This window comes from Saccopteryx leptura, chromosome 3, assembly GCF_036850995.1.
Source record: "Saccopteryx leptura isolate mSacLep1 chromosome 3, mSacLep1_pri_phased_curated, whole genome shotgun sequence".
NCBI classification, from domain to species: domain Eukaryota; kingdom Metazoa; phylum Chordata; class Mammalia; order Chiroptera; family Emballonuridae; genus Saccopteryx; species Saccopteryx leptura.
The window spans coordinates 18767971-19056328 of NC_089505.1; the positions used below are offsets into that span (position 1 = coordinate 18767971).

The following is a 288358-nucleotide window of genomic DNA, read 5'->3' on the forward strand; positions in this document are numbered from 1 at the left end:
AGCTCCATTCTGCTCAATGGTCCTCAGTAACTTTAAGGTATTTAAATCAGGGAACAGATTGTCTGGCGTTATCTCTTCTTTATACACTATTTTATTTTATGTATAAACATTTTATCTGGTGTATCTATGACTGTATTTGTCTTACTTTCATTTTGTGTTTTAGAATTTCACCTTAGTTTTCAATCCTTTATTTGAATGGCAAGTTAGTGCGAAAGGAACCATCTCCAAAGACGGTCTATGTGTCCTTTCTCCCCGGGTTCCCCTCAGTTCCTCCGACACCCTTTTCAGGTCCGAATACAAATCTTCCAACCTTGACCTAGTTATTCTGTTGACCTTAAAGAAGTTTTTACGGGAAAGAGTCCCAGCCTCAAACCCAAGTCCGTTTTCCTGCGAACCCCTAGTAGAGCAGCAAAACCCTCTCCAGAGCCCGAGATCTGGTGGAGTGGGGCCACATCGGTCCCCTGGAGGACCCGGGAGGACGGCTATGAGAGGGAGCACCGGCCAGGGACAGCACGCAGACTCTGCCTCACATAACTGATCACGGAGCCCCACAGCGTGTCCCATGGGACAGAATGTCCTCCATGAACCGGGACCCAGAGGTACAGAAGGACCTGCCTTCTGACGAGAAATTCCTTGTAAATGCTGCATGTGTGTTTGCCCCTTGTGGAGGGGATGCGGTTACAGGGAACCGTGTGGGATGGAGTAACAGAAACCTTGTTCCAAGTCCCTAAGATGGGGTGGAGCTTGCTGATCATTACCACTGAAAAGGTGTGACTGTTGTTAGCAAGGGTTTTCCTTAGGTGCGTTGGAATACAAAACCTATTGGAAATGTTTGCTGTGGAGACTGGGGAATTAGCTTTTGAGGTGACATTAAGGAAGGACTAGCCCTGTGTAGGGGATGCGAGATCACTTAGGCTGTTACATACGGATGGCTAGAAATAACAGTGAGATGCTAGAAAGCTGCCGTTACCAGGCAGGTGGGGTGTCTGAAGCAAAGCAGGCACTCGGGAAAAAGAGATGAGGGGAAATCTTAGCGATATTTAGGAAGTAACCTGTAAAACATTGCAATGAAAATTCCTAAGACCCCAAGACATTGCTTTGCCTGTAAGCCAGCAGACAGACCGAAATTCTAGCCTTAACTGACAGTTATTAGAGGGACACAGTGTCTGCCAGATAAACATTTGATTTGGGAAGAGGGACAGGGATTTGATCCAACTAAATTAGCCTGTTATAAATATTCTTTACAACCCACGATTCTATTGTATGAGAAGAGGTTAAACCCCTGGTTCCCATTAAGCCACTGTGGGTGTAAAGGGGGCCACATGCTCAACCCGACCAGCTGATGGGAGGCCTGCAAGGTGGCCTTGCAGACCTTAAGTGACCGCACAGGATGGCCTGAAATTAAAATAGTCTGACTAAAAACAGGTCATGCTGGGTAGTCATGTCCTAGGGAGACATTTTTCTCTAACAAAAGTCAATGCTTACTTTAATTGAGCCTCTGTTGTCTTTTGCATCTACAATAACGTGCCTGATAACATGCCTTTGAAGTTTAAGAGTCATCTTTTTTTCTTGTCCCTCAATTCAGGGCAGGCAATCCCACCAGAGCAGGAACTGATAAACCCCTTCATTGTTATTGTCATCATGTTCATTGTTCATTTGTTAACTATCTAATGGCTGCCTATGTAAAGGAAGTTTCAGTATACACATTTTTACTTTTTATCCAATCCCAGGAATTTCGCTGCTTTGCTTTCTCTTGCCTCTTTAATCTATTACCAATCAATTGCATGTAACCCCCTGAAGTCTTCCCTTTTAATTCTAATGTATAAAATAAGTGGTGAAATGCCATTTTTCTGGAGCATTTTCTCAGTCCATTGAGATTTTGTTTCCTAACAATTGTCTACAGTTTGGCTCAAATAAATTCATAAAAATTTTTACAGGTTTGGATGTTGACACCACTAACTGAGAAAATTATTTTGAAGTGGAGAAAGAAAAAAAGAATGTATAAAAGGGTAAAATGGAGGGGGTCATGCCTTCTTGAGAAAAAAATTTAAGAACACATTTTTTGGGGGAAATTTTCACTTTTTGGGGTGGTTTTTTTTCTGGCACAAAGTTATCTACGAGGCGGTAAATTTGCTGAGTAGCCACATTACATCCTAATCCCCAAAGTCACACTTCCACATCTGATTTCTTCCTTAAAGATTCTTCTCCTTTTGGGTAGTGTAATATATTGGCTAAATTTCACTTGATCCAACCTTTTGGAGGTCTTGAAATATACAACACAAAGTAATACAGAACACTAACTCCAACCTTCTCTTTCCATTTATTTAGAGTCTTATTTTAAATATAGACTAATCATTAACCGGTTTAAGTAAAACCCGCATGTCTGGCTTCATAAAAATGTCCATGAGCACGGTTGACGGCCTAAATCTTGCTGTGAACAGCATGGATTCAACATGTGCCCTGTCGGCAATTATTCAAACATGGTCATCTTTCATTAGTCACTGATCAATCAGGCAGGATGGAAAAAGTTGGAATTAATTTCACTGGAAGATGGTTGGTAAGAGCCCACTGCCTACGCAGTTCTCAGGGCTGTCCTCCAGGGGTCCTCCAGCCTGGCCGCGCACCAGCAGTCCTGCTTACCACCCATCAGGTGCCATGGGTCTGGGTGGGGCTGAGATACCCGAATTCCTCAAAGATCCCAAAAGGTGATTCTGTTCATTGTTAGGGTTTGGAGACCATTGTTGTAGTAAATGAATTTGCTAATTATTCTATCCCGCTAAAGAGCTAAGCCTGTGTTTAGTTTTCAGCATCTACCCTGGATCACACATGACATTTATCATAAATCCTACAGGATGTGACAAGTGTGTCACGGACCAGAGAAAAAGCTTAAATAATTTCCCTGGGGTTATAAATATGCCATAGCCAGAATTCACAGTCTCGGCATTCCTGGCCCGTTTTATCAGTGAGAAATGCTGTCAGCCTTCATCCCATCTCTGATACAGTCAAGTGAAAGCAGGGGAGAGCCAAACCAAGAGCCTCTTGCATGCGTTTGTTGTAAGTCTTCTTCGGTAAGGTTTAGGGTACACTTTGAGAGTCCTGAGCACGGTGGTGCTTTTTAAATGTTGCAAATTATGGAACTGTGAGTCAAAAATAATTACAAAAGACACAGAGGTCTAAAATCTGAAGAGACACCCAAGCTTGACAGTAAAGCTGAAAGGACCATGGGAAAGCACCTAACTTAAGTCTCATCACTGGATACCATGACTAGCCCCCAAACTAAATAGCAGCCATTCTGTCAAGAAGGACGATGTAAAGGAGAGACATTCACAAGTTAAGTGAAGCAAATCCAGTTCAATTTGGGGGGTGGGGGAAAGAATGCCATATTCTATCTAGAGCTAATAGGAATAACCAGCGCACTGAGCTCTTGGCTGTCGGCTGTACAGAGACACTGAAATCTCTGCATATGTCGTATGTATACGAACAGAATCTGGATTGAACTGTGTTGGTAAGATTAGAGCAAAACAATTTAAAATTTAATTATGAAACAAAATTAAAGTTATAAAAGTATTTTGAAGTTGGCAGCGAGGGGCACAGAGCTGGCAACGGTGACCCGTATTTTGGGGATTTGAGGGTTCTGACCCAACAGAAATGAAAGTCCCATTAGTCCGGGAATCAAAGGGTCTGAAGGGTGCATGGATGGCAGAGCATCTATCTGACCTAGAGCGAGGGCTCCGCCTCCAGGGGCTGGCCACGTGTCAAGGGGACCCCACGGCAATGGTAAACAAAGCGAGGGAGGGAAAGTCTCCCCCACTTTCTCAGACGGCACCTTCAAGTCTCTGTATTTCGCCTGACCTGGTGGTGGCACAGTCGACAGAGCTTCGGACTGGGATGCGGAAGGACCCAGGTTCGAGACCCCGAGGTCGCCAGCTTGAGTGCGGGCTCATCTGGTTTGAGCGAGGCTCACCAGCTTGGACCCAAGGTCGCTGGCTCCAGCAAGGGGTTGCTCAGCCTGCTGAAGGCCCGCGGTCAAGGCACATGTGAGAAAGCAATCAATGAACAACTAAGGTGTTGCAACGCGCAATGAAAAACTAATGATTGATGCTTCTCATCTCTCTCTCTGTTACTGTCTGTCTGTCCCTGTCTATCCCTCTCTCTGACTCACTCTCTGTCTCTGTAAATAAATAAATAAATAAATAAATGTAAAAGTCTCTGTATTTCAGGCTCAGTCTCCAGGGTGTGGGGTATGGAGTGGGTGGGGTGCTTTCGCCGGGCCGGGGACCTGCCTAGCTCAGCCCCTGTTGGATGCAGAGGAAGGGGCACGCACGGGGGCAACTCCTCTGCTCAACCTGCTCCCAGCAGGGAGGGCGCAGCGGGAGGGGGCGGGGATTGGAATGGGTGAAAACCAGGTGCCGGAAGAGGGCCCTAAACTCCCCTCTCTGGTTCCTGATGGGAAGAAAGAATCTATTGGGAGAGGCTGGGGATGGGGGGGACAGGTTCTTAAAGGAGAGGGCTTTGGGCCGGCCTCGGAAGAGGAGGGGTGACCAAGTGCAAAGTGTGCTGTGGGGGGCGGAGGGAGCTGGACAGAAGGTGTTGGGAAAGGTGGCTGGTGATAGGCTGGGGGTGCGTTATGAGGGGAGCGCCTGTTTTAACACTCTTCTAGGCACTGTGGGCCAAATGGGAGCAGCAAAAAGTTCATACTATAACGAGTAATCCTGGGCTTCAAGAAGTATTTTTAAACACGACAAAGTATCACAGATGTGCTTCCCGCCCCATCCTGAGCTCAAGGTGCACACAGCCTCAGCTTCTAACAGTTAGGAATTTTGAGGATGAGGAGGGTATTTCTGTCAGGAGCTCTGTTAACAAGAAGGACCAAGGTGCGTGTAAGAATGAACTTGTTGCCTGACCAAGCAGAGGTGCGGTGGATAGAATGTTGGACTGGGATGTGGAGGACCCAGGTTCGAAACCCCGAGGTCGCCAGCTTGAGCATGGGCTCATCTGGTTTGAGCAAAGCTCACCAGCTTGAGCCCAAGGTCGCTGGCTTGAGCAAGGGGTCACTCGGTCTGCTGTAGCCACCCGGTCAAGGCACATATGAGAAAGCAATCAATGAACAACTAAGGTGCTGCAGCCAAGAATTGATGCTTCTCATCTCTCTCCCTTCCTGTCTGTCCCTATCAGTCCCTCTCTCTGTCTCTCTCTCTGTCACACACAAAAAAAATAAAAATAAAAAAAGAATGAACTTGTCCTGGATGAAGACTCAGTCACAGCCTAAACACTTGGCTTTGAGCGTCAGAACACACAATTTTCTGCCCCACATCTGGGTCCCTGTGCGAGGGCCTTGGGCTGTCTTAGGGAAACTCCTGAGAAGCGCTGGGGACAAGGTGTGGCCTGATCCGTGGGAACGCTGACAGTTTGGGGACCGCGGACACCTTCACACCTCCTGCTTGCTCCTTCCACGGACAGTCTCACAGAAAGTGCCATCTAAGGGAACTGAAGCAGACCAATGGGGTGGACACTGGAGGGGTGCAGCCCATGGCAGAAAGCATGTGCACAAGTGGACACCCCAGGTGACCCCTAAACATATTTATTGGGCTTTTTTAAAAGGGAGGTTGGAAGTCCTACAATGGAAGGAAAGGACAGAAACTGACAAAGAATGCTGTTTTCTTCTGTTGTTCTTAGCTGCGGGTCCCAGTAAGACCAGATGACGCAGGAAACGGAAGAGGAGGGAGGTTCAGAGCTGAGGCAGCAGGTGTTGTGAAGAACAAGTAGAAATCTGGATTAGAGGGAGTGTACAAAGGAGTCTATTCAAAGCAAGGAGAATTGCCTGACCTAATGGTTCTCAAATGTGGTCCCGGGACCAGCAGAAGCAGCACAACCTGGGAGCTTGTTAGAAATGCAGATCACCCCCCACCCCACCTCCATCCCACCCCGCCCCAGTTCTATTGGATTAGAGACCCTGGGGGTGGGGCGCAGCAGCGCGTGTCTAACATGCCCTCCAGGGGATTCTGACCTGTGCTAAAGCTTGAGAACCTCTGGCACAACCTAAGGCCTTTATTCCCAGATAGTGACCTGTGGTTTGACCTGTGAGAATCACCTGGGAACTTGTAAGGGCAGCTTCCTGAGCCTCTAAGGGGGGGGGGGGGGGGGTAGCAGAAAGTGTCAACTCAGAGTTGCTTTACTTTAGTTGATCACTGCTTGCTTGTTGTATGTGCCTTGACCGGGCAAGCCCAGGGTTTCAAACCGGTGACCTTAGCGTTCCAGGTCGATGCTCTATCCACTGCGCCACCACAGGCCAGGCTGAGCCAGTTAGATTTTTAACAAATTTTCCAGGTGATTCTGTTACGCGTTCAAATTTAAAAACGATCATCTTTCTAAGACGATGAGGCCGAAATGAATGGTAAGATGTGGCCTCATTATCGCAAGGCTCATTTAACAAGGAGTGCAGATTTGTGTACAGCCACACTGAGAATGAGGACTGGGGAGTCAGGCAGAGTGGGCCTGGATTCCCGGAATTACTAGGAGTCCAAGTGTCTTTATCTGTAAAATGAAAATAAAAACAGGCGTACTGCAAGGCATCGTTATGAAGATTGAGGTAATGCATTACCATGCTCTTACCACAGCGCGTGGCATGCCGTAATACTGTTTTTATAGTCATATAAAAGTCTTCTGAGATGAGGCTGGATATTAGGGTGAGGAAATATTAAGAAAATGATTAAAAGCTAGATAGTTCAGGTTGTATGGAGGTGGATCAACCAGGGCTCTCCAGAGAAACAGAACCGATACGGTATATTTTAGAATATACATGAATATATCTAAGCCTAGATAGATACATGAGGAGATTTAGTATCAGGAATTGGCTCACGTGATCATGGAGGCTGAGACGTGCCAGGATCTGAGACTGGCGAGCTGGAGACCCGGGGCTGATGGTTTCCAGTCCAGTCTGAGGGCAGGAGAAGACCGCGCCCGGCCCTCACGACCAGGCAGGCGACCTCGCCTCCATCAGCCTTTGTGTCCAACGCACGTACGTCTGCAAGTGACCCAATGAGGCCTGCCCACCCTGGCGAGGGCAGTCTGGTTTCTCAGCCCCCCTTCCCCCAATTTAACTGGTAATCTCAACCAGAAACATCCTCGTACACACCCAGAATAATGTGTCCAAACAGCGGGGCAGCCCGAGGACCAGTGAGGTTGACACGGAAAATAAAGCGTCACAGAGCTATCTGTTCTGAGCCACTGGATATTCGGGGCAGGTGGGTGCCGTGCAGAAACCCGTGTCAAGAGAGATGTTAGGTTACTTAAAAATAAAACAGGCCCTGGCCGGTTGGCTCAGCGGTAGAGCGTCGGCCTGGCATGCGGGGGACCCGGGTTCGATTCCCGGCCAGGGCACACAGGAGAGGCGCCCATTTGCTTCTCCACCCCTCCCCCTCTCCTTCCTCTCTGTCTCTCTCTTCCCCTCCCGCAGCCAAGGCTCCATTGGAGCAAAGATGGCCCAGGCGCTGGGGATGGCTCCTTGGCCTCTGCCCCAGGTGCTAGAGTGGCTCTGGTCGCGGCAGAGCGACCCCGCCCCCCCCCCAGGGGCAGAGCATCGCCCCCTGGTGGGCAGAGCGTCGCCCCCTGGTGGGCGTGCCGGGTGGATCCCGGTCGGGCGCATGCGGGAGTCTGTCTGACTGTCTCTCCCCGTTTCCAGCTTCAGAAAAATACAAAAATAAATAAATAAATAAATAAATAAATAAATAAAACAAAAAACTCACAAGTTAGCTTGAATGCAAGTGTACCTATATTCATTTACAAAGCACGCTGCTAATTATGAAAACCATGCATTTCTGTGAGGAGAGGCAGGAGTGCACTCTGGTATATGATGAGAGTTCTGTGGGACCTTAATCACAACAGGGGCGAGGCCCGGTTTCCGCACTGCGTTCTGTGGGCAGCTCCATTAGGACGAGGCCCATCCATCAGCAGGAGGGATGCAGGAAGTCAGCAGAACCGGGTCTCAGCTGAGAGATTCCGGGGCTCGGCAGTTTATAATAGATGTCAGAATCGCGAGGAGGCAGTCAGACACTAAAATGCATCTAATAAAGGAAATATTTTTTAAAGGAACAGATGTCACCGCCCCGAAGATAAATGAAGATTGTGTACTTTTATGAAAAGAGGTTTATGGAAACATTTGTCTTCATTTGTTATCTGGGTCTCGTGAAATACTTTTCATTATCATTCAGTACTAAAGAAATAGGCTTGCTGCCGGAATGTGCGTGAAGTACATTAAAATGACATTTAGCTTTACGGGGATAGTTAGAGAATTTAAGAATTCTTCTCTTCCCTCAAAAAAAAAAAATACAAATCTTTAATTACAATCTGTAAAAAAAAAGTTTCTAAATTTGTAAGTTTGAGAATTGGGTTTTCCTATGAATATTAGAAATAAAGCACCTATCAGCCCTATCATCAGCTTGTTTGAGAGGTTGGAGAAGTTAAGTCCCGGAGCGGTGACCTGGAGTGGCCCCAGCTGTCCAGCTAGATTGTGGCTGAGGAAAAACCCTTGTTTGGTGCTCAACCCTTTTCTCTGTTCACTGTTTCTTTCACATGACGCTTGGAATCTAGCGAGTGCGCTCACGTGGCAGACATAATCTCGCTGTCTTCACACGTGTTCTCATTTAGGCTTTCTAACGATCCTGGAAATAGGTGTGGTTAGGATTTTTGGTCCCCTTTTGTAAATGGGCAAGCCTGAGCCTCCGAGGGAGAAATAATTCGTTCACTGGCACAGCAGAGTTAGAAAGACATTCAGCTTGGATTCAGCGGTTCTCCTGACTCGAGTTCTAGAGCTCTTTTGGTAACCTCCCAAGAGTAAAAGAAAAATAGCAAGTTGCACTTGGATTCAGATTTAGTTTGATCTTTTCTTACTGGTAACATGCATTCATTTTGTGTTCAGTGTTAAGGTATGAATAAAGAGTTTAATTATTTTTTTCCATAATCAATTTGAAGTACATATGGCAACAAGAATGTTAACAATAAACTGGGATAACCAAAACATGTGAACTGCCTGGCTACATTTTGTAATCAATCACCAACCCAGAGGTGGTAATGATGGTGATGATGATGATTGACAGGAACGCTTGAAATATAAATGAAAAGTAGCAAATTAATTTTTAGCTCTATGGCATCATGATGAGTTTTTCCTTTCAATTTTTGTTCATTTTCATTTTATGGAGTTTTTAAAAATCACAAAGTGATCATGCTTGCCACAAGCATGGTAAGCGAAGAATTAAGTGGTTAGAGTTCAGAGCAGAGAAGGCACAGGTGGGGGTCAGACCGTGAACAGTCTTATAGGTCTCAGTATGGAGGTTGGCTCTTATTTTAAGTATTATGGGAATCCATTAGGTCAGGGGTCCCCAAACCACGGGCCCGCGGGCCACATGCGGCCCCCTGAGGCCATTTATCCAGCCCCCGCTGCACTTCCTGAAGGGGCACCTCTTTCCTTGGTGGTCATTGAAAAGAACATAGTTCTCATTGAAATACTGGTCAGTTTGATGATTTAAATTTACTTGTTCTTTATTTTAAATATTGTATTTGTTCCCATTTTGTTTTTTGTTTTTTTACTTTAAAATAACATATGTGCAGTGTGCATAGGGGTTTGTTCATAGTTTTTTTATACTCCGGGCCTTCAATGGTCTGAGGGACAGTGAACTGGCCCCCTGCATAAAAAGTTTGGGGACCCCTGCATTAGGTGCTTGAATCAGGGAGTAAAATGGTTTTATTTACATGCTTAAAATATTGCATTGACTGCTGCATGGCGAACAAATCATAGGAAGAGAGAGTGGAGGCCAGGAGGCCAGTCAGAGTTGTAGGAACTGACCTCAGGCCTCGGTGGGGATGGGGAGGGGACGGGCTGCAGAGGCTGGAGGTGGCAGTGACTGCACTGGTCAGGGTCTGGGTGTGAGGGGAAGTGGGGAGGGTGGGGACGGGGAGGGGACAGGCTGCAGAGGCTGGAGGTGCAGTGACTGCTCTGGTCAGGGTCTGGGTGTGAGGGGAAGTGGGGAGGGTGGGGACGGGGAGGGGACGGGCTGCAGAGGCTGGAGGTGGCAGTGACTGCACCGGTCAGGGTCTGAGTGTGAGGGGAAGTGGGGAGGGTGGGGACGGGGAGGGGACAGGCTGCAGAGGCTGGAGGTGCAGTGACTGCTCTGGTCAGGGTCTGGGTGTGAGGGGAAGTGGGGAGGGTGGGGACGGGGAGGGGACGGGCTGCAGAGGCTGGAGGTGGCAGTGACTGCACCGGTCAGGGTCTGAGTGTGAGGGGAAGTGGGGAGGGTGGGGACGGGGAGGGGACAGGCTGCAGAGGCTGGAGGTGCAGTGACTGCTCTGGTCAGGGTCTGGGTGTGAGGGGAAGTGGGGAGGGTGGGGACGGGGAGGGGACGGGCTGCAGAGGCTGGAGGTGGCGGTGACTGCACTGGTCAGGGTCTGGGTGTGAGGGGCAGTGGGGAGGGTGGGGACGGGGAGGGGACGGGCTGCAGAGGCTGGAGGTACAGTGACTGCTCTGGTCAGGGTCTGGGTGTGAGGGGAAGTGGGGAGGGTGGGGACGGGGAGGGGACAGGCTGCAGAGGCTGGAGGTGGCGGTGACTGCACTGGTCAGGGTCTGGCTGTGAGGGGAAGTGGGGATGGGGAGGGTGGGGACGGGGAGGGGACAGGCTGCAGAGACTGGAGGTGGCGGTGACTGCTCTGGTCAGGGTCTGGGTGTGAGGGGAAGTGGGCAGGGTGGGGGGGGGGACGGGCTGCAGAGGCTGGAGGTGGCGGTGACTGCTCTGGTCAGGGTCTGGGTGTGAGGGGCAGTGGGGAGGGTGGGGACAGGGAGGGGACGGGCTGCAGAGGCTGGAGGTGGCAGTGACTGCACTGGTCAGGGTCTGGGTGTGAGGGGAAGTGGGGAGGGTGGGAATATTGAGAAAGGACTAAGTTTTGGTGGAGAAGGAAATCAGAAGTTCTGGGTTTCTAGTTAAGAAAAGAAATGGAGATGAAACTCACATAACATGAAATCAACCATTTCAAAATCAACTGTTTAGTGACATTTTTAGTACATTCACAATGTTGTACAACTGCCACCTCTACCTTGTTGCAAAACCTAGAAGTTCTGTGCTGAGCATGTCCACTTTGTTTTGTCACACAGACCACTCCATGCGTGACCCTGGGGTTCATGGAGAGATCTTGGCTGAAGAGACAAAATTTTGAGGCGTGGTATTCAAAGCCGTGCAATCATGGGGTTACAGAGAAGATGTCCTGTGTCTGGTGGACCGAGCAGCAGGAACTACCGAAGGACCCCGAGGCAAAGCCTCCCCTGGAAAAGGACGGAGGACCGAAGAGGGTGACGTTGCAGAAGCCAAGTGAAGGACGTACATTAAGAGCAGAGAGTAGAGAAGACTCCACTGGGTGTGACTACGTGGAAGCCATCTGTGACCTTGACAAGATGGGTTTAGGACAATGAGAGTGAGAGGTGCCTGGGTGGGGAGAGGGGAGGGAAGTGAGAGGGGAGGGAAGTGAGAGGGGAAGGGAAGTGAGAGGGGAAGGGAAGTGAGAGGGGAAGGGAAGTGAGAGGGGAAGGGAAGTGAGAGGGGAAGGGAAGTGAGAGGGGAAGGGAAGTGAGAGAAGGGAAGTGAGAGGGAAAGGGAAGTGAGAGGTAAAGGGAAGTGAGAGGGAAAGGGGGAGAGAGGGGAAGGGAAGTGAGAGGGGAAGGGAAGTGAGAGGGGAAGGGAAGTGAGAGGGGAAGGGAGGTGAGAGGTGTAGGGAAGTGAGAGGTGCCTGGGTGGGGAGGGGGGAAGGGAAGTGAGAGGGGAAGGGAGCTGAGAGGGGAAGGGAAGTGAGAGGGGAAGGGAAGTGAGAGGGGAAGGGAAGTGAGAGGGGAAGGGAGCTGAGAGGGGAAGGGAAGTGAGAGGGGAAGGGAAGTGAGAGGGGAAGGGAAGTGAGAGGGGAAGGGAGCTGAGAGGGGAAGGGAAATGAGAGCAGAGACAGCTTTCATCACTTTGCTGTGAAATGGTGATGCACCTGGAGAGACAGGGCATGGGGTTGAGAAGGCCTGACCAGGCGGTGGTGCAGTGGATAGAACATTGGCCTGGGATACTGAAGATCCACTGGCTTAAGCATGGGTTCACCAGCTTGAGCCCGGGTTTGCCAGCTTGGGCGTGGGATCATAGACATGAACCCATGGTCACTGGCTTGGACCCAAAGGCCACTGGCTTGAAGCCAAATATCGATGGCTTGAACCTGAGGTTGCTGGCTTGGGCAAGGGGTCACTGGCTCAGCTGGAACCCCCTGGTCAAGGCACTTATGAGAAAGTAAGCAATGAACAACTAAGGTGTCGCAACTATGAGTTGATGCTTCTTCTGTCTGTCCCTATAAACAAACAAACAAACAAATAAGTGGAGATAGACGAGTATGTTTATGTGCCAGTGATAACGATCCAGAAAAGAGAGAGAAATTGATGCAGGGAGGGGGGAGGGGGAAATTGGAGGCAAATCCTCAAGGAGGTGGAAGAGAGAATATAAACAGCAGGGACATTTGCAAATAATTGTGAGTTTTCGGGACACAGAGGAAGGGGTTGGAAGGTGTGTGTGTGTCGGGTGGGGGCACCTATGGGAGGGATGCAGGAAGAAGGGTGGGAATAGAATCCTGGTGATGGAGGCGCCCTGGCTCTGTGGTCATGTGGCCACGTGGCCGCGGAGGGAGAAGAGGAGAGCTGGGGCGGTGGACGAGCCCTGAGGCGTCTGGGGAAGCCGGACCATGGCTCAGCTCCGCTCCAGGCGCGGGGCCACTGGACGAAATTCTCCCTCCAGCGAGAGGCCTCCCTGAGGCCCGCAGAGCCGCAGAGTAATTCTCCTTCTCAGGACGCCTGGCCTCCCGGAGCGCACAGCGTGGCCGTGCCGCCTCCTGGGGTTTCTGAGTGTCCCAGAGAGCCGAGACGGAACGCTCTCTCTCCGGGCCTTTCCGCTTCTAGAATCCTGGATTCTGAGACAATGTTTGCTAAGGGATCACCTCGGTGCAGTTTGAAATTCTGCACTGCATGTTTCAGAGGACTCCCAGGAGAATTTAAACATATCCATGTCTCGGAGTACTTCTACCTGAAGCCCAATCTGTTAATATAAAAAATGTACAGCAAAATGGTGGGATCTTGATAACATTATACGAAGTGAAATAAGTAAATCAGAAAAAAACAGGAACTGCATTATTCCATACGTAGGTGGGACATAAAAGTGAGACTAAGAGACATTGATAAGAGTGTGGTGGTTAGGGGGGGCGGGGGGGAGGAGGAGGGAGAGGGAAAGGGGGAGGGGGAGGGGCACAAAGAAAACTAGATAGAAGGTGACAGAGGACTATCTGACTTTGGGTGATGGGTATGCAACATAATTGAACGACAAGATAACCTGGACTTGTTATCTTTGAATATATGTATCCTGATTTATTGATGTCGCTCCATTAATAAAATAAAATTATTATAAAAAAATGTTATAGAGGCAGGATCGCATGAGGGAATGACCACAGGAGTTGTGGAATCATTTCCATTCGGGGTTTCAATCTGAATTCTGCACCTTACCGGCCAGAAAACCCCGGACAAGCTCCTGAATCTCTTTCCTGAACCCAGCAGCCTCCTCCTCGCTCAGTCCTCTCTCTCCTGTACGAGAGGGAACACATCTGGCTCATGATGACGATGACTTGGCTTTCCTTCTCTGTTCCGAACATGGACATCTCAAGAAACATTTGCTAAACACAGGAAAGAAATAAAGAGCGATCCTACAGAAGGAGTAACTTAAAAAAAACAAAAAACCCATTGGGATGTTGTGAAATGAGTTTGAAAGGGGGACCGCGGTGCTCCCGGGCGGCTGGCAGGAGGGGTTGGGGGAGGGAGGATGAGTGATCGGCCCAGGGAAGCATGAAGGAAGAGGCACCGGAGAGGTAATTGTGCGGAGGAAGCTAAACACACACCTCTATTTCAAACCAGGGCAATTCATTCGGGAGAGTGAAATTGAAGCAGGACCCACAAGCTATTATGGCTGGAGTGACCCGTGCGAGGAAGGGAGGGCTGATCGGGATAGACGGTGGAGTTCAAAGTCAGCGTGACCCCAGCGAGGGGCACGGGTGAGGACAGGGCCCGGAGGAGGAACTCCCAGAGGAGGAGATGACCTGGCTCGGCTGGCGGAGCAGAGAAAGGCCGGTGGGGGGGGGGGCTTCAGGTGGGCTTCGGTGCAATTGCTACAATGAATTGCATCCATGGTGTTGTTGTCTAAACCTAATTCAACGTCTGAGTAATTGAGCTGAATAGCATTAGCATTGGAGCATGGTGTCTGGTTTCTCTTTAAAAAATGAGAGATAAACAGGATCGGTGTTGCTCTGGGGTGTCTCCAGCCGTAACCGCGGACAGGCTGTCGTCAGGGTTTGGGAGCTAGAAGAGGACTGTGACCCGTGTGGAGGCCGCGCTCCCGCCCGCAGTGCAGCCTGACACAGCGGGTCTCGCTCAGCGCAGCGGCGTGCGCTGCACCCCACGGAGTGCACGCGAGGGACCCACGTGCCCGCAGGTCACCGGAGGAAAGGCGGACGTCACCGCTACTGGGGATAGCCACTGGAACTAGGAAGGCACCCGGGACACCAGGTCTCAGTGTCCCGGAGAAGCCCAGGGGGCCCCACGGACAACCCACGAGGGAATTCCTGGTGAGAAAATACATGCTGTGATCATGGGTTTTGAACAGAATGACCGCTTTAGGAAAAGAGAACTAACCTCCCCAAGTGGCAGGTCGGTTCTGTTCCCGCACACACAGTGGGTGCGGCCGGGACACGCCCCTCTGCGTTCTGGGCTCAGAAGCCAAGGGAAGCTTCAGAAATGGGCACCCCTGGTGACAGCTTCTAAGTGAAGCCCGAGCTTCACGTCCACGGTCGGTTATGACACTCTGGGCGAGGCGTGTAACAGGAACGGAAAGAATACGGTTTGGGTGGAAGAAGAGAAACATGTACTAATTACAGAAAAAGGGAGGCTGATGAAATGTCTCATTCAAAGAGTAACGTTCCTCCAGGCCCCGAGGGCTGCGCGGGACCCTGGCCTTCAGGGCTGCACAGGAGAAAGGGGAAGAGCATCGCGCCCGCAAACCGGGCGCCGTTGGGGCCCAAGCAGCGGCTGGCTCCCTCTGCAGCCTCAGCACTAAGGGGAGCAGTGAAATAAGGAGCCCCATGCTGCAAAGATCCAGCGTTGGGCAGAGGCCAGAGCACTCTGCTCCGCTCCAGCCTCAGGGGGAGGCCCGTGGGGCAGTTTTCAGATAAGTCCCCCACGTCATCAAACTGACCCAAGTTGAAAGGAAACTGGTGGGTAAGTTAAGGAGGCCAAAGACTGCTTCTGCGATAGCCCTGGACAGGGTGTGATGCCTTCCTGCAGAACGAACTCTTCCTGGTTGTGGAATAGCCTTCTTCTCCTCGGTGACTTTCTTTGCTCTGGGTCTATAAACCAGCACAGAAAGCCATTCGTTATTAGTTTACTCAATTACAATTTCCACCTTTCTTTGGACTAGAGTTTCAAATGAGGACTTTGTCTTTCCTTGTAAAACTGTTTCACAGACTAATGAGGAAAAGAAGACAGTAAGAGACATAGGCTAAAATGATCTTCCGTGGATTATCGTGTTCTAGTTTTCCATCTAAAAAGCTGAATTGAAATGTTCTTCTCGGAGTAATTAGTGAGCATGACTAGAATGAGAATCTGATTGCTTACTCCATTCAAACTAGCATTTGACTTGAAGTAGCGTTGCCTAGATTCCTTCCTCTGACTCACACCCTTGATTTGTGTCTTATTTACACTGCAGGCAAGCTTGTTTAAACAGAGTATAACTGGCCCTGGCCGGTTGGCTCAGTGGTAGAGAGTTGGCCTGGTGTGTGGATGTCCTGAGTTCGATTGCTGGTCAGGGCACACAGAAGAAGTGTCCATCTGCTTCTTTTCCCCTCCCCTCTCCTTCCTCTCTCTCTCTCTCTCTCTCTTTCTCTTTTTCTTTCTCTCTCTTCCCCTCCTGCAGCCATGGCTCGATTGAAGCAAGCTGGTCCTAGGTGCTGAGGATGGCTCCATTGCTTCCACCTCAGGCACTAAGAAGACCTCTGTTGCTCAGCCCCAGATGGGCAGAGCATTGCCTCCTACTTGGTTTGCTCGGTGGATCCTGCTCAGGGCGCATGCGGGAGTCTGTCTCTACCTCCTTTCCTCTCACTGAATAAAAAAATAAATAAACAGAGTATAACTAAGGATACACAGTACAGAATATAAAGTGTTAGAGAGTTAACAATAAGCTTTCAGAAACCAGTCAAGAAATATAAAATCCTTCAAATAAAATATTAGTCCTTTTAAAATAAAAAAATAATTATATATTTTATATTTATGGAGGAATTTCAAAAGAAATAACAGCTATTGACTAGGTATGACAGAAATAGAGATGTTAAAATTTAGACAAAATATGGAATATATAAACATATGTGCATGTGGGTATACATGAAAGGCTATACATAATGTGTAAATATGTGATATATGTTTCATATAAATATTATGCTCCTCACTGGTCTCCTTTTTCCATAATATAAATGAAATATATATCACATATATATATAAATGCATAAATATGAAATATATATTACATATTTATACATATGCATATGATTTTATATATTTTTTTCATATATATGAAAGCTCTTGAGCTTTATCAGTTTAGCAACAAGTATTAATTAGCACAGGGGTCCCCAAACTACGGCCCGCGGGCCACATGTGGCCCCCTAAGGCCATATTTCTGGCCCCCGCTGTACTTCCGGAAGGGGCACCTCTTTCATTGGCGCGGCACTCATGTACAGTACTACTTCTGGTGACACAGAACACACGCGTTATATGACGCACGTCTGGTGTGCGGCTGCGGTGCCCCACATCACCGGAAGCAGTGTGAAATAACAGCAGAAGTAGGAAGAAAGGCAGAGCACTATAACCATTACTACACAGTACAACGGCCCCCATACTCCCCCAAATGTACAACAACATAATGGCCCCTATAACTTCCCTTTGTCCAAAAGTCTCCCCCCACATTACTACACACCATGTTTCCCCTAAAGACCCTGTCTTATATTAATTTTGCCCCCAAAGGACGGGGGCTGTCTTATTTTTAGTTCCCATTGAAATACTGGTCAGTTTGTTGATTTAAATTTACTTGTTCTTTATTTTAAATATTGTATTTGTTCTCGTTTTGTCTTTTTAGTTTAAAATAAGATATATGCAGTATGCATAGGGATTTGTTCATAGTTTTTTTTATAGTCCGGCCCTCCAACGGTCTGAGGGACATTGAACTGGCCCCCTGTGTAAAAAGTTTGGGGACCCCTGAATTAGCACCTTCTACTTGACAGGTGGTTACAGACACTGGAGTTGAAAAGATGGATAAGCCAGTCTCTTTTCTCCAGTTGCTCTTCATCTAGAGAGGCAGTGGATGCATGAACAGCTAGCTCAACCACATTGTGATAAAGGTCCAACGAGTGGCACGAGGAAACGGTTGTTGTAGCAGAGAGGAGAGAGCAGTGAATTATTCCTGGGGGCGTGGCAGGCTTCCAGGAGAAAAAAATGACATACTGGCATGGCCATATAGCTTTAGTGGGATATTCCTCAGTTAAGAAAAACAGTAAAGGCCATTCCAAACATGAACAAGAGCATGGAGGTTCAATAGCACGTGTTGTTGGGGCAGAGGCACCTGAGGGGAATGAGTTCAGGACGGTGCATGGTACCAGAATAATGGAATGAAGAAGCAGGACCATTAAAGAGCCATGCTGCCAAATTAATACATTGAACTTTACTATAGGTTTTTGGGGAGCCGTTGAAAGGTTTAAAAAGAGATCAGTATAATTGGAGCTGGAATAGAAGATACCGTAGAGGGAGGAGACTGAAAATGGGAGATGGTCAGGACTGTACTCGGTAACAATGTGCCGAAGCAGAGGCAGTCCCTGAGCGGGAGAGAAGGAAGGGTCAATGTGAGAGTCACTTGTGAGGTCAAAAAGGTGCATTGGTGACATCGGTTAATGAAATTCTACAGGTTTCGGGCGCACAACTCTACAACGCTGCGTCTGTATACTGCATTTTATTACCCAGTGTCACCCTAATCAACTCAATAAATAAAATTAATAAAAGGGATTTCTTATCACAGCAAAATTCACTTTAAAAAATTAAAACGCACTTTAAAAAATGCCTTGGTGACAGATTAGATGTGGCTGTTGAGGAAGAAGTGCTCAGTAAGTATCTATGGTTGGGAATGGTTTGATGTGTTTGACGCCGTGTTTCCCCAGCCCACATACAGCACTCCCGTCCTCTCCTGCTCAGGGTAGCGAAGGCGCATCGCCCTGCTTGTCCTCACGTTGTCAGGGTTGTTCCTGGAGAAACAGACGGAAAGAAAAATGTCACTGTCAGTAGACGTCTACTCCTGTTCTTGTTTCCTTTTCTATTTCCAATATTCAGCACGGAATCTGACACATCCTGGTGTCCAACAGAGATCTGTTGAATAATAAAGCAAGCTGACATTTGAATTTCAAAATGGAATTTTGGAGCTCATGGCATAGACAAGGCTTGGAGGCAAAAAAGGTATATATATTTTTTCCAGTAAATGTTAGCGTAGGTTTAATCCACCTCAGCCAGAGTGGGGGTTCTGGCCTAAACAGGAAGCATAGAGAGTGATCTTCTCCCATCTGCACACATGAGATGGTAATGTACAGGCTGGGGTGGACAAAGATGACAGGGCTCTGAGCCTGGCACCGCCAGGGACTAGCACCAAGGAGGGCAGAAGAATGATGGAGCTCACTGAAAAGCGAGAGAGCCAAGAGGAAGGACAAGTGAGGCCCCATTTCCCTCTGTACTCAGAGGAGTGCCCTGCACCATGATGGCGTGACAGTGGAGACGTGGGGGTGGCATGGTCTGGCAAGGAACCGAGAGAGCTCCCCAAGATTCCAGCAACCCAGAGTGACACAGGACAGCATCTTACCTGAGCCCCAGGAAGGGGAGAGCATATAGGCCATTCATTCTTCCTAATGCCTCTCGGGAGCCAGAGTCTAAGGCAGAGAGGAAGACAGCATACTGAAGGTTTTGGTAACTTTACGTCTGCAGCAATTAAAAATTCAAAAGCAAATGGCTAGGGGAAGTGTTTTGGGGGTTATGAGTTGGATTCCTAAAACTATCGATTTTTAAATTTATCAATAGAGGCATTTTATAAACGATATGTGAAAAAATAGGTTAATTACACTACCACTGAATAGTGAAAAGTATTTACTGTCTTCACCAGAGAGTAAACACTAACATTTGTAAATTTGAATGTAGTTACTTAAAAATAATTGGCAGGCACTGGAAAGCTGATTACTCTGTTTTGAAAGGCAGCTGCATATTAATTTTAATAAGATACTATATCTTGATAGTTGGCAACAAATGCATCCTGAATTGGCTCCCTGGAGTAACAACCTCACAGAGATGAAATTCACTCGAAACCAAAGGCACTGGTTTAATTCAAATATATACATTTTAATTCATTGATCTCTACTAAAGACAATGTATCAATGTTTTCTTATCCTGGTTATAGCCGTTTTAATACACGGATTTTCTGATCCTCATAGAAGATTTGCTACTTGCTCTTCCCTATTCTGATATATTTCTGGCTTGCAGAGCCTCTAAGAGACTAACATTTTAAAGATCACAGAGCCTTGTGTTTGTGGGCTAATTTTTTGTTTTCTAACAATTTTCAGAGGTTCTTTTTTTATATCCCTACTAGTAGTGTGAGGCAGATAAAGCCAATATTTAGATGCTAGTTTTAAACATAAGGAAACAGGGAAATAGAGGTGAGTCACTTGGAAAAGGTCCTAGGCATAGCTAGCACTAAACTTAGGGACAGATTACTGGCCTTCCAGTTCAGGCTGATGGGCTTGGCATTTGAGAGGAGCTATCTATGATGCCCACTTTTAATAAAACTACAAATAGAAGGAAAATGCACTTACCTTACTATCAACCAAGAGTCCCTCATTGGGTTTTGGTTATCAGAGGGCATAAGCTTTCTAACAGATTAACCGTTGTTAAGGTTCTGTAAAGACTGTTACACATGGATTTGCTGTTTATCTGATCAAAAGGAGAGGTTGTGAGAACTACACCTGCTGTTAAGATCCCTGAGCATCAGGAAAAAACATACAGTCTTGACTATGTCATCCACTCTGACTAGCTCAAAAGCATATTAAAAAAGAGAGAACATGAGAACTTGTAAGAGGAACTGAGGTGGCAACAATGAATTACCCAGAGACCAGATGACATGCTCTTAGTGCCCAGGGGAGGTAACAGCGCCGGTCAGCAGACCGAAGGACCGAAGCCCATCCCCAGCCTTACTCAGGTATTTGTTAGCCAGTACAAATAGCTCAAGGAAGCAGACAGCAGAAGTTGTCAGGGGGTGAAGTAAAGGACAAGGAACCTGCTGACTCCTAACCTCTGTTCTGAGACCCTAAACATTTCTGTTACCGAATCGAACCCTGCTGTTTTGCTGTTTCCAGCACGCACTGCTTCCAGTTCAGGTCGGAGAGGCCCCTGGACTGTTGTCCGCTCAGGGCTTTACCCCTAGGGAACCTCACTGTCCCTAATTGTTGTCCTAACTCTGCATATTTTCATAGCGTATTCCTACAAAGAACTAATGAAAATACATTAAAAACCAAACCAAACCCAAACAAAACGAACAAAACCAAACTAGCATTTGAGCAGTTTAGACTTCTTTTCTATAAGTTCTTAAAAAAATCATGGCGTATCATCTATGAACATATTTTGACAGCCCCTCTGGATGTGGACACAAAAAAGCATATGTCCCGCTACTGACTGGTCTTGTTCTCTGGGCAGTGCTCCATGTGGTAGAGCAGGGGTCCCCAAACTTTTTACACAGGGGGCCAGTTCACCGTCCCTCAGACCATTGGAGGGCCGGACTATAAAAAAAACTATGAACAAATCCCTATGCACACTGCACATATCTTATTTTAAAGTAAAAAAACAAAACAGGAACAAATACAATATTTAAAATAACAAACAAGTAAATTTAAATCAACAAACTGACCAGTATTTCAATGGGAACTATGCTCCTCCACTGACCACCTATGAAAGAGGTACCCTTCCAGAAGTGCGGCGGGGGCTGGATAAATGGCCTCAGGGGGCCGCATGTGGCCCGTGGGCCGTAGTTTGGGGACCCCTGTGGTAGAGGGTGGGGTAAGTGCTAGCTAGAAGGGGAGGTGGACAGAGGAGATGTCACCCTATCCGGGGTATTTTGGGAATTTGTGGGGATTTTTTTTTTGTTCTAGTGTATAACCTTAGAATGTTTATATTAAAATACATTTTTTAAAGTATAAATCACGCTCATGTCTTATCTCTGGTTTATTAAGACATTATATCAAGCTTTAAAAATTATATGTATAGACAAACATGTTATCTATAAATTTCATTTAAAGAAAACATCCCAAATGTCTGTGAAATAAAGGGGAAACTGGTTTTAGGGCATTGCTCCAAATCAGGGTTCTCAACATGCGGTCTGCGGTCCAGCCCCAAGAGTGTCACCTGGGAACTTGTCAAAAACACCAGTCCTCGGGCCCCTCTCCAGACTTGCTGGGTAATAAGTTCTGGGGGTGTGGTCCAGCAGTCAGAGTTCTAACAAGTGGTCGGTCCAGGAGATTCTGTGCTCAAGTTTGGGAACCACTGTAGATGAATGGTATCTGTAGTCACGTGATTGTTAAAGGAACATGGAGGGTTTTATTTTCTGAAATATGGTTTTCTTTTACATGCACACAATGCTAATGATTCTTTGGCATCTTTGAACTTGAAAGTGAAGCCATCATCTGGTTTAATGCCCCGGCGGCGAAGTGGCTAGGGCTGGCCCGAAGGCTGCGGCACCTGCCTCCTCTCATTGCACTCCCTCAGTGCCGGCGCTGGAAGTCTCTGCTCAGCACAGGTCTCCTGGGTCTAAGTTGTCTTTGTTTTCTCTGCTGAGATTTTGAGTGTCCAGAGTAGAGATGGCATTACTATTTATAAAATTTCCAAATCTACCCAATATTTAGAGGGGACCCCGAGAAACATAAAGATTTACAGTATTCCCCCCCCCCCCAATCTGCAAAGAAATGAGTTTGGTTAAAGTACATAATCTTTATCAAAGAGTAAAGAGATTTAGGGCGAGAGATCTCAGGGATGGAGACAGACTGAAACAGAGGGAGGAGCCAGGGAGAGAGAACCTCAGTCAAGGAGAGAAGCAGAAAGGATGCCCTGTTTGGGAGGAGACACGAGACACGCCTTGGGAACAGTAACGCCACTGGTTAACGCCCTCAGAATATATATCTGTTGAGCAGCAGTACTGTAGGTCTCCCATGGACGACAGAAATCTGCAGCAGACAAGGAAATGAAGAACTTGATTTTGATATTCGAATGAAGTCAGAAGTATTTACTTTCCTTTGCCAGTAATATTTTCTGTATTATCTGACTTTATTTTTTTAAGAGATGTGTACCTTACTTTTATGTTGTTTTTAAAGGCTGTTATAAAAGGCTATGGGGTTTTGTTTTTTAAAATACATTGTATAAAGTTAGATATGACCAAAACTAAAAGTTAGAATATTTCAATTAAGTTTTAAGTGAATAGAATATGCACTAGAGTATTGATGTTAGACAAATAAAATTTGAAAAAATGACTTAGAACTAAGTCCTTTCTTTAAAAGACCCTATTTTACAAAAGTGAAAAAGTATGACATACAAATCATGTTTTTTAAATAATGGGAGAAAATAAAAATTTATCTTTATAAACGTGAAGTTACAACGGCAAGTGTAATTCTATCTAAAACAGTGGATGGTCCTGTCCCATTTAGACAAAACACACCCTGATTATTTTTTTAAAAACCTACAACACATAATAATAATAATCTAGTTTTGAAAATTTTACCAATTTATGCCTATATTTTCTGGAAAAATACTAAAATTGCTTTTAATAAACCAGGTCACTGTACCAAGGGATCTACATCACTTTGTCACAAATAACTTAGTAAGCTTGTTCCATATCTAAGACTTTAATAATTTTCTAGGTTAGAAATATCATGGCATTTCGCCTTTGTGACATCTGTGGTTTTCTTGTCTCAGGGTGTTGTAGGACAGCGTCTTTCAACCACTAGTAGGCGGACCATTCCGTCAGACATTTGTGCTGGTCCGCGAGAGTTAACCGTCCTCATGTCGTGTGAAGATTGTAAACTCAATGATCTTATTCGAACTTGCTGATGCTCAGGGCCATATCTGCCTTAGTGGTCCCTGGAATAATTCTATTTTCACCGGTTCCCAAGTGTAAAAAGGTTGGAAACCACTTCCGTAAGCTGTTGCAAAGGCTCACAAGAAGGTGAGATGTGACTGCCACCATGTGGGCAGTCGTATTATATAGACTTAAAAATCAAACCTCATTTATTGAGAGAATTGCCATATTCTTTATTCTAGAGAATGCAAAGAAAACGATAAAAATGAAAATCTACTTTCAGTAACATTAGACCCATTCGTGTGAAGTTTGCTTTTGGTACAAGTAGTTCGATACCGATACTGCCAAAAACACCAATTCTCTACAGCTTTGCTCCTCCACGTCTGCTCCACCGACCAGCAGGATCTGTTACCCAGGAGCTGATTCGAGATGCAGAATCAGACCCCGCCCCAGATACCGAGTCCAGTTCTGCATCCCCAAAGATGGGGGGCGGAGAAGTGTTCCTCCACAACTGGTGCCTGTCCCCTCGACCCTCACCCCCTACTGTGCCCCCACCAGATCAACAATAAACGGGCAGGAGACTTACCAAAAAGTCCAGATAATTTAGAAAAATATAGCTGGTCTTATTTGAATTAGCTGACTAACCTGGCTTTCCCTCTGCTTACGTTAAACGAATGGATTAATTCCACAATTCAGAGCAAAAATGTAAACAAATTTTCCAGAAAAAAAAGGGCTTATTTAGTTTGAGGAGAGATTTAGAGTATTTTATTTTGCCCAATCAGAGCCCTTCAGCATAGAGACATTCATATACAGATATATGAACATTTTCCAGAAACATGAGTTTATAATACATTTTTAAAATACCAGATTAATGGTATTTATTTACAAAAATATTTCATTACCTAATTTGAAACCTTTTGCTGTGACGACAGTTTGTAAACTACAGGAATGCAAAATAACTACAAAGTTGAACACACTTTTAGTGTTTGCAATAGTGCTTTTCTGATGTTTTTGTTTTAAATGAAATAGTACGCAGAGATTTTACCGTATTTAAAATGCATAATTCCAGCAATCATCTTTGAGATACTTACCAGACTGAGCAAGATATAAAAAAATCAATAAAGTGCAGCAACTGAAGCCTGCCTGCATGTGCAGTAAGGCGTACACAAGCCAGAGCTCTACCCAGCATGCTTGCTCCTGAATGTGAGGAAAAATGGAATCTTGCTCCTTTTTCATTGTTTTAGGTGATGCATTTACAATGAACCAATAGTATAACTAGAAAGCAAAATGTTTTTCTGGTTCTAACTACTGTGCTAAGCAGAGGTCACACCGAAAGTATCACAGAACCATTTATTTACAAAAAAATAATAATTAAAAAATTTAAGACATGATTTACCCTATTTGCATTGCTTCCTATTGATACGAGTCTGTTGTCAACTCCTTTACATGGTCTTCAGTTGAAGCAGTTTAAAAAACACAAAACACATAGCAAAAGTATTTAAAAAGAAATGAAACTCCCAAATAAGATTCCCTTACCATTAGCCGATATCCATTTTAAATGCTTGAGCAAAACAATCTACAATAAATACTGATTAATTTACATCTCAAACACTATAAAACTTTAAACTATGAGCCTCTTTGCAAAATACTGGCGAAACTGACATTCATGATTTTTTTATTTAAAAGAAATAAAAAGAGCAACTAAATGTAGTCCTGGACTACGGTACTCAATTTGTAAATGAATTGTGCCTAATAATTTAAGACTGTGTTAATAACTGAGGAAAGCAATGTTTTAAACCTGATAATTTGGAAGTTATTAAAACCATTTTAATTTAGTTGAGAAAGGTAAGCTAAAGTTTTCCATTTAATTTTCATTGTTACAACTATTTTCTACTCACAGAACTTTTAAAACTTCTGTGGCAGTAGTAAGATCATTAATAGTCACAGGAAAAATAATCCCCATAGCACTTTACAAGAAATTGATCAGAGTTGTGAAACATGTAATTAACAAAAGCTGTAAATAGTATCTTCACATTCATTTTTAAATGAAAAAATAAAGTTATGGGCATAAATTTCCATTCAAGAGAACAAAGACCCTGAAAGAGAAAAGAAAAAAAAGGACACTTAAGATAGAGTGCTCTTTTTCAAACTAAATACAGATTAAAAATTCTAGGAATAGTGATCAAGTATCAAACTGATAAGGAAAAAATTCTATAAACTACAAAATAAAAACCTTCATTGACAAAAATACATAAACTCTTGTTTTCATTTTTGGAAATTTATTTTTAAAAAAGGTAGAAGAAAATACTTGGAAAACTATTTTAAATATATATATATTTTAATATATATATATATTAAAACAACAGTTAAGGTAGGCATTCAACAGCAAGCTGCAGCTATTGAGAAAGATCTTGCAATGATTGTTGTGGACATTTTCCCCAAAATAAAATTCCTATTTGAAAATGCTCAATAGAAGGTTTTATATCTTTCCTGTCATGTGTGAAGGCTTTTGAATGACATATGATTCTTTAAAATTAATTGTATCTCTATATGAGATACCAGTATTTCTTATTATAAGCGTAAAACATAACTCTTTGTATGGATAATATACATACTTTTTAAGTACTTTGACTTAAAACTTAACAAGTTCACCATTTTTAAAATTAAAGAGTACATTTATAAAAATTCCATTTTAAAACTAAAAGTATATTCTCTAGCAGTATGTATAAATATAACATGTTACTGTATGATCTTCAAACAAATCTGAAAGTGTTGCAGTAATTTAAAATCTAGAATACTTAAACGCACAGCAAATGATTCTACTACATTTTATTCTTGAAAACTATATAAAACCCTATTAAAGGTTTTAAAACTATGATCAGTTGAATTATTTAAGGTGCAGCTAGCAGCATATTCGTGGTTTTGGTATGTTTTATACATATGCATCACTTGATTTGAACGGAGAAATGTGGATTAAATGATAATAAAAAGTTTTTGTTACCTAAAAAAGTGCAGAAAAAATTCAAGTTTAAAGTTCAGTGCTCTTTATTTTGAAAAAAAACAAATCAACAAAATCCCAAAAGTTAAAATGTAAAATAAATCTTTGCCACAAAAAAATTTACCTTTGGATATAGCTTTTCTAGTGTCACATGAGAAAATGCCTTAAGCAGAACATATATGGAATACAGAACTCAAGGTAAAACTTTGAACTCCATGCTGTCTTCCATGTATTTTCCCTTTCCTCAGCTGCCTCCCAGTGCCCCCGAAAACCTAAAGGTATGTAACACTTTCAGACTTGTTTAAAACACTCATGTATCTACATGAAATAACTTCAGAAGTGCCTACAATTGAGAAGTTAAAGAAATGCTTCTTTCTTTAAAGCACTGTACTTAATCAAACTGGAATCTACTAGACAGAACATATAGACAAGGAGCAGCATTCTTTTTTCACATCCATATAAAAATCAAATTAAGTTAGCAATAGCTCAGTGTTATATCTATAGACATTTTTGGAAACACTCTGCACAACTGAGATGTAAACCAAGGGGACTAAGATGGCGCAAAACTTCAAATGGCTGTCACATACAGAATTGGTCAGAATATGAGATCTCAAATAACTTTCTAAGCAAAAACACGGACTCTTTCAGTCCGAAGAGAGAAATGAATGGGATTCGCGGGTACATACAGGGAACCCACTTCCGGGTCACAAACTGCTAATCAATGAATACTTCAATGATTTCAGAGCAAAGGACAAATGCAATGAAGGATGATGTTTGAGGATATGAAGGAAGCACACGTAATCTTTCGTTTTTCCAATATTTTCTATTTTGATTTTTTTTGGTTTGTTTTCCTGAAATCTTGGCTTGCTGGTGACTATTTCTGCATTTAAAAAGAAAAAAATAGAGGTGTTGTCTCTCAAATTACAATAAATTCCCTGGGTTAGTTATTACTGCAGACTGTCTCTTATCTACAGACTGAATCAAGTATAACTTCGAGAAGCTTATTTTCTATTTTCAAAAATACTTCAATCTTTCTAATCCTAAATTTCTAGTGTGCTGTGCATAATTTGTAGATTAATTTAAAAATGAAATAAAATAACCCAAAATATTGATTTACAATTTTCTTATAAAATCCATCTCAGGTAAACGTATCTACTTCTCTATTTGAAATTACAAGATTGGTTCATTTTATATACAACAGGAAAAATGACAGTAAAAATGACGTGGATATATAATTAACACAATACCACAAATTAAATAATTAGAGCTAATACGCCCTTCCCCATGAATGGGTACTCAACCAACATACCACTTTATTTAGTGCTTCTCCATTTCAAATCTGTAACTATACCCTTCTAAAAAGGGCCTAATAGTTCCTATGATATATGAACAATGGGTTTAGTAGATAATATGTGATACAAATTAAGCAATTTGTAAACGGCTGAGTGTTCATCATACAGCTGACATTAACTAAATAGAAATATGTTATTAATAGATACTTTCTACAAATTCAAAAACTTTGGAAAAGTTCTGTATTTTTAAAATATGTCTTTTGGCTTGATCAATGATCTCTATCACATACATTTAGTCCCTCTCTAATGATACTTAAATTTTAATGTAAACTTTTGTATTCTGTAGTACACATTATAAAATGTAAACAAAAAGGCGTTGTGAATGAAAAGAGGAAAAGATGCATTAACAGACTGCATGAAATTAAGGTGTTCTACATATACCTTTAATGATCATCTGAAATAGAAAAACAACCACGTTTGCTATCAATTTGTGCTCTGATTATCTCAATGAAAAAAGAAAATGGCTTCAAACAATTTTTTATAGAAGAAAGTATTTAAATTTCACCAAGTGCAATGCTTCCGCTTTGCTCTTCCTTCGTTGCTTTAACAACAATCAGTACGAGTCTCCGATGCCAGTGCTACGAGATTGCTTCCTTCCAAGGTCTACCCCGGTGTTTCTTTCCTGTCTGCAATGCTTTTAGGAGCCAGGCAGGTACTGTCCACTGATGGTCTCGTTTGCATCATTTTCCAATACAGAAATAATTTAGTTACAAAGTGCACATATTTCCTTTCATTTGGCTTCTTAAAACCTTGAAAGAACATGTACAGATGTATAGTATATTTCTACAGAAAATATTTTGTAGGTCATCAGACTAGACTCTTATATAGATAATTATTGACAACAGATGCTTGTCATGTTCCATGCGACGGCATGTGCACTAAGATTTAATCGGCTCATCACCTGAGTGTACTGGAACTGTTAGCAAATCAAGGGCCTTTTGAAAAGGGAGCTGAGCACTTTACTGAGCACTGGAAATAATGAAACTTTTTTTTAAGCAATTTTAATTAAATAATGCAAAGGTACATCCGGTTAAACATCTTATAAAAATTCAAGCAAAATTAAAAACTTAGCCAATTTCAACATTTCTACCAATTTAACCAGTAACTATTTTGGTCAAATCCACCTCTTGCTGAATTAATGAGAACGAGGACAAAGGACATTGAAGTATTCTCCTCACCACAATGGAGGTTTTTCTCACTTCCCACACTGCGTAGCCACTCCATGGAAACGCCCAGAAGGATGAGCAGTTCAGTCATGCTCTACACTTTTCTTTTCAATGAAAAGTGAATTATCACCTTGTTTTGCTTTTGACAAAATATGGACTAAACACAAGTATACAATAACAAGAATCCAAGAGTAGCCCATACACAAGTATGTGTATGTTTTTATTATTTAAAGCCCACCATTCAGCTTATCTGTCTAAAGATATGGTGACAAACAGTTTGTTTCTTTTTCACTAATGATACTGACGACCAGTCAGGTTAAGGGAGGGAAAGTCCAAGACAGCTCTTTGTAGTTCAGTCCATGAGTCAAACAGGGTTTCAGCGCCAGAACTGCTGAGTCACTGCCCCCCCCAGAGGTCACACACTGACGGCAGGTCCGCCTGCACAAATCTTTTGGCATGTGAAAGTTTGATAAGGAATGACCCAGGAATGGTCTCTGCCACGTGCCCTCACCATCCTCCTTGGTGCTCCATCTGTAACGCGTGGCCTGCTCAGTTGCCAGACTGTCACCTCGGAGCGGGCACACACCGCTCCGTCCACGGGCGCGTGGACACGCCTCAGTCCCAGCCCACGGCCGAGGGAAAGCAGTGCATGATTGTGCTAGGAAGGAACGGTGTCCAGCGATGAGCGTCCTTTAATGGTGACTTTCTGAAAGTAAATCAATGAAACAAAAAAGGAAAATTCTTTTTTCCTTTTGGCTGAAGTTGGACTTGGTTGGATTTCTGGTGGTCAGAACTGGTACCACTTCTTATCTTTGTATTTCAACATCATCTGAGGAGAGAAACACGAAAAACATGATTTTACAAATGCCAGAACAATATTTGTAAGTTATAACTGATTTCTACATGTTCCCAGAATGTTATATCACTCTGAAACATTCTGTAGTGTGACTGCATCGTTTACTTGAAAGCAATTTATAATGAAAGCAATAAGAACTATTTCACTTAGAAAAAAAAAAGTTCATAACTATTAAGGGCCGGCCTAAAAGATTTTCAGATTTCTTAGGCATGTGATATAATTCAATTTTGGCTCAGTGCATTCTTTAGTGATTTAAGTTGATAACTTATCAATAAGGTAATTTTCAGTTCTCTAATTTTAACTAAAAATGGTGCTTTAAGAACCTGGGAATTAGTACTCTATTACTACCATCTACAATTTACTGAGCATTCCCGTGAGCCAGCACTGTAAGACACAATTCCCCTGCATCTGCTTCTGAAAAGAACTCTGTGGGTTAGGCACTATTATTCTCCCCATTTTATAAACGAGGACACTGAAGCCCAAAGGGGTCGCCCAAGGTAACACAATGGGGAATCTGGGGGCTGAGCCATGTGGTATGATTCAAGAACTCATGATCTTACCCACTCAGTGCACCGTCTTCCTTTCTCTAAAACATGACTCAAGAATACTTGGTAAGAGGAAAAGCTACCAGTTTGAGAGGGAGCTCTTGGATAAACATACGGAGTGTGAATATATCTGAAGCTGACTGGAGTGTTACATGCTTTAGAGAGCACAGTCAGGTGCAGTTATGCCAGCGAAAGTCCTGCCCTGGATGGGAGGCTGCTAGGCTGTATCTGAGGTGTGTGTCAGCTTACAAGGACTGACAAAGTATCTCTGGATTTCTCTGAAGCCCTAGACAAAGTTTTCCCAAGTCCAAGTACTTCTTTCATGTATTCTAGGTGTCAGCATTCTTGAGCAAGAGAGAGATGACTTTTGATTGAAAAGTTTACTGATCGATTGCTGATAGATGGGTATTCAAACATAAAAACTTAATAGGATTTTTCGGAAAACCAACTTGAAACGTCCTCAGGGAGTAAAGTAGGAAATGAAGCTAAGCTGCACAGGGCAAAGGACCCTGGAATGGCAGACCTGTGTGTCAAAATGCAGAACGTGTGTTCTACCAGAAGGCCTGGAGTGTTCAGTGTAATCTGCTGGACAAGAAGGCATATTTGTAAGAGGACCAGGTAGAAAGCCAGACTTTATAGAATCCCTTTCTAAGCTCCACCATGACTTCCTGGTCCATCAAGATGAATTCCCTGCAAAAATGTGCCTGACCACTCCTCTAAATTGGTCTACAGAGAGATTTAGTATTGTTTCTTTGAATACAAGTGTCTGCCAATTTTTGTTATTTAGATGAAGAGAGTAAAGTGATTTCCTTCCTAGGAGAAACTGATAGAATCTGAGGCATTTAGGAAAATTAGTTTTGTTATTACATTTGCTAAGAAATAGTTGCAAAAAAAAAAAAGCTGGGCGGATGTATAAACCTCAGTCAAGGACCACAATAGCTACTAAGAGATATGCTTGTAATAGGGCCCCCTGGTGGCAAAAATCAGGAATTTGCAATTGCGCAGAAAATAACACAGAAATCCATGTGCAGATATAAAATAGCTATAAAAAGACAGTACTTTTCATACTTGTTTTACTGGGTTTTTCCTGTTTCCAGGTTTCTTGACAGACATACCTCATGAGCGTGTTTAGAAAACGAATCTGCACTGGACATCATGGCTGCGGTCCTCTCCTCCAGGTCCCCCAGCTTCTGCCCCCTCTCGTCGAGTGCCAGCCGGGCTCGTGCCAATTCACCCACCACTCCGGAGGCGGCTCCTTTGACGCCCTCGATGCCCCCGGGGCCGGGGATATGCTGAGCCAGACTTCGTGAAGCCTTTCCTGAGGACGACTCTCCAACTGAACCAGATGACAAATGAGTAAGTCACTCACAATACAGAAGTTTACTAATATAAAACACTCCTACCTGATACCACTGAAACAAAAGTAAAATACATATTTGACTTTATAATTAATACATGCTTTCTTTTATTATGATGGTTTTAATCTTTAGATTCTTTTTCAAACAGGCAAAACACAATATACATTATCAATATTGTGCTCTATATATAACAGGACTTGTGCACAGGCAGGGCAAGCATTCACTGATTCATTAGTTCACCCAAGACCAACTCCTAATTTGTTCTCAGCATGTGGAAGGTAGTAAATGAACCCTTTTGCTATTTTAAATAACCTTCTAGTGAGATGACAACAGTTCTGGAAATTCTGTAAAGTAAAATAAGTGCTTAAGTAAAAACTTCTTCAAAATGAAGATCGTCAATTATGGAATTAAAATAATAATAAAGATCACATTTAATAAAAATACAGATACTTTCTACATTATTCCTATCAGTTGTGAATACTCATTTGAGCTACCTGAAGCTATTCTGATTTTGGGTCTCTGAGTAAAATAGTCCCTGGTTTGGGTTAGAGCAACAGAAAATAATTTCATGTATTTTGCTAAAACATGGATATACTAGTTATGACAAAGATGAAAAAGGCAAACGTAATATGTGCACGTAAAAATTTTATATGGTTTGAATGCTTCTGTTATAAGATATGTCACCCAAGTTAAATAAGCCAGCTTACACAGTTCCTCTCTGTCCAGGGACTGCGCACCACCTCCAAATAGGCCTTTAAAGAACCCCCTGTTTGGTGCTTCTGGTGTTTCCACAGGAGTGAAGAGTTCACCCAGCATTTCCTTTAACATCAAAACAAAGTGTAATTGTTAGACTTTCAGGGAAACTAAGCTATGACTAACGAACCATCGCGGTAAACTCTTTAACTCAAGTTTATAACATAATCTGTTGAGATTCACAAACAAGAGCACATTTCAAGTGATCAGATCCAAAACAGACTGACTCAGTCAAACAGTAAGTTACTAGAACTAAAGTGACTAAGACTGACTTGCTGTTTGCTACTTTGGCTAATTACTCTCCTTACATTTCAAGCAAAGATATGTATTTTTGACTGTCTCTCATTGATTATAAAATGTCCCTCCCAGAACCCATTAAAACACAGACACACACACACACACACACACACACACACACACACACACTAAACTGCACATATTTAAATTTAAAATTTGGCAAATTTTGACCCCCATGAAATCACCACCACTGTCAAGAAAATGAACATACCCGTCACTAGTATTTCCTGGTGCTCTACAGTAAAAAGGGGCACAAAGAAACATTCCTTAATCTCTATCTCCAAGTAACTGCTGATTTGCTTTCTCACTCCATATTTATCTGTATTTTCTTTAGTTTTATATAAATAACATCATACAGTATGTACACCTTTTATTCCTTGGCTTATTTCACTCAGAATAATTAGTTTGAAATTCATCTCTGACATTGAATGTTTTCAACAGTTCATGCCGTTGAAAAGGAATAAAGAGGAAAATAAAAAGAAAAAATTCCTTTTTATTGCTAAGTTTTATTCTATTCAATGGATATACTTGTAACTTAATTATTATTTAATTTGTTTATGGACATTTGGGTAGTTTCCAGTTTTCTGGCTAGTACAAATAAAACAGCTATCAATATAAATTTCCTTTCCTCTTGAGTTAAAAAACTAGTCTTTGGTTCATGTTTATTTCTGTAAGAATTGATGGGCAACAATCAACAGTTCTAACGCTATAGAAATGTTTACCTAAAACCTATGTACTCTTCTTATTGATCAATGTCACCTCATAAGATTTAATTTTCTAAATAAAATTTAAATAAAAAAGTAATAAAAAAATAAATAAATTGTTATGTTGTTTTCCAAAGTGGTGGAACTGGGTTTTGTTAGTTTTTGTGTGTGTGTGTGTTTTCATTCCCATCAGGAGTGTATAGAGTTCTAGATTCTTAATGTCTTTGCCAAAGCTGGGCATGGTCATTATTTTTTTTAATCTTAGTCTTCTAGTGAGTATTTAATGTTACTCACTGTGGTTTTAATTTGCAGTTCTCTAATGACTAAAAACATTGAGCATCTTTTCATGGTGAAGCATCTGTTCAAATATTTTGCCCATGTTTTTATTCAGTTATCTGTCTTCTTTCTGTTGAGTTTTTTTTTAAAATATATTTTTATTTATTGATTTTAGTGAGAGAGAAAGGGGGAGGGGAGAGAGAGAGAGAGACAGGAACATAGATCTGTTCCTGTATGTGCCCTGACCAGGGATCAAACCAGCAACCTCTGTGCTTTGGGCCGATGCTCTAACCAACTGAGCTATCTGGCCAGGGCATCTCTCTCTCTCTCTCTCTTTTTTTTAAACTTTCTGTTGAGTTTTAAGAGTCTGTACACACTTGGGACACAAGACTTTTGTCAGATATATGCTTCACCAAGATTTTCTTCCAGTCTGTCTTTTTATTTTTTGTTTTTTGAAGATCAAAAATTTAAAACATTTTTTATAGTTATCACTTTGTTCTTTGTGGATGGTGAGTTCTTCTCTTGAGTTCTCATCAGTTTTATAGCTTTAGGATTTACATGTAGGGTTATGATCCACTTTAAGTCAATTTCTGTAAATACTGTGGGGCATAGTTCAGAGATAAATGTTTTGCTTTTTAATATCCAATTTTTCTAGCATTTGTTGAATATGAAATCCTTTCTCCACCGTACTGTCTTTTTCAAAAATCAGTTGTCCATGTGTGTGTGGGTTTATTTACAGACTCTACTCTGCTTATCTGATTTGATACCACCATCACACTCTTTTGATCACTGTAGCTTTACACCATGATTCTTTTTATTTTTTGTATTTTTCTGAAGCTGGAAACAGGGAGAGACAGACTCCCGCATGCGCCCGACCGGGATCCACCCGGCATGCCCACCAGGGGGTGACGCTCTGGCCACCAGGGGGCGATGCTCTGCCCCTCCGGGCGTCGCTCTGTTGTGACCAGAGCCACTCTAGCGCCTGGGGCAGAGGCCAAAGAGCCATCCCCAGCGCCCGGGCCATCTTTGCTCCAATGGAGCCTTGGCTGCGGGAGGGGAAGAGAGAGACAGAGAGGAAGGAGAGGAGGAGGGGTGGAGAAGCAGATGGGCGCTTCTCCTGTGTGCCCTGGCCAGGAATCGAACCTGGGACTTCTGCACGCCAGGCTGACGCTCTACCACTGAGCTAACCGGCCAGGGCCTACACCATGATTCTTAAAATCAGGTAGTGTTAGTCGTTCAACTTTATTCTTTTTCAGGGTTGTTCATGCTTTTTAAGTACCATGTATTTCCATATGAATTTTTAAACCAACTTATTAATTCCTCCACAAAAACGTCACTGCAATTTTGCTTGAGATTGTCTTAAATCTATAGATCAATTTTCGGAGAATTGGTAACATTAAACTTTCTGATCCACAAAGTATATTTTTCACTTTATTCAGGTTATTAAAAATGTCTTTCAGTATAGAGTGGGGCCAGAGTAGGTTTACAGTTGTTCATATGGAAAATAATATAATAATTAATAAACAATAATATAAGAATAAACTCTGCATTTCATGTACTCAGAATTGTAAAACTGCTTTTGCCCCACCCTGAATTTTGTGGCTTTCTGTGTAAAAGTCTTCCATATTTTTGTTAGATTTTCCCAAAACATTTCATATATTTGGTCACTATTGTAAATGGTGTTTTTTAAATCTCAATTTCCAAATGTCCATTGCAAATACAGAAATAATTATATTTTCGCACATCAATCTCATATCCTGCATCCTTGTCAGATTTACTTGTTATTTCTAGTAGCTTTCTGTGTAGATTTCATTATATTTCCTATATAGATAATGATGTCATCTGTGAATAACAATAGGTTTATTTATTTTTCCTAATCAGGATGCCTTTTCTTTCTTTTTCTTACCTGAATTCAGTGGCTAAAAACTTAAATACACATTGAATAGAAATGTTGAGTGAACATCCCCTTCTAGCTTCTGATTTTAAGGACTAAGAATTCAGTATCTTATCACTAAGTATTATCTTAGGTATAAATTTTTCTTAGGTGGCCTTTAAGTTCCCTTTTATTTTCTGAGTACTGAGATTTTTAAAGAAAAATCAGGAATAGATGTTAGATTTTGTCAATTACTTTCTATTTTTTTACTTTATTAATACGGTGAATTATACTGATTAACAGATTTCTGGTGGACCAGCACCAGTCTGGACCAGTGGTTGAAAACCGCTTCAGATGGTTCTTTCTCCAGCTAGAGTTTACCTACCTGCAGGTGCTCACAGTACTTTACCGAGTACTCCTGGGCCCTCGGCAGATGCCCAGTGTTCTCTCTCTGCAAAGCTCCCTCCTCTTGGTCTCTGTTTTAGGAGCTCTCACTTACTTGGTCTTCCCAGACTCTTGGTTCTATTCAATATCATCCCAACTTGGGAAGTGAGTCAGGCTTGCCCTGGTACCTTCTCCCTGTGCCACCTTCTGAGAACTCTATCAAGGCATTAGAGCTGGGCAGCTCCTTTGTTTTCTGTCATTGCCTAGTGTCCAGATCTTAAAGACTATGGTTTCTGTTTGTTTGTTTTTCCTGTGTCAGGCAGGAGAGAATTCTGTCCCTGTTATTTCATCGTGGCTGGAAACTCTATTCATGTACGCAGGGGTCTAAGGGCTGCTTTTTGGGTTAAAGTTAAATGAATGCACAATGTAACAAGGCACTCTGGGAACCAAGGAATAGTGTTTATAAAGTTCATGGTATTTGTTAGTCAATAGATTTTGACCAAGGTATTATTCTTAGATACTGAAAATATTGAGGTAAATATAATGTCAATATTGTCTGAAGAAAACATTTTATCACAAAATCTTTGAGCAGAATCTATTTTTCATTTATCTTCCTATCCTGAAGGCTCAACGCAGATAGTTATTAAAATAAATTGAGTGTAACTACTAAATGGCCATTTCATTTAAACATAACTTGGTAAATTTTATTGCTGCTGCTATTGATTTTACTGAAATAGTAAGAGAAAGCATTGATCAAGGATAGAATAAATTGATCCTAGAAAAAAATGACATTTAGAATTTTGAAGAGTTGAATTGAGACATTTTAGATTGAAATGAATTAAGAATATATCCAATTGTCCATTTACATTTCTTAATAAAATTTTAATAGTGAAAGAAAACATGAAAGGAGAGTTTCATTTTCTCAAAAAAGCAAAATTTTCATTCAGAAACTTAGAACTCTTACATAAAACTTGAATCCAATACCAGATATGCAGTAGTTTCTTTCTCTCGGTGAACAGCGCGCTAGGAGAGTGTTTCCGTGCAGGGCAGCTTACCGAAAAGAGAACGTAAAGTCTGACCCTGAACACACTCTCTCCGCCAAGCGCCATGCTAAGCACTTTATGTACACTGTCTCTCTTACTCCATACCATACCTATGTTAGAGACATTTTTAAAATTTAAATTTACTGGTTAACAAGATTATATGGGTTTCAAGTATACATTTCTATGATACATGCTGTGTATAATGCACTGTGTGCCACTGCCCAAAGTCAAATCATCTTCTGTCACCACATATTTGGACCCCCCTTCTCTCTGGTAACCACTAACTATCCTGTCGTTCATGCATTTCAGTTGCACATGAGTGAAATCAGATGGTTCTTAGCTTTTTCTGAGAGACTTATTTCACTTAGTGTAATATTCTCAAGATCCATCCATGTTGTTGCAAATGCAGCATTCCGCTGTATATATGCATCACATCTTTATTATCAATTATCTACCGAAGGACACGCTGATTGTTTCCGTGTCCCGACCACCCCAAATAATGCTGCAATGAATACAGGAGTGCATATATCTTTGTGAATAAACACTTTCAAATTTTTCAGGTAGATACCCAAAAGGGTGGTTGCTGGGTCTTAGGGTAACTCTATTCTTAATTGTTTGAGGAACCATCATAATGTTTTCCATAGTGGCTGTCCTAATTGATGTTCTCACCAGTGTTAATGAGTGGTTCTTTTTCTCCACAACCTCTCCAACACTTGTTATTACCTGTCTTAGTGGTAACAGCTGTTCTAAGTGATGTGAGGTGGTATCTCATTGTAGTTTTCATTTTTATTTTCCTAATAGCTAGTGAGGTTGAATGTTTTTTCATATATCTGTTGGCCATTTGCATGTCTTCTTGGAAGAAGTATCTATTTAGGTCCTCTACCTATTTTTTAATTGGTTTGTTTATTTGGTGTTGAGTTGTATGAGTTCTTCATATATTTTGGATATTAATCCCTTGTCGGAGCTGTTGTTTGCAAATATCATCTCCTGTTTGGGTTGGCTGCCTTTTTGTTTTGTTGGAGATTTCTTTTCTTGTGCAGATAGGTATTATTTTTATTACAATTTAGAGATGATGAAGCTCAGAGCCAGGAAGTCTCTTGTCTAAGGTCACAGAATTCCATAATTAGCAAGGTTGGGACTTAGATTTAGTTTTCTTGACTCTAAAGCTCATGTTCTAAAAATAAGCCACATTGAAATTTACCAACAAGTAATGCTAATTAATTGCAAAAATTTTCATGATAAAGTGCCCCAGTAATGATTTTTTTCTAAATATCAAATATCAATTAATATTATAGCTCAATATTTCAAGAGCAATTTTATTTTAAATGGTGAAGCTAAAATAATCATTTCTAATATATATACATATATAAATATAATCAAGCACACAGGCATATAATTAAAAAAGTTTTATATTTAAAGAAATATGTAGTATCTCACAAATAGATCAACAAAATATTTAGAGGGAAACTATCACGCCTTATTTTTTCTTATATAAATATGTATATACATCCTTACCACTACAGAGACGGGATGAAACAATTTGCCCTAAAATAATTATTTTCACATTAACATACTTCCTTATGAAGGATTTTTTGGGTGCATGTGTATAATAGATATTTATTTTATATAGGGAGTGGGTATAAAACATATGTAACATTTCATACAGTTTCGCCATTACAGAAGAGAAAAACTATGGATCAATGAGATGCAGTCCCTCTCTCTTATAACAAGAGCCCGATGAAGACACTTTAGCACAAGTCTCAAAGCATGGGCTCTGAACATCTCAATAAAGGCTATGGATATTGTAGGGGCCATGGAGAATATTTCACCACTGAAGAAACTAGGGTAATATTTTAGTTATTTACCTGCAGGTTTTCACAGGTCTCTTGACTGTAAGTGAGTCTCTGGATTTCGGTCGGTGAAACAAGATACAATGCTTGTCCATTGTTGGTGAAGCAGAACGTTCTGGCTATCCGCATATTGGTAAGGGGCAAGTAATACACATCCAACAGAGGCCTTAAACTTGGCAAACTTGAGAAAAAGAGGAAAAACGTGTTAATAATAAACAAAGTAGGTTTTAGTCTAAAAGTATATATAGAGAAAAAATGACAGGGAACAAACAAACCTTATGATTTAGTGCACTTGAGTGGGAGATAAAACTGATTTGTATTTCTCATATACTTGCTCTCTATTAACTCAATAAAATTACACTCTCAGTTTATAAAACTGTAAACAAATAATTTCTTTCAAACTGAATATAATTCTGTAATATTATGTTTTGAGGAAGAAAATGTCAGATGTTTAAAAATAAATCTCTCTTACCTAAAAGTCATAATATGTCCATTGGCACAGAAACAGGCAAGGCAGATACTGTTACTCAATGCTACAATATCTCCACGAAGAACAAATGAGGTCTCTGTAATATTTTGCTTATAAGCACAGTTCTGAGTTGGCAGTGAGATTACTTTCGCTTGCTTTTCAGAACATATCACTGCATACTGGTTTTCACTAATTTCCTGAGAAGAGGAAGGGGACACAGAGACCGGCCGTCTTTTTTTCAATTTCTCCTTTTCATCTTTTTCTTCAGGAACATTGTGTTCTCTCCAGGGTTCATATGCAGGTGGCACTAAGCAGCCTGTTGTGTCTAGAAATGCCATTCTCAGGATCGCCCCTTTTAACCTCAATATAGTACCTGAAATATGGTAAGTTTAGTAGATAACAAATATTTTAATCCATACAATAAATATGTTTAGTCCAACTATGACACATAACAGACACTCAGAAATATGCAGATAGAATGTATACTGGACTGAAATTGTCCACTGGCTTATGGAAAGGATCCGAACCTCAGATATTTGAATCTAGAAAAAGATATCAATATCCCATGCCCCAAATAGATAAGTGCTACCAAATAAATAAATGTTGGTACGTCTGGAACTATGTCTTTTCTCACAGCTGGCAAACGTACTACCAACGAGTCTGAGAGCAAAGATGGCGTCTAGAGTTGCCCTGTCCAATACGGCGGCCGCTGGCCACATGTGGCCACAGAACACCTGCCGTGTGGCTTGTCCAGACTGTGGCAGCTGTGAGAGTAAAATACGTGCAGCTTGGAAAACTTAGTACAAAAAAACTTTTAAAGTAAAATATCTCAATAATTTAAAAATATGGATTACATGCTGACATGAAATTTTGGATATACTGGACTAAATAAAGTGATATTAAAATTAAATTGTACCCGTTTTTTACTTTTTAAATATGGCCTTAAAATTGAAAATTTTCTATGTGGCTCACTTTACATTTTGAATAGACAGTAGTGATCTACAGGGCCAATGAGAAAAAAAAAATTTCCATACATTTCTAAATATAATTCTTATTATAAACTCATATGTTTATTGTAGAAAATTTAGAAACTACAAATCAGTAAAAGGAAAATAAAAATTACCCAGAATCCTACTATTCAGTGATAATTACTATTAACAGTTTGATTTTCATCTTTCTAGTTTTCTTCTATACACTTAATTGTTGCTTATTAATAAAAAATGAGATTAGTATGAATATCATGTAACTTTTTCTAATTAGGCATGCAGTAGTACATATTCAAACATTTATTGAGCTGAATAAATAAATCAAACTTCCTTTAATGTAAAGATAGTGCAGAAATTAACATTGATAATTACATTTTAATTCTAAATTCCAAGTATTATTAAAGTCTACTCTATAAACAATAGATATAAGCAAAATCACATTTTTTTCCTATCTAGATCAGCATAAATTAGTCATGGAAACCAGAATTCTCAATGAGTTCCAGACCTATTAGACACTATATATATTTGATAAAACTTAATCTCATTTTCAATATATAAATACATGTTTTTCTTCTTAAAATTTGCTATTAAGTCACCTTTCCTTAACATTTCAAAGAATAAAAAATCTAAGACTTTACACTTTGAGATTAAAAATAGTTAAGTGTATAACGTTTAATAATATACATTTTTCTCCAACATATGTACCAATCTTTTGCTTATAGAGCATAATATTTTGAGGTATCCTGGGATGCATCAAAATAACAGGGCTTTTTTTTTTTACTTTCTTACATTGTAATCATCTTAGACGTGATCCTAGAGTTAAAAAAAATGTAAACCTGAATGGCTGTAGAAATAAATGATATTCTTCAATCTTATGCCGTGTATTCCTTTATTAAACACGTACGACTGGAACTATCCCCATTTAATTTACATTTTAGAACTCTTAGATTAATTCAGACACGAAAAGCAAAGGCTTGTTGTATTACAGTGAACCCGGCCTTCAGTATCAGTGCAGCCCAGAGCATACATACCACTGGGAGACACAATCACCGGCTGAAGCAGCCTTTGCTCTCCGCCTGGGGGCAGGTTCAGTGCAATGACAAGCACTGTGCCCAGCGTGGTGCCAACCCACAAACATGGAGAAGGAGACGAGTCCGCCTTTCGTGTAAAAGTTTCACAGAAATGAAGAGCGGAGATCGCTTCTCGAGATTCCTTATCAATGCTGGTTACGCTTGAACTCCGCGATCGGCTGAAGGAGTTATCTTTCACATCTAAAATGATTTGAAATGCAAGATGGCTCAAGTTACAAAATGTCACTTTTTTGTTTGGTATAAATTTGGATAAACAGTTAACTGACAAAAAAAATCTGTAACATATTTCTTTTGCTTCAATAGCAAATGCAAATAGACACACTCCAGTCAACGTTTGGATGCGTGCTCTCGAGGGTTTTGGTGACCTTCTTTGTTGGGTGGCACGGGCCGCCTTTCAGAGCTCAGCTCTCACGTCTCTTCTCCTGGTGCAATTTCTAATCCTTTGGTAACACAATTTCATGAGTAGGTAAAAAAAAAGTGTAGGGATTTTCAATTTTCTGCATTTAAAAACGCATTTAGAAGCCTGGACTGCGGTGGCACAGTGGATAGAGCATTGACCTAGGGCGCTGAGGTCACTGGTTGGAAACCCAGGGCCCGGGCGAGACACACCCAACAAGCAACAAGCAAGCAATGAACAACAACTCAAGTGAAGCAACTAGGAGTTGATACTTCCCGCTCTTCCCCTCTCTTGCTATAAAATTAATAAATAAAAATCTTAAAAAAAATTCATTTAGAAGTACTGATTCTGTCTTTAAATTTATTCCCTCCAAATCTGTCCATACGAAAACTTTTAATCTGTAAAAAATTAGCTTTCTTTTTTCTGAATGCCATTTTAACTGTACTCCACATTCACCTAAGGTATTTTTCATCACAAGGTATAATTTGCATCAGGTATATGTCAGTTTCCTGCTCTGACAGGGATACTTTAAATTACACCAACCAACCACACCCTCTCTGATCTTCAGCTACCTTCTTCTTCATGGCCATTCTCAAGTCTGCCTCAGCCTTGGCCTCTTATCTCTTGGAAGCGCATTTCAAAATGCTAACGGCAAAAATTTTTTGTTGTCTCACTATACAAAATCAAAACATATTATTTCCCCAAAGCTCTAAGTCTCCTAATAGCACTAGTTATACTAGTGACACCCCAGTCCTCAGGAAAACACACGAGTCGCAGTTTTGGTTCTACCCTTTCACTTTACTTCTATACCTGATGGGATGCCAAGTCCGATCTTGTTTCATCCAATGCTTTATTTCTTGCTTTCCATAAACAAGCAATTCCCATTACCCTAAGTGTAGGAATTCATCACCATTCATATAGATTACTGCACAATTCCACTGTAATCTCCTATATTCACTGTCACTGTTCTAAGAAAACTCATATGACATAATGTACAGTTACAATTCTGTAATTTCTATTTTAAAAGTCCATCCAGTGTCCTCCAAACACACCCTGCACTTACCCATTTTTAGACTTTTACTTGTGATTGGTGCTCTTGCCTGTTTCTCTGCCTATCAAGATTGTGCTTATTGTCTGTCTGACCAGGCAGTACACAGTGGATAGAGCATCAGACTGGGATCCGTAGGACCCAGGTTCGAAACCCTAAGGTTGCCAGCTCGAGCGCAGGCTTGTCTGGCTTGAGCCAGGCTCACCAGCTTGAGCATGGGATCATAGATATGACCCCATGGTCACTGGCTTGAGCCCAAAGGTCGCTGGCTTGAGCAAGGGGTCACTCCGTCTGCTGTAGCCCCCCGGGAAAGGCACATATGGGAAAGCAATCAATGAACAACTAAGGAGCTGCAACGAAGAATTGATGCTTCTCATCTCTCTCCCTTCCTGTCTATCTGTCCTTATCTGTCCCTCTCTCTCTGTCCAAAAAAAAAAAGGTAGAGACTTTGCTTATTCTCCATCTCAGGTCACGCCATCTTCCTGAAGTCAATCCTATCCTTAAACCCATCCAGTTTTTCTTCCGACTCAGTATCGTTTTATCTCTTCCATGGCACTAACAGACCATCTGTTCTGTAGTTACTTCTGGTTTGGCTTAGGCCTCACTCTAAAGTGACCATAAGTTTCCTGATTGATATAAGGGCTGTAATGTTTTGATGCCTTGCATATGAAAGTACTCAATAAATATTTGCTGAACACAGATCTATAGTTGCAAATATCTAAACCATTGCATCACTGTTGCACCATTAGGACACATTAAAATTTCTAGTAGCTTCTTCTACTGTTCATATAAAATAAACCATTCCTCAAATAACATGCTTTCAATGCTATCATGAAATGACTTAATAATGTCATGAAAAACAAAAAAAATCTTAAGTTTTCTAAATTGCATTTTATTCAATAAAAAAGGTATAACTGAATCCTACTTACGCCCCAAAAGTTTTTTATAATCAAATTTAGATTCATAGGTTGAAAAAACTCTCCCAAATAATAATTATATACAATTTTGATTATAGCTATCCTCTGAAAACAATAAAGCTACTAGTTATGACAATAGCATGAGACATTTCTAAAAATAGTTTCTAAAAATATCTTTCTTTTGCTTGAATTTGTACTTCCTGTTACAGATTATGACACAGCAGAAAACTATTACTGTAAACAAAAACTTTTCATAAGCAATACGTCCTTACTGGGAGTTCGTGATATGACATTGATTCAAGTGCTAACTCTTTTGTTTCCGAAGTTATTTTAGTAAAATATTAAATAACAAAATTTTTACTTATATTTTGTAATGATAAAAATATTTACTTTGTTACTTTAATAGAACATATAAAATGAATAAACGTATATTTTCAGTTGTGATCTAGCGATAAAAAAAAATCAATGAGATTACAAAAAAATTTCATAATATAAATTTCAATGTAAATTAACCTATGTGAAAACTCTTACTGAAATTAAAATTACAACAGATGATTCCCAACAATCTAAACTACAAGTGTTCATTCACAGCCAAATAAACTTTTAATTAATGAGCTAATTTAACCATATAAAATTCATAAAGTACAAATGCATGTTTTTTATATGGCTTCCCTTTAAAAACTGGACTACCAAAAAATTCCTAAGGCTACTAGATTAAATGGGAAAATGAAGTGAATGAGAATCAACTTTGAACTTAAAGAGTTAAGCTGCTTATTTTATCTGCCTAGAACTGTTTAAAGACAAGTTAGACTTTCCAGCAGTTCATGAATTACAACTTCCACTGACTGCTAAGTTATATGCTGTGGGTCTTTGTGGCTTTAATTTTAAAAACTGGGCAAGATAAACACATTTAATAGAAATTTTAATTTTCGTAACCAGAGAAGAAATTAAAATGGTTACCTCTAAGTAAGGCCTACCATGTGCTATACCCTATTATGACATTTTACACTTATCATTTTACTGAATCCACATAATCACCCTGAAAAGTATTATCATCATAATTTAACAAATAATAAAAAACAGGTTAAATGACTTGCCCAGGATGACAAAGCTAATTAACGGAAGAGCTAGGATTTGTGCCCACGTCCAAGTCCAAAACTCTCAACTAGACAACTCTACATAGATACGGGGTAAGTCATGTCACCAACAACACGAGTGGAGGGTTTTGTTATTACCGAGTACTCAAGTTCAGTCTTAGAGATACACACACGCATGCACACATACAGACACAAAAATACCCTGACGATGTGGTCTTTCTGGCAGATATAAACTCAGATAAAATTTGTCATTAAAAACTAGTTACCTAGTGTTCTTCTAAAAAATAATTATGACACTTCTACTAATTTTTAAAGTACTTGCACACGTGTTTTTCAGTTTAAGATACTAAGAGATAAAGCCATTTTAAGTAGTAGTATTGTACTTCATGTTTTTAAAATCATGGGTCTTTTTGAGTCTGATGAAAACCCTGGTTCCTCTTGTTGGGAAAAAAATGTATACTATAAGCCTCAGGTACAACTGGATTCAAATTACATCTTCCATTTTTATAGTGAAGGGAACAATGCCCTTCTCAAAAGTGTTATCGTACATTCTAAGACCAGTTCCTGTTCCCTGAATACCAGTGACACTACACGTTTTTATAAATTGTTTTTTTAATGTTCAGGAATGGAACCCTTTACTAATGACTGCAGAATATGCTATGCCTACAAATTCATAATCACATGCTTTGTACTTAGTATAACCGATATAAGATCATTTGAAAGGACTAAAATTAGAATGGTGAAATTAATCAATACCTAAGTTTGTATTATGCATAAAAAGATAGGCAAGGAATCTAAGGAACAGTGAGAAGATGAGACAGGTGAGCAAATGCAAGGGAGAAAATCTAGCTATTTCCAAGACAAAAATGGGTGAAATCATCCTTACATAGTCATACTCATTCAATATAAATATCTGAAATAAAAAGTGTGTTTCAAAATGAAACAATGCTTCATTAGATAAAACCTTATTTTTACCTTTATTCAAATCTCATTTTTCCCTATTCTGAGTTATCAGGAAGCTGTTTTTAAGCTGCATGTAAAGCAAAAGGAACATGTGAATATATTCGCTCTGCTTTCCTAATGGACTAGTTGCTATATAGAAAGTGCTATAGAAAAAGAAATATTTCCAAACTTATTATCAACAAAAAGTAATGATTCTTGATATGTTATGGTAATACAAAAAAACTAGTATTTAGAAAAATATTAAATTCTTAAAAAGTATATTTATAATTGTAGAGTTCAAAATAAATTTTCAGTTATATGATATAATAATTTTAATAGAAATTAATCCAAAATTATAGAAATTTTCATCTTATACTAAATTTTGTCTAAAGTATGAGAGGGGTGAGGAAATGTATTATTTTGATTTTCCTGATTTCATAATTATCTTTCATAATTTATAGATGGCATTCTAAGAGCTATTAATCCTTAAACATCTTACTCATTTTAAACTTGATTTCTGATGAAAATCTAAAATCTTCTGATTTCATCTTCCCATTAAAGGGAATTTAACTGCTATGGATTTTCTTTTTTTTTTTTTTTTTACTTACCTAAGTCAGGCTTTAGGTCAGTAGGCAAGCTTAACTTCCTTGACATCTTTGCTGAAAAATAAAATGCATTTTTAAACTTCTGAACAATCTTTGATTCATATTTATTAATACCAATTGCTCTTGAAGACAGAAGCAAATGTTTATTATTAAATCGAGATGCTAAGATAATTGAAATGATTAATAATATGGGTGGAAAGTAAATCTTATTTTCAACTTTTTTATAAAGCATGTACTTACTTAATATATTTTTGTGGCTACTACTTCAAAAAGGAAGCCTTTAAACTAGATAGGTGACGGAGAACAATGTGACTTTGGGTGATGGGTATGCAACATAATTGAATGACAAGATAACCTGGACATGTTTTCTTTGAATATATGTACCCTGATTTATTGATGTCACCCCATTAAAATTAAGAAAAATTTATTTATTAAAAAAAAGGAAGCCTTTTATAGTCTGTTAATTATTTCTTAGGCTCAAAGAAAAGGGTTATTAGACTTTTCTAAGAGAAGCATTTCTGAGAAGGAAGGTGGTGCAGGTAGGGACAAGAGAGGCACAAGACTGAGTCTGGGTGGATGAGATGGTCAGATCTTTCCATCTCCTCTTAGAATGTGAGACAAATCTATATCCACAAGTTAAGGTATATGATTACATTACAAACATATTTGGCTCGACCACTCCTTGATATAAGTTAACACCTCTATTTACATTTCAGCAAACGAAAAAAAGCCATGCACAATCTAAAACTACAGTATTTATAAAAATGTAAACTACAGATATTTTGACTTCTATTTAGAATTAGAATTTTAAAAAAAGTCTACGTCTGTATAAACTTATCGAAATTCACTTTCCATCCTCAAAATCAGTTATTGCCTTAGTGTAGAAATGTGAAGTTAGGATCTGTTGAACTACATCTATTATGTTAGTGCCAGTACATGCGGAACAGAATAGTGCTTCCTACGTGAACTTTTGAAAATGCAATTTGTTTGTTAATACGTGAACACGTACATTGGATTAAATTTTGGACTGTTAGGAGATATTTAAAGCACAGACCCTGCTAGTCCATAAAGGCGGCATGTAAACAACAATGAGAAATCCAGTCATAGTACATGACTTCCACATCTAAAAAAACGACAAAGCCAGTGTTAGGAAAGGCATCAGGAAGGAATGGGAGAAAATAGTTTCACTTCTAAACTTCATTAGTCTAATTAGCATCCTTTAAAAAACAACAATGGGCCAAATAATAAATCAGTCTTTTCCCATTTTAACCCCAACTTAATCTCATTAAAAAATATAATAGGATATGAGACTAAATCGCCAAATGAAATCTATGGTTACTTGAGCCTATATAAATGGTGGCCATTGTATTTAATATCCAATTCCATTAAACTTAGAATACATTATACCCAAAAGCATCTTCTAAAATGCAATATTAAAAATTTTGAAGGAATTCAGAGGTTTTCATCAAATATCACAGGGACTGTGGACAATATGTTTCTACAATGTATGTTACATGAAGTGGAAAAGTCAGTCTGGCACAGTTTAAAGGTACTCTTTTTTAGGTTCAGGCGACATGGATGCTTCTCTGGGTCCCACCATGCCGATTTGATCAACATGAGTCTCTGGGCCCAGTGATCATCCTACTTGAATGTGCACGCCAATCAGCTAGGGATCCTGTTCTACTCAATTCTAGTTCTGCACTCCTGGCTAGGATCTGGGACCCTGCACTTCTCACAAAGTCCCAGAAGATGCTGCTGCTGCTGATGTGGGGCCCACACGTGGGACAGCAAGGTTCCTAAACAAGAACCTTCAGGACAGGATGTCTGACTGACCATCAACACAGTACGTATAGACATTAAGTCCACAACAAACATTTACTGAGAAAAAATCAGTAACTAGGTTATAAAATGTGGAAGTGTACAGTATAGTGATTAGGACTGGATTTGGAACCACATCAAAGCTGAGTCTGAATCTACTTTAGCCAACTACTCGGTATGTGTTCTTAGGCCAATCGCTTTGCCTTAAATTTCCTCATCTGTAAAATGAGGACAGATAGTAAGGCCAATTTCATAGTGTGTCAACTATATAAGATAATGACAGCAAAGCACTGAGCATAATATCTGATATGTAGTATGGATTTGATAAATACTATTATTTCATAATAAGCAAATAAAATATAATTTTTTCACAAACTAAAATGCTATGCAGATGAGCAATTCATATAGTTATAAACTCAATGTTACTTCACTCTAATTCTATGGTAATATTCCAAGTAACTAACTGTATGCTTTTAATCTCCATTAGAATCTACTAGGAATTTTTTCACTCAACTTCTCTAATATTGCTAAAACTTAAGTTAATCTTTCCCAGAAATTAATTTTTTGTCTAGCACCTTAATTTCTTTAACATGTAAAAAATGGAGCTATAACTAACCAGCTTTCAAATGCTTCAGCTAGTCTAATTTTCACATTTTATAGAAATTTAAGACCACACACAAAAATGATTGGGCAGACTTTCTGAATGTAGTAACTTCACTATGGAGTGTCACAAAATGATTTAACTATAAGGTCCATCATCTTCTCATAACACACTTTGCAGCTGAAGAGCCACACCCAATTACCAACTCAATCATCGCATTCAATCAAAGGACAGATATTTAAGCCACACTGGTTATAGTAGATGTTACATCTTCCTGAATATAGGACTTGACATGACAAATGTTAACCTGTGTAATTTTGTGTTAATTCTAGCTACTGATTAATATTATAAAAACAGATGCAGAACTAAGAGTTTTGAGGGCCAAAGGGAAACTTACTCATCTGTTAAATACTTCCTGGGCACACGCCAGTAATTTGTCAGAAGGCAGGGATTTCCTGCTCTCTAGGAGCTCACAGTCCACTGGAGGGATCGATGCAAAGCAGTGTAGCAAGTACTACTAAGGGAGCCACGCACACTGCAATAGCTTCCACCTGTCTCTATCTGGAATACGTATCTACGACTGCAGGTGATGAAGACAAAGCCAGCAAGGAATAGTTTAGACTTTCTATATTTTCACAAAACAGTATGTTCCCCAATTTTTGTTGACAGTATTTCTCTTTTGATGTAAAATTTACATACAAATACACAAATCTTAAATGTATATTCATTGAGTTTTGACAATGTATACACCCATGTAATTCAAACTCTCAGCAAAATACAGAACTTTATCATCACACCAAAAAGGTCACATATATTTCTTCTCCCCAATTAATTATTGCCCCAGAAACAACCACTGTTCTGATGTTTCCCCATGGGCCAGTTTTGCCTACTCTAGAATGTCATATCATGGTATAAACGCTTGTGTAAGGCATTGTTCACTTAGGATAATATAATCTTCTTTCCAAAATATTTTAAAGCTTAAATTCATTTTCAATATACAGAGTGAGACTTTTTAGATGAAAAAACACAATCTCAATAAATAAATTGATAGGCAGTATCAGAATAACATCTGAGTATAGTCCCACACTCAAAGCATTTTATCTTTAAGCTTTTTTGAATTACGGATCTTGACAGAAAATTTGGAGAAACAAAAAATAAGGTCCTCATGAATGCCCATAAATATGAAGCAACATTTTTGTGTATTTCCTGTCGGTTTCTTTTTTTTCTACATGCACAGGCACAGGAGAGAGAGAGAGACAGAGACAGGAAGGGAGAGAGATGAGAAGCATGGGCTCGTAGTTGTGGGTCTTCAGTTATCCACTGATTGCTTTTCATACATGCCTTGACGGGAGGAGAGTGATGGGGGGGGAGGGCTCCAGCTGAGCCAGTGACCCCATGCTCAAGCCAGTGACCTTGGGATTCAAGCCAGTGACCTCAGGTTTCAAACTAGTGATCATACGATCATGTGGATGATCCCATGCTTAAGCCGGCGACCCCGTGCTAAAGCTGTTGAGTCTGTGCTCCAGCTGCTGATCTCGGGGTCTCGAAGCTGGGACCTCAGCATCCTAAGTCCACGTTCTATGTACGGCACTGCCACTGCTCAGGCCCTGTCAGTTACTTTGAAAAATCTGCTTTTATTTATACAGTTGAGATGAACTATAAAATCAAATATTACACAGACTTCTGTTTAGCTAAAAACAAAGAAAACCATGCATCCGAGACAATCTGGCAATGCGTGCAAGTCCTAGCTCACAACCACAGCACCTCCTACTTTAGGTTGCTCCTATTTTTACCGTATTAAGTATGGCTGAGAAATATGAAGCCAGGTTGATTACTGCCTGCCTTTGAAAGTAAAATCTATTTTTCATGGAGGCTTACAGGAGGGAGAAAGGGGAAGGGGAACGGGGGCAGAGGAATGACCTAAACCCTTGGTATTTCACACTGCACAATTTGTATTTATCGGTCTTCAGGTTCCATAACCCTTTCCTCTGTACTCGCTATCCAGTGAATTTATCATTACGTATATTCAACTTTTCAGTACTAACATTTTCATTTTATTCATTAAAAAGTGTCTATTTTCTACCGTGATAGTCTCAGTTTACTCATTATTACTAATTTTTTTCCTTTCAGTACTTGAAAATATTAAAATCCTTGGCTGTTAATTGCAACATGTAGGTCATCTTCAGGTCTGTTTCTACTGATTATGGGTCGTATCTTCCTACCTTTCATTGTGAATCTTTATTTCACATGTCTAGTAGCTTCTGACTAAATGCCAGACATGCTGAATAATATGTTGAAGGGAATCTGGATTACACTGTCAACCTTAATAGGTGTTTTGTTTTGCCATGCAGTTAAATTACCGGATCCTGTTGGTTTTATTAGGCATGGTTTTATTCTTTGTTAAGGTGGGTCTATTTCAGTTTAAGTTTAGATCTAGGGTAGAGCTTTAATGCCAGAAGTGATCCTTACTCTTACGGAGTTGACTTTTTGTAATAACACAATAACTGAAGTGTTCAGCAAGGTCTAACCCCTAGCACTACAGAATGACTGCTGGCATCACAGGTCAGCTGTTTGCATCAAAGCAGGTAGCTGCCACCAGGTCATGTGGAGTCTGCAGTGAATCCCCCCAGACCTCCAGGAATTCCCCCAAGTAGTTTCTCTCTCCAGTACCCTGCCTCACAAATCCCAGGCACTGCAGCAGCCTAGAGCTCCAATCTCTGCCTGCTTAGCTGAATGAGGCTATGATTCCAGTTGGGTTGTCCCTCCACCGCAGCCCCATGCCCTACATACACTACAGGAAAGCGTTTTGTGGCACAAAGCTGGGGGAGACCATGGGGCTCACCACCAGGATGGCCCGTTGCTCAATGCATGGAGAGAGACTCAGATATTCTGACTAGTTTTACAGTGGGATCTTACGTTGCAAATGGAAGGTCCAAAGTTAGAATCCAGGCTGAACATTTGTATCTTTCAATTCTTGTGACTACTTCTGGGGAATATATTTATTCTCCATGTCTGTTTAGTCAACCTCCCTGAGGCCAGATCCACCTCCCAAGAAGCTCAAGTTGGTCCTCCTGGCTTCTGCTCTGTCATTTGGGATCATTTTATGCTGAGGTGGTTGCACTTTATCCAGCAATTTTCTGATGCTCACATTTTTCCTTCTCAGGAGTCTCAGAAGCACTGTCAGCTACTTTGTCAGCTGAAATCACTGGAATTGTTCAGAAGCTTCTGCGCATGCTTTGAAGTTATTAAAATTCCATTGAGACTTCTAAGCTGAAGACAGACTTACAAGTTCCTGGAAGACATAGCATCTGGAGTTTTTCCTTTTCTTCAACTGTGCATTCTTTAGCTCTTCTCCCTTATAGTCAGGGTCTTCTTGCTTTAAAATCCTTTGTCAGCAGAGAGAATAAACCAGCTCTCTTTTTCTATGCCATTGTCCACAGCAGAAACAATGGGAGTGACAGAAGAGAAGCTGCTTCAATTTGAGGACAGCTGATACCAGAGAAGAATCTCAGAAGGCTGTTAACTTGAGTCTTTGCTCTTTCTTCTTAAAAACCCAAAGAGGATATTAAGCTGGCTGACTGAAGAAGCAGTAAAGAGCTGAACTTGCTTGGATGAAATGATGAAGTTATATCTGATCACAACAATCATATCTGCAATGGTAGTTTCAATATCAAGGCAAAATGCAGGACGTTTATGAGAAGCAAATCTCAAGGAAAGAAGACCGCTTCCAGGCGTCCCCAAACTACGGTCTGTGGGCCACATGAGGCCCCAAGGCCATTTGCCCGGCCCCCACTGCACTTCCGGAAGGGGCACCTCTTTCATTGGTGGTCAGTGTACTGGAGTACTGTATGTGGGGGCCCTCCAATGGTCTGAGGGACAGTGAACTGGCCCCCTGTGTAAAAAGTTTGGGGACCCCTGGTAGACCATTATATCATAGACGACAACTGCATCATGACTATTTTTAGTTCTTTGTAACTGTACAAATCTTTGTCAAGTTCATCAATTATGAATATCCTTACTGTTTCTTTGAAATTAAACAGACGCTTTGCAATTTTCTTTTAGTTTTTCTACCCCTTGTGTTCCACATCCTCTTTTTCTAAGGAGGGTTTTTAAAAGACAACAGAACCGTAATTTCTGCTTTGTAGAATGTGATTTTTATAGTAAATAGCATATCAACTATAAAAAGTAAACAAGAACTTATTATGAGTGTGAAGATGCCAAAAAACAAACTGATTTTTGTTTACCTGAAATGTCCAATAATTAGAATAAAGTGACAATATCACTTTTCTCATCACCCACAGAGACCAAATACTACTCTTTTCAAGGATAATGTTGAAATAGATGATATTAAATAAACCAGAATAGTAAGAAGACTAAAAATCAGTTTGTAGGACATGATAACGACCCAAGGGGCAAAGCGGGGCCAGCCAGGAGCAACTCAGCACTTATCACATTGACAGCCATTCAAACGAATATGTGTAATAGTAGTTTATAACATATACTATAAAGTTTATAGTTTATCATATATATATTATTAGTTCAATATAGGGTGGGACAAAAGTAGGTTTGCAGTTGTAAGTACATGAAACAGAGCTAACTCTTGTATATTAGTTATTATTTTCCATACAAACTGTAAACCTACTTTTGCCCCACTCTGCATATCTAAATTGCATTAGTTTGGGAACAATTTATTTCACAAAATGCTGCATCTATGTATGTGTCTAGCATTTAATATATGTTCAATAAACATGGTGATAAATGAATAAACAAAAACTGTCATTGGAATTTACTTCTATAGGAAAATGCTAAACAACTTCATAAATGAAATGAAATAAAGGAGATAAATTAAATACAGGCCTATGAAGCCTAAAGGTAAGTTTTGGAAATACCTGACATGAAGGAAACTCTTTAAAGGACATTAATACCTATCTGGCAAAGATATGATGACAACAAATAACTTTGATATCTAGAGCTTTTGTCTTTATTATTTTTCCTATCCTCTATTTGCTTTGCATAAATTCATAAAACTTCATGTCTAGGATATCACCATAATTAAACTCTGCTACATCTGAAAGTTCACTTTCCATAGAATAAATGGTATTACATGGACTTAATAAGTAATAAGAGTTGAATATTTCCCCAAAAATTCATGTTGAAGCCATAATCTCCAGTCCCTCAGAATGAGACCGGATTTGGAGATGGGGCCTTTAAAGAGTGGGTTAGGTTGAAATGAGGTCACTAGGAGTGGGCACTACCCCGTCTGACTGGTCCTTATGAGGAGAGGCAACGTGGACACACAGAAACCCCAGGGCTGCACCTACATAGAAGTAAGACCACGTGAGAACACACGAGGAGGCAGCCATCAGGGAGCAAGGAGAGAGGCCTCAGATGAAACCAAATCTATTGACACTCCAGGAGTTCTAGCTTTCAGAACTACTTTAGAGAAAATATATTTGTTTACGCATTTTAGTATTATGTTTGTTATGGCAGCCCTAGCAAACTAATGGCAGAAAGTAAAGGTCACATTAATAGTTCTGCTCAAACAACAGTTGACAAATAAATGATTTATTATTTTAATCTAGACTAATTTTCTTTACGTTAGAAAACGAATAGCAAGATATTTTTAGAAAGATCTTTATACATTCTTCTAATATATGAAAAAGATGATTCTATAGAAAGATAAATGCATACAGTTAAGTACTAGGATACAAAACACATGAAGATGTTACTGAGCAGATTTTATTATAAAATTTGTCAGAGAGCACATCAGAAATATAATTAAAATCTGAATATATCATAGGTCATACTCTTCAGATTTTAGTCATCCTGAAAAAGAAAAAGAATTCATTAGAGAAACACATTCACTCAATGATTTTAAAGTATCTGCTTATGAAATTCAGTAATGGACAAATTAAGGCTGAGTAATAATTTTTCAAAGTAGAAAATATTGTGGTTACCTGTAAAATGGAATTATTGCACACTTGACTCATCTTCTCTCTCTCTCTCTTTTTTTTTAGGTGAGAGGAAGGGAGACAGTGAGGCAGACTTCCACGTGCACCCTGACCAGGATCCACCAAACAACCCGTCTAGGGTCAATGCTCAAATATCGAGCTATTTTAAGTACCTGAGGCTGTCGTGCTCCAACAGAGCTATCCTTAGTGTCCTTGGCCATGCTCAAACCAATATAGAGCCACTGGCTATGGGAGGGAAACAAGGAGAGAAGAGGGAGGGGGGAGAAGTAGATGGTTGCTTCTCCTGTGTGCCCTGACCAGAAATTGAACCTGGGACATCCATACGTCAGGCCAATGCCCTATCCACTGAGCCACTGGCCAGGGCCATTTTCTCTTTCAAGATGAGCTTCTATTCTTTCACGGCCATATTGTGGATAAAATATAAAGATGAATTTCCATAGATGTAACAGCCACATTTTGGATTAAACATTGGGAAACACAAAGCAGAAATATCAGTACTAATCTGAGTTTTAAAGTGAACTGGAAAAATTTTATAACTTAAAATTCTAAATTAATTTGATACATACCTTTCATTCCTATATGTAGCGAACTCCAGGTGGACTTCTAAGAATTTATTTTTGAAGTCTTGAATATAAAAGAATTGGGAAGATCACAAGGACAAGACACTATATGAGAGTGAGGACATGCTCTAGGAAAACGAGTGTCAGGAGTCCTGGAGCCTGTTCCTGACTAAGTCATTACCATGGGACATTATTTTGGATATGCCACTTAACTTCTTTGAGATTCAATTTCATTCATAAAAAATAAAGAGACTTGATTGCTTTAAAATGTAATATTAATGAGCTAGAACAGATTTAAGTTGTATTAGAATGTTTTAATTTGGAAAAGAAATAATTGGGACTCATGTATAAGAGAAGTAATAAAAGCAGCATTTGGACTAATGAACATTATCTTCATTTAAATTGACTTCAAAAATTACTTCAATTTTTGCCAAGAAAATCAGTCATTACCCAATTAATTGCTAACTCGAAATGTGAAAGATGAAAAGGACCTTGGAGGTACAATCCCGCCTGTATTAATAAGTGCCATGTGAGCTCCTGGCCCATTGGCTCAGTGGTAGAGTCTTGGCCTGGCGTGTAAAAGTCCCAGGTTCGATTCCTGGCCAGGACACACAGGAGAAGCACCCATCTACTTCCCCCTTCCCCCTCTCTTTTCTGTCTGTCTCTTCCCTTCCCGCAGCCAAGGCTCTGTTAGAGCAAAGTTGGCCTGGGCGCTGAGGATGACTCCATGGCCTCCACCTCAGGAGCTAGAATGGCTCTGGTTAAGTAATGCCCCAGATGGGCAGAGCATCACCCCCTAGTGGGCTTGCTGTGTGGATCCTGGTTGGGTGCATGTGGGAGTTTGTCTCTCAGCCTCCCCGCTTTTCACTTCAGAAAAATACAAAAAAAAAAAAAAAAGAGTGCCATATGAAAAATATCTAGTATGGTGTCTAGAACTTTGGAAGCATTCATTAAATAGAGCTACTATTTTTATTTGTTTTATCACTACACTTGTGTCACTATATTTTTGAATTTTTATTCCTTAATCTCTCTTTGTATTTCCCCATCAGTGTCATGTAGTCAATTTGGTAATCATTCTTTCTATATGAAAATTAGTAATAAAATTGGACATGAGCAGGGTTATAGACTACAAAATCCAGCTAGAAATATTTCAGAATGAAATAGAATTACAGTGAAATAGAATAAGTTTTTACAAAGGTTAATTATGTAGTGTTAAAATCTAGAAAACAATACTAACATCTGGCCTACATTTTATTCAAAGGGCTATCATGACAAATTTGATGCTTGAACAAAGATAAATATTTTAGGGCCATTTTACATGAATTTAAATAACAAAAAGGTTTACAACATTTTATACTTCCAATGCTTTATAAAATTTAAATAATGAGCAGCTAAAAAATTGACAACAAATCTTATTTTCTAAATGACTTACAGAAATTGCTAACACTACAAGAAAGTTACTGACTTTGAAATGTTGGTCTTTAAAATTTTACTAGCAAAAGTTAATCATATGGTATGAATAGGCAAAACAAATTATATGTATTACATACATGTGTCTTTCTCTTGGGATGCTGCAATTGCACTATCTCCTGCAATATTTTGCTGTTAAAGTCACAAGACTAAAGTTATGTCTTCTGAGGCTGCTGTTCGTGTGCACGAACAAGAAAGTCACTGTCTGTATCATTTACCTGAGCTAGCTATCAGTCAGGAAACAAACAATGAATCTAGGCTGTGCACAGATGGCTTAGGGGGCTGTATCGTTTGCTCTACTTACTTTCCCTGGAGTCTGTCTTTGAGAAAGGGAGACTTCCAGATACTGTACATTATGTTTGGTTGATGGGTACCAAGATGGCATCCATGATCTGGAACCTAATACAAGTCATCTTTTTTCCAGGTTACCATGTAGCTAGAACAGGGCCATAACCAAAATATCTAGTTACAAATCATACAATAGATTTTTTAATCATTACAGTCTTCAGTCAATTGTCTTAAGAGGTAATGTACAGTGTTGAAGGGGACAGGCAGTAGAGTCAGCTACCTGGGTGTAAATCCCGGCTAACTGCATCACCAATAGATATATTACTTACGTTCTAGCTCTCGTTTCCTTGTCTGTAAAACAGGGAAATAATAGCAAGTACCTCACTGAGGTTACAGAATAAATTAAATTTGAAAAATTATTTATAAAAGGCTGGCACAGTGCCAAGAAATTTGTAACCATTAATTATATTTAAAAAATTCTTAGTTACCTCGGCTGAATGTTGGGCAGTAAAAACAGTGTTGATTTTCCATGCTTTGGCTAGGCTGTTAAAGCAAGAATGGCACCCTGCAATCCACCCAGCTCTCCACACCCTCCCCAATATGAGGAGTTGCAGCTACTTTCCAAGAGTAGGTCACACCAAGACACAAAGTTTTGGCCACGTCACTCTGTCAGCCTTTCACACAAGGTGTTTCTTTTACCAGTGCCAACCTTGGGTGTTCTCGGCTTAATTCTTACACCTTCCCCTTATTAGGACACTATATAACTAACTGCCTGACGCTGGAGCTCTAAATGTTTGTAGACTGGGAAAAGAGAGGTGATAACTTTATGAGGTTCAGAGCAAGTATGAAACTGGATGACAGGAAATAGTAAGTTCAGAATGCCCAAGGAGTCTTAGCACTTTGACATCACAAGCTTCACATGGAAAACATATATCGACAGAAAGGTCTTCAGAAGATTCTATGAAACTTTTACTAATGTTTCACTGACATTTTATGTGTTTTTTCCAATAGCGTATTTCATGCTAATTCTTATTATAAAACTAGACATTAATGTAGGGAGATAAATTGTCATTTCTTTTAAAATGCAAAAACTTTATAGTCAAAATGGGGCAGTCTCCATTTGATTTAAAAACAAATTTATAAGTGAGCTTTCCCTTTGTATACCTTGGGATATCTTTGGGGATTAAAAAGACAATGAACAATTCCAACCAAAAACAAACAAAATTATAAGTAAAATAGAAGATATAAAAGTAGTTTCTGAAGATAAAAAATAATTATGCATAACTGTGGAACTAACAAAGTTTGAAGAGTTGAATAAATTTAACGTTTCCCAATAAATATAACTATAAAGTCTGGCAAGACAAAAAAAAAACCCAAACACAACTTGCTAATAACATAAAAATAAAGCAAGACTATTATCAAGGAACTATCTTTCCAATAATGTTCTAAGTCCTACCAAAGTTGTTAAATGATGTCTTTCAAATACTCAAGCTCAGCTATTCCATGTTACATATGCCATTCAAAATACAGAAAAAACACTGAAAGGAGTCATTATATTTAACAAAAGAAATATAACCCCAGGATCAAAAATTAAAGAAATTAGTCCAAATATTTAATTATGTACAAAGTAGCTTTCAGGCAAGGTAAAATTCCTAGGTAACTAAATTCTAATTTGGTAAACTATATGGAGGAAAGTCCCTTCTAACTTTTTACATTATATGACAGTAAAGTAACCTCTAAAATATTATTAAGATAGAATACTACAGAGAAAATTTAATTGAAAAAGTATTATGTTATAGTGCTAGTACATAATTAATTAAAGTGATTTAACTATTGTATTACCAACCGATTCACTAAAAACCCACAAATACAAAGAAGTAAATATTGTAATTGATTCTCCATAAACGAAGAGCCCTTTGCCCAAGAATAGACCACCTTATTTAAAAAATGACCAGAGGAGCTAAGTCAGCCAACTAAGCAGGGTTCAATTTACAACATGCAGACAATATAGATACTATGTCTATGATTTTCAAAATTTAGTTTTACTACACAGTAAATTTTATCAGCTGAGAAAAAGTGAATCTATTCCAGCTGTCTAGAAGTGCACCCAATTTACTATAGTTCAAGGAATATATGGTGGAAAGTTTAGAAAAAGTAAGTAATAACAGTAAAATTAAAATTTTGGATTTAAATCAAAGATTAAATTTATTTTCTTTCCAAAAAATGGTGTTTCTCAAGCCTTGAAAAATTTTGAGAATATTCAAATTTTTATGAACAAGAAACCCTAGTTTGATCTTGTTCCCAAGTTTAATTATATATTTTTGTCTACCATTTTGAAACTCTGAAAACCTTCGAGTTTAAAGAATATCCTTTTAAAGGATATTCACAGAAACAAAGGATTAATATCAGTTCTCTCCCATGTTCATTTTGACTTGAGCGGGGGGTGGGGGTGGGGGCGAAAAACTCTCAGTTAAGTCAAGGAGAGTGCAGAGTACAGACCAACAGAATCAATTTCCTTGAAACTTAGGGTCTTGATAATATGAGGAAGGTAGAATGAAGGTAGAAAAAAAAACAAGTAAAACTTTAAAGAAAACAAGAAATTTAAAACTTTGGAGTATAAAATTGTACTACTATTAATGGAAAAAATTGAACCCTGCTTAAAAGTAAAGCAAAAACAAAAGTTAATAGAACAATTCACACTGTAAGTCAGAGAAAGAACTGCAACCCAATTTAACTGATTTTTAATAATTATTGCCCAGTGAGTTTAGAAGACACACAGCCCAAGAGATTGTTTAGCATAGGAATAACAAATTAATATGTACAAATGCAATGCATTAGGTAATTTTTTGGTATTGAGTTAATATTGCATATAGCAAGGATTAGAAACAAAATAGAAATTACTATATCCTACCTATATCACTGGCTACCATCTTGGAAAACTTTCTGCTTTTGGTCTTCACTGAAAATAATATTTTGATATACAATGTCAAAATCTATTCAAAGAAAACTAAATGAATTAAATATAATTAAAAGAAATACTTTAAAATAAAGATACTATACCCTTTTCTATAAAATTATTCATTTTTTGTTCATCATCTGAATTGTGTGGTGATGAAGAACCTACACAAATGAAGACAATGGAATAGGCAAACAGTCAGTCACAAACACTGAGTTGTCACAGGGAAAGTACAAACAAAATAATGTGCTGACCTCTAACACAAGTCCCCATACTACTGGCCATAAGGAAATGTGGTAAATACAGTTAACATGAATTCTAATAATACTACAGTACAAAGAGCAGTCAACAGTGCATTAGCCTTTACAGTAGACCAATCCCTAATACATATACATATGAACTCTATAACATTTTTTATAAGTCACAATCATTGGGCAAAATTTTGGTATATATCATGTTAGAGAACAGATAAAGAAAAATATAAGTAAAAGTTAACTGTTTCTGAAAGAAAATATAAAGCTATTGATATTATTTAACTAAATAAAGTTTAACAATAGAACTGAGAATGTAGTACAAGCACTATACTGCTAAAATTTATTTTAGAGTTAGCTTTCTACATACAAACTTCAAAATACTATCCAAATTCTACTATCACCATAAAGACCTTTAAAATACTGATGCTGACACAATTTCAGCTCTGCTGAAAGATTTAAATAAGGTAAATATTAAATTTTATTTCAGCTATGACTTCTAATAATTTTTATAATTATTATTTGTGATTTTCTTTAAAAAAGATGTTTCTAACTTTTCATAGTATTTCCTTAAAGTTCTAACACATATCTTTTATTATAAATGCAATTCTAACCATTATTCTAGCTGACTTTTATTAGAATCAAACTATTCTTCATAATAGTTAAAATATCTTATCCATTAAATTTTTCAATCTCCCCCACCTTTGAATTCCCATAACACTTTATCTGTATTCTTATGACGTTAACCACCTTATATTTTAAGTTTACACATATCTGACCTTTCCCACTGGACTGGGCCCCAGATGATTGATCACTGCACCCCCTATATACACAGTACAAAGCTTTGTCTGCAGAAATCACTAAGTAAACATTTGCTGAAAGAATAAAACTTTTTCTACTAGAAGCAAATATCTCAAACATAACTAGCAATAAAAAAAAGATTTTTCTCTGTACTTTATTTCCTCTTTTTTTATCCCAGTGAAAGTACTGAACCTTAATAAATAAGGTCAAAATCTGACCTCTTCTTATGCCACAAAATTGTAGTTACTTTCTTTGGCTAGTTGGAAAATAGCCTTGGGGTGACTCTACACATACCAAGTAAACACTGCCAACATTGGCAGGATCCAAATACTCTTTAAAAACCAAGACCCCCCCCCTTTTTTTTTTAAGGAAGAGAAATAAAGACAGAGAGAGAGAAAGGGACAGACTCGGACAGACAGGAAGGGAGAGAGATGAGAAGCATCAATTCTTTGTTGCAGCACCTTAGCTGTTCACTGATTGCTTTCTGATATGTGCCTTGACTGGGGGTGGGAGGGATCCAGCTGAGCCAGTGACTCCTTGCTCAAGCCAGCAACCTTGGGCTAAAGACAGCAACCTTGGGCTTCAAGCCAGTGACCTTTGGACTCAAGCCAGCAACCATGGAGTCAAGTCTATGATCCCATGCTCAAGCCAGTGATCCCGTGCTCAAGTTGGTGAGCCCACGCTCAAGCTGGGTGAGCCCATGCTCAAGCTGGTGACTTCGGGGTTTTGAATCTGGGTCCTCTGAGTCCCAAGCCAATGCTCTATTCACTGTGCCACTGCCTGGTCAGGCCCAAGAAATTTTTGATAAGTAGCATTTATAGATTCTCATAAATTCTATATAAAAAAATCACATAAGTAACACTGAGCTGAAAAACATCTTCAAGAATAGAAAAACATACTTATTTTTCATATAAACGTAATTCAGATTTAAAGAAAAAAAGGTTACAATAAGACGCTACCTATATATTTTAAAATATCACTGTCATCTCTGATACTAACTACAGCCACACGAACATACAAAATTTATTAATACTTGTTTTATTTCATATATTTGAAAGTAGAGCGGTAGCAAGATAAATCATATCTTAACATAAGTATAAAATTATGTTTAGTATTTCAAACCTAAAGTAAGCAACATAAGCAATAACTGAAGATTAAAAAGGGATATTTATAGATTTCCCCCTAACTGAAAATGCCTACCACTACTCATCACTTCTGTGATAGCTCATGAAAAGTTCCAAAAATGTTTTCAGTATGTCCTACTTAAATATATTATCTAATTACTATGATTAAATAAACACAGAAAATATCTACAGCTTTGGTTTTTTCTAGGACCAATAGGACTCCCGAAGGCACCATGTGCATCATGATACACGTGGCTTTTTCAGTTTGAAATAAGCTAATAAATGTTTTTATCGTTTTAACATAAATACACACATATTCTGAATGCTAAGAAAAGAATTCCAACACTAAAGTGCTCAGTGAAGCAACGTGAGTTTTTCTTAAAATAAAGATCAAACAGAGATAAAAGTAGTGATTTTCTACATTAATTCAGGGTGGCAGAATTAATTATTTCACAGACTGATTTATTTAAAAGTAAATGGGAAAGGTAAACTTTTTTTAATAGAACTTTGATACTAAGAAAACTGCTAAGATTCTGAATTTTGATTATGAGTTTTAATAGTTTTTCAAAAATGTTTCTCTTCATTTATATGTATTATTTTGAGTAAATACATTGGTGTTGATTTTTATAATACTGGCCCTCACCTGAGTATTTATGAGAAACTCACTTTAACTTCCTACCCATGGGTATACATTTCCTCTTCTTCACAGTCTTTCTATTAACCAGGTTGGTTTTAATAATCCATAGCGCATTATTTGTTTATTTGTCTTATTTCCCTTGTGCTTCAGAAAAGTATTTGAAGCTAGTAATTTAATTACTACTTCCCATGGTTTTAATAACTTGTGGTTCTTCACATTCACCTTAAATTCACCCTATCCATTTTTCTTTTTTGACCATCCTAAAATTAGTGGAGTTTGCATGTGTTGGTGAGTAGAATGGTAATAAATTATTTCTCTATTTCCTTATTAGAATGCTAGCTAGTAGGAATGAAGGCAAAAAGTTACAAATGCACAAAGTGAGACAACTGACCCATAAGAGGTAGCGTAGCTACTGTTAACTATTTTTTAAAAATATTTTATTTATTAATTTTTAGAGAGAGAGGAGTGAGAGAGAGAGAAAGAGAGAGAGAGAAGGGGGAGGAGCAGGAAGCATCAACTCCCATATGTGCCTTGACCAGGCAAGCCCAAGGTTTCTAACCGGCAACCTCAGTGTTCCAGGTCGATGCTTTATCCCACTGCACCACCACAGGTCAGGCCTACTGTTAACTATTTAAAAACAGACAAGCAGTGAAAGACACAAACTCTGTCAAAAGGGCAGCTTTGAGCATTTTATTATAGCTCCTATTGAATGGTTCAGTACTTGTGTATGACTGAGGTCTATTCTCCTGCTATCTAAGACATGTTTTTGGCACAACTACTGTCTATTCAAGTCTGGTATGTATTTTGTAAAAGTAGACTGTCGTGATATGCAAGAACAGATACAATTCTTCAGAGAATTCTTCTATCTTAGAACATAATCAAGAAAACTAAAGAAAGTAAGATTTTCATATAGGAAGGTAAGAATTTGTGACTTAGCAATGGTGTTTGAGATCCTATAAATTTCTCTCCGTTGAAACTACACTGTCTTTTCTATGAACTGAAGAGCAGAACATATTTTAAAATGTTGAACAATGTTTGGATTTCTCTGGTACAAAGAAAAGAGAATGTGAAAGGTTTTTACCTTACACAGTTTCTATATTTATATACTTAGATTGAAATATAATTATATACTTATCTACAATGACCTTCTGTTGGGTTATTCCGAATAGCTAGATATACAAACCTATTGAAAGTTTGGCTTAGGATAAAAAGGATTATTAATTTATTTGGTCTGAATCTTGCTAAAATACTTTTGATGGTCATTTATTGTATTAAGAGAGAATATGTTTAATGGCGAAATTATTCAATTTGGCTTATAGCCCTATAATGACATCTGCATTCACATGGCCTTAAGGGAAGGTAAGAACAAGGCAGTATTGTATGTAATCAGAGAAAGAGCAGCAAGAATTAAGATATTATAATTCTAAACTGCTATTTCAGAAATAACTTTAGTCCTGAAAGATAAGAAACAACAACTTTGCTCCATTTTATTCAAACTTTAATCTACCAAGGTTCAGACTTAATACAGGTGCTACTTATGTAATTCCTATGATTCTATATGTTCTATTAGTTTGATGAGTGAATTTAAATATAAAATTTAAAAATTAAGAAAATCAGAAGATAAATATATTTTAAGAAATGATTAACTTGCGTTAATATCAGGAAAACACAATTTTAAAAAGAAAACACCACAAAAGTTTTTACTATGCCTAATAAAATGCTAAACTACAAAAGCAGGGAGTAAAGTAAAAAGCACTTCTCAATATTTCCCATTCTTAAAAATTCTTTCTGATGTAGTAGAAACAGTTAAGGATCAGAATCTATCATAGAACAAAGTTACCTCTGCTAAAAACAATCTTTCCAGTAGAAAGTTGATCAAAATTCCAAGTCAGAATTTAATAAATATGATAGTTAAAATTATGGTAGTTAAAATTATTAAAGATTAGCAGTTTCAATCCGCTGAAACATAATAAATTCAGGATTCTCTTAATCTTACAGAGACTCAAAAGCTACTAAATTCCTCTAAAATATTAATATATAAATAGGTTACATAAAGACCTATACATAAATAAGAAAGGACAAATGCTGTAGTATAGTTATAAAATTATACTAGACATTACTCTGATCAAAAAACAAGAATATTAATAGTCTACAATGATTCTAATTGTCTATAGTCACCATTACAGTTCATATTTTAATGGAGATTACTCAAAGATTAGAGGACTAGTCCATGAAATGATGCCAGACATGCCTAGAGCAAAGACAAGACTGCAGATAATGAAACCATTACACCCAAGGGTAAGAGAGAAAATATATTTTTCCTAAAAAGTATAGCAATTAGAAACCTGAGTAAATACACTGCTCAAAAAAATTAGAGTATCAGGGAACATGCAGATACTCCAGTATTTTCAGCCTTTTGTATATGCATTTTCATCAATGAAATAAAAGTTATGCATCTCATTTGCATAATCAAACAACTTTCTTTGGCTTGTCATTTACTTTTCTGATGTTCTTGTTTAATAAAAAATAAAATCAACGCCCCAGAGGGGCAGAGCATCGCCCCCTGGTGGGCATGCTGGGTGGATCCCGGTCGGGCGCATGCAGGAGTCTGTCTGACTGCCTCCCCATTTCCAGCTTCAGAAAAATGAAAAAGAAAAATCAAATGCTTTTTTTATCACTTCATATTCATTTTGAAATATCCTCTAATTTTTGTGAGCAGTATCGTTATATGACTCTTAAAAGGTAACAGCTATAAATTTTTATCTAGGGCATTTCTTTTCACTTAAGGAGAAGGCAAAAAATACAGTTATGATTTATAATTATTAATGATATAAAAAACAAATTACCGGAAGTTGGAGATTTGCAGCGATCTTCTGGGACTACAGTACCTTCACTAATATCACACAGACCTGCTAAAAACACAAAACCAAAAACCAAATCACACCACAAATTTATATAAATGCAGTTTTACTTCCTATTTGTAGTATACATTTGATGACTGTCCATTTAATAAACCAGATTAACGACACCTGACATTGATACTATTCATTAGTTTTGAGATAGAAATATAGGAAAATTTTGACATTAAAACAACTCAAACTAATATTAAATACAGCAATCATCAGTTAAATAAGAAACAATTTTCAAGAAATAATTTGTTTTTCATCAAGGAACATTAGACATAATGCAAAACTGTTTAAAATCAGTAATTTGAAGTAGTTATAATATAATTATTATCGGATTTCTCTTGAGGAAGAATAAATAATGGTAATAAATTTGATGATTGTTACATCATTAGGACCCTCAACTCAAAGTGGTTTTCCTTATATATGTCTCAAACATATGTTAATTAAAAAATATATTTTGAACCTCCAAATCTGCAATTTTAAAACACTGCATATTATCATATTTATATTGCAAGGCTACCCCTCTTAAAAACTATACCACCACATTTTTAAAAGCTCTAGAGAAATACTTTCTTTTTACAGATATATGTGAATTATATAAAACTATCTTATTGTATGGTCTAAGTTCATAGGAAAAAACAGCAAGATATTTTATGCTGTAGATAAGAACTAAAAGACATGGCAAGTGTAAAAGAAACAATATGGATATTAATTTGTTTGGTGATTTAAGTAAAAAAAAATCTTGCAAATTCTTTAAAAATTACAAATAAACACATCAAAAGTTTGGCATAGATGGGCAACAGACAAGGAACCATGCATCTGAGCTTCTGGAAAAGTTAGGTGTCATGTAGACAATAATTTCCTACTTTTTTCATCTCATGGCACACATAAACTAATTACTACAATTCTGTGGCACACCAAAAATTGTATTTTTGCCAATCCGACAAAAGAAAATAAGCATAATTTTGATTCATTTATACTGGACAGCTATTGTTGTGTAGACTGTTATTTTTTTATTTGATAATCTAAGGGAAAATCTAAATAATCAGGTGTTGCACATTTGAAAGTTTCTTGTGGCACCCAAGCTGAAAATCACTGATGTAGACATATGTGCATATTTTACCAGGGTCTGCTTTTCCTTTCCTTTGGTAAAAGACATGATGTCACACTGTCTACAGTAACCAAGAGAGCTCTCACAGTAACACTTTCAGAGAACACTGAGTACTGAATTGGGTTTATAAGAAGTGTTTCCTATTTTGAACTATACATTATCTGTCTTTATTGGGTAGAAAGTTTTTGAATGGCAATCAGTTTTCAATGTTCATCAAACTAGTGTTTCTGGAAAAACTAGTTTTTACAGTTGTAAAATGATAGATGCAATTATAGGTACGCATTTAATCTTTGACAAAATATTTATTTATATAAATGGTAGCAGGTCTTTAAATAAGTTGTGATATATGGTAACAACCTAAGTATTTGTAGATGGACAAAGGAAATGTGGTGAGTGTATACTGTGTGTGTATATATATATATATATATATATGCACAGTGAAATATCACTAAAAAGAGTGAACTTTTGCCATTTGTAACTATAAGGATGGACATTGAGGGCATTATACTAAATGAAATAAGTTAGACAGTGGAAGACAGTTTACCTTATCTCACTTATATGTAAAACTAAAAAATCAAGAACTAAAATAAAACAAAACCAGCTCATAGATCCAGGAAACAAACTGGTGATTGACAGAGGTGAGGGGATGTAGGGATAGGACAAATGGGTGAATGGAGTCAAAAGGTACAAACAGTTATAAGTCACTGGGATGTGATCTACAGCATGGTGACTATAGTTAATAATACTGTATTGCCTAAAGTTGCTCAGAGAGTAGATCTTAAAAGTTCACATCACAAGAAAAAAATTTTTATAACTGGAAGATGACTGCTGTTAACTAGACTTACTGAGATGATTATTTCACAATGTATATCAATACTAAATCATTATGTTGTACACCTAAAACTAATACAATTTTATATGTCAATTATAGCTCAATAAAAAATAAATAGTAGTGATAATATACTCTAGTATTATAGTGGGCCTAATTCAGAAAAAATAATCAACTTTGAAATTTTAAGCCTTCCCTATTTTGTAAACTGCTATTAAACACTATAAAAATATACTATGTGATATAACTCCCATTCTTAAAAATGTTGAAATTCCCATTTCTTCTCTAGGAAGAAATATTTAGGAAGGTAAATTAGAGGGTGTGATAGAAACTCTTTAGTTTAGATAATAAATTATTGAATAAGCTACAAACCCCTTCAATGCCTTCTATCTGGCTCAGGGTAAAAGTCAAAGTTCAACCTTCTATGACTGGATGATATGTAACCCTATTATATCTGACTGTGGCATAAGCCATATGACTATGGTATACCCCACTACCTCTGACTTTATTTCCTCTCCTTCACGTACTTCCCCACCTCCCTCACTCGCCCTACTCTGCCACACGTACCCCTCACTGTGCCTTGAACTCACCTACACTGCTTCAGAGGCACTATACTTGCTCCTCTCTGCTTAAAATGTTCTTTCCACAGGCATCCTCATGGATAATACCTCTCTCACTTTCTTTAAATCTTTGCTCAAAAGTCACCTGGATATTCTATTTAAAATTTAATGTCCATGTCACTAATATTTCAAAGCTCCCATCATTTAATTATTTCCCCCTTTAGCACAATTATGCAACTTTCTATATATTACTTACCAATTTAATTGTATTTTACAGGATAATGTGAGTTCCACAAGAACAGAGATTTCTATCTGTTTTATTACCCACAATAGTACACAGCACATGGTAGGTGTTCAATAAATGTGTGTTGAATAATGCAATCAAATATGTGAAGGAATTTCAGAGCATATAATCTCCATTTTCTCTGTTACTGCCAGGTTGGTTTCCTTTAGCAAATATCCCTAGCAATATACAGTGTGTCTGTAAAGTCATCATGCACTTTTGACTGGTCACAGGAAAGCAAAAGACGATAGAAATGTGAAATCTGCACCAAATAAAAAAAAAACCCTCCCAGTTTCTGTAGGATGATGTAGCAGCATGTGCGCATGCGCAGATGATGACGTAACACCATGTATACAGCGGAGCAGCCCACGGCCATGCCAGTCGAGATGTGGACGGTACAGAGGAAAGTTCAGTGTGTTCTGTGGCTCGCTAAATTCGAATCTGTGACCAAAGTGCAACGTGAATATCGGCACGTTTATAACGAAGCGCCACCGCATAGGAATAACATTACTCGGTGGGATAAGCAGTTGAAGGAAACCGGCAGTTTGGTGGAGAAACCCTGTTCTGGTAGGCCATCAGTCAGTGACGAGTCTGTAGAGGCTAGCTATATGGGATAGCTATCTAAGGAGCCTTAAAAAATCTGTGTGTGAGCCCACATCAAACTGCACTGAATAGGTATGAAACTGGAGAGTTTTCCTTTTATTTGGTGCAGATTTCACATTTCTATCGTCTTTTGTTGCTTTCCTGTGACCGGTCAAAAGTGCACCATGACTTTATGGACACACTGTGGTTATCTACACTTTGCCCAAATGTATCCCAATTAGCTAGCTGGTAATAACCAATGTCTACTAAGTGCTTATTATGTGCCAAATACTGTTCTAAGAGCTTGACTTCTTGTTTAACCCTTCTGCAGCCAATAGTGTATTATCCTCATTTTACAAAAGAAACTGAGGCAGTGAGCGTTTTTCATTATCTTATGCAGTGAAAAACACCTAATTACTTCTAGAGATAGTCAACTTCTCTTTTAAATGTTTAAACAGGAGGCTTGATTTACTGTTTCAAATGTCCAACAAGACACAATTGTGTTTTTCAACATAATACATTCACTGACTGAGGCACATCGTATCAAAGTTCATACCAGGTTATAAATTGACCCAGTAGGTCCTTTGGTTTAATCCAGGGTTGACAAACGTGTTCTGTGAAGGTCTAGTTTGGTTTTTGGAGCCAATATGTCACAACTGCCCGGTTCTAATGGAGTAACACAAAGCAGCCACAGACAAAACATGAGCATGATGCTATTCTGACAAAACATAGCTGCAAATACGGGCAATGAGGTCCTGGCTGGTGAGCTCGGTCAGAGTATCATCACAAAATGCCAAGGTTGCGAGTTCGATCCCTGGTCAGCGCACATAGAGGAAGCAACCAATGAATGCACAACTAAGTGGAAAAACAAATGGATGCTTCCCCACCGCACCCCACCCCCACCTCTCTATCAAAGCCATCAATAAAAAGAAAAAAACAAACAAACTGGTAGTGAACCAGATTTGACCCACAGAGAATAGTTTGCTGACCCATTGTCTTATCAACTTGGCAACCATCAAACTAAACTAGGTATTTAGGTCACTTCTACCTGTCTGAGTCATACAAGTATCACGACATTCTTTATCAAATATTGATTAACTTGAAATATGTCAACAGGCTGTCACAAGCCAGCCCAGTAGTTACCAGATTAAAAAAGTAACATTAATTTGGTACAACTTACTTTTAGTAAATCAATGCTGACTTCTATTGATCTCTCTATTGATCTATTTTTAATATACACACAAGATATCAGATACTTAGCAAATCATTCTAGAATGCTGACTGATCTGTAAATCAAATTTACTGATTTCTAAAATATTTGACTTTCATTAAATTGGGAGTACCTATACAAATTCTCTACACAAATTTTCTTGGTATCTTTTTATTATTGCTTGATTTGCCTTACTTACATAATGTAGCTTAGACTTTAATTTCCCCTTTACTTTTCACATTTTTCAGAGAGAAAAATCATTCTTCTTCATTGAGATTTGACAAATTTATTTAGTTCTACATTGTTTTTTTTTAAAACTATCATTTCAAATCATCCTTAAAACGGGGTCCTACTCAACTATATTTCCATTGTAAACATTTTGCTTTATTTCACATTTTTGAAAATCAGTCTTAATTCAATACTGTACTTGTTCATGTATGCAATATTTTTATCCATCCTTGATTTTATTGCTTATTTCTTATACAGTATTATCTTTTCTATAATATACATGCACAGAGAGAAATTTCAACTAGAACTATTGAGCTCCATATATACTTTTCCCTCTATTTTATTGACTATATTGATCCTATTTGAAAGTACATGCAAAACTAGATATGTATTATATTTCACTTGTAGTAGAATTAAGACTTTTAGCAAATATATTAAGTAGTTGAAACATTTCATCACTACTTGTCCCTGTGAAAATTTCATAAATTTTGTTATAAAAACACTACATATTTTAGTCAATAGTTCAATTGTATTTTAATACAGCTATAAAACATTTAAACTTAAACAGTAATGTTTTATCTTATAAAATAATTTCACAAGTGACACCTTCTTCTTTCTGAAAATATATTCATATCTATTGGTAGCAAAAATTTCTCTATTCAAAATGATCTATTAAAGAAGATAGAACCATTTGATGGTATTTGGACTATACTTCAAGAATATATAAAATATACACTTTAGTAAGATAATCATTTTTCGTAGCAATGCAATGAAAAATACCAATGACTCTACATTTAATTTTATTTGAAATATAAATAATTATATTTTGACATTAAGACAAAAATATTCAATATTAAGGAATATTTTAAAATACTTTTCATTTAATTTAAAATATCCTAAATATTACTAAAGTAAGCATAGTAACAATAAATAAATATTTTTCAATGATAAAGAAAAACTAGATGTTTATGCATAGGAGGACTACCTCTTCAGTAATATCAACACACGGGGCTTACTACAGAATAAAGTAAATACTATAAAATTTAAGAAAAATATATTTTAAAATTACATTGTAGCCTGACCAAGCACAGTGGATAAAGTGTCAGATTGGGACACGGAAGACCCAGGTTCAAAACCCTGAGGTTGCCAGCTTGAGCGCGGGCTCATTTGGTTTGAGTAAGGCTCATCAGCTTGAGCTCCAGGTCACTGGCTTGAGCAAGGGGTCACTTGGTCTGCTACAGCCCTAAGGTCAAGGCACATATGTGAAAGCAATCAGTGAACAACTAAGGTGCCATAACAAAGAATTGATGCTTCTCATATCTTTCCCTTCCTGTCTGTCCCTATATGTCCCTCTCTCTGTCTCTGTCACAAAAAGTTAAAAAAAATTACATTGTAAAACTGGTCTTTATCCTTGGATAAATTTAGGTGTTTATGTTTAGTCTAGCAATTTTATGTAAACTACAATGAGGTATTAAAAAGAAATATAATAAATTAATTTTAGCAGTAATAAATATTTTCTATGGGTTTGTGGTAAAATTACTGAAAGCATTTGTCTCTCTCTAAAAAACTTCTCTATAATGACAATGTTCTAACTTTCTACCACAAAATATTAGTTTCTTTACTTTATAAAGAAACTGGATTGGGATACAAACATTTCAATAGCTATTTTCATATATATTATAAGATGAATTTAAGTAATGACTATATTATTTTACAACAATGTTTTAATAAGGTTTAAAAAATAAATGAAAAAAGAACATTAATTTCACAGACAAAATAAAAAATACCATAATTTTACTGATATGGAATGAATAACTTACTTAAAAAAGAAGAACGAAGTTTTTTCACAGATTCAGAATATAAGCTAGAAAGGCCGCACATGCAAGAAGTCAAAATCAGCAAACCTTAGTGAAGCAAAGAAAAGCAGAAGGAAAAAAAAAAGGAGGCAAAGATACTAGAACAGAATGGCTGGGACAACTTCTGCTGGAGACAACACATGACAAATGATTAGACACAAACAGAAATGGGGAAAAATTCAGCTAACAAGATAGTAAGGTCAATATGCCAGCACCTTTTCTTCTTATGAATGTGGCACAGGTGGTATTAGCCAATAATGTCCTGAGAGCAACTAATGAATGATTCTCAGAGGGAATTTTAACTCAGAAAGATCAAGATAGGAAATACAGACCAGAGTTTCCCAGTGTCCCACTGTGCACTGGTGTTCTGCAAATGGGTTAAATCTGTCCAAGAAAGAGTTCCCCTCAATCCCTGGTCCGGCAGGGCAGGCCCTGGGGAGACTGCATCCTGTAGGTCAGTTCCTGCCGGAGGCCTATGTTAATTAATAATACACCCCTATGTGTCAGAGATCCAGTGCACCTTGCTGTGTGCCGTGAGGTTAAAGGAAAAAATGGTGAGGGTTACTGGTATGGACAGCTATATAGAAAACACTAATTATTTGGCAAACACAAAAGAATGCTATAAAGAAAATTCTTCCTGGGTCCAGATTTGCACTGAATCAAGGCTGAGTACACTATATTTTGATAGAACTGAAATTCATTTTTGTATCTACTTTTTCACATGGGAAGTGACTCTTTTTAATAATTAAAAAAATTAACTGTTGGCCTCATAATACCAAACAATAAAAGGGGCAAAACTCTGAAGTTAACTGTTCTATAATAATGAGACAAATTTTCCTGCCATTATAATTTAGCTAACTATGGTTCTTTCCCAGTGTTAAATAAAATCCTAAAATATTAAAAACAAAAGCAAAATCTAACACTAATACAAAACAAAAAGGGAAGCTCAATCTTTTACTGGTTTTTGACAGTTTACATAATATAAACTAAATCAGGCTCTTTATCTAACTGAAGTACTTATATTCACAGAAGTAACTCAGCATTTATAAAATTGTAATACTCAGGAATTCTTTTCTTTTTACCTCCTGAAGGTTGTCGAGATTTACGTGGAGACCGGGGTTCTCTCCGATAAGGATCATTGGAGCCATATAACTCAATGGTGCCCAGGTTGAGGAGAATGGCTTTCTGGAGGTAGTCAACCATCGCGATACCATTACAATTGCCAAAAACTACCCTGAAATAGAAAAATGGCAACATTTTAGCAAATAATAATTACAAGAAAATGTAGTGTATAAAGTTAAAAAAAAACACATGATGGGTGTTAGAAAAATTCCTCTTTAAACAGACTATCATAAACAGAAAAAACAGGTCATAGACGACTTCTGATGGAATGATGTAGAGCTTTTGCAGACATTAATGATTACAAATCAGTATCATTGAAAAATTTGACAGAGGAGTTGCAACTTGATCAGAGACTTAAATTCTTTTTTTTTTAGATTTTATTTATTCACTTTTAGAGAGAGAAAGAGATAAAGATGACAGGGGGAGGAGCAGGAAGCATCAACTCCCACATGTGCCTGGACCAGGCAAGCCCGGGGTTTTGAACCAGCGACCCCAGGATTCCAGGTCAATGCTTTATCCACTGCGCCACCACAGGTCAGGCCGAGACTTAAATTCTTATCGAGGCAATCTGACATCTATATTTGAGCCTCTCAGGGGAATACATTCCCTCCCACTGGGAAAACAGGGGACTATATCTCTGAGAAAGTTTTGGTAATCAACTATGAATAAATAAATTTTATTTGTTTAAGATGCCTTAGGCCAGGATTTGCAAACTAAAATTATATAGAGTGGCTATATCACTAAGTAAAACAAGCAGGTAAGGATGATGGTAAACTAGATAGTGTACATGACCCATCTAAAGAGGAAAAATTTCAATTCAATTCCTGATGATTTTTGCCAAGCAAGAATGAAGACACAGTTAAGATAATCAGATTTTTTTCCAGTGGAAACTCACATCAAATAATTTTGGCAACTAAAATTTTAAAAATATCCAAAGGAGCTAAGTGAAAATATAACTGTGAGCCAAATGAGGCCTGTGATCAACTTCCTTTGAAACTTCTTATTGTTTCCTTTTCTTAATCCCTGTTTGTTTCCTTTATGGTTGTAGGCAGTAAAATATGAAAGAGGAGAAGGTCTATTTCCTTACATTGTGGGACAGCAAATACAAGACATGAAAGAAACTATCTCAGACCACAGCCAATCTCAGCTGGGTACATAACTGCAAGAGACAGAGTAGGTGGTAACAGACACGAAGGGAGGGAAGAATGAGTGCGTCCCCAGACTAGCAGCAGACAGTGACCTACTTATAATCAACAGCTCCGGGACGGAACAGCCGCATGTGGTTTCTCTCATATCGCAAGGTTGATTTTAATACAAACATAAACAGTATAATAAAAAGTATGTATAATTAACACTATATACTTGAAGGCATGAAATTAGTAAGTCCACTTATACTAAAGATGAGTACTTTATGAAACCATTACTATGGTTTTTCAATCTGTACAAGTTAATTTTGGAAGTAGAAGGAACAAATTACACAGCTGTGGTTGACCAGTTACAGAATCAGCTTAGTACACCATCTTCTGGGCTGACATTGTTTTACCTCCATTATACTGGTTAATAGTAAGAAATTACTTCTGAGTGAATCTAGGAGAGGAGATAGTGACTTTAAACCTTTATATCAAATAATTCACTGGTCTGTTTGTCATTTAACTTAATTTCAGAACAGAATTATGTTCCAAATAAAGATTGAATTTGGTCTGAAAGTAAAGTTATACAACAATTTTCAGTGATATAAATAATAAAGATCATTTATATTTTTAAAAATGAAAACAATGTATGAAATACTGTGAAGAGACAGAGACAGACATCAGTTATACTCACAAGCCGTAGGAAGAGTTGACTGCCAGGCTGGTTATTTGCTGTGGGGGTTCCCCTCCCACCCACACCAACTGAATAACCAGTTCTGTCTGGTAACCTGGAGACTGCTTCAGTGGTGAAGTTTTAACTCTGAAACAAAGGAAAATATATTATTTTTTTTGTATTTTTCCAAAGTTAGAAGTGGGGAGGCAGTCAGACAGACTCCCACATGTGCCTGACCAGGATCCACCCGGCATGCCCACCAGGGGGTGATGCTCTGCCCATCTGGGGCATTGCTCCACTGTGGTCAGAGCCATTCTAGAACCTGAGGGGGAGGCCATGGAGCCATCCTCAGCGTCCAGGCCAACTTTGCTCCCATGGAGCCTTGGCTGTGGGAGGGGAAGAGAGAGATAGAGAGAAAAGAGAGGGGGAAGGGTGGAGAAGCAGATGGTGCTTCTCCTGTGTGCCCTGACTGGGAATCGAACCCAGGACTTCTACACGCCAGGCTGTCACTCTACCGCTGAGCCAAATGGCCAGAGCCAACATATTACTTAGCCTATGTAATTACAGAGTCATGCATACACAACTATACGAAAGAACTCTGGGTATGGAATTGTACTAGATATTTTAAACAGTAAAATCAGATTCTTATCCTCCAGAAGCACTGAATCTAGTTGGACATAAAACATGCACATGAGTAAAACAAACAAGCAGTCTCATGTAAGTCCCACTGATAAAGTGGGGGGAGAGAGGGAGGATGGGTCAGAAGGGGAAGGAGGGGGAAGGAAGGAGCCGGAGGGCTGGGAAGAAGGACGAGGAGAAGCAGCAGCCGAGGAAATCAGATGAAAAAATCTCCAAGTTACAAAAGCAGACTTAAAATTTAAAAACATAGTTTAAATGAAAACTAGCCCAAATTTTAAGTTAATGAATGAGGGGGAGGGACCAAAACAAAACCATGAGCAACTATTTTTGTGTGTGATTTTTTCCTATAAAAAGATATCTACTTGGACTTTAAGGGGAGAGCATTTGTGGTTGCACAGACTCTCTCACCAATAACTGCTCCTGTGAGACACAGGCCGAGAGTGGCTGCTCCACAGTCCTGGGTTCTGCCCTGCAGTGACGGTGCGAAAGAAGGGCAGGGAGTCGTCTCAGGCTGCATCTCCTGACCCCCAGCTCACAGGGAAGAACTTTTTGAATCACTTAGTACTTCTGGTGAAAACCACCATAACTGCCCTTTTGGCGTGGCATCTGCTAGACTCACTCCAGGAAAGGGTCAGTATGCTGTCCAATCTTCAGGGTAAACATGAATCACGAGGGTATTCCTAATACAGAGTTAGTCACTTCTGCCTGTGCAAACCTGCAAGGCAGACCCCTCAGAACTGCGCCCCTGCGGAGGCAGAGTTCGGATTTCCTCCCAGGGAAACACCCACTGTTCGCTGCAGCTGTCAGTCTCAAGACAGAAATAACGACTGAGCGGAGTTCCACCTCCACCAATGACGGCGACTGAGCGGAGTTTGACCTCCACCAATGACGGCCTCTGTTGACATAAGCACAGACCCGAGAGTCTGAGTGTGCTACTTCCCTCCCTTTAGGAACGAGGTGAGGTCCAAGGAAATGTCTAGCTTATTTAATGTGCTCATTAGAGTAGATTCTCAAGAGCAGGAACAGCCATTCACAGATAATTTCAAAGTACATTTATGGAAACATTTAAGACTTAAGTTAAGAAGGCACATAAAACTCACAGAATTTCTTATTTTACCCAGGATGCGGAAACAGAAAAGGTTCTTACACAAAAATAAGCCAGCCACAACAGGTCAAAAATTAGAAACCAGATCGATTTTGAGTGAATATGTAAGATTTAAAAAAATACAATATAGGGAGTGAGTAGGTGTTATGTTTTATGTCTACAATGATTACATGCAAGTTATCATTTTAATGGTTTTGATGTAAGTAAATCAATTTGTGTACTTTTTAAAGACAAAATGTTAAAACTTTTATAAAAAGCTACTAAATTTGTACAAATGTATTTTAAATGTCAAAAGAATGTTTGGCGGCTTTGCAGTTTCAAAACAATTGTTTGGACAAATGCCCTGCAAAAGCATAATTAAAATATTTAAGTAAAAACATAAAACTTTATTGGTAAAAGGAATAAAGCCAACAGCTGTTTTTAAAATGTTTCTTACAAAAACCCAATTAGGTACACAGGCATACTGTAAAAAAACAAATAAAATCTCAATATTAGTTATTACAACATCAATTTGATTATATTCCTGACTTCTAAGAATTGGCTGAAAATAATGTAAAGTTACTAAGTAATTGTATTTACTTGAAAATTATTAAAAGGAAAAAAATGAAGTATAACTTGAACTATAATGAAAAAGTCACTAATGAATATGAATATGTATATTCTAGATGAAAATCTCAAAAAGCTCGGTACCAAAAATATATTACTAAAATAAACCTCAAAAGATTGTCCTTTACATACTTATAAAAATCAAATTGAACAAAAAGTTGGAGAAAAAAATATTAAAATCAGAAGAAAGGGCATTAATGGAAATTTTACAAATTTAAGTTTAAAATAGTACTAAATATGTAAAAGGGAGGAATGTAAAATTCTGTATTTCCAGTCTCAGTCCAGCTAAACGTTTAATGTGCCAGAGTTACAGCAAAAAGGAGGTGTGAGTGTATGTACATGAGCGAGGGGGGTAGGGGGGAGAGAGGGAGGGAAGGAGGGAGGGAGGGAAGGAGGGAGGGAGGGAAGAAACCATAGATCCTTCTGAGAAACGTAGTTGCTAACTTTAGATCAGTGTTTCTCACTGCCGGCCCCCTGGCACCGTGGGCTGGTTAGTTCTTTGCTAGGAGCTCGGTCCTGTGCACTGTAGGTGTCCGGCCTCACCTCTGGCCTCCATGCACTAGACGCCAGCAGCACCCCATTCCCCCTGGTGTGACAACGCTTCCTGAGGAGCATAATCATCCCCATTTGAGAACTACTGGCATAGAATACACAATCTCAAATTAATGTAAACATGCAAAGATTTTTTAAATTATACTTTAAAAAAATCTGCCTTTAATGAATCCACTTAAAGTTTTTTTAGTTGAACTTATTAGGGTGGCACTAGTTAACATGATACGTGTGTCAGGTGCCCAATTCTACAACAGGGCACCGAGTACCGTCCTGTTTACCCTCCCCCTCAGGTCAAGCGTGTGCCCATCGGCACTTACGCCCCACGCCCCCGCAGGCCTTCTCCGCAGCTACAGGCCAGCTACTCACCCACAGCAGAGACTGCAGCAGATCTGAGGCCAGCAGTACAAAGCCCGCTTCTTTATCGAATGCCAGCGTCTCTCACAGCACCCCTCCCGAGTCTGCTGTCTGCCTCTGGCCCTCCACCCTGGTGACAGGATCCCTTGACATTCTCCATAACCACTTTTCAGTCACTGCTCTGTCTTCTCTTCATAAAACTGCTCAATGATTTTAACTTTCCTTAGTGTTTTATTTCTCTGCCCATACCCTTTGAGAAATTTAACCATAAGTAATATCAATTGGACAGAAAAAGAAAAACTTTATCCAATTGATTCTAGTAAAAAAGCAAAATGTATTTAAATGCTACAATAAATGCCTTCTCCTATGCTAGGAGAAGGTCCTTATGCCATTTAGCCCATCACAGAAAAATGTTACCATAGCTTTACTAAGGCATACGATTTATCTAAATTAAAATAAATTTCCAAAACATTTGTATTTTCTAATAACTTACTTTAAACAAGGGACATTATCTCGAAGGCCATCAGAGGAACTGCTACTGGTGGAAGGATGGGACTGAGGAGGGATGGGCTGCGGGTTGGCCCCGCCCACCGGCGTGGGCAGAGGCGGCGCCTGCTCGCCTTCCGGGGTCTCCACGTCGTTTATTTCGTACAACAAGCGGACTTCAAGCATCTGCCGACAGGGGAAGAGCTTCATGTCACTACAGTTTATACACACACATACACTTTAGTGGAAAGAACATTTTTAAAGGTAAACATGAGCAAGATTTCTACAGATCAGAATTTAGCAAAAATATGTTTCTGACTCAGCTTTTTAAAAATAATGTGTATTTGTGCGAGTAAAGACACAAACACACACTAGGATTTCAGAATTTATGGCAATCTCTTCATACCAAAGCAGAGTACGCTCCTACTCAGACTAGCTTTCTTCAAATGAAAGATATAATGTATTTAAGTATTTAAATATTCAGTAAGAAGCTATGCATTAAAATGGGCTATTTTTCAAAACAAGGTAGATGGTAATGTAAATACCAAGGTGTTTTTTAAAATTCTGAACAAAACTGACTGCAAATAATCTTCTAAATAATTCAAAATTTTAGAAAAGTCAGACATGCGACCTTGAAAGTAACCACGAGCCCATTACCGGAATGACTTCTGTGACCACTTCCTGTTTGCTGAATCTGTAGATAATGACGTGCGCTGAGACTCCGGCGACGCACAGCATTCTGCTCTCCGGACACCAGGAGATGATCTGGATGGCGTACGGATCTTCATCTACGATGTCTGTGTTTGGCTTGTCGTCTTTGTTTCTTGACTTTTCAAATACTTTAGCTGTCTTCAATTTATATAATACTTGTAGAGTTACTAGATAAAAGATAATATATGTTAGATAATGTAATGCAAAAAGAACTAATAAAATGCAATATTTAATCAGTTATACTATGTAAGGAAATAACCTATATTCATTTGAATCATATTTTTATTCTTAGGTCTACATTTTTCTCTTTTAGATAATGCATTTACTGTACTCATTGACCAAAAAAAAAAAAGGACTCATAATATTCATTAAAAAAATGTTTTTAAAAATCATCCTCATGATGACGTCAGAATACCTGGGGAAAAAAAAGTAAGAAAAGGATTTGGGGGGGAAAAATGAATAATATAATAAAGTACAGAACACTTTACTTCCTAACATGATTTTCTAATATTTTCTCTACAAAAGATAGCAATATTAGCTAACATTCTGCAAGATGAAACATAATATGTCCTGAGTTCTCTGGATTCTGTGTGCTTGCTATGTATATTGGCAAACAGCCATTCAAAGCATTGTTTTCTTTTTTGCCATTATATAATCACCATAAATATTTCAAAAAGACAGGACAAATTTTGTGGCATAAAAAGTTTAGAATCAGGCATTAAGATTATTCTACAAATTTCTGTTGATCTGAAACATATGCTTGCTTCTCCTATCTCTGAATTAGGAGGAGACGGTCTGAAGAAAGTTTAAAGAGAGTATCTGAGTACTTCTGTGGAGAAGTACTAATTAATATCCTGAAGAATATCTTTAATCTATTAAAAATTCAAAACTCACATACTTAATAGGCATTATATTTATAGTCTCCAAATTTTGAATTAAAGGTTGGTTATGCAGTTATTACAATACAGGTTGTATAAAAGCAATGACTGTATAACATATAACATTAACATAACATATACAATAATATTCAAAATACTTACTCGCAGAAGCATCCCAGAATTTAACTGACCCATCAGCATGCCTATGAAAAACAAATGAGTGAAGAAGGTGATGAAAACATTACATTTTTACTTTCTTTGAAGTATGTCGTTATTTAAAAAGATAGTCACCAAAATGAGGAAAAAGATAAAATTTAGGGTACATTGGCAGTTTATAGACAAAAATTTATTTTTTACTATGTTACAGCATAAAGAAAAGTACTATCAGCCCAATTAATTAATGTTCATGTAGTCTTAATTATATTTAGCTATTACCGATTTATTTGGTGAAACAGACTTACTTACCCCGTAATAATTATTTCTGGGTAACTCTGAGCACCCAAACCCCAATTACCTCCATTGATGGGCCATTCCTGAAAGAAAAAATGATTGTATAAAGCAACGTCCAAGCATACCATACATCTTCATATAGATCTATTACAATAGTAAACAACACACTTTACTTCCAAAAAGGATTTTCTATGTATTTTCTCTAGGAAAGGATTCAGTGTTATCAAACACTTCAAGGTGATAAATACAAAATACCGATGTATTTACATAACATTAAAAACTGAAACTCATGTTCAATACCTTTTTGCTGTAACCTTGACGTTTCTGTCTAGCTCCAACAGAATAAAGTGCAGGAATAAGGTCCACAGGACAATCAGCAAAATATTCGCAACATGTAACAGGGGATTCATGTATACTCAATGGGTAGGGATTTTCAAATATAGGGTATCTTTAACAACAGGAAAAGAAAAGCATTTATTATTTTAACAAATTATTACCTATGATTAACACAATAATGAAAACTTTAAAAAATATTGATAGCTTTGGAATGGAAAAAGTTTTAGTTAATTTAAAATTAACATTCTTTGAAGGTCCACATAACATGTTTTCTGAATTTATATTTTAAATTTATATTTAAATTAATAGTATGTTAGAAATTACATACATTTACCAGATTTAATAAACTAAATGTATGCATATATGTAAAAAATGATGTCTTTTATAATGACAATTGCTCAATAGAACAGTAAACAGATAAGCTGCAGTTGGTACTATACACCATACACATATCGTACAGTGGACTAAGTGATTTATATAGACAAATCTTATTTATACCCCCACTAAACTGATGATTTAGACTAATGTGTCAAAGGCATGCCAACTAGTAAGAAGCAGAACTGAAACTGTGTTCTTACCCATGAAGTCATAAGGTTCTCAATAACAGATACTCACTCTTACACCAGTAGAGCTATACAAACCAATTCCCCTTTTCCCTCCATCAATGTAATGTCTAGTACACTATTTACTCTACAAATGCTTTCTTGTTTTAGTGATAATCTAAATAAAATTTTATCTTACATATTAAATTATATTAAATAAAGCCAAAAAATGCTTCCAAAAATCATAAAATTAAAGTAAAATCCTAGCTAAAATACAATGATATTTCTTTTCTGGTTTTAAAGTCCTGGAAATGAAAATGATCACTTAAAACTATTTGGAAAATCAGAAACCAGCTAAAAAAGTCTAAAAAGTTCAGAATGGCTAATCTTCAAAAATTGGATGTATTGATCAGTCTACTAGTGACAGTAATTAAGAAGTTAGAGAAGAAAAATTTCAGAAAAGACTTTCTAAACTTCAAAATGAACCCAACTCATCACTCCCTCCTTAACCACACATAAAAAAGCAGGAGACAAAACTCAAACCAACAGAAAGCATTAAAAAATGGCAGACAACTTCTATCTCTTTCTAAACACACCATATGATCCTTAGCTCAATAATTCTACTATTACTATACATTTAACTGATACATTTGCTAAATAAAATGCCTTCTCACAGGTTACCTGCACATGTTTCCTTTAACAAAAGTCTCTTAGCATAGACCACAAATGAAAACCTCACTATTTAAAAACTTATCTAAGTAAAAAAATAAAATAGAATTATATTAAGAATAAGTTATTTTAGGATTGTCATTTAGAAATAATGTTTTAAAATTCTTTTATTCCACAACGGTGTTGTTACTTTCAAAAAGAAAAAAAAAATATTATTAAAAGCAGCACATAGCTAAGTTAATGTGAATTTAGAAATCCCTTAAATGAGAAATAATACACTTCACTTATACTTCAAGGTTTTCCCAATCTCAGTACTAGTCACATTTTGGATCAGGTAGTTAGTTCTTTATCATGGGAGTCTGTCCTGAGTATTGAGAATGTATCGCAGCATTCCTGTTCTCTACCACTAGATGGCAGTAGTATCCCCACCCCAGCAGATTGCCAAATATCTCCTGGGGACAAAGTTGCCCACATTGAGAAATACTCAATTATTGAATAGGTAAACTCAATTAAAACCATATAATGATTATTTCTCAAGAGATATAGATAGTTCAATGTTCTATTCAAAGAACTTAGAGCTAAACATAGTATTATCTATGCCAGAAAAAGCAAAATATGGCAAATACTACAAAAAATTACAAAGGAGCTATGGTGGGAATTTACAGATTGATATGATATGTCTAGTTAAGAGAGGATAGAAAAAAAATAAAGAGAAAAATAAAAGTGACTTTGAAAGTTATATGAATTTTTGATGGCAGTGAAGCCAGTGGAGCGTTTCAGCTTCCGAAAACTACGTCTATATGAAAGGACATGGAGGTGTGGGTTTGTTCAACACTCAGTTCAGTTTTATAGGAAATAAGGCACCTGTAGGAAAACAGTGAAAAGTCAGGTTGGAAAGGTGCCCTGAATTCCATATGTGCACAGTAGCAAGCTAAGATGTGTTTTTAAATCAATCAATCAATCAATCAATCAGAGAACCATCACAGTTTAAAGAGTAACAAGATTGGTGCTGTATGTAAATTTAACTTTCTGATGGCATTTATGGCACCTGTAACATGAGGAAATACGGCTGGAGAAACTACAAGAGTCTATCTGAAGGTGAACTTTGTGATAGGATCAACTTTGGACACAGTGATTCTATGTGCCCTCAGGAATCACATGAAATTTCAAAACTTCAACAAGTTTTGACTTAGAGAATGGAAACTCAACATACTAGAGGAATTTTGCAGGTAATCTGAAATGTGCATCTAGAGCTCTAAAAAGAGGGCAAGGTTATGGATATAATGTAGTGTTTTCTAAATAAATCAGCGGTTCTCAGCCTGTGGGTCGCGACCCCGGCAGGGCTCGAACGACCAAAACACAGGGGTCGCCTAAAACCAAATAAAATATGTATTTTCTGATGGCTTTAGGCGACCCCTGTGTTTTGGTCGTTCGAGCCCCGCTGGGGTCGCGACCCACAGGTTGAGAACCGCTGAAATAAATGAATGCTAAAAAAGATTCTTTTGGGGATCATAATAAATAATCACTCTTCAAATCTTATTTCTTACCCATTTTGTGCAAGGTCTATAAGTACTAAATCCTTTTCTAGAAGAACAACCACAGCATATGGTTCTTGAAAATCTGGAATAGGAAAAACAATGAATGAATAATAGTCTTAAATATGTAAGACAGAAAATTATATAATATTTTTGCTTGATTTTTATTTTTTTGCCATTTGCTCAAGCATTTAACATTCTCGTTTTGTACTTAATATAATTTAAGGCTAGTATTTTCTAAATGAGATAAATGTATATATCGTAATAACTTATACTGGTGAGTAAGTCAGGAAGCTCAAAGTAACTTTTATGGTATTGCAAATTACAAGACAGGACATGGCCAACAAACTCTAAATTTAAATCTAAATACCCATGAGAACACTCATTATTGTAAATCTTAGAAACTCAATGAGTTCTACTGTAATATTATAACATTTATCTTGGATATTTTATATATGCCTGCTAACTTTAAAATGCATTGCATCTTTACACCTCAATTAGCTTCAAATAAAGTAAAAAAGATCTAGATTTAAATTCCTCTTGAAATTTAGGCAAGTTGTGATGGTTAATTTTTTGTTAACTTGTCTGCACTGGGATGATCAGTTGCTATGAAGGTATTTTTTAGATGTGATAAACATTTAATCAATAAACCGAGTAAAGCAGATTATCCTAGAGCATGTGGGTGGGCCTCAGCCAATCAGTTAAAAGCCTGAAAAACCACGGCAGGTTTCCTAGGGGGAAAAGAAAGCAAGCAATTCTGCTTCCAGACGGCAGCATTCACACTCACGATTGCACCATCAACTCTTTCCTGGGTTTTCAGCCTGCAGGCCTGCTCTATAAATGTTAGATTCATCAGCTTCCACAACTGGATGAACCAACTCCTTGGATTGTCCCTCTGTATTTGTATTTATCGCTATCGGCTGTGTTCTTCTAGAGAACCTTGACTAGTACACTGGTATTTTACAGAATATTAAAGTGTTTTTTTATCATGGGTAGTTTTGTTTATCCTACAAAGGCACTTAATACTAATATGTAAGATTAAACAGATAAAGCTTATTAAACAAAATTAACTTCTGAAATGTGCAACGTGATGAAGACAGTATCTTCTCTCGGAAAAACAAGCACAACACAATAAGGAGACTACTAAGTTAGCATATAGGTCGTTGTTCGGAATATAGATATTTATAGAAAATGAGCTTAAAGGTGCAGAACTTACCGTTTGGGTACGGTGTTTCACAGAGTGTTAGGAAATCCACAATGGAGTAGTCCATTTCCAGCACAGCAGTACTTTTCCCATGCATAACTGTTAAGCAAGGTCTTCTTCCTACAGTATCATATGACAAACCTCCTGATAAAATAATAAAAGGTTCCCTGGAAATAAAATACATAGTTAGGATTATAAATAGCATGGTGGAGACTAATTATTTTCTTGCTATACTATAAATGTTTTATTTAGTTAAATAAATCTTAAATTCTCGTATTTTTATGCATCATTTAACTGAATATTTGCAAGTGGATTTTTTAACTGCTTTAGGTACAACCCAGGTGAATTCCTGAAAATTAACCTATAATAGAAATGAACATTGACCACATTTGACTCTCAAACCTCTCCACCTGTAACACATTTGCATAATCCTCTTTATACAGCTGTCAAAGACTCTGGGTTTCCGAGTCTACGTCTCTTGAATGAACTTCCCTCTTTTTATTTCCAATCCTAATAGCCAGGCCTTTCAAGAATGTTAATGCCCTATAGCATCCATTGTACATAATAAATTAACTTATCATTGATGCATCAAGAACGTACTAACTGCAAATCACCCTTGAGAACGCTGAGAAAATAATCACTCAAATCACTTCTGTAGAACTTCATTCTCTCCCGGAACCCTGGCTGGTTTGCTCTCAGACCACAGCTCCCATGCACATCACTCAGCTGCCAGCGGACCACTTCCAATTAGCCCTAAGACTCTGTCTTCCTATCTGTCATTAAATTTAATGATTTTTAAAACCCCTTTAAAAATATTTTGGTCTGTGTGTATTTCTTTATCTTTGACTTGCCTATTTGTGTTTTTTGTCCATGTTTTAGGAAAAGGGTTACGGATCCTTTTATAATTGGTTTGTAAGGGGCCTTTGCATTGTAAGAAAATTAGCTCTTGATCTGCCTTATGTTTTCATTTGTTGGTGGGGAAGCTATTTACAATACCTTATTCAGATTATTTAAACTGTTCTGTATTTATTTAAATGATTTAAATGATCAAAATGATTGTCTTAAATCTCTTCATTTATGACTTTTAGGTAGTTCTTAATGGCCAGTACGTCTGTCTTCTTCCTCTTCGTATCTAGCACCAGCAGGATGTGATGACACATCCTGTCAGAAGGGCTAGTTTTGGAACAAACACCACTAAAGTTTCCCCAAGCCAGCAAGAAATATATGTATGTATATACATATTTTTCTTATTTTATGTTCTTTTTAAAAAATAAGTTTTCCAGACAGGAATCACTTAACCTATGAACGCCCAGAGGTTTTATTTTTTTCATTATAATGCACCAAACCCTAAAAAATAAATAAGCATGAAGTAAATATTTCACAAGAAATCAGTCACAGCCTGACCAGGCGGTGGCGCAGTAGATAGAGCGTCGAACTGGGATGCCGAGGACCCAGGTTTGAGACCCCGAGGTCACCAGCTTGAGCGTGGGCTCATCTGGTTTGAGCAAAAGCTCACCAGCTTGGACCCAAGATCACTGGCTCGAGCAAAGGGTTACTCAGTCTGCTGAAGGCCCATGGTCAAGGCACATATTTCTGAGAAAGCAATCAATGAACAACTAAGGTGTCACAATGCACAACGAAAAACTAATGATTGATGCTTCTCATCTCTCCATTCCGGTCTGTCTGTCCCTGTCTATCTCTCTCTCTGTCTCTGTAAATAAATAAATAAATAAATAAATCAGTCACAAAACTTAAATATTTTAACACTAGACAGTAAAATTATATAATTCAAAGTCTTTGTTGGCATTTGGAATTACATTAAATGTTCTAGGGATCTAACTTATTTCTAGGATAATATGTGAATTATGGTGGTGGACAATCTAATTTCTTTTTTAAATGAAAGGCTAGCCTTTTCAATGTTATAATAAAGTCTAGAGGTTATATAATTTTATTCCATTACTTTAAGTAGAATTTAAGTAGAAGTTCTTTTAATGATTCTAGGTATTACCCAAGACCTTCATTTTTGGCGACATGAAGGTTAGAAAGTTGTTGGTTTGGACATTTTATAATTTTGATTAGAATTTTTAAAAGGCTACACACTTCAGGGAAGTATATATGCTTCCTTCTTCTGGTTAACCTCCCAAAACTGACCAATGACAACAGCTCTGGCTGAAGTTGTGTTCTGTAAGAACCATCCTTTACTTAAAGGAGGCAGGCCACTTCTACCCAAAATGCCATTGGTAGAACCAATTTGTTCAACTCGATTTCATAGCACTACTCATTCATTCACTCAAATGTTTTTGAGCACCTATAATCCTGAGGATAAAACAGTGCTATCATGTCTAGTCTAGACAAACAGTCAACACATAAGTTTTATGAAGAAAATAAAACAAGACAGTCATGAGCTGAATGTGAAGGAGAGGCTAGAGGAGTTACTGTAAGACAGAGTGGTCAGAAAGGCACCCAAAGTAATAACAGATGAGCTGGGACCAGAGTGAAGAGGAGCCAGCCATGCAAAGACCCTGGGGGTAGGGAGAAGGGTGTACATTCTAGGCAGCAGGAATGAGCACTGAAAAGTCTCCAAGTCAGAAACGAGCTTGGTGTATCTGAGAAACTAAAATGCTGGTGCAGCTGCAACATGGTAAGTAATGAATAGTAATAATGACATGCACCCAACTCTTATAACACATCCTGTTTACTAGGATCTCACGAACCTGTCTCCTCCATTTCACCTTCACAATTACTTTAGTTCTGCCTTAATAACCTACAGCTTATATTATTACAATAACATTTATACAAGTTGTTCACTGCCTGAGATAGACTTCATTTTGTTTGGGTATTTCCTATTTCTCCCTTAAAACTCAGTCCAGGCCCTGCCCGCTGGCTCAGTGGAGAGCGTTGGCCTGATATATGGAGGTCCCGGGTTTGATTCCCAGTCACGGCACACAGGAGACGGCAATCACCTGCTTCCCTGCCCCTCCCCCCCATCTCTCCTTCTCTCACTCTCCCTCTACCGCAGCCAGTGGCTCAATTGGTTTGAATGTGGCCCCAGGAGCCAAGGATAGCTCTGTTGGAGTGTGTCAACCTCGGGTACTAAAAATACGTAGCTTGGTACTCGAGCATTAATCCCAGACAGGGGTTGCTGGATGAATCCTGGTCAGGGTGCATGGAAGAGTCTGCCTCACTATCTCCCCTCCTCTCACCTCAAAAACTAACAAACAAAACAAAAAATCTCAGTCCAGTCATTACGGCCTCAGACAAACCTTTTCTGACCCATCCACCCGGAATGAGCTGGGTGCTGCTCCGACGTTCCATGCACCTTCTGCATACCTCTTTTCAGCATTTACCACAATTGGTTCTCATTGTTTATCTACTTTCCCTTTGTGTACTGGTCAAATATACATTTAAAATACCACTAAATCTACTGCACACTGGTCAGTAAGATAGAGTTTGGTAGACCTATCCTAACCATAAAAATTCCACAAATATTATGCTTTTGGATTTCATGTCTTATAGTGCTAACATGCAGGCTGTTTAGGACATATAAGATTTATCAGGACAAAACAGCAATTCATATTAGTCCATTATTTTGGGTTCTTTCAAGTATCATTAAGAATAACAGAATTTAAAGATGTAATGATTAGGCACTGTTTCAAAAGAAATCTAAAATCACACTATAGTCTTTGCCATGTGGAATTAATTTGTGATTAAATAGACTATGTATGAGGTTCACAGTGTTAAAAGTATGACTTCAAAGTTAACCTATGAGACACTGCATCATTTTCAAATTCACTCACTGCAGACAAGTCTTTACAAGATGTACGTATGTCCTACCCAAAACATTCATGGAGACATCTGATCCACATGGTCCTTGAAATCTGGCCCTGTTCAAAATGTCTATGGAGACATTTCATCCATACCAAAAGGTCCTTGATATTTGATTCTGTCGAAAACATCCACACTTAGAAAATCTATCTGGGTTCAAATAGCCGATAATATTGACTTATACCTTTGGCTGACAGAATTAATATACAAAAACACTATCATGTTTTATTGGTCCAACTATTGTGTTGTGGCTATATTGCCAATAACCCTTCTTAACAAATCATAAGCCAAAAGTCTCAATCCCTCAATATCAGATGGGACCAAATATGACCAAATATCAAGGTCCTTTTGGCATGGACCAATGTCTTCATGGATGTTTTGGACAAGAGCAAATGTCCACTAATCCAGACAAGCTCTTACAATGGATTTGATCCCTAAGCTCTCGAAAGACATAATCTAAATCATACAAGCTGATAGCAACAATATCAATAAGCAGCAAGTAGAAGTACTCCATCAGCGAACCATAACTAAGATAAGATAGTCTATGCATAGACCATAAGTAAAAGCATTTTTAGGGATGGAAAAAATGTAGATTAGGAAAAATGATGGCAAGTAGTCTATCCTTAGATTAGCTTGAACAATCCATAAAGCTCTGAGGATACACCAGAGAACCAATTTAGATGACGAAGAAGGCACAATCTAAAAGAAATCGTAGGAAAGCTCAGAATAAACTTCAGTAGTAGGGAAAATAGGATGAATCAACTAAAGGCAGTATAAGAAAGGCATATTTGAATAGCCTTATCGAATAAGTAACAATTTTGAAAACAATTATTTTTGAAATAAAACTGCCCTTTTATAAATACTGTACATTTTCTTCTTGGTACTTGGAGACCGCACCATCAAACTAAGGGTCTTAAGTTCAAGATAGAAGGTGCTATTTTTGTTTCAAGTAAAGATAGGAGAACTGCTAAGACAGTACAAAAGAAAAGAGGCTTGGTTTCTGAAAGCAGGCACGGTGCCCAAATGAGTTGCTCTTATTGTTGCTATGGCTTAGCCAGAATTAGAATGAAGTAAAGAGAATGAATATAAAATACTGGCTGACTCTAATGCAATGCTGGCAGGAAAATAGAAAGTAGACAAAACATATCTTTAAAAAAGACAAAACATATTTTCTGATGTAAAGACTAATTACTAAACCTGTGAGTCCAGAGCATTGTTCTCAATGGTTAACATATCATGAATGAATTGGAAAAAAGTTTCTGAGTCTGCAGTTTTTTAGCAGGTAATATAGCAGAGTAATTGTTGCTAGGGGATTTGCAGGTGTTAAGTATGATCTTGAGGATTGGTGGTTAATGTGAACAAAGAATAGGATTCACTAAAAAGGAGGTGTGGTGTGGTTAACAGCACAAACTTAATTAGATCTGGGCTCCTTAGCTTATGAGCTGTATGATCCTGGGCAAGTTATTCAACCTCTCTTCTTCAATGTCCTCATTGGGTAAGACAGAGATAATAATATCTGCCTCATAGAATTGTTGCTAAGATTAAATAAATTACTATGTGTACAGCACTTAGAACTGTTTGTAAACACAGCATGCTAAATAGATAGTTATTAAAGAAAAATCCAGAGTGAAGGAGGAAACACCATGAGAATGAACCTGTGTTCTGGGGAAACAACAATATTCGTGTAGAAGGTTGTTTTTTTGTGGGCTTCAGTAGGATTCTTTCATTAAAAACAAGGTCCCAAGAATGGTATAGAAAACTCAGTTGTAGCAAGTGTGCGGGTGTTATTAAAATAGCCTTAGGTATTTTCAGAACCAGAATAGCACAAATGTACCCTGAGTCTTTATTATATTTGTGTTTTTTCATATTTGTATATAGGTAATCCACCTACATCTTTTAGTTCACATATAAAATTAAAACTTACAAAATCACCTTACCTTCTAAACCACCTGAAAATATTCTGGCTCCACAGCAGGTGGGAGAAACAAACCCAAAAACCCAAAAACTTTTCCTAAAGATAAACTTAAATACATACATATATCATGTGTGTGTATGTGTGTGCACATTAAGGTTCGTATGGCCTGCTGCCCATTTCTGGATGGTCTGTAAACTAAGAATGGTTTTCACACTTTCAAGTAGTTGGAAAAATATACATGAAAATGATATAAAGTTCAAATTTCAGTGTCTGTAAATACACTCTTCCTTGGACACAGTTGCATTCATTCGTTTACGGCTGCTATTGGGCTACAATGGCAGAGCTGAACAGCTGCAACAGAGACCCACGTGGTCTACGAAGCCTAAAATATTTACTCTCTGACTCCACACAGAAGAGGTTTGCTACAGCAGGTGTTATGACAAAAGGGGATAAATTCCTCTTAGTGGTGATTCTTTAATGTGGTCCATTTCTTAAGAGAACTGACTCTTGCAATGGTCTGTGGTACAGAAGCCCATGGAGTTCAATGGCACACCTGCTTCAATACCTGAGCCATCCAGAGTTGCTTCATGTTGAATATATGGCCCTGTCTGCCTATAGCTTCTTATGTAGTAAAAAGAAAGAGTAGGAGTAGAGGAGAAGAGAAACTAGAATTTAGTCAAACACCTACCATGTGCCAAACACATATTTCTTACTATATTTCACTGAGGTAAGAAGAGAAGGTCAGTAAGGTTCTGCAACTTGCTGAATATAAAACAGTAAGTGGGAGAACTGGGATTTGAACCTAAGTCTGACAATCCAAACCTGACTTATTCCACTAATCAGGGCTGTCAAATACTGGGGCTATGACTCATCATAAGCAATGCATTTTACTTCATGATACGATATACAGATACATAAATGTATACAAATGAATAAAAGTTTCATGAACCTATCCTTACCTTTAAAATGTATAGTGCACTCTATTTCCTATTCTAGTCTATAAGTTAAAAATCAATGGTCACAATGAACAAAGTTATTTTCAGAACTCACTAACAGATGACCATTACCTGATGTCTTTTTTTTTTTAAGATTTTATTTATTCATTTTAGAGGGGTGTGGGGGAGAGCAGGAAGCATCAACTCCCATGTGTGCCTTGACTGGGCAAGCCCAGGGTTTTGAACTGGTGCCCTCAGCATTCCAGGTCAATACTTTATCCACTTAACACAGGTCAGGCTACCTGATGTCTTAAAAAAAGAATCATTGCCCTAACTCAGTGTTTCTCAACCGAGGGAGGAATATTATATTAATGAGGTTATTTAACTATTCTAAAGTCTGGTCAACCTTGCCACTCATACACGTGCTTTGTGAATACAGTATCAAAGAACAACTACATTTTAGAGGTTTGTTCAGGGTTATCAACTGCTATTTTGGGACAACTGGTATGTGAGAAAACTGACCTAGAGAGAATGTTCCAAGAGCTTTATATAAATTAGTTGGATCTTCATCACAATGCTGTGAGATAGAGCCTACCATTCTCGTCTTACAGAAGAAGAAACAGGCACAAAAGCTCAGATTTGCCCAGGACTGCACAGTAAGCGAGCAGCTGAGGCCGGAGTCAGAGCCACGGGCCTGGCTCCAGAGCTCCCTCTCTTCACACTCTGTTCCAGCACCCTGACACCTGCAGCTGAGGCCGGAGTCAGAGCCACGCGGCCTGGCTCCAGAGCTCCCTCTCTTCACACTCTGTTCCAGCACCCTGACACCTGCAGCTGAGGCCGGAGTCAGAGCCACGGGCCTGGCTCCAGAGCTCCCTCTCTTCACACTCTGTTCCAGCACCCCTGACACCTGCAGCTGAGGCCGGAGTCAGAGCCACGGGCCTGGCTCCAGAGTGCCCTCTCTTCACACTCTGTTCCAGCACCCTGACACCTGCAGCTGAGGCCGGAGTCAGAGCCACGCGGCCTGGCTCCAGAGTGCCCTCTCTTCACACTCTGTTCCAGCACCCTGACACCTGCAGCTGAGGCCGGAGTCAGAGCCACGGGCCTGGCTCCAGAGCTCCCTCTCTTCACACTCTGTTCCAGCACCCTGATACCTGCAGGACCTCACCCCTCACTCACATTCATTTTTCCAGTAAACAGCTTCAACAGAATTGACTCAACATTTAACTTCTGACTTTTTAAAAGAACTGGCTATGTAAAGAATACTGCCGTATCTTTAATAAAAGTGCTATTCATGATACTATCATTGTTCTCTGTGTCTAATCTTTCTTGATAATGCTTTATTTGAAAATAAAAGTAACACATCTTGGTTTTAATTTTTTTCAGAGTTTACTTTGCCTAAGAGTTAAACTATGCTTTTGTCATTAACAGGTAATGGCTAATTCTTTATGACCATGCCGTTATACACACCAGCCTATCATTTTCTTCCTCATATCCAATATCCTAGGACCGTGATGGTGAACCTATGACATACGTGTCAGCACTGACACACGTGTAGCCATTTTTGATGACACGAGGCCACATGTGGCCGCATACCAGAGAAGTATGGGGCCGCATGCCAAGAAGGACGTTTCATCCTCGGCTCCTGCACAGCCAGGTGCAGTAGCCGAGGATAAAACATTTGCTGTAGTGTAGACACTCTGTGCTGGAGGTCTGTAGGCCAAAACAACAGAACTCCAGCACAGAATATCTAGTTCTGGGACTTCCGGTTAGGCCATTAGGAAATCTTTGACCTCACTTCCGGCCAGCGGAGCAGGGAGCAGCGGAATACCGCAGGGGATGCATCTCTGGGGGACCTGTGATCGCCATTACCAGCAACCACATAAGCACAGCAACCATCATCCAATCTACTGTTCTGGGGTGTCATGGATTTCTAATTGATCATCATTACTGAGATAAGTGAGGGGGAGGCTGGGAGAGGCGAGGGCCTGTGCATGGGTGCCGTTTCCCGCCATTAGAAATAGCAGCAGCCTGACCAGGAGGTGCGCAGTGGCTAGAGCGTCGGACTGAGATGCGGAGGACCCAAGTTTGAGACCCCAAGGCGGCCAGCTTGAGCGCAGGCTCATCTGGTTTGATCAAAGCTCACCAGCTAGGACCCAAGGTCGCTGGCTCAAGCGAAAGGTTACTTGGTCTACTGAAGGCCCATGGTCAAGGCACATATGAGAAAGCAATCAATGAACAACTAAGGTGTCACAACAAAAAACTAATGATTAATGCTTCTCATCTCTCTCTGTTCCTGTCTGTCCCTATCTATCCCTCTCTCTGACTCTCTCTCTGTCTCTGTAAAAAAAAAAAAAAAGAAAAAGAAAAAAACAAAAAGAAATAGCAGCAGCCATCTTAATTTACATAAGATGTAACTTGCAGCATTTCAAGATAGCATCTGGGCTCAGGTGTTTGTCGACCTGAGGTCAAAGCTTGAGAATCCAGAAAGGTGCCTCTTGGAGAATCAAGAGGAGTGCCACTATGAATAGGAAATTTGGAGTGCCTAGAGCCGATTACCAGACACTTTTAGCACCCTGAAAAATATAGCAATGGCTTTACTCACAATTTTTTCCTCTACATACTTTTGTGAGACCTTATTCTCAGCGTTAAATAATATCAAAACCAACAAAAAAAACAGCTTAACAGATGAAGTTAGTAGCGCTTGCTTGGGCTTGAAGTGTACAAAATACCAACCTTCAATTGAAGATTTAGCCAATGAAATTCAATAACAAAAAAGTCCCTAACAGGCAAGTTAGTTAATTGAACGACAAGATAACCTGGACTTGTTATCTTTGAATATATGTATCCTGATTTATTGATGTCACTCCATTAAAAAAATAAAATTATTAAAAAAAAAAAAAAAAAAAGAATTCCCCCTCCCCCTCACTTATCTTAGTTCACGGCACCCCACACAAGTTAAATAATATCAAGACCAACAAAAGAAACCGACTGACAGATGAATAAAGAAGTCACTAAGCAGCTAAGTTAAATAATTAGTTTTCAGTTTATTAAATACAGTTATATATTACCATTATACATTTTTGTTATTTAAACTATAAATATCATGAAATTCTAGTTTTTTTCCTCGAAGTGACACACCACCTGAGTTATGCTCAGTTTTTTGGCGAATTTTGACACACCAAGCTCAAAAGATTGCCCATTACTGTCCTAGGAGCTGGACAATTAGAAGTGAGACAGTTATATCCTATGCTTTCATTGAGACATGCACTAAATAAATAATTTCATTATTAACAAGTATAAGCTCTAGAAAGGAAAAATAAAGCATGCTTTCAGAGTATACTACCGAGGGACCCAACCTAGTCCATGTGGCCAAACCGTCCTTAAAGTAATGACACTTATGCTGAGCTATAAAGGAGAGGGAATCCTGCCTAGAATAATTTTTAGATAAACAGAAGAAAATATTGAAGATCATCAGGAGAGAAGAATGGCACTGCTACTCAGCTTTGGTCATCTGTCAAGAGGAACTAACAGAACACCTTCTGCTGGCATCGCCCAAGTCCCTACTAGACACCGGAAAGGTGGGGGCTGCCTAGCTTCCTTAACTGGAGGTGGCTCTGCTCTGGGGGAAGAGGGCAGGGCAGCAGTGCTTAACACTGGCGACACATCAGAATTCTGGGCACCTATGTCAAGAAACGAGGCCATGCAGTGGGAGGAAAAAATCCCATTTAATTTATGAATGTCCTAACCCAGGTGGAAAAAAAAAATTGAAACGTTGAAGATGACTGCTACAGGAAGGTGATCCTATTGATCAATTTTAAAGAATCCAAAAATGCATACAAAACAGCTAGAGTTTTGCTGCTGCTGTTGCTTGTTTTTTCATCTGAGATCCTAGTAAAAGGAAAAGTACTGCCGCCATCCTCTAAGAAACTGGAAACTCATAAAAATTAAAATTATACCAGAGTGAAAAACTGGGGAAAAGGGAAGGAAAAAAAATCTTTCCTGGACTTCTGCTCTTACTGACGATCAATATCTGTTAAAATAGAGATTAACTCAGAAGATAACTAGGACTATTAGTTTAAATGGTTAGACATTTTATTTTATGTTGCATTTTAAAGACAGGGTTTTTTGTTTCATCCTCCCCCCCCCCATTTTTGTTTTTTGTTTGTTTTTGCTGCCATGCTTTTACTCACATTCCTTTGCCATTGGACAAATGTAGCAAAAAAACAAACAAAAAAAACAATTGGCAGTAGGAGGTTTTCTATTAAAAAAAAGGTAACCATTTATAGAAAGTTTATTATGTGCCAGGCACAGTGTAAAATGTTTTAAATACATGATTATCTCAATTCATAACAACCTTTTGACCTATTATCACATTTATATTGCCAATGACGAAAGTGAAGCCCAAAAATGTCAAATAACTTTGTGCCAAAGGTCGCACGGTAAGGAATGCTGGAATCAATTAAACCAATGCTATTCCTTTTGGAGTTCATTCAACCTACTGCCTGAACACTGTATCTGACAGATCCCAGAGGAAGGCTAGAGAGGATCAAGGGGGAAAAAAAATCAACTTTAATGATTTGTCAGCTTAGTGTCTTTTCCCAAATAACAAGGCTGAATTAAATGAGATTTGGAGAAAAATAGATTAAAAAGTGAAGTAGGCCAGTTATAACAACCAGTGTTTATAAACTGGTATACAGAAAACATACCAGTTGGTCTAAACTTCAGCGTGCATCAGAATCTCCTGCGAGTCTGCTGAAACACAGACTGCAGGGCTCTGCCCACAGTTTCTGATTCAGTAGGTCTGGGTGGAGTCCACCGGTCTGCATCTCTAGTAAGTTCTCAGCTAATGCTGCTGGCCCAGGAATCACAATTTGAGTCCCACTGGACTACACAGACTACATAAGTTCACTCTCTTACATAGCTATAGTAAAAACACCACACACTTTTTCTGCAAAACTAGAACATAAAGAACTCCTTTCGAGTTTAAAAGGATGTGAGATTTTAAAATATAACATCTGGTCCATAGAAAAAATATTATGTAAGATATATAAAGTATAAAAACCATACAATTCTTATATCTAATTCATTTATAGAGGCAATCAATGTATTCAAACACAACAAAGCTCCTTTAATATTAAACTACTTACTTTAGAAATTACCAAATATTCTTATGAGATTTAATTTTTGAAAAATACATATAAAATTTCATACTTAACAGTATAATAGGTTAATTTTTAAATAATTTTTCTTTATTACTATCTCATAATTTTCACTAGAGATTAAACTCTGTATTAACTGAAGACTAATCTAACAGAATGTATGAAGCTTGCTGAGAAAAATAATTCAAGCTTTACTGAACACACAGCAGAACTGCTCAAGACAGAGAACAAAAAGAAGTATTTTATCATAAACTTACCGATTTTAGTTATTTTTTTTTTGAAATAAAGAAAGCATAAAATTTAAGACTGGGCTATACCATTCTACAAAAATAATAGGCCTTCAAAAATAATGACAGAACAGCCCTCAGTGCCATTTGAGCAATTACACACAATGACCGTCGGCAATGACGTAAAATCTTACCCAGATCTAGTCGTTTTGAACTCCACTTTGAGGATAGGTTTGCATGGTTCTGGCTTCTTCCCATCCTTTAACTGTTTTCCTAAAATACATTTTCCTGCATTAAATTCTAAAATTCTCAATTACTCAATTCGTACATTGATAGTTTATAAAATAAAAATGAAATATAATAAAATCCACCATGAAACATTTAAAAACGACTCTGATAGAGGTATTTAATACCTCTATAATATTTTTAATACAAATATTTTTAATACATAATATTTTTAATACAAAATATTTGAAATAATCAAATAAATTTACTGATTGAAATTCAGTGCTGAAAAGTAAATAAAATGAGTAACTTTGTAACAACATTTCTGCAATATAATTCTAGCAAGAGAAACTGATAGTCTTCCCAATGTTCTTAATCACAGATGAGCAAAATAAAACTTCAATTTGCTAAAAAGAATTCAAGTTTTAAGATAGCTAAATTTGAGAAAAGTAGATATAAATCAGATTTTTAAACAATTGTGACAAGCTACAAAATTAAACCCTATGCTAATAAATTCATTTATATTTATCCTTCTAAGGTAAACCCCATCCACTGTGATGTCTAGAAGGCTGCTAAAATACACCAACCTCATAAGGTCTCAGGGACCCACACTGTCAAAATGTTTTGATTATTTTAAAAATGTTATCTATTTCTATAGGGTCATTGTGGAAACAACTCAGAAAAATATGAAGAAAATAAGAAATCTATGACCATTTCTTAGAGATTAATCATTCTAAATAATATTTTTCTTAGATGCCAAACCCATACCCATACCCCAACACTTACCTTCCTCTTCCCAGTTCCCCCTTCACCATAATACCTTTCTCATTCGAACCTACTTTCATATTTTGTCTGTTCACCTCATCAACAAGAATGTAAATTACATGAAAGCAAAGGTTTTTCAGTGTGTCTGTGTTTTCTGCTGATGTGTACCTGGTGACAAACGCTATCTGGCCTACAGTGGGTGCTCAATAACTATTTCATGAGTGAATAATTAATCATTTTTCCTTTGGATTCATTCCTAAAAAACGGTATCTGAGTCAAACTGTATTCTAAAAAGACTGTACCATTTATACTTCTATCAACAATGTAAGTATTGTGCCACACCTTACCCAAACAATACATATACATATTTTTTTCTGATTTGATAGTTGGAAAGGGTATTTCATTTTAATTTGTTCTTTTTTTTCCTTAGCCTTTGCAACTGGTTGAATGGACCTGGAGAGCATTATATTAAGTGAAATAAGCCAGTCAGAGACAGATAAGTACCCTATGATTTCACTCATATGTGGAATCGAATGAACAAAATGACCTAACATGCAAAAAACAGAGAGAGACCCACAGAAAGCAGGCTGACATCTGTGGGAGGGGGTGCTAAGTGAGGGGGGTGGAAAGATTGATAAAAATAGAAAAAAAAATGTAGTTTTTAATCCCTAAATATTCTTAGGCTTACTGGTCCTCTGTATTTCTTCTATTAAAAAGGGCTTATATCCTTTACCCATGCTTATATGTAATCTCTATATTTAAAAACAAACTTAATATTCAAAGTCATTAACATTGTATTTATCATATATTGCTAATATTTTCCCTAGTGTCATCTGCGATGAAATTATTAGCATTTTTTTTTAATTGCACATTTTTAAAAGTGTATGTTTAAATAATCAAGTCTATCAGTTTGGTCATGTCTCCAGGTAAGAAAAGTTAAAATTTCAAACTGCCAATTCTTCCAAAATTAATTTGCAAATTTAATGTAGTTAGGATCCCAATAGCTTTCCTTGGATTTGAATAGAATAACCTTACCGTTCATATTGTGGACTCAATGCCCACGAAGAGCTAAGGAAATTAGGAAATGAGATCAACTTTTAGAATGACACAATAAGGACCTAAAGGTGAAACTGCTTTACACAACAATTGAAATACTAGCCTGGAAATGAACCAAACCCACAAAACAGGTGGCACACTGTCTAACCAATAAAAACTGCACACTGGAGACAAGGAGGACCGGAACCTTGTGATGGAGGGCTAATTCCATCTCCTTCACCCCCCTACCCTTGGTGGCCAGGTAGGAACAGAAGGGATCAGCCAATATAAAGGACCAAAAATTTTTTCTGCAGTTCTGTTAAAACCAGCTTCCCCTGAACACAATCAATATTTTGCTCCAACTTGCAGCTCCCTGGAAAACTATATTCCCAAGGTGTGGTGGCAATTTCACTTGGCACAGACATCAGCTCAGAAAGACAAAGGGTCCTACCTTATAGGGCATTACAAAAAAGAACAGCAACCTGCTGGCAACATCTAGCTGCTGAAGGCTATGGCTTTCCTTGAAACAAAGGAGCCCGAGCACAAATTTAAAAGAAAATCCTGAAAACTAGACATATTCCTGGGGATCTAAAATGCCACACACATGTGCAGGGCTGTGTGCATGCCCAGGAAAGAACCGGGCAGGAGAAGGTCAAGGTCCCAGCCCCTCATTTCGGGATGACTTTGAGAACCTGAGCAGATGGAAAGTCAAAAAACCAACTAGCCTGACCAGGCGGTGGCACAGTGGATAGAGCGTCGGACTGGGATGCCGAGGACCCAGGTTTGAGACCCCGAGGTCGCCAGCTTGAGCACGGGCTCATCTGGTTTGAGCAAAAGCTCACCACCTTGGACCCAAGGTCGCTGACTCCAGCAAGGAGTTACTTGGTCTGCTGAAGGCCCGTGGTAAAGGCACATATGAGAAAGCAATCAATGAACAACTAAAGTGTCACAATGTGCAACGAAAAACTAATGATTGATGCTTCTCATCTCTCCGTTCCTGTCTGTCCCTGTTTATCCCTCTCTCTGATTCTCTCTCTGTCTCTGTAAAAAAAAAAAAAGAAAAAGAAACCAACTAGATGGCAGAAAGTAAAATGAGCTATAATAGCGACTGCTGGAGGAATGCTGGAAAAGAGGTCCTCAGCCATGGCTAGCAGAAATATGGAGGAGACAGCCCTTTTTGAAAGCAGTTTGACAACATTTATTAAAAACAGAAGTCAAAAGAATTCCTATAAAATATGTACAGGATGGTAATGGCAACATAATTAGTAGCGATCAAGAACTGAAAACAAAGTGAATGCCCATTAATTTGGAAGTGCTGAATAAATTTGTGAAAAAACTGTTAAATAATTGCTATTATATAGCCATTAAAATGAAGGAATTAGAGCTATGCCTGATGATAGGGGAGATTTTCCTAAAATAACAGTGCATTAAGAAAAGATGCAAAAAAAAAACCCTAATATAATTCTACTTAATATATAACAGTAACAAAAATTATTCTTATAAATTGTGTTAACACGTAGGATTTTAGAAACAAATATATTTTGGAAGAACACCTGTAAGACTTTTAACATCACTTAGCTGATATGGCAGGAAAGGGGACCTGGCTGCCGAAGGGGGGAAGGCTGAGGGAGGGAACTTGTATGATATGATCCCATTTGAGTAGAAGGATGTCGTACGTGTATGATCAGCCTTTTCTGTCATTCCCTCCTTTGGTTTCGTGCTTAGGAAGTCCTTCCCTGCACAAAAATCAATTAAAGATTTTTTTGTAATCTTGTAACTGCTTTATAGTAGTTTCATTTATTATATTTAATTATTCATTTCCTAAAGTATGCTTTGGTATAGGGAAGGTATTTTTTCTGTAATTAATTAATATATTATCAGTCATCTCGGTGCACATTTTATATTTTGAGCTATTAGTGCCAGAGAATAAGCTGCACATATTTAAAGAGCGTGATGTGACAGGTTGTAATACAGGTATGCACCTGTCAGCACTCTATTGAACCATAGTAGCTTGCCACATTAATAAATAATATAAAATGTCACCTTCATTACATTAAATTTTTATGAAAGTGTGCATGTCAACTGGCATTGGAGCATCCAATACTGTCTTCACTTAGGATATTGGAGGATCACTTCTCTGATGGTGCAGTGCAATCTCCAACCTCTGGCATCCCAGTAGAACCAAGAAGTGACCAGTGATGGAGGCAAGCAGAACACCAGAATGAAGGACTAGAAAGGACTGCTGGAGGAAGAGACTAGATTGCTGAGGCAGAAGAGGAAACTGAGGGGGAAAAGGGTACGGAAAACAAAGGTTTAAATCTGAAAAGTATTCCTTCATGCTGTACAAGGCACAAAGTATTAACCTCTACATCAACCTGTTCAGAGACACAGGGCCTTTCAGTAAAGCATTAAATGTCTGCTTGGAGGAAGGCCAGCATCAGGCTTTATCTCCCACCATCCACAGCTCTAATGGGAGTGTCAGACTGATATAATTTAGAATTACAGATGCAAGTTTTACATTTATTTTTAAAAATTATTGTTTTATAATTTTAATGAAGTAAAACTGTAATTCAGACATATGTCAATTTAATTTATTTCAGTATTCACTGGTAATCTTTCAGTGGCTAGAATAATTTTAAAAAAGAACATCAGGTCCCAGGTTCAATTCCTGGTTAGGGCACACAGGAGAAGTGACCATCTACTTACTTCTGCACCCCTCCCCTCCCCTTCTCTCTCTCTTTTTCTCCCACAGCCATGGCTCAACTGATTTGAGCATGTCAGCTCCAGGTGCTGAGGATGGCTCCAGGTGCTAAGAGGAGCCTCTAACTCAGGCGCTAAAAATATATAGCACAGTTGTGAGTAAGATCCTAGAAGGGCAGAGCATTGGCCCCAGATGGGGGATACTGGGTGGATACTGGTCAGGGTGCATGTGGGAGTTTTTCAAGTCTGAGTTTCTATATCTTGTATAAACCTGGCTTAACTTTTTGTCTTGCTCAATAATCTTCTGATATTGTTCTATTATATCTAGCATTTAAACGTATAAAAAACTTTAAAGCAGTTTAATTTTCATTTCTTTATAAGTAAAATTTTTTTCCACTCCTTGCTACAATACTAACAGTGTAGTTTCATTATCACTATAAATCAAAATGTTGCAGTTTTTACAGTGATCTTTCTTCATTAATCTTGCTTGGAAATTAGTCCTTTTGATCTCCATACTCTGGTTTTATTTTTTTAAACTCAGGTTTTTAAATTTATGTCACCGATTATTGCTTATGTTCCACAAAGGTTAATTTATTCATCAGTAATCTAAGACTAACCATTTTCTAAATCAAATCAAATAATAAGGCACTAGCTGAGATTTTATAAAGCCCATGTAAATTAAAGGATGTTTACAAGATCACCAGATTTCACCACTAGGTGTCACTTTACTTACTTGCTATGCCACCTGAGTAGCAAAAATCTGTGCTTTCAACTACCTGTGAATTATCTTGGTAAATTGTTGAGAAGATCTGGTTAATTATAAACACTTGGATTGGTAAGTCACGTAGACCTGCATATCTGATTTCTTCTTGTCTCTTACTATGCCCTGCTTCCTATTCCCGTACACCACCCAGCCACAATGAATTACTTGGTCCAAGTCCTGTTGATTCTAATTCCAAAATTTTAGTCATGTATGTCCAGTTCTTCCTATTTGCAGTCACAATTGAACTCTTCATTATTTATTGTTTACTAATGGAATGGCTCCCTAACTGGCCTCCCACTTCTGCCCCAGCACACCTGATGCACTACCATCAAAGTAATATATCCAAAATGTAAATTTCTTATTTCTCATGATAAATCACTTACCAGGTCTCCATCACGAAAGCCAAACTCTTTAGTATATTTTGACGTATATTCATACCTTGGTATGTTTGTTTCCTGCTACTTGCCCAAAGGAAATTTAAATTCTGATCATACTAAACTAGTGGCAGTTTTCCAAGAACACTGTTTTTGATTATGTCTTTGTACCATCTGACTAAAATGACCTCTTATGTTCTTTTTTTTCTCTTAACACCTCACTCATCTTTTATGCTCAAGGTCATATAACCTACATTTGTGAAATCTTCCTACGCCCTTTATTCAAAACACACTCACTACTTCTGTTTCTACATCATACTATACATGCTTTTCTCAGCACTTATTGTAATGTAATATAGTTGTCAATTTATACATCATTTTCATTCATTGGATTACGAGTTCTTCAAGAGCAATATATATCTAGTATTTAATCTCTGGTACAGAGGACATGATCAATAAATGTCTGTTGAATGAATAAAGATGTATTAAAAATGAGTAAGGATTACTGACAAAAACAAGTGCTTCCTAAGTTTTTAATTTTGCATTTCGAATGCAAACACATTTTCTAACTGATACAATTGTTACGCAGCAGTTATGTTCACAGGCTAGAACTGGATGCCCAGCACGTTGCCATCACTCACACATGACTGTTGAGCACTTGAAATGTAGACAGTCCAAGTTAAGATGTGTTTTAAGTGTAAAATACATACTAGATTTTTCAAAGAGTACAAAAAAAAAGTAAAATATCTTAATTTTGTAGGTTGATGACATGTCAAAATGTCAGTATTTTGCATATTTTGAGTTAAGTAATACTATTAAAATTAATTTTACATATTTGATTTTATTAGTAGTATGGTAAATTTAAAATCATACATACAGCTCATGCACACTTCTATTGATTAGTGATGTTCTAAGAAAAAAAGGTTCAAAGTGAAGAATCAATTGTTAATAACAGCAGTCTAAAATGGCAAGGGTATCCTTTCTTTAATGAGTATGGAGACAGAGTTGTTTTACAAATGGACTGGATACACATATATATCTGGGTTTTTTTGTTTGTTTGTATTTTTCTGAAGCTGGAAACCAGGAGAGACAGTCAGACAGACTCTCGCATGTGCCTGACCAGGATCCACCCGGCACGCCCACCAGGGGGCGACGCTCTCTGCCCACCAGGGGGCGATGCTCTGCCCCTCCGGGGCATCGCTCTGTTGCGACCAGAGCCACTCTAGCACCTGGGGCAGAGGCCAAGGAGCCATCCCCAGCGCCCGGGCCATCCTTGCTCCAATGGAGCCTTGCTGCGGGAGGGGAAGAGAAAGAGAGGAAGGAGAGGGGGAGGGGTGGAGAAGCAGATGGGCACCTCTCCTGTGTGCCCCGGCCGGGAATCGAACCCGGGACTTCTGCACGCCAGGCCGACGCTCTACCACTGAGCCAACCGGCCAGGGCCTATCTGGTTTTTTGACTCTTGACTAAAGGCAATGGAATTTACGATGTGCTTGTTCAGGGTCCAAAACTCCCCAAACTTCACTGGTGACTTCAGTGTAGTAGATTTACTGAAGATTGGCAACTGGCTTAACTGGTTTGTCAAGAATGACTTTATCATTTGAAGTGGCTCCTGAGAGTTTGTCTTTGCATTCCTAGAAGTCAGAACGTGGTGGCTGGAGCTAGGAGCCTCAGCACAGTCCACTTGTGCATGTAACCACTCATGGGAGCTTGCTACCAGCATCTGTCAGAATGCTTCCCTGCATTCTTCCTCCTGCTGCTCCACACCCTTTGCCTTTAAATAGAAGCCTTATTTTGAGTATGCTCTGTGGAGCTGGGTAAGTAATTTCAAATATAAACTGGGGTAAACTTTGCAATGAAGCATATAAGAAACTGAAGTATGGTTTTAGTAATACTGAATTTTTATGCTTTAGGTGAATCTTAAAAGAAGATTAATAGACAGAATGGCGCTTATCAACAAAACAACACAGAATAAGTGCTGGCGAGGATGTGGAGAAAAGGGAACCCTTCTGCACTCTGGTGGGAATGCAGACTGGTGCAGCCACTGTGAAAAACAGTATGGAGATTCCTCAAAAAACTGAAAATCGAACTGCCTTTTGACCCAGCTATCCCACTTTTAGGAATATACCCCAAGGACACCATAGAACGGCTCGAAAAGGAGAAATGCACTCCCATGTTTGTGGCAGCATTGTTCACAATAGCGAAGATCTGGAAACAGCCCAAGTGTCCGTCAGAGGACGAGTGGATTAAAAAGCTTTGGTACATATATACTATGGAATACTACTCAGCCATAAGAAATGATGACATCGGATCATTTACAATAACATGGATAGACCTTGACAACATTATACGGAGTGAAATAAGTAAATCAGAAAAAAAACTAAGATGAATCCATACATAGAAGGGACATAAAAATGAGACTCAGAGACATGAACAAGAATGTGATGGCAACAGGGGTGGGGGGTGGGGTTGGGGGAGGGGGGAGGGGGTGAAGAAGGAGAGAGGGGTTAGGGGAGGGGAGGGGCACAAAGAAAACCAGATAGAAGGTGACAGAAGACAATTTAACTTTGGGGGAGGGGTATACAGCACAATCAAATGTCAAAATAATCTAGAGATATTTTCTCTCAACATATGTACCCTGATTTATCAATGTCACTGCATTAAATTTAATAAAAAAAAAAAAAAGAGTAGTGAGACACGGCCAAAAAAAAAAAAAAAAGATTAATAGAATTTTGTGTATGTCACATCCTTAAAATATTAAAATGACTTTTTTTTGTGAACTTCAATTTTATTTTTCCTTCAGCAACCCATAATAGAATAAAAGGTCCCCAATCATGATTTATTCCTTGATACATTTATACCTCCAGAAACTAAAATTTGAAATGTCATTACCTATGGATATCTACTTATTTTGACCACCTAGCATCTCTATTTCCTTTGAGAATCATTTGTTCTGATGAAGATAATCATAGAATATCTACTCTGCAACATACCACACATGTGCCCGCACACACGTGCGGTGACAGGATAGATTCTGTGGGGACTTGGGCCAGCAAATCACTTAACCATGATGACTGCACATAAGCCATTCCAAGACTATCAAATTTCTTTCCTCCCAAACAATGAAAGCCCCTGTGTCATAGGAGAGAAACAGGTCAAAAAAGAGAGAGAAGCAGTGGTCACCACCTAGACTCTCTAAGCAGGAATATATATTATATTTACAACCCACCAAGATGAAATGACTTTGCAGGGTCAATAAATAGTACCAAATCAGGCTTAATTTCCACATATGCAAAAAACTTTATACCTCATTTGGTCCTGTCTATTTACATATCATGAAACTAAGTCCCACAGAACAGTAATTAGCTCCACAAGGATTTTTACACAAAGCAAAGCTAGAGTTGCATTCCAGGTCTCCTGCCTGCCAGGAAACGTTCTCTGATATCATCAACACTAGATTAAAGGGAGCTATCACCTTTTTTCTGTTTTAGTTAATTTAAAAAAAAAATCACATGTTGAGTAAATTTCTCAGATACAGAAATGGAGAGTTTTGGAGAAAACAGTACAAGCCATCTCAATACATATAGTAAAATTATCCTTCATTATATCATAAGATTCTTAAATGAATTCAAATTATTCTACTTGGCTGCCCAGTTTACCATCACTAACAAAATAACTACTATATCCATCAGAATAAGAATCCACTATCAAATAATTTTTGTAATGAAGGTTGTCATCCAAGGCTAGTGACTTAACTAGCAAATCTGGAGAACTGTCTCATAATTTTAGTTCCAGCATTAGGCCATCATTTTTCAAAGTGTATTTCATGAAACATTAGAGGAATCACAAGATGTTCTATGAATAAAGATACTAAATTCAAATTAAGCTTGGGAAAAGCCACATAAAAAATGAATATATAAACCAATATAGATAATAAACATAAACAAATTAGTATTTGTGGAATATATTTTGGGGGATACTACTCAACTTTTTGGTCCTACCTTATCAAGTAAATAACATACAGCATACTCAATAAGCACATCACAATTTTTAGGTGCTTTCATTTCAATTATTATCTCAATGTATAGATGAGACTGCTGAGGTTCCAAATGTTAACTGACTTCGCCAAGTCACAGAGCCAGAAACTACAGATTCAGGGCTTGACCACAAAAAGTCTACTGGCGTTAAAATTCCATGTTAGGCTGGTGCAATATTACATTCTCTAAACAGATTCTTCAGAACCTCTTAAGGTATTCTTAACACTAAATATCATACAGGTAGGAGTCTCAAAGTACAATTGACTCCTGGCTATCAAGGTAACCCTTATAAATATATTTTAAGAATAAGGTATTTATTCTTAAATGAGTTTAAACATGAAAAAAACAAAATTGGACACAAATTTAAAAGTCTAGAACATTTAAAGTAATTTACCATAACTGTTTGTTAGAAGAGCAAGAGACTCAACACTTTACTTACTGAAGAAAAAAACCTAAATTTAGTAATAGTAATGAGAAAAAAAATCAAACTAAATTTTGATCCACCAAATCAGATATTTAGTATACTGAAAATTATATACTTATTATGGTATGAGAACATAATTTTGTACTTTAATGTATAAAAATGCACTTCATTTTATAAAAAAAATGCACTTAGTTTTGCCACTGAACTCAGCTATCGAAATAAATATAAACTTAAAATGAAAACTAATATTAATACTACCTTCAGTACTAGTTCCACTTTCTTCTGGATCTGACAGTTCTCTACACTAATCATCTACTTGTTTGGTTTTGCTGGATCCCTAGGTTCTAGGAACCTTGGGAGAACCGAAAATTTATGAGAATTCTCAAGGGTACTACAGAGATTAAGGACCTAGTCACTAAGATGGAAGAAAATGTACTAAGGAAAAATGAAACCTACTGCCATAGGGCCATCCTCTGGATATACGCACAAAGAGATCTGTAGCAAGTCTAAAATACATGCTTATGGCCCTGGCCGGTGTCCTCAATGGATAGAGCATTGGCCTGACGTACGAACGTCCCAGGTTTGATTCCCAGTCAGGGCACACGTGAAAAGTGACCATCTGCTTCTCTTCCCCACCCTCTCCCCATTCTCTCTCTTCCCCTCTAGTAGCCAGTGGCTCCACTGGTTCAAGCGGCAGCCCCAAACGCCGGGTGGACCCCAGTCAGGGCACACGTGAAAAGTGACCATCTGCTTCTCTTCCCCACCGTCTCCCCATTCTCTCTCTCTTCCCCTCTAGTAGCCAGTGGCTCGATTGGTTCAAGCGGCAGCCCCAAACGGGCCCATTCTCTCTCTCTCCCCCTCTAGTAACCAGTGGCTCGATTGGTTCAAGCGGCAGCCCCAAACGCCGGGTGGACCCCAGTCAGGGCACATGCAGGAGTCTGTCTCACTATCTTCTCTCCTCCCACTTAAAAAAAAAAGTATTTTTCTAGAAAGATACCTGCTATCACAGGTAAAGTATATATATCACAATTTGTGGCTTCAAGAATTATTATTTTTACCAGAAACAGACAAGTCTTAAAGCCCGAACTGCCAGATAGATAAAATAAGTTTTAAATTTTACTGTTTAATTTCTACATTGCAATATTTCAGAATGTACCCAATTATTTAAAAAAGCAGAGGCATTCATATTTTAAACCAAGCAATGAAATATTAGCAATAGTTACAAGAATATTCTTCAATATACTACCATTTTAAAGAACAGTTTCTTTAATATGATTTCTGGGTAAGAATTTCTTAGGGTGGGGATAGAAAATACTGATTAATAAAGGCATACAAATTCCTGGGCTCCACCTAAAACTCAAAAGAATTTGCTCCTAATAAATGTTTTTCATAAGTCCTTTAATAAAACCTTCTTCTAAGGTTTTGTAAATACGACTTGTGAAAAAGAGTTAACCTGGCAGGCCTGAGACTGCTTTCTGTAACAAGGCTGCCTTGCACGGTTAGGGTTCGGTCTTGGTTGGCATCTGGTAACTTGGTTTCGAGCCGGGTTCCACCATTCCCAGACTGAAGGGGGCGCACTGTGATTAGGCTTTCAGCACAAACATTCACTTTGTGATGCATCTCTGCCTTCCTTGGGGGAGTCCAAAATGTTGGTGTGTGTTAAAGCAGAAGGTCCGTACAAACTGATGCCAGTAAAAACTGGACAGCTGAACTGAGCATAGCCTCACGGGTGGAAAACATTTCAGACGTGCGGTAATAACTCACTGCTAGGGGATTCAAGCACGTCCTATGTGACACTCTGGGAGAAGACTCTGGAAATGTGAGCATGGTTCCCTTCAGCTTTCATTCCGTGTGCCTTCTCTGTTGACTGGTTTTGCTTTGCATTGCTTTGCTGTATCTGGGGAGTTTTCCCAGTGAATCCTCAAACGTGTAGTACTCTTAGGGTATCCTGACACTACTTTTAATACATAAAATTCCTTCTGCAGACTTCCAAGTTCAATAAACTGCTATATATGCATTAGCAACTTGCAAATTGTTAACTTTTAAGATGACAAAAGCTTAAAGTCCTATATTACTTACAAAATGACTTTCTGAACTACTAATGAAACAGTATTCAAAAGATAATTTCCTACTTCAAAATTTCTCTTTCAATTGTAATTATAGTTAATTTGAGATTTTATTACATGATTGCTACATATTATTTCTATATGTATAATTATTTTAAATTCCATCAAAATTCGATCCATCCTTATCCTCAAATACAAACAGAAAACAAATCCAAACGCATAACACACAAAGCAGTTTACTGCCCAGCCCAATTTGAGCAGTGTTGAAAAGCGACCCTTCTTACCATGGGGAGTGATGGTCTGTACAGGCTTAGCGGGGGACCTCACGTTCCACACGGTCAAGGTGCCGTCGGAATGGCTGCAAATAAACTGTTTTCCTTCATGATGCCAAGCCACAGAGTGGATAGCCTAAGAAAAGGGGTAAAGAATTTCATTTTTTAAACCAAAAATTTATTTAAACACCAAGCTATTCATAACTGGTATTGTATTTTACCTTTCACTTAAAATATTTTTATATTTCCCAAACTGAAAATAATGTTTACTTTACATTTCCATACTTTAGCCTACTTGTAATACAAATGAGATTTAAGTTAGTATTGACAGTATTTTAATTCTTATTACTTTATTTACTCCTTAACTCAGCATAAGAGAAATACTCTAGTGATATGTGTGCGTGTAAAAATTATAAAATCAGGAAAACAAAATGGATTCTTAAACTTTTAGAATAAAGTATACCTAAAAAATTACCAAGTAAGTAATTACAAGCAATATCCCATGAGAAAAAGTAGTTGCATTGGCTTAGAACAAATTTTTAAATTAACTAAAATTCTAAGAAAATAAAAACATAGATTTGAAATTAAGATCCAATTAAAAATACCTGAGGTTGATCTTCAAAAGTATTATTCATTTCTCACAGTAAGTACTGTAATGATTTTTAAAATGTGAAGAGATCCTCTTTTGACTGGAAGTTTATTTTACACATTTAAGCCACTTAAAATTACCTGAAAAATATTTTTATATAGCCAAATACATTTTCCTTCAATCTTTTGTTCTAATATTATTTAATTATTTTGTCTCTAAAATTTTAAAAAGTCATTCTTCTAGGTTCTTTAAATTACCTCTTTTGAACTCAAGTTAATATATTTCTAGTTTTTAATAGTCAATTGATTTTAAAAGCTACCCTATTAGAGTATCAGAATTGCAGATTATACAAAGTCAACATTTACTATGCATCTCGATCAATGTCCATTAATTTAGGTTTTGCATATGGTGGTTAATTTAAGTTAAATGATACAATATTATGGATCAGACTTAAAAATTTAAATGACAATGGATAAAGACATTCAGAATTTTTCTAAATGCCAATATTTAACAATGTTTTATGTTTAAAATCTCTCTAAAAAAATCCTAAATAAAATCTTAAAACAGTATTAAATACCTATGACATTCCACAAACTCAATCTTAAAATAAGCAATCCCTTAACAGATGAATTATTTCTGCAAAATATGAGTACTGCTAAGAAGCTATTCACAAAGCTATTTAAATCTACTTCTTTACATGGTAAGGAAAATACAAGAAGTCTACAGTGTTGTCTGGAACCTATAAATTAAAAAACTTGTATCATATGTAAATATGTACATTTCATTAATACATAATATAGAAATAAAAAACTAATATTTCTAACATGTCAAAGAAAACAAAAAGTATATCTTTATTTGAAAGTATCTTTTATTTATTAAGCTACCAAATTATTAAACATTCCAAAAATAAATACTAATTATAGGGACCAGTGGTTCACAACTATTATGCATAACAGTGAAAAAAATATTACAGAAAATACCCCACTAAAGAAAAATATCAAAATAAACATGCTATAAAGATGAACAGATTTTTCTTTTATGCAATTTGCCAAATACAAACCCAACTTGATACCAGATCTCACTGTTTCTAATACTCTCGCTCTGATATTATTTGTAATACTACATATATGTTACATATGTATGTTCATATAGCCATATAAGTATAGCATATATATAAGTATTTTCATATATATTTTATGCAACATATTTAATATTGTATGCATATACAAAAGTATATATATAGTATATGCCACATATAAACTATATATATAGTGTAAATGTTGCAATCATACTTTTTCATTAGAGTTTTTAAAAAAATGAAGTAGAAATTTATGTAAACAAAATGGAAACAGCACATCTCATTCATTAAGCAAATCTGTCACATGCTCAGAATCAAAAGATGGCCAAGGAGCGAACCTGAATACTCCACTGTAGAAGATATGAAATATAAAGTAGAAAGCATTATGTGGGATTGAGAAATTTTGTGTAAGTCAGCTTGTTTTTTTTTTTCTGAAGAGAATATATGATCTCCAGAAGACTGAGAGGTTACTTGATTTTTTTAAAAATGGAAAACTATAGATAGAGATGAACAAGAGAAACAGGTTAAGAGGAGAGCTGGAGGGCAGAATACATGGAAAGCAGAAGAGCATAATAAATGAGAGATATATAAAAGTTGTAGAAGAAAATGAATTCAGGGTAGAGTGAAAAAAGTGCAGGAAGAGGAGGAGAGATGGTATGGCCTTTGGTGCAAGCCACAAAGCAGTATGTACAATTACATGCAGGGTCTGACAAAAAGAATCTTTTTTTTTTAATTTTTAAAATTTTTTATTTTATTTATTTACATTTTTACAGGGACAGAGAGAGAGTCAGAGAGAGAGATAGATAGGGACAGACAGGAACAGAGAGAGATGAGAAGCATCAATCATCAGTTTTTCGTTAGACACCTTAGTTGTTCATTGATTGCTTTCTCATACGTGCCTTGACCGCAGGCCTTCAGCAGACCGAGTGACCCCTTGCTCCAGCCAGCGACCTTGGGTTCAAGCTGGTGAGCTTTTTTTTTTTTTTTTTTTGCTCCAGCCAGATGAGCCTGCACTCAAGCTGGCGACCTCGGGGTCTCAAACCTGGGTCCTCGGCTCTATTCACTGTGCCAATGCCTGGTCAGGCAAAAAAAAAAGAATCTTAACTATAATAAAGCTCATGAACCAGTAATGAATTAGGAGCCTCACAATATTTTTATCTTTAATAATATTAAAAGCAAAAGAACTGTCTACTCTGATACCCTCTTTTAAAAAGAAGTATCTAATTACTAGGCTTTGACAAAAGTAGTATATATGATGCTTTCTACTATTCCTATAAAATAAGACGGCATCTTGAAGAATACTTTTCTAGAAAGAGAACAGGCTATTTATCAAATTTTGTACCCACTAACTCAAAATAGTGGCAAAACTGAATAAATTCCCTACCTGTTGGTTTTGCAAACCAATCAGTAATGTTATTAAAATCACTTAACACTAAAAGTGGTATATATCTTAGTACACCCGCTCTTACTTTATACATATACTGATAAATCACATTCGAGAAGCAACTAGTATGAGTTGATGCTTCCTGCTCCTTCCTCTCTTCTTTCTCTCAAATGAATAAATGAAATCTTTCAACAAAACAACAAAACTGAAAATAGAAAAACATTTGCTTCTATTCTGAAGTCTTTTGTTTCTATTAATGGTACTATCAATCTCTGGAATTAATACTTTTTTAAAAAAGATTTCATTTCCCTGGCCTGTGGTGGCGCAGTGGATAAAGCTTCGACCTAGAATGCTGAGGTCGCAGGTTCAAAACTCTGCACTTATCTGATCAAGGCACATATAGGAGTTGATGCTTCCTGCTCCTCCCCCCTTCTCTCTCTCTCTCTCCCCCCCCCTCTAAAATGAATAAAAAGAAAAAAATGTAAAAAAAAAAAGATTTTATTTATTGATTTGAGAGAGAGGAGAGAGAGAATGTGGGGAGGAGGGAGCGGAGGCACAAGGTCGTAGTCATTGCTTCTTGTGTGTGCCTCAGCCAAGCCCGCCCACGACCTCAGCTCGCCAGGTGGACACTTGACCCACTGCGCCACCACACGTCAGGCCCGACAAATATTTTCTAACGGACTTAAACCAAAAACAATTTCTGTTCTCCCAGAAAATAAGATTTATCTTATTATTCAACTCAAATGCAACACTGACCACTACTGTAATTATATACTGTTGCTAAAGCCCTTAGAAAATTGTGAACAAAATGATAAAAGAAAAATAATTTTATAATGCAGACTTTGATTTCAAATTATAACCTTGCAAATACATGTAAAGGAAATACTGAAAAACTCTAGTTTTATTATTCTCATGTAATCAAATAATAAGGTAAATGCTTAGAGCACTGAATAAATTATTTCTTGTATATATGAATAACCCAGTAAATGGTGCAGCTTTGGCCATAGTGTCTTAACTTGTGAAAATTTCAATATTAGTTCCACCACAGAAGGGAGACAATAATAGTACCACGTAACTGAACAATAATTACCGGAAAACACATTTTGGAAGATAGTTGACAAAATTTTAAAATGTTAAAATATTGAATATTAAATGATTTACAGTTTCTTTCTCTGTAGAGATTTTAAACAGGCACAAGTTGAAAATAGTCATTTCCATGAAAAGTAAAACTCAAGTTTGAGTAGGTCCAAATTTCCATCTCGTATCAACTGCCTTCAGCATAAAGAACTTCTTTTAAACATGGTCTGTAGTAGAAGTCTGTGAGTGATGAATTCTGAGTATTTTATGTATATAAAATTCTTTATTTTGCCTTTGTTTTTAGAAAACATGGCCGAATATAAAATTTTAGGTTGTCAAATTACTCTTCTAATACTGTATAACTGTTCTGTTGTGTTCTGGCTTGCATTGTTTCTAAGGAAACCATCCACTGTCATTTTTTTTTTGCTCCTCTGAATTTAATGTGTTCCCCCCACCCACACCTCTAGTTGCTTTTAAGATTTTCTCTCTTTTCCACCACTAGCTGTAGTTTTATGCAACTGAAATATGATGTGCTTTTGTATAGCTTTCTTCATGTTTCTTCTGCTTTGAGTTCACTGTATTTTTGCATATATGTTTTACATCCACACACCCCTTTTTGGCATTCCTATTAGACATATTATTAGTTTGATATATATTAGCTTGAAGCTGTACCATAGTTCAAGGATCACTTTTTTTTCAGTTACAATTGACATTCAATATTATTTTATATTAACATCAATTATGCAGCATAATGGTTAAACATTTGTATAACTTATAAAGTGATCACGAATAATTCTAATACCCACCATCAGTTTGTTCTCTGTATCTGAGTCTATTTCTGGTTTGTTAGCTTATTTTGCTCTTTAGAGTCCACATATAAGTAAAATCATATGGTATCTGTCTTTCTCTAACTTATTTCACTTAGCAAAATACCCTCTAGGTCCATCCATACTGTCGCAAATGGTTAAGATTTCATTCTTTATTTTATGGCCATTGTATAATATCATATGTACCACATATCTTTATCCAATCATCTACTGATGGGCATTTCGGTTGCTTCCTTTCTTGGCAATTGTAAATAATGCTGTAATGAACACGAGGGTGCACATATCTTTTCAAATTAGTGTTTTGGATTTCTTCAGATAAATACCCAGAAGTAGAGTTGCTGGGTCATAAAGTAGTTCCAGCTTTAATTTTTTTTTTTCCTTTTTTTTTTTTTTTTATGTATTTTTCTGAAGCTGGAAACCGGGAGAGACAGTCAGACAGACTCCCGCATGCGCCCAACCGGGATCCACCCGGCACGCCCACCAGGGGGCGACGCTCTGCCCACCAGTGGGCGATGCTCTGCCCCTCCGGGGCGTCGCTCTGTCGCGACCAGAGCCACTTCAACACCTGGGGCAGAGGCCAAGGAGCCATCCCCAGTGCCTGGGCCATCTCTGCTCCAATGGAGCCTCGCTGCGGAAGGGGAAGAGAGAGACAGAGAGGAAGGAGAGGAGAAGCAGATGGGCGCTTCTCCTGTGTGCCCTGGCCCGGAATCGAACCCGGGACTTCTGCACGCCAGGCCAACGCTCTACCACTGAGCCAACCAGCCAGGGCCAGTTCCAGCTTTAATTTTTTGAGCAACCTGCATACTGTTTTCCATAGTGGCTGTACCAATTTGCATTCCAATAAATAGTGCACAAGGGTTCCCTTTTCTCTACATCCTCAACATTTGTTATTTGTTGATTTATTGATATAGTCATTTTGACAGGTACAAAGTGATTATTTCATTGTGGTTTTACTTTGCACTTCTTTGATGATTAGTAATATTGAGCATTTTTTCCTGTCTATTAGCCAGCTGTATAAAGAAATGTCTATTCAGGTCCTCTGCCCATTTTTTAATCAGATTTTTTGTTTTTATAGTGTTGAGTTGTTAAATTTTGGATATTTAACCCTTATCAGCTGTATCTTTGGTGAATATGTTCTCCCACTCAGTGCATTATTTTTAATTTTGTAGATGGCTTTCATCTCTAGGAATTCTACTTGTCTTTTTAAAGTTTTCTATGTCTTTCCTCAACATATTCATGCTTTTATCTACCTTCTTGAACATACAGAGTAGAGCACTGCTTAAGAAACCTTTTGTAAGTCAAAATGGCAAAAAACAACCCTGGCCGTTTGAGCGGTAGAGCGTCAGCCCGGTGTGTGGAGGTCCCAGGTTCGATTCCCGGCCTGAGCACACAGTAGAAGTGCCCATCTGCTTCTCCACCCTTCCCCTCTATCTCTCTCTTCCCCTCCCACAGCCAAGGCTCCATTGGAGCAAAGTTGGCCCGGGCACTGAGGATGGCTCCATGGCCCCTACTTCAGGTGCTAAAATGGCTCCCGCTGCAGTGGAGCAATGCCCCAGATGGGCAGAGCATTGCCCCCTGGTGGGCATGCCGGGTGGATCCTGGTTGGGCACATGCAGGAGTCTGTCTGACTGCCCCCACTTCTAACTTCAGAAAAATACACAAAAAAAGAGAAAAGGCAATAAAGCAAAGAAGCAATTCCCACTAATGTATATTACAAATTTTTGAGCATTCCCAGACCTAAAATCAAACTCACACTCAATGTCATCACTTCATTCATCCCAACGTGTTAATTACACCCATTTTTATGCTAAGTGTAATACTCTTACAAGCTCTTTTAAGCTCTTTTGATACATTAGGACATATCTTGCTAATGAATGCACAAAATAAATCAAGAAAATCAAGATAAAGCACAGCTGTTCACAGACTCAGTCCCAAGCTACGGCGGCTTGATGCTGAGACGCTGAGTAGTTCCCAGAAAGGGGCTCGGCAGAGCCACTCTGGCTCCGTGGGCTTCACACGCCCTCCGTCATGGCTCCCAGCAAAACAAGCGCTGAACGCTCGCCAATTTCACTTTCTGCCTTTAGTCATAAATGTGAAAATCCTCTTCAGATTTCTTTTGGTTGGTTAAAGAAAACAGGTCTATATTAAAGTAAGTGTTTTGCAGAAGTGAAGTGGCATAACGTGAACTTTAGAAAAGTGGGGAATTCCTCAACAGTCATGCACCACTTACTGGTGAAGATATGTTCCGAGAAAGGTGCCGCCAGGTGATTTCGTTGTTGTGCAAACATCACAGACATAGAGTATACTTACACCTACCTATAGCCTACTACACACCTGGGCTGTATGGCATACCACCACCACCTATGCCGTCATAGACGTCCTCATGCAACACAAGACTGTTTATCTTAGTATCTTTCTCTGCTAATTCTACCACATCTGTCATTTCTGACTGTTTCTACTAACTGCATTTTGTCCACAGTTTGAGTCATATTTTATGGCTTCTTTGCATGCCTCATAATGTTTTATTTGGATGCTAGCCACTGTAAAAAATTATAGTGGGTTATTATATTCTTTTAAATATTTTGAACCTTTTTTCTGGAATGTAGTTATACCACTGAGAAACAGTTTGGACTTTTCAAGGCCTGTTTCTCTGCTTTGGTAGGCTAGGAGGCCCGTCTTTAGGACAGTGCTAGTTCGGCCCTGCTGCTGAGGCCTCTGGGAGTGCCTTCCCCGATGCCCTGTGCATTACAAGGTTCTCTACTGTGTTGGGAATGTGAACTATTTTCAGCTTTGTGTGTGCTGTAGAACTTGTTCTACCTACTCCTTTTCAGTAGATCTTTTTCTAAGCCTCACACCCATGCACTTACGGGTATTCAACTGAAGACGGGTAGAGAGCTCACTGCCAACTTTTAAAACTCCTTCTCTAGGCAGTTCTCTACTTTCCGGTGCCTTACTGTACAAGCTCCAGATGTTTCGTCTTGCCCACTTTCCCAGTGCTGTTTCCTCAACTTAGGGAGACTGCTGGGCTTCCCTAATGTATTGAGATCATGAAAATCTATCTAGTTCATGACCTAAAGCAACTGAAGGACCCACCTTGTTTGTACTCCCTTCTCTAAGCAATGCCTGGTTCTGCAATACCTGTTGTCTCATTTCTAAAAACCACTATTCCATACATGCTTTCCAATGTATTTATTTAGGCAAGAGGGCAAATTTAGTCCCAGTCACTCCTTAATGGCTAAAGCCAGGTCACTATTTAAATACATAAAAACAAAACCAAAAAGTCAATTTAAAAAATCTGCTTTCATTTTAACATAGAAAATAGATCTATATGCAACTCCTACATTAAAACTATTATTTCTTTAATTTCAAGTTTGTTTTTTAAGCAAGAGAGAAGAGAAGGACAGATAGGAAGGGAGAGAGATGAGAAGAATCAACTCATAGTTGCAGCACCTTAGTTGTTCATTGATTGCTTTCTCATGTGTGCCTTGATAGAGGGGTTCCAGCTGAGCCAGTGACCCCTTGCTCAAGCCAGCAACCTTGGGCTCAAGCCAGTGACCTTGGGCTTAAAGCCAGTAACCAGGGGGTCATGTCTATGATCCCTTGCTCAAGCCTGTGACCCTGCACTCAAGCAGATAAGCTGGTGCTCAAACCAGCGACTTTGGGGTTTTGAGCCTGGGTCCTCTGTATCCCAGGCCCATGCTCAATTCACTGTGCCACCGCCTGGTCAGGCTAATTTCAAGACATTAATTAGTGAGCATAAAAATGCTTACTAATTAAAAGGCATAAAACACAAAAGGTATACAGGTATAAAAACAAAGGAAATTCTCTTTCAGTCATGCTTACAAAGATAATATGTAGTCATTTACAAAGTATTCCAATTACTGCTATAGATATTCAATATAGTCTGTCGTATGAATAACTGAAACCATCGATGTGAAAAAATGATACTTTTTATCTTAAAACAAACAAGCAACACCATTTATCCATTTCCTAGCTCTAGCCACTGAAGTGGAAATTATGAATGCTCCTAGTATCCAAATTATGGTGACTAGGTACTATTACACACTGAAATCAAGCAGTTTCATAGAAAAAGATCTTATAGTAAGTTTGGGACAGACATATACAAGATAAATAAGTATACTTAGTTATAAAAGATAGCAAGAAAGCTAGCTCTACCAGATTATTATCACCAAAGGAATCAGGAACCAAAATAAAGGAGGTGCACTGACCAAAGATGAGATAATTTAAAAATCAATAACAGTAACTTCAATGTTTTGAAGCACATCAAATAAGTTTAAATCTTTAAGTATAGAGAAAAACTAAAAAGAAGAACAGGCTCTGGCTGGTTGGCTCAGTGGTAGAGAATCAACCCGGCATGTGGAAGTTCTAGGTTCAATTCCTGGTCGGGGCATACAAGAGAGGTAACCATCTGCTTCTTCCCCCGTCCTTTCCGTCTCCCCTTCTCTCTCTTCTCCTCCTGCAGCCATGGCTCAATTGATTCAAGCACATTGGTCCCAGGCACTGAGGATAGCTCCATGGAGCCTCTACCTCAGGTGTTAAAAATAGCTCAGTTGCAAGCATGGCCCCAGATGGGCAGAGCATTATCCCCAGATGGGGGTTGCTGGGTGGATCTCAGTCAGTGGCATGTAGGAGTATGTCTCTGTATCTCCCCTACTCTCACAAGAAAAGAAAAAAAAGAACAAAGTGGTAACCACTGAGATTACTACAAAACAATCCCTTTAGACTAATTACTAAAATAAAAGGAAAGAATAAAGCATTTATCCTACCTTTCCTACATGAACTGGATACCAGATGAGAGGAAATCTCTCTTTACTAAAGTGTCCTAGCTAATGAAAATAGAGAAGGAAGTATAGAGTTAGAGCATCCTCACTTTGCAACCACTCCGCAGTAATAGTTACAGGCCCTAAATGTCACTGACTGCTAATATCACACACACTAACATTCCAACCGGTGGAAGAGCAACAGCGTTATCTACGAAGTATTCTTGCTAAATGTAAAAAATAAATCTGAATTTAATCAAGCTTCAGGAAACAATCAAATTCATAGGAAATATCAGGGTAAAAAAAAAACGTTAAACATAGTAGAAATGCAGACAGAAAAACCCATTTTTGAGGAGACTATCATCCACAAATAAAGGGCAAAAAAGAAGAAATGAGGTAAGGTAGTGAAAAAAGAGTGAGAGGAGAGGTCTATAGTTCCAAAGACTTAGAAGATTTATCAACCAATCGCAACCGATCTATATTATGGTCTTAACGTAAGTAAACTATAAATATTACAGCATACTATGATCATCTGTATAAAATAAAATTTCCAATTATTAATCTGCTATTTTTTTTTTTTTGTATTTTTCTGAAGTTGGAAACAGGGAGGCAGTCAGACAGACTCCCGCATGCGCCCGACCGGGATCCACCTGGCATGCCCACCAGGGGGCGATGCTCTGCCCATCCCGGGCGTTGCTCTGTTGTGACCAGAGCCATTCTAGCGCCTGAGGCAGATGCCATGGAGCCATCCCCAGTGCCCGGGGCCATCTTTGCTTCAATGGAGCCTTGGCTGAGGGAGGGGAAGAGAGAGACAGAGAGGAAGGAGAGGGGGAGGGGTGGAGAAGCAGATGGGCACTTCTCTTGTGTGCCCTGGCCGGGAATCGAACCCAGGACTTCCGCACGCCAGGCCGACGCTCTACCACTGAGCCAACCGGCCAGGGCCTATTAATATGCTTTTAAATGTACAGAATAGCTCTGCAAAAATACACAAGGTAAGAGAACTGGATGGCCAAACGACGAGGGTAAGAAAGAGATTTTTTATATCTTCTGAGCTATGTGAACATATTATCTGCTATAGGGGGAAAAAATGTGTTTTATTTTGCAATTACAAAGGCTGCCTAAACTAAAGTCACCAATTAAGTTCTTAGAAAAGCTGCTCTGAAACAGAGAAATGAGATCTTTTGATTAGCAAAAATCATCTCACTACCTCATCATATGTGTATCTGTAGTCGGCTTTCTTTGATTTGAGGTCCCATAACACGACTGTTCCAGACTCAAAGCCAATCAAAAGCTGTAATAAAAGAAAATGCCACATTACTTAGGAGTGATCTTAATCATATGAAACATTTATTTTCTGATAATAAAAATAACTATTATCATTAATATGCTTCCAAAATAAAATTAAATATAATTAAGCATTTTCAGTGCTAATTACTAATCACCTGGATGACAATGAGAATACTTCATTGCATACTTATATACCTCTGATGATCAGGAACTCAACAAAAAACATACATAGGAAATACGGGAGCTCCAGTGGCTCAATTGGTTAGCGTGCAGTACTTATACAGAAAACTACCATTTTAAAGTCCTAAGTACATATTTTTATTAATATGACATAATTAATTAGCAATACAAATTAACATTTGTAAATGCTTGAGAGTTTACAAACTTTCAAAGAATGATGATATATAGTTACTATTTCCATTGTATGTTGAGTTGTATGGGAAATATAAACTTGCAGAAATATTATCTATGTTTAAGGAGTTTTTCAAGTTCAGGGAAGTTGACATATACACACATTTCTAATACAAGGCAGTATGTGATAAATACTATAAAATGTATACAAATAAGTTGCTAAAGAATTTGGAAGTAGGAAAAAGCATTTTCTATCAGAATTATCAGGAAAGCTATCATGAAAAATATATATTTAATCTGAGCCTTAAAATGGGGGTAGGAATTGACTGGAGAGAGAATATCATTAAATAAACTACCTGAAAGAATTCCAAACACAGGGACTCACATAAACAAGGCATGGGGGCAGCAAAGAGCAGCCCGCATTTGGGAAACAAGAACTATATACTTCGACATGGTGTTCGTGTAAAAATGTTCTGAAAGATAATGAAGCCCAAGGCTACTTCTAAGGAAACTGTATTTCATTTGTTAGATTCTGCAGAACCACTGAAAGCTTCTGACCAGGACAGCAGTAAGATTAAAACGGCACCCTTGGAAGGCTGACTGGGAAATGATTCAAGAATGGGCTGGAATGCCTTGACCTGCTTTGGTCCTAATGAGATGAAATAGAAAAGGGACATTGCAAAGGACTGAAGTGACTTAGTGAGTGATGCAAGGTAGAAGGAAGGAAAGTTTTCAATTTTCCCACCACGCCTTTAACCCAAAGGCTTGCCTTTCAAACAAGTATCTTCTTATACCAAAGAAAACAAAGTGAAGATAGTTACTTAACTTCATGTATACAGTTTCTCTCAAAACAGACAACTGTGTAATTACAAGCTAACTCCAAACAGAACAGCTACCCTTTCATTTTCCCAGTGGCAAACGATCTATAAGCCTGACCACTCCCATTAACTAAGAAAAGAAAAACCTAGGTCAACTTCACAAAATTGGTAAGTTTCATTTCTCTGATTTCTGATAGTGATAACTTTCCTGGTACTTACATAGACTAACATCATAAAATGATACACAGAAATCCTACCTTTAACTAGAACTACCTGAAAGAGCGGAAGGATTACGATACACAAATTCAGGAAAACAGAACTTTTATTATTTTTAGATATATTTAACAAAACTAAATTAACAATAGCTAGATACCAACTGCATAAAACTGGTTGCTGAGTATAAAATATTAAGTATAATATACAGAGACAAGTGTAACATAACTTTATAATAACTTACAAAAATTGTGTAACTAAAGTGCTAAAAAAATTAAAAACCAAATAAGAATTTTTTTCAGGCTTCTCAGAAAATCTGGGAAAATATTTTTAAATAAGCCAAAATTAGATTAGTCCCCTTTAACTGTTTCTATTAAATTTAAATTGTTTTAGGGTGTTTTTGTTCTTTAAAATTGTAAATGAGTCCAACTCTCACTTGTCTTTTACAATGTATAAAGAAGCCACACAACCTTTGTTAGTCATCTCAACTGTGCAAGGTAAGTGCTGTTCTGAAATTTTGCACATTAAAAAAAATTCCAAAATTCACACATTTGGGTAATAAATATGTTTTGGAAAAAAATTCTACCTTTCCTTCATCCATTGGATTATCACTTATATGGACAACAGGTCCTGGATGAGATTTAGACGACCTAAAACAAAAAAAGTTAAGGTTTTTTTCTGTTCAAATTTTCAATACAATTATATGTTCATCACAATAAGCATAGTGAATGGAAAATAAAGATACATGTCTAAAGAATGTAAAAAATTCAGTAAATGATCAATAATAGATGTTTAATTCTTAATATGGATCAAAATAGGAGTCAGAGGAGAAATAGTGACTGTTAAGTTGATACAAGTAAGCAAAATTTATAATTTATAATTAAATACACTTTATATATAGCAAAGAATCTTTCATTTTGTATTTTAGCACAGAAAATATTCTCTTGGTAGAATTCTCAGAGTCAATAAAGCAGCATCTAAAATATTACTATCTTATTTTACTCAATTCTAGCCTCCAATTAGGGCATCTCATACAGATTCACAATTCACACCAAAAATAAGGACAATTCCATTATGTTTTTTAAAAAAATCAACAAAAGTGATCCTACCTATACTGGCACGGAGAAAAAGATGTCATGCAGAGATGAATATAGCTACACTGATGCCCATACAGTGCAAGTAATCACCTCTCTATTCATAAATTCCAAGGGTTTAAAAATCAGTCCACTTCATGAGAGCCATTTTTAAATTACATAGACACCTATGTATATGGAACCTACCCACTAGATGCTATGAACGACTGAAATGACCACAAAAACCCACATCGTGTGCTGAAGGACTGAGATATGATAATAATGTCCCATACAGGAAGGAAAACTATGCTTAATACACTATTACAGCTACACCAACACAATACCTAAGAGATAAGCCACAAATTTATCATTTTGTCAAAGTTATATAAAATCTGTGGAATGCAACAATACAGATATGTTTAAAAACAAAAACAAAAAAAAAGAATCTTGCCAATATCCTTAAATTTTTATTTTTATGTCTAAATTACATAAGAAAAAAACAGAAATAGGATACAGGCCCTGGCCAGTTGGCTCAGTGGTAGAGCATCAGCCTGGTATGTGAATGTCCTGGGTTTGATTCCTGGTCAGGGCACACTGGAGAAGTGATCAGCTACTTCTCTACCCCTCCCCCTCCCCCCCCTCTCTTTCCTTCCTCCTCCCTTTTCTCCTCCCACAGCCATGGCTTGACTGGTTTGCAAGTTAGCCTTGAATGCTGAGGATGACTCTGTGGCCTCCACCTTAGGCACTAAAAAATGGCTCAGTTGCTGAGTAATGGAACAGCTGCCCCAGATAAACAGAGCATTGCACACTAGTGGGCTTGCCAAGTGGATCCTGGTTGGGGTGTATGCAAGAATCTGTCTCTCTGCCTCCCCTCCTCTCATTAAAAAAAGAGAAAAAAAAAAAAGAAAGAAAAGGGTACAAAGAAGATTCTAAGACAGTGAAAAGTTAGTGCTAAAAATTAGGATTCTTGGTCCTGGCCAGTTGGCTCAGTGGATCAAGCGTTAGCCTTGGGTGCAGACATCCGGCTTCAATCTCCATCAGGGCACACATGAGAAGTGACCATCTGCTTTGCTCTTCCTCTCCCTCTCCCCCTTCTCTCTCTCTTTCCCTCTCATAGCCAGTGGCTCATTTGGTTCAAGCATTAGCCTAAGACACCGAGGGTAGGTAGCTCAGACAGTCTGAGCATCAGCCTCAGGCACTGAGGATAGCTCAGTTAATTCCAGCATCAGCCCCAGACAGGGTTGCTGGGTGGGTCCCAGTCTGGGCGCATGTGGGAGTCTGTCTCTCTAGCTCCACTCCACTCACTTAAAAGAAAAAAAAATTAGGAAACTGAAAGCCCTTTAGCTCACCTAGTTTTTATTGTTGTTATTGGAAAATGAAAACAGTCATTATATCAAAACTAAGGAAAATTAACTGCAAATTAATTTTGCAATATTACATGGCAAACATTTACATTACACTTGTTAATTATTAAAACATATCAAGTTGTAGTTTAGATCAGTGTTGTTTTCCAAACATTGATAGCACACCATTAGTGGGCCATAAAAACAATTTAGTGGGGCATGACAAGTGTTTGACATAAAAATAATTACAAGATAAAGACTGTTCTTCACTAATAATTTTTTCATTAAACTTGTTACTGTTTATATATATGTGAACAGATGCATATATAATATGTGTGTGTGTGTGTGTGTATACATATGTTGTGGGCAAATGTGGGTTTACAGTTGTTTGTATGGAAAATAATATAATAACTAATAAAGGATGCAAGAATAAACAATGTTTCATGTACTCACAACTGTAATCCTATTTTTTCCCAGTCCTGTATATAAAGCACTTAAATGTATGAACTGCCAATAGGACTATACTTACAAAAGACTAATCTGTATATATTTAATATCAAGAATGTCTGGCACATACTTAATTCAACATGAATTTAATGACTGGCTATTATATAATATAATCATATATGGTACTGATACTTTCAGATATGGAGTATTTGCTCAAACTCACAATTCAATGGCTTTATTCCACATAATGACGTAGCCTGAGAGTGTGAAGGACTCCACATTGACAATATGTATATTACCTCGTTCAGTGCCCACATAGAGCCACTTACTCTGGAAAGGCAAATGGCAAAATGTAACCCTGTAAGAGAAAATATATTTTGAAAAAAAATTAGAAAACTGCCTGATAAATTTTATTAACTGTATTAGAGAGTTAACCATGATATATATATAATGTATGAAAAGCAAAAATCATACACAACTACCAGTATTTAATTATGCTAATTATGATATACAACCATCAGATTTATCTACTCATTATAATCAATATTTAATTATGCTGATTAAACCTCTGCTTATTCAAATATAAGGCCTTACATTAAACGGACAGCACGGCTGAGTCTTTATAAATTTTCACAAGAACAAATTATCCAGTGGGAATGGCACAACTATATTCCCATCAGCTTCTTCACTGACCAATAACAGTGGCTCTATTCTGACCAATCAGGACAGTACCTTTTGAACCAATCAAACTGTGAGGATGTGGAGTCCTCATTTGCATGGATATGGACCAATCAGGGACCAGGGGCAGGAATTTCTGTCTATATAAGCCAGCTCCCCTCTGATTCTAGGAGCGCACTTTCTGTCTCCACTGAATACTGCATTTCCCCTGCTGAACTAATGTCTCATGGGAGCAGAATGGAATAGACCAGTGCAAGTCAGAGCATACTGGTACAGAATAGAGAAGGCCAAGGAGTGGAGCAGACCACACAGGGAAAAGCAACCAGTCCAGAGCAGAACAGGGCAGAACAGACCAGGGAGGAATAGAATTGTCTAGCTGGAGAGGATCTGGCCTCAGGGCTGCCTCACAGCCACACTGTTTTCATAGCTGTGCTGTGTAACAATTGAGCTGTTCTGCATTGAATAAAGTGTCCTTCAATGAACCCCATATTGGGGATTCCTGTTGGCCCTGAATTGGCACCAATGACAATCAGTTAACTATATATATGCAATGGAATATAATTCAGCCATAAAAAAGAATGAGGCCCTGGCCGGTTGGCTCAGTGGAGGAGCGTTGGCCTGGCGTGCAGGAGTCCCGGATTCGATTCCCGGCCAGGGCACACAGGAGAAGCGCCCATCTGCTTCTCCCCCCTCCCCCCTCTTTCCTCTCTGTCTCTCTCTTCCCCTCCCGCAGCCAAGGCTCCATTGGAGCAAAGTTTGCCCGGGCACTGAGGATGGCTCTGTGGCCTCTGCCTCAGGCACTAGAATGGCTCTGATTGCGGCAGAGCGACGCCCCAGATGGGCAGAGCATCGCCCCCTGGTGGGCATGCTGGGTGGACCCGGTCGGGCACATGCGGGAGTCTGTCTGACTGCCTCCCCGTTTCCAAATTCGGAGAGGTACAAAAAAAATAAAAATAAAAATAAAATAAATAAAATAAAAAAAAAGAATGAAATCTTGCCATCTGTAACGACATGGATGAACCCAGAGGGTACTGTACTGAGTGATGTAAGTCAGACAAACAAATGCTATACGATTTCACTTACAAGTGGAATATGAAAAATAAGACAAATGAACAAAGAGAATAGAAAATGACTCATGGATAAAGAGCATTCTGACTCATGCCAGATGGGATGGGAGGGGTGGGGAAGGTGGGTGAAAAACGTAAAGGGACTGAGAAGTATAAACTGGTAGTTACAGAACAGTCATGGGGATGTAAAGTACAGCATAGGGAACATAAGTCAATAGTATAACAACTGTGTATGGTGTTAAATGGGTACTAGATTTACTGGGGTGATCACTATATAAGTTATATAAATGTCTAATCACTGGGTTATAAACATGAAGCTAATATTATGAATTAATTGTAATTGAAAAATAAAAATTCTTTTTAAAAACTAAATCAAATGTAAAACTAATGGTTAAGACAAACTAGACTTACTATTTTAACAATGCTCTTTCAAGTTGTTATATGATCTTACTTCCTCATTTACAAAGTAAGAATCTGTCTTCTTTGTTGAAAGTTTAAAGAATAACATAAAAAAACCAAAACTTATTTTATATAATAATTGATGAAAAACTATATTGATTACTTAAAAGAAGTAACATATATTGGAGCACTTAAAACTATACATATGTGTGTATGTCTATATGTATGTGTGTATATATGTAGAGATTCTTTGTTATTTAATGTCTTTAAGAAAGTGATCCATGATAGAAACCTATTAATATGCAGTAAAAGTAGTCATGAAACAAATGGCACTGAATAATTGCCTTGGGATAATGAGATTTTAAGTGTTAGGGAGTGATACATATACCGTATCCTATTCATTATTTAGCCTTAACAGCAGTCAAATATTATGTAGTCAACAAGTACAAAAACTGAAAGATTTTACTATTATTAGTATGTGACTAAGGACATGTACAGTCTCCTATGTTGAAATTAATCACCCAAAACAAGGGCACAAAAATAATACACAAATGGTTATAATTTTACAGTTTAATCCATAGAAAGAACATGAGCCAAAAGCTCATCTCCATGCCTGTATCACCCTTAGGTTGGCTCCATATGACAGGAAGTATGTCATCACTTTTATGTTCTTAGAAAATACCACACTACTATCAACTATGTATGACGATACATATCTTTTCTGGTAACTGTCACAGGTACTTTAGAAAAATCTTTACCATATGTTTAGCCCAGAAGAAAAATGTAAGAAATGTTAAAAAAAAAATAAATAAATAAGCTTCAAGAGAGCTTTGAAGGTCATTTTACATTTGTATTAATTTACTGTATTCTTTAGTAATTATAACTCAATTTATATAAAACATTTAAAAACTTCTGGAAATGTATTCAAATCAAAATATAACAAATGCTATGAAAAAAAAAGCAATCTGACACTTATTAGCAACTGTTAATGTCACTCTTCTATTTTTATATTAGATTGTCCTTTATTGTACTTTATGGGACAGACATACTCTAAGTCAGTGGTTTTCAACTGCCACCTCATGTATGAAGATCATCGTCCCTTCATACACCATGAGGAAGGTTAATTCTTTCACAGACCCGCACAAAATTTCTGGCAGACTCCATGGACTGGCAGTTTAAAACCACTGCCAAGTATCTTCCAGTCTGTCTTTTTATTATTATTAAAGAACTTCCCACCTGGCCTGTGGTGGCCCAGTGGATAAAGCATTGACCTGGAACACTGAGTTCTCTGGTTCAAAACCTTGGGCTTGCCGGGTAAACGCACATGTGAGAGTTGATGCTTCCTGCTCCTCCCCCCTTCTCTCTCTCTCTCTCCTCTCTAAAAAAATTGAATAAAATCTTTAAAAGAAGAATGTCCCCTCCCTCCCTCCCTGTCTCCCTACTATATATATATGTGTGTGTTGTGTGTATATATATGTGCATGTATATGTGTATATACACACACAAATATGACCCTATTTGTACATCATGCAAATTTGCTATATTAAATAATCTTTTATTACTTTTTAAATCATCTGTCTTTCCCCCCAAATTTAAATTTACTCTCTCCATAAGTCGTATAAATAGTCTGTAACAACATACATACCTTTTCACATTTTTTCTTCATGTTCATAACATACACATAGAACACATAAGGAATTTTGGGCTGAGCAGAAAGATTTTTTGTTTTAAAGGATATTATACAAATTGCTCTGAATCTTGTACTATTATCGAAGAGTACCTGGTGAGTGCAGTTCATCTTTCCACTTTATGCTAATGTGTTAGACAAAACTTTTCATCCTTTACTATATAGCTTGTGTTTGTTTGTGAATGCTACTTAAGCACATGCTGTGCAGGTTGAAGATCTTCCCTCTATCACTTTCTTCCAAGTTTAATTTTCCTGGGGTTATTTCACATTTAAGTGTTTAAATGGTTTGCAACTTATTTTAGTTATGAGGGAGGGACCACACTTTTCCCATTTACAGAACAGTTGTCATAGCATTTTTTATTTAATGCATCTTTGTTTGTTTGAAATGTCACCTCTGTCATATAAATGTCTGTCTCTCTGTGCATATGTATGGGTTCTTGAGTCCCTTTACTGTGGTTTTATCCATCATTCATCTTCACCTTGTAATTACTGTACCATTATAATTTCCACAGCTTCATAAGTTTTTTAATAGCAAGATAGAGAAAGAGAGAGAGAGAAAGAGAGAGGTCAACAGGAAGGGCAAGAGAGAAGCATCAACCCATAGTTGTATCACTTTTAGTTGTTCACTAAGTGCTTCTCATACGTGCCTTGACCAGGGAACTCAGATGGAGCCAGTGACCCCTTGTTCAAGCCAGCAACCTTTGGGCTCAAGTCAGCAACCATAGGATCATGTCCATGATCCCATGCTCAAGCTGGCAACCTCAGGGTTTCGAACCTGGGACTTAAATATCACAGGTTGATGCTCTTTCCACTGCACCATCACTAACCAGGCAACAATTTTGGTCACTAATTAAATAAGTTGCACTTTTTTTTTTTCCAAAACTGTCCTTCTTTTTTCCATATGAATTTTAGAATCAACTTATTAAGTCCCATGAACAATCCTGTTAAAATTTTGATTGGGATAGTACTGAATTTATAGATTACGTTTAGGAAGAAGTGACATATTTTACAACTTAGGTATTCTTTCCTATAACATCCTCTAATTGTTTAAGTCATTTTTTATGCCTTTAATGAAGTTCCTTATATATTTTTGCTCATGTTATTTTAAGGAACTTTTATAGCATGTTCTTTCCCCCTTTTCTCGTTCATTTTCAAACTATGTAATTATGCTTTAGTACATACTTCATAAACAGTTCAACAATTGTATTTTGTTTTAATCCAATTAAAATCTCAGTGATTTTGATTGCTGATATAATTGAACTTAGTTTTCCACCTTACTTAGCCATGTCTTTTCTATCATTTTATCTCTCTTCCTTACCTCTATTTATTCATTTCCTTCCTTTCCTTTTTCTTTCTCTAATGGTTTTAATATTATATGTGTTCTATCCTTCCAGAGTTACAATATATCCTTCCAGTATTTAACAATATAAAACAATTGTCACTTCATTCAAATATTTCACAGCATGGAAGAATGCATTAATATTTCTATTAATGTCATAGATTAAATCAATAGGAAAAAGGAGGATAAAAAAATCACATGATAATCTAAATAGATGTTAAAAAGGCACTCAAAATTAGCTTTCAAAACTGACAACAAATTCTCAGAGGAAAAGTTCGCTCTTAAACTAATATCCTACATTATCTTTACTATTAAAACCACAATATTATTAAAAGCAATATTATTGAAATTAAAACAAAGTACAAGATATATGTATCAACAGTATCACTGAACACTGGCCTGGAAATTTTTGCTAATACAGAAAGGCAGGAAAAGGGAGAATAAACCTTCTGCTTCATCCTGAAAATCACTGCCAAGTTAGTACAGATGGAAGTCTGCTGTACCTCCCAGGCATGTCACTTTGGGAAAGAAGAAAAATGTAAAAGCTTTGCTATAGGCCCAAGACCAAACAGCACTCCAAGGATAATCAGACGTCCAAGCTATTTTTGGAACTATTAGTGGGAGGAATAAAGACTATATACAAAATTAGCCTGGGGCAAATACTCTTTTATTTTTTTAAATTTTAAGATTCTCCCTCTTACAACCTATCTCCCAGGTAATTAACACTGCCCATGAAAGACTCTTCTTGAGAAGAAAGTCTCATTTCTGAAGTCAGTGATACACCCATCAGTCAACATTTTTTGAGCATTTACTAGATGTCAGACAATGAGACTGTTGCCAACAATAAAAAGATAAAGAAAGTATATACAGTTTACATTCTAATCAAGAAGCCAATCAAGTAAATAAGACAATTACAGTAAGCACACGTGCTTACTATTTGTGCTATTTTCGGGAAAGTTCCTCATAGTACTTATGGGATAATACAAAACCAGGCACAAAATGCAGACTTACGAATTTACAGAACACCTGTAAAAGAGATGACAAGGAGACTTTCAGGATAAACAGAATAGCCTTGGAGAGCCACTGTCTGGTTGCAAAGAGAGTTCCACATTCTTAGGTGTTTGATTCAGCATTCTCCCACTTCTAGGTACCAAAAATTGTTTAGATTTTTACTGCTGTATAACCAAGTAGCACAGACTTAGCAGCTTGGTACAACACCCCTTTTCAATCTCAGTTCCCACAGGTCTGAAGTCCAGGCCCCCATGACTGGATTCTCTACTCAGGGTCTCCCAAGGCTGAAATGCAGGAATAAGCCAGTGTCCCATTCTGGAAGGTCTGGGGAAGAAGCAGCTCTCACACTCACCCATGTTTCTAGTCAAATTCAGCTTCTTGTAACTGTCAGACTGAATCTCCCTTGCACTGAAGCCCTCCCATGCTCTGAACCCTCCTCAGGAAGAGTGCAGTCCCTTTTAAAGACACACCTGATTAAGTCAGGCCTACTGCAGATAATCTCCCAAAGTCGATTAATTGGGACCTCAATTCCAACAACAAAATGTCTTTACCTAGATTAGCATTTGTCTGAATAACTAGAAGCAGAAATACTGAGACCCATATCTTAGAATTCTAACACACACACACACACACACACACACACACACACACACACAGTTAGGAGTAGAAATGTTGAATTATAATGTATTTAAATGCTATCAAAAGGTTTCCACAGCATTGTAATGTTTAAGACTTCCACCAGTAGTAGATTATAAATTACAATGTGTCACATTCAAACCAACATTTTAGGCATTCTGATAAATAGGTAGTGGTTTGCATTTCCCTGATGACTGATTTTTCTCTTCTTTTAAAAGAAGCCAGAATATTTTAAAAAGTTGAAAAAGATTGGATTAATTATTCTATCATGTGTTTTTAACATAAACTTCTAAAATGGCATTCATCCATATTGTCTACGGTTATTTTTATGTCTGAGTCTTTGCTTTAACATAAACTATTCAAGCAGTTTATTCATTTTTGCTATCTCAACACTTAGCATAATCCCTGGTAAACAGAAAGTACCCAATGTTTGGTGAATTGACCTTAATCTACCTTCTAAAATGCTTTTATTTTTCATTTCCAAAGTGAAGCACTAGTCCCATTCTTTATTCCTCCTAAACCAAATAACTGTACAGTCCCTTCAGCAGTCTAAGATATAATTCTCTAAGCCAGAATCGGGAGGCAAAAGTAGATTTACAGTTGTGAGTATACAAAATTTAGAATGTATTCTTGCATTCTCTGTATTATAACTGTCAAACTACTTTTGCTCACCCCTGTATGCCTTAATTCTATCTACCATTAATCTATTTAGCCTTCCTGCCCTCAACATAAAAAAGTGTTTTCAATCATTATTTTGTGTTAAGTACTTTTGCAAGACTTAGCTTGTGCTGATGGGCAGAGCTAAATTACTCTTATATTCACCTTTGATGATATAACTCTTCCTTCCATAGAACCTTTTTAGACCGGAGTAAATTTTGAGGCCCTTGTGCAACCAGACCAATCTCTCTGAATGTCTCTCCCAATGCCCTTCTCAGACTTTCTTAGCCATTATGTAATTTTACTCAGGAAACTACCTAACAACTCCTAACCACCTTTCCTTTTACACTCTCAAGGTCATCAATCGCAAATGTCTTTCCTCAAACAGAGTTTTCCTTCTTTTTTTGCCCCTTTAAATTTTGTCTCAGTACATGGTTCTCTATACTTAGAATTCCCAAGGTGACTCATCATTTCCGTATCACCAACCAATTCTCTTTGTAGACTGGAACCAGGGCCGAGAAGTAGATCCCTGTCTGCTTTCCCGTTAGGCCTGGCTACCGTTCCATTTCTGTGTCCCAGTCCTGAATCTCATCCCACCAAACTGCTCTCATGTCTAATGCTTGTACACTTCTCATTACAGTGCTTTCAAAAAAAAATATTTTGCTGATATGATGAACAAATACTGTAATTTTAGGTCCCTGATTTGTTCCAATATTATGACTAATTTTTTTATACAGAAATATGTGCACTGAATTAATTCAAAATCTTGGGAAGACCTGTATACATTTTTTAAGGGCTGGTATCTAGCCAAATACTCTTTTACAGCTATGCCCTATTCATGTGCACTGAGCAAATTATAAGCCTCATACATATGCAAAGCACAATATTTAGGCAGTATTATAATGAGAGTATAATGGGATGAATTAGTTTCTTTCCTGCATTACTTTGTTTATGCTACTAAGAAACTCTGATGCCAGGGCAGCGTCAGTTCCTGAAGTACGTACAGGCACCAACTCTGACATCTGAATGAACTACTCCATTTGTCAAACAGTTTTGTTTCTTTTTTTTTTTTTTAATTATTTATTTATTTATTTATTCATTTTTTAGAGAGGAGAGAGAGAGAGATAGAGAGGGAGAAAGAGGAGAGAGAGACAGAGAGAGAGAGAAGTGGGGAGGAGCTGGAAGCATCAACTCCCATATGTGCCTTGACCAGGCAAGCCCAGGGTTTCGAACTGGTGACCTCAGCATTTCCAGGTCGACGCTTTATCCACTGTGCCACCACCGGTCAGGCCAGTTTTGTTTCTTAAGAGGACTCTGGACATTAACACTCCACTGATAACTGGCAGGATGTAATTTTGATTATTAATGTATTCCATGTGACACTGTATTTTCCTAATCATTAGAGAAAGATGTGTGCATGCTTATTTTATTCTCTAAATGAAATAGATATCTTTATTATCAAATTAAAGAGCTGTGAATCAGAGTGTTAGAAATAAATTGTAAATCAGTTAGAATAAAGGAAAAATATTTCTCTTTAACATAAATATATTAATTTCAGTATTAAGACTCAGCTCTTCTGTTGCCTAATATATGTATGGCAAAAAAAAAAAAAAGAAAAAAATTCTATTCCCTGAAATTCCACAAAGAGAAATTTTTTTGAGTCCTGAGATAAATAATTTGTGTGGAAGTGTTTTATAAACAATAAGGACTTATTATTGATAGAATTATTAGAAAATAATAGTGGGGTCTAAATAAGAAAGCCCATATATATAATTCAGTCTTCAGGCTTAAAATGCTTCGTATATTATTATTTTAAAACTGCTATGCAAAAACTTAACATGGTTGAAAATAGTGGGCATGCTAACTCAAGATAATGAAAAAAGACTAGCAGATAGTTGTGGTTGCTTATAAACCCATGACTTTCCCCAATTAAACTTCCTTTGAAGGTAAAAATGAAGTAGAAGGGAAATGAAATGTACTCTAACAAGGCAATTACCAGAGAGAATATTGCTTGCAAAACTCTCAACTTAGACAACCTCTTCTTTATGTGTATAAACCCAGAAAGGTACAGAATAACGAGGCCCGCCGATGTAAACGTAGGAAATAGTTTATTCTGGTATTGTTATTTAATTAATTTCCATGCAAACGGCTGCAAACCTACCTTTGCCCTGCCCTGTATATTAGTTTCCCAACAGACGCCATAATAAATTACAAGTTAGGTGGCTTAAAACAACAGAAATGCATTCTTTTCGAGTCCTAGAGGCCAGCCACGGGAAATCAAGCTGCTAGCAGGTCTGAGTTCGCGCTCAAGGCTCCAGAGGAGACTGTCGCACGCCTCGCGCACGCCTCGCTCCCGGCTTCCGGTTCTGCAGCTATCCTTGGCACTGATCAGCCTGTCAACGCCTCACTGCAGTTCCTACCCCAGTCATCACATCCATATGTGTCTGTCTCTCCTCTTCTGATAACGACATCACTCATGTTAGATAAGGACAACTTTGGTAACTTCATACCAACTTACTTTTACCCTCAAACACTCGATTTCCAAATAAGATTACATTCACAAGTACTGGGAGTCAGGACTTCCACTGTCTTTTGGGGGACACAGTCAATCTGTAACAAGGGATGGGGTACTAAAGGTCATGCCTTCAAGGTTCTCTACCAATATCCTGCTACGACCAACCCTTTTCAGGCTGCAGGGGTTTTAGATGATGTAGCTGCTCCTATTGGCAAACTATCTCATGGTATAAATTGAGTTACACATAAATCCCTAGTAAGAGAAGAACCTGGCAATGGGCACAATAAATGACATGCTGTGCAGGGAGGACATTTAGAACACTGTATTTTTCTTCAGCTTTCAAAGTATGTTTATTTTTTTGTGATTAAAATAATTCTGTATTGTATCCCAGTTGGTTTTAGCCTACTTCCCAATTAGGGACTAAACTATGACCCCGCCCCCCAATTCAAATATTGAAGTCCTAGCCTTAGTACCTCAAAATGTAACTGTACTTGGAGATAATATCTTTAAAAAGGTAATTTAGGTAAAATACGATCATATCAATGGGCCATAATCCAATATGACAGGTATCATTATAAGAGAAAATGACAACACAGATAGACACAGAAGAAAGACCATGTGAAGATGTGAAGACACATGACCCCACGGTTGCTGGCTTGAGCCCCATGTCGCTGGCTTGTGCAAGGGGTCACTCGGTCTGCTGTATGTAGCCTCCCAGTCAAGGCACATATGAGAAATCAATCAATGAACTAAGGTGCGACAAGGAAGAACTGATACTTCTCATCTCTCTCCCTTCCTGCCTGTCTGTCCCTTTCTCTGTCTCACTCTTGTCTCTCTCTTGCTAAAAAAATCAACAAAAAACAAACAGAAAAAACTAGCGCCTGACCTGTGGTGGCGCAGTGGGTAAAGCGTCGACCTGGAAATGCTGAGGTCGCCGGTTCAAAACCCTGGGCTTGCCTGGTCAAGGCGCATATGGGAGTTGATGCTTCCAGCTCCTCCCCCTTCTCTCTCTCTGTCTCTCCCTCTCCTCTCTAAAAAAATGAATAAATAAAAAAAAAAAAATTAAAAATTCGCCTGACCAGGCAGTGGTGCAGTGGATAGAGCGTCAAACTGGGATGCGGAAGGACCCAGGTTCGAGACCCCAAGGTCGCCAGCTTGAGCGTGGGTTCATCTGGTTTGAGCAAGGCTCACCAGCTTGGACCCAAGGTTGCTGGCTCAAGCAAGGGGTTACTCGGTCTGCTGAAGGCACGGTCAAGGCACATATGAGAAAGCAATCAATAAACAACTAAGCTGTCGCAATGCACAATGAAAAACTGATGATTGATGCTTCTCATCTCTCTGTTCCTGTCTGTCTGTCCCTGTCTATCCCTCTCTCTGTCTCTCTAAAAAAATAAAAATAAAAAACATATAGGACCTTTCTTGATCATCACCCAGGGACTGCCTGTACATTAATAGAAAAGTATGTCTCAAAAGCAAGGGGAAGAGATGGAGGGGAGGTGACTATATTCCTTACTCATATTTCATCCAAAAATAAGTTCCATATAAATAAAAGATTAAACATAAACACTGCAACTTAAAAGTAGTATAAGAAAACATGGAAGAATGTTTTATAAAAGTGGGGCAAACAAGGCCTTTTTAAAGCACAAACACAAAGGTCATAAAGAGATTTCTGTCACCAAGCTGTTCAACTCTACAAGTATCTTATATAGATATCTTCATATATGTGGACAAAGACATATATGTGACATAATATGGCAACACAGTAAAGTGAACAGCAGACAGAAAATGAAATAAGTCCCATTAATAACCAAAACCGACTGAATTAATCATGGCACTTCCATACAACGGAGTGTCATGCAGTTATGACTAAGGAAGATTTAAATGTGCCAATATGAAACAATTTATCAGATATAGGCACAGAAAAGTATAATGTCTTCCCTCTTATGTAAAATATAAAATAAAAATAAATTTAATAAAAGCAGCAGCAGCTATGCAGAGATTTCTGCTTATATACACAGACTGCAAGGATTCCTAAAAGGACACAAAATGAATGTACGTGGTTGCCTCTCTAAAGAAAGATGGGTCTAAAAAACAACAACTTACTTTTCACTGGATATCTTTTGAAGTTTTGAATTATTTTTTAGAGTGTGCATAAAATCCATCACAGGAAAATAAAATCAAAGAATAAAATTCAAAGAAAATTTTTCAAAAGAGAATAGCAAATATCCTATGTATAGGAAAACTAAGAGAGTCTTACCTTTCTCTGCAAAATTTAAGTGAATGTAGTATGGCAGGTCTCTTCTGACGTAAATTCCATAAATGTAAGGTATCATCAGCCAAGGCACTCACAAGAGCTCCCTTAAAAATAAAGTGTAACATATTTTATACAGAACACAACTTATAAATATTAAAGCTACTAAGGAGCTACCATAAGATCTCCTTCTCAAATTTCTACACTTTCTGCCAATAGATTTAGTTTTGCAAAACATTTGTCTTACCCAAATTCTAAACAGCAGGTGCAAAAGTGTACTGTGTGTATAAGTATGTGTAAAAATGCTTACGTGTAAAAATGCTTTAACTTCTTTAACAAAGTGCAATGATACCTTATAAACTAAAAGAATACTGGGATCTAGTTGCAGATAATGGTAGATTACAAACTATGTAAAATTAAGAGAACAGACTGTAAGTTACCTTATCATTACTACACACACTTCCTTGACTAAAAGAGCAAAACATATGATGAGTTAACCTTCCTGTTTTACTTGGCCTAAGACAAATCCTTATGAATGTACATGCCTAGATCATAACTCTACTACTAGAATGATAAGGAAAATAAAGACTGCATTCAGCACACTGTAACTGCAACATCCAAAGAGTTAAAAAATCTAATTTAGAAAGTTAAACATCTGATACTATTAAATACTATTAAGTGTAGAGAGGAAAATCTCTGGCAGTATGTGAAAATCAGGCCAGGAACCCAGTCTCACCCCAGACCTGACAACTCATAATTCTCAGAGCAGAAAACTATGTAGGTGTTGTTTTTTTAATTCCCAGAAGTGATTCTAATGTGTGAACAAAATTAAAAATCTCTAGATTAGGGCTGATTTATTAAGACGTGAATGTTTTTCCTTAAAAGAGTAAGATATCTTTTCTTCTACACTCAGAAATTAAGACAAAAGATACAACATGATGAATTTATATTAATTTCAAAAAAGATTTATAATTCTCATTCTTTAAGTGATTATGAGAAATCTTTTAAATTACCTCTTAAAATAAGAGTTTTTTATTTATCTGAAAAAAATTAAAATACCTATCAAGACAAAATTTACATGAAGTGATCTTTGCAAGTCCCTTTCCTCCTCTGAACTGTTCTAAGGGCTCTTCTGCTGAGCAACTCCTGTCTGCAGCATCACTAGAGAGCAGAAATACACAAAGCCCCGTACCTGTACCTCCCTTTTCCAAGAGAGCCTCCTCTTATTTACATCACTAGGAAGCAGAGAGACTCAAGGATTCAGACTATCAAAGATCTGTATTTTTCATTCTTATTCCCACTGTAGTTTAAGACCGTATCACCTCCTTTCTCAAGATGTTTGCCTCACCTTAAAATCTCGAGGAAGATAATGTAGAGCCAAAATGGCAGTAATAGCTGACCTCCTATGGTGGCTTTTAACGTATAATTTTCCCAAAATGAAAGCAAACAGCTACTCCCAACTGTCAGATTTCCACAGCCATACTCATTTAAATACTCCTGGTTTACTAAGCATTTTTAAAAATAGCAATGTCATTTTTAAGTAGTTAAATGTAACATTTTAAGTGTATAAAATAAAAGTCATTTCACAGAGTTCTGTGTTGAATAATCTTGAGAAAAGAATCTAATATGAATTATGACAGCATAAAGTACTTAAGATTTCAAAAATTTAGGGTGTATAGTAATTGATTTTGCAGTATGTTATTTACAGTGGCTCATGTACTGCTTTAAAAAATAATCTTAACACAAGTGTAAAGATGGAGACTAGGTTGGTAGTTACCAGGAATTAGAGGCTGACAGCAGCAGGAAAGAGTGATTATAAAGCAGGAACATCCCTTTACAGTGGTGGAAGTGATCTGTACCCTGTTAGTGGTGGTCATTACACAAATCTATATGTATGCTAACACTGCAGGAAACCACACACACACACACACACACACACACACACACACACACACACGCACGCACACACACGCACGCATGTAGAAACTGGGGGTGAAATCTAAAGGTCTCTGTAGTACTAATGTCATTCTCTTGGTTTAATACTGTACTACTGTTCTATAAAATACTACTAAAGAGGAAGCTGAGGGGGGAAGGCACAGGACCTCTCTCTTTTGAAACTAACAGCCAATCTAATTATGTAAAACTAAGAAAAATTTCAAAAGGAAAAACAACCTGAGTCCTCATATATAGGTTCAACAACTTTCTAGATGGTGATTTTCTTTTAACACTTTATAATGCAGCTCTATACAAAATACTGAAATTTAAAAAAACAAACAATCAAATAAGACTTCCCCCAACCCTGAAAAACCTACAAACTGCATATTATTTGGATCGAAATTTTGTTGAGGTTTTTTGATTATCATCTTTAGCGTATTACACCCATGCCTTTAAGAATCTTCTGAGATATGAACAAAACACTTATCAAAAGCCAGAGGTACTTAGTATTTTTTTTCCTCTCATACATTTAAGAATTTAGGGGAACAAATAATGTCCACAAATTATTGTCACGTATAAGGACAGCAAGCCTCTTCTGGAATGATTTCTTTCTCCCTTCTTGGACCAGTTTTTCCTGCCTGTCACTACGTACAGTAAAGATCTATTCTCAGAGCCAACCACACTTTCTTTTTTTTTTTTTAACTTTTATTTATTCATTTTAGAGAGGAGAGGGAAAGACAGAGAGAGAGAGGAGAGACAGAAGGGGGGGAGGAGCTAGAAGCATCAACTCCCATATGTGCCTTGACCAGGCAAGCCCAGGGTTTCTAACTGGTGACCTCAGCATTTCCAGGTCAACACTTTATCCACTGCGCCACCACAGGTCAGGCTAACCACACTTTCTTAAAACCGGCAAACACATTGTTTACTCTGCTGATAAAAATGGGGTTTCTCTAGCTCCTTCCAAACTTTATAGTCTATCAAAAAGAAAGACATCCTCAATGACTTCAGCCAATAAGTGATACAAGAACTTGGGACAATAACCAGTTTCTAATGGATTTCAGTTTCCTGGTTGCATTTTGAAACAATTCATTCAAGAAGTATATTTTGTTATTTACATATAATAAGCTCCATCCTTTGAAAACATTTTAATGTAGATTTTTTAATATTCTATCACTTTCAATATCACTGAAATAAGATTTAAATGCAGCACCCTGTACCAAAATGTTTACCTTCTAACATTCTATTTACAACATTGCTTTGAGAAAAACACCTTACATTATTTATGTAAGGGTCCACAGTGATGCCTTAAAGGGAATTCCTATTATCTCTGACCTATAAAAAATTAAGGTTTTGTTCACATATTTCAATATGAATGAATGGAACAAATCTGAGAGCCCAGATGTGGCCTTATGTCACCCTTACATGGAGAGATTAAAGCGGTGCACTAACCTCATTAATCAGGAACTGGAGCTGGATTACCGCGGCGCCGCTGTCGTGCTGGCAGTAACACTCCACGCCCGGGCGACCAAAGCTGCCATTAATTCCATCAAGGAGTTTACGGCATGTGTGGGCTTCTTACAGAAACTGGTAAATTATGTAACACTCATAATATTCCAATGACCTAATATTCAATGCACGCTATTTACTGAGGTTGAGATGTAGACCTAGGTTTATTAGATATCAACTTAATCAGATAGTTTTCTGTTTATAGGGTAGTATTAGAAAAAAAAAATTATTTAAAATAGCAATATACAGAAACAAGATAATATACATTTAATAGACTTGACTCTGGTCCAAGTTTTCTTTTTACTTAAAGAGAAGAAAAGGTAGAACATCCAATTTTGCCTAAGTTAACAAACAAATCTGAAAAATACACAAAAGAAGCCATTTTGAAATTTTGCTCTTAAATAACCTTTTTTTTACAGGCATTTTTCATTCCGATAGTGTCGTTTTAAAAGTTTACACTAAAAATACAATGCAAAGTCACATAACTATGTTTCTAATTTTGGCATGTTGTTGTATCACCAATGAATGTATCAAATTTTAAAATAGGCTTGAATATAGATTAAAATGCAAATTTCTATGAATTTGCATATAATAACAGCAAACAAAGAGCATTTTCTTTTTAGGCATTATATTAAACAAGTTACATACTTTAACTCCTTTAATCCTTAGAACCCATGAAGAATATATAATTTCACCCCAAATAAACAGTAAGAAACTGAAGCGCAGAGAAATTAAGTAACTTGCCCCAAATCATACAACTAGAAAGTAGGAAAGAGGAAATCCGAATAAGCATTCTGGTTCCACAGTCTACACTCCAAATTTATAAAGTATGCTGAGAAAAGAGCAAAGAAAACAAAAATGCCCAAACATGGAATTCACTACATGCCAAGCATTGTTAACTTTCACAAACTTGAAATAAGAAGTTCAACAATTTTAATACTGCTACATTAATGAACTTTTCACTACTTGATAAACATTGATAAAAAATACTATAGAAAGCTAAATCTAAAAATAAAATTTGATGGGGATTTAACAAAATCACAGCACTCTATACAAATTCACATTTAGGTATATAGATTACACCTACATTCCATTAACAAACATCCTTAAGTTCTTCTTAATTAAAAATAATTGCAACAAATATTAAATTCCTATTTTCTTTTTCTTTTTTTTTTTTTTTAATTTTTCTGAAGCTGGAAACAGGGAGAGACAGTCAGACAGACTCCCGCATGCGCCCAACCGGGATCCACCCGGCATGCCCACCAGGGGGCGACGCTCTGCCCACCAGGGGGCGATGCTCTGCCCCTCTGGGGCATCTCTCTGTTGCGACCAGAGCCACTCTAGCACCTGGGGCAGAGGCCAAGGAGCCATCCCCAGCGCCCGGGCCATCTTTGCTCCAATGGAGCCTTGTTGTGGGAGGGGGAGAGAGAGACAGAAAGGAAGGAGAGGGGGAGGGGTGGAGAAGCAGATGGGTGCCTCTCCTGTGTGCCCTGGCCGGGAATCGAACCTGGGACCTCCGCACGCCAGGCTGACGCTCTACCGCTGAGCTAACCGGCCAGGGCCTAAATTCCTATTTTCTATTCATATTTTCCTTTTGACTTCTAGAAAATTTCTAGGTGATATTTATAGTCAATGGATTTTTTGTCATTTTATTATTAACAATTAATTCTTTTATAAATAGACAAATTGAGCACATTTAGCCAATAGTACTCCTCTTTAAGAATCTTAAGTTAATTATTATTATTGATAGTAGTATTTTTGCTACACCAAATGCAACTATAGGAAATAGACTTCAGACTGCTACCATTGGCACTTGGTTGTGCCAAAGCACACCCTTGGCCAAGGAAAGAAATGTCTTCATCTCTGATTATCCATTTCTTTTCTCAGAAGACAGAAAGGACTTTAACCTTTTAGTCAGTAAAGTGAGTCTAATTCATATCTTCCCAGATAAATTCTGGTACCAATTAGTATAGTCTATAATTCCCATTTTATGTGAATGGTGTAAAATTTCTCTTAGATGACCAGGTCAGAATTGATAACTAAACTCATTAAAAAAATGTGAGCTATTGGCCCTGGCCGGTTGGCTCAGCGGTAGAGCGTCGGCCTGAGCGTCGGCCTGGCGTGTGGGGGACCCGGGTTCAATTCCCGGCCAGGGCACACAGGAGAAGCGCCCATTTGCTTCTCCACCCCCACCCCCTCCTTCCTCTCTGTCTCTCTCTTCCCCTCCCGCAGCCAAGGCTCCATTGGAGCAAAGATGGCCCAGGCGCTGGGGATGGCTCCTTGGCCTCTGCCCCAGGCGCTAGAGTGGCTCTGGTCGCGGCAGAGTGATGCCCCGGAGGGGCAGAGCATCGCCCCCTGGTGGGCAGAGCATGGCCCCTGGTGGGCGAGCCGGGTGGATCCCGGTCGGGCGCATGCGGGAGTCTGTCTGACTGTCTCTCCCCGTTTCCAGCTTCAGAAAAATACAAAAAAAAGAAAAAATGTGAGCTATTGTGGAGAATCATAAAAACTCTACTTTACGTATTATTTAATTTGCTAATCTTGTGACATTAGACAAAGACATTTTCCCTAACTGTGGCTCTATGAACTAGAACTGGAGTTCAGGATTGTTTTTATTGAATAAAAAAGATAACCATAACTAGCCAGGTAAAACACATGTTTTTAATATTTCCTTTTATTTTTAAGTGAGAGTGGGGGAGAGACAGAGACAGACTCCTGCATGCACCCTGACCAGGATTCACCTGGCAACCCCAATGCTCTGCCCATCTGGGGCCATGCTCACAACTGAGCTGAGGCAAAGGCTCCAGGGAGCGTTCTCAGCAGCTGGGGCCAATGCGCTCGAACCAATCAAGCCATGGCTGCAGGAGGGAAAGAGAGAAGGGAGGAGGGACAGGGAAGTGGGGGGACGGAGAGAGAAAGAGAAAAGGAAGGGGGAAGGGGGAGAAACAGATGGCCATCTCTCCTGTATGCCATGATCAGGAATCGATCCCAAAACTTTCACACGCAGGGATCGAAGCTCTATCACTGAGCCAACTGGGGCCATATTTAATTTTTCAAAAGGAACTTTAAAGTCACTAGCAATGCAATCTAAGTACAGAATTCATATAATCTTATTATTTATTTTCTAGCCATCTACTGTTATTCCTTTTCCAATCATCTACTGTTATTTTATCCACTTAACATTAGACAATACATTTCAGGCGACTGACCTCCCTGAAGTTTCTCCAAAGTACAGAATAAACTGTATTTTGCGCACTCACAACTGTAAACCCGTTTTGCCCCTGATGCTCAAAGAAGTGATGTTTCTCAAAGTTGTTACTGATTCGTTTCCCTTTTTCTTTGGAGAGGGTAGCACTACGCTGTAGCAAGCCCTGAGGAGTCCTAACACAAAAAAGCCCTACAGATTGGGAAACATATCATAATAAATTGTTACTTTACAATAACAGAAAGTTTAAAAGTAAACTTTAAAGAACTAAGACTGCTCATTTATATAATCAGGAGATAATCTGTGTGGAAAGAACACAAACTCCAGAGCAAGTAGTTCTCAATCCCGGCAGTGTACCGAAAATTCCAGCTCTCCCGCAGACTTCCTAAGCCCAACCCGCTTGCGCAGAGGCCGGCAGCACCTTGTTATTGCTGTTCAGGTGCCACGAGCACATCAGAGGCAGGAAGAGTTCAGACCTCCAGTTTCAAGTCAGTGCACATGCCAGCTCTACCACTTGCTTGCTGCGACCTCAGGAGGATCATCACACCTTTCAACTTTCTTCCTTACGACATGAAGACACCTATTTAGTCTAGCATGAAGAACTGTGGTAAGAATTAAAACTACATAGAATGTACTCACCAAATGGTGGCCATTATCATTGTTTTAACACAATGTACTCATTATTTTAACAAAAACTAACATTACCATACAATGGATATTTCATAATGTAAGAAAATATCAACTCTGAATAGAACAAAACAGTCTGTCATCGATGCAAATACTCACATCCTTTCACACCTCCGATTATTGCCTCTTGCATACATGATTCTTCCTGATATGTCTTTACTGAGAATTAACAGTTTTATTAGAAAATGATCAAACACTGTAACAAAAATCGGCTTGGTTAATTTATTCCCATTTATTGTGGCTATGTTCACAATTAAATGAGAATACAAAATATCTGAAATTAAAATTAAAAAAAAGATTACATAGTCAACAATTCTGAAAAGGTATTTATTAAATGGAGAAATATGTATTTATTATTCTAATATCTGTTCTTTTATATAAGCATGAATCAATTACAAGGCAAAGCCAAAATTGTAAGGGTACACTGAATATTTATCGCTGTCAACACACCTCACCTTCTAATGCTGAACTCCAATACATTCTTTTAAAAATGGTGCAACCTTCCTATCTTAGATACCTTTACTCTGAATTCTCTACTGCTTACCTACAAGCGCTATGACATCTACCTCATCCTACTAGGCAACTTGGTCTCTGGAGTAATTAACTGATCTGAACCATGACACATGCCGATACTTCCTCCGTGGCCCCACTCGGGGTTTCTGTCCAGAACAATCACCGCCGTAACCCCTGAAGAGGAGCTGTAGAATGCAAGGCTAACACAGGCTGCGAGCGAACTCTTTGATGCGGGGCTTTGAATTTAAACACAACCCTCTAAAGTAAGTAATACAAAATAAAAAATATTTAAGGGAAAAATATAACATATTGAAACTAGAAATTAATAATCAGGGAAAAAATCAGGAAGAGGTCCATGAAGGACAGATAAACAGAAACGAAGTGCAGAGCCAGTGAACCCTTTTATAACACTGCACCATCAAATGCAAACTCAAAATAAGCACTCGGCCTACTGCTTAAATGGTTTTCTCTCTCTTGGGGGGTGCGGGCGGGGGCTGGAAAGGGAGGAAGCAAGGAGAAATTAGGAGGGCTTGAACTATATCATCACAGCAGTTAAGATTTACGGAACATGCGCCTGACCAGGCAGTGGTGCGGTGGACAGAGCATCCACCTGCGATGCTGAGGACCCAGGTCTGAAACCCCAAGGTCACTGGCTTGAGCACAAGCTACTCTGGCTTGAGCACTGGCTCACCATCTTAAGCGCAGGGTCACCAGCTTATGTGTGGAGTCACAGACATGACCCCATGGTCACTGGTTTGAGCCCAAAGGTTGTTGGCTTGAAGCCCAAGGTCGCTGGTTTGAGCCCAAGGTCACTGGCTTGAGCAAGGCTGTCACTGGCTCGCTGGATCCCCCAGTCAAGGCACATATGAGAAAGCAATCAACTATGGTGCAGCAACTATGACTTGGTGTTTCTCATCTCTCTCCCTTCCTGTCTGTATGTCCCTATCTGTCCCTCCCTCCCTCCCTCTCTCTCTAATAAATAAATAAAGATTTATGGAACATGTAACATGAGTCAAGAACTATGTATGTATTACCTCACACGAGTACTTCTATTATACGTCCTGTTGTTTACAGATGAGGAAACTCCTGTACAGCAAGGTTAAATAAGTTGCCTAAGGCCATACAGCTACTTGGTAAGGAGGCTGAGGTCTGAACCTAGGCAGTTTAAGTCCAGAACACATTTCACCAACCCTCACAGCACACACATACACACACAAGAGCTCATTTCAACATGTAGATGTCACTTCCTAACTTAAAGATATTTTAAAAGTGGAAAATAAACAGAGAAAGTATGTATAATCAGTGTTTTGTACTGGGGTACACAATAAAGTCAAACTGGTTTAATAGCATAAAACTAGACCAAATATAACTTTTAGTATTAAGTAAACATCATAAAATGAATTAGGCATAAACAATATGCCAATCAAAAAATTTTTCTAGACTCTGTTTTCATATTAGTTGTGGTAATAAATACCTACTAATGTTAATAATGAAGCGCCATGGCCCTGCAGAATAAGCAAACAGCTAGAGTCCTTAACGCTAATTCTAGTTGAAATTTTAAGACAGCCTCCTTACAAAGTCTTCATGTATAAAATGATCATCCAATAAACATTTTAGAGACGACAGCTATGTGAAAGAAACAGTTCATAGCAAAGTTAAATAAGACACTAAATGAGTAAACAACTATCCTCAAAAAGCTCATAAATCAAATACTATATTATTAGAATAAAGGGCCTAAAGCACATGATCATCTCAATGGAGAAAATGTCTGACAAAATCCAACATTATTTCATGATAAAATACCCAACAAGAAAGGCATCTGTGAACACTCCATCAACCTGATCATGGGCATCTATGAACACTCCACAGGTAACATCACCCTTAATGCTGGAAGACTGAATGCTTTCCTGCTTAGCTCAGGAAAAAGAATGTCGGCTCTATTTCTATTCAACATTACACAGTGTGTTCTAGCCAGGGAACACAGGCAAGAAAAATGCAAAGTGTCCAGATTGTAAAGAAAGAAGTAAAACGACCTCTATTCATAGATGACATGATCTTATATATGGAAAACTCTAAGAAACCCACTTAAAAACCTATTAGAACAAATAAATGAATTCAGCAAGGTCTGAACAACACACCATCAGTACACAAAAATCATACACTGGCAACAAAGAATCTGAAAAGTGAAATAAGGAAAACAATCAAATTTACAATAACATCACAAAAAAATAAAATACTTGGGAATTAATTTACCTAAAGAAATGCTAGAATTGTATACTGAAAACTACAAGACATTGCTGAAAGATCTAAGTGAATGGAAAGACATCCCATATTCACTAGTCAGCAGACTTAACACTAGGAAGATGACAGTATGTACCAAACTGATCTACAACATGAAGGACAACCTCTATCAGAACCCCAGCTGTTTCCAGAAATTGATAAACTGCCTCTATTAGGAGACTGGACTGCACTGTCTCCAGGGGCCATGATATATCTTATAATTCCGTGAATTTACATTTCTAGCCTGTTCATTTTGTCTTCCAATCATTTATTAGGTTGGCATTACAATCACAGCAATAAGTTCCTCTTCTTGCTTATTCTCCTTTCTGGGATTTCTGGATTCCCACTGTATTGTCAGCAAGGTAGAAAAAAACAAAACAGAAACAAAAAAACAATAAAAAAAAGTAGGCAATATTAACTCCAGCCAGTGATACGTTCTGAAAGGTATAGCTCCTAGGCAAGTTTTTTTTTCTTCTTTTCCAAGTGAGAGGAGGGGAGATAGACAGACTCCCACATGTGCCCCGGCAGGGATCCACCCAGTCACCCTGTCTGGGGCCAATGCTCTGCCCATCTGGGGTTTGATGCCTGAGGTGGTGGAGGTTCCACAGAGCCACCCTCAGCACCCAGGGCTGATGCACTTGAACCAATCGAGCCACAGCTGTGGGAGAAGGGGGGGGAGGGGGAGAGGTGGGAAAGCAAATGGTCACTTCTCTTGTGTGCCCTCACCGGGATTCAAACCTGGGACTTCCACACACCGGACCAATGCTCTACCACTGAGCCAAATCAGCCAGGATGGCAAGTTTTCACCACAGGCACTAACACTGTATATTAAACACATATTTTGGCAACCTTTGCTTTTACAAAGGAAAAATAATACAGGACTGATAGATGCCTAGTAAATTACTAAATTTTTAAACATTATATGTTTTCTCAGAGAATTTGTTCATTAATTCCTACCAACAAGGAAAAAGGTAAAGTATTGATATTATTCCAGCCTCTACAGAAGTGACATACTCTTCAATTTTCCAACCTAGAAATGGAAGACTGGAGTACATAAAAAATGGAAAACACTTGAAGAACTTTGATATTCTGTTCAGTTCCTGAAAATACATTTATATCCTGCAAAGTTTAAAGATGAGAACATGGATATCTAAGTGACTAATAAATTATCCTACAGTAGTATATATTTAATTATGTAATACTCCATGAAAGTAACTTCCTTTGAACAGATGCTCTGTTAATAAATCAAGAAAGATCATTAAGGATAAACTGTCCCTTCCTACTGCAGTTAAAAAAAAAAAAGTAAACTCAAGAGCATAATTTTAAGTAGTGGATTTTTTTTTTTAATTTTTCTTATTGATTTTAGTGAGAGAGAAAGGGAGGGAGACAGGAACACATCTGTTCCTGTATGTGCCCTGACTGGGACCGAACGAGCAACCCCTGCTCTTTATTTAGGAGGACGCTCTAACCAACTGAGCTATCCAGCCAGGGCTCAGGAATGGAATTTTAATCCATCAGAAACCAAGAAAACTTTCCTTCCTCTTTCTTTTAGGACATTCTTATACTTTCAGCAAACAGAGTAATTGACATTTCTTTAAGTATTCTAGTAAGCCTTCAAGGTGTTGCTACTCTAAACTGGCTTACAATTCTGTAAATAAAAAGTCAGTGGGTAACTTTTATGTTTTAATGGCATAAGTCTTGAAGAGATTTAACCATAATGTGACTCTTTTCCAAAATCAAAGTTAAACTCTAAATACTACCATCATGTGGTCAAAGAATACTGATGTGTCAAGAGGCAAACTTACCCATTCCTCTTGCTTCTGTAAATAATGCTGCAAGGACCACAGGGGTGCATAACTTTTCAAAGAGTGGAGTGATCACATTGTAAAGTATAAAAATGTGAGTCACTATCTTGTACCCCTGCAACAAATACAACTAACATAATACTGTACACCAACAATATTGACATTAAAAAAAAGTAACGGAAATAAAAAAGAATACTGATGAAAGCACTCTTAAAATGAAAAGAGGGAAGGCTTTAGCATAAACCAATTCATTTACCCTATGAAAGATAACTAAGACAATGTATGTGTGCTAGTTTTCTCACCTGTGAAATGCCTCACCTGCCTCCTTTACCTGGTCAGTGTGAGGACACCTACAAGTTTAAAACTAGACTGTTCAACCGCTTAATTAAGACTACAACAAGGCATTTTTTTATTGCTGGTTCTCATGTCCAGGGCTGGATACACTATTAGGGGAAATACATAACTCAAGCCCGGAACTCCTGATCCTTCCCACCTTCATATGTACCTTGTATGTCACAGCTCCGCAGAGCTGTCTCCAAAGGTAATGGCAGAGCAAAGAGTCAGCTTATTTCCTCCCGCTTATACCACAAACCTCAAGATGTCATCATTACTTTAAAATGGCATCCTCTCTGCACAAATTGTATTGAACATGCTGATTATCTACCATCTGCCATGCTAAGAATACTGCTACCCTGCCTGTTGAATTTTAACCAGTGTTTCTCAATTCTGGTTCTACCTTATAAGTATCCATAAAGATTTAAAATAAAAAAATTATAGATCTCAAGCCCCCTGCCGGACTCACAGTCAGAATCTCTAGAGAAGAAATCCAAGCATATGTGTGGGCATTGTGTGCATATTTTGCTTTTTTCAGTGCCACTAATTATTCTAATGTGCAGCCACGGTTGAGAAAAAACTCGAAAACCTTGTGGGCATAAAAAGAATTAAGCATTATCTTCCATAAAATTTATAAATATATAAATGATTCATTACATAATTTCCCAGACTTTCCTTCTTCAAACAGAATACAGTAATCACAAATTTCATTAACATCTCAGCATAAGTCTTATTTTCCTAACTTTTCATAATTTGCTACTGCTATCTGAACTACCTTCTAATCATCTTGATAGGAATATGCTCAAAACAGGACCTCAATAAGTCATTACCAAAATTTAATATAGCAAGGAATATTTCATTTTGTATTTTATGACCTATAAATGTATTTGCAATACAAAGCCTTTGTCAAATAATTATTTACACTTTTATAGTTGAGTACCCCTATTCTATACATTCACCTACTTGACAATCATCAATTTTTAAATCTCTTTTTGAAGATCTTTATGAAGATTTTTTTAACTATAAAAATTAATATAGACTTCCAGTTTCTGGTAAGCATATAAGAAAGTTGGAAATTGTCACTGTATCCTAACAGGTAAAAAGCTAAACAAACTAAAAATCAGTAACTCTTCTTAGATCCACAGGTGAGGTCACAGAGCAAATCACTCCCCCAAAAACTGCAAAGACAGGCCAATACAGAGAATAACAGCTTAACAAAATAAACCAACCCGCAGACTCATCCACAGGAGTCAGTGCCTGAGAAGGAAATCTAAACTATAAATTGATGAATTGCTGGAGGCTTAAAGTAGAGAAATTTGAGTTAGAAACTCCAGAGGGACCCACATTTTACTGAGTTTCACCAGCATGAGTTCTACCAGGTTCTCAAGTGAGTATCTGAGAAAAATCCCTTCCTGCTTCCAGTAGGGGGGCGAGGGGGGCTATCTGCAAATACACTGGACATTCTGTTCTTAACAATGTCTACCCCTCAAAAGAAACTAACCACAGCATAACCTGCTGGGGGTTTATCAGCGCCTGAAGTGGTAAAAAGGAAATACTCAACTCCATCCTAACTCACCTGGGGGTTGCGAGGAGGGACAGAGGAGGATTGCAAAGCACTGGTGAAGTCCAAGGCTCACTGAAAGAATGCAATCTAACAACAGGACTACAGAATGCTCCCCCCTACCCATACCTTACCACCAAAACTGAATCTAGACACAGAACTTACACCCTTATAAAAAATTAACTCAAAACTAGATAACAGAACTAAATGTCAAACATAAAACTATAAAGCTCCTAGAGAATAACATAGGAGAAAAGCTAGATGACCCTGTGTATGGTGAAGACCTTTTAGCTACAACACCAAGGGCACCATCCATGAAAAAACTGATAAGCTGGACTTCATTAAAATTAAAAACTTCTGTTCTGCAAAACACAATGTCAAGAGAATAAGACACAAGCCATAGACTTTGAAAAAATATTTACAAAAGGACTATTATTCAAAATACACAAAGAACACTTAAAACTCAACAATTAAAAAACTAATTCAATTAAAAAGGAGGCAACAGACCTTAACAGACACCTCAACAAAGATACAGAAATGGCAAGTAAGCAAATGCAAAGACGTTTCTACACCAAGTGTCACTGAGAAAATGTAAATTAAAACAACAAGGAGATACCACTACAAACCCATTAGAATGGCCACATTCCAGAACTGACAACACCAAATGCTGATGACAATGTCGAGCAGCAGGAACTCTTTCTTGTTCATTGCTCATGGGAATGCAAAACAGCATGGCTACTTTAGAAGACAGTTTCCGTTTTTCACAAAACTAAACATACTCTTACTATACAATCTTGTAATCACACTCCTTGGTATTTACCTGAAAACTTATATCCACAGACATACCAACACACAGATGTTTACAGTCACATTTTTCATGACTGTCAGAACTTGGAAACAATCCAGAGATCCTTCCCTTCAGTAGGTGAATGGACAAATAAACTGCAGTATATCCAGACAATAGAATATTATTCAGCACTGAAAAGGAATGAGCTATTAGCCGTGAAAAAACTCAAAGGAAACTTATAGGAATATTTTGTACTATGTGAAAGAAGCCAATTTGAAAAGGCTACATACTATATGATTCCAACGATATGACATGGTAAAAAAGACAAAAATATGAAGACCATAAACAATCAGTGCTTACTATGGATTAGGGAAAGAGAGGAATGAACAAGTGGAACATAGAGGTTTTTTAAGTTAATGAATCCATTATGTATAGTATAATGGTGGAAACATGTTAGTATACATTTGTCAAGTCCCTAGAATGTACAACACCGGGAGTGACCCTTAACACAAAGTAGGAGCTCTGAACAGTTAGGATGTGCCGATGTAGTTTCATCAGTTGTAACAAACACACTGTTCTGGTGGGGAATGTTGCTGACAGGGGAGGCTGTGTCAAGTGGGGACAGCCTCCATCTGCTGAAAGCACAGCTTCCAGGACTGCAGCTTCTGCTCAGTTGTGCTGTCAACCCAAAATCGCTCTCAAAACTAAAGTCCGTTAAAAAATTAACATAAAAAAATGAAGCTAGCTGTGGACATAATTTTTACTGCTGACTCACAATTCTAACATTCTACTCATCTGCTATTTAAGCAAAACTGTAACGTGCACTATTTCTGCAGTAAAAATTTAACAAAATGCTAAAATTAAACATGAAAAATGCAGAGGCCAACATTTAAAACTTCCTTAATTCAAAACGATTATTAACATGTTACAATAAACGTCCAATGGTACTGAAATTATGATCAGCTGCTTTCTTTTCATATGAAATAAACATCAAAACAAAAAATTGCAGCATCTAGACTAATACATTATAGTATGAACTGGGTTGAAATAGGCCTCTAGTTACCTCTTCTACTGCTATTTTGAATATATTTTTTTATTATTTATAAACAAATTAAAAGTGGTTAAAAATATTCATTCATATTATTTACTGTTTTTAGGTTAGTAATGGGACTAAAAGGTATCAAAATGAACTCTATTGCAAGCAATTCTTTTAAATGGCTTTTAATATACAAATATATTTTTAAACAAATCACTTGGTCAGTTTACTATGAAATACAGTCATAAAGAACAGTGGTCTGGGTTAAAGATCCAAGAAGGAACATACATTCTCACATGTCAAGTAAAAAACCATCTTTTATCCCAGCATCCATTCTCAAGATGCTTAATGGCTAAGTGCTTTTTTCAAGTAAGATAAAGTGAATTTTAAAAGAAAAATACAACACATTATGAAAAATATAGTACAAAGACTGAATAGTTGGAAAAGTCTATCTCAACACTTTTTCTCTTTTTTCAACAGACAGAAAGGGAAATACACAAAAGGAAAGAGACTTAGCAGGAAGTCCTGCAATAGCGATGCCACTAGATTTATGATCACCTTTGGCAGAGTATTGCTGTGAAAAAACAGGGGGACTGCTATGACAAGGAAAGATTATGTACTTCCAAGAAAGGGTAAGATTTATCACTCCTCAACCAATAACCTCTCTGGGAAAAGTGTCAAAGTTTTAGATAGTATGTATTTGCTGAAAAGAAAACACGAGCAAAAACTAGTATAAAAAAGTCCCTAATTTAAAAAACAAATCCTTGGTATTTAACACTACCATAAAATTCCTAAGACTATTTGTTTTGCAAATAACATGTTTTGAAGCAAACCTTAATTTTCATGAGAAGATGATTGCAAAGCCCAAAATATTAGCTATTATTAGATTAAAAAATTTTATATTTTAAACTATTGCAGATTAATGCTTATTTTTAAATCATAGCACCAATAAATAGAGATATTCTCAGCATGCCATCTTTTAATTATTTGTCTAATATAACTTCCAAAAGGACTAACACCAGTTGGAGAAATTAGCCTTACTGACTAAATAAAATTTTACCTAAACTGCTACTGGAATGATGCAAAAAGTAAGCTACTATAAAAAGATTTTTAAAGTAGGTACAATTTTAATTTCCAATTAAAGTACCATGTGCATTCTTTCCAAAGGGGAAATAAAGTACATCTGACTCTAAAGAAGGTAATCATGCATCTAAATTTGTTTCAAGGAGCTTGATAAGTTTTTTTTTTTTTTTTTTTTTTTTTAATTTACTCATTTTTTAGAGAGGAGAGTGTGAGAGAGAGAGAGAGAGAAGAGGGAGGAGCAGGAAGCATCAACTCCCATATGTGCCTTGACCAGACAAGTGCAGGGTTTCGAACCGGTGACCTCAGCATTCCAGGTCGACGCTTTATCCGCTGCACCACCACAGGTCGCTTGATAAGTTTTTTAAAACTACATTTCATTTTCAGATTTTCTTCCACAAATAAAAATAAATTCTTTTTATCAACATTTGCAGACATCTAAGAAATTACAGTATTTGGTAAAATGCTTACTTTTAAAGATTGAATTATCAATATATCTCTATGTAGTATTAATGAAAATATTAGAAAAATATACAAATAGAAATATTTTTTTCTATTATTTACTTATTGTGTTGACATGGTTTCAATCGTCCCACTCAATATAACACCCTCTACACACCACCTCGTGCTCCCATGCCCCATGCAGTCTCTTCCTACCCTCTTCCCCCATAGCCCCCCCTCCCCGACCTCCACAGTCAAAATACAGGGGGACCTTGGGTTACAACAGTCTCAACATATGACATTTCAAGTTTACAACACTAACTCCCATAAAAACTTGTTTTTTTATTAAGAGGTGGGGAGGCAGAGAGACAGAGAGACAGACTCCCACATGCTCCCTGACCGGTATCCATCAGGCAAGCTCTTCACAGGACGATGCTCTGCCCATCTGGGGCCACTGTTCCACTGCGCAGCAAGTGAGCTATTTCAATGCCTCAGGAGTGGCCATGGAACCATCCTCAGCACCCAGGGCCAAATTGTTAGAACCATTTAAGCCATGGCTGTGGGAGGGAAGGAGAGAGGGAGAGTGGGATAGAGAGAGAGAAGAAGAGAGGTAGAGAGGTAGAGAAGGAGAAAGGGAGAGAAGGAGAGAGGGAGAGAAGGAGAGAGAGAAAGGGGAGGGGGAGAAGCGTAGAAGAAAGTGGTCACTTGTCCTATGTGCCCTGACCGGGAACTGAACCCAGGACTTTCCCACACCAGGCTGATGCTCTACCGCTGAGCCAACTGGCCAGGGCCCATAACAACTTTTTAAAAAAATTGAGGCGTGAGTGTTTCAGCTTATGCTGTTAGCTTCGTACTTATGGACAACGTGGATGAACTAGTTTGGTTGCACATGGTGAAGAATACGCAGTAACAAGTACAGTACAGAGTATTTCTGTCCTTTGCCTTTTTCTGTGGCTTAGTAATGTTTTTATGTTCTAGACTATGATTTTTACAAATATAGGATATAGGATAAGTGACAGGCTGGGGTGAATTTTGACTCACACCAAAACTGGGGTTACATCACTGTCAAAGACACAGAACTGTGTCATAACACAAGGACCCCTGTATATTTTTAATTAAAATTAGAAAATAAAAGTCTCAGCAAGCTAAATACTTCCTTAGAAGAAGTGATCACTGAACTGTCCCCAAAGAATACCTAACTATGCAACTTTATAATCACACTAATTAGAATTCATAAGAAAAATAATGCCTCTTCACAGAATAAATAAAACACTTAATGATAATTTTACTTGGTATACAGTGGTACTATGTATCATTAAAAATTACTTATTCTTTCTTAAAATATTTTTCTATTTATATTTATAACTAAAAGTCCAATTTAAACTGATGTGTAAGTGTAATCTATGAAACTATATAAAAACATCAGTAATCATTTCTTTCCCAACATTCCTCTCCACACACAACTTAGAAGCAAGGCAGCCTAATAAACTAAAGCAGGGTTTAGCAAACTGGACGTTCCTTGTTTTGATTTTATAATTATATGCTGTACGGCTTCTATACTCTGGATAAGGCAGAGGATACTGCTTGATTCTGATCTGCATTGCTTTGGACCCCACTGCATTTTCTCATATGCTATGTTTCGAACAGTTCATCTTAAAAGACGATACCACTCAGTATTATAGTTATAACTTCTAAAAGATCTAATTTTAGATATTTAATATTTATTTGATAGTATTTATAAAGAATGGTAATAGATAGTAAATACTGAATTAAGAAATACATGGCTACCAGGGTAGAAGTAGGGATGGAATTAAAACAAAAATGCATCACAAAGACAAAGGCACTGGGATTTAAGGAATTATTTCAATGAGGAAAAGTGTATCCTAGACTTAAAAAAATTGCTAAAGACATGGCCCATTGTGGGACACTGAGTAGTGAGGAGTCAACTGTGTCAACAATTCTTTCCCTTACCTCCCCACAGTCGACCTTCCATTCACAGCGCAAAAAGAAAAGATAAAAGCTACATAGTAAATAGACTGTTATCCAAAATTTCTTTAAAATGAAACACATGAAAATGAGATTAAAACAAAAGTAGATGACTTCTAAATATTAAATTCTTCAAAAATGTTGAAAATTATAATACTGACATATAAAGAAAACTTACTTTATTGTTGCAAACACAGGGGGCCAGTTCACTGTCCCTCAGACCATTGGAGGGCTGCCAAATACAGTGGTCCTCTCACTGACCACCAATGAAAGAGGTGACCCTTCCAGAAGTGCAGTGGGGGCTGGATAAATGGCCTCAGGGGGCCGCATTGCAGCCCGCGGGCCGTAGTTTGGGGACGCCTGGAAGCTAACTATAAACAAGCCTGAACATCTTCATAGGAAGAAGTCTGAGTAATTAAATAGGAAGATAGTATTTCTTCTCCTTAGAATGATTTGCTTCACGTGTGACTAAGGGGAAAAGATACCACATTTCCCCATGTATAAGATGCATATTTTTTGGAAAAATTTGAGGTCTAAAAACTGGGTGTATCTTAGACAGTGGTTGTAGATTTTTTTACTTGCATTTCCGGCTTTTTCACACAGATGAGGAGTTGTATAAATTTTTTTTTAAATTTTTTTTTTTTTTTGTATTTTTCTGAAGCCGGAAATGGGGAGAGACGACAGTCAGACAGACTCCCGCATGCGCCCGACCAGGATCCACCGGCATGCCCACCAGGGGGCGATGCTCTGCCCACCAGGGGGCGATGCTCTGCCCCTCCGGGGCGTCGCTCTGTTGCGACCAGAGCCACTCTAGCGTCTGGGGCAGAGGCCGAGGAGCCATCCCCAGCGCCTGGGCCATCTTTGCTCCAGTGGAGCCTCGGCTGCGGGAGAGGAAGAGAGAGACAGAGAGGAAGGAGAGGGGGAGGGGTGGAGAAGCAGATGGGCGCTTCTCCTGTGTGCCCTGGCCGGGAATCAAACCCGGGACTTCTGCACGCCAGGCCGACGCTCTACCACTGAGCCAACCAGCCAGGGCCAGAGGAGTTGTATGAATTTTATGATGAATAAAATGAGTTCAATAACTTTATGTAATATTTTATTTTTCAAATTTTGAGCCCCAAAATTAAGGTGTGTCTTATACATGGGAGCGTCTTATACATGGGGAAATACGGTATATCAAGTACCTTTTAAGGAATAGGTTTTTTTGTTTGTTTGTTTGTTTTGTATTTTTCTGAAGTGAGAAGCAAGGAAGCAGAGAGACAGACTCATGCATGCACCCCACCAAGATCCACCTGGCCTGCCCACTGGGGCGATGCTCTGCCCATCTAGGCCATTGCTCTGTTGCAACCAGAGCCATTCTAGCACCTAAGGCAGAGGTCATGGAGCCATCCTCAGCACCCGGGCCAACTTAGCTCCAATGGAGCCTTGGCTGTGGGAGGGGAAGAGAGAGAGACAGAGAGACAGGAGATGGGGAGGGTGGAGAAGCAGATGGGCGCTTCTCCTGTGTGCCCTGGCCAGGAATCGAACCCAGGACTTCCACACACCAGGCTGATGCTCTACCACTGAGCCAACTGGCCAGGGCCTAAGGAATAGGCTTTTATGTTTTCAGTTTTATAAACCCTTTGTTTATTTCATAAAAATCAAGTCAACAATCGCTTTGTTTTACTTCCCAAAAAGTTTTGTAGTACTAGATTATGTTTACAACCTATTTTAATAAAAAGTATTCAAATATATAAGGTAGTACATAATAAAACAGTCTCTTCTCTAGGTCATTCTGTTATATTCCTAAACAGATGGACATCTGTTTAGGTCAAACCAAAAACATGTCATTAATCTATAATCTCAAAATACATCAGAGTATACCTTCTGATAATAATAACATGCCAAATCAGAAAAGAAAATTCTCATTTAAGCCTTATAAAACAAATCAATACAGACACTCAAAGTTACTCATTTTCTTCTTCTAAATAATGTGTCACTTCTAATGCTTGAAATTAAGCTTTCATTGTCTTTATTTGCCTTTATCTTTTTTTTTAGTGATACTTAACCCTTATAGTCCAATTACATGTACACTGTCAGTTATTACTACTCCAAGTTACTAAACAATTACCAAATTTAGCACTCAAATTACATACCAGCAATTCAAGGCAGATAGTCTTTACTTAAAATCTTATATAAAAATTAGTAAAATCATGTGATTAAGAACCCAGTATTATTTTTAAGTAGCTGCATTTTAATCTGACATCCTAACCATTAACACTCAAGAAAGTAAACTTTATTAATAGTATTTTTAAATGCCCCAAATCTCCTGCCATTATGTAACCATATCTGATAAGCAGGAGTACACCCTTATCCGTGGCTTCACTTTCCACGGTTTCATGTACCCACAGTCAACTGTGAACTAAAAATATTACATGGAAAATTCTAGGAACAAACAATTCATTTTAAATAGTGCACTGTTGCCTGACCTGTGGTGGTGTAGTGGATAAAGCATTGACCTGGAACGCTAAGGTCACCAATTCAAAACCCCAGGTTTGCCCGGTCAAGGCGCATATGGGAGTTAATACTTTCTGCTCCTCCCTGCCCTCTAGAACTGAATAAATAACATTTATACATACATAGATACATACATACTGCACTGTTCAAAGGAGCGTGATAAAATCTTGCACCTAACGTTAGGTCACAATGCCTACATCATTCACGTTATCTCATCACATAGGCACTGTACCTTCTCACATAATCATAAAATGAGGGTGAGTATAGTACAATCAGGTATTCTGAGAGACCACATTCACATAACTTTTATTATAGTATAGTGTTTTAATTGCAGTATTTTATTATTAGTTATTGTTAATCTCTTACACTACCTAATTAATAAATTCAACTTTATCATAGGTACATATGGGTAACAAAAACCACAGTAGATAGAGTCTGGTCTTATCTACAGATTCAGATATCCACTGGGGGTCTTGGAACATATCCCCCATGGATACGTGGGGACTAACGAAAAAGAAAATGCAACCCACCATCTTAGTATTCAATGGGAGCTGCTGTTAGAACAAAAAAACATGTCTCACACACTTTTTCCTGCTCCCTTTTGTAACCAAAGGTTTACACTTGTGCATCTACTGCCTTAGATTATGAATGCAGTCAATGGATACAAAGTAAAGGAACCCCGAGTGGGAAGGAGTCCACTACTTCATCCTCTTTAACAGGTATTCAGAACCACCAATCAAAAGACCACTTAGACAGAGATGGTCCACAGCACTCCCGAATTCCTTTTAAAAAGAAAGAAATTCTACATTCTAGAGTTGTTAGAATTCCTGAAAATCTCTCATCCCGATTTCCTCATTTTATAGGAAAGGAAACAAAAGCCCAGAGATTTTGGTTGGCTTATCCAAAATTAAAATGAAGACTCAACACAAATCATCTAATGTCCAAGTAATTCTTCCAAAATCCCTTCACCTTTTCCTTCAGGATGGCAATGTCAGGTTATATAATTTTAAAAGCAAATTATACTGAAAAACAATGATAATACCAAGCAGAAATAAACACTCAATCTTACTTAAAGCAGAAAGGCATATCAAGCAGACTTGATTGCCTAATAATTAAGATATCCCTTTTCGATTCCATTCAGATTCTATTATATACTGTTTCCCTCCACAAGAAACTCATTGCAAAGTAACTGCTTCCATGCAGACATCATTTCTGGTGGTTTCTACAGTACATGTGCCTATCCCTCCTGCTGCAGTAATGCAGGCTGAGACCCACAACCTAGAGTTGACACAGTACTCCTTCTTCCTTTGGTACAAAGTCCTCTTCAATGACAAGCTAAAAGTTGAGAATAAAAGTATTGCAAAGTCCTTGTTGACCTCTACAGCTAAAATTCCAAATGACTAGAATTCTTTTCTGAACAACAAAAATGCAAGAGAAAAAGACCAGATAAAAATTTGGCTAAGCTAATTGTTTTATTTTTAACAACAAAAATCGTATTTCCAAATATTTTTCCAATATTTTAATTGTCTTCTAAAATAAAATTAATAAGAATTCAAATACCATAATGCTATAAGTGCAAAACCATTAAGCATTCCATTTATTTATCATCTACTACAAACTTTCACATACATGACTTTATTACATCTAAATAGAAATTTTACAAACTTGTGATTGAGAATAACACAACCATTTTAAGACATACTTTAAGAAAAAAGACCTTTTACTCAAAGATGACATCAATTACAAAAATAAATGAAGTTAAGGCCTTCCTACACAGTGCCTCTCAGAAATTATTTGCTGAAATAAATGAAGGACCTGAAAATTAAGAGAAAATCTCAGTAACAATATCATATATTGAATATTCACCAAAACTGTCCTTACATGGTCTTAAAAGCTACCCACACCCATTATTGCATTTAATCCTGATGCTAATAACTTCATGAGCTAGGTAGGGTTATTACTCCTTTTTAACTGGCGAAGAACTTGGCCTAAGCACAATGGTTCTTCACCGGGAGCTCCTGGAAATCTGTGGGCAAGTTTGGGTTGCCACAATGACATTCAGTAGGTGGGAGTAAGGGACATTACATAGCCTGCAATGTGCTGGACAAACCCACAAAATAATCCAGCCCCAAATGCTACCACTATTGAGACACCAACTGAGGGTGAATGGACACAGCCAAATAGCTAATAGTGGCTTTAAACTAGGTTCAATTCACTAACAAAACCAAGGAAAACTCCAAGGCCCACCTAAAAGGAATCAAACATGAAAGCTTATGAAATTTTCATGGTAGAATAAGTAGTCTAGACTGCCTTCTCAAAATGGCAATATGACAAAAGGATGACATAATTGCAAACATTACTCTGCCACCCTCTTTACCAAGTTTTCCATTTCTGCTTTGTAATTCCCTTAGTATATTTGTAAAACTTTATCATCTTTAGTTACTCCAAGATGTTGAGTCATGAAGTCCCTCTACAGTTCCCATTCTACTAACCCTGTTTTGTATCCCTTTTACTATCTACATAGGTGATTAGTTACATCTGAAGTTTCTCTTAGTCTGTTCTTTTCCTCCATGACACCACCACCCCATTAATCATCCTAAAAACCACACTGTCTTCCTGTCAGCCTCTCCTTATGTAACTACAATGATTCCTCCTGTATAACACTCAAGATAATGCAGAAGAACATTCAAGGTTCTCCACCAGCTGCCTCCTTGCCCCCCCCCCCCAACTCAATTAGGGTCACTATTCCGAGAAGTCTCGAGTCCTCCTCTAAATTACCACGATAACTCCCTTTTTTTCTACTTTTGCCCACACTGTTTGCCCAGAATAATCTTCCTACCCCCTCTTCTCTGCTATTCAGGATCCTATCTACTACTGGGTAGAAATGTCATCAGATGCAATGAATTTACCTATCATCTAACTTTGTGCAATGTCAATAGACCCTTAAATGATTCTTTAATTTCAATTATATATATATATATATATATACTCAAAAAGAGAATTAAAATAAGTCATATCATTACTATATTAATTATTAGATAAAATATGCTTTCCTTCTTCCTATCAGTAAGGACATTCCAACCTCATATTCTCTCCAGAAGCCAAGAAAGATAAACATAAAGTATGTTTATAAATGACATCATCAGTCATTAGCTATACACTAATATATATATATTTAGTTATAGTCCTTTAGATAGGACTGAGAAATTTTTGAAAGTAAAAATCACATTTTCATTTCTTTTGAATACTCACATAGACCAGTATAATATAGTTACTTGGAATCACAGAATTGTGTCTTAAAGAAATTATCTAATACAGCATCTTCATTTTAAAAGTGGGAAAAAAAAGCAAAGAAAAAGAAAAACCTAATTCAAGAACACACAATTCTTTAATGACAAGCCAAGAACCAGAATTCAGGCCACAATTTGTAATCTAATGTTAACACTTAATAAATGCTTGTTAAATGAATTCCAAGGCAAAATACTAGAACCACTTTTGTTCTGCAGTTAGAACTTTTTCCTCCTTTTTACTTATCCATAGGGGAATAGAGAATTAAGATTATTTTATCAAAAAAAAAAAAAGGTTATTTTATCCAAATAGTTTAAACTTAAAAAAATTTTAAATGACAGTTGACGTATTATATTAGTTTCAAGCGTACAATATTGTGATGAGATATTTACATGACTCACTAAGTGATCACCCCAGTAAGTCTAGCTCCCCATCTGACACCATACATAGTTATTATAATATTGACTATATTCCCTGTTGTTCCAATAGTTTTATTCCCTATATTATTCTTAAAACTAAATTGTACCTATTTCTACATGGCAAAAAGAGAATTAAAATAAGTCATAATCATTACTATATTAATTATTATATAAAATATGCTTTCCTTCTTCCTATCAGTAAGTACATTCCAACCTCATATTCTCTCCAGAAGCCAAGAAAGATAAACATAAAGTATGTTTATAATTGACATCATCAGACATTAGCTATACACTAATGCAGCAGATATGTTAAACTTATTTTGTCTCATTATTATTTAGATATTATTTAAGGATTCAGATCTTCATTAATTCTTGTCTACAAATAAGAGTTATCAGATGTAGCTTTCTTCATGTGCTTTTTTAACTTCAAAGTAGATTAATATAGCTTAGTCCCCCAACATCTAGGAAGACCTTCTATTTGTCAAATCAGATATGCATTTCAAATTCCAGTAGCCCGATTTTACTTCTGAATACATCTCTTACCTTCTGCTCCACAATTAAAGGGAAGAAAAGACTTTACTTAGAAGTACTTCTGCTCTAAAGATACCTTTTAAGACATATATAGTACAGGCTACATGTTTCTAATATGAAAAGAAAATAAAGGTATGACTAAAAAAAAACAATTTCAATAGAGAAAAATATAAAAGAGCAGGGGCAACATAATTGATTTGTAGTAAGTCTGCATATTATATCAAATGTGGAGCTGTGAAATTAGAAACTAAAATTTTAGTTGTCTATTTTTGAAAATAAAGAACAGAGAAAATAAATTATCTTAAATCACATATGTCGAAATTAGATAAAAATAAAAAGGTCAGTCACTTTCAGTAAGTCAAAGCCGTATTAAATAAAGCTCATAAGCTGATCTGCTACTTTGACAGAAGGAATGACTAGATGGTGTTACTGGCAGACAAACCAATTTACCTCTCTGGAACGTTCATAGAAATCTCAAAAAAAGGGAAACAGAAATAGATTCAGGAAATAGTTTTCCAGACTTCATTCAAAATACAGTAAGACAAGCCCTAAAAAAAAATTTAGAGTTTAACGGTAAACTATAACTACAGATTTACTTAAACTTATAGAGTATTTAACTATTTAAAAAAAGATGTATAAGCAAAAGTCATATACAAGTAATGCTTTTGGCCACTTGATCCTTGCTTCATTTGGCAATTAGCATTAAGCCTAACATTTTTACTCTTCCCTGTGTCAATCTGCTAAGCTAATTACTCAAATGCATTAGGGGTAAAAGTCTTGTCTAAGAAAAACACTTGGTTTTAGAAAATCAGCCTTGCTGATGGTACTCACTTTTAATTATACTAAATTACAAAAGGGGCAGATTGGCTGTCAAAAGAAAAAAAAAGTTATTTACCATGAGAAAATGAGACTGCTTGGGAAAATAGTAAAACTTCAGCCCCTTTAAAAGAAAAGCAAATTAATCTTAAAATAACTGATTTAATTCAACTTCTTTTGTTTAGTCTAGTGATGATATTCTTTTGCTGGGAACAACAAAAAACTCTGCTTTCAGTTCCAAAGAGTCCACCAAGCTCCAACAACACACTACTCTTGTCACTACAAGAGTTTGAACACCTGGCACCCACACTGACAAAAATTAACTTTATTTCCATTTTCACAAGTCTGCACATAGGAACCCTAACTAGAAGGTACCAGTCATTGGGTTTAGGAATAAAACTCGCTGAACTGAAGCCTAAAATACTTTAGTCTAAACTACCTAGATATTTGGGCAAGAGTCCTTTAGACAAACAATTTAGAAGTTGACAGACTCAGATCTTGATTGGTCAGATTTCACCACTTTAATAGGTCTGAGTACATTACTGATACTGTTAATGAATGGCAGACTTCACTTAGTACCAGAGTTCAATGACCCATCGGAAAAAAATTTTATGATCATTCTGAAGATTGCACACTAATATCAAATGAAACTTAAGGTTATCCTGATACCATATGCAATACTTCACTAAAATGAAGATTATAAAACTTATAAGGAAAAAAAGCAAGGTATGTGTTTAACTCAAATACAGGTTTCCCTTCCCTTTATCAGGAGCCAGATATGAGGGGGTAAATCACCCTCCAGTTATTTGTTTTTGACAATAGTGATGTTTAGTGATATTTTTTCTATACTACGAACATATTACTTCAGTAATATGTAGGAAGCAAGATAACCGAACACAGCATTAAAAAAAATCTTATATTTAAGTTTAACAATAAGGGTGTTTAGGTTAAGCTGGTTTATTGTCATAGAAAAAAAACAACAGAATTTTACTTTAAGTTAAACAGTTTAAAAGTGAAAATAAGAGGTATCCTGCATTGCTCAGACTTAAAGAAATTATCTTACACACAGAGTAGGTATTTAGAAGTATGCTATGACCAAACTTCTATAGGCCATACATATCCAGGAAAAAGAATTCTGTACACTAATATTTCAAAATACTAACCTAAGTATTTGCAAATACATAACAAATACAGACTACAAAAGGAAAACATCTAAGAGTACACTTATCTATTTGCATTATGCTAAGAAAATGCTTACAGAAATAGCAACCTTTCCCAAAGAGTTATATAAAATTAAGACATTTGTCTTCTAATGATTTTTCTAAATGGACAAGCTAGAAAAAAGCCAAACTGAAATTCAGCCTCTAATATATTAGATAACAGGTCATAAATTCAATACCCACAAAATACAATACTTTTAAAAAAACAATTAAAACATACTCTGTGCTACTACTGTCTTTAACCAGGTCCTTAATAGTGTTCCATTCAACTGACTACCAGTATAAGCAGATACATGTCCCCTTAGAAACTTCTAGCTCCTTGGATAGTAAAAGTTTAGAATTCTATATAGATAGATAAATGTTTAGCTACTATAAACTGAGAGATGAGAAAAATAATAGCAACATACAACCCGAACATATATATAATCTAGAGAAAAGCCAACACCACGTGATTTCACATAATATTGACCAGATCATCCCCTTGGAATTAAATACAACAAATCAGCAACACAGCACAACTGGGGAGAATACAGTAAAAGTTTAAAAAGTAAAATTAAATGAAAGGATACAGCCTTAAAGCACCAGTCTGAGTTCCTACTGCCAGGATCTTCTGGACAGGATCAAAGGCCAGGGCTGAGGGTTGGTAGGGAAATCCATGGCGAACAGTCTAGGGATGGGCAAGTGACATCACACCAACCAAGGCAGCAAGCAAAATTTAAAAACAGAAGAGTCAATAACGGCATTAGAATCTAGAACCAGTTATAATTGATGCAAAACACAAATGCAGGTACTTACAGCTTTAAAAAAACAAACTATGAAATCGACATTAAAAAAACTTACTCACATAGAACCTGAAACAAACAAAATCTATTCCAGTACTACACTTTAATTTCTGCTTTTCCATAATACAGGCATTCTATACCAAAAAAAAAAAAAGAAAGAAAGAAAATGATTCCTATTAATAGTGTCTGAGACCAAACTACTAAAGTTCACAGTGGTCAAAAATTCTGTAAATTCGTTTAAAAATGCAATGCATGTTTTATTTCAAGTGTGATCACTTCATTAGTTTATTTGGATGCTAATGCAAGAACTTCTAAGGAAAAGCTGTCATATAAGCTAGTCAAGGATTCAGTAAAGCAATTCTCTAACATCTATCGCTACATTTTGCAACTGTAACGAATGAGAATACGTTCTCATTCTCACGTATTTTTGCATTTCGCTACTAAATTCTTGATCATTTTAGGGCATCAGCACACACAAAAAAAGTACCTAACCACTTTTAGAAGCACGGTATTTACGAGGAAGACAGGTATTAATACCAAGGCAAGTTTGTACTTCTCACTGAGCAGCTGAATTAATTCGCTGCATCATTCTTTCTGAATTACAGACCGCTGTGGCAACTGTGCCATTAATCGGCAAAAATCACTGTTCTAACTTTTTAACAAACCTAAGAGGACCCTGTGATTTCATATTTTAACCCCTCCTACCACCTTCTGGTAAAAGTGATGAGCAAATATCTCGTGGAACAGGTTTGGCTCTTTGATAAACAACATTCATTAGACACTGTATCCAAGGGAAACTTCGGAGTTGGTGAATTACATTAAAATGCTTGAATATAAAAGCTGTAAGATTATTCATTAAAATTACGAATTAAAGATCAGAGTACAATGGAAGCAACCCTGAATAATCGCCGCATGTGCAAAGGGGGGTGGTGGAAATCAACGAAAAGGTGTAAGATGATGTCAATCTCAAAATAACCCAGCAAGCAGAGGTCTGTAGAGGAGCGAGCCCTTTATTCGCGGTCTGATTAGGACCGGCACCCCATTCCCTGGGACTCCCCGTGAAGCGCGACCTGCCCCCCATAAGAGGACCCCCCGTTTCGCGGGCTGCACGCTCCGTTCACCTTGCAGAGCTGAAAGTGCTCGGACTGGAGCGTTTCCTGGATCTCGGGCTCCCGGTTCCCAGGCGGGTGCTGCTGCGGCTGCTGCTGCTGCGAGGCCGAGGACGAGCCGGCGGTCAGGCCGTCCAGCACCTTCCTGATGTTGAATTTCCTCATGGTCCCGGCGGGGCGCCGCCGCGGCCCGGGAGGGGCGGCCAGGGGTGTCCCGGAGAGGGCGGACCGAGCCCCGGCCGAGGGCAGCTCCGGCGGAGGCCAGGGAGGAGCGAGGCTGAGCGGGAGTGTGAGGGGAAGGAGGCAGCCGGGCAGAAGCAGAAGATAATCCAAACAGGAAATGCTGCGACGCCGCGCGAGCAGCGGCCACCAGCAGCCCGGGCGGCGACCCCTCTTCCTCCGGGGCCGCCGCCTCGCCCCGCGGCCCGGCGGCACAGCAGTGGCGGCGGCGCCCCGAGCCCGAGCCCGCGCCGCCCAGCCTCACCTGGCCGCGGGCGGACCCTGCGCCGCGCCGCCGCCCCGGCTCGCCCTCGCCCCCGCCGCCGCCGCCGCCGCCGCGTCCATGGCCCGCGGGCGGCCCCGCCGCTCCTCGCCCGCCCCGGCCCCGCAGTCCCTCGGCGCTTCCTCCCGCTCCGGCCGCTGCTGCTCCTCCGGGGGGTCGCGGGCACTCGGTGCGCGGCCGCCGATCAGCGCTGCCGCCGGCTCGGCATCGCACGCCCGGCGCCCGGGCTGGGTCCCCGCGCTCTCCGCCTCGCTCGTCCGCCGCCGGGCCGGCCCGCCCTCGCTCGTTCCGAGCCCCGGCTGCCTTCCTCCGGCGCCGGCGCCGCCCGCACTCCCGCCCGGCCGCTCCCTCTAGCCTCGGCACACGGCACCAACGCCCGCCCAGAGCAGCAGCAGCAGCCGCCGCGGTTACAGCGCCGGCCGCGGCGGTGGCGGCAGCTGGGCCTCCGCGGAGCGGGGCTGCTGAGCATGCGCACGCCCACCGCAACCCCCCGCCCCCCCTCCGCCGGAGTGGAGCTGGGGCTTAAATTATCCTCTGCGAAAATCCCAGACCAAGGCTAAATTTCTCCCACCCCGATCGCCCTGCTAGAGTATGCAGCTGCTGCTCCTGCAGCTGGGGTAGTAAAAATGTTGACGACTAACAAGCAGCAGGAAACCTTTATTTCAAATTCGGTCTTTAAAGCGGGGATTTATGCTCTCATCCTTAAAACTGATGCACACTCCCGGCTGCTGGCTGCATTATTATTGTTGTTGCTTTATTGATAGTCTTTGTTTTGAATCGATTTGAATTTGGTATTTGAAAAAGAGCGCCTTGACAATGACTATGTGTCTGTGGCGAAGAATGACAGACTTGAAAAGGTGCTAAAAAGGAGACAAACCGGGGTGTGTGTGTGTGTGTGTGTGTGTGTGTGTGTGTGTGAATTCTTTCCTCAAACTGTCGGTAGGATTAAAGCGTGGCCAAAGCGGGTAGCTGCTAAAATGGAATAGGCTACGGAAGGGGAACCGTCCAGGGCGGGGTGTCTGCCGCGACCAGTGACACGCCACTCCTGGATTCAGTCCGCGCGCTAGGATGGGTGTGGGTAGGGGCAGGAGCGAGGGTGCCAGTAAACACCACGCTGTCACTCATTTCAGAACCTTCAATCCGCCTTTCAAGCTGATGATTCATTAAGTAATACCAGCAGCTTCTCAGACCGTTCCGCTGCTTCTCTGACACAATATTGCTTGGATGCTTGGAGACAAATGCCTGGCTCAAGTTTGAAAAGGTAGAAATTCAAGCCGCAGGTACCGTCCCAGAAAGTGCGTTCAACAAGGAAAGGTGAATGGGAAGCAGAGGCAAAAGCAAAGGTGATTAGGAAGAATGTGCAAAAAATGAAGATTAGGAAAACGTAAAGAATTATGGAAACTCATAGACTAACTCTAATTCGCCAGGTGGGGGTTGGGAGGAAGGACTTTTCGCCCCTGAGGGTCCGACGATGAGCCACGGAAGAGCTACTCTAGGTTTTCTGGACCCGGTTTAGAAGTGCCCGCCCTCTTCTTTATGATTGACCGCCTCCTGCCCCGTTCAGGGAAATTCTAGTCACAGTATTGGTTGATGTGACAGGCGTTCAACAACAGTCAGCAAACCAAGTACCAACGGGGCTCAGGGATTTCGGGAAATGTAGTTTTCTGTAGGGCTTCCGCATCCAAGGACGATGTTTCAGACTTGGAACCTAGGAATATTGTATTGTGACCCAATATTTATTGAATTACTCAGTTAATTCACTGTGTTCAATGAACAACAAAGCAATGGAGGATTTTGTAGAGCTATTTCAAATGGTTCTGAAATTTTTGTTTCCTAATTTAGTGCTCTGAAACATTTTGTTGAGTATGAGACCTTGTGTTGGGTAATGAAGGCGCAAAAAGTGCAGTTCTTGCTTTTAAGAAGCTCACCACAGTCTAAAAGGAGGGGAAACCTCACATAAATAAGTAATTGTAGAACAATGTGATGAGTTCACTGATGGGATCATGCATGAGAAGTACTAAAGAGGGTAATTAACTGTCCAGAGAAGTCCTGGACATGATGATATGTACCATGATTGAGTCCAGATGAGTAAAGAGTTGGCCAGGTGAGGAGGGAGAAGAGCAGATGGGAAGGTAATCAGAATTACCTAGATAGTATTTTTAAAAATACTAATGCCTCCATAGGGGGAAATTGCAAAACAGGAAGATCACTTCCCCCACAGAGTTTTATGATCCGCCTTTTCATCTAGGTTGAAAATAAATCTGTTGGGTAATTTGTCATCATTGGATTATAAAACTCTTTGGAGAAGGGACAGCTTCTTGCTGAGAGGCCTTGTGGTAGTGTAGTGGAAAAATCCTGGCCTCTGTTGTCTGCCAGACATGAATTTCAATTCAGGCTCCAGTGATATGTGCAACCTTGGGCAAATTCCTTACTTTCCCTAAAATATAGGTTCCTTATGTGTAAAACGAGATTAATACTATCTTTTTCCTAGGGTTTTGTAAGAATAAACTGGGGGAAAAATGTAAAGTTTGCACTACATTGGTTAGCACTCTGTAGATACTTTAAAAATGTCAGTTTTTTCATTCTGCTATCAGGATTCTTGAAGTGAAAGGGACTTCAAGAGATCTTCAATTTAAGCCAGTTCTCATTTTTGGCTTTATAATTTCTGGTTTGATTTCCATTCCTCATCTCTCACATCAGATTATGAATTCATACTGGCATTCTCAAAACTTTGGTCCATAAAGGACAGGTGAAATTTAAGATGGGTATGGAGTATGTCCACTAATGTAACTTAGCTTTGTGAACTTTTAATCCATCCTTTCCAAGCTCAGGAAGACCAGAATATATACAGAAATCTATTAGGTAAAAAAATAACAATGCCCCCAAATATCTACTTTTATGAGAGCAAAGATAAAATAATAGACCCTCAAATGAACATTTCTTATAAGTCAGTTTCAATTGACCAATTTATTTTTAAATTAAGATTAAAATATTTAAGAATTTAAATTAAAATTAATTAGAAATTTTAAGTTTAGAACAAAATTATTAAAAATTTAATAATTTAAAAAATAAATTTAATAATTTATATTATTCATTTTAAAATTGAGCACATAGCAGGTAGTTTTACCCATAATAATGTCTCAACAAAGATTTACTTTTTTGTTTGTTCAGTTTAATGACTAAATCAGTATCTCAATTCCAAGCAACTCAATACCCTTCTGCCTTTGGGTAGGTGACATTCTCCCAAATGTAATTAATTCTTCCTTACCTGTTTATTGAAGAATGGATCAAAATATGATGAGAGAAAATATATACCACTGACAAATTATAGATATTTATATTACCTTTAGCTCTAAAAAATACTCATTTGCTACAAATGAAAATTACTAGGCAAAAAAAAAAAAAAAATCTACATACAAAAAGAAAGGCAGCTCATTAAATTATTTGGCATTGAAAGGCCAAAGACCCAAGACAGAAAATTCATAACATTTCCAAATCTGCCAATCCTCATTATCTTATTTAAAGGCTACTAGGCTAACTAGGACTCTGTTATTGGTCTCATTGGAGCAGCTGATTGAGAAGAATAAAACAGAAACTGAAAATATAAATTTTAGTGAGAAATTATATTATTGACAAAAAATACTTTCTGGAAAGTAGATCAAATCTATCTCACTTGCCAGCATTCATTTATATATAATTAATTGCAGCTTATGGAGTCCTTCAAAAAACTACACATGACAAAAATTGATTCCCTACACCATTTAACAGAATATTGAATTTAAATTATTTGTAAGTTACAGCAGAGTGGGTCTCTTCGGTCCTGCTGAAATGGTGAACCTGGACAACCATGTTTTAATAAAGTGACCATGTGTCCTGGTCTGTTCTGCTTGGATCGGAGGCAGAGACCTGAAGTAAGTCAAGGCAAGAAGAGATAGATCATCTTCCTCTGGGAATTTGGAATTGAATTATCAAGAAGATAATTTGACCTGTGGTGGCGCAGTGGATAAAGCGTCGACCTGGAAATGCTGAGGTCGCCGGTTCGAAACCCTGGGCTTGCCTGGTCAAGGCACATATGGGAGTTGATGCTTCCAGCTCCTCCCCCCTCTCTCTCCTCTCTCTGTCTCTCTCTCTCCCCTCTCTAAAGTGAATAAATAAAATTTAAAAAAAAATTAAAAAATTATTCTCCGCTGATGAGGAAACGCTGAAAAAAAAAAAAGAAGATAATTTGTCTGAACCAGGAAATCATGTAGAGCTGGGACTGAAGCAGAGAGTGTCAGCACTGAGATGGGACACAGAAGAATGGAGCAGACACAAATGACAAAAAAGTGACTCTAAGGAGATAAAGAGTAGAGTCTCCATTCTTCTCTCCAGTTCCTAATTCTTATTCCTTGTAAAAACAAAACAAAACAAAAAAAAAACTGGCTCCATTTTCTTTCCTTCTCTGTGTAAACAAGTTTGAATGGGTTTCTGGCTCTTCCAATAAAATATTCTTACAAATTGAGGCACAGCCTGCCCCAGAATGTAAAGAAATGTAGAGATTTTGTAGCCCTCTTTCATTGCTGTATGTTTCTTCTACTCACAATTCTCCCCCAACATAAAGATGCTAGCACAATAGTATAGCAAGGCGTTTGTAGTTTAGCCTGGAATGGTTAAAAATAATTGTTGTGGTGAGAAAGAATCAGATTCTGGATTATATTTTAATGAAAAAACCAAAAGGATATGCTGACAGTATGGGACAATTGACAGAAGGAGAAGAGGGAAGGCTGAGGCCCCCGTTTCTGGCGTGAGCACTTTGAAGGGTGGTGTTGCAATTGACTTTTCACATTTATGACTCCTGGATAATTTCCAGTTACCATTTGTCCCTGAGTGGACTTGACAAATATCATCAGCTAAGTAAACACACCTTGTCTGTGAACAAGCAGGATCCACTGCATCGTGATCTTCTTTGTCAAGCTATGGCCTTTCTAGAAAAACAGATTAGGCAGATATTAGTGAGCCTTCATGATTCCATAGATTACATCTGTCACTGTTTAATGTTGTTTTAAGAGTATTATTAAACTGTATGCAAAAATGTCTAGGCAAAGGTCAGTAAGTTCAAGTGAAGAGAAAATTCCAGAAGTACAAAACAAAACTAACTGAACCAAATGAACACTTAAATGTAAAATATGAGGCATTAATGGGAGAGATGTCAGAGAAAAACATTGTCAAATTCTTAAAACTAAGAAACTGGGCAATCAAGAGTTTCTCAATGAATTCTCCTGTATTTCAAATGCTAGTTCTACTACGAGAACAATACTTGAGGTAATAAAAAATGTTCCCTGTATTTTTAATTTGGGTATTTTATTTTAGAATTAAATATTGTTCTAAGTATTCTGAGAATTTTGCTAAAGTTTAGTGAAAGTTCATCTTAATAACTCTTTATAATTTGATCTGTGGACTGAGAGCTAGTGACAAAGTTTGTACTTTATTGTATGTTATTCAAGTACTCACGATTAATATACCGTGGTTACTCAATAAGCTTTGAAAAAACAGTTAAAGTTACTATTTTGTTTCAGCCCCTAGCCCCTCTGCTTCTTTCTACTCTGCCTGCCCGTTTCCCCTCCTCAATCAACTACCCAGGCCCCCCCAAAAAAGAGAGAATAAATTGTAGATCATAACACTTCTAAAAGTATTCCTTTAGTGCAGGTCAAGCATACCGAGTGTGATTCTGAGGGAATTGCCAGACCACACTTTTTTCTTTTTCTTAATTAAAACACACATCAGTTACTAGGTGCTAGCATGCTGACAGAAAACTGAATGCTTCCTTTTTTCCCCTCAGAGAGAGTTGCTTGACAGGGGAACCCAGTGGAATAGTGTCAGGCGCGGCTGACTAATGCAGAGAGAGTTGCTTGACGTGAGAACCAGTGGAATAGTGTCAGGCGCGGCTGACTAATGCTACACCTTGCTTTCCCTCTCAGGCTCTGAGGTTTAACACAGAGCTGTGCCACATCTCTAAGTCATCTGGCTGTAGAACGTTTGGATGCCAACTTTTTTTTTTTGCTGGTCAATCTAGATTACTACCTGAGTAATCAAAACGGATCAAAACAGAAACTTTAAGGTAAAGAGAGTGGGAGCAATCCTCTCTCCAGGACCCATCAGAGCCAAGATAATAGTCCTAATAGTGAAAACTTGCAAGGAAAACTAATTAACTCTCAGAGGTTTTAGGTAGAAAGTCAGTAAGCATAGTCTCAATACAAGGATGGAGTTTGTCAAAAGATGACCAGATATTTAGTTTTAAAGTCAGAATGGATTCCTTAACTGTGTTTTTAGCAAATATATACTATATACTTAGTCCAAAAACAACTTATAAACCTATAATTATAATATCTACTTCCCTCTGGTTCTCAGTCAAACATCTTCAATTTTTTGGTAACTTCTGGCCTAGTCATCTGCTCTTTTTTTTTTTCTTCTTTCCCAAGGCAGAGGAAAGGAGAGAGAGAGAGATTCCCACATACACCCTAACCCAGATCCACCCCGTAATCCCTGTCTGGGGCTGATGCCCTGCCCATCTGAGGCCATGCTCACAACCAAGCTATTTTTAGCACCTGAGGCAGAAGCTCCATGGAGCCATCCTCAGCACTCAGGACCAATGTGCTTGAACCAATCGAGCCATGCCTGTGGGAGGGAAAAAGAGAGAGAAAGAGAGAAGGGGGAGGTGAAGGGAGTGGAGAAGTAGATGGTTGCTTCTCCTGTGTGCCCTGACCAGGAATTGAACTGAGGACATCCACATGCCTGGCCAATGCTCTACCACTGAGTCAGCTGACCAGGGCCATCATCTGCTCTTTTTATGTTACTCTGCTATTCTGTTTTCACACACCCACAGTCTCAATTCTACCTGCCATGCCCACTGCACTCTTCCTGGTTTTAGACTAAGTTCCTTTTGCTATGCAATTTTTAATGATAAAATCTCTATTACTTAACTTACTAACATGTTAGTAAATCAAAATGTTAGTTAATACAATGCCAAAAATATTGAGTTTACCCCAAAGAAAACTGAGCCTTGTTATTCTCAACACAATCACACACACACACACACACACACACACACACACACACACACACACACACCCTAGCTCTCAAAGCCTTGGAGAACAATTTAGATCTTTTCTGAATGATTTCTTAAGATAACATTTGAAGGAAAATAAAACACTTAGCAAAGTAACACTTCCCCAAGTTTTTCTTCACCTATTTGTAAATCCCCACACCCCACTCTCCCCACCTCATGGCAGTTTTTCCAAAACCTCCATCAATCTCTCCTTAGAAAACCTAGTCCATGATCACTCTCTCCAAATCGCCCTCTTCAAATCTCCCAGACATTTTCTTAATCTACTTTCTTATGTAATACCATCTACTCCCTTCTATCTGACACTCGGCTAATAAGAAGAAAAGGGGTAGGGGTGAATCTCTCAGAAGCACAAAGAATACTCTTCACAGAGAGGGATGAAGAATGTGACCATGTATACTTTAGTAGTCCAGTGCCAGTTTTTCGTGGTTCATAAATATATCCAGAGAGGTAATAACTGTGATGTTGGAGACACAAAATGACTAAAACCTATCAAGAAAGGGAGAGAAAGAAGAAGAGTGCAGGATTAGTGCAGTTTCCAAAAAGAGCAGCAAGAATCTGACTCCTGGTGCTTTTGTTGGTCTGCCCGCAGGGTGATGTTAAGCATTCCATTCCACACACGTTTGCTTTGTGCCCACTGTGTGACAGGTACTTTGCTGGGTGTTGTGGGAAATATAAATATGATACATCCTGGTTGTGGCACTTAAAAAGGTGGCAATATAGTGATAAGGAAACAAAATCCCTAAAAGGAGTGACAAGAATTAATGCCAAGTGTATCCTTTTATTCTCCTAAGGATTATAACTGTATTTCATTTCAAACTCTCCATAGCAACACTCTCCCATTGGGTATGTACTCATCATCATGGTACCTTGTCCCAGAGAATGGACTTCTATGGAAGCAACACCTGGATTTGGGAAACATGGAGAGAGGAGAAGCAAAGACCCTGGAATCACTCAATTTCCTATTATTCACCCTAAACCTCTGAGCACTCCCAGTAGGTTTCATCCAGACCAGCATGACCCAAATATTTCCACCAAGACAGTCTTGTTCAGCAGGCCCCGAATACAACTTCCCTTCCTTGATTTCCTCATAACCGTACTAAGGATGTAACGTCGGGGTGTGGCTTCATAATTGGGTAAGTAGAGGTTCTCACATCAGGTTCGTTCTCATTCACCCTCCAGCATGGAGTGCTGTGTCCCTTTCGATTCTGTAGTGATAACATGAGTGATGATTTCTGTCAGCCCAGGCCCATAAAAAGAAAAGGAAGAGGAGACCAGGCTTTTCCTTATCCACATGACTCTTTAGCAGTTGGAATAACTGCACTTTTGAGAAGCTATTGCAAACAAGGTCATGTGAGACTTTCAGTTTACCAAAAAACTTTTACTGAGAACCAATACATTTATGAGGGTGAATGAGACACTCTAAGGATTTTGGTGGCATTGTGGGTCGCATCTATTGCTGAGTAATATTCTCTGTCTGTGTGCTGTATAAAATGATTCATACCCAATTTTCAGTCACAAGATTTGTTTCCTCTTGTTTAATATAAGGTTTGTCCAGTGTCTTGTAGAAGCATCTAACATTAGTAATCTTCGTTTGCCTAAAATACAGTTGTATGACATCAATGCATAGATTCCTCTGCAGTGGCTGCTTCTTAATCTGCTCTTAAACTAGAAATGTTCTGCTTATTCATGGTGAGAGAGTTTGCTAAACTCAGGAAATTGAAAGGGAAGTTCCATTATCATGGTTCACCAGCCTAGTGGTTTCCTACAAGAGGCATTTCACTGTAGATAAAATTTAGAGCAGAGGTCTTCATCTGGTGATCCTGTTCGTGTTCATGTGCAACCTACTTGGATAATCTACTGCCTCTTTAATATTCAAATATGCCGAGCTCATGTTCACTTTTTTGTATTTCTATTTCTTTTGTCATGACAGAACAGAGAAGCCTCAGACTGCTGAGGCAGGCATAACTGGGTTCTGTCACTAGCTGAGGAGCTTCAGACAAGTCATTTAACGCTTAAGTTCTTATGTTCTCATGTACAAAACAGGTGTATGAATACCTTGTGTAGAGTGTTGTGAGATTAGAGACAGAGTATAAATTTTCTATCTCAAAACCTGTCATATACAGGGTAGGGCAAAAGTGGATTTGCAGTGGAGTATGCAAAACACAGTTTATTCTTGTATTATTATTTATTAATTATTCTATTGTTTTCCATATGAACCATTGTAAACCTACTTTTGCCCGACCCTATGTATTGAAATTAAATGATAGCTTTCAAATAATTGTCTCATGATTTTATTCCACTCTCATGAATTAAAATTCATCTAAACATTGATGACTCCCAAATTTGTATGTCTTTTCATTCCCTGAAAATTTAGCTTTTATTTGTATATAACTTGTACATGCCTCTTTAACATCTCTAGTTGGATGTCCTAAAGGCATCTAAAATTTAATGTCTATAGTAAAACAGTCACTTCTTATTGTAAACTATAGCTTACACTTACTATTACAATTTTCCTTTTGTCTTTTGGTGGAACTTCTGCCCTCCAGATGTTTAGGCCCACTCCCTGCCAGTTTCCCCACCACACAGCACGCACATGCGCACACATGCCCATACACCTCTATTTCAGTCCATCTTATCATCTCTACCTTGATAATATTTTCAGAATTTGACAAATTCTCACAGCTTCCACTTTTCATGCCTTAATCGAAGTCGGAATCATTTTTGATCTGTATTATTACGCTGTATACCAGACTAATCCCCTCTCATCTATTCTAAACACATTGAACAATTTAAAAGGTAAGTCAGATTGTGTCAGTTCTGCACTCAATGTCCTCCATTGGTTTCATATCTCACTTCAGTAAGGGTCAAAGTTCTGTAAATGGCCTATCAAGGCCCTGTGAGGTCCCTACCCTCTGTCTTCACATCTTCTCACCTTCTCCTTGTTTATGTCACCACAGCTGTGCTTGCTTTCCTGCTATTCCTTGAATATAACAGGCACACATGTGCCTTAGGGCTTTGCATTATTGTTCCCTCTGCATAAATGTTGGGTCAGCAAACATTTTCTTTAATGGGCCAGATAATAAATATCTTTAGTTTTATAGGCTGCATATAGTCTCAGGCACAATCATTCAACATTGCCAACAGAGTGAAAAAGCAGCCATAGGCACTATGTTAAGGACTGAATGTGGTTGTGGGTGTGTTCCAATAAAACTTTATTTAGAAGAACAGAAACTAGATAGGATTTGACCAACCCCTGGCCAATACTGGTCTTTTCCCATATTTGATCACCACATATAATCTATCCCCAAATTTCTTTCATGTCCCTGCCCAATTGTCACAAATGTCACCTTATCAGTGTGGCCTTTCTTGACTTTTCCCCATAAAATAGAAGCAATTTCTCCTCTCTTCACCCCTCCCACACATATAATCTGTCACTTCCTAGTGTCCTCCTCAGCTTACTTTTCTCTACAGTAGTATTACCAGACACACTATACATTTATTTGTAAGAGATTTTGTTTCTTCTTTGCTGAGTCCCTGGGGCACAGAGCAGTTGACTGAGATAGAATGAATCCATGGGCTCTGGGCCAGAAGGCAAGAGGTCCTTCTGGCTTCTAGTGAAAGCCAGTATAACCCTTTAGCAAGTCACTTTACCTCTGTTATAAATGTCCCTTTGTAAAATGGGGGGGGGGGGTAAGACATGCTGTAGATAGCAAATTTAATGATAAATGCAAGATAGCAACCCCCACAGAAGCTATAAAAATAGACAAATAAGTTATGATTTTCAGTTGTTGCACTGTAATCTCCTTAGAAAAAATATAAGTACTTCATAAATCAAAGAACTTGATTCATTCAAAGTTCTAAATGACCAAAGTAATTTCTTTTTTATGATAATTTTTTCTTGGTTTTGGGTCCAAAAATTAAAGCTTTAATTCTTTTTCTTTTTTTAAATTTATTTTTAATATATTGGGATTCCACAGTACGCCAACCATACAGGTTTCAAGTGTAAAACTCACTATAACACCATCTACATATCGCATCATGCATTCCCTGCCCCAGGCAAAGTCTATATCAGCCCCTATTTCACCCCCCTTTGCTCTTCTCCCCTGTATCCACCCCCCCTCCCTCTGGCTATTGCAACCCTGTTGTCTGTATCTATGTCATATATATCAATATATAGTTTTTGTCTAATCCCTTCACCCCTTTCATCCGTTCCCCCAACCCCCTCCCACCTGAGAGCTGTCTATCTGCTCCATGTGTCCACGCCTCTGTCTCTACTTTGTTCATCAGTTTATTGTATACTTAGATTTCACATATAAGTGAGAACACATGAAACCCTGTCAAGTAGGTTGGGGGGTCCTAGGATCCAAATTGGCTGAAAAACACAAGCATAACCTCTCCCTTGCATTAGAAGAGGGTGTGATCCCCGCCACTGTGCCGTGGCTGGATCCTTCCAGTGTCATTTCAGAGAGAGGGGCAGGGGAGAGAGAAAGCGAGAGATACAGAAAAATAAACAAGACAGACAGAAAGAGAAAAGACACATGGGGGCGTATAGGCTGGCCCATGGTTCTGCAGCAGGAACACATGTTGGAGAAAATGGCATCTGAGAGGCTGGGGTGGGGCATTGAGTCACTTCCGCTATAAGGAAGTGACTTACATTCTCTGACTGGCTTATTTCATTTAGCCTAATAAGCTCCAGGTCCACTCATGCTGTTGCAAAAGGTAAATTTTCCTTCTTTCTTATGGCTGTGTTAGTGTTCCACTATGTATATACAGCTTCTTTATCTGTTCATCTTCTGATGGACACTTGGGATGTTCCAGATCTTGGCTATCATAAATAACACTGAAATGCATATCACCTTTTGACTTAGTGTTTCGGGATTCTGAGGATATATTCCCAGATGTGGGATAGCTGGGTCAAAAGGCACATCCTCTTTTAATTTTTTGAGGAAACTCCATGCTGTCTTCCACAGTGGCTGCATGAGTCTGCATTCCCACCAGTAGTGCATGAGGGTTTCCTTTTCTCCACATCCTCGCCAGCACTTATTCTGTGTTGTTTTGTTGATGAGTACCATGCTGGCAGGTGTGAGGTGGTATCTCACTGTGGTTTTAATTTGCATTTCTCTGATGATTAGTGGCGTTGAGCATTTTTTTTGTATGTCTATTGGCCATCTGTATGTCCTCTTTGAAGAAGCGTCTATTCAGATCATTTGCCCATTTTTAATTAGATTGTTTGTCTTCCTGGTGTATGGCAATTTTCTTCATTTCAAACTTTGTATATATGTGGGTGGAGTGCACAGCACATTCCTAACAGCTGTGGCTGATGCAATGCTGTGAGAACACTCCAGCTCCCAGAACCCTCCTGGGCACACCCAGGAAGGGAGCTCGCCCGCTATAAGGAAGTGACTTAGCGCCAACCAGGCAGCTCCCTGATCTCTTCAGCCATTGGCTTTGAAGAACACACTGTAACACCCTATAGGCTGAACCTATGTATATAAGCTAGCTTACTTCCTGGATTAAGTGGATCTGCGTCACTGAACCTGGTCCCTGGAGTCAGGTGTTTGCGTCTCCATTGTCCTCACCCCTGGCAAGACTTGTCCACAACTGGTGCCCAATGTGGGGCAGGGACCTAACCAGCATCCAAGGGACGGGTGAGTGACCCTCTGCAATGGGAAACCTTCTCCCCCACTCTTGAGCCCAGCAGGCTCGAGCGCTGCACACCCTATTGCAGAGTAAGCGAGTTGAAGTTTGTGAAAAGGACTTTTGTACCTACTGGGAAATCCTCTGAGGTTTCAACCCTTGGCTCTGAGACACGCTCTTTGAGACCCCGATACTTGGGCCCGAGCTTTCCGGTGTGTCCATTCAGCCAAAGTACATGGGGGACAAACCTTCCCTCTCAGCCTCATTCCTGCCCTGCTAGCGATACATACCTGCCTGACCAGTGCTCCTCCTGGCGACCCTCCGCCGGTGCCAAAGATATCGCAGACTGCCTCTCTCTCTGGGGAGCCCCTACCTTCCTATTTGCCCCCCTCCACTGAGGAGGAAAGTAGTTTAGCCTCCAAGTTTGACAAAATCGAGGCTGAGTGCGCAAAACCAACTGAATTGCTAACCATTCCATCAGCTCTGCGGCCAGAAAGAGCAGAAGTCACTGCTTCTGCACTCCCTGCTGGGGCTCAGTGCCCCGCCCCAGCCTCTCAGACACCATTTTCTCCAACACGTGTTCCTGCTGCAGAACCATGGGCCAGCCTACATGTCCCCATGTGTCTTTTCTCTTTCTGTCTGTCTTGTCTATTTTTCTGTATCTCTCGCTCGCTCTCTCCCCTGCCCCTCTCTCTGAAATGATGCTGGAAGGACCCAGCCATGGCACAGTGGTGGGAATCACACCCTCTTCTAATGCAAGGGAGAGGTTATGCTTGTGTTTTTCAGCCAATTTGGATCCCAGGACCCCCCAACCTGCTTGACAAGGTTTCTTGGGCACCCACTAAGTGGTTCAGTCTTCACCCATCCAAAGCCACAGCCCTGGCCTCCTCCACACCGACTACATCTGAGGGGAGGAGGTCCTCAGCGCTCCAGAAGAAGACCTCGTGGCCAGCGTGGGTGCCCCATCACCTGGGGGGATGTGGAGGCTTTGGCAGGGCGGGTCCAGAGAATTGCCCCTGACGGGCCCCCAGGCCCTGGTGCTCTGTTCTTGCTTATGTGTGCTGTAGTAACCACTGACTCCCAGATGCAGGTGGTGGCAGCCCAGGGCTCGAGCCCGGCAGTGCGAGCTGGTGTTTTCAGTTCATCTTTGGAGAATGAGGAGAATTGGGCCGGAGTTGCGATTTGCAGATTCCAGAAGGTAAAAGGCAGCAGCTGCAGTGGGAGGATGAATGGAAGCCAGGCTTGCATCGCCGAGTGGCCGCTGGAATGGCAGGGAGTGCCTGCTAAGCTGCTGGTGGGTTCGCTGACATTTTAGGACATAGGGGTGAATGCCATCATGCTCTCTGGAGCAGAGGTGGAAATGCTGACTGCCATTGCCACATGCTCCTCTTTGGGACAGTGTAAGACCTGCCAGGATGGCAGGGATGAAGGGGGTGTACTTGGACTGATTTCCTGGACTACAACCGGAGTGGGCCCTGGCTCCTTTGTTGGATAGACTTACAAATTTTGGACAATGTGAAATACTCTGATGGGGGTGGAGAATGGCTTTGCTGGAAGCCCTTCCCCTGCCCCGGGAAGCTTTTCTCATGGCTAGAAAGAAGGCTGAGGATATTTTGTGCTTTTGGCAAAGTGCTCAGAGACTGGTGAAATGTTCCTTTGTAATTGTTGAAATTGTATGATTTGTCATGTTGTTGTAATTTGTGTAATGTGCCTTGCAACCATATGCAGTACACAGCCCATGGCAAGCCATCCATTCTGTGTTTGGATGCTGGGACCTTTGTGGGAAGGGGGCGTGCATGGACCTACATCCATTTTTTACAATCAAAATGGAACGGTGTTTAACGGCACCTAGAAGGTCTCTATAACACAATGGAAGGGAAATGACATCCCGACCCCTAGGAGGAATCCCCTGTTTAAGACCCCCGTTCTATTTCCTAACTAGTCAAACATTACAGAAGCTTGCCTCATTGTTTAATCCAGCTAATCTATTAAGTATTATAGTTGTTTTAGTTCTACTAGGGTTCTGTTGCATAATGCATAGCATTCAGGAGCTACAACAAAGCAAGCTGTCATCCATCAAGTCCAATTGGCCTTAATTAAAAGAGAAGGGAGAGTTGTGGGTGGAGCGCAGAGTGCATTCCTAGCAGCTGTGGCTGATGCAATGCTGTGAGAATACTCCAGCTCCCAGAAGCCTCCTGGGCATAACCAGGAAGGGAGCTCGCCCGCCATAAGGAAGTGACTCAGCGCCAACCAGGCAGCTCCCTGATCTTTTCAGCTATTGGCTGTGAAGGACACGCCGTAACACCCTATAGGTTGAACCTGTGTATATAAGCTAGCTTGCTTCCTGAATAAAGTGGATCTGCATCACTGAACCTAGTCCCTGGAGTCGGATCTTTGCGTCTCAGTTGTCCTCACCCCCAGCAGGACTTGTCCACATATGTAGAGGGGAAAAATTAAATTCTTCAGAAATCATTTAAAGATTCAATCTAATTGAGTTCCCTTTTCCCAATCATCTCGTAATAATCTAAGCGTCCACTGCAGAGATCAGGCAGAGGCTATCATTTGGGCCTCCATTTTATAATTTAAAAACTAAAAATTATTAAATTGTAATTAATTAAACCTCTGGTTGTATTATTGACCCACCTGTTTCTCTCAGTAATTTGACTTGCAAGCTCTGATTTGTAGTTATGGAACATTGGAAATGGAAAGATCATGTGCCAGAATATTATTAGTTAATGTTTTTGACTTCTTGTTCCTTGTGAATTAATTCCAGTATTTGCTCTTATTAATTCTAAAGAGATCCAGTTTCAGAAGAGTACAAAGCCCTAATTAATTGCAAACCCCCATCTTCTTTCACAGAAAGCTTGGCCTCTCCAAGCATGGTGGAATGAATTTTTCCTAGATCGGGGTGGAGAACTGGGGTGCTACTTGCCAGGAGAGCAGCTTTAGGGGTCAGAGAGCTTGGAATGAGGGAGCAGGGCTAACCAAAACATTAACACCAAAAGAACTCTGGCAGAATAAACCCATTTTGCCCGCCACCCTTGAGCATGAATTATTATGTCCAATTAGCAAACGTAGGATCTGAGATTTCCTTGGCTGCTGTACAACTCAGATTGCTGCTTTTGTAGCAGCCAAATAATTATCCGGGAGCATATTTTAGAGAGGGACAGAGATCCCCAAAAGAGCTTATTTAAAAACATTATTACTATATAGCAGCAGGCACAAAGTTCACAGTAAGCAAGAAGTGAAACGTTCTTCTCTTCAAATGTTAAAATATTTTCTTAATTAAAACCCACCTTTCATTTTTTTTTTAACCTGATGTAGAAAATCTTGTCACAGCAGGTAGGCTCAGGGTCTTTTAAGCCAGGGGTCCCCAAACTTTTTACACAGGGGGCCACTTCATTGTCCCTCAGACCGTTGGAGGGCCGGACTATAAAAAAACTATGGCCTGACCTGTGGTGGCGCAGTGGATAAAGCGTCGACCTAGAAATGCTGAGGTTGCCTGTTCGAAACCCTGGGCTTGCCTGGTCAAGGCACATATGGGAGTTGATGCTTCCAGATCCTCCCCCCTTCTCTCTCTCTGTCTCTTCTCTCTCCTCTCTCTCTCTCTATCTCTCTCTCTCCTCTCTAAAAAATGAATATATAAATAAAAAATTAAAAAAAAATTATGAACAAATCCCTATGCACACTGCACATATCTTATTTTAAAGTAAAAAAACAAAACGGAAACAAATACAATATTTAAAATAAAGAACAAGTAAATTTAAATCAACAAACTGACCAGTATTTCAATGAGAACTATGTTCCTCTCACTGACCACCAATGAAAGAGGTGCCCCTTTTGGAAGTGCGGCAGGGGCCAGATAAATGGCCTCAGGGGGCCGCATGCAGCCCGCGGGCCATAGTTTGGGGACCCCTGTTTTAAGCTGTTTTGGTTTTCAAACTCAGTCTTTTCAAGATATTTTTTTTCTGTCCCTTTCTCACACACAAGAAATGAAGAAGGAGCTTCTTACCTTGCTTTGACTTGCCAGGTCCTCAGCACAGGTAGTAAATCACAATTTTTTAAAAGACAAAAAATGGTCTTAGGAAGACAACCTGACTTCCTTTAAGTGACAGCGGAAATGTGGCCATAGACTCAACAGCTTTCTAGTGGGGAGTGCCAAGGCCATATCCTTACAATGTGTTACAATGTGGTATGCCTTTGTCCACTTGCAGGACCCAAACCCAGAGCAAGGGCCTTTCTCCAGCTTTCTCCTGCCTAGTGTCCTGCTCTGCTTGTACTTGACTGATTGCACCACCGGAATTGGGGAGGGTGCTTGCTTTTCTAGGAGGCTTGCAGTTTCCTCGGACCTCGGCTTGAACAGAAGGCACAAGTTCTCTACTTTGGGGTCATCGTCCTTACAGGGATCACAGGGAGAGAAAGGGTACTTGAAGAGAAGGGTATTTGTGGGATGCCCCTGCCCAGCTCTCCACTCCCCTCGGGGAAAGGAGGAATAAGGTGTAGGGCTCCCCACACTTACACCTGACTTTTCAACTTTTCTCTTCCTTTCTTTCTTTCTTCTATCTTTCCAGGGAGGACAGAGAAAGTAGACAGAATTCTTTTTTTCTTTTTTCCTGACCACTTCTGTCTGCCCCTTAAATCTTTCTATTTAAAATTTAAGCTTAAAATTTAAGCTTAAAAATTAAGATGTCTTTTGGTTACCAGGAAAGTTTTCACCATCTTCCCAGGGGCCAAACAGAGACCCATCTCTCTGAGCCTACCGGCAGAATGGTGGGTGATGAACGAGAGACCAATCATGCTAACTGGCATGTTCTCCTGTCCCTCCGTATTAGATAATATTCCACATCCTTGCAATACTATTATTATTGTCTTGGCATTCATGTTTATAAGTTCTAAAAAGAGGGAAGTCATTGATTTTATTTTTCAATATTATCATAAAAATCCTAAAAGTTAATTATTCACATTTAGCTTAGGTCTTTTTTCCACACTTTGGAAAGTATCACACTGTTTTTCTCCCTTTTGGGTAAAAATACTAAAATCAAGAGTATCTGAAGTCATGGATTCAAGGTAAAGCAAAGGCTTCTATCAGCTACACAACGTCCTACTCCTTCTTGATAATAGACCAAGACCCCGTGACATATATAGTCAAAGATTCCCCCTTGATTGACCATGCAGTCCCTTCTGTGTGACAGCCCAGCTCTTCCACCTAGCGACTTCAAACCTGTGCTCCTCAGAAGAATTTAAATTACCCACCTCTCCAGGCCTTTACCCTTCCTCTCATTTACCTAGGAAAGGGGTAGTTAGGAATAAATCTCAAAATTTATGAAAAATAAACATTATTTTCTACATTCCAATTTCTGTCTCCCCTTGCAACTTTTTTTTAAAATTTATTTATTAAATTTAATGCAGTGACATTGATAAATCAGGGTACATATGTTGAGAGAAAACATCTCTAGATTATCTTGACATTTGATTGTGCTGTATACCCCTCCCCCAAAGTTAAATTGTCCTCTGTCACCTTCCATCTGGTTCTCTCTGCGCCCCTCCCCTCCCCCAACCCCTCTCTCCTTCCTCACCCCATCCCCCCCTCCCCCCACCCCCCACCCCTGTTGCCATCACATTCTTGTTCATGTCTCTGAGTCTCATTTTTATGTCCCTTCTAGGTATGGATTCATGTAGTTCTTAGTTTTTTTTTTCTGATTTACTTATTTCACTCCGTACAATGTTATCAAGGTCCATCCATGTTATTGTAAAGGATCCGATGTCATAATTTCTTATGGCTGAGTAGTATTCCATAGTATATATGTACCAAAGCTTTTTAATCCACTCGTCCTCTGACAGACACTTGGGCTGTTTCCAGATCTTTGCTATTGTGAACAATGCTGCCACAAACATTCCCCTTGCAACTTTTAAAAATATTATTTGAAGTATTGTTTTAAAATATTTTGTCAAATGTTCATATTAGTTTGTAATATTGTGGAGATGACTGGGATTTAAGGATAGAAGTTATCAATGAAAATTTCAAGATTCCGAATCAAGGCAATAAGCAGCAACAGTAGCAAATATTCTGTCCACTCACCTTGACTTTGTCTCTGGTGCTAGGTTGAATTAACCATTCTCCAGGGGGCAGTTATCTTTCTCTCAAGTGCTCATCATATTTCACTTCAATTCACTTGTCAATGTTCTTAGTTGATTTTCTATCCAAGTATTGAAATAAATACCATTCCTTCAAATATCTCATTATCTCTGACTCTCTGATTTTACTTTGTTGGCACTAACGTTTTACTTATTTTTTTAATTAATGACTTTCCTAAATTAGTAATTTTGAAAATGTTACATAGACTCTTGATTGCTCACAAACCAAACCACTAGAAAACTCAACTGCCCTGCGATGGTGCTTAATGCCAATGTCCCCGTTATTAATAATTTAGTGATTAATTATTTCTTGAAACATTTATGTATAGTGGTATTTATTAAAATTATTAGAAAAAGGAATATATATTTATATCCACTCTACTTGTGTCACCTTTCATTGTATCCTCTTTTAATGAATCCATTGTGACTGTCAGCTAATTCAGAACTGTTAGGCTGGTTTCCCACCAGCTGTCACATCCCACTCCTCATTGCTCAGTCACTCTGACCTGTTTCACTCTGGACCAGGGGTCCCCAAACTACGGCCCGCGGGCCACATGCTGCCCCCCTGAGGCCATTTATCCGGCCCCCGCCGCACTTCCGGAAGGGGCACCTCTTTCATTGGTGGTCAGTGAGAGGAGCATAGTTCCCATTGAAATACTGGTCAGTTTGTTGATTTAAATTTACTTGTTCTTTATTTTAAATATTGTATTTGTTCCCATTTTGTTTTTTTTTTTTAACTTTAAAATAAGATATGTGCAGTGTGCGTAGGGATTTGTTCATAGTTTTTTCTATAGTCCGGCCCTCCAACAGTCTGAGGGACAGTGAACTGGCCCCCTGTGTAAAAAGTTTGGGGACCACTGCTCTGGACCTTGGCTCAGGCTTTTGTCCTGACCCCAAAGGGGACATTGTGTGATTCTATACCGTCACCCCTGGTTCTGGCCATGCCAAACTCCCGCCACCACCGCTATATCTAAGAGACATAGACTGGCCATATCGGTTTCCCCTATTGGCATTGCGCCACACCAGTCTTCTGGGACACAACTGAGTTCACTGGGACTGGTGGTGAGGGGGGGGGAATTAGACTCTATGATATTCTGAATGACATTCAATTTACCTGAACAACCAGCACTCAGGAAGTGCAGGAAAAGTACTGCCTTCTGCTGGGGGAAGGAGGAGAGGGGTGGGGGGAGAAACGCACATACACAGAGAGTTCTTTGTGCTTCAAACATTCTTCGCAACCTCACCGATGTAAGGTCTCGTCCAGAATCGGGTGAAATGGTTAAGACAAGAATTTCAGTCGCAAATATTTCTGCAGTGATGTCGTCCAGAATTCTCCTTGGAAGCACATTTCTAAGCCTTTGACACAGAGGGGCTGCCAGCTCGAATTTCCACCCCTTGGGATTCAGTCCCAGCAGCGAAGCAAAGCAGTTGGTCATCTCTTCCTCCGTCTCATCTGGGTTCACCTTTACTTAGAAACAGTGTCAGGAAATCCTCTCATGGAATAACTGTCTTGCCCTTTGAGCTGGTGTAACCAAGAATGTCGAAGCTCTTCTGAATGGCATTCATGGTGTTACCCAATGGTGGTCAGTGATTAAGGTAAACTTTGAGGAAATCTGGTAGGTTGATTTTGTCAATTATCTCTCCAGGGTCCACATACTCACTAAATTTGGTTTTGTTCATCTCTTCCATCTTTTCTGCTGATGGTGAAAGCCAATCGCTCTCATGACAAAAGGCAGCTCTGACAGGCAAATGTGTTCTGACACTTTCCTGGTCTCTATTTGTGTTGATACCTTGACTAGGAGATGAGAATAGTAAAAACAGGCTTCCAGTTCTTTGGATTAATTTTCCACCAGCAGCACATATCGATCCTGTCCTCCTGCCACAAAGGTAAGGTGGCCGTCAGAGGAGAGGGCCAATCCAGCCGCCCCACTTGGGTGGCAGAGAAGACTTATATACGGGGATCAGGAAACACACAATCCTTTACCACAATATAGAGTTATCGAGCTGATCATTTGCATGATTTGTTATTAGGTTGTGCCTGTTTCCAAGTTTAGGCTTATTCCTTGCCTGAGGCTGTGCAAGGATAGATTCCATGACTGGCAGAGAGGGGCTGGGTCGCCTGAAGGAGTCTATTGACTCAGGACTTGGTAACCTGAGCACATGGGCTGATGGAGTGTGGGTTCAGAGATTCAGTCCTGCCTCAGGCTCAGGAACACTTTCTCTCTCTCTCTGTCATCTAACTGCCTTTCTACTTCAGAATTTCAAAAGCTCAGCACAACTGAATCCTGAGCAGATGCCAAGATACTTTGTTATGCCAACAAGAAAAAGGATGAAGAAAAGAAAGAATAATGTTCAGTGACTAAACCTGAAAATCTTTCCTTTGTAAAGCATTGTACAGTTTAAAAAGCATGGCATCTATTTAATATTCACAGCAGCACCTGCATATCATGGACTCTATTTTAGGACTGAGGAAATAAAGCTCAGGGAAGAAGAGGGACTTGTGAAGACACACAGCCAATAAATGGCAAAGCAAAGGAGAAAACTCATCATCTTGGACCCTCTTTACAGAATCTGTTTTTCTACACCCCACTGCCCTTGTGAAAACGCAAGTTACAAAATTATACAGCAGGGGACTAGGGGGAGCATGTGTTGTTATGGCTTTATTTTAAAGATTAGTCCTTATCTTCTGCCAGATTTTTTTCCATGTCTCTCAATATGCTTTTTCCTGTGAATCTTTCTTCTAGGACAAATCTAACTCAGCTCTAAAATTTCGTTATTCTCCATCTGCCAAATTTTCTTCTCATTAAAAACCTTTAAAGTTCAGTTAATATGACTATTCTGTAGTACTTCCTTAAATTTCTTTCTCAGTATCTGAACTTAAAAAATGAATTTTTTTTATACTGTTCCCTGTTAATACTAAAAACACACTGAGTAATCTTTACCGGAAATATTTCAGGGCCTGAAACTGTATATTGTGCTGACTTCTTCAATCATATAAGGTATCTCCTTACAGGGAATTGTGGGATTTAGATAGCACATGGAAAACACTTAGAACAATGCCTTCCACATAGTATGTGCTCAGTAAAAATTGCTTTGTTATTGCTATTATTATTATTATTAGTTATATAATGATATGCGAGAAAAGAATCCATCTCAAGTCAGATTGAGGAAGATTTAAAAATGAACTCAATTCTGAATGACAACTACATGTTGTCCTTCTGATGTATGATATAAAAGACTTAAACCATTGACTTTATTTGGGTGTTATTTAAAAATAAACATTATTAAATTTTAAAAGTAATAAAATAATTCCATCCTGGTAAATTTCTGTTGACAGCCATCGTTTGCAAAACCTGTTCTGCTTCTGTAGTTACTGGTGGTAAGGTTGTTTGGTTGCAGTTATAAACCTTTTTATTGTATTAATATCAACATTTTCTGGCAGAAACACTATAATACTAAAAATGTTCTGGATTCTTTCAGTCCCTTTTATTTAATTAATAAAAGTTAAAAAAAAATTTTTTTTTTTGTATTTTTCTGAAGTTGGAAACGGGGAAGTAGTCAGACTCCCACATGCACCCGCCCGGGATCCACCCAGCATGCCCACCAGGGGGCCATGCTCTGCCCATCTGGGGCGTTGCTCTGTTGCAACCAGAGCCATTCTAGCGCCTGAGGCAGAGGCTACAGAGCCATCCTCAGCGCCCGGGCCAACTTTGCTCCAATGGAGCCTTGGCTGCGGGAGGGGAAGAGAGAGACAGAGAGGAAGGAGAGGGGGAGGGGTGGAGAAGCAGATGGGCGCCTCTCCTGTGTGCCCTGGCCGGGAATTGAACCCAGGACTCCCGCACACCAGGCCGACGCTCTACCACTGAGCCAACCTGCCAGGGCCTAAACTTCTTATTTATTGATTTTAGCGAGAGAGTGAGTGAGAAAGAGACAGGGACATTGATTTGTTCCTGTATGAGCCCTGACCGGGGATTGAACCAGCAGCTTTTGTACTTTTGGGATGATGCTCTAACCAACTGGAGCCAGCCCCTTTTATTTTTTCATCACAAGGATATTTGGATGAAAATTATTTTCTTCTTATCCAGAAATTTCTCTTTTTATGCAACTTATTTCTATTACTTGAAATAGAAATGCATTTTAATTCTAAAATAAGCATAGTAATTTCCATAAGAAAACTGACACAGTTCTTTTGGCAGATGATCCTGCTCTTTCTTGCAAACCATCCTGGGATGGTTCTTTCATATGGAAAATTCTTCTATTCCCTAATATCTAAGTTCATTAATTTACACATTGCTAAAATTTTGTGTCCTCAATGAAGTTTTATTGATGGCTTCTCTGTCTTTTAGTTTACCTCCATGCACATGTTTTGGAGCTCATCATTCCTCAAACTATATACTTTGATATTTATATATTTATTCATAATGGATCACTTTAACCCTAAGTCGCTGTCCATGTCCATTGGCCATTTAATATTTAAAATTCTGTTCTCTACAATATCGTAGGTGATGGACAGTTTTATGATTTTTATGGACTGTCTACCAGAGAGTCACATCCACTTATTATTAATAACTTTTTGATACTAGTATCCGAGATAGTGGTGGTTCATTTGTTTTTTCTTAATTAGATGTTTTTAATTGAATGTGTGCATTCAGCTTCATTTGTGTCTTTTGCATGCACAAAGACACTAGCTGGCCCTGGCCGGTTGGCTCAGCGGTAGGGCGTTGGCCTGGCGTGCAGGGGACCCGGGTTCGATTCCCGGCCGGGCACATAGGAGAAGCGCCCATTTGCTTCTCCACCCCCCCCCCCTCCTTCCTCTCTGTCTCTCTCTTCCACTCCCGCAGCCAAGGCTCCATTGGAGCAAAGATGGCCCAGCCGCTGGGGATGGCTCTTTGGCCTCTGCCCCAGGCGCTAGAGTGGCTCTGGTCGCAGCAGAGCGACGCCCCGGAGGGGCAGAACATCGCCCCTGGTGGGCATGCCGGGTGGATCCCGGTCAGGCGCATGCGAGAGTCTGTCTGACCGTCTCTCCCCGTTTCCAGCTTCAGAAAAATACAAAAAAAAAAAAAAAAAGACACTAGCTAAGCACGGTCCTGATCAGAGAGAAGGCACATGCTCCACATTGTCCAGAAAAGCTCCTGAGAGCAAAAGGATGGTGCCTCAGAGAAGAGGAAACTTGGCTCATGTTGCGCCAGGAGCAGCATGGGTCTGTCCCTGCTCTCTGCAAGAAGGTGCACTCTGAGCTGGCAGCCCCACTTCCCTCTTCAGGTTGAATGGCCCTCACAAGCGTATCTACATGGTAAAGAAGAAGAGCTGTGCATCCTCACAGCACCAATTCGATGCCAGTGAAAAGGAAGCAATTTAAATATCCAGCTGTCATCTGAGCATTTCCACGTGGATGCTCAACTTAGGCACTCTTGATTCAACATGTATAAAACAAAGCTGCTCGTTTTCTTTTTCATGAAATGTGATCCATTTCCTATACAGTAAGTCCTCACTTAACTTCACTCTTGGAAACCTAGACTTTAAGTGAAATGACATATAACAGAACCAACTTTACCATAGGCTAATTGATGTAAACAAGAGTTAAGTTTCTAACGTATTTCTACCAAACATTGAAATAAAGACCCAAATTATTTCTGATATTAAAAATTGTATAAATATGAGCAATGCATGCATTTAAGAAAGATTAAGAAAAACAAGATAATTCTTTCCTAACGAATTCGTTTTTCCTCCCTTTAAACATTCTTCCTAAGTAAGCAAATTCACTTCAATGGCTCTAAACTCTCTAACTACTCTCCAATAGCTGTTTCTTCTTTTACCATAATAGAATTTTAGCAGTTTTGTATCAACTAAGCCAGGTATTGCCTTGCCTAACCCCATTCCAGTAGGTACGGGCAAGCATTGGTTCTAGCATGGGATGATGATTAGAAATGATATATGCAACTTCCTTCTCACTTGCTTAAGAAAAAAATTGCTGGCCTCCAACATATTTCTCTTTTTACTCTTTTCTCCATGCATAAAGTCTAGAGAAATGACGTTGAACATAGAAAAGCTCTCTAGAAAAACTGCACGAGGGAGAACTGCCTGCCAACCTGGAATTCCTGTCTTCATGTGATTGAGGAGTACCTTCCATGGGTTTGAGCAATTGCATTTTTTGTGTGTGTCTCTCCTGACTACCTTACTGCTCACTAGATATTTCTACTCTTGTAGCATCTCACAGATGCCTCAAACCTCAAGCCACATATTTCTCTTCAACTTGCCTTCTTTTTGCAGACATTATTGTCTTCCAGATGAGCAATATGATTTGGTGTTATTATTGACTGTTTCCTTTCCCCTTTGCTCATATCTAATCTGAACAATGACTACTGGGCTCCTCAGTTCTGCCTGCTTGGTTGCTTGCCCAGCCAACTCTTCTCCCTGTGTTTATCTCGTTACCTCATCTCAGGCAAGGGTCAGCGCAACAATGCAAGAACTGGTTTTGCTTTTTTGAATCTTATTCCCCTCAAATTCATTCTTAGCTATGGTTCTATTACATACTGGTTCAATAATCTCACCTGAAAAATAATAATACTAAAAGCATCTAACTGAGAAGGTCTGTGAGAATTAGTTGAATTAACACATGCCAAACATTTAGAATGGTTCCTGAGATATGGCAGCACTAAAAAAAAAAAAAAGGAAAAAAAATAGCCATTGTTTCTACTATCATTAGAATTTACATATCATAACTCTTCTTTAAATGTCTTAAAGGATAATAATTGCCTCTAGAATAAAATGTCATACCATAGTGAATCTGGCTAATACTCTGTTATCTGGTCTCTACCGAATTCTCCAGATTTCTCTCTTATGGGTCTTCCCTTCAAACCTGGTGCTTCCTTCTTATTGAAATAAGAATTCTTACTTCTTATCCTTGTACATGTTGATTCAATTGCTTTAGCCACTCTACTTCATTGTCTTTCCCTAATTTTTATTATCTATTCATTGTTATCCATTCATCCTTCAAATATCGTGTATATTTATCCTTCCATGGTGCTTTTTGGTCTAGTTTAAATACACGTTCTCTATGCATCTGTGAATACCCTGTGTTTTCTTTTACTGTAGCAAGTAAGATAATGTTCTATAAATGTTTGTTAACGAGACACATACTTTCTGGGTTAGCCTGCCCCACAATTCTTTCTCTGTGGGCTTTCCAACTCAACTGGGAGGGCTTTAGTGGCATTATTTAGAGATGAGTTTTCACACTGTTTATCATATCTGATTGAAACATGCTCAATGACTAGGCTGAGTTAATTTCTTATATCTAATGAAAATTTGAATGAAAAGAAAACTATGAAACATAGTTTAAATTATGAAACATAGCTTGAATTAAGAGAAAACTAGAAAGCATAAAAAATTATTATATTCATGCTAGACTTATAAAGCATAAAACTTTAAGACCAGAGTTCATGCTTGGAAAGAAGAAAGAAAAAGAGCCTACCGATACAAAACCACAGATGGAATATAGAAAACAAGGACAATGAATAAACCAAGAAAATGGGTTTTGAGAGAGGAGAGGAGATTTGATGTTTGGAGAGAAATGGGAGACCATTCAACCTGACCAAGAAAGAGAGCAGCTGTTTTTTGAATTTGGGCTTGCATTCATTCATTCAAACATCTATTTAAATTACATTTACAGAAAAACTTTGTAAATGACAGAGAAAAGATCCATGTTTCCACAGAACTTTAACTTGCTTTTAAACTTTATGAATTTGTAATAAATAATAACCCAAATGACATTGATTAACAAAGTAACTCTATAGGAATTGTGATACTGCTTTTACTTTTACATCTATTTATCTTCAAAAATGATGTAACTGATATCATTTTTGACTGTGACTAAGTTTTTTTTTTTATAGTTATTCCCTCTAGAATGGCAGTGAACAAAAACTAGTGGTCATACCCAAGTCACTTCTTTCTACAGCCTGCATAGAGTAACAAAAGCAAGTTAACTGTATAGGTATTCTGCATTTTCTGTGTTTCAGATGCTGTTGTTGGAAATATATAAATTAGGCCTTACCAGGCATTGGCACAGTGGATAGAGTGTTGGACTGGGATGCGAAGGACCTAGGTTCAAAACCCCGATGTTACTGGCTTGAGCATGGGCTCATCTGGCTTGAATTTGGGCTCACCAGTTTAAGCACGGGGTCACTGGCTTGAGTGTGGGATCATAGACATGTCCCCATGGTCACTGGCTTGAGCCCAAAGGTCGCTGGCTTGAAGCTCAAGATCACTTGCTTGAGCCCAAGGTTGCTGGCTTGAAGCCCAAGGTCACTGGCTTGAGCAAGGGGTCACTCACTCTGCTGGAACTTCCCCAATCAAGGCACATATGAGAAAGCAGTCAATGCATAACTAAGGTGCCACAATGATGCTTCTCATTTCTCTCCCTTCCTGGCTGTCTATCCTTCTCTCTGTCTTTCTCTTTCTCTCTCTCTCTCTCTCTCTCTCTCACACACACACACACACACAATATATATATATATTGTGTGTGTGTGTGTGTGTGTGTGTGTATATATATATATAAAATTAGACTTCTGAAGGTCACCTTACAAGATTTTTGAGAACTCAAGCTCAATATTCCAGAAAATAATATTTTTATGATTGTTTATGACATGGTTCTAAATGTGACACATCTTTGCTTTGTATCTCTGTGTTGTTTTTCTTTCAGTACAGTTTTGTACTCCATAGAGTTGTTTATTTTTGGAGAAATTAACAAATGCATAAAAGTTGTGAGATACAAAGACTGAGCAGCCAGAAAGTTGTGTTATAAGAGGGACATTCCACTAGAAAAAAATTGAATAAGTCATCAGAAGACCAAGGTTCTAGACAATGCTCTGCTATTATTTAACTATATAATACTGGGTAAGTAGGTTGACTGGAGTTCCCCTCCCTTCAGTGTTTTTGTCTCTAAGTTAAGGATCATAATCATTTTTCTGTTTACCTTGGAATTGGAATAATCAAATGTTCACTTTGAAAATGGTAAGGGTTTATATACAATAATGCCTTATTAATATTCTGAAGTTGAATATTGACTAGGAATGAACAGTGTGATTTCTAAGTCCAAAATATTAAAATACTAGTCACTAGTTTTATCTACATAGAAAAGTTGCTCCCTATTCCCAGAAAGATACAAATATCTACATTTGGAACCTAAGAATATCATGTTAAATTATTTACCTACAGTATGAGATCTATGTATATGCAAATATTTTTACCAAAAAGAATTACAACTCAATATAAAAGATTAATAAATCTAAGTGATAATAATAAATCCAAAAAAACCATCAAAAAAGAAAGTTACTTCAATTATATGCTACAGTTATTATGAGCACAAGCTCTTAATTTTCTCATCTATAAAATAAGGGTCCAAAGAATATTAAGTATAGAAGTAAATGTTAGCTTTGATCTCTGACCCAGAATGGACTTTGGAGAAAGAGATTACTGATAAGAAGTGTGAAGCTGACCAGGTGTAGAAATGTGGGGTCAGGTGTCAAGTTTCACAGCAAGTCATCTCTTTACATTCATCCAACATTCCAGATATGCAAAGATATGGTTCCTTCCATTTGTTCCCTGGGAGGTAGGTTATTATTGGTGATAAATTCTTGCTAAATGTCAGCCTATCAAATGACATTACTCTGCCCCTTGTTTGCCAACAAAATTTTAGATATGTTTTCAATTAATGTCACAATGAATCACTGTAGAACCAACCTTGTACAAATTTAGGAAACATTTTACCAGGCCTGCTCGGTTTATTTAGGGTCTTTTCACAAACATATGCAGAAAGCTATCATTGAGATCCAACCTACATTCTAATATAATGGTGAATAAAATATATGACAATATTAGATATAGCTATATCTTTATATAACAATATATAAGAAATGCATGAAAAAAATAATGAAAACTTTATGCATAATAATCACTACTTTAAAGGTATTCTGTATCTTAATTACACTGGTGACAATAGTTTAGAAGAATAACTTAAACATTTTACCTCTTTCTAGATTACTGTAAAGTTAATTTTGACTATTGTCCTGAATATGCATAATTTCCTATCAGAGGTAAATACTGTGAGAAGTAGAGGGTGGGAGATATAGTTGACTAAAAAGGGTAGCTGTCCCTTGTCACTGAGAAGTCAACTTCAGTTGCTGATGTGCTACACATAATAGAAATGTAATAAGCAGAGATATTTCACCATTATAGCAATATAATAATGTAATATTATATTCATTTTTAGAAACCAATAAACAGCTCCTTCATAATGAAACACGGCATGAATCTTTGGGGATTTACCAATTATTAATTGTTAAAATTTAAACAGATTTTTTTGTTGTTGTTTTAGAATTTCATAAAAAGCCCCAATTCACTCATATAGTACATACAGTGTTAGGTTTGTACTGAACAATGCTGATGGGAAATACTGGTTGCAGGATGAGGAACAGAGCCAACCTTAAGTTAGAATTCTAGAAGGTTCTCTGTGGCTCTTCTTTATTTCAAATATTTTCTCCTTTAATGCCTTTTCAAAGTTGTGTTTCTATATTTTTTAATACACAATTTAAACTCTAACTTATATTAATTTTTAACTTTAGTTATGATTTTTCTTTTTAAGTTAAAGCATGACTTAAAAGGTATGAATTGAATACATTATCTTCAAAAGATAGTTCTTATGCCATTCACTGGGTCTGAAATGCTGTAGCCCTGTAGCGGCAGTCTCTTTGCAGAAACACAACAGAATTAAATGATACAACCCCTCACACATAATATAAGCTAAGAGCTTCTACTGACTTCTGAGTAAGACTCATTCTTGTGTCACTCCCCAAGTTTCAAAACCAGATGAAAAGGTGGCTATGAAAAGTCACTGATACCATATACAAATGACATATTATCAAACTGTTCACCCAGAAAGCTATATAATTTAATTACCCAATGTCACCCCAGTAAATTCAAAAAAATAAAGCTAAAGTTAATGTTAGTTTACGTATTATTTAAACAGTTTGTTTATTTTATTCTTTGGGATTTCCAATATACTTTTTAAACAGGTCTATTGACATACTATTGAACATAATAAATTGTAAATATTTAAACTAAAAAAAAACAACACTGAGTGCACATATGTGAGAGCACATTTAGAATTTGCAAGGCAATTATTTCTTTCTCTCTCTTTTTTTTTTTACAGAGACAGAGAGAGAGTCAGAGAGAGGGATAGATAGGGACAGACAGGAACGGAGAGAGATGAGAAGTATCAATCATCAGTTTTTCATTGTGACACCCCAGTTGTTCATTGATTGCTTTCTCATATGTGCCTTGTCCGTGGGGCTACAACAGACCGAGTAATCCCTTGCTCAAGCCAGCGACCTTGGGTCCCAGCAGGTACGCTCAAGCTGGCGACCTCGAGGTCTCCTCTGCATCCCAGTCCGACGCTCTATTCACTGTGCCACCGCCTGGTCAGGCAAGGCAATTATTTCTTAAAACAGAATAACCATGAAAGTTTGAGATCTTGAAATACATTTCTCACAAAAATTAGGGGATGTTTCCAAATGAATATGAAGTGATAAACTATCCCCTAATTTTTGTAAGCAGAATATATACATTTTTTTGGTATTTTTCCAAAGTGAGAAGTTATGGGAGGCAGACAGACAGACTCCTGCAAGCGCCCAGCTGGGATCCACCCAGCATGCCCACCAGGGCATCCGTTTTCTCTCTGAGGTTTGATCCTTCATTGTTAAGTGGAGCAGGGGTGGTGGTGGACGCCATCATTACTAATGTGCCCTCCTTCAATCTTAAGTGATTCTTTGCTTCTGCATTTCTGCTTCTCTTGCGTCCTGGGTTGGGTTTCACATGACCTAAGCTCACTGCCTAGCAGCAGTTGATGAGACTGGCATGGAAATAGATGTTCTTCTCAGTCTTAATAAATTCAACCAGCATTACTTTTGAGAGTTTATGATCGTCTTTTCCCATCTTGGGAAGGAAGAATTTGGTAGAATGAAAGCGTGGTGGGTCTGACAATTTTATGTATTAGGAGGAACACAGAAAAAAAAATATATATATGAAATTATGGAATCTTTTAAGGGCAGAGTGTGTCTGAAATTTCACTGGTGAGCAAATATGCTTGTGCCACGGAAAATAAATTTCATGTTCTCATTTATTATTCACAAAATATATGATGATATCAGTAAAATAGATGTTATGGGATCTTCTGTTTATTTCTAGATGTTCAGAAGAATTTGGGGTAGCTTTCAAGAAAATTAAAACCTCTGGTATCATTTAATGTGAAAACAAACTTGAATGAAATAGCCAGGTGACTTATATCTAGCTCAAACATCTGTCAATAAGTTTCATGCTTCACTAACACATAAAGGAGGAAAATAAAATTCCTTTGATTTCTCTGCCTTTCAACTCTGGAACCGAATGTCCCTGACTTTAAAATGGTTACTCTCCATAATGGGGAAAATAAAAAGATAGCTTGGCGTACTATTAATTGCTAGTATTTTTAGTGTTTAAAGAAATTCCTGCTTACACTCTGCTCATTAAGATATGCAATTATGACATTTCCAAGAAGTGATGGCATCTGGTGCTAAGGACAAAATAGTGGAAATTTACCACAGGAAGCCTGATTCTCCCACCTGTTCTGATTGAAGAAGAAAGGTTTCTGAGGCCACTTATGGAATCTGTAGCTGGCTAATATGAGCTAGGCAAGTAAGTTTGTGACTTTTGGCCCTGGCCGGTTGGCTCAGCGGTAGGGCGTCGGCCTGGCGTGCGGGGGACCCGGGTTCGATTCCCGGCCAGGGCACACAGGAGAAGCGCCCATTTGCTTCTCCACCCCCCCCCCTTCCTCTCTGTCTCTCTCTTCCCCTCCCGCAGCCAAGGCTCCATTGGAGCAAAGATGGCCCGGGCGCTGGGGATGGCTCCTTGGCCTCTGCCCCAGGCGCTAGAGTGGCTCTGGTCGCGGCAGAGCGACTCCCCGGAGGGGCAGAGCATTGCCCCCTGGTGGGCAGAGCATCGCCCCCTGGTGGGCGTGCCGGGTGGATCCCGGTCGGGCGCATGCGGGAGTCTGTCTGCCTGTCTCTCCCCGTTTCCAGCTTCAGAAAAAAAAAAAGAAAAAAAGAAAAAAAAAGTTTGTGACTTTTCACCAACACTATGATTTGTGAAAAATCATAGCAAATAATTAGATATACTAACTTAGATATTATTTAAGCAGTATATATGTGATTAACACATGAACAGTATGTTCATGTAACTGTCACAATAAATATCATCATCTCGACTCTACAGATATAAAACTGAGCAATGAAGAAATTCCATTTCTTACACAAGGTCACATAGCTGGTAAGTGAAAAAGCCTGAATTCAAACCCAGGCAACTTGCTTCAGAACCTGGGTTCTAGTGCCCAGCCTCTCTCAGCCTCAGACTGTTGCCAGCTGTCCCGCTGAGTAGCCATCCGGAGAGACTGTACGGTTCCATGTATTTTGGCATTACCGAAACATTCTTGGACTTTCCCTAATGCCATTGATTGCTGATCCATTAGAAGCCAATGCAAACAGAGTGAAATACACCCCCAGCAGCTCAATCTGGCAATACAAAAAGGAAGTGAACTGTCCCTCTGGCTAGATGCAGCCCACAGACATGTTTGGTTTGGTCTGTGGTTTTGGCCTGAACAGTATTTTACATTATAATTAGCGATCAAAATAAACACAACGAAACTTAGAAGCCTGATACACAAAAATCTGAATTTCTGCTCTGTCTCAGAAAACTGGAGCCTTTCCACTGGGTCTGTGCCTCCAGACTGCAGTCCCCACCATCTGTCCCTCAGAATCTGGAGCAAAGGGTCACTTACTTTTTATCACATCTCTCTCATTCTACTTCCTTTGTGTATTTTCCTGCCTGGCTCTTGTAGACCTTTGATTTTGTGACACTTGAACAAAAATATTGTTTTCAAAGAGGAGTAGAAACAAAACCAATATTCAACCTAGTAAAAGGGAATTTCTGAGGATGGCTTTTGGGTTAGAAAGACAGTTATTCCTGGTGTATATCTATGAGGAATTAAAGGGTAAATGCAGAGCATTGTTCTGAGCAAAAGAATAAAGGGGCAGATTAAAACCTTGGCAAGCATAATTCTGTCCCTTTCCTAATTGTCTATGTGTGCTCAATCAAATTCTTCAACTTTCAAGTAAAATCGCATTGTCTTCCAAGTTCTGGGTACTATTTACACTATAAAATGACAAGAAGAAATATTTTCATGCCATGGTCAATGTGTACAATTCCAGAAATATCAAAGCGTTAGAAAAATAAATAGAAGAAAGATTCTAAGGCAATATTGCAAATCCTTCTCTCTCCAAGGGTGAAATCGTTGATTCTTTAATAAACAGGTTCCATCAGACAGAGTAACCACAAGAACAGACACTAATTTGGTCATGTCTGCTGAATAAGAAATGAACAAGTGTGTTTCTCTAATGTACTGTACTGCTGATATTTTTATCACAATTAGAAATGTGTTCACCAAGAATCGTCTCATGCAGAATTCTGTAACCAAATCTGCTTTGGATTGAGGCTTTATAATGTTTGCCTTTATCTGTGTTACCTGCAAACTCCTTCGTGCTTTGTTGTTTTCTGCACTGTCACGATTTGTGCAGCCATATACTCAAACCCCTACTTATTAAGCTATTGGTTCACCCATATGTCCATTTGGAAGATATTTACCAAATGCCAGGTTCTCAGCTTCACTATCATAATTTATAATGTGAGACATAGTTGTAACTATGAGGGCTATTCAAAGTTATTATGAGAAAGTAGAATGCTCAATGTGCTCCTTGTTATATTTTATGGTTTGAATGGGGTTACTGATATTACTGAGGGAATATTTTCTCACATTTGAGTTCCAAATTAGGAGCAAAGTAGCAAACCCCCTAGATAGACTTTGCCGGTCAGGGTGTCTGTTACCCAAGCTAGAGCAAGAGTCTTCACAATAGTTTTGTATCTCTGCAGCATCAATCAGCTGCCACCAAAGGGGAAGGATGAGCTGATGAGAATCCAAAGTACTCATTATAGTTCTTTGTGAAAAATTGCCGGTTTGTTTTCCTCTTCGTATCATTCCTCAAAGTCTGTCCCGTGCCTTTGGCATTCTGTTGCATTCCATTTGTACAGTCTTTCAGCCCGCAGTCTACAGTTCTTTTCACTTTTTTTCCAACTTGACCCTTACTTGGTCCATATAGGGGAATATTTTGAAGGCAAATATACCGTGCCTTTCTTCAAACAATATATGGAATGTCTTTAATCCTTTCATTTTAGATTAAAAAGGTGTGTACTCTATGACTCTGTTTGGATCTCCTAAGGGTCCAAATTTTCCATTCATACGGAGCCTGTGAGCAATTATTTATAAGCCTGCTTCCTTTCCTTAACAGCATCTTGACCACTTACATTGAACTCTTGCAACAGGTTCCCACTGAGACTACCAGCCAGAAGCCCGTTAGAGCCCTAATGAAAGCAATTTGTATCAACTAAGTCACAATGAAGAAACAAGAGGGAAAAGTTTAACCTTGCCAAATGGGTGTCTTATTGAATTAAATGAAAACTGCAGTTCAGTCTTTCTCCAGAATCCTGGGTGAAATTAGGAATACAAACTGCATGGGCAAAGAGTATTCTTGGATTTTGTTCTCTTTTCGCTCCATGCTTTAGCACACGCTCATTTGAAATCTCTTCTCCACTTTTAGTTCACTGACAAGAAGTTTCTCCTCTGAATCTGAATATATCAGAGAGGAATGATTGAGAGGGTGTGTGTGTGTGTGTGTGTGTGTGTGTGTGTGTGTGTGTGTGTGTTTAGGGCACGGGGTGGGAGGAAGAGAAGGAAATCAAGAGAACTCTAAAGGTTATTTTTGTCAACTGATTAACCAAAGAATACATGTTTTATTGGGTACTTTCTGAACTCCCAGACTGTGATGTTCATCTAATAAATTAGCATCAAAATCTATCTTGTTACAGTTCTTAAAATGTAGAAATAGATGTTTTAGGAATTTATTTTCTTTCCCTTGCAGATAATTCCCAGCAGATTAATGTCATTTTCAACGATTGTGAGCAACCGGGATGAAGATATTGTTTCAGGTCTTGCAAATAAAGAATTCAGGGGAATGTAAGGCTTTCTCTCTCTCTCTCTCTCTCTCTCTCTCTCTCTCTCTCTCTCTCTCATAACCATCAGGAATTTATAATTTATTTGAGGAACAGACTATCTGCTTGTGCATATGCAGATGATTAAAGATATATTGATGAGTTGTATAAACAATAATGATATAAAAGAGGGTGAGATGGGAGACTGAAATGGAGAAGTATTAATAATTTAAATTTGCTGAGTCTTAATGCTCTATGGCCTAGTATTAACCAGAAGATTGACAACTATTAGGAAGACTGGAAGAAAGTCCTAGTTGCTTTCCTCCAAATTTCTCTACTAGGGATCTGAATGTTCCTTCTTTCCAGACTACCTGGGCTTAATCCTCTGTCTGGTGCTCTTATATTGCCCTAATTAATTGCTTTAGAACAAGGGTTAGTTCATTTTTTTTCTGTAAAGAGAGTCAGATAATAAATATTTTAGGCTTTGTGACCTATATGGGTTTTCTCACAGTTACTCAATTACACAGCTATTGAATGAAAACACACGATATATAAAAACAGCCTGGCAGGATTCCAATAAAACTTTGTTTATAGACACTAAAATTAGAATTTCATATAATTTTTATGCACCATGAAATAGTACTCATCTTTGGATTTTTTAACTTACTTTAAAAGTATAAGTCATTTTAGCTCATTGCTGTACAGATATGAGCAGTTTACTGGACTTGGCCCACGAACAGTAGATTAGCTGTCACTAGAAGACTTCAACATTTATCAGACTTTATCCTTACTCCAGCTCTATTCAGTTTCCTATCTGTCTAATAAAAATTGGATCCAGTTGCTATATAAAATGTAGGTAACTTGGTATCTTCAAAGTATAAAGCTAAAATGAATGTAATGACTTATTTGATAGTAAAAAACTAACATAATTTCAGATCAAAGGAAGTCTCTTTGACACCTTAAGCAACAGTGACTACTGTCCAGGGAAAAGTCAAGTAACTAGAATGTAAGTAGGATGATTGAGTCAGAATCTATATAACTAAGAGTGAAATCTGGATCCACTTTCTTCACTTGACCACCAGGCTTGAGCCATTGGACAGGAGAACAGAAAATTCCTCTTTGCAGAAGAAATCTCCCAAAGGAAAAGACTCAATGATACTGATATTGATTTCACAACAAACTTTCCTCAATGCTCCATACTATTTTGACAGCTGGAGGTAAATACTGAAAGTAATAGCTTCAAGTATGGAAAGGGGATGCCAGAGGGAGCAGGGCGTGGGGATGGAGAGAGATGGAGCAGAGAACTTACTGATTATATGTTAAGCCTTATAATAATATTTGAATTTAAAAATACATTTAACAGTTTTTATAGAGCTCTAACCAGTTGGCTCAGTGGTAGAGCGTTGGTCAGGAGTGTGGATGCTCTGGGTTTGATTCCTGGTCAGGGCACACAGGAGAAGCAACCATCTGCTTCTCCACCCTTCTCCCTCTCACTTCTCTCTCTCTCTCCTTCTCTGTCTTCCCCTTCGGCAGCCATGGCTCCATTGAAGTGAATTGGGTGCTGAGGATGGCTCCATGGCCTCACCTCAGGCGTTAAGAAGAGCTTGATTGCTGAGCAATAGATCCACACCCCAGATGGGGAGAGCATCGCCCCCTAGTGGGCTTGCCAGATGGATCTCAGTCAGGGTGCATGTAGGAGTCTGTCTCTCTGTCTCCCCACCTCTTACTTAATAAAAAATAAATAAATTATTGAATGATTTAGGGTGATGATGCTGGTTAATAAAACCACACAGGCCTTAGCTGTACAATGCTGTAATGCATCATCTGCATTTTGCACCATGTGTTCACAACCCCAAATCAAGTCACACCAGACAGTCTATAACTTGGGCATAGCCCACCTTTGAGCTTCATCACAGTCACTCCCTAGCTTACACCAGATAAAGAACTATTCTATCCAACCTACATTTGGTTCCAAATCCATCCCTGTGTTTTCTTTTCTCTGTTGTTTTTCCTCTTGAATGTCCTTTTCTCACTCTCTGCCTGGTGAACTCTTTATCCTTGAGAAAACACCAACTTCAATATTGCCTCCTCTCTGTACCCTCCACAGACGCCAGAGGAATAGTTAATTGGTTTATTATCTATGTACTCCCAGCACTTTTGACACGTTTTCACCATAGCACTTAGCACAGAGTATTATTTATTTATTGGACTCTTATGCTGTTATGCTGTAAGTATCTCAAAGCAAGAATCAGGTCTGACTAATCTTTATATTATCATTTCCTACCATACAATAGGTGCTCAAATAATAGTCACTGACTTAAAGATGTATTTGGCTGCAGTGAGATGTTTAATGAAGGAAGAAGCTACACAATTAGTGACCAATTAAATTTACAATCTAAGGGAAAAGGTTAAAGATGAGTCTTATTTTTAAATTTTTAAATAGTTGATACCATTGATAGAAGAAAAGGTAGGAGCTTCTTTTGCAGCAAATATAACAAATTTGGTTTCATTCTTTCTGAGCTGTGGATTGACAGTGAGTCATCTAATAAATATTTATTATTAGAAGTCAGAGAAACCAGTTGAATTTCCAAAGCGAAGCTAAGGTTCAAAATATAAATTATATTTTCATTAGCATATTAGACCATCTGTGAATCTAAGAGATTTGATAAGATTTCTGAGGCAGATAATTGCTTTAAACAGTACTTGTCAGTTTCAGATGTGCATAGCAATCCTCCAGAGAGATTGTGAAATACACATTCTTTGGTCTCTACTTCCAGAAGTTCTGATTCACAAGGTCCGGGGCCCAAAAATTTGCCTTTTGACAACCACGTTTTGGAGATTCTGAGGCAGGTAGTCCTCATTTACACCCTGAAGAGTTACTGACCTACTTACTGGGAGAAGGAAAGGGTTAAAGAGATGAATTTAGGGAGATTTGGCAGGCTGGAGAAATACTTGTACTCAAGGTAGGACCAAAGGATAGACTGATGTCACTTGGAAATGGCTTTGCTATTATCTGCAGAAAACAGAAAATACTGGAATTAGACTTGACCAGCTACTTGTTCTGTTTGCAGAATAAACTCTTCTAATTCATGGTTTGAATTTTAAAATGTCAGGTTACAGACCTAAACAGTTTACTAAAGATACCCGGGAACTCCCGTCTCTTTGCAACGTATGTTGATTTAGAATTTTACTGCCTTCTTATTCCACGTACCAAGTGCTTTTGCAGTAATATAATCGGTAATATTTTCAGATCTGACATCCTTTTGTTAAACAGATTATGTGAAAAGTCTTTACAATTATGAGCATTGTTTTTCACTCATTTATAATACCTTTTGATGATTACTCACTTTTATGTGCAAAACTCAGAAAAAGATCTGTCATTTACTGCATAAATTTTTCTTGAAAACTGCCATTACCAACTCGAAATAAATAAAGCCTTGGGAATAGTTTCCTTAATCAGTCCAAATTCCATTTTTTAAATGTAGATTCTTTCAGACCTTTTTTTTCCATATACATAATCATGTTTATCATTATTATTATTTTTATCTTTTTTCTTTTTTACAGAGACAGAGAGAGAGTCAGAGAGAGGGATAGATAGGGACAGACAGACAGGAACAGAGAGAGATGAGAAGCATCAATCATCAGTTTTTCGTTGCAACACCTTAGTTGTTCATTGATTGCTTTCTCATATGTGCCTTGACCGTTGGCCTTCAGCAGACGGAGTGACCTCTTGCTGAGCCAGCTACCTTGGGTCCAAGCTGGTGAGCTTTGCTCAAACCAGTTGAGTCCGCGCTCAAGCTGGCGACCTTGGGGTCTCAAACCTGGGTCCTTCCACATCCCAGTCCGACGTTCTATCCACTGCACCACTGCCTGGTCAGGCCCAAATTCCATTTTAAATAGAGCCATAGCTTGTTTTATACTGGAAACAAGTGCAATGGAAAAATTAATAATAATATAACAAATACTTATTTATTAAATTATTTTACTTAAATTAGTAAATTATAAATAAACACTGATTTTCTAAATATATGTTATAGTTAAATATACCAACTGCTTCTTTACAAAAACAATGATACTAAGAATAAAAATTACCATTGCCTGTTGCATGTGGAGATGAACAAAGATTAACCAAATGAGAACAAGAAAAGATTATTATCCAGAGCTTGCTGTAGCAAAAATGTCACCATTACTTGTGTTGGACAGACACTCAAAGATAGAGAGAGGATCTGGAAGGCTTTATACTGAATAAAAGGAAGGTTTCAGGCATGCCCTGAGTGGGTGTAGGGAAGCTGAGGGTATGCTAACCAGAAGTGGGGCATCCTAGGTGAATGGGTAGGGGTGCATATTTGGCTTTCTCTGGTTGTCCTAAGTTGGAAGCCAGAACAAAACTTCGGGAGACCATCAGTTATTAACCAAGTCCTGGCCACATGGGCTGATTGTTACTGGGATTATTGTTTGACTTCCTGGACCATTTGCTAGAAATAGTGTTCTGAATCCCTAAAAGTCTGATTTAGTAATAACAGGCTGGTTTTGGGAGATGGTTACTGTAGCTAATGGGCTGGTTTTCTCCAAGTTGGTTGCTGCAGGTTATAGGTCAGAGTTCTATTTCTGCATATGTCCAGCCTTTGTCTCTATAATCAGTCTCACAAGACTTACTCTACAGCAACAAAAGAAGTTGCAGATAGATACATATGTTGTGCAAAAAAGAAATAAAAACCTATGTAACCAGTAATACTGATGTTTTGAAAGCATATATTGCTTAGCAGGTATTAGATATGAATGTATATGCTCAGCAAAAGTCCTGAAATGTTATGTACAAAAACCACATGATGGAAAGCCCAAGAGAGTCACTGAGATACTGACTTGTAATTTATTTCTAGACCTAAGGGGAGGTTTGTGGGGGAGCAGCTCTTTGTGGAGATGTCCACTTACGGTACGGAAAGAGAAGGGGACTGGGTCACTCCCCCTTGAACCATATCCCTTAAGAAGTTGGAAATCTGAATTTTTATTTGTCAATTCTGAATTCGCCTTCAAATGGCTATGGAGGTATATCACCATGATAAGAAGGATAAAATATATTTTATTTAATAGTTTATTACTTTGACTTATAATTTAAATGATTCCCACATGTGGTATGTGGGGCTTTCTTTTCTCTTCAAGTGTTAGGGGCAGACCTGCTACTCATTCTATTGATATATATATATATAATATATATATATATAAAACTAAAATGGAATGGAAAACTAATAAAGGATTAGGAAAAAACCCTTTCAATCCAATGTTGTTTCTTTTTTCTTTATTGGAAACCATTTTAAGCTTACTGAAAAGTTGCAAGTACCACACAAAAAACTTTTCTTCCCTGAGCTGAGTAAAAGTTGTCTATATGGTGCCCCATCAACCCTGATCATTTTAATCTGTATTTCTTATAAGTGGGGACATTCTTCCATGTGATCTAAATACAACCATCAAAACCAGAAAGTTAACATTTATTATACTGTCTAATCTTAAATCCCACTGAAATGGTGTTGATCATCTCAGTAAAGCTTACATAAAGCAAAGCGGAATCTGACCTCTGTCAATCTCACCGTCTCGTTTCCCATTACCTCCCTGGTCCAGGAAGCTTATGTTCCCCAGCTGTCCTTCAGCACCTGGATGCAGGGAGTTCTTTTGCCTCTCGAGCCCTTTGCATATCACTGTGTCCTCTGCCTACGGTTCTCCCCCTCTGATGCTTCACCTGCTTAACCCTTCTCTTCTTCTAATCAAAACTAGTCACTACCTCAGAGTGACTTCCCTAACTTCCTTAACCTAAATTAACCCCCTAAACTTTCTTATAAAATCCATGCTTCCTTTTCATTGCATTCCTCAGAGTGTGTAGCTATGATTTCATGTGTGAGGTTATTTGTGATATGTGCCATTCCCCTTCTGTTCCTAAGTTCTGTGAGAGCAAGGATCATATTTTGCTCATTGTCATCTCCAAAGCATCTAACATACTGTTTGGTGTGTAGTAGATGTGCAGTAAAAATTTATTCAATGAATGAATGCATGAAAAATGTCAAGTGTCCTTATTCTGTTCAGTGTTCATGCAAATTAAAGTAATATTTTAATCAAATTTTTAATGACCAAATCACAGAAATGATAAGTTTAGATGTTTTGGACTTCTCAAGAGATAAAGATGAGAGGCTCTGTTAAAAAACAAAAACAAATTTATTTATTGAGAGCTAATATTAAAAACAATAATTACATCAAACAAAGGTATGCATATGTATTTTTCTTTTAAATGTATCTTTTACACATAGGGAATGTGGCTATTTATTATACTGCATGTCATTATGGTTTACTTCAGAGCAGTTTAAAGTGCAACATAATGAATGAATTCTGTAAGATGCACTTAATGGTGTTTTATGTAAACTTTATTGTTATATACAAAATATAATAAGGAAATACAATAAATCAAAATAATTTGAGAAACACCTTTATTATAGCTACCGCTATAAAAAATGATCACTGTAAAAGTTTTGTAAGATATTTTATCATCTGGTGTACATTATAAATAGATGCTATAAGCTATATTCCTGAAAAAAACCATGTTACAAGCATTATAAATATTTTTTAAAACTAAACTTGAATGTAAAATTTTGACTGTTCTCTCTATAAAAATTAAAGAATATATTTAATAAAAAATATTCTAATAATTATCTTGTTAGAAATATCTTTTTAATGTATTATGAGTCTTTTAAAAATTCTAGTGACATTCCACTGAGGTCTATATATTTAACTAGAAACTGCAGGCACTAACTGAATTATAGCAAATAGAGAAGGAATTTGATTTATTCAACTCTTGAGAAAACAGAAGTACTATTTTGTTCTTGTTTTTTTTATGGTCATTGGGTGTATAATAAGATGCATTCTCTAGTATAAGGACACATCTAGATGCATATAAAATTTGCACTTGGAATATCTAAAAATCCTATTAGGAAGTATAAATTATAAATTCTGCAAGAATAGATCTCTTTATATAGCTCTTATATAAACTTGTTTTTTAAGTAAATAAAGCATTTGTTTTCAGTACTATGAAACAAGTCACCAGGTAGGAAAAATCTTCTTTTCCAAGCTACACCTAAAAATAAAAGATAGATATACATTACTAGTGTCTGCTGTATTTAACAATCATTACAATATACACAAACATTGTTAGTGCTCATACACAGTTTTTTTTTTTGCTGAACTGTAACTATTTTTTTAGAGGTGAAAAATAAGCATTAATTGTAATTAAGAGCTCAAGGCAAAAAGTAACTAACTGTATAGCTTTGGTTTTCTACCAGTGTCTCCCATAGACTATGAAGTGTTTAAGACCAAAGACTTTTCTTATTCTGAAAAAAGCCATAATACAAGCCTTATAAATATTTTTTAAAACTAAACTTGAATGTAAAATTTTGACTGTGGCTTTTTTCTTATATATATAAAATTGTTGGATATGTGACTAAAATGAATCAATGGTAGTATGCATTATATCTTAAATATACTTACTTTAAAAATGAAAGATCCCCAGTTAGTCACTTACATATTAGCAGGGGATATAAGCAGAGTTATGTTGCATCTCCACTTCAGAGATAGGAAGAGAAGTTGTGGTTATGTTTATGTTTTGCATAGTTAATATGATATTTATGAAATCACTTAAAGAAACTAAGAAATATAAATATAAGACAATCATAATACAGCATGCATTTAAAACCAACTTTTAAAAAGATAACTCTTAGAAACCTAACTTCAGCCCTGGCCGGTTGGCTCAGCGGTAGAGCGTCGGCCTAGCGTGAGGAGGACCCGGGTTCGATTCCCGGCCAGGGCACATAGGAGAAGCGCCCATTTGCTTCTCCACCCCTCCGCCGCGCTTTCCTCTCTGTCTCTCTCTTCCCCTCCCGCAGCCAAGGCTCCATTGGAGCAAAGATGGCCCGGGCGCTGGGCATGGCTCTGTGGCCTCTGCCTCAGGCGCTGGAGTGGCTCTGGTCGCAATATGGCGACGCCCAGGATGGGCAGAGCATCGCCCCCTGGGGGGCAGAGCACCGCCCCTGGTGGGCGTGCCGGGTGGATCCCGGTCGGGCGCATGCGGGAGTCTGTCTGACTGTCTCTCCCTGTTTCCAGCTTCAGAAAAATGAAAAAAAAAAAAAAAAAAAAAAGAAACCTAACTTCAGAAGATCATAGCCAAATCCCCAAACTAAATACCTTGATTAAATCCTTCATAATGGAAATTTTTATTGAAAGAAATAAATTTTTTTTAATATATGCCACTCCACCTGTAGTTCATACATTATTTTTATAATTTATTTCTGTTTCTCTACTTGCCTTAACCTTATGAATTAATTTCATAAAGCTGTTGCTTCAATTCTGAAAAGGATTGAATTCCCCAAGGAGAAATCAGATTCATAGTGTCTCAAAGAATCAAATTGCTTGGGTTTCAAGGACAAGTGAAGTATGTATTTCACATTTCAAAGGCAACTCAAAATGCCCTCAGCTGCTTTCTGTAACTCAAACTAACCAGATGCCACATTAATAGAAAAACAATTATACTGAGTACAACCCTAAGACATCTATAAAATGTTAAGTTTCTCTTTTGTATTTAAAAAACAATTCTTCACAATAAAACATTTGTAAAAGAGTATAAAGGAGAAAATAAATTATAATCACTCATACTCCCACTATTCAGAGATACTTTAATATTTTAGTATATCTTTCTGGTCATTTTTAAGAATATAAATACTTATGACTTTTAAAATAATTGTTTTATGATATATGTAGTCTGATGTCCTACTTATCTGTTATGAGCACTTTATAACCATAAATATTCTTTGATATATGTGGTGAAGTGAAAACATCTTATTCACACCAATCTACTTTTATGGAAGAAAGCATTGACAATTGTTGGTAGTAAGGGCTCTATGAATTTCCTCTCCATCCCTTATACCCAGAGGCTTAACTATTGTTGGTGCGAAGGTTTCAAAGGCATTGGTAAATTGCTCCCAGTGGATTTTGTTTTACTCTTGAAAAGAAAGAGAAGATAGGAAATAGGAGGGGACCAGTAAAAGGTAGATTGTAATGTGATGTGGATTTCTATATCCATAGTCTTTCTTCAATCAGTCATCCCTGATGATTCAGATTGGTAGATTCTACTAAACTCAGAAAGGTTCAGGGTGTTATTTTTATGAAAATGGATGATGATACTTGAGACTGAGGGTTCCAGTTTAGGTTGACATGGGTGAACTAAACCCAGCATACATATATGCAGGCACTGTACTTAAAGGTCATGAGAAGTTAGCCCTTGAGAATTCAAGGATAGCGAGGAGGGGTTGAGGCCACTATGAGTCATGTAGTAAGTACGATCATTGTCTTTGGTCCCAGGAATTTCTCTTTAGAATGGACATATTCATTTTTTATTTTAGTCTATTTTCCTCCTCTTTTCTCACGGGAGAATTATCCCATTCTCTTTCATGCCTTATTCATTCACATTCCTGTCTTTCAGATACGTCATCTTTGATCTTTCTATCATATTTGGTTTTTCTACTTGATTCTTTTTGTACCAGTATTTGTAAAGTTTGGAAAAGCCTGCCTTTGGATACGTTCTGACTCTACCTGCCTGGCCCAAAGCTTCTGACTTCCCCAGTTTATGATTGTAACTGGATCATGATGGCATTGCCTGCCATTTCCTTTCTGGCCTCACAATGCACAACCCATCCTCTTAAATTGCAAACAGACAAGCAATGCTCTCCAGACCTTGTGTCTATATTTTATTTAAATTCAGCTTTGTCGTTTATCTCTATCATGTCCCCTAAATTTATAATTCTATTCAAGTTGAAAAATTCTCTCAGTTTATAACACTGTTTTTGGGAGATGAGAAGAAAATTAAAGAATTTACAGTGTCATCAGATGAATTAGAGCCACAATTGTTATGAAGTCTGAGTTTCAATTTTATACATTGTCTAGAAAAAGAAATGTTTAAGGGTTCATTTTTTAGTGCTTATGATGGAGAGTTAGAGAGTATTATAGTGTCTTATATATATTATATAAACACAATCAGAATATAAAATAATATACTTTGCAAGATGTTTCATGTTTAATTTATTCTTCCTTAGTGATTGTTCATCCTTGATAATAGTGTTGTAAGAAGCAGTTCTGTATGGGGTGGTTTGGGCTAAGAGTCTACTGCACAAGGCTCAGGTTACTTAATCTCCCTTTCAAAAAACTGTGGTCTGTCTTATCAAAATGTAATCCAAATATCACATGGTAGAAGAGGAAGCTTTTATATTTTTAGAAGAAGCATTTAAGATTCAGAGACTCTTCCCTACTCTACAAATTTTCCAAAGTATTTAGAGAAAATAGATAATTCTAAGCAAAGAGTAGTCTCATGAGTTATTTTTCATAGGCTTTATGTTTACCTTATATTAGTAACTTCTTTAAATGTAACACCTTGTTTTTATATTGCATATTATATTTTGGCAGTCTAATTTTACATATCATCTAGTATGTTCCTTATGGCAACCTCATGAGGGAGGCAGGTCAGTATGTCCCCAAATCATTAATACAAATGAGCATTGGAGCACATGTATCTTGAATCTAAGTTTGGAGTTCTTGAAATTGTGTTATATATAGGCTGGCCCTTTATTTTGTTTTATTTCTTTATATTTCTTCTAGAGGAAAAGAATAAATACAGGAAGACTTGATAGGCTTTTTGGAATGTATTACTAAAACACAGTAGTACACCAGATTTTCTTTTCTAATCTAACAAACTGAACTCTGTAAAGACCTTAAAATAGTAGAAAATATCAGAGTCATGGCTTAAAAATAACTGAAGAGAGGTACTAAAGAAATCTTCTGAACTAAAGAAATCTTCTGCCAAAAACAAAACAAAACAAAACAAAAAAAACTATATAAAAGCTTCTCTCAGGAGTACCTGAGTTGGCATCCAGAAACTTTTGAAGATGGCAAAGATAAGTCCTTATTTCTTCTCAACCTGTTTCACTGCAAATGACGCTGAAACATTTATGCACCATTTCCTGCTGTTGCCCCACTGGGCACGAGACATTCCTCCAGAGTGGACAACTAGTATGTTCTTATGTGAAGATCAGGGGATGCTGCTTGCAAAACCCAAAAAAGAAAGAGACTTGCGCTGTGGCTAATGAAAATTGGATATCTCATGAGTGTTCCCAACGTTCCCATTCTTCCTGGTTTCATTTTTATTTCCCTCCGTACCTCCCTCTCCCTCCTGCTCTCTCTGTTCCTCCCTCCTTTCCTTGTACGTCCTTGTCAAAGCAGGATTGATTTAGCTTTTGTGATGGGAGAAGAAGGGTGAGACAGGCTCAGGCAGTCTGGCAGTTTGGGAAAGTTATAGAAGTAGCCCTTGTGTGTGGTGGGAGTGCATGGAAGAGAAAAAGGAGGTTCGTTCAAGAAGTGAGACTCTCTGAGAGCTGACAGATGAGTTTGCAGATAGAGCATGATTGTACCATCCTGTTCCCGCCTAGTCCAAACATGCAGCCTACACATGCTGGTCCTGCCCAGAGCTGCAGCTGGGGCTGCGGGAGGGGGCCGGCCGTCAGGAGGGTCTAGGCCCTTTGGGCTGCTTGACAGGAAATGAGGAAGAGTCTCCTTTAGCACTGGGTCACAGCTTGTGGTCCAGCACTGGAGGCTGCTGGGATAGGGCGCGTGGCTTGTGAGGAAGTGCCCATTTAGAGAACTGTAGGTCTCCAGGGAGATCAATATCAGCCTAACCTGAGTGGGCCTGCTCTTTCTGGCACTCGCTCCAGGAACTGAAAAGGACCCAGCTCTCTCTGCTCTCTGCAAGAGAAAGATGGAGAGATCGGCTAGGGTTAGGAGTGCCGAAAGCCAGGAAACTACCTTCTCTTGTCACATCAGATGCTTTCCATCTGCCCACGGCATTCCTGGACCTGGGTGAATACAGCCAACAAAAGCAGAGGCGAGAGCGGAGGGGGATCCTTCGAGTGCAGGTGCTTTCACGTGCATGGTCACGTGCATAGTCCAGTCTCCAGCCTCGGCTCGCTTGTCCCAGATTTACACATGTGGAAACTGAGAAGTGAGGAAGCCTGCCATTGCCACAGGGAGCATCTACCTGACCCTTGATATGAGGACTTTCCCAACCTGAGAAAGGGAGTGTCCTGTGCTTGAGGATGGGAGTTGCTGAGAGAGAACAGGGTTCCGTTACACGCCATCGGAGAAACGAGCTGAGATGGGGTGTTCTGAATCTTGTCGTGGGAGGAAGGGGATGGGGATTTGCATATGTTTAGGATGTATGTATTTCAGCGTGTCCCCACGTTCATTGTCTCCCTTCACTAAACTCTAAGCATCTTGAGGGACACTAATTCCTCTCATCATGAAGCACACTGTGATTATGGAGGAATGAACATTGAATTTGAGGACTGTCCATAATCTACTATCACAATGTTATTGGTCCATAAGGAAAGAGCTACTGAGAAAGTTGTAGGCATTAAGACTCCCAAACTGCTGCACCAGGTAAAGTTAGTAGTGGTTGTTTTTTGATATAGAGTGAGCAGAAAAGAATACTTCAGGGGGAAGAGTGGGAAGGGTGGTGATGGTACTTGTTGCTTCAGTTAAAAATTAGCCTTTCTCAAAATTTATTCATTTGAATTATACTGAGAGCTATAGTGAACTGTTTTTTTTTTTTTTTTAGAGGAATTAGGTAGAGATGATGTCTCAAGATGGTGAATCACTTAATTTTTAAAATAAAACTAGGATACATTCAAAAGTAATATTAAAATAATGCTACCCCAGCTCCTTGCAATGTTCATTCAATAAGGAGAAAAGAATGAAATTAGCTCCAGCTCACAGTGACTTGGGTAGAAACCTTCATAAATCTTCAAGAGTGAGCATTAGGGTCAATGTCATTGGCAGAGAAAATACTGAGAACTACAGTGTCTTTGTCCCTTGGGGCACTTTGCTTTGTGTTCTTCACCATCTTTTATATGCACTTGATAGCTTTCCTGTTACACTGTAAGCAGCTTGGGATCATTTTTGCACCTTTTTTTTTTTGTGGCTCACAGTTCTTTGCATATTCTTGGTGTCAAATAGAACCTCATCGAAGTCAGCACGTTAACAATGATGACACATCACTGCCCTCTAAATGCAGACCCCATTCAAATTTTGCCAATTGTTCTAATAATGTCCCTTCCTAGCAAAAGTTTAGGATATAGGTCATTCAGGTTCTAACATGGGTCAACCTTATTTAAACTACCTCTTTCTCAATTTCTATTCTATGTGAAAACTAAACACTCTATACAAAATAAATTACAGCTTCTCACCAGGTGTTAATCCTAATATAGAGGATGTATACAATGTGTTTAACCAGGCACACCCTTAGAAATCAACCCTGTTTATGTTTGCAATGGACAAACAAGATTGAGTCATCACGCATGAAAAAGAATTTCAGTAATATAGTTCAAACAATCTTCAGGATGTTTCTTTCCCGGAAAGCTTTCATTTTGAGGCTGAGTCTACTCATTACAGGATCACAGTGATGACTAGAAAAAAAATGATCAGTCTCAAGAATAGATTGCTCCAGGGGGCTGCCAGGCATCTGTGCACTGGCTGTGCAGGGCAGCCCCTGCCTGGACGAGGAACGAGAATGAGAGACAGCCTGCAGGCCCTGGGCTCGCCCTTCACCTTGTCCCTTCCTTTTGCTCCATTATGTGGGGGCCTCGGGCCTTGTCACCAGAAAATACTAGATGCTGTTAAGACGCCTGCCTGTATACACAATGAGAGGCTGGATACAGGCTGCCCTGTAGCGAGGACACTTGACTGAGGCCTAGGGGAGTGCTACTCCCAGGGCAGAGGGGCTATACTTGGCAGCAAAGTGAAATTTGGATGGAGTATAACAAGCAGGGCGACAATTAATGTAACGCTCTCTGCCCAGAGGATTGGAGATGACAGAATAGAGGACAGCTTCCCTCTCTCTCCCCAGTTCTGAAATCCTGGTCAGACAGATTCAAGCTCAACGTTAAAATGATTCAACCAAACTCCTTTTTAAACTCTGTTGCTAAGAAAGAGTGAAACCTTTGATGGAAATATACTAGGCGGGGCAAAAGGAAGTTTAAAGTGGTGAGTACATGAAACAGTTTATTCTTGTGTTATTTATTAATTATTGTATTATTCTCCACAAGCACAACTGGAAACCAACATTTGCCCCTCCCTGTATAATCCCCTTCATTGGATTATATGTATCATACAATTGCTCTTGTCTAATTTCTTTCTTTCTTTCTTTCTTTCTTTCTTTCTTTCTTTCTTTCTTTCTTTCTTTCTTTCTTTCTTTCTTTCTTTCTCTCCCCTCTTTCTTTTCTTTCTTTCTCTCTCTCCTCCCTCCCTCCCTTCTTTCTTCTTTTCTTTCTTTCTTTCTTTCTTTCTTTCTTTCTTTCTTTCTTTCTTTCTTTCTTTCTTTCTTCTCTCTCTCTCTCTTTCTTTCTCTTTCTCTCCCTCCTTTCTTTCTTTCTTTCTTTCTTTCTCTCTTTCTCTCTCTCTTTCTCTCTGTTTCTCTCATTCTTTCTCTCTCTCTCTTTCTCTCTTTCTCTCTCTTTCCTTTCTTTCTTTCTTTCTTTCTTTCTTTCTTTCTTTCTTTCTTTCTTTCTTTCTTTCTTTCTTTCTTTCTTTCTTTCTTTCTTTTCTTTCTCACTGTTATGTCAGAAAGCATTCTCAATTCTTGATGCCAAGCGTCAAGGGATGAAAAATAGTCCTGTGCTCAAGAGCTCGCGGCAGCGGTCCTCCCGCCAGGGAGACAGGCAGGATGGAGCTGGCGGCAGCGGTCCTCCCGCCGGGGAGACAGGCAGGATGGAACCGGTGCAGCAGCAGGGCAGGTTCAAGCGTCAGGAGTTGCGCAGTGGCCTGGAGAGGGGTTTTGTAGTTTAGGAACAGCAATATTTCTCATTTTAAATTTCAGAATCATTTTTTTTCTGCGTGTTTTTCAATTGCTTTATTGATTAACCAGACTTCAACAGTACATTTACACTTAATTTTACTCTGAAAACCCAGTGTTTTCTGAATTCGGATTGGGGCGTGCTTACTGAAGTGCGTGCTTCTCCCTCAGGAGTAGGCCATGCTCACCTGCGTGGTGAAGAGGCTCGTGGGACAGTCCGTGTGCCAGGAACGGCGAGAAGCTGCCTGGTGAGCTGGGAGCGAGGCCCGAGGCAGGCTCTGCACCCCTGGGGAACTACTCTCAAGGCTGTTTCCCGGGCCGGTGAATGTGTGGCCCTGGGTGGACTGGTCACGGGTGGATTGGGGAGAGAGTGGCAATGAAAGCAGTAAAATCTGAGACAAGGGAAGGTGGGGCGTGGGGGGAAGAGGGAAGTTTCTAGAGGGAATCAGGTGCTGTAACCATTACCCCGAGAAGGAGGAATCGTGATTCCTGATTCTCCCTTGCTAGCTTACTCCTGGGGGTAATTTCTTCTTCTGTATGAACCTCATCTTTCCAAAAACAAAATAAAGTTGTGAAAACGTTAAAGAGGCAAGACCAGTGTCTGTTTGAGGAAGAGGAGGGTGAGATGAGGATGACAACAGTAATCATACCTGTGGTTTAAGCATTATGTGAGGACCTCACGGGTGGGTGGGTAGACATGGTCTCTGGTCTCCCAAAACGTACAGACAAGGGGAAAGGTCACCGCAGTGCATTAGAGGTGCCGCAGGGGGAGCAGAGTTCTGAGAGCTCGCAGGAAGTGCCTTTCACCTTCACTTGGGGGATCAGGTGAGAATTCTTTGAGGAAGGAACAGCTAAACCAAAACTTGAATTTGAAATAAATAAGTACAATCCAAGCAGAGGAGAAGGGGATAGGGTGGGAGAGAACAGAAGCGGTCATGAGCAAGCCCAGGGGAGCAGAGAGCGCAGTTTCTCAAGGAACTAGAAGACTTTCCGGAAGGCTGGCGTAGGCCAAGGCAAGATGGAGAGTTACAAGGAATGAGTCTGCAGTGTGGCAGCGTGTGGAAAAAGGACTGTTTGTCGAGATGCAGATGTTGTACTATATTCAAGCATGCCTGGGGAGTCCCTGGGAAGTTGTAAGCAAAAAAAAAAAAAAAAAAAAAAGTCAAAACTCACATTTTTGAAAGCTTTTCTCGATGGCAGTGCAAACTATTAGGAGGGCAATCATGGGAATAGGAGGCCAGTTGAACTGTTGCAATAATCCATGGAATAGATAGATGATGATGGTCTGCACTAGAGAGTGATATTTAATATGAAAAAAAGGACGCAAACATGAGAAATATTTAGAAGGTAGAATGAAGAACATTTCATAGAATGTATGTGTGGAGAAACGGAAAGAATTCGGAAGGAGACACAAGATTCTGGTTTTGACAATGTAGTGTATAGACTTTATCTATTAAAATGCTTTTGGCTGCAAGTAGTAGGAAGCCCTGGGCCAGTGATTTATATCAGTGATTCACCAAGTGTGTTAGTTGGAAGAGCAGTACTAGCATCCCCTGGGGACATGTTAGAGCTACGTGTTTTGGGGCCCCACTTTAGACCTACTTAAAAACCTGGTGGTGAGGTTGAGCAATATCTATTTTAGAACCTTTTCGAGTAATTCTGATGCACCATGATTTGAACTATCATTCATAAGAAGAGCAGCCTGAGGAATGGGACTATAGTTATGTTTCTCTGCCAATACTTTTGACTTCATCTTCTATTGTATCTTGTACTTGTTCTCAGGCAAGCTCCTGCTGGATATGCAAGATGTCTGCAACAGTTTCAGGTGTCAATCTGAGGCCAACAACATATAAGTGCAGCAAAGGGAGTAGTTTCTTTCTGTGTTTTTTATTGAAAGGGAAGGACCTGTCACAGAAGCACCCAGCAAATCAACTCATGTCTCATTGGCCAGAATTTTATCACATGTCTATGTAAAGCCACTTACTGACAAGGGAAATGATTCTACCATTATTGGCTGAGAGGACTTTCCACCACCCATAGCAGGGTGGGAGCTCAAGGGTTTCATGGTGGAAATCTGAACAAAACTGGGGCAAGGATGGATGGATTTTGGATAGGCATCCATCTATGTCTGTTACTGCTGTGGCTCAAGTCACTGGGATATAGGATACAAGAGAAATTATGGGAATAATAATAAGTTCAATTTTAGATAGATCACATTTTGGATCCCATCAGACATACAGATAGGGATATTCAGATAGCAGTTGGATGCAAAGATGTGAAGCTCCAGAGAAAATTCTTGGCTGGAGATTATTTGGGAATCATAAATTTAGAGCTAGCAACGGTAGCCAAAGAAATGGATGCAATCACCCATGAAGACTGTAGACAGTGAATCAAGGAGAGCCACTACGAGATCTGTGAGGAAAGCCAGAATTTGAGGAATAGGATCACGTGATGGATCTGAGTGGGGCTGAGAAGCATGGCCCAGGAGAACAGAGGACAAACGAAGAGAGTGTAACACTGAGGAAGCCAAGGAGAGAGTGTTTTGTATATAGGGCAAGAATGGTCAACTCTTTCAAGTGCTAGCGAAACTCCTGGTAAGATGATGTTTGTAAAATGTGAATTGTTTCAGAGCAACCCTTGGGATAACACCCATATTTCAGTGATTAGATAATGAGGAATGGGTACAGAAAGCAGACAACCCTCTACAGACATAAAACTGGACAATGAGTTTTTTAAGTTGAAAAATAAGATAGGAGGAAGTCTCAAAATTATATATATTTAGACAGGACAGAACAAGGGTAACATTCAAAAAACTTCTTCCAATTAATGGGGAAGCCTTTATGGTTTCAAAATTATTTGAAAGCACTGCTGTTGTAGAGAGAAGAGTTGAGCCATTTGCTGCCCAGCAAAGGGCTGGATGAAAAGGAAGCAGAGGAGGATTCATGAATAAAAGAGGAGCAGGTGATACAGAAATTTCAGAACTCCAGGAGCATATTATCTAAATGGAAAGACAAGATTAAAACATGTAAAACTAATAGTAGACAATAAAATGTTCATTTGCATAGATATTACTGTAATTGCAATAGGAAGTTATATAAGCAAGGGATTAAGGATTAACCCACTACTCCCAAGAGATAGCCAAACTCTTAGAGGGGACAGTAACTTTCTAAAGCGACATGGTGCAATTGAAAGGATGATAGTGGCCCTCAGTATAATCTAGAGGTTTGTGATGAGTTTGTAAGAAAGGCTTGGCTCTGTATACACTTCTAAATTGCCCTCTATAATGATGCACAATCATTAACTAAATGCCTTTGTTGTCTGTTCCCCAAAAGGTACCAAATTAAAGTGGACTTTTAGATATTGAATGATAAAGCTGGAAGAGCACTTAGCCCATGTCATTCTAAGACATACTTTCTTATTTAATTTAGAAGTGTCTGTCTCTCAGAATAGTTCTATTTATTTTATCTACTACCTTATCGGTCGTTGTGAGGACAAATACAATATACATGATTCACAAAAAACTCATTTCAGTCAGAGGAGATTGAATTTAAAAATAAAACTACAAGACAGATCAAAGATAATGCAGACACAATAATTAGCAAATCAACCTTGTTTTCACATCAAGCCTTTTCTGAGTTAGTTTTTGTTGTAGGACAGTATGCAGTCAAATTTAGGTGCTCCGCTGTTTTTCCATGATGAACTCATTTGCTGTGTCATAGAGATTTGTTTTTTTTGCAGTGTCAGCAAATAAAAGTACGGTCACAACTCCCCTATCATCAATCATCCCTGATGAGAGTTTAAGTACAAAGTGAGTGTAATGTTCTTATGTAGCCTGTTTCTGATAATGTACATTTACTTTTATTTTGATGAGTTAACTTTTCAAGTAAATTTACTCCTCAGTTATCTATTGCATCTTTTAATATGTATGTTGTTCTCATTTAAAAAATTGTGATCTACCCTTTTAGGCCTTAGAGCTGCCATTGAACAGTGTTTATCTTAAGTAGTCACTGAGGTACCTGTGCACTTATATATAATCAATTGTTTTTCAGAAGATATTTTGGTGTCATTTCCTGCAGTCGTATTTCATAGTTTAAATGTGGAAATGACAATTTGCTTTAGTATATTTGGATTATTTTATTCTACTCGATTATTTTATTTCTTTATTTTAGAATATTGTTTCCTCTGTCAGTATGCAAGGTTGAGCTGTCACAGAGTTACATTTCAGTACTGATGCACTGACTATACCGTGTTAGTTCAGTTTTGGTAAGGTTAACTCACTAAGAGCAGTCAAGTGAAACATGTATAATGAAAATGGCATTCAGTAATGTAACCTTCTATACAAATGACAAAAATCTGGCGAAATCATCAAAATCAACTTTTCAGAACTCTGGAAATTAACCAAAGGCTTGCAGTGGCCCAGGAAGCTTTTATTCAAGCAGAACTGCTGAATGAGCAGAGCAGAGCTGGAGCTGTTTCAAAGTTTCACTCCCACAGACCTGATACCATTTGATGTGTTAGACTGTTCCCTGGAAGCCCCAGCTGGAAAGGCTGGCCTTTATTCGACCTCGCGCAAGCTTGCCCAGTGCTAGCTGAACTTCTCATGCTCCATAATCATGTAAGTCAATTCCTTGTAATAAAGCTCTCTCTTTCCCTCTCTCTTTCTCTGTCTCTCAGGATATATAGATATTATTATATAATATTATTTAGTATATATGTTATATTTAATTATAAATATATGCATATAAAATATATATTATTATTTGAAATAAAATAATATAATATTGATTGGTATTACACATGAGTATAGTTTTTTTTTATAATGGCTCTGTTTTTCTGGAGAACCCTGGCAACAGAAGCACCTTTCACTCTGCTGCTTGTATCATATATGCTATTATCCCATTGGCCAATGCAAGTCACCTAGCTAGACCTGGAGTCATTGTGGGAGGGGACTCCCCGTGGTGCAGAGAAGAAAATTGTCCACTATTTTGCAAACAATTTACCAAAATGGGCAAAGTTCTCAAGTTCTCCTTAATCTTTTCTACATGGTATATCCCATGGTTTCTGAATTACTCTCCCAGGGATGATAATTGTCTCTGGTGTTGGTTGATTCACGGAAAACTAGGAGCATAACTTGAATTCATCTTCTCTAATCCTTAAAACATTTTCAAATATAGTTACCAAGAAATGTATAAAATAAAATGACTCAGCCTTTCTTTTTCAGGGTAGTTAGAAATGGATGATGTGCTTAATTATGAAATGTGCCTGATAATGATCCGAGGAAAAAGATGGTAAACTTAGATGTTTTAGAGTCTAGGTTGGTGATAGTTTTCAAATCTGCAGATTCCACAAAGTCCCGCAATTTAGTAAGTGGTACCCCAACTGCATTTGAGACTTGCTATTAGCTACCAGAACAGCAGCATCAAGGGCAGTAGCTTTCATTAATTAAATAGTCAATATGTTTTAGGTGTGCTTCTAAGTGCTTTAATTGAATTCACTAAGTCAATCCCAACAACTCTGTGAGATTGTTCTCATGATTTCCATTTTGAGCTGAGGAAATAGAAGCATAAAGAAATTATGCCGGAAGAGTGAAGTGGAAAAGACTTAGTAGGTATTTTCTTGAGAACATAGTGAAAATATTCTTTTTGGCTGAACACTTTAGCCTGTCCTAAAAGTGGCCCTTGCAGTTCTGGTGTGGAAGAGAATAAATGTTCAGTGGATGACGTTCTAGATTTCTGTCCCATCCTAAGGACTCTCCTGATGCTCCTATCTCACCTCACACCCAAAGCTTCCTCTTTGCAATGGTTTGCTTTCTGGAAAATGGGTCTTATGTTCAGAAGGCAAAGGCGCATTACTTCTTGAGGAAAAATAATTCTTTTTAGGCTTAGAGGTCAAAATATAACCTTTGCCAGGACAAGGGTGTCAGCAATGGGACACACTACATGAGCACATCAAGAAAGGCTACTGGCCCAAGAATAATGTCAGCAGTGGAAGAATCTTCTAAGCAAGGAGGAGCGCCATTAGTTTGAGAGTGTGTTTTATTACTGTCCGTTTTACCAGAAAAATGGGTAAAACATACATATTTCTAAAAATGAGAATGAAATGGGGTGAAATACCTTTCCAGTGAGTCCCATTTGACATTGTTTAAATGTTTATGCCATTAGAAAAAGAATATTAGTGTTTCACATTTTTACTCAGTCTTATTCAATTCATTTGCTGACTTTGTGGAACATTTTTTTTCTTTTTTGTATTGATTTTACATAGATTCTAGTGTTGCCCCTAAAATGCATCCCCCTCCCCCGTATTCCCCTCAACATCTCCCTTACCCCCCTCCCCATAGCGCCCTCCCCCTTTTAAACTTACGAGTTTCATTGAAGAAAACTGTAACTAAATTTAGAAATAACCCATTAGAATGCATTACTTCATATATTAATTCATAAAATGTAGTTCAATTTTATTAGAATGAAAGTTACACAAAATAATAATGTCCAGAGTTCCTTTCTAAGGGAAGTGTGTTCTTATAAAGCTGCCACTAAAAATAAATATTTCAGTGAGTCTCATTATAAATATATTAAGCCTTCTGAGTTTTAATAGTCCTATTAAGATGACTTTAATAATAAGTATAGATAATTACATACTATTATTGTAGAGAAAATTATTGAAACACATAAATGAGATTGCAATTAAAAGCATTAAATGGAGAAAGTTCATTTCCATCACATATAAGTTCTGAAATGTTGCTTCTGTAAAGATCGGAGTCAAGATTCATCTCTAACTGGAGCATATGCTTCCTCCAAATATAAACTACAACATTGTGTCTTAAAGTTAACATGCATTCAGGAGAATTAAAATAATTTTAAAACTCCAAATATTTACATATCACTTACTTGGTATACCAAGGCACACCTTGACATTTTTTTTTTCCTCATAAGGACCACAAAAAGAGAATTAAAAGACCAAAGTAAGCCTGACCTATGGTGGTGCATTGGTGGGGCGTTGACCTGGAATGCTGAAAAGACCAAAGTAAATGAAGAGTGATATAACCACTATAGAGAAACAAATATAAAACTATATTTGTTAAATTCTATAAACAATACAAAGAATTTTGCTTAAGTGTATTTTTTTTGTGTGTGTGAACATATCCTCAAGATTTTATTGCCCCTTGATAAAACAAAATATGAAGCTTAGAGCTGGATCACTTGGCCCTTTCTCTTCTTATCCCCTCCCAGTTCAAAATGCTTGCATCTCTTAATAGCCAGCATTCTCTTAGTTCTGCAGTTGGGCTCAATACATTCAAGCCTCAGCACAATCTTCTTTGTAGTTTCAGCCTTTTTGCGGAAAATGGGCTTAGTCTGCCCACCATAGGCACTCTGCTTCCTGTCATAACGCGTCTTTCCCCGGGCACACAGAGAATCCTTGTCCTCCTTGTACTGTGTTACATTGTAGGGTTGATGCTTGCCACAGTTCTTACAGAAAGTCTGGCGCGGGTGTTAGGAATGTTCGCCATGTTTGCGAGAGCACTAGCAGCATGGCAAAAGCTGCTTAAATGTGTTTTAAGATAGGGAGAGAAATAGGGAAATTGCCAGAACAGAGAGTCATGTGATGCTGGGGGCCAGACAGACATTTTTTTTTAAAAGTCAAGAAAAACATCGCACAGGGGAAGCAACGGGTCTGAGTGGGAGAGGAAGAAAGAGAGCAAAACAGAACACATAGGGAGATGGGAAGGGGATAAAGAACAGGGAGAGTGACCCGTAAGCAGACAGAAAAAGACAGGAAAGAGAGGAAGTTTGTACTGAGAGACAGAGGGGGAAAAAGACAGAAAAAGAAAAAGAAGACTAGTTGGAGGGAGTTGTGGACTTAAGGATCATCTCCAGAAATAACTATTTCAAATTTACCCTGTGAGAAAGCCAATCTCAAAACTACATTTATGAATAAAAGTGCACAGGCATATGTATATACTCCAGTAAGTTTCAATTTCAAATGCTATCTCATCAGAGACCTTTCTAGACCATCTAACTAAAGTAGCACCCCCAGTTACACTTAATTGTATTTTATATTCTTCATAACACTTTTTATTTCCAGAAGTGACCTTATTTGTCTATTTATTCCCTCTTTTCTTCAAAATGTCAGAGCTTAAACTGAGGTTTAGGGGCATTGTTTCCACTCCATCCCCAGTGCCTAGAGAAGATTCTAGAATACACTACATACTCAGTAAACATTGAATGACTGTTGACTAACAGAAAATGTATCCATTCATTTTTTTTTTTGTGACTTCAAGACTATACACCTTAAATTTTGGTGTAATGCAAGAACAGTTTTATGTATATGATATTAGGAAATTTTTCTCTTATATGTAGTTTGGTCCTGACAGGAGGTGAGTGGAAGCTCCTCCTACCTGTTCCTGTCTTGGATCACCCACCTCAGTATTTTTATAGCCAGTTTTTTAAAAAGTTGTATACAATAAGTTTCCCTCTTAATGCTACAAGCTCTAAGGTTTTGATATATGTAATGTTATATATCAACCATTAAACTATCATACAGTATAGTTTTACCTTTTTTAAAAAAAGTGCTTCATATATTGAAACTTCACCACCCCCAACACACACAAACTGTTGGCAACTATTGATTTTTTTTAAACATTGCCATAGTTTTGAGTTTTTCAGAATGTCATACAATTATTTTTTATAAGCATAATCATTAGCTTACAATATTCACTAGGTGGTTACGTCTATGCTATGTGTTCTTCAGGCATCATCTTTTTTGTTGTTGTTGTTGTCCTTAACCATAAGATAGAGGTACAATTATCATCTGTAGTTTACAGATCAGGAAGCATAGAATGGCTATGTTCCTCCTCTAAAGTCATATATAGACCACAGGAATACTTGTCAGTTTAAAACAAGGGCTATTTGGCTCCAAATTCAGTGTACAACTACTATGTTATACTGCTCAATTCATACTTAGAATTGAGAAAATTAGAAGCAGTATGCCTATTTCAAAATGCTCCTTCTTTTTGATAGTTCTGTGCACAAAAATATAGCTCATTTACAACTCCAAACATGCTTTACTGTTACAAAACATGTTTATACTAAAAAGGAAGGAAGGAAAAAGGAGGAAGAGAAGAAGGAAAGCATATCAGGTTCAGGAACAGGATCAGTGTCTCATTACTTTCTGCTAAAAGTCATTTTGTTTCCTTCCGAGGGTGCACAGGGTGTCCGTTCTACTGTCTCAGAACATTTCTCTAGTACCACCACTCTGGAAATGCGAAATCCAGAGACATAGATTTGTTTATGGGTTTTTCTCTAAAGGGGATGGTTGTGTTCAACGTTAGTCCATTTTATTCATATTCTCTGTTTACTCAAGAACATAGTAAACATTTAAGATTTTAGTTCTTTAGATTCTTTAGTAATGTGGTTATTAATATAGGTGCCAACTATAATTCATACCATGCTTTTATCTTCTTCACCATACCTCAAAGCAGGGTCTTCTACAGTGCTTCCCATCAAACCCCTTAAAATTGGACATTAGAAGAACTATAGATTGTTGTTAAAATAAAACAATTTCTTGATATTTGAGAATGTTTTCATGTAAGTTTAACCTATGAACTGATGGCTAAACAATCTATTCTGAATATCGAGGTGTGTGTTAGAAGCCCAGGATAACAAAATTTAAACAATCACTTATGATTCAGGTGTCATGCATCTGGCAGAAAAAAAAGGCATTCTCTCCAGAAGAAATATTAACCTTCTTTTAACAAATTATGGCAACATATTAGGAAACAGAAGAAGTAAACCTATGTAAAAATTATTTGCAAATATTCCCTGTGAGGCTATAAATATCACAAGTGGAAGTTCCTTGCAGCTATTTTCATTATGAATTGGCTCTATAGACATGGTACCCAAGAAAGAGTGCTCGGATTGCCTGATTCATTAGCAAGAGGCTTAGATTTGTTCCAAGCTTTCTTGAAGATACTTACATTAGTTTCCTAGGGGTGCTGTAACAAAGTACCACACACTGGGTGGCTTGAATAACAGGAATTTATTCTCTCATAGTTCTGGAGGGTAGATGTTCAAGATTAAGGCAAGTGTCAGAAGGACTGGTTTTTTTGGAGGGCTGTCAGGGAAACTTTAAGTTTTCTCTCCTAGGTTCTGGTAATTTGCTGGCAATCTTCGATATTTCTTGCCTTGGAAATGATCATCCCAATCTCTGCCTTCACCTTCACATGGTGTCTTCTTTGCATCTCTTCGTATAGTCTTAGCTCTGTGCATGTTTGTCTCTGTCTTGAGATTTTCCCTTTGATATAAGGACACCACTTATGTTAGATTAGGGATCACTTGCTGACCTTTGTTTAACTTGATTACTTCTGTAAAAACCTTATTTCCAAACAAGGTTACATTCTGAGGTAACGAAGTGTGAACTCCAGTATATCTAATTTGGTGTAACACAATTCAACTTATCAGAGGACCATCGAGGTTTATTTTCTGACGTTTATTTGGCTTTTCAAAGTCAAAAGCCTCTACCATGCTATAACCGTGTTCCTTTCTCTGGTCCTTCCCATTCACTTCCTGCTGGATGAATCTAGAGAAAGAAGGAAGTTGGGGTTTGCACTGGGTAATAAACTGAGATAATGCAAGCCTAACTAAAAACTCAAAGAACACCAATTTCTGGGTAATTGTATACTAAATCTGTTCTTCGACTCATCTGAAAAGATGTTGTCTCTGAAAATTATAACTATAATAAATTGATTAAGAGATCACACTCTGCCTCTCACTAAAATACTATCAATAGCAAACCGAATTTAACAATACATTGAAAAAATTATTCTCCGTTATCAGTGGGGTTATTTTAAGGCATTGGCCTGAGGGGCCAGTTTCTAATTAAACATGTATCTGAGGTCCAGCTGTAATCCTCCTCACAGACTCAGCAGGCAGGTGCTGTCTTCCTGCCTCCCCTTTGCTGTGCAACATCCATTTATGATAAATACTCTCAACGACAGGAGTATAGAGAGAACACACCTCAACATAATAGAAGCGATATATGACACACCCATAGCTAACATCATATCCAAAACTGAGAAGCTGAAAGCTTTTTCCTTAAGACAAATAACATGACAAGCATACCCACTCTTACAACTTCTGTTCAACATAGTATTGGAAGTCCTATCCAGAGCAATTAGGGGACCAAAAAAAAAAGTATCCAATTTGGAAAGGAAGAAGTAAAACTGTCGTTATTTGCATATGACATTCTGTTTTCTTGATCAATCTTGCCAGAGGTTTGTCAATTTTATTTATCTTTTTACAGAACCAGTTCGGCTTTGTTGATATTCCTATCATATGTTCCATTACATTTCTGTAGGTTTTGCTTTTCTTTTTATTTTCTTCCTTAACCGTCTTTTGTCTTTCTTCTGTTTTCTTTACATCCTTTAATGTTGGATACTCTTAGATTACTGATTTTCAGCCTTTTTTATTTTCTACTGTCTTGACAGTTTCAACATTACATTTATTTATGTTGTTATTTGATTAATGTCTTTCTCCCATTAGACTGTCTATTCCTTTAACTTGAGCACCATTTCATTTTTTTTTTGGCTGTAATTTCATATCCAACATTTAGTACAAGGCCTGACTCATCACAGTGGCTCAACAGATAAGTGCTGAAGGGTGAATGCTTAGTGTGATTTGTAAACGGCAACACACTATGCACATTCAATTATAAATATATGTACCTGGTCTGAAACTAGTATAGCAGCTTAGAGCATATTAGAATATCGATGCAACTGTCTAAGAAAAGTTATAGAACCAATATTTTTTGTTCTAAGGGAATAGAAATGTCTTTAGGCAAACACTTTTTGAACTGCTGAGTGTTACAAAAACAGAAAAGTCAGTCATCGTAGTATCTGTGGAGTCAACCTGAAGACCATCATCTGTTTCCTGCGTCAATGAATTCTGTCAAGGGATCCTTGTTTAGTAGGATTAGAATGCAATTTTCAATTTTTACCACAGAAATAAGAAATTGCCCTTACTTTCTGTTAAAACATCATAAATATTTGGAGTCAGTTAATTTGAAGTTCCAATACCAGCTGTGTTTCTAATGACGTGTGTGACTTTAGGCAAGTGACTTTATCCCTCTCAGCTTCAGCTCTCTCCCCTGGGAAATAAGGAGAATAGGACCCACCTCCCTCAGTGTGTTACTATGAGGATTCAATGGCATAATGCATGTCAAGTGCCTGTCATGGTGTCTGGCACATACATGGCCGGTACCCAGCAACTATTCTTTGTTGTTGTTACCTACGTGAGCTTCTCATGGAAGGGTCTGTGTCTTACGCATGTTCTACCTATTGTCCAGCACACTGTAACCCCAATATCTAGTCCAAATGCCTGCAGAATTAAGCTAAGATTCTCATGTTGACCATGATGGAAGACTTAAAAAAAATAGCTATGGAAGAAAGTAATTCAGACTTTGTAATTATTTAGCCATGTTCTTCAAATTCAGATTTAAAATAATTTGATGATGAAGAATCTAAATATTGAACAACGGTGTGGTGATTACTAGGAGGGGGCAGGGGGAGGAGGGCATGGGGGATAAATGGTGATGGATGAGAACTTGACTTATGGGGATGGACACACAGTATGGTGTATAAAGTTGTGTTGTGCAATCAGGCCCCGGAAGCCTGTATAATTATGTTAACTAGTGTCAGTGTAATAAGTTCAATTTCTCAAAAAGGAATCTCAATATTTCCCACAGAGGAAGGTCAGTTCAAACATTTAAATGGAAATGTTGGCAAAAATATTCTAGGGAAATAAAGAACACGTACAGTAGAAAGGTGATCTTTATTATTGTTTTGTTAAAAATAGGTACATTTGTGGGGAAAATTCATCCAAAATTTCCTTCATATGTGCAATCTTCTCTGTGCAACCTTTTTATAGTTTAAGTAATGGGAAAATTGGATTGAAATAATGCTATTATGGGTTTATTCATAACAGATAATGCATAACATCACTTGACTTCTGGAATGGCACAGTGTGTGGAGTAATTAGCCATTACAGCGAGACTCTTTTCTGCCTGAATCAGGTGGACCTGTTACATCAAATCAGTGCCAATGCTATTTTTATTGGAGAATTTTTATTTAAAAAAACCCCAAATATATTAGAAAAGTGCCTTTAAAAATTGACATAGACAAATATAAAAAGCTACATTTATTTAGTTCTTAGTATACATCTTTTGCACCAATTATTGTTGGAATATAGGCTTAATAATGCCAGCTATTTTGCTACTCTGCTGTACTCCTCTTTTGAGCCTACAATGAACCTGTAATACTTATGAAAGGAGTTACCATAGCAACCCATATTGATGTCACAAGCTCAGGCTTCTGACTTCATTGCATAATGCAGTAGCAAGTGGCTTTGCAGCAGAACCACCCTGCTAAAGAACAAGTATCTGGGTTCACAGCAAAGAGGACACAGAAAAACAGCAAGTTATAAAGGGTTGAATGCTGGATTGTGAGTCAGATTGTCTGAGTTCTTATTTTATCCCTGCTTCTCACTTGTTACCTTGTTTTGAGTAATTGTGTTTACATGTGTGCACTGAGGCTTGAAGCAAGAAATCTCCTATCTATGGGTAGACATGAAAGAGAAAGCTCAGTATTTAATGTTTTAGCATTTGGTGGATATCCTAATAAAGCTAAAGCACCCTAACAATAACTTGGAAAGAAAGGAATTATTGATGCCTTATAGTAGGTATCTAGCTAGCTCACAAATATGAAGGAGACACTTTGAAATAAAAAAGCATCTAACTAGGGTTTTTTAACAATTATTTTTTGAAATAGTAATGTGTAAAAAATAATACTGAAGTCCTAATCTTAATTTTAAGAGCACTGTTACATAACTAAGTCATATTATATAGCTATATCTATTTAAAGGTTTTTTAATATTCAGAGTAAGTTAGAATATTAATCTCTTAATGGTTATGATGCTTCTCATGTTTATATGGGTGCATTAAATTATGAATATTTTCTTATTTCACCATGCAAATGTTTATTTTCATGACAAAATAACTAAATATGTAAATGGCTTGCTTATTTAAAATGAAATTTAAAAAAATTCTAATGATCGTTTTTCAGAATGGCCCAATCTTTCCATTGGAGCCTATAATCTGTTTATTATATCAATTGATCTAGCTTGTTTATTAGACACTACATTTCAGACTTGAGATACAAATATTGCAGAATTTAAAAAGACTTTACATTAATAAACTTTCTCACCAAAAATGAAGGTAAAAACATAATACAGATTTTTATTTTATCTAAGGTAACAAGCTAGAACAGTTTGATAAAACTGTGTCACTTTCCACGCCCTCTACCCATATGCTTCAAAATCATTCCAAGATATCAGCAAAAATTTAACACACCACAACATTTTATTAACTAAATTCCATGTTTTAAAAAAGACCTGCGGGATAACAGCAGTCTTAAAAATTTTTTTATTTACTGTCGAAAATGTAAAACAAGGTAGAAGTTGAGACTATGTTTTGGATAAACACTTGCTTCATGTCATTTGCAGCACAAATCTCAGAATCTTTCAAAAACCAGAATTTAGTACACAGTGTTTTCTAGACTATATCATGACGATGAAAATTCATTTTTTCACCGTAGACATTATGTTTATCAAACTAGCTGATGTGATACTACTTTATGCTGGGAAAAAACCCACCTTTTTTGTGTATTTATATGAATTTAGTTAAACAGATTTTGACTTTATTAATGAGAAAAAATTCTGACTATACATAGTAATATTTTGTAAAAAAAAAAAAAAAGAAGAAGAAGAAAAAGCAGGTTAGTCTCCACTTCTTTTTTCCAGAGTAAGCAAAGAGAGCAAGCCGTTTTGATTACCTTGTAAATGTTACTTTGTTCCTTGTTCTAAATGTCACCATTTTCTAAGTATAAGCCCTCTTTATAGCAGAGACTAAACGTATGTTAAAAATCTCACTAACGGATCATACCTATAGAAGGAGCTTTAGGTGTTTGGCGTGTTTTTTTTTTCTTTTCTCTTTTTAAATAAAACTGAGTTCTGATCAATTTACCTTTCCCAAAGTTAATTGATGGAAGAATCCACACCTCCAGGCAAGTACTTTCTACTACATCACACTGTTCTTTCCTACATGATGGCTTTAATCGAGGCTCACTTCCTTGATTCAGAGTCTTTTTTTCTCTACTATGCTTTCTCTTAGCTTTTTTCTACCCCTGACCCCTAGGCAAATACCATTAGAAATTATATAGAAATTTTATTAGTCTTTTCAAAGAACTAACTTTAGCTTTGTTTATTGCTTATCTGCATTGTTCATGTCATTATCTTTAACAGTAATAAACTACTCTCAAAACATACTGGTTTTAAAACCATCACCATTTCATGATTTTGTGGGTCAAGAATTCAGGTAGTTTGCATGGTCATGCTTTTGCTTCGTGCATTAATGACTGGGTTTATGTGCAGGTATTCAATTGGTGGTTGGTCTATCAGGAAAGTCCACGGTAGCTTCACTCACATGCCTGATGCCTAGGCTAGGAAAACAACAGGACGAGGCTCTGATGGGTTTCTCCTTCTATCATGTAACACAGATCCTTTCCACGTGGCTTCTCCAATACTGTTAGGACTTCTTACATTGCTGCTCAGATCTTCAAGAATTTTCCAAGACAGAGGAAGACAAACTTGCAAATCCTCTTAAAGGCTAGACATAAAACTGGCAAAATATCGCTTCTGCCATAGTTTTGCTCAGAGCAGTCACAAGACAAAGCTTCAAGAGGAGGGAAAAGAAATCCCCTCCTATCAATGTGTCGAAAAGTATCTTCATTCTGTCTTATATTTCAGTTTTTATTTCAAAACTCTCTTTTCTTTATTTCTTCGGGTTTTTTTGTTTATATTCTACTTCTACAAAACCTTTTTAAATCCTAATTATTTTTTTAAAAAATTTTCATTGATTTGAGAGAGAGATAGAGAGAGAGAGAGAAAGGAAGGGGGAGAAGAAGAAAGATAAAAGCATCAACTCATTGTTTCACTTAGTTGTTCCATTTTAGTTATGTGTTCATTGATTGCTTCTCTTATGTGCCTTGACTGGGGATCAAACTGGCAACCTTTGGCACACAAGTCCACATTTTATCCACTGAGCCATCTGGATAGGACCCCTAAATTCTTAAGTTGGATGTTTAAATCATAATTTCTCACCATTTCTGCTTCTAATTTAAACACTTCAAGTTATTTTGATATTTTGCACTTTGTTCAATTATAATTATTTTTAATGTTTCACATTTCTTTTGTGATCTAAGAATTATATAAAAGTATAGTTTTAAAATTTTAATTATTAGGCCTTAATAATGTATCTACTTGGAACTCAAAAGACATACTCATCAAATGCAATGTATGATCCTTATCTTAATCTTGACTTGAACAAACTGAAGAAAACATTTGACATAATCAGAAAAGTTTGAAGACTTGATATTTCAGGCAATTTTATATATTTTTAAATATATAATGATTGTATGGCTATATTAAAGGAATTCTTTAATAGAGTTACTGGCAGATATTTATGGATAAATTTGCTTCAGAAAAATTCATATGGGAGTCAGTATATAGATGAAAAAATTAGCTGTGAATTGACTAATTATTGAAGATAGCTGAACGGTACATGAACTGTCTTATACTACCCCATTTACTCTGTATGTATGTGTTAGAGATGTTTCATAAGAAAGTGTTAAAAGTTCATCTCCTTAAATAATCATTTCTGACTTAATTGCATTGTGGCTAGAGAATATATTGCATGTGTGTGTGTACACACACAATATATATATATATATGCACACACACATAAATATATAGTATTTATATATATGTATACATATATTTACCTATATACACAAATACACACATACACATAGACTGTATATATTCTCTATGTAATCTACATATATAATGTTAACTATATATTCACACACATATATAATGAACCTTCTTGTTTTATGCATTAATAAATTTTGCATACTTGAGAGAAGATAAGACATATCATTCTCTTTATCTCTGTTTCTTTGTCTATATCTATTAAATCAAATTCAATAGTCTAACATATTTATATTTTAATATATTTTTCTTCTTGAACTATTAATAACTGATAAAGTTATGTTTCATTCTTTTATTATGATGATTTGTCAATCTCTCAGTAGTTCTTAATGATTTGCATTATGTAATATGAAATAGGTTCATATTATATATCTAATTGTTAAATCTTATTGTTATATTTATCAAAAAGTAAAAAAGTGTTTTTTTTTCTCATAGAAGAGAATATGATATGGTGAAACCATTGGAAAAGGATAACAATTATACATATTATAAATTGAGCTAGGAGGAGACTGAGACCAGGGAGGCCAGGTTAGAAGATGTTTTTTTCTTTCTTTCTTTCTTTCTCTTTTTTTTTCATTTTTCCGAAGCTGAAAACGGGGAGGCAGTCAGACAGACTCCCGCATGAGCCCGACCGGGATCTACCCGGCATGCCCACCAGGGGGCGATGCTTTGCCCCTCTGGGGCGTCGCTCTGTTGCGTCCAGAGCCATTCTAGCACCCGGGCCACCTTTGCTCCAATGGAGCCTCGCTGCAGGAGGAGAAGAGAGAGACAGAGAGGAAGGAGAGGGGGAGGGGTGGAGAAGCAAATGGGTGCCTCTCCTGTGTGCCCTGGCCAGGAATCGAACCCGGGACTCCTGCACGCCAGGCTGATGCTCTACCGCTGAGCCAACCGGCCAGGGCCAGAAGACGTTTTTTTCAATTAATCAGATATGATGACAAAAGGGCTGGATTGAGATGATGACTAGGAGCTGGAAAAGAAAGCTATTTTCTGAGAGACTGAAGCATTGGTAAGCTTCTAAGAAGGAGTTGAAGGCGAGAGAAGGCAGTAGCATGCCAATAATAATAATAGAGATGATGTTGCTATTCTTGGTAATCCAAGGATATAATTGTGAAGGTAAAATATTATTTTAATGCTATTTAGAATAAATAGAAGTTGCTAAACATTTTAATAGTATTTTTGAAAGAGCATCAGTTATGATAAGAAAGTTTCGATTTTCACCCTGACTCTGGCACTTATTAACTCTGTGATCTATGGAAATTTACTCAACCTTTGGACTTCAGCTTCCTTGTGTGTAAACTTGGGTAATAATGTGAGTCTTGTGGAATTATTTTTAAGGTTAAAAATGTATAAAGAGTTTGTAACACAGTGAGTGAGTGTGATCATCAAATTATTTGACCAGGAATCTTGGCTGAGTCAGAGCTGCACCTTGGATATGTTAGTGCACAGCATTCGGTGAATGCATAGCATGTGGACACATTTCTGATTTGCATGGCATCCATGAGTTCATTTCGGAAACGTGAATCCTTTCCACTATTAGGTCATACTGCACAGGCATGTCTAGTGCCCTGTGAGAGAATCAGGTCAAGAAAAAAAAATAGACTAGTCAAGTGGTGATGCACAATGGCCATGAATTGACAATAGAATCATAGACAAAAGAAGGAGTTATGTGTGAACCAACTGTCCATTTGTGGACTCTTAGAGAAACATGAAAATGAGGGAAAAGACTTGATATTTGCTACTTACTCGGTATAGGCTACAGAAGGAAAAATTGATCATAGGATATAAGAGATAAACAATTATAATTTTATTTGTGGTAAAGGTCCATTTAAAGGTAGATATGATCTTTTCCAGTTGTATTATTGAAAGAGAATACAGCTGGTTAGATCAGGAACAGGAATGGGAGAGACAGACAGTGTGGTCTGTTCATGTTGGAACTGGTACTCTTATGCCTGTGTGTGTATGTGTATTATAAAAGGATTTAGCACAGAAGTAGAAGTATTTTTTTATAATAATAACCATAGGATGCTGACTAGGTAGAGAGACATGGAACAAGGAAGTATGGAAAGGAAGTGAAGGATTATGATACAAGAGAGCTGATGAGTGAGAAGAGCATACTCAGAATGTGTGTGTGGTGGTGGGGCGGGGGCAAGATGACAGCAGAGACTGGTGTGCCACAAGAATGTTTAAAACATGCAATACTTGCCTATATAGTCAGGAACATTGACCTCTTTTTCCTGAGATTGTCAAATTAAAAAATGACCACAGCTAACACAACAATACTGCAGTGTGAATGACCTGTCTTGACCCATAAACATATAGGTCATATAAACAGAGTTGCATCTTATTGGTCACATTGCAGAATAATGTTGCATTCAATTGGTTAATTCTTGGTACCAGAGAGCCTTATATACAAGTATAAGCACTTTACTTTTTTTTTTTTAATAACTCACTTTGGAGTAAATTGAATAATTGCTTTTTTTTTTAGAAATCAATCAAAATTGTACCTACTGTTTTGTCAGATCAAAAAAATCCATATTTTTTTGCTGTGCTGCAAAATTTTAGTAATTAATCTATTTGTGTTACAAGATGGAAAAAGTTGAAAACTTCTGCCTATTGGATAGCAGATATAGTGATCAGGGAGAAGCATTTCAGAGAGGTTTCTAAAGGAGATGCAGTAAAGGGGATGGTGAGGTTTAAGGTGTGGTTTGTTATTAACTAAATGGAGTAGAGTGGAAAATTCTAATATTGCTATGATTGAGGAAGTGCTAGAAGATGCTTGTCTATGATTGCTGAGGAATGACTGGGTGCAGAGAAGTGAAAAATCAAGGAAGAAAATGAGAAAAAGGTGTCAGTTTCTATTTAGCAAAAAACAATCTTAAGCTCCTTCTACATAGTAGGCACTATACCAGGTCTGGAGACTTAACTCTCCAGAAATTCCAGACTGTGATTTGTGGGCATTCAGCAAGACCACTCACACCTAAATGCCAACAAGGCCAAGTCCTTATTGTTGGTGAGAGGCATGTTGTGTGGCCTTAAAGTAAGGCACTGGAAACTTCTGCCTGAATGAAATCATTCCCAACCCACACGGAGCTGGTTACTGCACAGCAGCCATTACACACAAGTCACACGAGGCTGAGAGATTGTGCACTGGTACATAAGAGGCATTGGATACACAAAGCAATGATGGACAAGCTAGTTAAGGGTGTGAGAGACTGGCTAGGGGTGGAGGAAGCAAAGAGGGTCTCATCTGTCCCAAGATTTTAAACAGAATATTATCAAATAAAGCCCAACAGATATTTATTGAGCTTCTACTGTCTGCAAGGAACTGGACACCACATGAAGGTACAAATCCAAGCAAGAAGCTTTACTATCAAATGAAGGAAATAGATGTGCGTACATTTGTAATACAGGCTCTCACATGTTAATATCATCATCTAGCAGAAGCATGTGCAAGAGGAACATGGAAGAGATAGTGGTGAATTATGTTTGGAGGAAGATTAAATGTGGCTTTGATGATTAAATATAAAATTTTGATAATGTGAGGGTTATTGCTGTATTACAAAATATTTACAACAAACCTTTAGAGCAGCGGTTCTCAACCTGTAGGTCGCAAACACAGGGGTCGCCTAAAGCCATTGGAAAATACATATTTATTATTATTATGGGTTGAGAACCGCTGCTTCAGAATGATTATAACTGCATCTTTATCTTATTAAAATGATCTTTTTACAATTTAGAAATTTTATTTTTAAATAGAAATTAAAATTTGAACATTTAAAAAGAGCTTATTTTTTCTTTTATAGAAAATGAGTAGTAATTTTTCATGTTATAGCATAATGCTTCTAAGTTTAGTTTAGACATAGTGTGCCAGAATTTTTAACATACATTCTTAAATGCAGTTAATATTAAAAATTGCATATGACCCATAAATGTTTACTATCTTTGGTTTAAATTTTTTATTCTTCTTGGGCCTTTGCTCTCTCTCTCTCTAGAGTCTCCGGTACCTTCTTCCTTTAGGCATGTCTCCGCCTTCTTTCTCCGAAGCTCCAATGCCCTTCCTTTGTCTCTGTAACTTGTTTCCTGAGCCCATGCAACCTAGCTAGCTCCCTTCCTCCATGGCTCACTTTGTTTACCTCTGTGACTTTCTAAATGAACTTTTGCTGAACCTTGACTTGCTTTTGAACCTCGACCAAAGCTTTGTCTTAATTCATTAAATTGTGAATTTATCTCTGATATTTTTACCTTAAAAGGTAGAGTTATCAGCCTTCATAAATAGCCTGGCTTGTGGGATTCACCACTGACCACAGCTTTATTTCTGTAACACAAAAACAAAATGTGGTGTGGTACCATGATTACTGTGTGTGTGTGTGTGTGTGTGTGTGTGTGTGTGTGTGTGTCTTTGATTAATTGATTGATCTTAGAAAGAGAGGAAGGGAGAGAGAAACATTGATATATGCCCTGATCAGGGATCAAACCCACAACCTTGGTGTGTTGGAATGATGGTCTAAACCAATTGAGCTATCCAGCAAGGCTTGATTACTTTAAACTAAAGCATAGTTAGAATTTGCAAATACAAGAATATTGCTTTGTAAAATAAAGAAATGTATGAAGTAAATAAACAAATATGCAGGGTATCCCACCAGTTAGTACACTCACTGTGTGCCCTTTCCTGAGTTGGTCACAATTCTATTTACCTCGTACAAGATTGAGAACATCTTGCTTATAATTGGAATACAAAAAGAATATCAGAATAGATGTGTGCTTTTTTGAAATAACATGGAACTCAAACTCAATTCAGCTGGTTCACTTAGACTTCCCTGAAGAAACAAAAATCTGTCCCAATAATGAATGAGAAATGTCCTATGCTGGACTTACTAAGAGATTGTTTCGATGCTATACCTTCCTATGGGATTTTTTGAAGGTAAATTTGACCTTATGAGATTTTCACTTTTGATGTTGACTTTAGGACCAAGATGAAACTTGTACAGAGTACACAGTTTTCAAATATGAGAAGATCTATGCCAAAAAGAGTAAATGTTGGAATGGCTTAAGAAGAAAAGGATGTGGTAATAAGGAGTAAGGGTTTCCATGAATAGACTTATTGTAATTTTCCCAGCAGTAAAAAGTTGAGTAGATCTAATAAGATGGGAAGGGACTGTAGTTTGTCTGAGGACCCAAAACCTACAAGCGGAGACATTCTTTCTTTTCCTCTTCCAGTTATCTCTCCATTTCTGTAGCATAGATCTTACCCAGACTGCATCTTCTCATCCAGGTGAAGGCATTTGGGTGTCAACCATATCATAGGCATTGGGCTAAGTGCCTTACATAGCTTACTACTTTACAAATTCATAACATTATTAAGATTTGTTATCTCCAATTGACAGATGAGAAACTGAAGTTGTGAAGTCCCTGTTTAGTCAGCTAATCAGTGGAGGAGGTAGGATCGGGAGGCAGGTAGGTCTAACTATGAAGCCTTATCTCTTTTCAGCATTCAATATCCTGTCTTTTGAGTTGCCATCTCTCTGGTCTTATTAGGGTTTCTTGGGGTTGACTTGGGTGCCCTTTGAAGGACTAGAGAAGTTCATTTCCTTTAACCCTTGTAGGATAAAGGTCTTTCCTAAGAGCCCTTGAATTATAAGGCTGAGCCCCTTCCGGTAGCATTGCCCAAAGTGGAATTAGTTGGTGGTCTCAGAAGAAGGCTGTGCCTAGCAATATGGCGCAGCTGTGCTTTCCTTGATACATGTCTACTTGGACTTTATCCAAGTATTTTGTCTTATAATTTTGGTAGCATTTAGGTAAAGCTTATATAGGAAAGTGAATGGCTTAGTTTTCTTGATGGAAAGTTTAATTTAGCTCTCCAGCATGTTGCTTTTAGCTGGCTGTAGATATAATCGTTTACTTAATGAGGAAACAGCCTCCCTTTCAGGGTACTGACTTTAAAATGAATTTCCATAGATTTACATAAATTCCCCTGGGACCACTATAATATGAAAAAAAAAAAAAAAAGAAGAAGAAGAAAGAATTTCCCAGCTGTGCACAGATTTAATGAAATTATGAAACTTTAGGGTGTGGGCTTTGAAAAAGATATTTAAGGGAAATAGTCCCTCACACTGTTGGAGAAATAAACCGTTAAATGGATTTGCTCTCACTCTGATAGAAGATGATTTGAGAAGCCAGCATCAGCCAAGGTTTTAAAAAAAAACTGATCTTAGCAAATGTTTGTGAAAATTCTGTACATTTCAGAAGTCAGTGTTATTTCTGAGAATGGATGTTAATATTTTGTGATAGCAGTTTTTGGATAGAAGATTTATTTTTAAAATAGTTTTGTTGAAAATGGAGACAATCAGCAAATGCCCTGTATCTCATGCTGTCAGTTAAAACCAATAGCATTTTCAGATATACTTACATTCAAATTAAATAGAGGCCCCCAACCTCATCTGGGTCAGAGTTTATTAATGGTGGCCTGTATGTCCTTCTAAGCCCAATTCTATGTCAGTGATGGGAAAGATCTAAGATGATATCACTCTCTGGGAATCATGACTTTTACCACTTATTTAACTTCTAATCTTTCTTTAGATGGTAGGGTCTCAAGTATGTGGTTTTGCGTTCTGCGAATGGTTCTATAGATTGCTTAGAATAACATAAAAGCAAAAAAAAAAAAAAAAAAAAAGACATTATAATCGCCTTGGTTTTGGATCATAGAGATGTGAAGTATAGTTTTTTTCAAGATAACACCTCAGCACTAGCCAGCTATCTGTAAATGCATGTTTTTTTGTTCAAAGGAGCTTATTCAAGAGTATGAATGGGTCAATATTAATTGACATTCTGAGCTGAAAAAACAACCACTGCTAATGAGTCAATAGGTTCATCTTTTTGTATGAATACACAAATCAGTCAATAACTGTTTAGTCAGATATAGAACACACTCGATTGAGGATGCAGCAAAGGAAAAAAATATATATTTGCCCATGACATTGAGTTTTTATACCAAAGAGCATTTTTTACCAAAGAAATAGTGAAACAGCTAACATGTTTCATGCACTCATCATGTGCCAAGGGTTTCTTTTTATCATCTACCATAAAGTTCACAACAATCTTTATGAGTTAGGCGTTCTGTTTATCCCATTTGACGGCTGAGAAAACAGAATCACAGAAAGGCTAAATCACTTCTCTCTCAGCCAGTGTGTGGGGAAGCTAGGGTGCCACCATTGATGCTTTGACTTTCAACTTTATGCTCTTTTTAAAAGTTCTTACATTGTGGTAAAATGTACACATCATAAAATGTACATTTCCATTATTTTAAGTGTGCAGTTCATTGGTACTAAGTACACTCACATTCCTGTGCAGCCATCTCCACCATCTATCCTCAGAGCAATTCCATATTCCCTAACTCTATGTCCATTAAACAACAACTCTCCTCTCCTCCTGTCCCCGGGCCCCAATCATTCATTTTTTTTTCAATGAACTTGGCTATTATAGTTACCTCATATTAGGTCCCAATTATGTGGGAATCATATAATATTCTTTTGTATCTGGCATATTTCACTTAGCAAAATACCTTTAAGTTTTATCTATGTGTTAACATGTATCAGAATTTCTTTCTTTTTTAAAGTCGAATACTATTTCATTGAATGTATATACCACTCCTTGTTTATTCATTCATCCATCAGGCATCCTTGGGTTGCTTCTATTCTCTGGCTATTGTGAGTAATGTTGGTATGAATAGAGGTGTTGAAATATCTGTTTGAGTCCCTGCTTTCAGTTTTTTGGGGTGTCTACCAGAAATAGAATTACTATAACCTATGGTAATTCTATGTTTACTTTTCTGAGGAACTATTATATCAGGGGTCCCCAAACTATGGCCCGTGGGCCGCATGCAGCCCCCTGAGGCCATTTATCCGGCCCCCACTGTACTTCCGGAAGGGGCACCTCTTTCATTGGTGGTCAGTGAGAGGAGCACATTGACCATCTCATTAGCCAAAAGCAGGCCCATAATTCCCATTGAAATACTGGTCAGTTTGTTGATTTAAATTTACTTGTTCTTTATTTTAAATATTGTATTTTTTCCGGTTTTGTTTTTTTTACTTTAAAATAAGATATGTGCAGTGTGCATAGGGATTTGTTCATAGTTTTTTTTATAGTCCGGCCCTCTAACAGTCTGACGGACAGTGAACTGGCCCCCTGTGTAAAAAGTTTGGGGACCCCTGTATTATACTGTCTTCCATGGTGGTTGCAGCACTTTACATTTCCACCAGCAATGCGCAAGAATTGCAGTTTCTCCACATCCTTGCCAACCTTCTTTTCTTTCTCTAGCCATGCTAGGTATTTCATTTGCATGCCTCTAATGATTAGTGATATTGAGCATCTTTTAATGAGCTTATTGGCCACTTGTAGTTCTTCTTTGGAGAAATGTCTATTCAAGTCCTTTGTCTATTTTTAAATAGGGTTTTTTTGTTGTTAAGTTGTAGACATTTTATGTATTTTGGATATCAATTCTTTATCAGATAATGGTTTGCCAATATTTCTCCCATTCTTTGTGTTGCTTTTCACTGTGTTTATAGAGGCCTTTCATGCATAAAAAATTATAATTTCGATCAAGTGCAATTTACATGTTTCCCTTTTTGTTGCCTCTGCTCAGACCATATGCTGTTAACCACCACACTGAAGCATAGACCAGGATGGCAACCTGCTAAATTATAGTATTTGCTACCAAACATATTTCCTGAGGATGGATTGAAGATGAAGACTGCTGTTGTCAGGGAATGTCTGTGTGAAGCAATGAGACTGAGCACATAAAAGATATGAAATGACTGGAAAAACTGTTGAATCAACTGTGTGGCATCTCCCTGTCCTTTCCTACATGTTTTCTGGGCACTCATTAAGGGACACGAGAGAGATGGAGAGAAACAGGTGACTGCCTGGCCGTGAATGGAGGTAGGCCGCCGATCTATTAGGTATAGACACATTGCCAGGATATTTTCTGGTAGAAGTTTAATTTAATTTAATTTAATTTAAAAAGGTGAAATAAAACCTCTCTGCAGTCTTATTCACTGCCTGCCAATGGACTCTTACTTTCCCTTGGGGCTTAACAAAGAGAGAAAGTGAAAAAGAGAAAAACAATCCTTTCTCTTGCCGTCTGCTTTCGGCAGGAGGCGGTACTGAGCTCTGTTCTGCGGGGTAGCATCAGGGTGGAGGGGAGGGCAGGGGGCTGAGCCCACACTGGGCTCCCTCCTCTGGAGAAAGGGGGGTGTGAGTGTGACTCCTGTTTCAGTGAGAGTGTGAGAGTGTCGTGCTTCTAACTGCAGACCCCACGGTTCTCTTTTAGTTTCTGAAATTGTGATGCATGTGAGATAAGGTTTCTTCTCCCTCATACTGTTTGTGAATTATTAATTTCATGCTTCAGTTTAGGATGGGCATGGATAAAATAATTTATACAGTAATAAGAACAGTTGTTCTCACTCAAATACATGAATAAGCACCAGGTATTCATATCCGAGGCATATGCTTGTGCTAGGCTTAGCATTCTGTGTTTAATGGAATCATAAAAAGAGTTTGCAAACATCATGGTGGTGGCTTGAGAGCAGTCAGGAAGTGAGAAGTAAGAAGAGCCCTTTTGTAAGCCTCCCCAGAAGGCTTCACAGCCGCAGTATTCGTGTAATAGTTTCCTCCTCTTCCAATGGTTTGGGTCACGGGGGTGAGAGAAGTTTGTAATGAAGACAGGAGTTCTAGGCCCTGCAGACTGCACTGCATGTGACCACCTCCCTCCCAATCTGGAGACTCTGAGCTCCAGAGACTGTAGCTCCCTGCAAGCTTCGGGTCACAGTGTCCTGGTCGCCTCCAGACTCCTGACCATTTCATTTCACTTTCCAGGGGCTACTCTAGCTTAGCTTTAATCCTTTTTCACAGAGGACCAATGCTGTCTCTGCTCCATGTCAACAGCCACACACACACACACACACACACACACACACACACACACACACACAGACATTTTGCAAGCTAATTTCAATAGTAGCATTTATTATTCATTGTGTTTATACTGTGTGTTAAGTGCGTGCATGATTTGTTAAATTCTGATAACAATCCTGAGATAGATTTCATTACAGTATTCTCCCCTTATCCATAGGGAAGACATCCCACGACCCCCATTGGATGCCTGAAATTGCTGATAGTACCAAACTCTACATATACTATGTCTTTTTTCCTACATACACGTACCTATGATGCAGTTTGATTTATAAATCAGCACAGTAAGAGATTAGCTATTAGAAGAACAATTATAACAATATACCGTAATCAAAACTATATGAATGTGACGTTGTCAAGTAAAGTAAGGAGTACTTCCTCTGTGACACCTCTGGACCGGATAACCGAGAGGACGACTCAGTGACTAACAGGCAGGGAGTGTATGCAGCGTGGATACCCTGGACAAAGACACCATTCGTGTCCCAGGCAGAGCAGAGCAGGACAGCAGGAGATGTCATCGCGCGCCTCAGGGCAATGTGAAATTTAAAACTTATGCGTTTTTATTTCTGGAATTTTCTATTTAGTATTTTCAAACCTTGGTTGGCTGCAGGTATCTGAAGCTGCTGAAAACAAAACCATGGATGGGGGCAGGGGGACTACTGTCTTCCCTTTTGCTGTTGAGGAAATTGAGGTCGGGAGGGTAAGTGAATTTGCTCATGGTAGCTGGGTGTGGAAGGCAAAGCTGGCAGTGTGAGCAGGTCTCCCTGGCTCGCAGCCCACCCTCCTCGAGCTGTCTGGGCAGGGACCTCGTCCTAGTCTTCTCTCTCTGGCCAAAGACCCTCCCTTTTAAACTCTCATTACAGATTCCAGGAAACAGAAGACAAAAGAGATGCTTTTCATGAAACTGGCTATCCGAAATTAGCAACAGTTACTACCTTTTTGAGGAGAGAGTTGCCATTCCGTCAGCATCTTAAAAGGACAGCATCAGGCCGGATATAATCCAAGTATTAGTTGATGGTCCCGTTCTCATAACACATGAATTTAGCAGTCTGGTGTGGCTATGATTTCCTCCACTAGCACAGTTCACCCAGGCGATGCTAGATGCAGCTTTCAGCCGGCTTGTGAAGACCGGGGCAGAAAGGATTGCTGCACTGTGCAGGTATCATTCACTGGCCATGAGGAAAATTTGCAGGAGAGAACTGCTCCTGTTCATACTGGGCTCCGTGGCAGAATCTTGGCTTTTCATTTGTGGCAGAAACTGCTTTCTGGCTTATTTTTTTCATTATACAGCTTAATTTTGGCTTATTCTTGTTTCTATCGGCAGAATAATTCTTTTTGTAGTGTCAGTTTCATGACATAATTATTCTCCTGCCAAATCCAGTAATCAAGTGAATTATTTATTGATTTTTAGAAAGAATTGGTTTTTTGTGCCTTACTTATTCTTGAATAGCCGAATTTGATACAAAAACCTATTAGGATTAGATGGTTCTACCAGTAAATATAATTTAAACAATAATTTAGAATATTGTTATTTTCTTAAATGTAGTGCAAATGTCAACAGTGCTAATCATTTTCAGATAATGTTTCCAAAATGACAAGAAGATAATTGACTTTGCTTTTTTTTTTTTTTCATTGTGAGAGAGAGACAGACTGACAGGAAGAGAAAGAGATGAGAAGCATCAACTCATAGTTGAGGCACCTTCGTTGTTCATTGATTGCTTTCTTATATGTGCCTTGACTGGGGGGGCTCCAGCCGAAACAGTGACCTCTTACTGAAGCCAGCGACCTTGGGCTCAAGCCAGAGACCTTAGGCTCAAGCCAGCGACCTCGGGCTCAAGCCAGAGACCTTGGGCTCAAGCCAGAGACCTTGGGCTCAAGCCAGCGACCTCGGGCTCAAGCCAGAGACCTTAGGCTCAAGCCAGCGACAATGAGGTCATGTCTATGATCCTACACTCAAGCTAGTGAGCCCATGCTCAAGCTGGTGACCTCAGGGTTCCAAACCCTGGTCCTCAGAGTCCCCGACCGACTCTCCATCCACTGCACCACCGCCTGGTCAGGCTGACTTGGCATTTTGAAAATTACAGCAGAGGCACCTGGCAGTTTCATTGGCATCAGTTTTTCATGAAACAAAAATTACATCAGGAAGAAAGTGTTCTACTTAGTAGCTGTCATCACCATCTACATATTCATATAAAAAGAGCAACCATAGCCCTGGCCGGTTGGCTCAGTGGTAGAGCGTCGGCCTGGCGTGCAGAGGTCCCGGGTTCGATTCCTGGCCAGGGCACACAGGAGAGGCGCCCATCTGCTTCTCTACCCCTCCCCCTCTCCTTCCTCTCTGTCTCTCTCTTCCCCTCCCGCAGCCGAGAGATGGCCTGGGTGCTGGGGATGGCTCCTCGGCCTCTGCCCCAGGCGCTAGAGTGGCTCTGGTCGCAACAGAGCGACGCCCCGGAGGGGCAGAGCATCGCCCCCTGGTGGGCAGAGCGTCGCCCCCTGGTGGGCGTGCCGGGTGGATCCCGGTTGGGCGCATGCGGGAGTCTGTCTGACTGTCTCTCCCCGTTTCCGGCTTCAGAAAAATACAGAAAAAAAAATTAATAAAAAAAAAAGGGCAACCATATAAGTTTCTTAGAGAATCCCCAGGCCCTAGGAGGTATGGCAGAAAGCATATTGTCACACTGTAAGGTACGTACGTCTAAGGTTAGGACTGGGGGTAGTCCTCAGCATTTCCATCCTTATTGTTAACAGTAATAATAGCAAATATACAGAATTCCAAGGTGGTAAGTAAGCACTATGCTGAGTAACTTACATGTAATAATTCGTTAATTCTCGTGGTCACCTCAGGCAGTAAAAACTATAACTATCCCTTTTTTACAGGTAAGGCTATTGAAGCACAGAGAGGCTAAGTAACTTTCCCAAGATTACACAGCTAATAAGTGGGAGAACCAGAACACATACCCAAACAGCCTGGCTCTAGACTTTGTGCTCTTAATCACTACTCTAATAGGCAACATTTATTGAGGTCATACTATCTGCTACCCATTAGGCTAGGCTCTGAGACTGGAGAGGTGAACATTTCTCAAGGCATTTATAATCTAATGCATGTTGATACAAATCTGCCTCCCATCCTTAGAAGTCATTTTAAAAGGTTCTGATGACAGAGAAAAGATCTCCTTACCTATCAATGTTGTATAGCTGTTAGCAAAGCAGCATTGCTCTCCACGGCAGAAGTGGCATGAGGATGCCCTTTCCCCCCGAGGGAGAGCCCGGGAGTGGCCCCAGCTGCCCCAGCGACCATTTATTGGGTGCTTCTGTAAAGTGGGTATTGTGCGAGGCACTTGCGGACGGACTCGTGGCGCACTCTCAGCTGTAGGGCCTGAGTCTAACGTGGAGGGATCACTGCACTCAACCCCTCCCCTGCGTTTCTGCTTCTGGGTCAGCCTTGTGGGACTTCTTCTCAAGCAACATTCCCACCTTCCGTCTCCAGTCACAGGGGGGCAAAGGATGTTCCCTTGTTGATTTCACGGTTCCAGTTATAAGACATCTCTTTTCACCTGTAATTCAGAAATCACACCCCACACTCAAGCTGGTTTGTTTTTATGGATTTCACGGGGAAAAAGAAGTCAGCTAATTTCCACACTCCCCTGATCTTGTTATTTCCATGATCACACTTCTCTGCATTTCCTAGTTTCAATTAGGACTAAAACCTTCTACCAAAATGGCATGCGAGTCCTTCCCACTCCATGGAGAGGCGACAGCTCATCTTGCTGGCAAGGTCAAGAAGTTCATCAGGCCTCTGGCCACTAATTCGATGTGCAGACTCTTAAAAACTGGGCAACCTTTGGAAAATTATCTAAAATTTGAGGTAAACCCTTCAACTGAACTTCAAAAAAATGTTCAAGGTTTGCCCATTGATGCCCTTTTCCGGTCTTAGCAGCCAGAACTGTGCCGTGTTGAATTGGACAACCCTGGGCTGTGAATATCCACGGTTCCTATTGGAAGAGCTTCGATATTCCATCACAGGGAGCTGGTTCGGTTACACCCGATGTGAGATGAGGGTTAAAAAAAAAAGTCCTAATTCAGAAGACCCCAACATCCACAAAGATTCATCTTCAGCTGTTTGTAAACTCTCTGTATCAGAATTTGATAACATCAGCAATGAAGTTTGAAGAATGTTTCTTTCTCTCCATATCTGTCTCCATGTCCATGTGCCCACACACACACACACACACATACACACACACACACACACACACACACACACACACACACACACACACACGTAAAGGATACATGAGGACCAGGACCGAAGGTGAATGGATGATATGGGAAACTCATATTTTAACTGATGCTTTTGTGTATTGGAATTGAAAATAAGTACATTTTTTTTTTTAATTTGATAAATACTTTTAAAACAAAGAAGCAGACAGTTCTAGAGTAATCAAAAGAAAACATATGCTTCCTTAGTTGAGAATAAAGAATATTCTCAGGGTGTATTCGCCATCACTTTTCAGAGGCTTAGCCTTCATTTGAACAAATGTCTCCATTTGCATAACCAGCTACTAAAATAATTCTCACATTAAAGCTACCATTATTTACCCACCGTACTACAAACAAAACAATTTTTGAGTGATTTCATATAGTGTGTCCGTAAAGTCATGGTGCACTTTTGACGGGTCACAGGAAAGCAACAAAAGACGATAGAAATGTGAAATCTGCACCAAATAAAAGGAAAACTCTCCCAGTTTCATACCTATTCAGTGCAGTTCGATGTGGGCTCACACACAGATTTTTTAGGGCTCCTTAGGTAGCTATCCCGTATAGCCTCTACAGACTCGTCACTGACTGATGGCCTACCAGAACGGGGTTTCTCCACCAAACTGCCGGTTTCCTTCAACTGCTTATCCCACCAAGTAATGTTATTCCTATGTGGTGGTGCTTCGTTATAAACGTGCCTATATTCACATTGCACTCTGGTCACGGATTCGAATTTAGCGAGCCACAGAACACACTGAACTTTCCTCTGTACTGTCCACATCTCGACTGGCATGGCCATGGGCTGCTCCGCTGTATTCACGGTGTTACGTCATCATCTGAGCATGCGCACATGCTGCCACATCATCCTACAGAAACTGGGAGGGTTTTCCTTTTGTTTGGTGCAGATTTCACATTTCTATTGTCTTTTGTTGCTTTCCTGTGACCAGTCAAAAGTGCACCATGACTTTACGGACATACTGTAATTACCCTTTTGTGATGCTGTGCCTTTGGCTGCCTAAAACCAGACCTGCCAATTTAATGCATATTTTTATATTATTTTTATGTGTAAGAAAAGACTAAAAATAGGTGATTTTAGAAAGTTTGCCACTTCACTGTGTCATCCTTAGTAAAATGATAACTCCGAAAAGGATATTATAGAAACATTTTTAATAAGACGGAGTTCTACCACAGTATCAAATTCTTTAGTGGAAATATCACCAGTGTCTTGATTGTGACATCATTTGAAAGGAAAAAAGTAGACTAAAGACTTTTAGAATCTTTTAGTCAGATCTGCTTTGCACCATTACACAGTTGAGATAATGCATATGATTTTGTTTTTAAATAAAAGCTATTCTTACCTGGTAAAAAGTTCTGGTGTGCCCCCTGCCGATTTTGCAGACAGCCTTAGCTGTGAAAAAAGTTTGTCTTCACAGCATCTGTTCACCTTTCTCTCCCCTCTGGGTAGTCATCCTTTCTGGCTCTAAGATATTTACGACTCTGTGCTCTCTTTTTGGAATGCCTCCGAAACCTCACTTCCATTTAGATGTTAATATCTGATAACATGTTGTCTTTCTGAGAAGGAATATGTTTTTAAGTAAAAAAATTAAATCTATAATGGTTGAATATTAAACATCAGAAAAGAGGAGACCATTTCCCAGTGCCTCAGAAATAATGAAATGAATATATATTAGCGTGTGCTCTTACCTATCTTGAATCTTCACATAAATAATGTGCTTCTAACACTATTAGAGAAAGAATATGGGTTTAATGAAACTTCCTTGTAGTATATTCTGGTGGTAATACACTTTGATATTCTTTTTTTGTTATATATTTTTTTTGCTAATATAATTATAATTTTAAAGGTTAGCTTTTAGCCTGTGATAATTTAGAATTAATTTGAATTTAATTAAAAAATAAGGTAGCTCAAGTAATATTTAATTTCAATATCTTAAAATATCCCAAAACTTAGAATTGTTGGAACATCTCTCTGAAACATTACATGGTATAAATAATAACAAAAATATTCATTGAGCACTTTGAATGTGCCAGGCACTTTGCTAAGTTCCTTTTAATGTACTATGTTTTTTATTTTTTAATGTTTGCAAGAACCTTATGTCATGGCAACTGACTTCTCCTCTTTACAGAAGAAGAAGCTGAGGCTGAGAGAACTCAAAACTGGTTCAACATTCAAAGCCAGAGAGTAACAGGATCAAAATTTGAGCCTGGTTCTGTTTCACATCACAGTTCTTCACTTCTCATCTTTGCACTGAAAATGTAATGATATGCCATGCCCATTCTTCTTAAGTGCCAAGTGCATACCAAACACTCTTAGACACTTATATGCCTTTCCCTCTCATTTAATCATGTTTAAGTGGCCCATTCAGTTTTGCACGGCTTAGAAGGAGGAAAGCCAGGTCTCAAATCCAGTATTGAGTAATGTTCCCACCACATGTGACACTAATCTCAACCAAGCTGAGGATAATATAAAATAGGAAGAAGCCTATTTCAATTCTAATTCAGTTCACCCAGAAAATCCTTAGTCAGAATTCCCTTTAAAGCATAGAGAAGTATATAATTCACTATTCTTTACTTATTGAGTGAGGCAGCCATTTAAAATCATAATGAAACTTTAGAGTTGCCATGCCTAGTTTCTAGGTGAAATGGTGGCTAGTCTAGATTTTGTAGTACTTTGGAAGAAGTTATTTTGGTTTTGCTTCATAGGACTCAGAAACTAAACCTTTCATTGAGTGAAGTGACTTACTCAAAATTATGTTATTTTGAATAATGCATGAGGAATAGAACTGTTCTTGCATAATGACATAATGAGTGAGAAATTGTGGTGTAATAAAAGGGAGAAAGTATTTAATTAAGGGAATGTAATTTTCTTGACTAAAACACTAGGTGAGTATAGCTATGGAAATGACAAATATAGCAGGAGCAGATTGGTGACCTCAGATTATCTTAGTGGGTCTCATTTTGATGACACTCATTCTTAAACTGGAAGAGTAACTCGGAGTTCCCAGGGCTTCACATAATTCTGCTTTGACGTTCCACTTTTTCTTTGCAATTTGCCTTCTCTGTCAGCAGCTATTCTTTACCACTCCCTTTGCAGCTTCAAAAGACTGCTCCTATCGTCCCATCTTTCCCAAGCAGGAATCTCTGTGCTACACTGTATGGTAATGCACTCCATTAGCCACTGCCAAGCCTTGCATGCTCTCAGACATGAGGAGCAAGTGAAGCTTGTTGGGTGGGGGACTCTCTTTATGGGAAAGGAGGATAAGAAGCAATGCCTTTGCATCTGGGATGTCAGATTTGATTAATTGGACTAATTATATTTCATGCCAAGCTGAGTTTTAAAGTGATCACATTGTAATACACATTGTATTTGTTTCCTATGGCTGCCATAACAAAGTACCAGAAATTAAGGGGCTTAACACAACAAAAAAATATAGTTTCACAGTACTGAAGGTTCTGAAATCCAGGTGTAAGCAGGGTCATGCTCTTTCTGAAGGCTCTGGGGAAGAATCCTCCTTTGCCTTTTTTAGATTTTGGTGGTACCTGGCAATCCTCGGCATTTCTTGGCCTGTAGTTGCACCACTCCGAGCTCGGCCTCTGTCTTCCCATCTTCATATAGCCTTATTTCTTGTGCTGCTGTGTCTTCTCTTCTTCTTATGGGGATAGCAGTCACTGGATTGAGGGCTCACACAGATAACCTGACTTCATTTTAACTAAGTACATCTTCAAAAACCTTATTTCCAAAAGGACTAAACTCAGAGACCCTATGAAGACATGAAATTTGGAGGAGATGCTAGAAAACATACTATAGAGTGTTAATTTAATCTATGTCAGGTATTGGCTTGGCTCTCAGGATTTAATAATGAGCAAAAACTGTAGTACATTGAAAGACATGTGCTCTTTGAGAACATATGTAGGGGAAATTGATCATGTCAAGAAGATTTAGAAAAGCCTTCCTGGATAGTGAGGTTTGAACTGAAATATGAAAGTTGAGTGGGGGAAAAAAGAGCTTTCCAGACAGAAAATAGCAGGACTGAATGACCTATGGAGGGAAGGAGTACATTCAAGGAACCAAAGTATAGCCACTGTAGTTGGTATTTCTCATATTTTTCAGAATTAAAAATCAGAATATAACCAAATCCTGGTTTCTAAATATAATATAGTGCTAAAAGTAGACAGAGTACTTTGGATAAATGTCTGACTCTTTATTCAGTGTAGAAACATACTAGATATCTATCTTGTTGAACCAAACAGTAGGACCACTGGTGCTGTGTGCAAAGAATGTAAAAGACAACTTGAAGAAGCTCTTATGGGCCAAAGATGGGACAGTTTGATATCAACCGGATATTATTGAAATATACTGAAACACATCAAGTTAAAATCCATGAGAAAAAAAAATGGTGTTGAAAAGCTCACTTTTAAATGTTGGTGGCTTCTAGGAAACCAACTCAATATTTTGAAAACTAGTAAAAAAGAAGAAAGAATCAAACGTTTGCTTCTGATGCCTCTGTGAAGATCTTCAGGAAAACCAAAGATTTGCTGAAGAAAGATTTCTGTCCATAGAAGTATGTCAGCTAATGGAGGACAAAGGAATGATAAAGTATCATCATATTTTAAACCCATCATGAAGTAATGGGTCTGGTCATTTATCACAGATATCCACTAATATCACTAAAAGGGTAGATGAATAGTATGTACCTCTACAGATGTTTTACCCCACATTTGAACCTGAACTGAAGCATACTTTTAGACCGAACTATAATTTATAAGAGCATATTAAATGATGTGATAGAGGTGCAGTCTGCAAAATCTTAGGATATAATAAACTCTGCAGAAACAAATTATCTGCTTTTTAAAATTTTTTTTATTGATTGATTTTAGAGAGAGAGGAAGAGGGAGAGAGAGGAACATTGACTTGTTGTGCTGCTTGTTTATGCATTTATTGGTTGATTTCTACATGTGCCCCACTTGAGGGCTGAATCTGCAACCTTGGTGTATCAGGACAATGCTCTAACCAACTGACCTACCTGTTTAAGCACTTATCTGGTTTCTTTAGTAAATGAGTTGCTAGGAGAATAATGAGAGAGGAGAGATAAGGGACCTAACAAACAAATGCAATGTATGGATCTTGTTTGGATACACATCCAAATCAACCCATTGGTTAAAAAAAAAAATCATGTCTTCCTCAACAAGAGAAGTTCAAACACAGTCTGGATATCTGATGACATTGGAGATACTGTTTTCTTTAGGGGGTCAAGAATAATGACATTTTGATTATGATTTAAAAATGAGTTCTCATCATTTTGAGATGCATACTGAAATATTTATGAATGAAGTAATATAATAAGAAGAATTTGCCTCAAAATATTTCCAGTGTTGGGAAGGGAAAAATCCCTGCAGAATAGATGAAGCAAACAAAGCCCCGTGTGGAAGGGTTTTGTAGCTGGGTGACAGGTGCGTGGGGAAATCACATTCTACTCTTTTGTTGTTGTTGTTGTATTCTTTACCTCTGTCAATGAAAAGTGAAAAGGGGAAAAAAGAAAATAGAAAAGAACACTCCTTTGTGAATTTCTGCTTCTCTTCTATGTCATCGTAAGTGTTTTTGCGCTTGCCTCTGAGTAGCACTGACTTCCTCAAGACTGGTCACCAAGGTAACAAGTCTGTTGTGTTTCCGGGCAGGGAATTTGGCAGAATATGAAGTCAAGATCCCTTGAGGTCTTTTACATGTTGAATTACCAAGTACCACAGGAGACTGTGCAAAAAGAAGAAAACCATAAGAAACTGTGAAGAAAACGCTGTTTTTTTGTTTTGTTTTTTACCTACTTAGATGCTTTCTATGGGAAAGATAAACCCAGGACAGGATGTGCATGGCATACTTGAAAATAGAGACCACATTTTTCTTTTCTTGAACATAGCAAATTAAAGGTAAAAAGTAATCCAACAATTTACATAATGATTGCATGATGACTACTTTTGAGTGAGCAATCAATATTTGCTCAGAACACAGTCTATACCATTTCAAATGTTCTTTTTTTTTCTGAAATGAACTGCTACTAGACACTTAAGTCAAGTTAAATATATTCATTCTTAAATCACTTGATTTCTTTTCCCATTGTCTGATGACTCTGTAAGAAGTTAGATTTGTTGTCATTTTCAAGCTGATCAGAAATATCTTCTGGTGAAAAAAATTTCTTTACGGCTTCTATCGATATATACCGCTAAAGGCACGGAGGGGAAATGGTGAATATGACAGTTATCTCCTCATTATTACAATATATTAAGCACATATGGCATCCATAAAAAATCATAAATGTATTAATCAAGTGTGCCTTAATAAAAATACAGCTCATGGAAATCAGTCAAAGTAAATATGCTGACAACACCTAGACGTGTTTCCAGCTTTTCCCTTTCCCTTGAGCTCTACAATGACAAATTGGCTTCTGGACGTTTCCATCTGGATGACCTTCCCACAAACAACTAAAGATCAATAAGCTTAATTGAGTTCAATTCAACATTTATTTATTGAACCCCTTTCAAGAGATGTATTAGAAGCTGGGGAGGGGACACAAAGGTAACTAAGATTCAGCTTTTGATCCAAAGAGATCATTAAAAAGCAAATAAACCACGATTACAGTTTCCCCAAGACTTTTACTTCTGCGTTCCATGTCTTTGCTGATGGCAGCACGCTATCCCCAAAGCCAGAAACATTTGAATCATCTTTGACACATTTTCCCTCACAACTGGCATTCAGCCCTTTTCCAAGTCTTTTTTATTCTACTTCTAAAAATGCTCTGATTCTGTGCCCTCCCAGCTGTCCCGCTGTCACTCATTGGTTTTGCACTTTGCTGTCTTTTTCCTGGACCCTTGCAATAGTCTTCCAAGTGATTTGTCTGCTTTTCAATGGTCCTCTCTCCTCCCTGTCTCCCCCCCTTCACAACCAGAGTTGCTTTTATGAAAACAAAGATCAGATTACACCACTCTTCTATTTTAGAACCTTCTCTAAATGCACTGTGCACCTTTGGAGTATGCACAAGACTTTCTCCAAGGGCCACGTACGAGTTTTGTATCCCAAGCAGGTGGTTCAAGGGAGAGAATAGCACAAGGTAGAAGAGTATGAAGACCCTACACCCTACCAAAAAGGGGCAGAGCTACTCAGCTCCAGCCCTGTGGGAGCACTAGAGGGCCCGGTTTTGCTAAAACTTTTACTATTTTTTCCCCCATCAGAAGCTAGAAATCCATATTTTTATGGAAGTCTCTTGGGTTTAAAATATTGGCTCATATTTGAAAACACTTAGCAAGACAAATTATATCTGTGGTCCAGTTTGTGATCCCTGCCTTTTGCTTTTAACCTCTTGTCATTTATTTTAGTATGAAAAACCATTTATTAGGACACAGATGAAATGTTCTTTAAACTCTGACTAATCCCAGTCAGAATTAATAGTTTACTAGTCTAAACTTTCATAAATCTTGATTGAACTTATTTAATAATAGAAAAAGTAAAACATGTGTGATTTACACAATAGATCATTTACTTATTTAATAGAATGTATTAATTGAGAACAAAAATATGTGCTAATACCAGAAGAAAAGAAAACCTTTTGACTTTTGTATTCCAGTCAAAAATTATGATATAACAAAAATTTCAAAATAAATGACGTTTTGGAAAAACAGGAATTTGAAATGGGAGAAAGGGATTCCATTTAAATAATTAGAAAAGGTTTACAGAAGCAGATAGGAAATAGGGATAAATTCTATCAACAATGCCTTGGGCAACATAATGTACAAATTATTTTAAAAGAAGAAACTGACATATCTACAGTCATACTGGATTATTTATATTACTTTTCACAAATATTAGGGGCCATTTTACCGCTTCATATGAAGCAAATATATATTTTAATTAGAAACAGATTAAATATGCAAAAAATGAACGAGGATTTGAAAAGATGAACAATACAATTGACAAGGATGGTCCATATAGATAATTATACATGTAGGAACACGAAATTTTACACCCAATATTTAAAATTACATTCTTTTCAAGTTTACATTGAATATTTACAAAAACTGACCACAAATTAAGTATAGCACAAAAGATTCTCTACATAGTCTAAAAAAAAAAAGGTGTACAGAGACTAGACTCTCTAAACAGTGCAATTAGATGAGAAACAAGAGAAAACAGTTTTAAAAGTGTACCTGGAAACTTAAAAATTCATTTTTAAACTACACAGAGATTAGAAAGCTCATCTGGTCATAAATTGATTTCCAGGCTGGATGAAAAACCAAACTATATGTTCTATTCAAAAGACATGTTCAAAACAAAGTAATTTAGAAAGATTAAAAAGGCACACAAGGAAATGGGAGAAAAATTAAGCAAAAATAGATGGAGAAATTATATTAACATCAGTCTATCAAGTCAAAAGTGTTAAATGAAACAAAGAAGCATACTTTAAAGGGTAAAAAAAATCACAAGTGGATGTGACTGTTTTAAATTTCAATCAATGAATAAAATGAGAAGCCAACACTGATCCTTGGCCTGGCCTCCGGGGTGAAAGGTGTCCATCTGACACCACCATCAGAGAAAAAGCACCTTGTATCTGAGCTAAACTACAAAAAATCAAGAACACAGGAGTCCCCTCCAGAGTAAGGCCTCAAAGCCTTTTCTTGTAAAAGTTGCTGACTCCGTGAGAGAGCAGTATTATCTCTGACATCCGAAGATAAGCAGCAATTCTTGCAGACAGGACAATCGTATGAGGGAAAATGGCTTGTCAACATCAGTTGGGAATCATAAACAGATAAACCATAATTTGATGTTTTTTACTACTGTAAATATTGGCTTTATCCTTTTTTCAAGAAACCCAGTTCTCCTGAAGGCTGGACTCCCCTATAAACATTGCAAACAAGAGAACTTTTCTTAAAGCACAAATTATTTTTTGAATTTTCTTTTTTTTTTTTTTTTTTCAAAAGGTTTTAAATTTTTATTTTATTTTTATTTTATTTATTCATTTTTAGAGAGGAGAGAGAGAGAGAGAGAGAGAGAGGAGAGAGAGAAGGGGGGAGGAGCTGGAAGCATCAACTCCCATATGTGCCTTGACCAGGCAAGCCCAGGGTTTCGAACCGGCGACCTCAGCATTTCCAGGTCAACGCTTTATCCACTGTGCCACCACAGGTCAGGCTGAATTTTCTTTTACTACAACATCGGTGGACATCAAGAATAAAAAGCAGGAAACGTAACAAAAACACACTTGGATTAAAAAAATGGATAAATGTGTTTGGAAATAGAAACAGTGGCGGTAATGTTAACTCAATTTTTTTTGACCCATGAGAAATTAGAGAAACAAAACAAAACAAAAAACATTTGAAAAATATGATTAATCTGTGCTCAAAAACCAGGTTATACTTTTCTTTATTCCTATCACCTTTGTCACTGTGATTGCCCATGAAGAAAGATGGAGGTATTTAGAGCACTTAACGACTTTCTGCTGTCAACTGCGTTTGCTTGTTTGTATTAATGACTATTGTTAATTTGAAAATATTCATAACATTCTTCTTCATAGTCTTTGCCCCATCTATTTATTTACTGCTCCTCACTGTTCCTTTTGTCATGGATTCTCCAGTCATCCCTTATTTAGTTAGCAAAGCAGTTTCCTTTGTTTCCAAGAAGCACTTGTGAGTTCTCTCTTCTCTTAAGTTCTCTGAGGTCTGGAAGTAACAGGCTATGTAGAGCTGTGGTTGAGAGTTGGGTAGACTGCTCAAGTGTGAATTCTAGCTTTGCCATTCACTGAGCTAAATGTAGCTCAACCGATAGATCGGTACAAGGCCTACTCGAAGGCTGAGTTCAGGGTCAGCTTGAAGAGAGCGCTCTGTGATGTTTCACTGCTGCCCCACAGAAAGTAATGTATACCTCGCGTCAATGATGTTCGTGCCATTTCCCTATAGTCATAATATACAACCTGGAAACAAAGGAGGGAATTGTGAGTGACCCTTCCCATCATTCCACCTCATAATCTAGAATTTCTGTGTTCCCATTTCTACAACCTTTATCTTGGTCTTTGGGAGTCCAACTGCCTAAGGAAGGAGTGCTTCTATGAGATTAGACAGTCTTGTTGCATTGACTGTGACCTTGAGCCAGTAATTACACTGAAGGTTTAATTTCTTAGCCTTAAAGGAGGAACACCTATACGTATTGTTTCTTCTGGCCCCTGTCTACCCCACAACTGCCCCAGATTCTTCTCTGCCTCATTCTGTTCCCCAGAAGATTGACAACTCTGCGTCATGTGAGTTCCCTGGCCCCCGGACTTCCAGCTGGATTTGGCCAATGGGAGGCACTTGCGGGAAAGGAGAGGGGGGAGGAAAAGGGTGGGTATTTTTTCCCTTGCCACTCGTGCTAGATCCCTTGTGACCACTCCTCCCCAGCTCCTGGGGAGTTCTCACTGGATTCTGTTAACCCTGCTTCCTCCTCTCATTCCCTCGTCCCCAGGATCAAGGGCTGTAATGCTATTCCACTGCTCTGTTCTCTGGGTATCTCGCCAGACTTTATTGTTCCTTTAACCTTGACTACCTTTTCACGCAGTCCTTTTTATTAAAGCCTTTCCATTTAAAATATCTAGGGCAAACTGTGATGCCTGCCAAGATCCTGCCTGATCAGATCCTTAGGGTCAGGAATGACCCTAGAGACCGAAATTCTGAGGCTGGGTTGCTAGAATAGTAAGCAAATTTATGGATGACCTCTATGCCTAGAAACAGAGGACACAAGCAATAGGCGGCATGCTGTGACATCATGATCACTCCAATTTCTCTTGTAATGGTGTGAGAGGGAGAGCCAGCCAGGGCAAGGCTTTGGAGAATCACCAGGCTATTGTGCTCTCGGATATTGTCACAACGATAATGACAAACACTGCAGGAAATGTTACCTGCTTCTGACTGTGCCAAAAAGCTTGTATGAAAATAAATATATTGCATTACCTTCAATTCAAAACAAAAGTGGACAGAACCAGAAAGGTTCTATGAAGGCCTGAAGAGATTAAGAGAGCCCTTATTGTTTAAAGCTGCAGAGCAGACATGCCTAAGGATCAGACTTAAAACGGAACTGCTCAGTTGCAGAACCACAACTCATAACAGGATTCTTTTTCTTTTCTTTAATGGCTATACTGTGAACATTAACCTCTTTCACTTGCCACTGTGATGCTTGCTCTGAAGACTTACTTATTTACAAGGTCAGGATGGCACCAGGCATGGAAGTTATGGGAAGGCTTACCAGCATAGATTACCAGGGCTAATATGACTACTACTCTTACTGCTGAGTGTCTAACTGAGCTACAGCACAGTCTAACACTTTGCCCCAGTATGGTTCCTTTCTTCAGGGAAACCAGCCAGCCACCTGCTGATAAGTCGCATGTTGGTTTCCTACCACCATGGGGAGGGAAGCTATCTTTCTGGATAGCTGTGCTTATGGGGTTCATATTCTGGGAATGGATTTCCCTTTCCCTCTTACATCCCTCTGTCACCCTACCAGTTCCCACTGAGGAGCCCATGGCCTGCTGTGGTATTCTTTCTATCTTCCTCTTCAACCAAGAATCTCATTTTATAGTGAAAGAAGTATAGCCATGAGCTCAGGCCCATGGAGTTCACTGGGCTTCCTACTTCCTCATGATCTAAATGTAGCTCAACCGATAGATCGGTACAAGGCCTACTCGAAGGCTGAGTTCAGGGTCAGCTTGAAGAGAGCGCTCTGTGATGTTTCACTGCTGCCCCACAGAAAGTAATGTATACCTTGTGTCCATGATGTTCGTGCCATTTCCCTATAGTCATAATATACAACCCGGGAACCAAGGAGGGAATTATGAGTGACCCTTCCTATCATTCCACCTCATAATCTAGACTTTCTGTGTTCCCATTTCTACAACCTTTATCTTGGTCTTTGGGAGTCCAACTGCCTAAGGAAGGGGTGCTTCTATGAGATCAGACAGTCTTGTTACATTAAATTAGAAACAATGCCTCCTGGTCAACTGGGTTCTCCAAGGCACTGAAGCAGCAGGCCATGATGCCTGCTCCCTATTACCAAAGGGAAGTTAGGTGCCTGTTATATACAAGGGGGCAGGGAGGACTAGGTCTGAAATGCAGTCACTGGAGCACCTGGAGCACTTACCACCACCTGGTTATTATTTATTTGTTTAGCGTCCCCACTAAACTGCAAGGTCCGTGAATGTAGGTCTGTGTCCGTCTAGTTTACGACTCTATCCTGGATCCTGTAGTTTAGTAGTTTGCTTGTATTTGCTGAGTGAACGAATGGGCCTGGTGACCCTCTACTGGCAGTTAAACTTCAAGACTCTGGAGTTTGGGTTGGTGTCGAAGTTCCATTGCTTTCTTCCTGTTTGATCTGGGAGAACTTTCCCTCCTTTAGAATTCTCACTTGGGCAGGGGTCATTCCAAGTCCAATGCTCTGATCCATTAATCCAAAATCCAAACTACTTGGAAAGCCCCAAGTTTTTATCAGTTTGGTACAAACTCATCTGGTGGCCAAACACGACCTGACTTGAATTGATGTAAGCTATGTATAGAATAATAATTCCAGCTTAGTGTGAATATGCATAGATTTTACTGCAAAATACTAATACGCTTGGATACATGGTGCTTCTCCAGGACCCTTGGATTTTATGTCTTATAGGACACATATACTTTTTTTTTAATTTAGAAATTAAATCTAATGGGCTGACATTGATCAATAGGAGTACATAGGTTTCAGGTAAACAATCCTGTTGATTGTGTTGTGTGCCCATCACCCAAAGTCAAATCATTTTCCACCACCGTATATTTGTCCCTCTTTACTCCTCTCCCCATAGTAGCAGCTTCACTTTTATCTGTGTCCATGAGTCTCGTTTTTATATTCTACCTATGTGTCCCACGCTTTGTAAAATATAAAAAAATTAAAATTTCAGGACGCATTAGGCTCCAGATTTTTAAATATAGAATTGTGTACCAAAAATAGGACCTACCTTGCTGGGTTGTTGCATGGGTTCAGTGCGTATGTTGAATGCTTATCTCCTGCCACACAGTAAGGAATAAAAATGTTGGCTGCCATTAGTATTCTAAGACCTTTTGTTTTTTTCTGATGCTTCTGGGACTGAGAGCTCTTTAACTCTTATCATATTTGAGACTGCTTTATATCATTGAGAGCTTATCATGGGGGCTGGGTAATGTGTGCTATGTTCATTTTTTTGTTGTGAGAGGGACAGGAGAGAGGAAGACAGCTTATTTGGATTGTGGGAAACTCTGTTTTATGAGCTCGGTTTCTGTTCTTACTATTCCAGTTTGGTCCAAAGGCCTGCCCAGAGCTTATGACAGCTACATGAGGTCATGTCCAAGGTCTGGGGAGATTCCCAACTTGAGATGGATCCTGGAAAACGGTCTTAGCATAGAGACCATCTGCACCTTCTTCGCCTGCTCCTTGACTGCTGTTCAGACTACCAAAGACTGAGCTTGAAACTACAGCCTCGTTGTTTGCTGGGAAGGAGTTGGGTTCTTTGTGGCCTCTCCACCTCAGGCCTCTTGTACCTTCAAAGAAGTTTGTTTTATATCTTTTCTGTTCATATATATATTTTTTATTTTTGGTCTTCTGTTTTGCTAGATTCATATATTTTGTTGTATGTAATTAGTCTTAGGTCATTGTGGATAGCCTGCCTTCTCTTTGTAGCTTTGTTCTCAGCTGGAAAGAAATAAAACACAAAATAGATAATGAGCACTGGAGATTATTTTCTGATTCTAGGGAGACATAGTTGATTCTTATATGTCTTTTCTTTGAACTTTCTATAATCTTTGTCTTTTTCCTGTATTGCAATCAATTGTGTATGTATAATATTTATATATATATATATATACATACATATATATACTTGACTTCTTTCTCTTTTCTTTCTCTTTTTATTTTTCTTTCACTATAAGTAACTTTAATAATAATCATCTCTCTCTCCCACCCTCCCACTCCTGCTTTATTTTTTATGTCTTGTTCTTGCTTGAATTTTATAAATTTCTTTAGTTGTGAAGGGGTATAAACTGTTGATGGTCGATCTCTGCCAACATACTCTAAAAAATCTCATCTACTGCATTATCTTTCATAGTATAAAGGTATATTTTTCCATAGGGTATTTCATAGGCTTAATGGATAAGGATAATTAAGCACAGGGTAGTTAAATTTGTGTGTTCAGAAGGGAGTTAAAAAATAAACCCATAGAATTGAGCCCTACCGAGTGCCACAGTGTGAGACCTCCATCAATTACGGTGCACCCATCATTCACTACACACAGTCATTCATTCTATAGATATTTTTTGGGCACCTACTATGAGCTGGGGACCTATAGATAGAAAAGAAAAATGGAAGAAACTGAAATTGTTGCCTTCATGGAACTTATGTTCTATTGAAGAGAAGCACAATTAGGAAAATAAACAAGTACATTATGTATATAATGAAAAGCTATAAGAGTTATGGATAAACATAAATCAAGAAAGGCTAACAGAGTCTGAGGCAGGAGTGGTTTACAGTGTCCCCTATTTGTGAAAGGCTCATCGAGAAGGTGACGTTTGAGAGAAGATTTGAAAGATATGAGGAAGCAAGTCATGCATATTTGGGGGGTGGTGTATTCCAAGCAGAGGGAACAGCAAAATAACATTTTCCCTCCATGTTTTCTCATCTGTTGGGCAGATAAAATGTATTATGCTCACTTTGTAAAAGATAATGCTGCCCACGTGGAGGCCGTTGCCCAGGGGATATTAATGTGTGTTGGGGGGCAGGCAGGATCGTTGTAGCCTGGGGCTTGGTTTTGGGATTAAGCCTTTCCCACCCTTTTTTGATGTGGGGTGGTACAATCCAATCATGCCTCAGAGAAGTGACTTTGTATTAGAGACTTCCCTATGTTGTATATTGGATTAGAGGTTGTGAAGCTACAATATAAAATGGGGGCAGAGGCCCTGGCCGGTTGGCTCAGCGGTAGAGCGTCGGCCTAGCGTGCGGAGGACCCGGGTTCGATTCCCGGCCAGGGCACACAGGAGAAGCGCCCATTTGCTTCCCCACCCCTCCGCCGCGCTTTCCTCTCTGTCTCTCTCTTCCCCTCCCACAGCCAAGGCTCCATTGGAGCAAAGATGGCCCGGGCGCTGGGGATGGCTCTGTGGCCTCTGCCTCAGGCGCTAGAGTGGCTCTGGTCGCAACATGGCGACGCCCAGGATGGGCAGAGCATCGCCCCCTGGTGGGCAGAGCGTCGCCCCTGGTGGGCGTGCCGGGTGGATCCCGGTCGGGCGCATGCGGGAGTCTGTCTGACTGTCTCTCCCTGTTTCCAGCTTCAGAAAAATGAAAGAAAAAAAAAAAAAAAAGAATAAAATGGGGGCAGAACGAGAGCTTGCTCTCTTGGTTCCTGAGATTATCATTAGAGGAGAGAGCAGAGAGGAGAGCAGAAAGAGGCCATGTGGCCAGGAGAAGCAGCCAAGATGGCGGAGTGTTGAGTGAGATGCCAGTTTGTGTAGAGTTTGTGTAGAGAGAAGGAAGGAGATGGGGAACTGAGGAGAATAAGGCTGGTGAGCTAGAAACCTTTGATTCTAGAAAACTCGGATAAGTCAGTAGCTTTGTGAGCACTGAATTGAGTGGGTTTTGGAGCCCAGTGTATGTTTTTACTTGCCCGCCGGGTGCAAGCTAGGATTAAAGACTATGGCCCACCAGTCTGTGGCTCCGTTGTTTCTTTACTGACTGTCCGAATCCTATGTGAACCTGCATGGGCCAGGCTGCTGTAATAGTGGCCCTGGCCTTGGCTTCTGGCTTTACATCATCCTTACTTCTGAACGTAGCAGATAGAAGTCCTTTATTGGCTGGGATGCTCAGGCAAAGTTCAAGTCTTCACTTCTGTATCCAGATATAATATAGCCTGAAGGGGCTGCATGCTTTAAAACAATTATTAACAGTTGTCATCAAATCTGAGTGTCTCTTTTGGCTCTATAAGAATGAGTATGCATAAATTCGTAACTGTTGAAAAGTATATGTTTTAATAAATTTAACTCTGTGCTTCTTGATCTTTGAGTTTGTACATGTAGGTGAGCAGTTAAGACCCAAGCAGGGGCTTAAGTGGTTATCAGCACAGACTGGTATTTCAAGAAAAGTTTGTTCATTGTTTCTATTTATATCTTGTTCTCTCTTTTCGTAATTAAATAGTGGTCTGGATTTGACCTGTGATTTCCTCTCTTGTCTCTGCGTTGGTTTCTGCTTCTTAAAGCAGAAGAATCTGATCTAAAAGGAAACAAGTTTCTGCTTCAGTGAGTTGGATGGTTTTATCAGGTGATTTCAATCTGAAAGTAAAATGTTCTCTGGAGAATATGAGCTTCTTGCTGGTGGTTTGTTTTTGTTTTCTTGAGAAAGGATTTAACGAATAATTTTCTACATATGCCTAGTTTTATTTGAAAAAAGACATAATAAAAACAGTATATGGGATTTAGAACAGTGATCTAAAAATAGCTGAGAGTGTACTCCCCTCTGGAAAAAACATCACTATGGAATGATTTTTTTTCTCCTTCTCATTCTGAGCATTGCATAAAGCTCAACCAATTCACTGCAACTCAAGTATATTCTCAAAGAGAAATTTCAAGTCATTTTCAGCCCAGGACTCTGGAGACCTCATTATGCTGCCATTACAAACAGACCTGCAGCAAGTTGTTTACGCCTCTCTGCTAGTGAGTTAAGCAAATGACACAAGGATTGCTATGAAGACACATTAAGTAGTTGCTGGCACTTATAAAAATATGCGCAGTGAACCCCCTTTATGGAATTAATGTGTTTTGAAAAATTGTGCTCTGATTTAATTGTACTGTAAAGGTTTTACATCAGTGATTCTCAAAGGGCACACTGCCTGAGCAAGTTTATCAGAATCATGGAGGTTTATTGGTCTTTTATAAAAACTCCCATGTACCACTGCATCCTCCTGTTCTAGTATAGACTTTGAAGGAGAATAAAGGTTCCTCCCCTCTCCCTTCCAAAGACGGTAAGAATCTCTGCTGTGGAGTTCTCGTTGGGCCCTCAGAAATGTTGGAGTGGAGACAAGGCTGAGAACTCGGAGGAGGCTTTCCCTTCTGTGGTCCGGCCGAAACGGGTTTGCACTCGTCTCACAGCACTTCCCACAGTGCACTGCGATTCTTTGTTCCTATGTGTACACCCTCCTCCTAGGAGCATCATGAGCGTGAGAGTGGCAACTGTTTATTTGTAGAGCTTGTATATAGCAGCTGCTCCATAAATATTTATGGAATGAATAAATGAATGATTTTAAAGATACTATACTGTACACGTCGCTCATTCTTTGTAAAACATGAAAGATATATAAGGTATATATAAGATATATATATATATATATATCATATATATATCTCACAGAATTCTGAATAAATGTGCTGCAAAACAGCAACTGACTAGATATTTCTATAGTTGTGGGTATACATTTTTTCTGTTTTCCAAGCTTTTGGTTGTCTAGCATTTACATAAAATCTTACATGAATGGGGCTTATTTGCTTATAATTGGTCGGTTTTGTTTCATAGACATCAGAGAAATGGTCTGAATTCCACTTCTGGATTAACCAGGGGCAGAATAGGAACAGCAAGTACAGGAGAAAAAGATGATGCACTCACTAAAGTAATTTCACTGAAGAAAGGATTCAGGGCCAGAAATCACTACGAGCCAAAAGTCCCCTTTCCAGGAATTCACCAGAACCTTATGGCGTGTTAAGGATGGATAGGAGTGGCATTTGAGACACACTTAGCTAGATCTTAATAGATAGGCTCTATCTGACACCTGAGTTACAGATTCCTAATGAAAATAAATTGAAACCACAGTGCAATATATTATGAAAGTCAGGATAATGACAGATAGAATAAATAGTAGAGAAACTCAAAGTGGGGGAAGTCATTGATCTGAGACAGATGGAAACTTTTTTTTTTGAAGGAATTAGGATTCAACTTGAATCTTATGAAATAAAGAAGTGAATTTCTGATAAAGGCTTATTATTCATTCAACAAATTCCCACCCCCTTTATTTTATTTTAAATATATGTATTTGGCTCCTTGAATTTTTCTGGCACTGTGCTAGACCGTCCAGATATAAAGATGGTTAAGACATGATCTGTGTCTTCAAAAACACAAATCTAAGGCTGACAACAGTTTTATAATCAGGTAGTGATAATATTTTATAATGTAATAAGTCCTATAATGGCATAAGAACAAAATTCTGAAAGACTACCCATGGGAACATATGCTTTCTGCTTGGGTTGGTTCAGGGAAGATTTCACTAAGAACTTGCTGTCTGAACTAAGCCTTGAAGGGGACACAGACTGTGACTAGGTAAAGATTAAGGAGGGTGTTTTACTCAAAGGGACTAATTTGAGCAAAGCTAGGAGACCTGAAGTACGTGGGCATGTAAAATATGGCAAAGCTCAACGCGGCTGCAGAGAGTGTGTTGGGAGCAATCTGCAATGTTACCTTCGGGCAAGGAGGTGAAAGGTTTGAATCGCATTATTTCTATACAGAAAGAACCTTCCCAGGCTTCTAAGCTGGGGAGCAAGACCAGATTTTTTTTTAATTTTTATTTATTTATTCATTTTAGAGAGGAGGGGGGAGATAGAGAGAGAGAGGGGGGGGAGGAGCAGGAAGCATCAACTCCCATATGTGCCTTGACCAGGCAAGCCCAGGGTTTCGAACCGGCGACCTCAGCATTTCCAGGTCGACGCTTTATCCACTGCACCACCACAGGTCAGGCAAGATCAGATTTAATTGTGGAGGCTGACAATAAAAGAGGAGAATTTGATGGCCAACACTTGCGTGGTGTTTATTTTGTTTCGGGTTACAACAATGCTAAGAGCTAGATCTTATTATTAACCCCGTTTTATATATGGGAAAGCTATATAGGAAAGCTGTATAGCAAGTAAGTGGTGGAGTCTGAATTCACTATCTAACTGCAGTTGTACCTTCAATCAAATGCCTCTAAAATCATAAAACAGAGGCAAAAGTGCAAGGTGAAGATGATGAGATTTAAAAATAGGATGATGTGTTTAGGATGGTAAAATGGGTAGAACTTGAACCCTGTACAGGAAGTAGAGAAGAAAGGGAAGAAGAAGGTGGGCCCGTAACTATTTGGATTGCTTGATAAATGGTGAAGGCATTAACTAAGAGAGGCATTCCAATTTACTCAGAAAAGAAGAAAGAAATGTAGCTTTTCAATGGATTCATTTTGCTCTCAGTGAGTATCTAACCAAATGGTAACATTGACACATACTATTTCAGCATGGATGGTCAACATCAAATTTATGGAAAGAATAAAATTCTGATGTTACAACTGTCAGGTTAAATTGAAATCTGTGACATATGATGCCAAAAATTCAAATACAAAGGGGAGTTTTAGATAGCCAATCAATCACTCTGTTGCTTGGTGTCACATAACAAGAACATCTGGAAGACTGGATGAGTTTCACTTTTTTTTAATAGTTTTTTCTGCCATTATGTAGCTGCAACATTTAAGAAATGAGGCCACCCTCAGATAAGTATGCAAAGAAGCAGGCAATAATAGCATCTGTGGCTGTTTCCGGATTGTAAAAACACTGTTTGCCCCTGGCATATGCCTGTAGATTGCTGAATTTCAAGAAATAATAAAAATAATAATGCTTCATATTGGCATAATGTCTTACATATTTTCAACACTTTCCCAGAAAAAAAGATACAAAAACCAATATGCATTCCTAAATAATTAGCAATATAGCAGTATGTTTGATTCTTTAATATTTCTTTATGTTTTTCTTGAAAGTCCATAATGTATACAGAACTAAAGTATAGGGATTAAAGAGAGTTCATTAGAGTGAAACTGCATGTTTTGTTCTTTGAGTATTTTCTAAACCAGCTAGGGAGTGTTATGATATTTTATTCCCTGCAAGCTGACCTATTTGGAGGATAACCTCCCTTTGCTGAGCCCTGTGCTTCCACGTGGCTAACATGCATTCTACTTATTTAGTTTTTTAAAATTTGTTTATATATTCATTGTTCATTCCTTTGTTTCTGAGTGCAATAGTAGGGTGGTAGGCAGTTTTTATTTGAAGCCACTGAAGGACAGAGGTCCCATCTGCTCACTCATGATGTAAAACACAGCACACAGAGGCGAGCAGAGGTGTGCTGGATGAATGACTGCTTGATGACAATACGATGAATAATGATTTCTGAATACCTTTGGGGGTGCCTGAATAATTACTTGGAATATAAACTCATCACCATACATTTTATATATAGAAATATAATATAATATAATATAATATAATATAATATAATATAATATAATATAATATAATAATATAATATAATATAATATAATATAATATAATATATAATATAATATAATATAATATAATATAGCTGAGAAAAAAGTTACCTTTTTCCCACATCAAGCATTCAAGGAAGTCATCCCTGAGATGTTTAAAGAATAGCACCTGATCATTTTACATAATGATATCAAGAGCTACCAGCTATTAAATGTCTTTCCTGCTGTGCACTTTACAGATAAAAGTGCTAAGCATTAAAGAATTTTAAAAGTCTAATTTAATATCTACCACACCATAATGAGGTATTAATATTACTCCTGTTTTATAGATAAAGAACCCGAACCGTCAAGAGACTGAGGAATTTTCTGGAGGTCATCTTATTAATAAAGCAGGTTCAAACACAGGGGTTCCAAAGGCAATCAATGTTCTTTTATCTACTGGAACAACCAAGCCTGAGGGTTAACAACATCTCAGAAGACTCAGCAAGATTTGAGGGGTGGAGGCCTATAAGAACTTCAAAGAACCAATTCTTTAGTTGGAATTTAGAAACCATTTACAGATAATCAGTTAAGCAAAGCCCTTCCCCCAACATTGCATTGATGTTCAGTATTTATTTAAGCTTAATTTCGCACTATGTGGATTTAGCCATTTACTCATTTGATGAGCTTAGGGAAGGCAAATAATTCACAAGTACTATTTGTATGACAAAGTACAAAAAACAGTGAAAACAAACTATATTTGTTTTAACTTATTTAAATTGTATATTTTCAATCTATTTTCATTCTTAACTATTAATTGAGCATCTATAAAGTGCAATTTTATTGTGCTAAGCACTATAGCAAGATTTAAATAACAAACAAACGAACAAACAAAGTTGCTCCTCTCCTTAAACTAGCAAACTAGCTTGGGAAAGAGTCGACCAGCTGTTCCCTGTTACAACCCCCACCCCCTCCTTTTTTGCTTATCCACAAAGCACATCTGTTTAGATATCTTCTAGCATCTTTATTCAAAAAATTCTAAACCAAAATTACAAAACATTAAATTATTCTTTTAGTTTGGAGCAGTATTCTAAAATTGAATGAGTAAAATCAACACACAACTTATATGTTTAGCTATTTGGAGAAATAAGCCAAGAGATGGCAAGTATGATTACAAGTGTGAGCATAACCAAAATGTTCAACCATCGGAGGGGAATCTCAGGACTGAAATACAATTTGGATTAGAAATGTCATTGGTGGAAATTCACAGGAAAAAACTTGAATTTGTAAAAATGTTACTAATATTTTTTATGATATCTGAGGGGTTTTGTTTGTTTTGAGACACCATATCTATCAGAGAACTGACAACTAAATTTGTTTTCATCCAAGTAAATTTGGTCAAAATAATGATTACTGTTTACATGCTTGGTTAAGCCAGGATTTTTCTTGTTTCCATTTTCAAATCATATATTGTTTCACTTTCAAGACTATGGTCTCTACTAGGATTGTTTTACAATCTATCTAAAATCGAATTGAAATTTAAAGCATTTCTAGATTTAAGAATCTCTGAATTTTCTAAAAAAAAAAAAAAGAAAAGAATCTCTGAGTTTTCTTGTGACCTTTCCTTGTGACAAAGGCAACTATTGGGCAGATAAAATATATTATGCTCACTTTGTTAAAGATGGCGCTGTCCACATGGAAGCTTGTCACCCAGGTGATACTAATGTGTGTTGGGGGCAGGCTGTGGGCAGGCTGGATCCTTGTAGCCTGGGGCTTGGTTTTAGGACTAAGCCTTTCCCACCCTTTCTTGATGTGGAGTGGTACAATCCCATCATGCCTCAGATAAGTGACTTTGTATTAGAGACTTCCCTGGTTGTATATTGGACGAAAGGTTTTGATTTCTACACTATAAAATGGGGGCAGACCGGGAGCTTGCTCTCTCAGTTCCTGAGATTAATATTAGAGGAGACAGCAGAGAGGAGAGCAGAGAGAGGCCACGTGGAGGAGGCCAGGAGAAGCAGCCAAAATGGTGGAGTGTTGAGTGAGAAGCCAGTTTGTGCAGAGTTTGTGCAAAGAGAAGGAAGGAGATGGGGAACAGAGGTGAATAAGTCTGGTGAGCTAGAAACCTTTGATTCTAGGAAACTTGGATAAGTCGGTAGCTTCGTGAGCGCTGAATGAGTGGGTTTTGGAGCCAAGAGTGTGTTTTTACCTACCCACCAGGTGCATGCTAGGATTAAAGATGATGGCCCACCAGTTTTTGACTCCATTGTTTCTTTACCGACTGTCTGAATCCAATGCAAACCTGCATGGGCCAGGCGGTTATGATGGTGGCCACGGCTACTGGCTTCACAGCAACATAGGTAATTTCAAGGAGTAGCAGAGGCCACTCTGTGGGTTGGGCTTTGGCGGGGGGGGGGGGGGGGGGGGGGTGCAGAACCTCAGTTTGTTTAGAGTAAATTTTTTCCTGTGAGACTATCTGTTGGGCAGATAGAATGTATTATGCTCACTTTGTTGAAGATGCCATCGCCCAGGTGATATTAATGTGTGTTGTGGGCAGTTAGAATCCTTGTAACCTGGGGCTTGGTTTTGGGATTAAGCCTTTCCTACCCTTTTTGATGTAGGGCGGTACAATCCAATCATGCCTCAGAGAAGTGACTTTGTATTAGAGACTTCCCTGTTTTGTATATTGGATTAAGGGTTTGGATTTCTACACTATAAAATGGGGACTGAACGAGAGCTTGGCTCTTGGTTCCTGAGGTTATCATTAGAGGAGAGAGCAGAGTAGAGAGCAGAAGGAGGCCACGTGGAGTAGGCCAGGAGAAGCAGCCAAGATGGCAGAGTGCTGAGTGAGATGCCAGTTTGTGTAGAGTTTGTATCTGGGATAAGGAAGGAGATGGGGAACTGAGGAGAATAAGGCTGGTGAGCTAGAAACCTTTGATTCTAGGAAACTCGGATAAGTCAGTAGCTTTGTGAGCACTGAATGTGAGTGGGTTTTAGAACCCAGTGTATGTTTTTACTTGCCTGCCGGGTGCAAGCTAGGATTAAAGACTATGGCTCACCAGTTTGTGGCTCCGTTGTTTCTTTACCGACTGTCCGAATCCAATGCGAACCTGCATGGGCCAGGCTGCTCTGATGGTGGCTCTGGCTGTGGCTCCTGGCTTTACACTATCCTTTATACCTCTTTGGTGAAAGGCCACATGAAAAGAAACCCCATCTCTGGAAGATGTAAGAATGAGAGGGCACTCGAACACCAGGTGTGCAGGCTTTATTAAAGGAGAAAGACCGGCCAGGCACTTCTCTGGGAGAAGGTAGGGGAGAGCTTTGAGCAAGTGTGCGTTGAGTCCGCAATTCTGGTATGCTGCTTTCTGCAGTCCTACGATTTCGGCTTCCTGGACCGCTTCTCCTTGGGGCGGTTGAGCAGCTTCCTAAAACTGTTCTGCTTCAGGGGCGATAGTAAGTAAGCAAGGGTGGGGTCAGATAGACAAGCGGAACAGCTAAAGGGCAGTTGGAAGTTCTGGTGAATTTATGTATCTATCATTTCTCAACTCTGTGGTATGATAAAAGAAAAAAGAGGTGAGGGGAGGAAAAGGGTATGAGGTCCAGGAAGGAGGTTTGTCTCGAGCCGGCCATCTTCTGGAGCTCCTTCCTGCTGTTATCCCTATTGGGGCCTCCTTCGTGGACCTCTCCCTGGGGCAGTTGGAGTAGGGGTTGTAAAAGCATTTGATTGTAGGTAATTCTGGAGATTTCACTCATTTGGAGGAACTTGATAAAGAAAGGGGCAAGCATTAAAATTAGTCACAAAGGCCCTGGCTGGTTGGCTCAGCGGTAGAGCGTCGGCCTGGCGTGCAGGAGTCCCGGGTTTGATTCCCGGCCAGGGCACACAGGAGAAGAGCCCATCTGCTTCTCCACCCCTCCCCCTCTCCTTCCACTCTGTCTCTCTCTTCCCCTCCCGCAGCCGAGGCTCCATTGGAGCAGAGTTGGCCTGGGCGCTGAGGATGGCTCCATGGCCTCTGCCTCAGGTGCTAGAATGGCTCTGATGCAACAGAGCAACACCCCAGATGGGCAGAGCGTCACCCTCTGGTGGGCATGCCGGGGTGGACCTCGGTCGGGCGCATGCGGGAGTCTGTCTGACTGCCTCCCCATTTCCAGCTTTGGAAAAATACAAAAAAAAAAAAAAATTAGTCACAAAATTAAGATTGGTCCTATAATTGGTGCTAGCATGGAGAACAAGGGGTTTTTCCACCATTGTTCAGAGTAGGGGGGGTCAGTACCAGCCCGGCCACTGCAGATTTGTTCTTGAAGTTTTCGGAGAGAGTTGACATTCTCCTCCACCAGGCCAGACTCATTAATGTAGTAGCAACACTGTTCCTGTAAAAAGAGGCAAGTACTGCCCTTCTCTGCTGTTAGTAGATCTAAAGCCCTCCGGTTTTGTAGGGCGACCTGAGCTAGAGAGGTCAGTTGTCTCTGGAGGGAGGCTAGAGAGGTGGCAGAATTATCAAGGGCCTGTTCCAGGTCTGCCTTCAGTTGGTTAGTAGTCCATATACTATGGCCCAGGCCAGCCCCACCTATCCCTATAGCTGTTATAGAGGTGGCAAGGGTAAGGCCAAGGAGGTCAGGGAGGAAGGCAGCCTGTTTATTCCTGTCTTTCCTCAGCTGGGCTTAGAATTCTTCTTCTCCATAATTTATTAGTTGTGGTGCAATTATTACCGGGACACAGGGAAGGGGGAAAAGGCGTTCACGGTTTTTAGAATAGTTCTATTGCACCGGAAGTGAGTTCCGTTAGGGCTGGTTAGAGAAGTTTTGGTTGGGATAGTATTAGTACATGATGGGGTGGGCTGATTAGTGTAGCAGACATTCAAGGTTGAAGTGGGGTCTTCTAGGAATAAAGGAACTCCAGAGAGAGAAAAAGGGTCTTGAATTTTGGTGGTGTTGAGTGGATATGGTAAAGGAACTGCGGTGATGGGAGGCTTGTTTAAAAAGGCACAGAGGAAGCAGTGAGAAGTGTTGTATACAGAAGTGAGGTTGAGAACTTGGATGCCCTGTTTGATGAGTCCTAGCCATGAGAAAGGTCGGGAGTAGGGGTTAGATGCTTGTGTTTTAAGTTTATCCTCATGGGTAAGGATAGAATTAGTTAACTCCTCTAGAAGTTTTGTAGGAGATTTTTCCCTTACCCATTGTCGGTTTAAAGAAAGTATTCCAGAGGGGTTCTGCGATGATGAGGATCAGAAGATAGAAGCTGTTATGCCTGTCTCCCAAAATTGGGCCCAGGGGTCATTTATAGTGAAATTGAAATATGTAGTCTGTAGAGGGAAGGGGTGAGAATTCGCAGCTAGTGGTTATGGCCTCTTTGGGTCCCCCAGGGCATGCCCCCCAGGGTCCAGATTTCCTGGCAGAGCAGTAGGTTTGCTTGTAGATGAAGAAAACATAAGGTAGGATTTGAGGGGGTGGATTTTTATAGGGTTTGGAGATTTTGTGATAGAATTGGGACTTTTATGGAAGATTGACACCCTGCACGGGAACAATCCGCAGTTCCAACTGTGTGTGGAGGTTGTGGTGAATATGAAGGACCAACAGTTTCATTTATGAAGAATCTCCAGACATGCTGTTGGCCATAAGATTGGGATCAAGAGAATGACAGAAGAGTGTAGAGAGCTAAGCCGACTTGGCACAGAAGTGGGCTCATTCCTCCGGAATAGAGGAGAGTTTGAGAGTTAGAGGTCCTGTAGGGGTGGACAGATAGAATTTAGGAGGTTTGCTAATGTAGGGTTTGATATGAGAGAGGTGAGTCCAGTGGGTATCTCCTATTTTAACAGCTGTGGGAGTACTCAGGATGACTGTGTGGGGTCCCGTCCAAACTGGTTGGAATGGTGTTTTTCCTTGGGTCCTCTTGTATGCCTGGTCTCCAAGCAGAAGGGAAAAATGAAAAATGTGTTTTAGTTGTTGGAAAGGGTTGGAGTAGTAGCTTGTTGACCGCAGCGTGTAGGTTGGCTCGCATGTGAGCCAGGGCAGGAAAGTAGGGCCCTATAGCCAGATCAGAGGGTGTAAGGGGACTGGAGTCTAAGACAAAGGGTTTACCATACATAATCTCAAAGGGACTTAGATACAATGGTGTCCTGGGCATAGCTCGAATTCTCATGAGGGCTAAGGGAAGAAGCTGGGGCCAAGGTAGGTGTAGTTTCAGGATGACTTTTGTGAGATAATTTTTGAGGACCTGGTTTGCCCGTTCCACCTTTCTTGAGGATTGAGGATGGTATGGAATGTGTAACTGCCATTTGAGTCCTAGGTAGGATGGGAGAGATTGGGTGATGTGAGAAATGAAGGCAGGGCCGTTGTCAGATTGGAGTACAGAAGGGAGACCAAATCAGGGAATAATGTGCTTGGTTAAGATGGTGGCAACAGTGCTAGCATCTTTCCCATTTAGTGGGGAATGCCTCAATCCATCCCAAAAAGGTATCTACTGTGGTGAGGAGGTATTTGAATCCCTTATGTTTAGGCATATGGGTGAAGTCTATTTGCCAATTTTGGGCTGGTAGTTGTCCCCGAGCCTGGTAGGCAGGGAAAGATTTGGGGTGTATTCCTCCCTGTGAGGTGCAAGAGGTACAGATATGACAGGACGAGGTTATGCATTTAATACTGTTGCCTGTGAGGAAGGAGGAGATGTAGACTAGAAGAGGTTGGTAGCCTACGTGGAAAGACTCGTGTATGGACTGTAAGATGGTCTGAGTCTGGGATTGCGGAAGGAGGAGTTTACCGTCCTTGAGAAACCATTTCTCCTTTTGTGGGAGAGAGGAGTAGATAGTTTTCTCCTTAGTGGAATATTGTGGAGTAAGTGAGGTGAGGAAGTAAATTTGTGAGTCAGGAGACTGGGCCGCAACCTCCCTGGCTACCTGATCAGCTAAGTTATTTCCAATGGATATAGGAGAGGTGCTTCTTTGATGTCCTTTACAATGAATAATGGCTGCTTGTTTGGGAAGTAGAGCTGCATTGAAAAGATTTTGAATGTAATTGTGGTTTTGGAGTGGATCACCTTTGGTAGTAAGGAATCCGCGCTCCCTCCAATGGCTGCAGCTGAGTGAAGAATATGATAGCAGTATTTTGAATTTGTGTAAATATTAGCCATTTTGCCAGAGCTGAGAGTTAGTGCTCTTGTAAGAGCTATAAGCTCAGCCTGTTGTGAGGTAGTACCCTGTGGTAGGGGCTGAGCCTCGAGGATGAGGTGTTGGTCGGTGATGATCTGAGTGGAGTGTTGTCTGGTCTTAAGTGCGCTCCCGTCAATGAAGAGGGTGAGGTCTGGAGTGGGAAGAGGTGTAGAAGAGAGGTGAGAAAAGGGGGTAGCAAAACGTGTGAGAGTTTCGATGTAACAATGAGCTGGGGGTAAGGAGGAAGTAGGGAGAGTGTGGCCGGATTTAGGCTAGAACAGGGCTGGAAAGAAAATTCGGATTTTCAAGAAAGATGATATGAACTTGTTGTAATCAAGAGGGTGATAAATGGGCTAAGGCCTTATGAGTAACCAGGTCCTGTAGGTTGTGGGGAGACCTGATGATGACCTTTTGTCCTAATGAGAGCTTTTGCTTTCAGGGTTAACAGGGCACGGCTGGCAGAGCTCTGAGGCAGGGTGCCCGTCCCTTACAAGTGGGGTCAAGCTGTTTAGAGAGATAAGCAACTGGTGTGAAGGAGGGTCCCTTTTGACGTCCAAGGACCCCCAGGGCAAGCCCTTGTTTTTCTGTAACATAGAGTATAAACTCTGAGTTTAAGTCTGGAAGCTGTAGGGCAGGGGCTTGGAGGAGAGCCTGTTTGAGTTTGGTGAAGGGTGTTTGTATTGGGGATTTAGGGTCTAGGGCAGGGGTCCCCAAACTTTTTACACAGGGGGCCAGTTCACTGTCCCTCAGACTGTTGGAGGGCCGTACTATTAAAAAAAACTATGAACAAATCCCTATGCACACTGCACATATCTTATTTTAAAGTAAAAAAACAAAACGGGAACAAATACAATATTTAAAATAAAGAACAAGTAAATTTAAATCAACAAACTGACCAGTATTTCAATGGGAACTATGCTCCTCTCACTGACCACCAATGAAAGAGGTGCCCCTTCCAGAAGTGCAGCGGGGGCCAGATAAATGGCCTCAGAGGGCCGCATGCGGCCCGCGGGCCGTAGTTTGGGGACCCCTGGTCTAGGGGTTCGGTGATGTTCCCTTTTCTGGCCTCATAGAGAGGTTTTGCCAAAAGAGTGCAGTTAGGGATCCATGATCTGAGGAAACCCACAATTCCTAGGAAGGAGAGAAGCTCCTCTTTGGTAGAGTGTGTTGATATGGAGGATATTAGATATTTCCTATCAGTGGTGATGGCCTTTTGTCCTGGGGTCAACTGTAGTCCTAAATATGTGACCTGTGATAGGGAGAGCTGTGCCTTAGCAGGAGCTACCCGGTAGCCCAGGTGAGCTAAGAAATTGAGTAGTTGAATGGTGTCTGATTTAGAAGTTTCCAAGGATGGACTGCAGAGAGGGAGATCATCAACATACTGTAAGATGGTGCTTTGGGACGAAGTTAGGGATTTGAGGTCATTAGCTAATGCCTGTCCAAAAAAGTGGGGGCTACCCCAGAAGCCCGTCCAGGTTAGCTGTTGTGAATGTAAAGTGTCAGGATCGGTTCAAGTACATACAAAGGGGTTTTGACAGTCGGAACTTAAGGGAATAGTAAAGAAGGCATCCTTAAGATCCAGCACAGTAAAGTGTGTAGTATTGGCGGGTGTGGTAGATAGGATAGTGTAGGGGTTAGGAACTATGGGAGTAATGAGAAGGACTGCCGAGTTAATGGCTCGCAGGTCCTGCACTAGCCTATAAGTGCCTTTGGGTTTAACTACCGGAAGAATAGCAGTTGTTGTATGGCGAACTGGTGGGGATAAGAAGTCCTGCATTAAGGAATTTAGTGATAAGTGGTTTTAGTCCTAGGAGGTGTTTGTGGGAAATGGGATATTGGGGTACGTTAGGAAAGAGAAAGGGATCCTTAAGGGAGATTTGGGCAGGGGTATGATGTATAGTTATGGACGGGTTTTGAATGTCCCAAACTGACGGATCTACTAGAGAGGAAGGAAGGGGAGGGGAGAGAAGTTGGGAGTTGGCATGTTGGGGTGATGAACCACTGGCCAACAAAAGGAGAATATTGGAAGTTTGCTGTTGTGATGTTTGAGTAGAATTGAATGGAAATAACTGGAGTGTAATATTGAGTTTAGTTAGGATGTCCCGTCCTAGTAATGGAGTGGGACATTGTGGAATTACTAGGAACTGATGTGTGAGTGATGTCAGATCTAGTATACAAGTAAGTGGTGGAGTTATAAGAGGGCTAGTGCGTAGACCTGAGACCCCGACTATGAAAGTATTAGAGGGACTCAGAGGTCCTCCGAATTCAGGGAGGGTGGAGTAGGTGGCCCCGGTGTCAATGACGAAGGAGATTTCCTTACCTGCTACATGAAGCTACCCTGGGCTCACTGTTGGTGATGCGTACTGGGGCTGGTGTCCCAGGGCTGGTGTCCCAGGGCCTCCTCAGTCCTCCGTTGCCAGGCCTAGGAAATCAGTCACTGACTGGGTATTAGTGGGGAGGTTTGACCCGATCCCTCTCTGGCGATTGGGGCAATTGCATCCCCAATGACCCTCCTGGTGACAATGTGGGCAAGGCCCTGGCGGTGGACGGGGATTAGGGCATTGGTTAGCCCAGTGTCCTGGTTGCTTACACTGGTAACAAGGGCCCGGAGGGCCCTTTGCCCAGATTTAGAAGACTGACCCCGGAAGGGTTTGGTTTTTGAGCTCGCAGTAGGGTTCTCTTGCGGGGCCTTCGCTAGCATTAGGTGATTTTCTTGATCTTTTTTTGTCGTTCCTCCTTCTCTATGTCTCCCAATTATTGAAGACCTTAAAGGCTAGATTTAAGAGGTCTCTCTGGGGGGTCTCGGGCCCACTCTCAAGCTTCTTAAGCTTGTGCCTGATATCTGGAGCAGATTGTGAGATGAAGTGGGAGTGTAGGAGGGTGGTCCCTGCTGGAGTTGTTGGATCCAGGAGAGTGTCCCTTTGGAAGGCCTGTGAAAGGCGTTCTAGAAATTCCCCAGGATTCTCTTGGGCCTTTGAATGATTTCCTTAATTTTGTCATAATTAACAGCCTTATTGGCAAGTTTGCTGAGGGCCTGTTGTAGGTAATCAATCATTTGGTTTCTTAATTTTCAATCAGCATGATTGAGCTGATAATTCCAATTGGGATCATCTGAGGGAACTACTAGATGACCCATGGGGAGGTTGTTGTTCCTGCTGTTTGCCTCATCTGCAATTTCTTGGGCAGTGGTCCGTATTCGGTCCTTGTCACTGGCCGACAGAGAGGAGGTGAGAATAATACTTAAATCGTGCCAGGTTAAATCATAGGAGTGGGTAAGGTATTTGAGTTCTTTCACGTAAGTGTCTGGGTCTGAGGAGAATGACCCTAGGTGGTGCTCAATTTGGGCAAGATCAGAGAGGGAGAAAGGGATGGTGACCCTAACAATTCCCTCAGCTCCTGGAACTTCCCGGAGAGGGTACATGCCTGGCTGGGGTGGAAATGAGGGCATAGATGAGGGGGAGAAATTGGAGGAGTACTGTTGGGGGAAGGAGGGGGAGGGGTATTCTCTGGTGATTTTGTCTGATAGGGCAGAGAGGCAGTAGGAGAAGGAGATGGAGGAGTAGGAGCGGAAGGGATAGCAGAATGGTCTTGAGGGTCAAAGACATCAGATGGAGGGTCAGAGAGAGGAGAGTGAGTGGATTGTGAGGAAGAAGTTCTGGCCAGAAGAACTTGAGAGGTAGAACATGAAGAACAAAGAGAAGGTCTAGACCGGAGATAGAAGAAGGCGTACACGTAAGGGATTTCTGATGCCTTCCCCGTCCGGGGGCAGAAGTTGTCAAGATCCCTCAGAATTTTGTATTCGAATGTCCCATTTTCTGGCCAATGGGAGTCATTGTTGAGCCTATAATGAGGCCAGGCTGTGTTGCAAAGGAAAATGAGTTTCTTTGGCTTGAGGTCAGAGAGACCTAATTTAGTAAGATTTTTTTAAAAGACAGCCCAACAGGGTTTGGTCAGACGGCTTTGACTCCGAAGAGCCCAATGTGGAGATTAGTGATCTAGAGAAGGTGTCCCCATCTCCAATCACAACCTCAAAGGAGAAAGCTCTCCTAGGAATGTGGAGTCGTCTTACTTAGGGGTCATCACCGCCCAAGAAGGAGCTCAAAGAGAATGTGGAGGGATTTGGCTAAGCGCTTAGACTTTTGGAATATGCTGTCCCTGGGACAGAAAAATGGCAAACCCCTCAAAACGTGAGGCTGACTGGAGAAAGCCGTCTGATGATGGATTAGGGACGTATGGGTTGAATTAAAGCCAACCGGGAGAGGGAAGGGAGAAACTCCTTACCTTCCTGGTCCGGCAGGGGTTCAGGACAGGGTTAGACTGCTGGCCAATCAACCTACAATTGCTTATCCAGGCTTTGTTTGGACAGCAAAGAGGGATCATCTAGGCAGTTATTACCCTGTCCTGGGTTTCGGCACCAGATGTAAGAATGAGACGGCACTCGAACACCAGGTGTGCAGGCTTTATTAGAGGAGAAAGACCTGCCGGACCCTTCTCTGGGAGAAGGGCACTGAAACAGACTCTGAGGCAAACATTTATTAAGGTAGGGGAGAGCTTTGAGCAAGTGTGCGTTGAGTCCACAATTCTGGTATGCTTCTTTCTGCAGTTTTACTATTTCGGCTTCCTGGCCCGCTTCTCCTTGGGGAGGTCGACCAGCTTCCTAAAACTGTTCTGCTTCAGGGGCGATAGTAAGTAAGGGTGGGGTCAGATAGACAAGCGGGACAGCAAAAGGGCAGTTGGAAGTTCTGGTGAATTTATGTATCCATCAGAAGACAATGATAGATTACAAAAAGAATGGAAATAAAGTGGGAGGAAATAACAGTAAAAAAAAAAAAAAAGGAAAACAATATACAATTGATGACGGAATATTTTCCTGGCCACCCCATGAACAAGAGTGCCAACATTTCTAGTATAAATTTGAAAACTCAGGGTTGCCTGCCATGTGAAATTCAATAGAGATGGAACTTAATAGAGCATTATGGTAAAAAAACTAGTGATGAGGAACAGCACCCCTATGTTACTGAACCAGTTGAGCAGAGTTTGCATAGTATAATAGAACACTCTTACATCAGTTTGCCCGTGGATCCCCAGCTTGCTTGCTAGCCTACAACTTATTAATGGACTAGTTAGCACCTTTTTACCCCAGTTTTAAGAAAGTCTCAAGATGGCAACAGTAGAATTTTCTTAGAGCATTTGTGATGGTTTTAAATGCTACATCTGAACCTAGGGTAACACTTTGTATTTTTAAAGAAACAAGGTTGAATAGCATTTTACATCACAACGAAGAGTAAGATCTTTGAGATCTATGAGAGGTATTTACCTAGTGATTACAATTGTCATTCTATGTCACAAACATGCTGTGTTGTCCACCTGTATGGGACTCTGAGAGTTGCCTCAGACACTATCAATGCTAAGATACACCTACCTGCTTTTGGAGCATTTGACTCATTCTCTGGCTGGTCACCACTTAGCAACTGCTATAAATCTTAGGGGAATTTGAGGACAAAAGTGTGGAATCAAGTACTCCTCATGAAGAAGATTTTTTATTATTCTGTGAGTTTTCATGAAAAATTCTACTATAGAACAGAGGTTATTCCTTGAGTGAATGGATCTACACTTTGGGAGTGGCCAAACTACCAGGAATAGTATGAAAATTGTTTTTTTGTTTTTTGTTTTTTTAAGGTAGGTAGGTAGGGAGAGAGAGAGACCAACAGGGACAGACAGACAGGAAAGGACAGAGACGTGAAGCATCAGTTCATAGTTGCGGCACCTTAGTTGTTCACTGATTGCTTTCTAATATGTGCCTTGACGGGGGCGGGGGGGCTACAGCCCAGTCAGTGACCCCTTGCTCAAACCAGTGACCTTGGACTCAAGCCAGCAATGTTGGGCTGCAAGCCAGCAACGCTGCACTCAAGCTGGTGAGCCTGTGCTCAAGCCAGTGACCTTGGGTTTTTGAACCTGGGTCCCTGGCCAGTGCTCTTATCTGCTGGCCACTGCCTGGTCAGGCTAAAAATAGGTTTTTTATTTCTTTTTGCATATGTGACTTTTTCTGAGTAGAAGGTTCATGATTTTACTGAATTTTCACAAGTGTTTCTGATTCTAGAAGGATGAGAATTGGTCTAGAACACAAGTGACAATTATTTGAGGATAAAAATGATAATTTTTATCTTAAGCACTAAGATAAAAAATTTACATAGTGGTTTCTTGGAGTGTTGTGACGAGAAGGATTCTAGAGGTCAGCAGAAAATATCGATAAGCAGTATCTTGTCAAGTGTTTGTGTGGGGGAGGGTTCTAGAGTTCAGCAGAAAATATCGATAAGCAGTATCTTGTCAAGTGTTTGTGTGGGGGAGGGTTCTAGAGTTCAGCAGAAAATATCGATAAGCAGTATCTTGTCAAGTGTTTGTGTGGGGGAGGAAGTGTTCGCTGTTCTTCCAGGAGACTCAGCAAGTTCTGAGTTCTTAACAGGATTATTTAAGAAATATTATTGACAATCTAAAGAGAAGGCAAAACAAATGGGAATATTCAATGTAGTGTGTGATTGAGTTACAAATTTATTTTAAAAAATCTTGGCCACAGATTTAGATTATTAGTTTCCTTTCTTCATATTTTTAAAAATTGAATGTGGTTAACACTGGTTAACTAATATAGGTTTCAGGTGCCCAATTCTACAATCCATCTCTGTACACCATACTGTGTGTTCACCACTCCAAGTCAAGTCTTCATCCATCACCATTTATCACCCCCTACACCCTCCTCCACCCCACCCCTGGAAATCACTGCACTCTTCATATTTTTATAATAGAACCATTTGTACTCCTTGAGTAATATTTAAGACATGTACAAATGTGTTTCAAGTCCAGAAATATTTCATGGTAGCAAATTCCATTGTTAAATGCATGAACACAGCTACTGATTAATTGAATAGCAACTGTGAGTGTGCATCAAAGACTAGAATTTGGCCTGTCTCTTCTATGATTATGAGGAAACAACAAGGATAAAATATGAGACTATTTTTAGTAGAATAAAATGAGCTCTACACTTAATACTGCACAAGTTTCTGTCTGCTAATCACTTAGGTCTTCTGGGAAACATATAAGCATCCTTCTTCCTTCCCTCAGTGTTCTTGGCGTTCTTGATGTCAGGGTCAGGAATAAGCCAGATCTCGAGAAGAGAAGACACCTTCTTATCCCCACTTCTTTCTCCTAAGGGAAAGGGGAAAGCTGTGAACAGACAGACAGAGCTTACCTTTATCTAAGGGTTTTGCATCTTTCACTAGCAAGGGTTCTTGCAAGGGATGTAACACTAAACAGACTCCATTCTCTCCACTCCTAACATTTTCCACTTCAGGCAAGCACTCCAAGAGGCCCTGGGAGAGGAAGTCCAAGCCTTCTTTATGAGGCTTTAGTTGGCCAACAAATACTTACTGATCACAGACTGGGGTCAAGACATTGAGCTTGGTGGTGGGGGCACAGATATAAATCAGTCATGGGTCCTGCCTTCAAGGCTCTTACAATCTAGTAGAAGACCGAAAACGTGTTTACCAATAATTCTACTAGGAGGTGGAAAGCCAAAGTGCCTTCAGAGAGTTCTGGTTATCACAAGAGTTCAGAGGGAGGATGACCTCAAGTACACTCAGGTACCAACCAGTCCTCCAGGTTTGCTTGGTGGCTTCATTCCATTAAGCTTGTGCTTGTGTGCTTATGGGGCGACTCCTGTTCTGGTCAGTGACCAGCTACAGCGCTCTGTGGTCAGTGGTGTAAATAGCAAGAGAGTACCAGCTCTCACCTTCTCGACTTTGGTGGAAGAAACTGAACTCAACACATTTTTTAGGTATTACAAAGGTTTTATATAATGTGGCTGTATATTTAATACAAGCACTCACGTGTGTCTCCATGCCAGAACATTTTAATGATTCATTGTCTTAGTAAAGTGTCACATTAATTTTACTTTCATGAAGCCTGGAGTTGACTTACTCTTCAACAATAAATTAGCCTCTGCTAAGCATAAATCAGAGGATAAAAAAACAAAGAAAAATGTTGTGGTATTATGGTAAGCACCTGCTAGTAATATATGTTTAATGCTTTTGGAAACGTTCTATATCTAATACAGTCAATCTCTACTAATTGGGGTGTTTCAAGTTAAAATAAGAAAAGTGTCAAATATTTGGCAGAGATCTTAGAATAAAAATATTTCCTTTAGGCTGTAGAAATTATTAACATTAAATGGGACCACTAGCAAAGAAAATAGTATGATTAATTATAATTTTTATAGGAGTCTTATAAAATATATTTTAGAATATCGTTCTTAAATCTGTAACAATTGATTGCTGGACTCAGAGTTGAGATACAAAGCCCACCAAAGAAATTCTGCATTTCTTGAACTATGAGATGATCATACAATAAGAAAATTACATACTATACATCTACGTGTGAACCAACAACCATTATTTTTTAATTCTAGAACAGCAAGAGAAAACTAGGACTCGGGGAGTTAATATCTGTTAAGTCCAACCTCAGCTATTCCTTCATGTCATTCTCCTCTCCTTGTCCTTTTGGAAGCAAACTCCACCCCTAGATTGACAAATTTCATGCAGCTGTCACTTTTGAGGAATGCAAACAGACCAGTTTGTAGGGTGAGCTGAGACAACAGAATATGATTCCTGTTTATAATGACCTTTCTGTTGTACATTTGTGTTGGAAAACTATTAAAATTAAGAAAGGCAACAGTCTGGAAACATGCAGTGTAATTTAGTTTGGTTATCTCCGACCTTCTTTTATGTCACGTTTCATTATTTAGCTTCTTTTGTACACAGAGTCTATTCAACCATTCATGCATGTACATGACAAGAAATAGGTTTGCAGGATGTTTGACAGCTCAGGGCCAGTGAGAAAGTGCCACTGTCAAACAGCGGCACACACGGCCTAAGTACTAAGTGAGCCGTCAATAAGGATAACTTCACAGTAACATATCAAGTCAGATTTCTCATTTCCAATGTGAAAGCACTAAAATCGTGACTTCCTAGAATTCTGAGAACTCAAATCGCTTGGAATCCTAAGGTTTTATTTAAAAATCAAACTCTCCGAGATGAGGTAGGAAATGCACTGTTGACTCTGGTTTGGATCCTCATTCTGTTGTTTACAGGCTCTGTGACATTGACCGAATCATTGCCTCTCTTTATTTTCCTGCTCTGTAAATGATCACAGATGACACCTGCTCTACCTACCTGTCAGTGTTGCCATGGAGGTCAGAAAGGAGAACACGTGGAAGGGTTTTGCGCGCTCCCGACTGCTGTGCAAATAGTACAGCAGGGAACAGGGGCTCAAAAATGCTTAAAAAAGAAATAAACTGTGATCCGAACACACTTCGAGCTTTGGGACTATTGAAATTTATGCTGATCTCTGTAATTATCATGATACATTCGAAAACTACTTTAATATATTTTAGGGAAAATGAACAAGCATGAAAAAAGGAGTCATAACATAGTTTGATTTCTCTAAACATCTCTAACTTTGATTCATAGCTCAGAAAGTCAATTCTGACATGCAGATAATAAAAATATCGTCTTGTGTTAGGGATGTTTCTGTCTAAATCCAAAAGCTACTTCTTCTATCATCTTAATTTCATTCTCTGATTTTCTTTAAAGATCATTTAATCGACTAGTCAATGCATTTTTCAGATACCACATATACATTATTTTGCTAGGCCCTTTTGAAACTATAACTCTTGTCCTTAGAGAACTGGAACTGTCCTAAGAAAGGCAGGACATATACATTATTTAAAGGGTTAATACAACCCGATGGGCTTCATGATGAGAGTGACAAAGGTCATCCAGGGAAGGTGGCAATAGCATGGGCGGAACCTGACCTAAGTGTGCAGGAACTGAGCCTCTGGAAGGTTAAATGGGAGAGTTCTGACTAGTTTGTCTCTCTAGCAGTTTATTTTCTGATGAAAAATTTCAAAATTATTAAGAAAAATGCATTCAAGTTTTGATTGAGGTACAATTGACATTAACATGCGAGATTCAGGTATACGCCACATTTGTATATATTGCGAAATGATCACCACAGTAATTCTAGTGACTATCCATCACCATATACAGTTAAACATTTTTTTTCTTATGATGAGAACTTGTATGATCTACTCCCTCAGCAACTTTCAAATGTGCATATGGTGTTAACGATAGTCCCATGCTGTACTTTATAATCCCATGGTTTATTTATGTTATAACTGGAAATTTGTACCTTTTGACCCCATTCACTTATTTTGCCCACTCCCCTCTGCCTGTGGCAACCACCAATCTATTCGCTGTATCTGTAAGCTTGTGGTTTTTCTCTTTTTTATTCCATAGCATAATTCCCTTAGGGCCCATCCATGTTGTCTCAAATGGTTAGATATCAGTCTTTTTAATGGCTGAATAATATATACATATACCAAAATTTCTTTATCTGTTCTTCCATCAATGATACTTAGGTTGCTTCTGTATCCTGACTATGGTAAATAATGTTGCATTGAACATGGGGTGCACATATCTTTTCAAGTTAGTGTTTCCATTTCCTTTGACATAATACCTAGAAGTGTAATTGGTGGGTCATATGGGAGTTTTATTTTCAATTTTTTGAGGATTGTCCATATAGTTTTCCATAGTGGCTGCACCAGTTTAAAACCCCACCCACAGTGCACAATGGATCTCTTTTCTTCACATCCTTGGTATTTGTTGACTTTTTGATAATAGCCAGTCTGACAGGTAGAAAGTTGTATACTGTTGTTTGGATTTTCTTTCTCCTGATGATTAGTGATGGTTAGCACCGTTTCCTGAGCCTGTGGGCCATCTCTCAGTAATGTCTTCTTGGGAAATATATCTGTTTAGTTTTGCTGCCCGCTTTTAATAGGATTCATTTTTTGCTCTTAAGTTGTATTTTATATATTTTGGATATGAATGCCTTATCAAATATGTGATGTGTGAATATTATCTCTCATTCAATAGGTTGTCTTTCCGTTTTGTTGATGGTTTTCTTGGCAGAGGAGGAACCTTGCATTTTATGGGCAGACTATGACTGTTATGTTTCTATGAATATTTTTTATTTATTTATTTATTTTTTTGCTACAGCTTGTTTTCAAATTAGATAATGTTGTTTTGAAACCACAGAAAGATCAGCTCTTGGGTCTTGCATTGTGATTTTTAAATCTTATTGATATTAGCATTTATCCCCAGTTGATGATAATATAAAAGCATACATAGCCAACTTAAAAAAAAATGTCTCTAACCTGACCAGATGGTGGTGCTGTGAATAGAGCATCAGCCTGGGATGTTAAGGACCCAACCCTGAGGTCCCTGGCTTGAGCATAGGCTCATCGGCTTGAGTGTGGGGTCACCAGCTTGAACATGGGGTGGCCAAGTTGAGTGTGGGATCCTAGACATGACCCATGGTTTGAGCCCAGGGTCACTGGCTTGAGCAAGGGGTCACTGTCTCAGCTGGAGGTACATATGAGAAAGCAACCAACAAACGACTAAAGTGCCGCAACGACGAGTTGATGCTTCTCATCTCTCTTCCTTCCTGTCTGTCTCTGTCTGTCCCTCTTACTCTCGTGCACTCTCTCTCTCAATTAAAAAAGAAAAAGACGTCTAATTTCATCTCTAATACCCATTGCTAACTTTTGTCACTTTCTTCTAGGAACACGAATTTATTGTATAAAGCTCAGAACAACCTCAGGTAGCATGCCACACTTGTTAAAGCATTAATCCAGGAAGTCTCCTCACCCCACTGAGATTCAGTAGGTGTTCTGCTGCCATTTTCAAAATTCTGAAGGGATTTTAAACCATGAAAGTCCAGTCACATATTCATTAGCTCTCCTTGGGTAAGTAAATCCAATATGGTTTGATTCCATTTCATGAACGCAACTTTGAGTTTGTGCAGGCTTGTTCCAATTTTGAGTTGTTTTATTGTGGTAAAATCACTCCTGATTTTTCACTGAGAACTCAGAGTCAGTGCAATTTCTCTCAAGAGGTTCAGGCCATCCCCTCCCCTTCCTCCTACACTGTGCTCTGTAGGCCTGGGCGGTGGCGAGCGGCAG

At 38.7% G+C, this 288358-nt stretch overlaps 1 protein-coding gene and 1 pseudogene across 7 annotated transcripts; both read right to left on the reverse strand.

The window, feature by feature from the left end:
• Window positions 1-26252: 26252 nt before the first annotated feature.
• Window positions 26253-167620, reverse strand: STXBP5 (syntaxin binding protein 5). 7 transcript variants are annotated; one of them, XM_066373055.1, is made up of 28 exons: window positions 167323-167620; window positions 165989-166086; window positions 140885-140966; window positions 137507-137607; window positions 125484-125618; window positions 122984-123047; window positions 120936-121019; window positions 110005-110128; window positions 97529-97607; window positions 85286-85440; window positions 84082-84154; window positions 81288-81435; window positions 81003-81070; window positions 80700-80740; window positions 79606-79826; window positions 78956-79134; window positions 75228-75353; window positions 73364-73515; window positions 65563-65625; window positions 60008-60067; window positions 59859-59906; window positions 46242-46292; window positions 41173-41412; window positions 39159-39528; window positions 38702-38867; window positions 32214-32325; window positions 31264-31484; window positions 26253-29576 (listed from the first exon to the last, which is right to left on the reverse strand). In XM_066373055.1, the coding sequence occupies exons 1-28, from the start codon at window positions 167473-167475 to the stop codon at window positions 29535-29537; spliced, it is 3456 nt and encodes a 1151-aa protein (XP_066229152.1). In that variant the 5' UTR covers window positions 167476-167620; the 3' UTR covers window positions 26253-29534. The 7 variants fall into 7 exon arrangements, with proteins under 7 accessions (XP_066229152.1, XP_066229151.1, XP_066229153.1 ...); XM_066373054.1 differs by having other exon boundaries at window positions 65563-65628; XM_066373056.1 differs by lacking the exon at window positions 59859-59906 and having other exon boundaries at window positions 65563-65628.
• Window positions 167621-224886: 57266 nt separating this feature from the next.
• On the reverse strand, window positions 224887-225247 carry LOC136397154 (large ribosomal subunit protein eL42-like; annotated as a pseudogene).
• Between the last annotated feature and the right edge of the window lie 63111 nt (window positions 225248-288358).

Excerpts from the sequence above, each read along its gene's own strand:
- STXBP5 (XM_066373054.1), bottom strand. The coding sequence starts at position 167,475 with ATGAGGAAATTCAACATCAGGAAGGTGCTGGACGGCCTGACCGCCGGC. Across the intron at positions 110,129-120,935 it reads ACAGATACACATATGATGAG|GCTATCCACTCTGTGGCTTG; the intron begins GTAGTGAGATGA and ends CCCTTTTCTTAG. Across the intron at positions 38,868-39,158 it reads GGACATATTATGACTTTTAG|TTTGCCAAGTTTAAGGCCTC; the intron begins GTAAGAGAGATT and ends CTTTTTCTCAAG.